At 53.0% G+C, this 219,972-nt stretch overlaps 68 protein-coding genes across 68 annotated transcripts; 36 read left to right on the forward strand and 32 right to left on the reverse strand.

Moving 5' to 3' along the window:
- Positions 1-3: 3 nt before the first annotated feature.
- On the reverse strand, positions 4-2,016 carry BDZ83DRAFT_580791 (ferric reductase transmembrane component 4; the record flags this gene model as incomplete). Its single annotated transcript, XM_060505383.1, has 4 exons — positions 4-1,321; positions 1,374-1,669; positions 1,727-1,885; positions 1,939-2,016. Coding segments are annotated over 4 exons (1,851 nt in total), but the record flags the coding sequence as incomplete, so codon positions are not given.
- A 1,261-nt stretch (positions 2,017-3,277) lies between these two features.
- BDZ83DRAFT_753485 (MFS transporter) lies at positions 3,278-5,242 on the reverse strand (the record flags this gene model as incomplete). Its single annotated transcript, XM_060514353.1, has 5 exons — positions 3,278-3,740; positions 3,798-4,007; positions 4,065-4,464; positions 4,518-4,562; positions 4,618-5,242. 5 exons carry the CDS (start codon positions 5,240-5,242, stop codon positions 3,278-3,280), a joined length of 1,743 nt encoding a protein of 580 aa, XP_060363447.1.
- Positions 5,243-6,382: 1,140 nt separating this feature from the next.
- Positions 6,383-7,513, reverse strand: BDZ83DRAFT_580867 (short-chain dehydrogenase; the record flags this gene model as incomplete). Its single annotated transcript, XM_060505394.1, has 2 exons — positions 6,383-7,044; positions 7,114-7,513. 2 exons carry the CDS (start codon positions 7,511-7,513, stop codon positions 6,383-6,385), a joined length of 1,062 nt encoding a protein of 353 aa, XP_060363448.1.
- Positions 7,514-8,826: 1,313 nt separating this feature from the next.
- On the forward strand, positions 8,827-9,829 carry BDZ83DRAFT_720658 (GA4 desaturase; the record flags this gene model as incomplete). The annotated part of the gene is made up of 3 exons (XM_060512292.1): positions 8,827-9,128; positions 9,182-9,321; positions 9,375-9,829. 3 exons carry the CDS (start codon positions 8,827-8,829, stop codon positions 9,827-9,829), a joined length of 897 nt encoding a protein of 298 aa, XP_060363449.1.
- A 565-nt stretch (positions 9,830-10,394) lies between these two features.
- BDZ83DRAFT_753488 (short-chain dehydrogenase) lies at positions 10,395-11,271 on the reverse strand (the record flags this gene model as incomplete). The annotated part of the gene is made up of 2 exons (XM_060514354.1): positions 10,395-10,918; positions 10,989-11,271. The coding sequence occupies 2 exons, from the start codon at positions 11,269-11,271 to the stop codon at positions 10,395-10,397; spliced, it is 807 nt and encodes a 268-aa protein (XP_060363450.1).
- A 638-nt stretch (positions 11,272-11,909) lies between these two features.
- Positions 11,910-12,436, forward strand: BDZ83DRAFT_580825 (uncharacterized protein; the record flags this gene model as incomplete). The annotated part of the gene is made up of 3 exons (XM_060505389.1): positions 11,910-12,071; positions 12,149-12,348; positions 12,400-12,436. 3 exons carry the CDS (start codon positions 11,910-11,912, stop codon positions 12,434-12,436), a joined length of 399 nt encoding a protein of 132 aa, XP_060363451.1.
- Positions 12,437-13,359: 923 nt separating this feature from the next.
- BDZ83DRAFT_731885 (uncharacterized protein) lies at positions 13,360-14,470 on the forward strand (the record flags this gene model as incomplete). Its single annotated transcript, XM_060512882.1, has 2 exons — positions 13,360-13,811; positions 13,867-14,470. The coding sequence occupies 2 exons, from the start codon at positions 13,360-13,362 to the stop codon at positions 14,468-14,470; spliced, it is 1,056 nt and encodes a 351-aa protein (XP_060363452.1).
- Positions 14,471-14,791: 321 nt separating this feature from the next.
- Positions 14,792-17,167, reverse strand: BDZ83DRAFT_702164 (MFS transporter). The gene is made up of 4 exons (XM_060511451.1): positions 16,459-17,167; positions 15,810-16,378; positions 15,316-15,754; positions 14,792-15,247 (listed from the first exon to the last, which is right to left on the reverse strand). Exons 1-4 carry the CDS (start codon positions 16,797-16,799, stop codon positions 15,097-15,099), a joined length of 1,500 nt encoding a protein of 499 aa, XP_060363453.1. The 5' UTR covers positions 16,800-17,167; the 3' UTR covers positions 14,792-15,096.
- A 731-nt stretch (positions 17,168-17,898) lies between these two features.
- BDZ83DRAFT_781363 (MFP1 protein) lies at positions 17,899-19,200 on the reverse strand (the record flags this gene model as incomplete). Its single annotated transcript, XM_060515547.1, has 2 exons — positions 18,199-19,200; positions 17,899-18,140 (listed from the first exon to the last, which is right to left on the reverse strand). Exons 1-2 carry the CDS (start codon positions 19,109-19,111, stop codon positions 17,899-17,901), a joined length of 1,155 nt encoding a protein of 384 aa, XP_060363454.1. The 5' UTR covers positions 19,112-19,200.
- A 327-nt stretch (positions 19,201-19,527) lies between these two features.
- BDZ83DRAFT_753493 (multicopper oxidase) lies at positions 19,528-21,417 on the forward strand (the record flags this gene model as incomplete). Its single annotated transcript, XM_060514355.1, has 1 exon — positions 19,528-21,417. One exon carries the CDS (start codon positions 19,528-19,530, stop codon positions 21,415-21,417), a length of 1,890 nt encoding a protein of 629 aa, XP_060363455.1.
- Positions 21,418-21,808: 391 nt separating this feature from the next.
- BDZ83DRAFT_781369 (uncharacterized protein) lies at positions 21,809-22,839 on the reverse strand (the record flags this gene model as incomplete). The annotated part of the gene is made up of 2 exons (XM_060515548.1): positions 21,809-22,732; positions 22,789-22,839. 2 exons carry the CDS (start codon positions 22,837-22,839, stop codon positions 21,809-21,811), a joined length of 975 nt encoding a protein of 324 aa, XP_060363456.1.
- A 426-nt stretch (positions 22,840-23,265) lies between these two features.
- On the forward strand, positions 23,266-24,958 carry BDZ83DRAFT_781371 (FAD binding domain-containing protein; the record flags this gene model as incomplete). The annotated part of the gene is made up of 2 exons (XM_060515549.1): positions 23,266-23,412; positions 23,606-24,958. The coding sequence occupies 2 exons, from the start codon at positions 23,266-23,268 to the stop codon at positions 24,956-24,958; spliced, it is 1,500 nt and encodes a 499-aa protein (XP_060363457.1).
- Positions 24,959-26,068: 1,110 nt separating this feature from the next.
- On the reverse strand, positions 26,069-31,227 carry BDZ83DRAFT_580819 (beta-ketoacyl synthase; the record flags this gene model as incomplete). Its single annotated transcript, XM_060505387.1, has 2 exons — positions 26,069-26,729; positions 26,792-31,227. 2 exons carry the CDS (start codon positions 31,225-31,227, stop codon positions 26,069-26,071), a joined length of 5,097 nt encoding a protein of 1,698 aa, XP_060363458.1.
- Positions 31,228-34,186: 2,959 nt separating this feature from the next.
- On the forward strand, positions 34,187-36,831 carry BDZ83DRAFT_753497 (O-methyltransferase; the record flags this gene model as incomplete). The annotated part of the gene is made up of 2 exons (XM_060514356.1): positions 34,187-34,405; positions 34,465-36,831. The coding sequence occupies 2 exons, from the start codon at positions 34,187-34,189 to the stop codon at positions 36,829-36,831; spliced, it is 2,586 nt and encodes an 861-aa protein (XP_060363459.1).
- Positions 36,832-37,862: 1,031 nt separating this feature from the next.
- BDZ83DRAFT_702174 (O-methyltransferase) lies at positions 37,863-39,625 on the forward strand (the record flags this gene model as incomplete). The annotated part of the gene is made up of 2 exons (XM_060511452.1): positions 37,863-39,408; positions 39,466-39,625. The coding sequence occupies exons 1-2, from the start codon at positions 38,249-38,251 to the stop codon at positions 39,623-39,625; spliced, it is 1,320 nt and encodes a 439-aa protein (XP_060363460.1). The 5' UTR covers positions 37,863-38,248.
- A 608-nt stretch (positions 39,626-40,233) lies between these two features.
- Positions 40,234-41,412, reverse strand: BDZ83DRAFT_580815 (zinc finger transcription factor; the record flags this gene model as incomplete). The annotated part of the gene is made up of 1 exon (XM_060505386.1): positions 40,234-41,412. The coding sequence occupies one exon, from the start codon at positions 41,410-41,412 to the stop codon at positions 40,234-40,236; it is 1,179 nt and encodes a 392-aa protein (XP_060363461.1).
- A 5,389-nt stretch (positions 41,413-46,801) lies between these two features.
- On the forward strand, positions 46,802-48,248 carry BDZ83DRAFT_720671 (hexose transporter; the record flags this gene model as incomplete). The annotated part of the gene is made up of 2 exons (XM_060512293.1): positions 46,802-47,929; positions 48,006-48,248. The coding sequence occupies 2 exons, from the start codon at positions 46,802-46,804 to the stop codon at positions 48,246-48,248; spliced, it is 1,371 nt and encodes a 456-aa protein (XP_060363462.1).
- Positions 48,249-49,030: 782 nt separating this feature from the next.
- BDZ83DRAFT_702180 (methyltransferase domain-containing protein) lies at positions 49,031-50,094 on the reverse strand (the record flags this gene model as incomplete). Its single annotated transcript, XM_060511453.1, has 2 exons — positions 49,031-49,082; positions 49,139-50,094. The coding sequence occupies one exon, from the start codon at positions 50,092-50,094 to the stop codon at positions 49,288-49,290; it is 807 nt and encodes a 268-aa protein (XP_060363463.1). The 3' UTR covers positions 49,031-49,082; positions 49,139-49,287.
- A 1,406-nt stretch (positions 50,095-51,500) lies between these two features.
- BDZ83DRAFT_580863 (ATP-dependent RNA helicase DBP9) lies at positions 51,501-53,409 on the reverse strand (the record flags this gene model as incomplete). Its single annotated transcript, XM_060505393.1, has 3 exons — positions 51,501-51,771; positions 51,843-53,065; positions 53,128-53,409. 3 exons carry the CDS (start codon positions 53,407-53,409, stop codon positions 51,501-51,503), a joined length of 1,776 nt encoding a protein of 591 aa, XP_060363464.1.
- A 212-nt stretch (positions 53,410-53,621) lies between these two features.
- Positions 53,622-56,420, forward strand: BDZ83DRAFT_626224 (heterokaryon incompatibility protein). Its single transcript, XM_060508550.1, has 2 exons — positions 53,622-54,463; positions 54,548-56,420. Exons 1-2 carry the CDS (start codon positions 53,820-53,822, stop codon positions 56,172-56,174), a joined length of 2,271 nt encoding a protein of 756 aa, XP_060363465.1. The 5' UTR covers positions 53,622-53,819; the 3' UTR covers positions 56,175-56,420.
- BDZ83DRAFT_580827 (lactose permease) lies at positions 56,179-58,151 on the reverse strand (the record flags this gene model as incomplete). Its single annotated transcript, XM_060505390.1, has 7 exons — positions 56,179-56,379; positions 56,453-56,883; positions 56,940-57,190; positions 57,242-57,393; positions 57,493-57,759; positions 57,813-57,925; positions 57,977-58,151. 7 exons carry the CDS (start codon positions 58,149-58,151, stop codon positions 56,179-56,181), a joined length of 1,590 nt encoding a protein of 529 aa, XP_060363466.1.
- A 1,091-nt stretch (positions 58,152-59,242) lies between these two features.
- Positions 59,243-60,153, reverse strand: BDZ83DRAFT_389392 (uncharacterized protein). The gene is made up of 3 exons (XM_060502776.1): positions 60,115-60,153; positions 59,668-60,046; positions 59,243-59,549 (listed from the first exon to the last, which is right to left on the reverse strand). Exons 2-3 carry the CDS (start codon positions 59,894-59,896, stop codon positions 59,374-59,376), a joined length of 405 nt encoding a protein of 134 aa, XP_060363467.1. The 5' UTR covers positions 59,897-60,046; positions 60,115-60,153; the 3' UTR covers positions 59,243-59,373.
- An 845-nt stretch (positions 60,154-60,998) lies between these two features.
- On the forward strand, positions 60,999-61,429 carry BDZ83DRAFT_753505 (uncharacterized protein; the record flags this gene model as incomplete). Its single annotated transcript, XM_060514357.1, has 3 exons — positions 60,999-61,048; positions 61,132-61,207; positions 61,271-61,429. 3 exons carry the CDS (start codon positions 60,999-61,001, stop codon positions 61,427-61,429), a joined length of 285 nt encoding a protein of 94 aa, XP_060363468.1.
- A 3,255-nt stretch (positions 61,430-64,684) lies between these two features.
- On the forward strand, positions 64,685-65,894 carry BDZ83DRAFT_720676 (FMN-dependent dehydrogenase; the record flags this gene model as incomplete). Its single annotated transcript, XM_060512294.1, has 3 exons — positions 64,685-65,603; positions 65,666-65,739; positions 65,808-65,894. The coding sequence occupies 3 exons, from the start codon at positions 64,685-64,687 to the stop codon at positions 65,892-65,894; spliced, it is 1,080 nt and encodes a 359-aa protein (XP_060363469.1).
- A 202-nt stretch (positions 65,895-66,096) lies between these two features.
- On the reverse strand, positions 66,097-67,572 carry BDZ83DRAFT_753507 (S-adenosyl-L-methionine-dependent methyltransferase; the record flags this gene model as incomplete). The annotated part of the gene is made up of 7 exons (XM_060514358.1): positions 66,097-66,136; positions 66,190-66,831; positions 66,890-66,930; positions 66,981-67,047; positions 67,107-67,241; positions 67,300-67,355; positions 67,474-67,572. The coding sequence occupies 7 exons, from the start codon at positions 67,570-67,572 to the stop codon at positions 66,097-66,099; spliced, it is 1,080 nt and encodes a 359-aa protein (XP_060363470.1).
- A 730-nt stretch (positions 67,573-68,302) lies between these two features.
- BDZ83DRAFT_626236 (uncharacterized protein) lies at positions 68,303-69,847 on the forward strand. The gene has a single exon (XM_060508551.1). The coding sequence runs from the start codon at positions 68,795-68,797 to the stop codon at positions 69,749-69,751; it is 957 nt and encodes a 318-aa protein (XP_060363471.1). The 5' UTR covers positions 68,303-68,794; the 3' UTR covers positions 69,752-69,847.
- A 4,434-nt stretch (positions 69,848-74,281) lies between these two features.
- Positions 74,282-76,632, forward strand: BDZ83DRAFT_753509 (fungal-specific transcription factor domain-containing protein; the record flags this gene model as incomplete). Its single annotated transcript, XM_060514359.1, has 2 exons — positions 74,282-74,493; positions 74,574-76,632. The coding sequence occupies 2 exons, from the start codon at positions 74,282-74,284 to the stop codon at positions 76,630-76,632; spliced, it is 2,271 nt and encodes a 756-aa protein (XP_060363472.1).
- Positions 76,633-77,111: 479 nt separating this feature from the next.
- BDZ83DRAFT_653071 (uncharacterized protein) lies at positions 77,112-79,737 on the reverse strand (the record flags this gene model as incomplete). Its single annotated transcript, XM_060510584.1, has 3 exons — positions 77,112-78,137; positions 78,387-79,570; positions 79,629-79,737. The coding sequence occupies 3 exons, from the start codon at positions 79,735-79,737 to the stop codon at positions 77,112-77,114; spliced, it is 2,319 nt and encodes a 772-aa protein (XP_060363473.1).
- Positions 79,738-82,948: 3,211 nt separating this feature from the next.
- BDZ83DRAFT_389494 (uncharacterized protein) lies at positions 82,949-84,257 on the forward strand. Its single transcript, XM_060502778.1, has one exon. It carries the CDS (start codon positions 83,137-83,139, stop codon positions 84,034-84,036), a length of 900 nt encoding a protein of 299 aa, XP_060363474.1. The 5' UTR covers positions 82,949-83,136; the 3' UTR covers positions 84,037-84,257.
- A 771-nt stretch (positions 84,258-85,028) lies between these two features.
- Positions 85,029-85,515, forward strand: BDZ83DRAFT_753511 (uncharacterized protein; the record flags this gene model as incomplete). Its single annotated transcript, XM_060514360.1, has 2 exons — positions 85,029-85,290; positions 85,337-85,515. 2 exons carry the CDS (start codon positions 85,029-85,031, stop codon positions 85,513-85,515), a joined length of 441 nt encoding a protein of 146 aa, XP_060363475.1.
- A 238-nt stretch (positions 85,516-85,753) lies between these two features.
- BDZ83DRAFT_580926 (ubiquitin carboxyl-terminal hydrolase, family 1) lies at positions 85,754-86,588 on the reverse strand (the record flags this gene model as incomplete). The annotated part of the gene is made up of 2 exons (XM_060505398.1): positions 85,754-86,124; positions 86,216-86,588. 2 exons carry the CDS (start codon positions 86,586-86,588, stop codon positions 85,754-85,756), a joined length of 744 nt encoding a protein of 247 aa, XP_060363476.1.
- Positions 86,589-86,955: 367 nt separating this feature from the next.
- On the reverse strand, positions 86,956-89,765 carry BDZ83DRAFT_702205 (P-loop containing nucleoside triphosphate hydrolase protein). Its single transcript, XM_060511454.1, has 2 exons — positions 89,521-89,765; positions 86,956-89,455 (listed from the first exon to the last, which is right to left on the reverse strand). Exons 1-2 carry the CDS (start codon positions 89,614-89,616, stop codon positions 87,245-87,247), a joined length of 2,307 nt encoding a protein of 768 aa, XP_060363477.1. The 5' UTR covers positions 89,617-89,765; the 3' UTR covers positions 86,956-87,244.
- Positions 89,766-90,141: 376 nt separating this feature from the next.
- On the forward strand, positions 90,142-90,916 carry BDZ83DRAFT_580883 (synaptobrevin; the record flags this gene model as incomplete). Its single annotated transcript, XM_060505395.1, has 2 exons — positions 90,142-90,179; positions 90,247-90,916. 2 exons carry the CDS (start codon positions 90,142-90,144, stop codon positions 90,914-90,916), a joined length of 708 nt encoding a protein of 235 aa, XP_060363478.1.
- Positions 90,917-91,874: 958 nt separating this feature from the next.
- BDZ83DRAFT_389595 (uncharacterized protein) lies at positions 91,875-92,842 on the reverse strand. Its single transcript, XM_060502779.1, has 2 exons — positions 92,220-92,842; positions 91,875-92,073 (listed from the first exon to the last, which is right to left on the reverse strand). Exon 1 carries the CDS (start codon positions 92,687-92,689, stop codon positions 92,228-92,230), a length of 462 nt encoding a protein of 153 aa, XP_060363479.1. The 5' UTR covers positions 92,690-92,842; the 3' UTR covers positions 91,875-92,073; positions 92,220-92,227.
- Positions 92,843-93,181: 339 nt separating this feature from the next.
- On the reverse strand, positions 93,182-95,007 carry BDZ83DRAFT_626258 (short-chain dehydrogenase/ reductase). The gene has a single exon (XM_060508552.1). It carries the CDS (start codon positions 94,555-94,557, stop codon positions 93,304-93,306), a length of 1,254 nt encoding a protein of 417 aa, XP_060363480.1. The 5' UTR covers positions 94,558-95,007; the 3' UTR covers positions 93,182-93,303.
- Positions 95,008-95,021: 14 nt separating this feature from the next.
- Positions 95,022-96,182, forward strand: BDZ83DRAFT_626259 (G-patch domain-containing protein). Its single transcript, XM_060508553.1, has one exon. The coding sequence runs from the start codon at positions 95,157-95,159 to the stop codon at positions 95,877-95,879; it is 723 nt and encodes a 240-aa protein (XP_060363481.1). The 5' UTR covers positions 95,022-95,156; the 3' UTR covers positions 95,880-96,182.
- A 1,645-nt stretch (positions 96,183-97,827) lies between these two features.
- BDZ83DRAFT_653078 (Sec1 family protein) lies at positions 97,828-99,890 on the forward strand (the record flags this gene model as incomplete). Its single annotated transcript, XM_060510585.1, has 2 exons — positions 97,828-98,148; positions 98,205-99,890. 2 exons carry the CDS (start codon positions 97,828-97,830, stop codon positions 99,888-99,890), a joined length of 2,007 nt encoding a protein of 668 aa, XP_060363482.1.
- Positions 99,891-101,046: 1,156 nt separating this feature from the next.
- Positions 101,047-103,557, reverse strand: BDZ83DRAFT_753520 (uncharacterized protein; the record flags this gene model as incomplete). Its single annotated transcript, XM_060514361.1, has 3 exons — positions 101,047-103,187; positions 103,264-103,400; positions 103,460-103,557. The coding sequence occupies 3 exons, from the start codon at positions 103,555-103,557 to the stop codon at positions 101,047-101,049; spliced, it is 2,376 nt and encodes a 791-aa protein (XP_060363483.1).
- Positions 103,558-106,290: 2,733 nt separating this feature from the next.
- BDZ83DRAFT_580893 (uncharacterized protein) lies at positions 106,291-107,520 on the forward strand (the record flags this gene model as incomplete). Its single annotated transcript, XM_060505397.1, has 1 exon — positions 106,291-107,520. One exon carries the CDS (start codon positions 106,291-106,293, stop codon positions 107,518-107,520), a length of 1,230 nt encoding a protein of 409 aa, XP_060363484.1.
- A 965-nt stretch (positions 107,521-108,485) lies between these two features.
- BDZ83DRAFT_580889 (ribosome biogenesis protein Urb1) lies at positions 108,486-112,010 on the reverse strand (the record flags this gene model as incomplete). The annotated part of the gene is made up of 2 exons (XM_060505396.1): positions 108,486-111,775; positions 111,851-112,010. The coding sequence occupies 2 exons, from the start codon at positions 112,008-112,010 to the stop codon at positions 108,486-108,488; spliced, it is 3,450 nt and encodes a 1,149-aa protein (XP_060363485.1).
- Positions 112,011-112,450: 440 nt separating this feature from the next.
- Positions 112,451-113,219, forward strand: BDZ83DRAFT_580840 (mitosis protein DIM1; the record flags this gene model as incomplete). Its single annotated transcript, XM_060505392.1, has 5 exons — positions 112,451-112,534; positions 112,620-112,752; positions 112,862-112,950; positions 113,025-113,124; positions 113,194-113,219. The coding sequence occupies 5 exons, from the start codon at positions 112,451-112,453 to the stop codon at positions 113,217-113,219; spliced, it is 432 nt and encodes a 143-aa protein (XP_060363486.1).
- Positions 113,220-113,730: 511 nt separating this feature from the next.
- On the reverse strand, positions 113,731-122,612 carry BDZ83DRAFT_753524 (cell morphogenesis protein PAG1; the record flags this gene model as incomplete). Its single annotated transcript, XM_060514362.1, has 3 exons — positions 113,731-120,741; positions 120,820-121,569; positions 122,586-122,612. The coding sequence occupies 3 exons, from the start codon at positions 122,610-122,612 to the stop codon at positions 113,731-113,733; spliced, it is 7,788 nt and encodes a 2,595-aa protein (XP_060363487.1).
- Positions 122,613-124,219: 1,607 nt separating this feature from the next.
- BDZ83DRAFT_389767 (uncharacterized protein) lies at positions 124,220-124,842 on the reverse strand. Its single transcript, XM_060502780.1, has one exon. The coding sequence runs from the start codon at positions 124,685-124,687 to the stop codon at positions 124,310-124,312; it is 378 nt and encodes a 125-aa protein (XP_060363488.1). The 5' UTR covers positions 124,688-124,842; the 3' UTR covers positions 124,220-124,309.
- A 4,930-nt stretch (positions 124,843-129,772) lies between these two features.
- On the forward strand, positions 129,773-131,973 carry BDZ83DRAFT_580784 (NADPH-cytochrome P450 reductase; the record flags this gene model as incomplete). The annotated part of the gene is made up of 3 exons (XM_060505382.1): positions 129,773-131,554; positions 131,618-131,896; positions 131,956-131,973. 3 exons carry the CDS (start codon positions 129,773-129,775, stop codon positions 131,971-131,973), a joined length of 2,079 nt encoding a protein of 692 aa, XP_060363489.1.
- A 5,504-nt stretch (positions 131,974-137,477) lies between these two features.
- BDZ83DRAFT_626299 (sporulation-specific protein) lies at positions 137,478-140,023 on the forward strand. Its single transcript, XM_060508554.1, has 6 exons — positions 137,478-138,702; positions 138,755-138,845; positions 138,905-138,994; positions 139,053-139,144; positions 139,193-139,450; positions 139,507-140,023. The coding sequence occupies exons 1-6, from the start codon at positions 137,771-137,773 to the stop codon at positions 139,643-139,645; spliced, it is 1,602 nt and encodes a 533-aa protein (XP_060363490.1). The 5' UTR covers positions 137,478-137,770; the 3' UTR covers positions 139,646-140,023.
- BDZ83DRAFT_626306 (RIO1 family protein) lies at positions 140,024-141,637 on the reverse strand. The gene is made up of 2 exons (XM_060508555.1): positions 141,455-141,637; positions 140,024-141,391 (listed from the first exon to the last, which is right to left on the reverse strand). Exons 1-2 carry the CDS (start codon positions 141,515-141,517, stop codon positions 140,192-140,194), a joined length of 1,263 nt encoding a protein of 420 aa, XP_060363491.1. The 5' UTR covers positions 141,518-141,637; the 3' UTR covers positions 140,024-140,191.
- Positions 141,638-141,780: 143 nt separating this feature from the next.
- On the forward strand, positions 141,781-145,074 carry BDZ83DRAFT_626307 (proteasome/cyclosome). The gene is made up of 4 exons (XM_060508556.1): positions 141,781-142,123; positions 142,176-142,246; positions 142,304-144,781; positions 144,837-145,074. Exons 1-4 carry the CDS (start codon positions 142,003-142,005, stop codon positions 144,861-144,863), a joined length of 2,697 nt encoding a protein of 898 aa, XP_060363492.1. The 5' UTR covers positions 141,781-142,002; the 3' UTR covers positions 144,864-145,074.
- A 3,366-nt stretch (positions 145,075-148,440) lies between these two features.
- BDZ83DRAFT_389998 (MATE efflux family protein) lies at positions 148,441-150,579 on the forward strand. The gene is made up of 2 exons (XM_060502781.1): positions 148,441-150,082; positions 150,166-150,579. Exons 1-2 carry the CDS (start codon positions 148,556-148,558, stop codon positions 150,496-150,498), a joined length of 1,860 nt encoding a protein of 619 aa, XP_060363493.1. The 5' UTR covers positions 148,441-148,555; the 3' UTR covers positions 150,499-150,579.
- Positions 150,580-152,092: 1,513 nt separating this feature from the next.
- BDZ83DRAFT_580793 (isopentenyl-diphosphate delta-isomerase) lies at positions 152,093-153,158 on the forward strand (the record flags this gene model as incomplete). The annotated part of the gene is made up of 3 exons (XM_060505384.1): positions 152,093-152,291; positions 152,489-152,830; positions 152,926-153,158. 3 exons carry the CDS (start codon positions 152,093-152,095, stop codon positions 153,156-153,158), a joined length of 774 nt encoding a protein of 257 aa, XP_060363494.1.
- Positions 153,159-157,953: 4,795 nt separating this feature from the next.
- BDZ83DRAFT_653091 (acetyltransferase) lies at positions 157,954-159,008 on the forward strand (the record flags this gene model as incomplete). The annotated part of the gene is made up of 3 exons (XM_060510586.1): positions 157,954-158,258; positions 158,389-158,641; positions 158,757-159,008. The coding sequence occupies 3 exons, from the start codon at positions 157,954-157,956 to the stop codon at positions 159,006-159,008; spliced, it is 810 nt and encodes a 269-aa protein (XP_060363495.1).
- Positions 159,009-159,671: 663 nt separating this feature from the next.
- BDZ83DRAFT_653092 (uncharacterized protein) lies at positions 159,672-160,617 on the reverse strand (the record flags this gene model as incomplete). The annotated part of the gene is made up of 2 exons (XM_060510587.1): positions 159,672-160,543; positions 160,614-160,617. 2 exons carry the CDS (start codon positions 160,615-160,617, stop codon positions 159,672-159,674), a joined length of 876 nt encoding a protein of 291 aa, XP_060363496.1.
- A 1,207-nt stretch (positions 160,618-161,824) lies between these two features.
- Positions 161,825-164,666, forward strand: BDZ83DRAFT_390115 (lon protease 2). The gene is made up of 2 exons (XM_060502782.1): positions 161,825-162,379; positions 162,443-164,666. The coding sequence occupies exons 1-2, from the start codon at positions 161,911-161,913 to the stop codon at positions 164,551-164,553; spliced, it is 2,580 nt and encodes an 859-aa protein (XP_060363497.1). The 5' UTR covers positions 161,825-161,910; the 3' UTR covers positions 164,554-164,666.
- Positions 164,667-170,659: 5,993 nt separating this feature from the next.
- Positions 170,660-171,956, forward strand: BDZ83DRAFT_653094 (uncharacterized protein; the record flags this gene model as incomplete). Its single annotated transcript, XM_060510588.1, has 6 exons — positions 170,660-170,691; positions 170,834-170,960; positions 171,046-171,141; positions 171,289-171,416; positions 171,466-171,570; positions 171,659-171,956. The coding sequence occupies 6 exons, from the start codon at positions 170,660-170,662 to the stop codon at positions 171,954-171,956; spliced, it is 786 nt and encodes a 261-aa protein (XP_060363498.1).
- Positions 171,957-175,545: 3,589 nt separating this feature from the next.
- Positions 175,546-176,455, reverse strand: BDZ83DRAFT_653095 (uncharacterized protein; the record flags this gene model as incomplete). Its single annotated transcript, XM_060510589.1, has 5 exons — positions 175,546-175,643; positions 175,811-175,894; positions 176,113-176,182; positions 176,246-176,291; positions 176,328-176,455. 5 exons carry the CDS (start codon positions 176,453-176,455, stop codon positions 175,546-175,548), a joined length of 426 nt encoding a protein of 141 aa, XP_060363499.1.
- A 6,562-nt stretch (positions 176,456-183,017) lies between these two features.
- BDZ83DRAFT_653097 (uncharacterized protein) lies at positions 183,018-184,847 on the reverse strand (the record flags this gene model as incomplete). Its single annotated transcript, XM_060510590.1, has 5 exons — positions 183,018-183,193; positions 183,480-183,546; positions 184,193-184,319; positions 184,614-184,688; positions 184,792-184,847. The coding sequence occupies 5 exons, from the start codon at positions 184,845-184,847 to the stop codon at positions 183,018-183,020; spliced, it is 501 nt and encodes a 166-aa protein (XP_060363500.1).
- A 2,548-nt stretch (positions 184,848-187,395) lies between these two features.
- Positions 187,396-190,538, forward strand: BDZ83DRAFT_580810 (uncharacterized protein; the record flags this gene model as incomplete). The annotated part of the gene is made up of 3 exons (XM_060505385.1): positions 187,396-188,057; positions 188,140-188,147; positions 189,313-190,538. 3 exons carry the CDS (start codon positions 187,396-187,398, stop codon positions 190,536-190,538), a joined length of 1,896 nt encoding a protein of 631 aa, XP_060363501.1.
- Positions 190,539-194,048: 3,510 nt separating this feature from the next.
- On the reverse strand, positions 194,049-195,253 carry BDZ83DRAFT_390390 (uncharacterized protein). Its single transcript, XM_060502783.1, has 2 exons — positions 194,970-195,253; positions 194,049-194,884 (listed from the first exon to the last, which is right to left on the reverse strand). Exons 1-2 carry the CDS (start codon positions 195,044-195,046, stop codon positions 194,380-194,382), a joined length of 582 nt encoding a protein of 193 aa, XP_060363502.1. The 5' UTR covers positions 195,047-195,253; the 3' UTR covers positions 194,049-194,379.
- Positions 195,254-196,350: 1,097 nt separating this feature from the next.
- On the forward strand, positions 196,351-198,895 carry BDZ83DRAFT_626380 (DNA mismatch repair protein MutL). Its single transcript, XM_060508557.1, has 3 exons — positions 196,351-196,645; positions 196,701-196,880; positions 196,940-198,895. The coding sequence occupies exons 1-3, from the start codon at positions 196,547-196,549 to the stop codon at positions 198,884-198,886; spliced, it is 2,226 nt and encodes a 741-aa protein (XP_060363503.1). The 5' UTR covers positions 196,351-196,546; the 3' UTR covers positions 198,887-198,895.
- A 32-nt stretch (positions 198,896-198,927) lies between these two features.
- Positions 198,928-201,765, reverse strand: BDZ83DRAFT_390433 (uncharacterized protein). Its single transcript, XM_060502784.1, has 4 exons — positions 201,530-201,765; positions 200,070-201,425; positions 199,123-200,002; positions 198,928-199,072 (listed from the first exon to the last, which is right to left on the reverse strand). Exons 1-4 carry the CDS (start codon positions 201,576-201,578, stop codon positions 198,970-198,972), a joined length of 2,388 nt encoding a protein of 795 aa, XP_060363504.1. The 5' UTR covers positions 201,579-201,765; the 3' UTR covers positions 198,928-198,969.
- A 660-nt stretch (positions 201,766-202,425) lies between these two features.
- BDZ83DRAFT_653103 (uncharacterized protein) lies at positions 202,426-203,334 on the forward strand (the record flags this gene model as incomplete). Its single annotated transcript, XM_060510591.1, has 2 exons — positions 202,426-202,784; positions 202,845-203,334. 2 exons carry the CDS (start codon positions 202,426-202,428, stop codon positions 203,332-203,334), a joined length of 849 nt encoding a protein of 282 aa, XP_060363505.1.
- Positions 203,335-203,770: 436 nt separating this feature from the next.
- On the forward strand, positions 203,771-204,872 carry BDZ83DRAFT_580820 (uncharacterized protein; the record flags this gene model as incomplete). The annotated part of the gene is made up of 5 exons (XM_060505388.1): positions 203,771-203,874; positions 203,981-204,090; positions 204,252-204,431; positions 204,567-204,628; positions 204,708-204,872. The coding sequence occupies 5 exons, from the start codon at positions 203,771-203,773 to the stop codon at positions 204,870-204,872; spliced, it is 621 nt and encodes a 206-aa protein (XP_060363506.1).
- A 219-nt stretch (positions 204,873-205,091) lies between these two features.
- Positions 205,092-207,183, reverse strand: BDZ83DRAFT_753542 (uncharacterized protein; the record flags this gene model as incomplete). The annotated part of the gene is made up of 2 exons (XM_060514363.1): positions 205,092-205,861; positions 205,914-207,183. The coding sequence occupies 2 exons, from the start codon at positions 207,181-207,183 to the stop codon at positions 205,092-205,094; spliced, it is 2,040 nt and encodes a 679-aa protein (XP_060363507.1).
- Positions 207,184-207,802: 619 nt separating this feature from the next.
- BDZ83DRAFT_653105 (uncharacterized protein) lies at positions 207,803-208,972 on the reverse strand (the record flags this gene model as incomplete). The annotated part of the gene is made up of 3 exons (XM_060510592.1): positions 207,803-208,165; positions 208,651-208,745; positions 208,858-208,972. The coding sequence occupies 3 exons, from the start codon at positions 208,970-208,972 to the stop codon at positions 207,803-207,805; spliced, it is 573 nt and encodes a 190-aa protein (XP_060363508.1).
- A 50-nt stretch (positions 208,973-209,022) lies between these two features.
- Positions 209,023-211,318, forward strand: BDZ83DRAFT_702268 (uncharacterized protein; the record flags this gene model as incomplete). The annotated part of the gene is made up of 2 exons (XM_060511455.1): positions 209,023-209,594; positions 209,690-211,318. The coding sequence occupies exons 1-2, from the start codon at positions 209,199-209,201 to the stop codon at positions 211,316-211,318; spliced, it is 2,025 nt and encodes a 674-aa protein (XP_060363509.1). The 5' UTR covers positions 209,023-209,198.
- A 493-nt stretch (positions 211,319-211,811) lies between these two features.
- On the reverse strand, positions 211,812-212,537 carry BDZ83DRAFT_580828 (DnaJ domain-containing protein; the record flags this gene model as incomplete). The annotated part of the gene is made up of 2 exons (XM_060505391.1): positions 211,812-212,381; positions 212,463-212,537. The coding sequence occupies 2 exons, from the start codon at positions 212,535-212,537 to the stop codon at positions 211,812-211,814; spliced, it is 645 nt and encodes a 214-aa protein (XP_060363510.1).
- A 648-nt stretch (positions 212,538-213,185) lies between these two features.
- BDZ83DRAFT_653108 (ATP-dependent RNA helicase DBP10) lies at positions 213,186-215,692 on the forward strand (the record flags this gene model as incomplete). The annotated part of the gene is made up of 2 exons (XM_060510593.1): positions 213,186-213,189; positions 213,261-215,692. The coding sequence occupies 2 exons, from the start codon at positions 213,186-213,188 to the stop codon at positions 215,690-215,692; spliced, it is 2,436 nt and encodes an 811-aa protein (XP_060363511.1).
- Positions 215,693-216,151: 459 nt separating this feature from the next.
- On the forward strand, positions 216,152-216,973 carry BDZ83DRAFT_753546 (glycosyl hydrolase catalytic core-domain-containing protein; the record flags this gene model as incomplete). Its single annotated transcript, XM_060514364.1, has 1 exon — positions 216,152-216,973. One exon carries the CDS (start codon positions 216,152-216,154, stop codon positions 216,971-216,973), a length of 822 nt encoding a protein of 273 aa, XP_060363512.1.
- A 1,094-nt stretch (positions 216,974-218,067) lies between these two features.
- BDZ83DRAFT_781449 (E1-E2 ATPase-domain-containing protein) lies at positions 218,068-219,972 on the forward strand (the record flags this gene model as incomplete). Its single annotated transcript, XM_060515550.1, is given in 4 exon segments — positions 218,068-218,325; positions 218,420-219,302; positions 219,386-219,906; positions 219,918-219,972. 4 exon segments carry the CDS (start codon positions 218,068-218,070, stop codon positions 219,945-219,947), a joined length of 1,692 nt encoding a protein of 563 aa, XP_060363513.1. The 3' UTR covers positions 219,948-219,972.

Raw genomic sequence — 219,972 nt, forward strand, 5'->3', positions numbered from 1 at the left:
AGAGACGTTTGCGTCGATGCCGTTGAGATCAACACTTTGAACGAGCCCTTCGGTTCGTGAAGACCAGTAGAGCTTCGCATTCCCGGGATAAGTCTGCAGGACTGGGGCTACAGCTGTGATGGCAACGCCTCCTATGATGCAGACAAGTTTCTGATACTTGCTGAGGTCATGGTGTGGAAGGTACCCTGCTTCGACAAAGACTGGCACCCGAGTGCGTGAGCGAAGCAGTTCTGTTGCCCCCGTGAAGGATCTAACGAGGAATGAGAGCCCGACACGGGACTTCTCCTTGACAGCAGCCACCTCCATGACACTCGACTCCTTTGAGTAGGAGTTAACCGAACTCTGAGTTGGCATGATACTGTTCATCGACTTTGCTGGAGCAGGCTTCACTCTGGAAGCCAAAATGGAGAACGGGTGGCTCTCCCAAGGTCGCCATGTAAGTGTTGGGAAGTAAAGGTAGGCGTGTCCGCTGCCGACCGCACCGTCAATGTCCAGCTGCATGTATTCCTCGTCGATGATGGTGATGTCAGCCCACATCAGACCGTTCCTCGCCATCCGGATTACTCTCGCTACTCGGTCGAACCCCCAAACGGCGAAGCAGATGTACATCCAGATCTCATAACCCCACTGGTTTTGGAATCTGTAGACAATGTGGAGGTAGGACCCGACCACCGCAAAGACAGCAAGGACGATGTGAACAGCTAAGAAGAGCTCGTAGAGCTTAGCGCGGAAAGGGATAACCGAAGCCGGCAGTAAAATACTCATTGCCAGCGTGCCGATGATGCCCCAGACCCAGTAGGGCAGCTTGGCTTCGATATCGTGCTGGCCCATGCTGACGTAGATTTGAAGCCAAGCTGCCGAGTGGAGGCAAGCCTGGAGAGTACAAAAGTATGCCGTCCACCGATGCAAGAGCATGAAAGTGGACTGGGTCCAGTCAGTCACCCAGTACAAGAAGTTGTTTCTCCCGGCGTAGAGGATGAGCAGCGGTAAGTTCGCAAAGCTCAAGACACCCATGCGATTGCTAAAGGACGTCAAGAGCTCCTGGTCCTTGTCGTTGACCCACCAGGCGTTGGGCTGGGCCGAGTCGTAGCCTACACCACTGAGAACGACATTGACTGCTACCATGTAGAAGACCAATATTGCCTGACCACGTGTAGGCATGATAAGCAGGTTGAAATAAGGAGCCTTGTGCCTCCGGCCGAACAACGGTGGGTCGATGAAGACAGCGTGGATCTTTGAGATAACCAACTTTGGCAGCGGGATGAATCGAAGCCACGAGAAGAAAATTGGGACTGCCGCACCGAGCGCGATTAGGACGAGACTTCGACAAGGTTAGCAAGACTTCATCTTGGAACATACAAAACAAGACTTACCCGTATCTCTCGTGGGCAACCTCCATCTTCTCAAACATCCCCATGGTGTTGTACTGTACTTGGTAGTCGGCATCTGACACCAGGGACTTTTCCTTCAATGGCATCGCGAACACCACAGTGGCTGTGGGAGTCCCGTTCACATTGCTAAATGCCTCCTGGTAGGTCCACTTCGGCGCGGGGGGGTACGCGTTGACATTAACGCCCGGTTCATCAAGTCTCCTATGGCTATTCCGGATGCTAGCTTCTGTCGATTGCCAGTACTTTTCGATCTCCCATATCGAGAGATCAGTACATCTCTGTGAGAAAACGCTAGTCAGCTTTCGGTTTCGGCTTATGCGGAGCACCGAACTGACCGTATGAATGCACCATGCGAAAGAAGTAAGGAAGACATTGTCGTTGGCATAGCATTCCGGAGACGTGTCGGCCATGATCATGCCGTGAATCTCCATCACGTTGCTGCAATTAAGCGGACTGGCTGAAAGTGCCACACGACACGAGTACGCACACAGAGGCTCGAGAGGGAATTAGTCCACGAGATTCCACGATGTTGAATATAACAACTAACCTGGTACATGGTGATACCATAGCCAATGAGTCCATGTCCTGCAATGCCCACTTCTTCCGCAATCACACCGCCAGCCATACCTGTGGCAGCCAGAACAACGGCCGAAAGGCCCGGAAGTGAAGGCATCCTCATGGACTGGGTCACTATCAACGAATGTAGCAACGTACGCAGTCTCGATTGGCCAAGAAGCTATCCTCAACTATACCTATTGCGTCGAAAAGAATGTGTTCAAAAGTTCGGAATCGGTCTCGGTTTAGTTTTTGGACAAACACAAGTCCGTATTTTGGGCATTCAATGTCTTTCATAGAACTGGACCAAAACGGGCGCATGCTTTGTCTGGCTACAGTGCCGAGATGCCGTTTCTACGAGCTCCTGGCCATTATCGCTGAATCATACACAAATCGATGGACTAGGAGAATACCGATCCTCGCCAAGGCCCGGTGCCAAGTCCGATTCACTTGGGATGAGTTCTGCCATCCAATGTGTTTTCTCGGGTTCTGCTGTCGATTTGCCGGTGGTTCGCGGTGTCGACCCCGATTCCCCGACCCGAGCTCAACCTCAATTCCCGGTCTACAACTGAGCCACTGGGATATCTCCGCTTTCCTAATCGAGCTTTGCGACTCTTGGAACAAAGTCGCAACCGAAAGTAGTCCGAAACATCATTGTGACTGTCTTAGAATTTGGCCGTGAAACATTTGTGCTCACTTCTTCTAAGGGGGAAACGGCGATTGAGAAGTCGCTCGGAGTATAGCGGAATTTTATCCCAGCCAACGAAATCCTCTGGGCCTGTAGCAACAGTCCCATGAGACTGAAGACTTAGCAAAATAGCTTCAGAATGATTGTAGAGTATGATTCCCACGAAGGTTTATGATAAAGCGTTTGAGTTCCTAGTTGAGGTAACACCTGACTTGCTGATGGTGAAGTCATGGGTTTCGTAGTGACGAGCTCGTCTCATTCAACGTTTAAAGTCATTCTGATATCTGACACCTAGTGTTGATGTAATTCAAACTACTAGGCAACTTGTAAGTCCTACGGAATGGTCTGTGATCGAGTTGAATGGCGAGTTTGGGGTCGCTAGTGACCTCACTTGCCAGATAAATAGCTTGACCTTACCCCCCCCCCCCTTGAATACTTCTGCGATAGTATGCAACATGTAAATGCTTGCTGGGGTATTAAATATTTCCAAAGCCAAAGCCAGCTCATATGCGAAGTTTCATCAGTTCTTGGTATTTGTATTGTTGGTAAATTGTCTCTATCTACATCCAACGGCGCTGGCGAAAACGGCTTTCTGGTACTAATATACACCAAAACCCATTTATTTTCGGCTTCTTTCGCTCGCTTACTTCTCAGCCTGACTTTTCTGTTCCTTTGCATCATCAAACGATCTCTTTTCCTTTTTGACGTTCTTCCACTCCAAGAGGGTTGCAAAGAGGAATGATATGGCGGCTAGGATCATGGCCAGCATGAAAGTTCTCGTTAAGGAAGTGTTGACCTTGTCCAATGCATTTTGATACTCAGTGGTCCCATTTCCGAAAATCTTTTGCAGGTTGTCCTTGATCTGAGTTGCTCCGCCATCGCCGTAAATCTTGGCAGCAACGGCTCCGCCAAGGTTCTTAGAGAGCTCCTGCTGGAACACGCTTTGCGCAACGGGCACTGATAAAGCAACTCCTAAAAGTCTCGTGAAAAGGGTCAGGCTCGTGCCCTTGGGAATCTTTTCGTTAGGCAGAACGGTCTGAACGGCCACGTTAGCCTGTTCGGCTCCGACGCCTACGCCAGCACCGACTAGAATCTGAGCGCCAACACTGAAAGACTTTATCAGTAATCTGGAGGATCTCCGGTAGAGTAGGTGGTAGACTTACAGTATGCCAAGTGCAGCATCAGATTCGACAGTCATTAAGAGCGCAGAACCGGCTGTGACCAGGAGGGAACCCAAAATCACGAATGGATTGTAGAATCCAATCGCCATTACAAGACCTCCAGCTACAATTGAGCCGACGGCTGTACTGATGCAGAGTGCTAGTTGCTTCAAGCCAGAAGATTCGGCATCATCTCCCCGGATCGATTGGAACCTATATGCCTTGGTGTAAGCAATAACGTCTAGATGGCTAATTGTTTCCAACACTTACCAAACAGGCAAGTAGAAGATGAAAACACCAAAGGCTCCGTTCAAGAAGAGCAGGTAAAGGTTAGAAGACGCAACGGAACGCTGTTTCACGATACTGAGAGGCACTGTAGCGTCGTCTCCCTGGAAGTACTGTAGTGCCACCCACGGGAGGAGTGTGACCCCGAACACAACCAAGACTGCGATGACGCGCGCGTCGTTCCACGGGTACTCACCACCGCCCCACTGAAGCGTCAACATCAGACAGACCAGAGAAGCCAGTAGGAGGGTAGTACCAAGAAGGTCAAACTTCTTTGCCAGCTGGATCGGGGTCATGGACCTGAGCTCCGCTGAGGTCCGGCAGAGGGAAGGGGGCAAACAGAAGATGACGACGGCGACTACTACAGCTCCGATCGGGAGATTGACTATAAATGTTAGATGTTGAACCCATTGCATGAAGATAGTGAAGAAAACCTACAGTAGAAGCACCATCTCCAAGAAGCTCTCTGGGTAATAGCACCACCTACAAGAATATCAGCCTTGGCTCCAGATCACGAAACAGATAACCAACAACGTACCCATGATAGGTCCAATGACACTGGCAATGGCATATGCAGCACCGAATAAGCCCGCAAACAGACTCCGCTTTCTAAGCGGCGTGATGCGAGCAATGACGATGAATGAGCCGCCGAATACGCCTGCCATGCCCACGCCCTGAATGGCTCTACCAACGATCAAGGCAACTGACGTCGGTGCAGAGCCACAAACCGCGCTACCAGCGAGGTAGATGACCACCGAGGTCAAGAACGTCCATTTGTTGTTGAAAAGCGAGTACGCTTGACCAAAGGGAAGCTGCAACGCAACGGCCGTGATCTGTTCTCCCGTGCTGTACCATGCAATGTCATCGGAACTATTGAAGACGCTCGTGATGGTCGGGATAGCTGTCGCAAGTACGGTCTGACTGACTGCCACGATGAAAACGGAACAAAAAAGAGCAAAAACAATGAGTCCCAACTGGACGCCTGTCGGATATGGTGGCTCATCTGCCTCGGGCTCGGGCTCTGTTTTCTCTAGCGATTCCGTCGTGCCGGTCGAATCGTCGCTGCCTTTCATACTGCTGGCCAGAGAGGAACCATTCGCTAGGGCTTCGGAGGACTGCAATTCTTTTTTGAGCGGATCCCCGAGGCTTTCAGGGGGCGACATATTGGGCTGAGATCTGGTTGATCAATCTGGGAGAGTGGAAAAGATGAGGGTTTGATTCGCTCAAGCGAGAATTTTCGAGCAAATGTCTAATATTGACACGAAAACACAACTGAAGATGAACGAGGTGAAGAGTATTACTGGTATTTGGATGCCTTTATCCCAATGACCGTGGCGGAACTATTGTCATCGCGATTCATAGCACAACTGGGTTCGCCGATGATCAAGGTTGCGTTGCCGGGGACCGGGGCCAGGCGTTGACCGCGTCCTCGAGTTCCGCCCACCTGCTGCCCACATGAGTGTATTTCTGAGACTGTAATGGTCACTGGCCACTACCGGGATGAATAGTATCTGTACTTTTAGAGTTTTGACAGAGTGAACCTACCAATCAGCTTGGCTACTCATGTTGAAGACCAGGGTGAACCATTATTCCTCATGATTCATCGCCGATCGTATTGTCCCAATTGAGTATACGAGAGCCCCATTGTGGAAAGGCCTTGAACAGAAGATGTTACCTTGACACTGAACCGAGTGATGCCTCTCAGTTACCACAAGTAAACTTTTCTCATCTGTAATTCCCAAGAGAACATAAGTAGTCGGGAAACCCACATGTCCAACCACCGTTCGATCCAGGCAAAAGAACAAGATGCCTAGATCGCGATCTCCACAGCTAGAGGACATCATCTCTGCTCTATCATATTGAATGGGAACATGAAGGTATTCAAAACGAATCCAGAAATATTACCGAATCTCTTCTCGAGAAAAGGTGGAAATTGAGGTTTCCTCTGCCCTCGATGGTCCAACCTTGCATAACCAGGAACACGACATTTTTGGAACTTTCAACATGAAGAGAACTTAAGTAAGAAACGAGGAATAGGAAAGGATTTTGAATAAATCAACTGGTAGAAGATCCCAGCCATCTTGGACAAACAGTCTAAGTCAGTACTTGGATCTCCAAATCTCTTAGTTTATAGAGCCGTAGGTTGTTTTTTACCACCACTTCGTGAGGCGAAGGGCTTGGCGATGCTACAATAGCCTCATATTGTATTCGGTAAAATAAGCGTAACCAATGGAGTATAGAAAACAAAGAGTATCTGTCAGTTCGATTCCTGAGCTAGACGGATCCAAGAGGGTTCAAATCAGCTAGAGCTCGTCCTCCAATCCAACCATCTTCAATGAATCAGCCCACAGCTTCTTCTCTCCCTCCTCGTTGAATGCCCACGACTTGAAACCATATCCAGCCCAGTTGGTATCATCAGGAATGGGCTTACTAACACCGCAGTCCTCCATGTAGAACCCGCCAACGCCATCGTACTGCTTACCCACACACGCCAACACACTCGTAGCAGCACCTTGCTGGACACTCTTCCACACTTTCCTGATATGAGGCATTTGGATGAGCTTCTCCAGCATCTTGCGAGTCTCCTCGTCCGAAGACTCCATCAAGCCACTGCCAAAGCCACCGGGGTGGATGCTGATGGCATGAACCCCCTCAGATCCGTAGCGGCGCTCAACTTCATTGCAGAACCAGATCTTTGCCGTGTTAGAGTGCGCATAGGATACGCCAGGCTCGTAGCCCTTGCCATTGGGATTAGCCGTGTCGTAATTGTTCTCCGGGAGGACAGTCGAAGCCGTGTGAGATGTGCTGGAGGTGGTGACCACACGCACGTTCACATTATTGTTCGCAGCCGTGTCCAGGAGAAGAGGTTTGAGAAGTTGGAAGAGGTAAAAGTGCGCGAGGTAGTTCACACCAAATTGCTGCTCGTATCCTTCTTCCGTGTAGCCACGTGGTGTCGCCGCAATGCCTTGAAGAAAGTTCGAGTTAGCGACGAATTACAGTGCTACTTGAGTGAAAAAATGGCGGCACCACTAACCTGCGTTATTGACGAGAACGTCCAATCGCACCGCGCTATCGAGAACATGCTCTGCGCCTTTCTTAACGCTCTTCAAGCTACTGAGCTCCATTTCCACGACCTCTAGTCTAAGGCTGGCATCTTCACTTTGCAGCTGAGCCTTGACCTTTTCACCCTTTGCGAGGTTACGCGAGGTGAAGAACACCTTCATACCGGTCTTGGCTAGATGCCGAACAATCTCGAGGCCAATACCATTGGTGCCGCCCGTCACCAACGCCACTTTGTCATCCAGCTTGCCAATCAGACCCTCATCTTCAATGATCTGGAGTGCAGTCGGGCGAGCATCACCTTCACCCTGGGGGTTGGCATGGGCCGCAGCGTAGCGGTTGGGGATTTGAGGCAGGTTCGGGATGTAAGGCATGTTGAAGTATGTTTCTTGACCTTCTTCCGGGGGTGTGTCTTGGTTGTTTTGCGTTTGCGAAACTTGACTAGAAGAGATTGGACGACGTGTGCTTGGCGGCTGCGAAGTTTGGCTAGAAGAGCTGGGACGTCGTGTGTTTTGTGTGACAAGATCTTGACAATATGTATCTTGACGGATTGAGCTGCAGCGGAAAGAAGTCTTTGTCAACGAAGAGAGATCTTTGACTCGGGGGATGTGCACCATGACCAAGATAGTCGGGTTGCTTTATTTCTTTGCATATTCTGTTTGACTCGTTCTCGAGTTACCATTCCCTCGGGATGCGCGGCAACAGGACTATCTAGAGTTATTTTCTCAGCATTAATGCCGGGAATTGTAGGCCAATTGTGGCCCTAGTTGACCCCGACATAACCATAGCACATGGCCGGGTACGGGAGTTAACAAAGTGTTTTTAGGAGCCCTGGCTCCCTAAATGGACTGAACATCAGATAATTGGCACTAGATCGATCTTATGTTTATCAATTCACTAGGAAAACATAACCGGAAGAACAGATGGATCGCGAGGAGCTTCGGTGATACATGATTTAGTCAGCGGTGAAGCTGTGCAATGATATCAAGCCGGATAGCTCCCCAACTCTTTTTCACCCAAACACAAACGACGAGCCTGCTGTGAGAGCGGCAGTTGGGGTCACCGGTGACTGGATTACCGGCGAATGGTAACCGCGCAAGGTTCTCCGACCGGCAAAAGTTGGGGACGCATTGCCCAACTAGGCAAATTTGAAGAGAGACTGGCCAATCATGGTTGACTACGGCATCTTGGAACTCTAAACTGATGGCGTGAGTCGAGGCCCGGCCCGTTTTGGTTTTCTCGGGGCTTGAGTTGTACCTAAAATAAGTCTTTGCTTGTACGAACGGGAACGGCAAAGCAATGGCGTAAATAATCCGCAGATCGCCCTGCTTGGTAGTGTTGAGAGTGATTCTGATTGGAGAGTCAACTGGATAGTGGCGCCTCGAATACTGTTTGAATAGTCCTTGTTGCCGGCTAAGTACTCCCCTCAGATTAGTTGAGGATAGTCGGCAAGTTCCTCGTACAAAATACTGCTTGCGGGATTCAGGTCCGGTGTAAAGTTTGGCTCTGCGTGTTGCTCATGTTCATTTCCCGGCTGAAGGGAGTCGTGGACTCATTAAATGCAAGACTGACAGTCCCGCTATCCACTCTCAACTTCCCACTGAGTCCGCGGCTAGCGATTCACTGCTCATCTCAGAACATCCAGCTTTGAACTCGTTGTAGCAAGCCATCGTTGCCTTTTGCAAATATGCCCCACTCCACTCAGAAGCCGGAGTCCGTTGAGGCTTATGTCAACTATCACCAACCGCCGCCTAAGGGCGAGGCATTCCCTGTTCAAATGATCGCTACTGTGGGCTTTCAGCGTACCAAGTATAATCGACAACTCGTTCCGGTTACAGACATGCGCACATGCGACGAAGAGTTCAGTCTCGACACCCAGGGCTTCAAGGTTGTCGAGAGCACTGTTCAGGAGAGGGGCTGGGAGGGCGACTACAGATTTGGTCTCCCTGACCAGCTTCGGAAGGATGTTCAAGAGCTCTTGATGAGACAGTAAGAACAGCCATATGTCAATTACAAAGGGTATTGACTGACAAGCCACGCAGCTCGGGCGCAACATACGTGCACCCATTTGCCCCTCATGTCATACGTCGTGATCCTCATGAGAAGATTCTCAACATTCCGGAGGACCTTCCTGACTCTCAGGTCCTGAACATGCAGCCACCCGCAATGTTCATTCACGTCGGTAAGTGCCACAATGCTATGAGTGTTTTAGAGTGCGGCACTCACACCGCAAAGATCAATCATACAAAGGTGCAGAGGTGGTGCTCGATCGGCTTCCCGAAGCAGAGATGCTTCGTACCAAGACCAAGACCCGGTGGGGAATTATCAACGTCTGGCATCCACTGAAGCTGGTTCAACGTGAACCGCTGGCGGTCTGTGATGCGCGAAGCGTCGAAGAGCCTGATCTTCGCCCGGTCACCACGCGCATCGTCCTGGGCAAGCCGCCCAACACCATTAATAAGGACAACGAGCAATGGCATATGGTGGCGAGCCCGCAGCATAAATGGTATTACGCCAGCAACATGACCCCGGACGAGGCGCTCTTGATCAAGATATTCGATACCAAGCTGGATGGTAGAGCCAGACGGGTGCCGCACACCGCAATTCAGACACCAAAGGATGTTGGGCCACCACGGGAGAGTATTGAGATCAGGTGCCTTGTATTCTGGGAGGACCAGGAATTGGAGTAGAGAAGACTAGCATTGTTCTGAGATCATCTCTATACTTGATGTAGCCAGCGAAATAGGCAAATTGAAAAAACCGAAGGGAAATCGAACTACCAGTGTTACCTTAGATACAAGACAACGGCCGTAAATGACCCAGACGCGGAGCCAATTCAACAACGGGGTCGAAACAAAGATTCTACGATGGGTTAAGAATTTTGAGATCCGGTCAGTCCTTATCTTATGAAACAAGTCCTCATCTCACGAAGACAGATGTATGATGGACCGGATTGACTGTTAACTAATACTGAAATGTCGGCTTTTCGATCTAAACTGCATCAGGGGCGGAAATACTATATTATCTGATTGCATCGTATTGTTTTTGAAGTCACTTCTCTGAGGCAATTGCCCAAGGCAACTGACATTACAGGTTTGGTTCTTTTAGAAAGCATTAATGTTTGTAAAAGGCTTAAAAGCTGGCAGATCCGCCATGATAAGAGTAGAGATGAAGCTATTTCACAAGATCCGTCGTTAAAATCACTGTAGCCAGAAGATTCCAAGTTCTGTTTCGATGAACTTTCAGTCATCTCAACTACCAAGGCTGCACAGGCGTGCCGTAAACCGCCATGTTCACCACCTTTCCAACATCGGCATCTCTCTTTCCTTCAACAACATCAACAAGTGCCTTGCCACCAGCCGAAGGGTCTCCGGCACCCATCTTCTTCATAGACTCCGGGTCACCCTCGCCAATATCAGTGGCGAAGAAGCCAGGAGCAACGCACCAGACCTTGACGCCGTCGTTCTTCAACATACGCACCCACTCAAGCATGACCATGTTGAGGCCGACCTTGGCTGCTCTGTACGAGATGGTCCCGACAGGCTTGGGGGTCCCGGCTGGCGGGACCCTGTAGGTGAAATGAGAGGAGTCCGCCGCGTTTTCCAGCGAGGACACACCGCTGGTGTTAAAGATGAGCCGAGGGTCGGAAGACTTGAGCAAGAGGGGGAGAAACGTGTCTGCGATGATGTGGGGGCCAGTGACGTTGATGTCCCAGGACTTATTGTAGGCCTCGCGGACTGTCATGTTGCCACGTTCGATCTGTTGATCCAGCATGACGCCTGAACAAGGTAAAAGAGTCAGTCAAAGGTTACAGAATACAATTATTAAAGAGCAGCAGGAGGTGCATACCGGCGTTGTTGACAAGTGCATCAATCCTGTCAACCTTGCTCGCGACAGTCTCGTAGGCCTCTCTGATGGAGTCGTCGCTTTCGACATCGAGCTGAAGTGGCTCGACGGTGCTGTGAGACTTGACCTCAGCCGCAGCTGTCTCAGCAGCGGCCTTTCCCTTGGCAAAATCACGGCTACCCAAGAAGACGTGGTACTTTTGCTTGGACCCAAGCAAGGTCTTCACTGCTTGGTATCCGAGGCCCTTGTTGGCTCCAGTGATGAGAACGATCTTACGGTCAGCCATAGTGAAGAGTTGTGAAGGTGAGATATGTAAAAAGTGGAGGAAGCAAGTGCTGGTGCTGCAGTGAACGATAGACGATTGTCTGGCCTATGTGTTGACTGAAAAGTTGGGTGATAAACATACGCAATAGGAGTCAAGGAAGGTTGGCATTTATATCATGTCCAAGTAAAAAGCAAATGAGATACATGGTTGTTTCGGTGAACATCTCCCTGATCCAAGTAAGCCGGCAATCACATAAGTTGCACTCTGAACTGTAATAACCCAAAGCACACGCAGGATCGGGGCTTTTGCCGCTTGCAAAGCTGAGATTATCGGTAGGTGAACGATTCAGCAGTTCAGAGCTCTGTGAACGGTTTTCCCGCCCGCGGTGGCCGGGTCGGGGACCTGTGAACTCTCGCAGTGCCCGACTCGGCGCTTGGGGCGCACAACAGCCATGTTGCTGAAGGATGCATGTGTAACCTACAGCTGAGCTTTGAGCTTGGGGCAGAACGCGGGAAGGGAGAGCGCAAGGTTAGAATGAGCACTGCAGACACCTAAAAGGTGACGGTTCCCCTCCCCGCACGAAGCCTGTGGATTGGGAGAAGCGGTCTGGATCCCTGATTCTCTCTCATTCCGGCAACTAAACCTCCAAATCAGACAGCATGGGCTCCCTCGAACAGCCAAAGCGCAACTTTGCCTACAGCATCTACGTCTATAAGAAAGCGGACCAAGATGAGCAGAGCCACCACAATCATATTGAAAGCGTGAATACTCCAATTATCAAACCACTTCTCGAAAAATATGGAGCTGTATCCTACACTGTGGTATGTTGAACATTCTGTGTTCATGTGGCGGCCTTATCCGCAGAACGGATTGTCTGACTGAAGAGCATCGTCAATAGACCCACAACGATAACTCCGCCAAAGCAGACTTCAAGAAGCTGTTCCCCGACGCACCTAGCGCCATGCTATTGGATTACGATTCGGTCATCTCAATAATCGTACCCGACATTGGGTGCATAGAGAAAATGCGCGACGACCCTGACTTTTTGGGTAAATTCATACCTGACCATTTTAATTTCGCTGATATGAGCCGGAGTCGGTAAGTCGAATGTTGTTACTCGGTGTTGACAGTTGCTGACACTCGATTTAGCTGTGTTGTGGGATGGGCAGAGCACTACACATTCTAGCAGATTGGTCGAGAAATTATTGGAGTAGACCCGTTACTTAGTTTTCCCAATTAGTCCAAATGATCATGAGATATTTCTTCCCAGAAGCAAAAGAAGCATTTTTTCGTGCATGTGTCAAAATTCGTGTCTTCCTGATTTGCGCTCTTCTCAATGCAGGTATGTAAGAAGCTATCTCAAAGTGTCTTCATGGCAATTCCGGACACTTAACGACTCTTCAACCTCGCTGACGCTCTTGAGCAAAATTAACAACTCAACATTCTCTGAACGGGCAAAGGCATCGGATCCAAGTCCTAGGCCACTAGCTAAGAGTAATCTCGATAGTATGCCTATACATCGATTGAAAGATCCACAGCACGCTCGCAGGATTCTAAGCAAGACGTCGCATGCCCACCTACAAGAAGTGACCATAAAGCCTACCTATAGCGGCAGATCCCACCCGATCTGTGGCTCTAGGCAGGTCGAGTGAAGCTCCTTACTGCGGTCCGCCACGCCGTGGCCTCGGAACACACAAGTTTAGACCCTTTGGACAGGGCTATTAGACAGCCAAGTGAGCTCTTTTTACATCGCGATCTTCGTCTCATCCTCAGGGTACCCGGATCTGGGCCACTCGTGTATGTACAAGATCATGGTTTCGTAAAGGGCACTTGCCTCCATCCACCGGCAACACCTTTCATCGAAACTTAGGCCCCGTGCACAGCGATCGGGAACTCAATCACCGCAAAAACCAGGGAGCATAGCCCGGCACTTGGTGCATCGGTGACAAGAACGCCGTGATCGATATGAAGCTTGGAAGGCCTGCTGCTACCTCCGATGCACACCGAAGCGTTGGATATTAAAGGTCGGCTCGTGCAGGTGTTTGTCGGACGTTTACACCATTTCAACAGTCAAGCTCATAAGCCTGCACCAATAACAACTTGACCATCATGCCTACTCTTGAACTGAACTACGCCACAAAGGACGAGCTGGCCTTCCTCGACACCGAGGTCAAGAGAAAGCTCAAAGTCTCGGGCGACAAGATCGAGTACACCGCTACCGAGCTTGCGGAAAAGGATAGCGAGGAGCGCGCAAAGCTCGCTGGCGTCTACAACCTGAACAAGGAGTCTTACGATGCCACCCTTAACTATCGTCTCTGCCCTACCAAGGGCGGCGACGAAATGATCTGGGGCGGCACCTTTGCCCAGATGCGCCGGAAATATGACCCGCGACCGGTCAAGATCTACAACGCTCGTGGCAAGGAGTCCGAGTTCAGTCTGGACAAGACTGGATTCCAATTCGAACATTTCCCTACTTCATACAAAGACTTTCCGTGGAGTCCCATTGACGAGAAGCTCAACAAGATCTACAATGCCGAGTGTGAGGAGTTTATGAGAAAGCTGTAAGCGTCTCTTAGAAAGACATAGCTCTCAACTTTTACTGACCTACACATTCAGGACTGGAGCGAGCGACGTCCGCGTTATCTCCCACATCATCCGCCAACGTCAGTGGGAGAGTGCCGACCCTGAAGAGGACAAGGACAAGCCAGACATGGCCATGACCGACGGCGGCCTGCTCTCTGCCCGCTTCGTTCACATCGATCAGTCGGATCTCGGTGCCAAGCGCCGCCTCTACGACGACCTTCCTCCCGGAGAAGGCGCCAAGCACGACGGCAAGCACCGTTGGGCCATCGTCAACCTCTGGAGACCCATGGACGAGGTCCATCGCGAGCCTCTGGCCCTGTGCGACGCCAGGTCTGTTCGTGACGACGAGCTGCACGATACCATGCATTGCGTTCCCTTCCGGTGGCCTCACAAGCCTACCGAAAACCACATGTGGCAGATTGCGCCGCCCGAGACGCCTGACCAGCACAAGTGGTGGTTCCGGGGCGGTATGACACGAGACAATGTTATTCTCATCAAGATCTTTGACTCCAAAAAGGATGGTAGGGCTAGGCGCACTCCGCACAGCGCTTTTCCTACTCCTGATGATATTGGTCCCGCGAGACGGAGCATCGAGACTCGATTCTTCCTTTTCTGGGAGGATCAGAGCTGCGAGTAGATGCCATTAGGGCAGGACAGCCACCGTATACGGACGAGAGTAGATTGTAGCATATGATTGAGTTTAGCTAGTTGAATCAAAGTTTCTTCCCGAGCTTCATTGATTTCCTCTCGTCAGTAAATCTCTTGTTGGTAATGAAGCTGTTGATTAACTACAAGATTCGTACCGAGTAAAATGGAATTGCCGATTTTCTTCTAGCGTCGATTTACACAAGAAGGTGATATATGCCAACTACCTATTGTTCAACTCGATCTTTCTATTCGATCTTTGAAACCTCGAGTAGTTGGAATCAAGCCTTTGAGCATTTAAAAGAGTGAGACGCGTGGAAAATGGAACTTGAGGGAATAGCTCAGCTGATACGAATACACGCGAAGTTATCCAGTATGGTGTGTGATGTTCTCAACCTATGGTTCCCAACTCAGCAGTGAAGACTATTTGATACACGTATGATGATCCAGTCCTGGAGTCCAATCTAATCCACCTCGACGCACCTCAAGGCACCCTCACAAGCGTCCCACAAGCAGAGCGTCTACTAGAACTATCTACCGACTATCGTTGTCTCCTCTGACTTCAGGTCTGCCAGAGTATCCAATTCAGTACCTGTTTTGTTTCATGATCTTATAGCCTCATCTACCGTATGAAGGAGACCACTTGCTACGAGCTCGAATCTTGTCTCCATAGTGATAGAAAAGGAATGGGATGGGAGCCAAAACTACACCAAACAAAGCCAACAGCGAAGTGGCACGGGCGACACCAATCGAAGTGTACATGGAAGTACTTCTTGGAGTTAGTAAAGAGGGCAGCAATACGTCAGGGCTAACCTAAGATAGGAGTAGATGACTCACGCAAACACCGGGAACCCAGACGCGAAAAGCGATCGCATGAAGGTGTTAGCCGCGATCGCCGAGTTGGAGTTGATTCCATAGCAGTCGACAATGTAATTCATGCCCTGCATGTTGACCAAGATAATGCCAACACCGATAGGCACGCCGGCAACGATCTGCGGCCAGGGATCCGTGGACGGCGAGCTCGTCGCCGCGAACCAGAACATGCCGACGGGCAGACAGACTGTCCCAATCATCATCAGCAACAGCCTGTTCTCCTGCGGGCGGCCAGCCTTCGGATCCGGCGACAACTTGGTGTTGACTGTCGCGATGATGAGTGCGCCGCCGAGGATCGTGCCCAGCAAGATGGAAAGGAGCGGGAGGCCGGCAGAGGTGGAGTCCCAATGGCGCTCGCGTTCAAAAGACATTGGGTAGGCGAGAAAAAAGACGTACATGAGTCCTAGGATGTCTTTAGTCAATAGTTCATTGCAAGCGTATGTGAGCTGGTACCGTACCGAAGACGACGGAGATGTAAGTGGACATCAACAAGAGGATGGGCTCCAAAAACAGCATCTTGGCTGGACGCGAGAGGCACTTCTCGACAATGTCATTGAGATTGCTCTCCTGTTCTTCAGACTTGGCCCGCAGAGCCCAGTTGCGCGTCATATGGCGCATTCGCTTTGCCCGTCTTTCTAAGAGGATCGGGGAATACGTCTCGGCCAAAGCTGGATATGTGACCACGGCGACGGTCAGCGTAAAGATGGCCGTGATGTTGAAAATCCACCGCCATCCCAGGAGCGGACTCTTGACAATGACTGAGCCGATCATAGGGCCGAGGACGGGCCCGATCATGAGAAAAGTTCCCGTGCAGGGCATGGCGAAGCCCCGCTGCTTCGGGGTCCAGATATCGGCGAGTGTGCCGCTGAGGATAGCGGACGGTGCGGCGCCGAAGACACCCTGCAAGAACCGGAAGACGAATATTGTGTAGAGGCTTTGGGCACTGGCTGCCGGCAGCTGGAGGAGCGCAAAGGTCACGTAGCCAACCATCAAAGGGCGCTTTCTCCCATAGCGCTCTGAAAGAGGCCTGTATCGTAGGGTGTAAGTCGTTAGCTCAGGCACTTTCACAGTTCATCGAAGAGGCATGCGGGGGAAAGGCTCTCCTACCCGAAGATGATGGGACCGACGGCAAACCCAAGCATGAAGAGCGAAGTACCGCCAAAGACCATGTTCTGCACCGTGGTATTATACTCAGCGGCAGTTACGCCAGCAGCTGCGCTGAAAACGGATGACGAAAAGGTCGTCGATAGCACGTACAGCGCCAGCACCAGCGTGATGAGCCATTTGCGAGGTGTGGGCAGGTTCTGAGGACAACCCTTGTCATCTGGGCCGAGCCAGTCGACGATGAAGTCACCGCCTTGAATCTTGGCGATGACTTGCTCGTCGAGGGACAGTGGCTCATCTGCGTAAGTGACTTCTGCTGGACTTTCGTCTGCTGGCGGCGCCATGGTGGATGTAAACCTTGCACTGGGCTGAATGGCGCAGAGATTTAAGATATATCCAAGAGGAAAGAATGGAAGAATTGACTTTGAAGAGAGAATGGTGAACGGAAATAGAGTAAGTTACAACTTGTCCAGAGATCGTAGATATCGAAATCCGGACCTCACTTTAGCAAATGATTGAGAACACCCACCTGAATCACTGAGAATGTTCTTGGAGGTCTTGGGGGGATTTGACAGTAATCTCGTTCTGCAGGCGAAGGGCCCTATGCCGCTCTGCTTTATTACAGGGGCAGAGTTCACGGGGACACGGTAACCATCGCTCAGATCGTAGAGGAACAGCCCGACCGCTGAAGCCCGTCCGTCGTGTTACACCTCAAACACCAGTTACCGTGGAAGCCGGATCACGCAATTAAGAGGTTCCAATGAGCGTTATTTTCTTTGCTAGGGGCTGGCCACAAAAGCCGTTGCACACATAGCTCGGGGTTTGCTCTACTTCATTTCTGGATGCTTCCCGATCGTTCTCGGGAATGTGTAATTAACCCCGTTGAACTGGCGCGCTGATTTTACCATACCATTGGGATGAGGCCTGGGATTTCTCTGTACCGTTTCAACGATTTTCCCGAGCGAAATGCAGCCATTGAAAAGCATGGAGGGACCACCTATTAGCAATTGTATTTGAATAGACTGAATTCTGCGAGAGGGTTAGTTGTGTTGGGTGCGGCAATCGATCCCCGAAACCCAGTCGCAATCGGGGCATCCGTCGGCAAAGTGAGTCAGTAACTTGACGGCCTCTGGTACCTTGTGGCCCAGCCAAGCCGGTTGGAATCGATTACGACATGATTATCCATACGGATTATGGCTTTTCAAAGCCTGCAGGACCCTGAGAGCATGTAACCAGATTAGCACCTAAGCACGTTAGGTGGCTTAATCAACTATGAGCTGTGGTGCGATACTTTCCAAGGTCAAATGCTGGAGTGGAGCAACAGCAGTTGGAAGGGCCATTAAACAGGCGTTAATTGGTACTTATTACATGGTCACCACAACACCATTGACGAAAATCGCGATAATTGTCCAAACAATAAAACTGTATTCCGTTCACTTAATTCTACAAGTCTTGACATTTCTCATTGGTGATGCTTCGCAGGTGTGTCTCCCAGCTTGCTGTTGTCCACGCCGAGGAAACCAACTGTCTCCTGCTTCTTCGATTCCTTACCGTGAGAAATGCAAGAACGGTCAGTGAGAAGGCGCTTGTGGCCACGACAAATGTCTTTGCCATGACCTTCCACGAAGTCGAATGCAAAGCCGTGTAGGCCCGATTCTTATTGAACAGCGATTGGCAGGCTGAATCTATAAAACGAAGTTAACCCACAAGGCTCAAATAACTTGGACTTAACTTGGAACTTACCTCTGTGCCCCGAGGGAATCAAGACCCCATCGAGGATGTGGGCGACGCCGCCGAAGATGAGCACATCCTGCTTGAGGACCTTTGCTTCGTTAACGAAGATGTTGCCACGAGAGTCACGACTGACGATGACTTTCATCCCACTCAAAGTCTCGTACTCGTTCCCTTCAGCAGAGAATGCGCTATGATAAAGAACTCGGTCGGGAATGGCATGACTTGCGACTACCGTTGCCAGCTGCTTCGGTGTAAGAGACCCCAACGCACAGCTCCACTGTCGTACTGCGTCGTCATCGGGCAGAAACACAGTTGCGTCCTTCATGGCCTCCAGAATCTCCCTGGTGTTTGATCTTTCAACCAAGTCCCAGAACTTGTGAAGGTTGCCCAGATTGGTGGTTTCTGAAAGGTTGTGCGGCAACACGAGGTTGCTGTCGATGGTATGTAGAACGCCATTGTCGTGGGCAATGTCCGCCTCATTGATGCGCATAACCTTTTGGATGCCAGATTCTGCGCATAATGAGCCATCTATGACGGAGAGCTTTACCATCGGGCCATCTGTGACGTTTGTCAAAATTGGTGGGCGCAAGACAGAGTGAGCCAGCTGGACGTCTGTCTCTAGTGAAGGATCTGACGACGTGAAGACTCCCTCAAGAAAGTGGTACTCGAGAATGGCTCTAGCTAGTGCTGAGTCGATGGTGCTCATGTTCAAACCCCATTTGGCGAGACCAACGAGCGCGTCATCCGTCATCGCCAGAAACGTCGACCTTTCGGCCATCTGGAACCTTTCCAGCAAATTCAGGTCTTTCAAGAGATCATGGAGCATCGATAGTGACCCATGGCTGATCAGAGCTTGGCTTAGGGATTTGGCAGATGCAATGCCCAGCAGCACTGCTGCAGGAGCTATGAGTAAGAGCCGCATTTCCTGCAGCGAGAAGATGAAAATGAAGTCAGAATAAGATAACGGACTGAAGTTGACAAGCCGCGTGCTACTGAAGGGAAACGTGTGCAGACGATTGTTGAATTATTGTCTGAAATGTGGTGGTCGTGGGGAGGCTCGGGGTTATGATACTCGACTCAGCACCGGCCGGTCTTCGATTCCCGCCGGGCCATCTTCGCTGCAACTGTTCGGCAAGTTTCAGCGTGCCTAACACATGTGCTTTCCCTGTGGGATGGTATCGACCAAGCTTCATTCCCTCCTACGCCCAAGCCTCCAACTTACACCAGCTCCCACCTGCTTCATGGTCTGATCTATTCTATTCTGATCGAAGACGCTTACACACTCATCATATTTCATGTGCCACTGGATCTATCAAGTTTTGTGACATCAGTATCACAATGCACCCTGTTCATCTTCTTTCTTACCTTCTGCCTTGGCCGTTATCCAGCTGGTCCTCGGCAACATCGCTGGACGCTGGGACGTCCAACATCCAGCAGTCAGTACAGCGTACCTTGCGCTTTGAGCTCCATCTTACAGCAGGCCAAGTGGACGCTCTCGGTGCTGGTCCACGAGCTGCTATCCTCGTGAACAATAGCTTCACCGGCCCTACTTTACACCTAAAGCAAGGTGATGAGGTTGAGGTCATAGTCCGCAACTATCTTCAGGAAGACACAACCATACACTTTCACGGTATCGACCAACGCAAGACGCCCTGGAGTGATGGCGTACCGGGTCTCACTCAGGGTCAAATCCATCCTGGTGCCTCGTACCGCTACCATTGGACCGCAGAGCAGTCGGGGACGTTCTTCTACCACGCTCACTCAAAAGGCCAGCTAATGGATGGGCTCTACGGAGCAGTCATCGTCGATGCGCTCCCGGAAGTTGACAGACCTTTCCACCTCATCGATGAGAGTCTTAGAGCTCGAGAGGCGATGCGGAGAGCTGAGCAGAACATGCAGCCGTTATTACTCGCCGACTGGAGTCAGTATAAGTTTGATGACTTTTATCATATCGAGGAGATTGCCAACTTCGATCTCGCCTGCACGGATGCAATCATTGTCAATGGCATTGGATCTCAGTACTGTCTTGATCCGGAATCCTTGGACAGCATGACGAACCCTATCATCCTCAAGATGCTGCAGGATCTCGGCGAAGACCACATGACAGCGAAGGGCTGCGTGCCTCCGATCCAGGCACTCCAAGGTGACTATGACGTGCATCTAGGCAAACTACCCGCCGAGTCAATCCGAAAATGCGTCGGTGGCAGAAATCTCAAGGGAAATTTCACTGTCAATGTCGACAGCAGGGAAGGCTGGGTGGCCCTCACCTTGATGAACGTTGGAGGACTGTATCCCCTACAGGTGTCTATCGATAACCATGATCTCCATGTGTATGCTGTCGATGGACAATACATCAAGCCTGTCATCACAGACCGTGTTTACGTTGGCAATGGCAATCGGATTTCGGTCCTCGTGAAACTGGACCAGGAGCCAGCGCGATACATGATCAGGATGGCCAACGACCTTCTCAATCAGATTCTTGGAGGCTTTGCTGAGTTGGCGTACAAAGGAGCGACAGAGCAGCCAAAGAACCCCCAACCCAAGATGAATTACGCAGGACAGCCTCTAATCAAAAACATTCGCTCTTTCAAGCCCGAAGAGGGCCGCCCATTTCCATCCCAACAGCCCGCTCGCAGCCCGGATCGCACATTCAAGCTGTTTCTGAGGAAACCGGGCCGCCCTTACGGGGCATATGAATGGAGTCTATCAGGCTACGAAGTCTACAACATGACAGCCGAGGAACGAGACCCCCCATTTCTCTTCAGACAACCCGACGAGGTGCCACAGAGCGAGCTCGTCCTCCGCACCCAGGTCGGAGAGTGGATTGATATCATCTTGGAGACCGAAGGCCCCTTTGCGCAGAGCCACCCCGTTCATAAGCACGGCAACAAGGTCTATTTCCTTGGCTCGGGGGTCGGCAAGTTTCCCTGGGCCACGGTTGAGGAAGCGGAGCGGGATCTACCACCCGGGGCATTCAATTTTGAGAATCCGTCGTACCAGGATACCTTCACGACGCCTGATATCGCCGGCGATGCACCTGCTGTGTGGACTGTCGTGAGGTACAAGGTCGAGAGTCCCGGGGCCTGGCTTTTGCATTGCCACGTGCAGACTCACCACGCTGGTGGGATGGGTGTAGTTATACTGGACGGCATTGATGAGTTCCCCCATGTTCCGATGACTTATCAGGAGTGGAATGGCTTCCAGCCGCCGTCCTTGGACTTGAAGTAGCATTTATCAGAGATTTCTAGTTCTTTTGTACGTTTATTTCGCCTTACTTTAGTCATTTGAGCTACTACATGTAGCTATCGAGATTCTAACTCTTCAGTACCTGCTTTTCCCTTTTGCTCGACTCACCTACGCGAACGGGACGAATAACTAATTGTTGTTGCTACCACGCGTTAGAGTGGACCATTACTCGTGCTCCCAATTCGCTGTCTGAGTAGCCTCAAATCGTGATTCGGCACCTGGAGCCGATTATATAGCTGAACCCTCCTTTACAAAACATATCGTGTTGAAATACACTGGAAATTCGTTTTTCAAGAGTTGTCGACTAACTTGTGAATGGGGTTTCCAATTTGCTATCTGAGTGCTGTGCAAGAAGAATCTAACATTGGCCACCCTAGGCCGCGTTTCTAGGCTTCGGGGCCGAGTTCCAGGGCAGCCCGCCGTCAATAGGCTCATTCCGGACTCTCGTCGCAATCAGTTCCTCAAACTCCTCCTTCGGCATGATGGGCAACTCGAGAAACTTGTTCCCCTTACCATCCCAAGCGGTATTATACTTTCCGCCAAAGATAGTATTATGAATCACAAGAAATGTAGCAAAGATGGGCGGCGTAGTACCTTCCGCCTCAGCCCTTCTGAACATAGCAAGCCCATCCTTGAGCTTCTCCTCCCCGTCAATATGCTGGACGGGCCAGGTCTTGCCAGAAAGCCTCTCGGCAACATCAAGCATCTCCTTTTGCGACGTAGTATAGTCCTGAATAAAGATGGCGCCGCTCTCCATATCACAGGACTTGGCAAAGATGCTCGAGACGGCTTTCGCGAGGGTAGGTCGTCGCGTCACGCTAACACGGTGCGTAACGTCGCTGACCTGCAGCGCCGTCTGCTCTTGGTAGTTGTACATATAATTCCCATTCAGCACGCACCCAAGAAGAGGGCCCGTGGCGATGATGGTCCACTTCATTCCGCTCTCGTCTGCCTTTTTCTTCAGGTGTTTCTGGATCGCCACGGCGTCCTTGTAGTAAGGGAACTCAGCGACTGCGGGGTTCGTCGACAGGGAAGTGTAGTCGCTGGGTATGAAGTGCTTCACCGAGCCAGCCTCGACGGCAGCGTCGATTAGTTTGTACTGGTGCGGCCATCCCGCGGGGTTAATGGCGGAGACGACGGCGTCCTGGCCACGGAGGGCCTCAGTGAGACTTTCTGTGGAGGTGTAGTCGACGACGCGGACGTTCGGCGCGTTTTCCGGGTTAGATCGTGATAGAACAGTAACATCATACCCGGCGTTGACCAGTTCATCGTAAATCTTTTCGCCTACGTAGCCTTTCTGTGTTTCCTGTTAGTTGGTTTTGTGGGTTCAGGGTTCCTAGGTTGAACACTCACGCCTGCGAGTGCGACCTTGCGGATGGGCGTATCAGTGGTACGGCCAGGCATCGTTGGAGTATTGCTGACTATAAAACACTTCGCGAAGGTTTCAAGATTTCGCAAATTGCAGCTTCACTAGTTCATATTCTGTTACCATCAAAAATGCTGTCTCCTCGTGCTTTATGAAAGATACAAGGTATGCAATCGAGGAGCTTGGGCCCGGCCCGGGAAACGGGGACACGGCCGGGAACACCAAGGTCAGTCACCGTATGCTCATTTCCCGTTGTCCCGAAAAGGGAATTTTAGAATGGGCGGGAAACAATCGAAGCTCGGCAAGTCGACCAGAGATGTCAAAACCGAGTCATTAAGTACCCGATCAGTAACTGCTATGAAATCCGCAGCCCTCCTCGCCATCAGTAGGCCTGGGGGTTAATGTTAGCATTGTCCATTGCAGCATAGTACATACAGCCAGATCATTTCCAAGAGTTAGCAAGCATGTTTGGTGCAGGTCTCCAACAAATTTTACTTGGCCTGCCAGGCCTGTCATCTTTCCAGGTTGGCTCTGTGCAATCCGCCCTTGGTGGCAGCAATGTCAGCCCTGGAAGCAATGTTTATGGAGCTGTGGCTTCGTCCTCGACTTGTGTAAGTACTCTTTCTCGTATTCCTCCGTTCCAAAACAGCCTACTGATATCTTAAATAGTGCGAGGCTCTGACTAAATCAATGGGCAACAACGTCGTCGCTTTCCCCAACGGTCCAGCTTACAAGTCATCTATCGGCTCATACTTCAGTCTCAAAGAAGCCGACCTGAAGCCAGCATGCGTGGTCATACCCGAGTCAGCCCACGACGTATCCCTCGCGATCCGCACACTCACGGCCGGTGCCGAAGCATGGGACGGTAAATGTCAGTTCGCTATTCGTGGTGGCGGCCATACCCCCTTCAAGGGCGCCGCCAACATGGAAAACGGCATTGTCATCGACCTCAAGAATATCCCCGCCACAGGTATATCTGCCGACCACAAGACCATCACCGTGAGCCCCAGCCAGACTTGGGACCAGGTCACGGAGCAACTTGACCCCTTTGACCTGAGCACCCTCGGCGCCCGTGTCGCAGGTGTAGGCGTGGGCGGTGCTGTCCTCAACTGCGGAACGTCCTTCTTCTCTCCTCGCTACGGCTTCATCTGTGACGTGGTCGAGGAATTCGAAGTCGTCCTCGCCAACGGCGACATCGTCCACGCCAGCGCAAGCCAGCACCCCGATCTGTGGAAGTCCCTACGCGGCGGCGGCAACAACTTCGGCGTCGTCACCGCCATCACCATGAAGACGTTCCCCCAAGGCAAGTTCTGGGGCGGCCAAACCTTCCACGATATCTCCACACGCAAAGAGCACTTCAAAGCCCACGAGGCCCTCGCTTCTAGGCACCCCTACGACCCCTACGTGCACTACATAAACAACCTAGTCCTCAGCAACGCCACAAGAAGCTGGTTCATTGGCAACAGCTTGCAGTACACAAAGAGCGATCCGCCCGTCATTGAGCCGGAAGTCTTCAAGCCACTACTCGCCATCGAGCAGAAGCCCCTTTTCCCCGGTGGTCCCTCGAACACCATCCGCGTCGATAACGTCACCTCCATCTCGCGCGAGTACGCTGCGCTCGCAACCTACCCGAAGCGCTGGATCTTTGCCACCGTCAGCTTCGCACCCTCGGCGGACATGATGGAGGAGTTCTTCCAGCTCGCCGACGCGGCTTTCACTCCCCTTCTTGATCTCGACGGCTTCGCGGTCGCCATGGCGTACCAGCCTGTTCCCAGCATCATGTCGGAACGCAACGGCGCCGTAGACTCCTTGGGGCCCGTCCAAACGCAGGGAAACCTCGTTTACATCCACTTAGGTGTCTCGGTTGATGAGAACGAGAGGGACAGTGACGAGGCTGTGGAGAAGACGGTACAAAAGCTGGTGGGCGATGCTGAGGCCAAGGCCAAGAAGATGGGGCTACATAGGAGCTATCTTCAAGCGACCTACGCCGAGAGCTGGCAGAATCCCATTGAACGCCGGAGTAAGAGCACTTTGGAAGAGCTACTTGCGACGAGCCAGAAGTATGACCCGCACCAGGTCTTCCAGAAGCAGGTTCCGGGTGGGTTCAAGTTGCCAAAGGTGCCGAGCACCGGAGGTATCAGGACCGATCTGAAGTGATGACGACGACTGAGGACTACACATTGATAATCAAGGTTGGAGAACGTGCAGAGTTTCACAAGAATTTCAATTTCCTTACATTTTACTACGTTGATCGAGACCGATGGGAATCAAAGGTGGAAGAGTTTCTACTTGTGTTTAGCTACTACCTAAATTGAGTAAAACCTAGCGAAGTATTATTACCTTTGCTGCTAATGCTCGAGCAATGACTGAGTTGTCATGATTGGAGATCAGTTGAGTGATGTGTTCATCATCAAGGATCTATAGTTCAATACACATGCCCAGTATTAGTACTGTTGGATTGTCTCATGATGGCCGCACTCAGCTTAGTCCTACTTTCACCCATCTCAAAAAATCATTCAAAAAAGCAAAATGAACTATGAGCACGGTCCCAATTCGGTATCGCGAGAGCCCGAGGTGTGCCCGGATTCGGATTCGATAGCCGAAAGTAAGCATTGCTATCTGTGCTTTCGCGTTCCGAAACTCTGTGTGTAGGATTATTATTCCAAGACCGATTTGGGATAGAGTCGGGACAGAGTTGATGTCGGTTTGCGTCGCGGACGAGTCTTCCCACGTGGGTGTTTGAGAATAGCGAGCGTATCAAAGTCTTACTTTCAGCATTAAGGATGAAAACTTGAAGTTAATGACAGTCGAGAAAACACATCATTTACTTTTGCTAGATGTTGGACGATCAAATGTTCTAGATCGTTGATCGATTAGATTCACGTCACGACGAAGTCGCCTTGACGCACCGCACTTTAGGGCGTGCTACTATCTTGATAGAAACTGGATGGCCGATCGCGACACAGTCACACATTGACATTCGATACCAGAGACACATGGTGTGAACCTGTGAGTTTCTAGATAGAAGACTAATGTAAAAAGAAAAACCCCATCCTAGACTGTAATTACATGAAGCTCCTATGCTCTACAAAGGAAAGTTCAAGACTGTTGTGTGATCGATCATGCATCAAATCGACGATTCTGCCAGCAAACGGGCTATTCCAAAATGCCAACCTTTACGCCTACTGAAAGGAAAGGTCCGCGCGCCCTGAACTCCAGAGATAATAGTATAACTTAGTGATGAATGCAAAACGAAACATGGTAAAGTTAGAGGCCCCGTCTGATAGAATCGACCAATCTGTCTGCACCGCTACCTCGCATCATACTGAAGTGATGCTCCCCCTCAATGACTGTAGTTGTAATGGACGCACCAGGGAACAGCAAGGCCCACTCCCCGGGTCCAAAGTTCTTTCTCTTCTCAGTGAGGAACTTCATGCCCTCACAATCCTCGCCCTCCATCATAGCAGGTGGTAAGGTCGGGTACCGAACCCCATCGAAAGCGCACTCCCCTGCCCAGATGATGTTTACGTGCAAATTCCTCGCGGCCTCGGGAGACATGGCAGGAGCATGATAGTCATGCAGGAGTTCAGTCGAGGCGCGGAAGTGAGGCATCAACCACTCGGGCGGCTCAGACTGCTCCGCGCCGCGACGCATCTCGTTGCGGAAGATACCGACCTTGTTGCAGTGGTCGTAGAATCTGTCAGGCAGGTGGTCCAGGCCGTTGTTGGGCGGTGGAGAGTCAATGAGGGTAAGAGAGGTAACTTCCTCGCCGGCGGCGACGAGTTCTTGGGTCACTGCGTAGGCGAGAATGCCGCCCGCTGACCAGCCTCCGAGACGGTAGGGGCCGCGGGCTTGCTTCTGACGGAGGCCAGCGACGTAGGATTGTAGGACTTCCCGAAGAGTATGGTCGTACATGCGGCTGGGAGTCCTAAGAGGGCGACTTGTTAGTATTGAATAAGAAGTGACAGAAAAGAATACGTTGCTACTTACTTTGCAAAGGGCGAATTGAAGCCAACGAGTGCCGTAGTCGGCGAGATAGTCGGAAGACTTAGGTAGGAAGTAGCTACTCCACAGCCATCTGGGAAAAGGAAAAGAGTCTCCTTCGCTTTCGTGCGGGAACCCTGGAGGTACATCGACCATGCCGGTGGAATTGTAGACACCACAGGAGTCGATGGAACGGCTTTACCCTTGAAGTCTCCAGCGCTCATGTCGATGACCTCGAAATAGGAACCAGGGGTATCAAGCCCATTGATTGGCGTCATGGCAGCTGAGAAAGGCGACGCCAAGTTGTCGAGATCAGGCGAGCCCACCGACGACGCATTGTCAGACTCGACGCTTGTGACATCGCTCTCATGCCCAGAAGACTCTGCCGATGAGATCGCGGTCCCAGAAACACGCATCCTGATGTCGCCCACAGTGAGACACTCCTCAAATAGCGCACGTTCTGGAAGGTCAACATCAAGCTCGTCGCGCAGTCTGCCGCAGATGACGAGTGACAAAAGTGAGTCGATACCAATGTCAGCAAGAGCGACATCGTCAGCCAGCTCCTTCTCGTCGAGACCACTCTCTTCAGCTAAGACTTTGAGAGCCACGGGCCAAGAGTCTTCGGCAGCTTGCTGCGCAGCGGGAGCAGCTCGTGCCTCAGCCAGAGAGATGTCTCCAAAGGTCGCCTTCATGTCCGAAGTAACAATTGCCTGGGGCTGTTGTACTTGCGGTGGAGACTTTGCCGATGAGAAGCCACCCGAGACCTTCTTCATGGCCGAGTTGATGATGTAGTCCATAAGGCGCTTGGGGACGCCCTGCAACGCAACCCCACCAAGGATGCCAACGAGGTTCTGGTCCTGATCAAAGATGATGACATCTCCTGACCACAACTTGTCCTTGCCCTCGGTCATCTTGACGTACGAGTGATAGGTCATGTTCGCATCGAGCTTATGAGTAAAGAGCTTCATCGATTCCCATCCATGGTTGACAAAAAGCTCCTTGTCCAGATCGACAGACTCATTGGCGTTCATGACAAAGCCGGCCAATTGAGAGATGGAGTCCAGGAAAGCGGGATTAGAGAACCACTTCCCATTGTCAGGGATGCCCTTGAATGACACAGTTCCAGCAGCTTCGTAGGTGTTGTTGCTAAGAGTGATGGCAGACAGTCCGCGATACTTGGGGTCGAAATCGGCAAGCTGGCCAACCATCTTGTAGATCATCGACTTGCTGAAACGGAAAGTGCTGTCGTCTGATCCAACCTGCGCCTGGATGGCTTTCGCGCGAATCTTCGCATCCGAGACCGCCTGGGCGAACTGAGACTTGGTATCGTCGATTTCTGTGAATCGGATCGAACAGTTGGCATGCTGCTCCATGACCTTGTCTTTACCGTCGAGGGTAGAGAACGTGCAGAACAGAGACTTCTTCGCGGCGTCAAACTTGGCCTCGGTGCGAAGGACTTGCTTGAGACCGACATCATTGGCGACGAGAGCGCTCTGGATGTGCATCTCTGCCACCTCGGTTCCCACTGCGTCAACGTCCATGCCCGTGATTTGCTTGACATACTTGCCAATCATCTGAGCGATATCTGCATAGACGGAAGGAGTGCATAGAGGTACGCCGTAGACCTTGTGGCCTTGAGCCATGGAGTGCACATCGTCAGCGTTAAGGTCGAGATCTACAACCACCTCGCCGTCAGCGCTTGGCTGAAGAGTGTTCTTGACCACGTTGTAAATCGACGAGAAGGCCAGGTTGGCAGGCCCCATGATGACGGGAGCATCACCCTTGCGGAGACTCCAGTCATTGGTGTACTGCATCCAGTATTCCTTGAGAGTCCATCCGTAGGAGGGCAATTGAAGAACCTGCTGGCACTCGGGAAAGTCGGCATGATACCTAGACCATTCTACATTGGCACCAGCCGCATACATGCCGGAGAAGGCATCGGTCATCAGTTGCCAGGTATCGATAGTCTTGTGTGCAGATGCGAATGTCTGCATCGTAGATGCCACAACTTCCTTAACCATGGGAGCAACAACAGGCGCGGGACCAATCTCAATGGCGATAGTGCGCTCATCCAAGATCCCCTCTGCCTTGGCGACAGATGCGGCCTGCATGATGTTGACCGGCTTTCTGCAATGCTCAATAAAGTAGCCCTCGCTAAAATCAGTGGCTTCGCGAAGAACCTTGCTCAGAGTAGGCGAGATAACAGGGATCGCAGGACGACGAATTTGAATACCCTTGGCAATCTTGCGGAACTGAGCAAGGATAGGGTCGACCTGAGAAGTGTGGAAAGCGTGGGCAGTGTCAAGAACGTGGCAGCGCATGCCCTTTGACTCGAGGATTGTCCGAGCCTCCTTGACGTGCGCGATGGTTCCGCCGAGAACGATGTTGTGCTTCCTGTTGCGGCACGAAACCTCGAGATCGCGACCAACAACACCAGGAATAGCGGCCAGGACTGTAGCCTCTTCAGCCATGACGACGAGCATGGCGTGCGTTCCCTGGGCCAGGTGCTCCTCCATCAGCTGAGATCGCTTTCCAACCAAATAGAGAACACCGGCCTGAGAGAGAGACCCAGCGGCGTAGAGAGCGGCGTACTCTCCAAGACTGTGACCAACGACTGCCTTGGGGGTGATGCCAAACGACTCCCAGAGCTTGCAAAGAGCCATCTGGAAAGAAACGTGCGCCAACTGAAGAGCAGTAAGGGAAGCGCGGCTGAAGTAATCCCGTTCCTCAAAGAGAGGGAGAATCGACGGCAAGCCCATCTGTACACACAAGTGATCGTAGCGCTGCAAGTTGTTCCTGAAGGACGCAAACCGGGCGTACAAGTCCGCGCCCATTCCAGCGTGCGGCGAGCCTTGGCCTGTGAAGGTGAAGACGAAGCCGGGCGTCTTGGCTGGGGCAGGCAGAATTTTCTCCCCTCCACTGCGGGCATCGAGCTCTTTCTGCAACGATGATTTGAGCTGGGGAATACTGGTAGCAGTCACAGCAACCCTATACCGATGATGCATACGGCGGGCGGTGGTGGTGTATGAGAGCTTTGCGAGAAGATTGGGGTCTTCACGCGGTGCCGCACCATCAAGCCATTGAAGAAGGTTGCCAATATTAGAGACTAAGGATTCGCCTGTCTTAGCAGAGAGCGTCACGATGTGGTGACGTCTCGGGTCGGGGCCAGTGTAGTTGTCGAAAACAGGGGCGTCTTCTAGGACGATAGCGGTGTTGCCGCCTGCGGCAGAAAAGTTGTTCAGCAAGACTCGACGGCTGTCGTTTACGGGTCTAACCCAAGGAGTTGCGACAGTAGCAATGTGGGTGTTGCGGGCTTGAAGATCAGGTAGCTTGTGGTTGATCTTGGTCTTGATGCCGATGTGAGGAGGGATAGTCGAGTGCTTCATCATCATCAGGACCTTGGCAAGACTGGTGACTCCGGCAGCAGCTTCACCATGGCCAACGTTGGACTTGACAGCACCAATGTGAAGAGGACTGGTGGCTGGACGGACAGATGTACCGCGAGTCGTCAACGGAGACAAGGTCGTCACAACTGAGGTAGTTTCTCCTGCATCGCCGGCCTGCGTGCCGGTACCGTGCATCTCAACGTAGCTGATGTCGTTTGAGCTGACCTTGGTCTCGGCGAGAATGTGCTCAAAAAGGTCCTTCTGGGCAGCGGCATGGGGCCTGGTGATGGACTCTGCTTCAGCATTGTGATTTGTGGCGACGCCCAAGATGCAAGCCTCGATGGGGTCCTTATCCTTCTGAGCGTCATCCAATCGCTTGAGAATGATTGTGACGACTGCTTCGCCGCGGCAGTATCCATCAGCGTCATCGTCAAAGGTTTTGCAGTTGCCAGTGCGGGAGAGGAAGTGGCCTCTATCCAAACCAGCCGTCATATCAGGGTTGGTGAGGACATTAGTACCTCCCACAATGGCGGTGTCAACCTCGCCGCGCCATAGAGCATTGCATGCTAAGTGTAGCGCAGCTAAGCTAGAGCTACAGGCGGTGTCGATGGTGTAACTTGGACCGCTGAATTTGAAGTGGTAGTTGATGCGGCCAGGGATAAAAGCTCGGTTACCGCCGGGGATGAAGTAGGTATCGATGTTTTGCGCGCTGTTGGTCTCCATCCAGTCGTTGCTAGTGGCGCCAAACCATACGCCTACGCGGTGCTTTTGAGTAGACGGAGTACGGTTAGGCACGATGCCGGCCTTCTCGAGAGCCTCGGCGGCAGTCAAGAGGGCAAGGCGTTGAGCAGGATCGACTTGAGCGGCCTCACGCGGCGACATGTTAAAAAAAGCGGCATCGAACTGCGGCGCCTGATGCAGCCAGCAGCCAAAGCCTGTGCCAGAAACGTTCTTCACAGACGTGTCGCCAACATGAGCAGATGCGTTCCATCGAGAGGCGGGGACCATCTCGTGAGTATCGACGCCCTTGTGGAGGATGTCCCAGAACGCGTCCATAGTATCAGCATTGCCAGGGAATTTGCCTGAAGCGGCAAGGATGGCGATGGGAGATTTCGAAGCGCCGCCATTGGCACCGAGAGCACCATTACCAGCAAGCGAGGCAAGCTCTTCAGCACCCAGAGGGGACCTCTCTTGTACACAGTAGGAGTCTGACGGTAGAAGGCGACGAACAGGGGAGACAAGGCGATCCGTGCTGTGGAAGGCAAAAGGCTGAATAATCACATCTGTGATGCTGTCCGTCGTCGTCTTAGCCGAACGTCTAACATACTCAGCAATACGGACCGGCAATTGCTCAAGCGCCATCTCTCGCTCGAGGCAGTCGCGAGCAGCCTGCTCGAGCGCATCTCGGAGGCTTGCCTTGGTGGAGAGCACTTGGCCCTCGGTGCTAGTGGAGATGACAGGAATGCGAGCCAGAGACGAGCTGCTCTGTGAAACACCAGCAAGGACCTGCTTGATGTCGTGCTCACTATAGAATAGTGCAGAATGGTATGGTGCAGTGATGCGCAGCGATGCTGAGGTAGGTGCAACGGACTTGCCGATGGCCGAGGCCAAGAAGTTGGAGAGAACTCCGGGCGGTCCAGAGACGGTTGCTTGATTAGGTCCAATAATGGCTGAAATATACGGAGCAGTCGTCACGGGCAGGCCAGCCTCCGCAGAATATTGCAGTAGGGCGTCGGCAAGAATCTTCGGGCTCGATCCAGTGACGGCGCGAGACCACGAATCGAACGTGCTGGTAGAATCGGATATCTCATGCTTGTTGGTGATTCTATCAGCGACGTCCCATGCGAGCGCGCCCAAGCGAACGGCAACAGCAACGGCGTGGAGCGCGGGTGAGAGAAGGCTAGGGGCGCTATGAGCACAGCTCACGGCCGCAGCAGCCAAGGCACCGGTGCAGATCCCCGCCAAGAGGCTGTTCTCAGGTGTGGGATAGACTTGACATCCGCTGCTATGTTGACGGATGAAGAGGCCAAGTTGTGTAATACATGTCAAGGCTTGTACAAGACAGGGGTTGAGGGTACCGGAACGGTATGATGACAGCAGATCTGCCAAGGTAGCGAAGCGTGGGCATAGTGTCTGTTGCTCTGGGGATAGGCGGGCAACTTCGTGCTTCAGCACTCCACAGCTTCGCTCAAGGAAGTCGATCACGAGTGGATCATGGTGGGATTGTACCAGACTACGCAGCGTGTCTGCGATGTCATGTGTCTGGTCGCCAAAGACATAGGCGAGTACTTGATCTTGACCCGACATGTTGGTGTAGCCTGAGTTGAAAATAGAACAAGGCTGCGTAATAGTTGCCAAGATAGAAGGGAGGGTTGGTTGGAAGGAGAATGGTTCAGATGAATCGACAACTCAGATCGAGAGTTCAGAGAAAATCGTTGGGCTAGAGAATGATAGGCCGAGTACAGTTGAGTGTAGAAGAGGCTGTGCAGTTGAGTGTGCTTCCAAGAACGACTATACGAGGTTGCCAAGCTGGTCATGTTATATCCCAATCGTCATGATGAATAGTCATAATCGTTGTAGAATGTCCCGATCGGTAATCGTATAGGCCGGGAAAGGCAAGCTCGTATAGCTCTGTCTTCCATCTCCCAGAGAAAGCCGCGGCATTGCCATGTTTGGCCTATCACCGTTCAGGTGAGATTAGCAGCCTGGCTTGCGAACCGGCGGGTTGGTAAGGGACGGAGACATTGTGTCATCTCGGGAACAGGTAAGATTGCTACCTCATAGCTATGAGATGTCTTGATTAGGCCGGTAAGTAACCGTTCGATCAACCCCTGAGACACGATTGTCTCTTCCGGGACAGTGGTAAGGTTCTGTGGATCTAGAGTCTCTTGGGAATGTGCAAGTGTTGCCAATTCTACACATGTCGTACACATTCTCAATGGCCCATTACTAGCCTCGATGTCTGCGATATCGACTTATCCCACCCGAATCGACGAGCACGAGCAATAATAGGTCGTCATACTACAACATCTGTAACATAGAGAGCACGAGCCTAGTCAACCTGGATCGAAATCGACTAGTAAATCTTCTGGATCGTTGTTCAGTCGAAAGAAGCGCCAAACTCAACTTTCGCTACACGTGTGGATTACATCACCCAACTCAATCTTCACCTTTTTCAGACCATGCAAGACGCAAGTAATCTGTCAAAAAAAGGTAAGTTAAACTGACTCGAGGCTTTCCTCACAGTACGCTGAACATTCTCCGATGTAAGACCGGTATAGGCTCCTCCCTGGCTATAGACCGGCTTCTCTCCACGGGTAGTTCCAAAACCCGACTTACTGGCCAAATAATTCTACCAACTAGCTATTCTGATCCTCTATTTACTAGAACTATGCTGCGTCTAGTGACTTCTACAAACATCATTGTTGTCTAGGGCTTCGGCAAGCGGCAAGCCATGAGATAAGCCTATGGTACAGCAGAAGCTCGCCCGATTTGGCCTCACTCAAGTAAAGAAACTTTGACAACATGATCTCCAACAGTTTAAAACTATTCTACAAACCGTAAACACTGAACTTTTTGCTGACCGGGAAATCGAAGTTGGGCATTCGCGAGTTTCACTGTCAGGACGACCTCGGGAACCTGTCCCTTCGGGTTCCACTTTTACCGGCAATTGGCTCTACGTGATTGGTAGATCGTCGTTTACCGTGAAAAAGACGGTAAGTATTCCCCGAGCCACCCAACAGCTCGGACTCGCACACACAAACAGATTGATTAGCCATCCGCGGATGACTCTGGGCAGCTGCCTCGGGGAGCTTTATCCTGGCACAGAGCAATTGAATCCAAACACTACACTTCGTAGATCGTCAAACTACCCGGGTCTAGAAGTTGTGGGCTGCTTTAAGATATGGATCGTCCAATTCCTCGCGAGTGATGTGCAATGAATTGACGGTCTTCCCGCATCCCATTGCCACATTTTATCCCGTCAATCAGTTCCCCTCATACTACACTCGTTGCAATGGACTTCTATCAGAGACTAAGGAGCTCACTGGACTCGATTGCGTGTCACGGAGCCGAACTTCTCCGTCAATCAGACAATGGATCGATTGCGGCCAGTCCTTTTGAGGACAAGTCGAAGGCTGTCCATAATCCTCGCAAAAAGCTCATGGAGTCGGCTATGAAGCTTCTCCAACTGGCGACTATGCCTGAAGAGTACCTTGACCACCTAGCCAATGGGGTAAGCATCTACACTATTCTTTGAGATTAACATTCGCAACTAACAATTACTTTCCACAGTACCAAGAGTTAACTTGCGTCCGATGGCTCGTGGATCTCGATGTCCTGCAACAACTCCCTCAAGACGGCTCGATTGCATACCCGGTGTTGGCAGCCAAAGCGGGCGTTCCCGAGAAGCACCTCAAAGGTGTTGCTCGTATGGCCGTGCTCAACGGTTTCCTGGAAGAGCCTACATCCGGCCACGTCTCACACAGCCGGTCGTCGGCCTTGCTTGTCCGCGACGAGAACTTCATGAGCTGGGCCCGCTGGATGATGAACTACTCAATGCCAGTTGCGTACAAGTTCCCTGAAGCGACTCGCCGCTGGGGCGATACGGATGCCAAGAATCAAACAGCTTTCAACGTCGCCGAGAATACTACAGATCCGTTCTTTGACCACATTCGAAAGAACCCGGACCTTACATCTGTGTTCTCGAGCTATATGCGCAATGTCACGGCTTCTCGGCCTTGGAGTTTAGCGCATGCTGTAGAGTGTTTCGACTGGGCTTCGCTGCCAGAAGGCGCAAAGGTCGTCGATGTAGGTGGTTCTCACGGCCAGCTTGCTGTCCACGTTGCCTCCAAATTCCCGCATCTGAAGTACATTGTGCAAGATCTGCCAGAGACAGTTGCGACTGCTCAGCGGGCATTTGATGCCGACACAAGCATCGATCCGGCAGTCAAATCGCACATCCAGTTCATGTCTTCAGACTTTTTCAAGCCTCAAACAGTTTTGGATGCCCACGTCTACTTCCTTCGCATGATCATTCACGACTGGCCCGATAGAGATGCTCGCATTATTCTGCAAAACCTTCGGACTGCACTCGAGGCAAACCCTAAAGCCCGCATCGTGATCATGGATACAATTCTACCACCCCCGGGGTCGACGACTCTCCAACATGAGCAGCAGCTGAGAGTTCGAGATCTCATGATGATGCAGGTCTTCAACGCCAGAGAGCGAGAGTTAGAAAACTGGAAGACTCTGCTCAATGACGTTGGAATGGAGATAGAGCATTCTCGCCAACCGGACGACAGTGTCATGGGGCTTCTAACCGTCCAACTTCAGTCTTCCACACCTGGCACTCCCAACGACTTCATCCAAATCAAGAAACCCATCATGCCGGCAACGGAAGAGCGGCCAGTCCTGATCATAGGCGCTGGCATCAGCGGTCTGTGCTTGGCTCAGGCACTGAAAAAGCACAACATTCCCTTCCGGGTATTCGAACGAGACCCGGCGGTTGATTCGCGGCCTCAAGGATACCGCCTGAAGCTTCGCAGAGACGCTGCCGTCGCACTGGCCGAGAGTTTGCCCGAGGAAGTCTATCAGACTTTTCAGACATCATGCGCTACCCTGGCTATCGGGGAAACCGACTTTAACCCATTCACCGGTCTTGTGGTCAATAGTCGTTCTGGTGGTGGGTTGAGCGGGAAGCTTGGTCTTCATCCTAGCTACTGCGTTGACAGAGCTGCTTTCCGCACTGCTCTGATGACGGGCATTGAGAACCGTATTCAGTTCAGCAAGGAGCTATCATCGTACAAGACAGATGTTGATCAAGGCGTTGTTACCGTCACTTTCAAGGATGGCGAGACAGTAGAAGGCCGATTCCTTGTCGGTGCAGATGGCTTGCACTCGGTTGTGCGTCGCAATCTCGTTCCCAGCCACAAGATTAGAGACACCGGAGCTGCCTGCATTTACGGTAAAACTCCAATGACACCTGAGGTCCTGGAGAAATTTCCAGAGAAAGGCATGAGATGGATGACCATCGTGTCTGATCAAACACCGATGCTGCAATCCTGTATCATTGGAGATGCGCCAGTTACTTTGCTCTTGGAGCCAATCCGTTTTAGCGAAGTCAGCCGGTCTCAGCATCAGCTCCCCGCAGATTACATTTACTGGGCTCTCATCGGACCCGAAGCTCGATTCCGCCTGGACGGAGAGACTTCAACTTCCAAGGTCAGCAGCTCTACCTCTGCACAAGCGGCGGCTGAGGCCGCTCGTCTGAGTCTGTCCATCACGCAAGAGTGGCATTCCTCTATTCGGTCAGTCTTTGAACGACAGGATACGACGCAGGCGACTCTGATTCGCGTTGTGTCTTCTGTACCTAATGTTCCCTCATGGTCACCGTCTGCCATGGCGACCCTTCTCGGGGATGCTATTCATCCAATGAGTCCCTGTGGTGGGGTCGGAGCACAGACGGCAATCTGCGATGCTTCCAGTCTTGCGAAGACAATTGCCGCAGCCCAGGGATCCCCAACAGCTGAGGATATTGGAGCGTTTGAGGAGGGAATGAGGAAACGTGCTCACCGTAGCATTTTACAGAGTGAAGTGGGTTCGAAGAAGATGTTTGGACTTCGTTCGTTGGAAGATTGTGACGCGTGGACGGGCTTCTAAAACCTAAGGCCGCAGATTGATAGTAAGAAGATTCAGTAGATTCAAGCATGATTAGCGACTTCCTCCGCCATTATTAATAGTTATCGTCGCGCATGCATATAACATTGTGATGCCCTTCAAAGCCAAGAGAGATTTGCCGAGCTGTAGACCTGGCATCAAGAGTCATGTCCCGAGCAGTGATGCAGCGCCCGAAAGTAAGTAGGGCTAAATAGGGCTAAGATTGGCAGCCTGCAGGTCGGCATCTGGAGTCGGCATCAACTGTTCACAATTGCGATCTTGTACTCATTCTTCAGTACCGCCAAGGGGCAATGTTGTGAAGATATTTGTGTTATCAGTGGTCGGTTCACTTACTCGGGCAAACCAATTGAGACGTTGTGCAAATTATGGTTGCGAGCCCGCACAATTTTAACTTTGAGTATAGACACTACTTACGTACTGCTACTTTCTGGGTTGTAAGGGGCTCTACGTATTTTAAAATTGTCTAGAGACGTCTGGAGCTGAAAAATCTGAGAAGCTTCTCACCGGCACAAGGGTCGATAATAGGGACGACTGATTGGCACGTCCACCAGATGTCAGAAACATTGACATCTAATTAAGATAGTCGGCGACCAACCTTGATTGTCCTGTATCGACACTCCTAACAAGCTCATCCAGAGAGTCCGAAGCTGAAGTCAAGTGTTGGGATAGTAAAAAGATTGTTGGGCAAGGTATATACGAATAGATTAATCCAATTGAAGGGAGCCGGCAACTTCACTTCGATAAAGGAAATCCCGAGACCCGACATCGACACCGACGTAGACACCGATATGGGTAATTGCATAAACGTGTTCGGGTTCCAAGTCAAAATCCTGGGTTTGCGAATTCCGTCCTGATACAAAGATTCGTCTGAACGTTGTTAACTGGGTCGGCGTCTTTGATCCCGGCGATTAAGACGTGTCCCGCTATCGCAAACTCTATTTATTAAGCTTGGGTTAGCAAATGGCGCCCTAAATGGTTCCACACATGACAGCAGAAACGGTCGGTGATCATTTACCCCATGTCCAAGCTTGTTCCAACCTCTCGTCCGGAATGGTCGAAGGAAAACGGAGTCTTCCTGCGGGGCTTTCTGTCAGCCTTGGCGTCTGGAACCTTCACAGGGCGTTGCACCGGATCGACCTCTCGAATGACACCTGAAGACGCCCGGCTTGCGGTAAAGCAACTCGGGAAGCCGGCGTTATGTAAAGAGCGATGCGGTGAGTTTCGATAGTGCGGGTTGGCATTCATTCTTAACTGATTGAAAAAACATCAACCGCCATGCCTGGAGTTACATCACACCGTGCACTTTTCCCAAATTACTCTCAAACCACAAGCCTTTGCTTCTGTGCTTTCATCATCAGACCAATCTCAGTCGATATTACCTCACCCACCAATCATCAAGATGCCTAGCCGTATTGTCGAAGACGAGCTCACCGAGCTTGTCGCAACCCTGTCATCAGCTTCGGCTGAGCTGAATAAGTTCCTTTCCAAGCGCGGTCTTGAAAAGCTCTCCACCGAAGCCGCTGCACCCAATCTCGAACTCACTCCCGAGAATGTGCCCTATTTTCAAGCAAAGACATCAATCGTTGATGCCGCAGAACGTATTGTTCGTCTGGCTCGCGGACCCAGAGACACACTCATCACTCTGAGCTTTGAGCACTGCGCAACTGCTTCTCTTCAAATTGCTCTCCAGTACAAGTTAGCCAGTCATATTCCACTTGAAGGAAGCACAACGTATGCAGCCGTTTCTAAAGCAGTCGGCAAGCCCGAGGCTACCCCAGCCCTCGTCGAGCGTACTCTCCAGCACACGTCTTCCTATGGCTTGTTCGAGGCCCAGCCAGGCGGCACCGTCGCTCACAACGCCATGTCTGCGCTTCTCGTGACAGACCCTGACCTTGAAGCATGGATGGACCTGAGTGCCACCATTGCTTACCCCGCCGGTGCTTCTGTTCCCAAAGCGCTGCAAAGCTACGGCTACAGCATGGAGGCGAACGAGTCTGCCTACGGAGTCTCAATCGGCAGAAAGATCTCTCAGTTCCAGCGCTTCCGCGAGGCGGACGGCCAGCAACTGCACGACATGTTTGCCCGTGCCATGCGTGGTATTGCGGTCGGCGGTGCTTACGACCTACGTCACGCCGTTGACGGCGGCTACCCGTGGCACTCGCTGGAAAAAGACCACATCCGTCTCGTTGTTGACGTTGGTGGTGGCCCTGGCCATATTTCAATGGCTCTGGCCAAGAAGTACCCAAAGCTCCAGTTCGAGGTTCAAGACTTGCCAGAGACTGTCGAAGTTGGGGCCAAGTCCTGCCCTGAAGAGTTGAAGGGTCGCGTCACTTTCCGTCCGCACGACTTCATGAAGCCTCAGCCTGAGCACAAGGTTGCCGAGGGAGAAGGAATTGCTTATTTCTGCCGTTTTATCCTTCACGACTGGAGTGACAAGTACGCCCAAAACATTCTTCAGAGTCTGGCGTCATCTCTGAGACCCCATGACCGTATCATCATCAACGACGTCGTGGTTCCCGAGCCAGGACAAGAGAGTCGTGAGAGGGAGCGTCGCATGCAGTAAGTTCCACCCCACAAGCCTCTTGGTCCGGAAGAACTCGTATTGACAAGCTTTAGTGATCGGGACCTTTTGATGTTGATGAACCTTAATGGTCGTGAACGCACGAGAACTGCTTTCGAAAGCCTCTGCAGCGCAGTGACGCCCAAGCTCCACGTGAAGACAGTATTTCGCCCTGAGCTCGGGGAACTTTCTCTCATCGACATAGGTTTGGCGTGAGTCAGTGAAGCGAGAGGAACTCTATCAGGGATCATCGTGCCCATAGATTTTCCATAACAACAGATAGATCATTAGTTTGCTACGAAGTTGAGCGAGAGGCTCGTATAGCTGAAAGGGGTATATTTCGCACTTATTGGGGTCCCATGTAATACGCGAGGAGGCAATCCAGGGTTCAGTCTAGGTACATATGGAAGCAGATAAGAAACACGGAATCAGGTTAATGGTTTGATATTGTTGTTCAAAGATCGTAAAGGCCGTAATGTATTGCTTGATGCTTTCACCCCTTCCCCGTGGTAAGCCTAAAAGCTGGGTATCTCTAACGCTGGTATCCTAGAAATGCTGTGCCTAATAGCGGGTATATCTAAATCGCTGCTGTGCCTAAAAGCCAGTAAATGCTGCTAATGCCTGAAAGCTGGTTTGATACCAACATAAGATGTGACACCTAATTCTACACTTCTGGTGCTTCGCTTCAATGTGACGGACCGGAAAGTTACACAAAGTACCTTTAAAGAAGTAAATTACCCAAACCCCCCATGTCCCATCCAAGACCTAGATGTTGCAGACAAAGGAAAGGAAGGAAAACAAATGAAAACAGACGAAGACGAAAATCATGTACGCTTGATAGAGTTTGCCTTGAAGGTGATTCTCTCAAGTTCCTCCTGGAGTGCCTGGTGGTGTTGGTCAATAACACTAGACATGCGTCCCTTGGTGGCGGGGAAAGATATCGAACAGATGGTTGCATCGGGACAAGACGGTGTAGACGGCAACGAGTTATGCCTGGTCGCCGAAGGGTGCCAGTGGCGCAACCTCTTGATAAGAGGATCGACGTGTTCGCGAACGTGCGTCAGGACCAGGTGAGCGGCAACGAGTCGCTGCGCCTCATTGTCCAGACAATAACTTCCGACGAACGAGGTGGTGATGGCAATGCGCCCAAAGAGCGAGAACTGTGATTGGTCCATATCTTGGGACGAACCGTCGTCGCCAAGGATCGCCGCGTACCAGCCCAGGGCCTTGTATACGGCCAGGTACACCAAAACAAGCACTTCCTGTCTCATGAAGCAGCGGCAGTCAAGAAGGTTGTTGAGCCTGCGGAGGATCTCCCGGTTGTGCGATAAGACGGTGCCCATCTCGCGGGGGGTGTCGTCGAGTAGGCGCTCAAGATGGGACGTGCACGCCGGGTCCTTGACGGCGGTGAGGCAACCTTGCGCGAGAACATGAAAGTCGGAGACGATTTCCAGAACCTCCATGGTGCAGTCGTGGATTTTGCTGTGACGAGAGAGGCCGTCGTCTGAGTACGTGCTGGAGCTGCTGCGAGCTGAGTCGACTGTGCCGGAACGTCTCAGTGGTGCTTCCATGGATTGTTGCATTTTGTGGTCCACGGGCTGGTCGAAGAAGGAGGTTCTGTCATATTCCTGTGTCATGGGAGTCGGCATCGCCGCAGATGAGTGCTTTGTCGAAGTGGCTGACAAGTCGTTCAGAGTCATTGGGACCCCAAAGTCCGCAGTCGCGTCAAAGCAAAGGCTTTGGTCCAAAAGATTGTCAGAATCCGAGGTGCCTTCCAGCAGCCACATCATCTCATCCTGGAGGTCGGCGTGGTGTTCCGAAGGCTGCTCTGACATACGGCGTTCTTGTTGTTGCTGCTGTTGTGAGATCTGAGAAATGGTAGAGGCGTTGGACATGGCCAGCGCCGGGCCGTCCCTCATGACAAGGGACATCGTTGCCTGGGTGTCCGATAATGAGCTTGGCGAGGCGAGAACGCGAGGGCGTTCACCGGTTCGCATTGACATGCTGTAAGCACACTCGAGGCCCTTTGTCTCGCAGCGTTGGCATTTTGGGCGCTGTTTACCGCAACGAATCTTTTGAGAGCTGCAGGCGTTGCAGGACTTGCGGACCTTTCTTCTCTTGCGGTTGAAAACAAGAGAGATATCTTCTCTGGGTGTTTGCATCGACATTGCCTTGTTCAACAAGTTTAGGAATGAAGATCCGGTCTTCTTCAATTAGGGCTGCACACTAAGCTTGATGGTTGCCACACAAGTAGAGAAGTCTTAGCCGGCAGTTCTTGGAGATATAAAGACGTCCAAGAAGAGAAAGTAAGTTGTGAACCGCAGATGCTTAATGTTTCTTCAACAGGCAAGAATAGGTGCGTATGACGAGCTTAGATATGGGAAAGACAGAGCTAAAGAAGCAGAGAACGCGAGTTCATCGTCATTACACATTTAGTGTTCTGCTGAAGTTGGCGAGTATAAGGAGCTTAAGTAGAGTATCTTCCTAATCCTGCATCGCGATGGAAGCCTTCGTCTCGAGTCAAGTCCTTGCTCGGATGGAAAGTTAGTTAGACGTAAGTTTGCGAGACGTCGGAAGCCAGCGGGGCGATAGCCTTTGCCAAAAGCCATCACTGAAGCCGGTAGTAATTTGATAGATAACCCAGCGTTTTGGACGATCGAGGAGATCGAGATTGTATTCAACTGACAAGTGCTCAGGTTCTCTCGGGTTTGTTTATTTCCAGCCTCCCCAAACGAAGCATCATGAAGCTCTTCTCACGGACTCTCTTCGCGAGAATATCTGCCAAGCATCAAGAAGCATTCTGGTGCCCACAAGCACCCGTAAGTCTAGACCCTGCCCCCGGACAACTGGAGTACTCCGTCTTGGGTCGGGCCAATTCCCTTTCCTCTATAATGAGCTATAATGAGCAAGGCTGATATAGGGTGTCCCGTCGTATTATGCAAGGTGCCGACATGTTGGAACCAGACCCCCCGAGGGTGTGGCGGATGTGGGATCGACTGGGCTGACTTCTCGATTAGGGAACCAGTGACAACGGGGAGAGAGCTATTCGCCCAGTCTTTCTCCTCCCAAGTGAGTTCCCGGTGTTCCGTCCTGTCGAACCTAATTGTCCGAGTGTTCCGCTACTGTGGAACCTATTGGGGTCAGAGCTTCGCGTCGACAGGGCCAAATGAATCAGTGCAGAGAGAGGGGTTGATCCTCCTTTTAGAGTTTTCAGCTGATGTGCCTCGTCCCCAACGCCGCGACAGCGGTACCGCCTACCTGTGGCACTCAGCGATCTCGCTCGAACGTGTGGAGGAGATGTCCAACAAGCTACTACCTATTATTGAGTCCGGCGGGCAGGTTTCAGATCAAAATTGGACCAGTCAGAGGCCTCATCGCGGATCCCAGTAAGGCACAAGGTAAACTACCACCCTGTCACTTAATCGGGTTATAAGGCGTGTCCGGGTAAAGTTGAAAAAAAGCATAACACGCTCGCCGTACTTGGTTACGTATAATTGGAGAGGACATTGAAACGAGCACAAATACCCGATAATCGAGATTTACTAGTGATAATCGGCCATCCGCGCGCCCCCATGATCCCTCGCACTTTGCAACCGGAAGCACCTGTCAACTGGTCTTGATGAAGCGGCTGAAGCCACAACCGCCCATTGTCAGGGCTGATGAGGCTCAACCAAGGAATTCCCCTTAATGGGGTGCGAGCGATTTTGTGGATGTTTTGCTATAGGTACCCAGGGATCTCGGCTCCTGAGCTCCAGCTTTTTTGAACTTGGCTTTTCCGTCAAAGGTCTTGTCTTTGACTCCGTTCCGGCTTGGCACATTGGCGTCGTGGCCTGCGGGCCCTTCTTCTGGGGAATTAGACTTTTGACAGCAGAGTGCAGTGGGCTTTTGCTGAAGAGCACAATCCCTATGTACTTGAATTCCCGTTCTTCTTGTGGCATCATTGTGGCCCAAGTCTGTAGCAGCTGCTCGTCCTCAAACTCAATTCCCATGGGGAATGATGACCAACGCCACCAATTCTAGAACCGTCGTTGTTTCCCTCGTCGAATTGAGGCCTTGGTAGAACTTTTGTCGGACTCTGAGGTAACCGTGCCATGGTTCGCACGCACCTTTTAATTATGATAGCTTGATGGCCATTATTGGGTGATTTCACACCCAAAGATGAATGTTTTTGGGGTTTCAGGTTTTCCCAATCTTCCTCGCAAGCTACTCTTCGCCAGTTCGTCGCTGAACTCGAGCCGAGGTGCGTCACTGTGATTCAGGCTCATCCAGCCGGACAGCTCCGTCTTGAACCCTCCAAGAGTTTCACACAGCGCTACCAATTTAGAGTCAGTATTAGATCTCGATCAGCTTCCTCTTGTTCTCTCGGGCAACTCTAAATCACCAGTCTTTGACACCTGAAATGTTCCCATCGCAAAGCGACAAATGCATCACGTTTTACGCGGAATTGAGGATCCCCTCGTGTTTCCACACATCCCAGTGTAACCTCGGACTGGCATATTTTTCGTCACATTACAATCATAGTGCAGGCGCTATGGAAGTGGGGGTTCTGGAGCCCCGGGCGGTAGTGTGCCACAAGCCCGCAGGCCGCGGCCCTGTGGGCACGTCCCCCAGAAGATCTACGAAATAAGGGTCACTCAAGTCCCCAAGTAGGGGTTCAAGACAATGGTTGCGGGCGTGGGAAGGGCAGTGCTGCATGGGGGAAAGATCCCTTGTATTGAAGTGCCGTCACGCTCTTATCCGGTCTATTTCAATGCCCTGCTTAATTATCTTTAGGACGATAGCACTGACTGTTGATCTCCGTCCATATCCGGATGGACAGTAGCGATAGTTGTGGAACCGTCTGGTTGTTGCGCCCTGGAAACCAGCGTTTGTGACCGGCGGCAGATAAAGGTAGGTCTTTTCCTTGGGCTGATGTTCTCTGTCTTGGCGATGAAGCGAACCGGTGCACCGGGTTCGCTGACGAGCCCATGCCTGGGCAATTATTGGCAATTGCGTCTTCTCTGTGCCGACAGTTTGGACACGCCTACGTAACACCTCATGACTTAGCCGCTGCAGCCAATGGTAGCTCTAGTCTGTGAAGATCATGAGTTTCACAGCAGCACCTGGCAAAGCATCCACCTCGGCTTATTGAGCACCACCAAGCTTCCGACAACGTTAATCGCTTCCAAGGCTCTCTTCCTCGGAGATGCTTAGGCCCTAGGTGGAAAGAAAGAGAGGGGAAAGCAGAGAAAGACCCGCAAGGCGTGCTCAGAGAAATCCGGAGTATTCCTCCGAATCATCGCTCGAGTCACGGATAAGTGGGTTCGTATCAATTTCGCATCCGTATCCCTGTTTCTTAAGAGCTACCTCGCCAACGCGAACCTGCAGGAGTCGTCTAAGCGATCCAAAGATAATGGAACCCAGAAGACAGGACCATTTCCGAAATACGCCTCAATATTCCACGAGCATCTCGCAACTAAGTCGCTTCTGCTCAATTCACTGGAGATATCGTCCGAATCCCGACTTTCTGTTCGCATCCCACCGGCTGCAAGGGCCCGACAAAAGTATGATCGACAGTCAAGCAATGGTATGACACGTGTTGCAGCCACTGAACGGTGATGAGATGAAGTGAGTTTTGCCGCTGTCAGTTGATATTCTGCCAATGTATACCATTACCTCGGGCCTGCGGTAAGTCGTGACCATCCAATACGTCGAATGAAATAAGCCTAATTACCTTATGATATACCAGAACATACCATTTGCCATTTCTATGCGGAGTATACGGCAAGCTTTTGGCCGTACGTGACATTGGACGAAACCTGGCATTCGACGCCAACGTAACAGTAGCACTCGCTATCGGGAATGTGCTTGTGGTCATTTCAACTCTAAGCGCGGGAGTACCTGCCAATCTAGAAATGTTCTGTATGTGGCAAAATAATTGCGAACTTCCAGCGTTTCAAGCCCCGTCGACGGTTCAATCACCTTCCCCGTGAATTATCAGCCTAGGCTTCGGTGCACATAGAGGATCAAGCTTACGTGCTTCACGTGGGCGGCCCACGTCCGGTGCGATACGCTGTCCCGAAAGCGAAGTAGTGGCCATAATAGGGAGCTGGCGCTTTTTTCCAATCAGGTGATCATAGCTGGAGCCCAAAAAGGCCCGTACGTACGGAATTCAAGAAGCTTAAACCACTGCCGGAGCCATATTTCCACTCCACGGGCTTCACAGGCCACCGAAAGCCACTGACGGGGGACCAGGTCGGGGTTTTCTAGCTTGCCTTATTGTAAATGCTGTACTGTCAATATCGGAAGCTTTGAAAGCGATCTCGATCGCCCACTTTATGTTTGTATTCAACGGTTTCGAACAACTAGGGTATCCGTTGCTCTCCTCCTGTTTAAGTGTTAAACGATGGTTCACTTTGCAACTCTGGGCTGGACTAGTTTCAACAATTCCATTCTTAGTATCATCAGATTTTCAGGTTCAATCAGAATATGTAATTGACTTTACCACAGTAGTTTCGAGGGCTCTATTGAAAGGTGCCAACGCTAAGTGCTGTGACCAAGAGCCAACGCTACACTCGCAAAAGGTGATCAAAATTCTTAATAAAGATGGCAGGCACATGCATTGCCCCAAAGGCACCGTAACTTAATAGACTTTGTCAATAGCGAGTATTACAAGCGGGGCAGAGGCGAGTTTTGCCTTCTTCATCCTATGCCTTCACAACCGTCTTAGCCGGCCACGGTGTTGTGCCATTGGTCAGCTATGCCCGAACAAAAGTGGAACCCCGCAGGTCGTCAAACTCACCCGAGTCAGCGCACCGCGAAAACCGGCAAGTGGGGACAACAAGAACAGCCCGGGACCGAAAACGCTTTCCCCGGCCACCGGCGATTCAACAGTTGAGGTGGAGAACACGATAAGCCCCCCGCCAAATTTTGCAACCCACGGAGACATTTTGGAGTCCGCGGGCAAGGGTCGCGGGGATCTGTCACATCCTTCGAGAAAACACCATCGCCAACCTAACCACCCGTGGGGGGTTTCTATCATTCTTCTTTCTTGAAAAGGCTCTTTGTCTGTCAAGGTTTCCCCAGTCGCTGTCACAATGCCGGCGGCAAAGATGGCGGCATTGTTCCCTGTCCCTCTCTATGTGAGAGCAAGCATCGTCGCATCATGCGTCGCCATGCTGTTTGGGTATGTCCAAGAAAGCTCCTGTGCCCGTCGGCGGGGGAATCTGTCTCTTCTACTTTGCTCTGCTCTGCTCTACCTACACCTTGCCATGCTCTTCGTAATTGTATCTCGTTTTCGTTGTTCGTCATAGTGTTTAGACCCAGATCCCGGATGAACCACCCCCCTAGCTAACAAGCATGCTAATCAATCTATCAAGCCTCGATACAGGAAGCATTGGCCCCGTTACGACCATGCCGTCCTTCCGTCACACCTTTGGCGACTTCTCCCCCACAATGCACGGAGTTATCGTCTCGTCCGTCCTCATCCCTGGCGCCCTGTCAGCTCTGGTATCCGGCGCCATGGCAGACCGGTTCGGGCACGTCCTCCTCTTCTCCCTGGGCGCCTTCGTCTACGGCTGCGGCGCTGGCATTGAGTGTGCTTCGCCTGTCCTGGGCGTCTTCATCTTGGGTCGGCTCATCAAGGGCGTCAGCGAGGGCATGTTTCTGAGTAACGTTTACGTCCAAGTCTCGGAAATTTCGCCTGCCCGGGTCCGGGGTATCATCACTGCTCTGCCGCAGTTTTCCATCGTCACTGGTATTGTCATCGGCTACTTCATGTGCTATGGCACCGCCCGTATCGAAGTATCATCCCTGGCGTGGCGCCTGCCGCTGGCTGTAGCTTCATTTCTGGGATTTGCTCTCTCGAGCACGTACTGGATCGTCCCACCGTCGCCCAGATGGCTTCTCGGAAAAGGACGTATTGAAGAAGCTCGAGGCGTGTTGGACCGTCTTGGTCTGGACCAAAGCGAGCGTGAGGAACTGCTGGAGCAATCCCTGGCCCAGGCACAGGAGCAGAAACCCGACGTTACACTCCTGGAAACCTTACGACAGCTGTTCACCGACTTCAAAGAAGCCTTTTCGGCACCCTTCCGGAGCAGGACCATCTTTGGTTGTTTCTTGCTGGGAATGCAGCAGTGGAGCGGTATTGATGGTATTCTCTACTATGCCCCCATTCTTTTCACACAAGCTGGACTGAGTGGTGAAGAGGCCACATTCCTCGCATCCGGCGTCTCAGCTCTGGTAATTCTGGCAGCCACTATACCTGCAACATTTTTAGCAGATAGATGGGGACGCCGGACGTCAAGTTTGCTCGGTGGTATTCTCATCACCGCTTTGATGTTATTAATGGGCTCGCTATTTGCAGCTGGCGAGGTTCACGCCGAGACTGGTGCCGGAAAGTGGGTTGTCATCGTATCCATCTACCTCTTCGCCATCGTATACAGCGCCACCTGGGCTATTGGCTTTCGCACCTTCATGGTGGAAAGCCTGCCGTCCAGGACTCGCAGTAGTGCTTCCAGCCTCGCACAGAGTTCGAACTGGGTATGTTTGTGTTTCGGTGCTCCCTTTCCCTTGGAGTCCATGTAGACCCAAATTGTACTGACAGGCAATATTACAGTTTGCCAACTATGTCGTTGCGCTAATTACTCCGGTATTACTGTCAAAGTCAACCTTTGGAGCTTACTTTCTCTTCGCTGGATGCTCCTTTGTTTGCACAGTCGTGGTAGCCCTTGTGATGGTAGAGACCCGAGGGCATAGTCTTGAGGCTATCGAGAAGAGATACACCGAGAAAAAAGCCTTGGCTACCGGCAGATGGAAAATGGAAGGCCTCAGGCCGAGACGAGTTAGAACCGCGGTGTAAGATTGTCTGGCTTACCAGTCAGACTTTGTCAGGCTTTCTAAAAAAACATCGTCGGGATGGCGGTACCCCAGGGGGGACTATTTACGGTGTCAGGCACTGAGTGAAAGGAATGATAGGCATGGAGTGACGTATGTAGATGGATCATGGATTTGACATAGAACCGGTGATATGAGACTGGAATGACTCAACTAGATACAGCCGGGTTGGGATAGACATAGACTGGAGTAGACGCAAACTAGAATAGACCTCATACAGCATAGAAGTGATCGGAGCCTTAGGCACTTTATTCAGACATCCAATGTATGCGACAGATGGAATAACATAGACGGACTCCGTGAAGCCACACTCTCTACCCCGATATCTGTGCATCTGTCCAAGACGGATCGGCACCTACGAGAAAAGGCTTGTTGTTGTCCTTTGGACTTGGCATTTGTCACCGCTCGACAAAATGAATCCGTGCTGCCGGCTATCCGGAGAGATATGACGCGTCAGCTAACCACGGTCGTTGAAGTAAATTTCACTAAGTTACTGTAAGGTTCATTTTTCTACACGAAGTTAGGCCAGCACCACGAGAAGATATTGACCGAATATTGCCTCAACCACCTTGCGGTGCCAGCTCTGTGAGTATTACTGTACAATCACAACTTGGGTAACTTACTGTCAACTCTGAGGTACTTTTCCAAGTGCCCGGTCGACGACCTCCTATTCGAACATTCGTAAATGTTCATTCCATTGGCGAGTGCCGTTTTAACCTTTTGGCTAGTTCTATCCAGCACACCCTACGGGCCTGAATCGGGTTTCATTTCGGCGATGGCGAGCAGATCATTGGTAACTCTAAAAGAGACATCACGTCAATTCAACGGACGGAAATAAGCTTGCTGGGACTGTACCATTGCTCACTCTTGTATTCCTCAGGCTTAGTCATACTTGATCTTTTTGCGACCATTGCTTCGTTTGTCTCGTCAACATTTACATCCGCTTTTCGTACAATATGGCGACCTCTCTACCGCTTCTCCGAAGCTCGTCCGCATCATGCGACTCATGAGAGATGTATACTCGTAGCCGTGTCCCTTGTTTGTGCCCTTGGCTTACTAGCCTCGAACAAGAGCATCGTCCCACAAACTTCCCACCTCACATCCTCAAACACCTCCATCAACGGTCCGACAAAGCCCTCCACGTCGTCCTCAGTATTCCCGAACACACCCAGTAAGTTGTGCCAGAACATAAGATGCTTCCCCATCAGATTGTGCTTCACGCCCCGTCCCAAGATCGTCATCCCGAATATCGTACCGCCCGGCGCCAGCAGATGCCGCAAGCGCGTCAGAGCTTCGGCCTTGTTCGACGGCGGTCCAGGCACGCAGTGCAGCAGCATCATGACGGATATCGCATCAAAGTCGCCCCCGCCGAGGTCCTTGCAACACAGCCCCTTCCCCAGGGGGTCCAGAAAGTCGGCGACAGAGGTCTCGCAGGTCGTCTTGGGATGCGCGTCTAGCGTTCGTTCTCTAGCTGCTTTCAGGGCCGCGGGGTTGAGGTCGGCGAGGTAGACTTCGGATCCGGCTGGTATGGGCGCATGCTTGAGAAAGTATCCCGTGCCGACGCCGATGTCTAGTATCCGGCAGGCTGAGAAGGCGTTGGTGTCTGATGTTCTGCGGAGACTAGGCGACTGCGAACGGGCCGAGGCTCTGGAGATGTGCCCGTTGAAGAACTCCCGCATGCGTCTTGAAGTGATTCGCCATGCTTTCGGGCAGTAGAAGCCGAGGACAACCGGGTCGTAGATGTAGCGGAGGAGTACGGGCATGTAAACTGCGGCTCCGGCCGCGGTGTTAGGTTTTGTTGCTGTCGCCATGGTAGCGGCCTTCTCAATATCTAAGGATTGAAGAGAGCATGGTGAGTCTGGTGGTGTAGTTGTTTTGGCGGCGGTCATCGTGGTCTAATATCTCCTGCGCCTTTCCTTGTGTGTGTGAGACAGGCCAAGGCTCTAGTTCAAGAAGGGAAACTTGGCGACCCTTTTTGTGTTGAGGGCTGAACAGAATTAGTTGCGTGGTGCTAGTCGACTTTCGTGCCTTTCGTACATATGGGGAAAGGAAGCGGCGTTATGCGGACTTGTGATCCAGTGGCTCGACTTGTTCCCAAACTCCTGGGACACCCTTGGATCATTATATCCGCCCTCGAACTCGTCAGCATGGTGACCACATGCTCTGACATATCTGACATGCATGCTTACGGGGTAATGTGACAGGTTGTGTGGCAACGACTCATATTCAACCCTAAAAGAGAAAACGGGATGCTCGTATCTTCTGGCGCGTCTACTTACTCCATTCGCCGGCAACCGCCCCTGTTGCGGTTGATGTCGCGAGGCCAACAGACCAACCGCGGTCGGGGCGTCTCCGCGATAGCTAAGAATCAATACCCCCGAGTTGCGACGGGTGCGTCACCCGTGCTCCGGGACCATCCGCGATGCCACAAGCTTCGCATCGAACCGCCGAAACTTCTCGGAACCCTATGCGATTCGCCAGTTTCGAGGCGCGGGGAGCTGCGATGAAGAGAGGTTCGCAAGGGCCGAGAGATGGGATGACTTTTCGACTCGTGCCGAAACATGCCGCGTATGGCTCCAGCGCTCTCTCTCCGTCTGAGCATTTCAAGCCTTCGGCCGTTCCATTTCTCTCTCCCTGGGTTGTCAGCGTGGACTAGAAGCATCTTCGGGCCATGCCCCGATGACACGTAGCGGGTCTAATGGCAGGTCAGTGTTCAGTTCTTTTTCAGCGTTCGGGGAGAATTTCTCTCTTGTCAGATCGGTTGAGCCGCAAGTGTAAAGGCTTGACTTTGCGAACTAGGCCATCTACGGACTGAGAACCGAAAGACCAAGAGTTCGAGCACCTTAACTATATTTACTGTGGCTGTTCGCCATCTGTTCTTGACCTGGGCGCCAATCGGATTGACAGCAGAGAATGCGAAAGAAGAAAAGACTTGTAGGTTTTCACGATCACATGAGATCGTCATAGCTCGGACGATTACCCGACGCGCAGATCGACCCTGCGATAGCCGCGTGGCCAACCGCGCATTGGGAGCGGCAATGAAGATGACGCAGACTGAGATACGTTCAGGACTGAGCTCGGAGATGTCATTGCCGGGAAAGTCGAACTTGGTCTCGCCTCCGGCAAGCTAGGTCGCGGTTGGAATCATACAGGAAACAATGGGAGTCGCTATTAGTATCTACAGTCCACCGGTTCCGGAAAGAAATGATGCTTCTACTCATTTTCTCCGCGCCTTGAAGGTCTTCAGAGGATTGACTTTTCTCGTTCCCACCTTCCTGCCTTTACCGGGCTTGCTCTTATTCCTCCTCTGCTTGCCACCAATCTTTCGGAACGGCACCATACCAATGTCATTCTTTGTGAGTGACTCCTTGCCTTCCTTCGGCAAAAGGTATTCAGGAACGTGCCGCAGATGAGGTTGCTGCCTGGCTGTTCTCAACTCTCCGTCGTGTCTAAGGTGCTGCAGCTCTGTTGGGTTCTCCTCAAAGTATCTAGAATTCATTAGCAAGATTCAAGTCAAAGCCCGCACTGAACACGAGGAGCCTAGGCTGAGTGAACGTACCTCTTCAACTTCTCGCTCTTGAGAATCTCCTGCTTCAGTTCTCTCATACGCGCCTCACGGACTGCAACCTTGGTGACTGCTCTTAAGGCGTCATCCAGACGATACCTGAATGCATCCAGATGCTCCTTCTTGAAGTTGTAAGGCTTCACCTCCTTGCCCAGCTTCGCTTGTTGCTTCTTGATCCTGGCCAGTATCTTCTCGTCGTTCTCTGCGGTTTCTATGCTTGTGGGGACGTGCTTGCGGTACAGCTCTTGAGGAACGTAGAACGAAAGTGCCATGCCTGCCCGACCAGCGCGCGCTGTGCGGCCGATCCGATGTGTGTATGATGATGCCGATGTCGGAAGGTCGAAGTTGACCACGGCTGCCACATTCTTGAAGTCGATACCCCGAGAAACGCCAAACTCTGCGTCCCGCTTCGACTTGCGCTTCTTCTTAGAGTCCTTCTCCTTCTTCGCCTCTGTCCCCTCTCCTTCTTCACCATCCTTTTCCTCGGCGCCCATGGCGCTCTTCTCGTCGGACGCGATGATGATCTCGTAGACTCCGCGGTTGAACTCCTCCAGCACGTGCGCTCTCGATGTGACGGGCAACTCCGAGTTCAGGATACAGCTGCGGACCTGGAACTGCTCGAGGAAAAGCTTCAAACGGTATGAACGGTCGACGTCATTTACGAAGATGAGACATTTGCCCTTGACAAGCTTCAGCTTAAAGATGATGAATGCCAACAGGAACTTCTCGTCTTCTCCGCAACTGACAACGAATTGTGAAAGATTGTCGTTCTCTGTCTCCTCCTCATCGAGATCCAAGATTGTAGGCTTCCGTCCAAAAATTCCTCCAAGGGTGGTGACATCTGTAGAAAGCGTCGCACTCATCAGCAAGAGCTGCACGCCCTTGGGCAGCTTTCGCGCGATGTTCTCGAGGTCTTCGTCGTAGCCGTATGAAAGGATGAGGTCAGCCTCGTCCAGAACCAAGCAGGTCAGGTTATCCAGCGAAAGCGCTTCGGAGGTGATGTTCCGCCATGCGGTAGCGGGGGTAGAGACAACAACGTCGGGGAAGTTTGAGAGGAGGGAACGCTGAACCCCATCGGAGATCTTGTCGACAAGCTTGACTGCGTGGATGTCTTTTGCGCAGTATGCTGAGAATTGCTCGATCGCTTTGAGAACTTGGTCGGCAAGCTCACGGGTAGGTACGAGGATCAGAGCGGTGGTAGCGGGTGAAGAATCGGTCTGGAAGTTTATGGCGGTGGTCAGCAGGGTTCAGTAATTTCATTGACAAGACTGTTGCATACAGCTTTGCGCTTCAGGATACTCGAGAGCACGGGCAGAACGTATGCAGCCGTCTTCCCTGAGCCTGTGGGCGCCTTCGCGGCGACATCTTTGCCGTCCAAGGCCAATGGAATGGCTTTTTGTTGCACCGGGGTAGGGTCCTTGAAGCTCTCGGCGGCGACGGCCTGTACCAATCGAGTGTCGAGGCCCAGATCAGAGAATGACAGTTCAGGTGTAGAAGTTTCCGTTTTTGCGCGCTTCTCGCTCTCGGGCGCGGTCGCGGTCTCGTCGGCCTTTCTCTTCATCGTAGGTATTGTCGTGCTGCAAAAGTATGATGTTCAAAGGAACCTACAGCAGAGGTCCGCGACGCAGGCAATCCTACCCAGATCAAAAAAAAAAATCCAGATTGCGGCGGGGTGGGTCTTTGCTTATCTTATCGAGGGGCGTTAGCGTCGAGATGTGGCTTATGTAAGGCAAGCTTTTCTTGGTGGTGTGGGTACGTTTCTCTGGACCTCACCCATGCTTCCGAGTCCATCCAGCATCTCATCGTTGTCACATTACTACCTCTCGATCAGGCCGGTTGGATTCCGATATTCTCCGGAAGCATCTGCTTTGCGCTTTAGCTCACTACTCACCTTTGTTGTCCATATTTGCGAAACTCCAAGATAATAGTGTCTATGGCTCCTCTCAACCTAGCCGCCAGCTACCTAGTGGGATGCCCTCAGTCCACATGAGCCCGATAGAACTTGGCGTATCACCTGCATATTTTAGACGTTGCACGGTTCAAGGACCAATAGGATCTATGCGATGCACCCATTTCAAAATCCCCCTTGCTGGCGTAGTGTCAGCTTTTCGTGGCTGGGAAGCTGGACCACGCTCGCTTCACGTCTTCATGCTTCCTGTGCCGTCGACAAGACAATCACATCAACGTCCCGTCGCCTCAGGCAGCGGAAGAACTTATGCCGCAATCATGTCTCTCTGCCGGATCTGTTCAACCCTCAACCTTGAGCAGCTAGATGCCACAGATGTCCGCTTTCACTCCAGTATGAAGGCTCTCCAGCGAAGTGCCGATGCAAAATGTCCCTTTTGCACCCTGTGCTACACCCGTGTCATGGACGACATTCACCGTAGCGTCACCGACGCCCTTCTCAGTGATCAGATACCGTCAGGCTACGAGGAAAAGACGTTTGTTCCGAGCATCTGGCTCCATGGCGAGGTGAGGCAAGGCAACCGCAGCGTCGGCCACCAACTCCCGGGATGTGCCATATGGATCTCGTGCGGAAGGATGCATCCTGATGTCGGTCTGGAGGAGACCAATCGCCCCGGGATGCCATTTGCCTCGCGTCTATCTCTTTTCGCGTAAGACCTTCAAGCTCAAAATCATTTTGTTTCTTTTTCTTGAGCCAGGACTTGGCATATTGCATGAGAATTGACTATCTGCAGAAGCCGTAAAACACCGGCAGCGAGCAAATTCATCGAGCGATACATAATTGCGGACCATGATCCTGATCTCTACATTCACCTGGCAAGTTGGCGTTTGAAAAAGTGCGAAGACTCTCACAAGCTCTGTAAACCGAGGTCCTCGGAGATGCCGACTCGCGTCATTGAGGTTTGCAACATCGGCGAAAAGCCGAGACTGATGATCACGAGTGGCCTTAGAGAGCCATACATTGCTCTTTCCTATTGCTGGGGGCCCGGCAAAAATACGTTCACCCTAACGCATACGACCAAAGATGAGCTTTTGGATGGCGTCGCAGAAGAAAAGCTTACCCAGACTCATCGAGAGTCCATTCGGTTCGCACGCATGCTCGGCATTGCGTACCTCTGGATCGACGCCCTTTGCATCATACAGGGCGATGCCGATGACTGGGCTTTCGAATCACAACGCATGGCACACGTCTATGGCAACGCGGCTTTGACCATAATTGCTGGCCGTTCGGATGACGCGCGTAACGGCTTTCTCGCAAATGGACTTGATCAAAAAATCCCGCCTTGCACCTTGCCGCTTAGCCCAGACACCAAAGACACAATCGGCGTCTGTCTTCCCAGATCTACTCTCATCGGGCCAGTGTCCACACGCGGGTGGTGTTTCCAGGAAGAAAAGCTCTCAACGCGGGCTATCATATTCGGCCAGGAGCAGACCATCTACCAATGCCGCGAGGAAAAGAACTGGGAAGACGGCCAAGTCGATTTCCAAGATCTCAAGCCCACTTTCCTAACCCCCGGCTTCTCCACGGGTGTCTCCCATTCCGCAGCTGACAAAGAGACTACCCTCTCAATGTGGTACGAGTTCGTCGACTCGTTCACAATGAGAGCTCTGTCGAACCCGCATGACGTCTTCGCAGCCATCGCATCCATCGCTATTCTTGCGAAAGACGTGCTTAAGTCTCGCTATCTCGCGGGCATTTGGGAAGACGATCTTGTCAGAGGCTTGCTGTGGAAACCACGCAATCAAGTGCACGCGTTTTTCAACACCTCGGTGACGCGTCCGAAACCAACCTTCTTTGCCCCAGCACCGGTGATTCGCGCGCCTTCGTGGTCCTGGGCGTCTGTGGAAGGCCCGCTTCGTCGTATTTACAACCCGAGAAAAACTCAGCTATTCCAAGACAGCAACTATGTCAAGATAAAACCCAAGTTGGGAACCAGGTGGACAGCCGCAGAGGACTGTGATGTTACTGTTCTCCACATGCCGTCTTGTACCCTGCAAATTTTGGGGCGCATGGCAAAGGCGACTCTGATCAAAACGGGCGTTGTCGAGTGGTTTGAGGCGGATAAGACAAGAAAGCGATGGCTACCTTACAAAAAGATGCTGCCCCACTCAGTCCTGCTTGTCTCGTACGGGGAAGAGCCAGGTGCGACAGGCAACGGAAACAAGGTCGTTGCTGTGGGGTGCTTTGATGTGCCAGAGGAAGCAGCGCAGTTCGAAGAGGTATGGGGTCTTCCGCTGATTGAGAAAGAGGGGTTGATGATTGTCCCGCACGAGGGCAAATGGAAGCGAGCAGGGTGGTTCTGTTTGAGAGATGAATCTTGGTTTGAGAAGAAGCCCGAGGTTGAGATAGATCTCATCTGATAGCTTAAGCCGCGGCCGTACCAGCCCTCATGATCCCCTGCTGTCTCTTCTTTGCCTCTACCGAAGCCTTGCGAGGGTTGACTGCTTCAAACACTTCATCCAGTTCCTCCAATGTGAAACCCTTGGTCTCGACGAAGAAAAAGTACATGAATACCATTTCGAAACTGTCCCACGCCACAAAGAAGACATAAAACCAGTACCCTATCTATCAGGGATTATTTGCATCAGTAAATTAGCGCAGCACAGCCCCCCATGTCAGTATTTGGAGATGTACTCACATTTGACAGTGCAATAGGCCCAACAAAAGTGTTGAGAAATCCCGCCGCACCTGCCGTAAGCTTGAAAGTTCCCATTGCCTTGGCGCGCATCTTGTTGCTGACTACCTCAGCGGGGTAGATAGGTTGCATAGGCGTGAAGCCCGTGGCGAAGATGGCACCAAAGACAAAGATGAAGACGATGCTGACTGTGGACGCCGTCTTATTGCCGTAGTCCGTGTAACCTGCCGAGCAGCCGGCGACAAGGGCTAGGCAGACTATCATACCTGCGGTGGTGGAAATGAGCATCTTGCGGCGGCCGACAACGTCATGAAGACGGGAGCCCGCGGTCGAAAAGACCCAGCCAATGACGGAGTAGACGATGTTGAGTATCAGTTTTGTGTTCGTATCGGTGATGCCGACGCCCGCGAGCATAATGGGAAGGTAGTATGAGACTAGCATGTGTCAGTTGCTTCAGGAGACAAAGAGCCCGTTGGATTGAGAAACTCACTGATGTTGTTTCCACTGAACTGCCCAAACCAAGAAAACGCTACATTGAGCATAAGTCTGTACCTGCTAGACCGGTTCTCGACGAGGACTCTCAAGTCGAAGAGATCTTTCCACGAAGGTACGTGGGCCGGATCAGTCGAGTTGATCATTTCCTTCATCTGTAGGTCTACGAGAGGATGTTCGAGGTCTCCGTTGGTATGATAGGTTGCGATGATATGTTTTGCCTCGTCATGTCGGTCCTTGGCGACGAGCCTGTCGTAGGGTCAGTTAAACCTTCGAGCTCGTGGTTGAGAGACAACTGACCATCGAGGAGATTCGGGGAAGAACTTGATCAAGACGCATACAAGCCCAGGGCACACCATCTGAAGCCAGAGCGGTATTCTCCAATCCAAGTCTCCGCGATCACTCAGATATCGGTGGCACGCGTATACTGCCGATGTTGCCAAGATTGAGCCCTACGTGAAGGGTTGACCGTTAGCACCAGCCTCAACCATTCATATCAAGTTCCAATCTCCTATGTCAGTCTCTTTCTTCCATATTAAATGATCACGTACCACGTTATAAAAGGTATTGTAGAGGCCTGCCACAGTGCCACGATATCGAGCAGGTGCGATCTCGACCAGGTAAAGGGGCGCAGACGTGTGAGCACAGGTAGCGAAGAAAGACAGGATGAAGCGGCCGCCTATGAACATTGGCAGGCTTGTCGAGAGTGCCGTTATTATTGCCCCGATGCAGACGCCCAAACAGCCGAAGAAGATATGCCAAGTTCGACCATACCAATCTGCCATCCAGATGAAGAGGGCGCCACACATTTGTCCGACCTTAACCCAATATTAGCGGCCTCGACTCGACAATCCTTGCCATCCGAGTGTACCTGAAATATGGCGAACACGATACCAGTGCTGGCGTTCCCCTTTGAAGGAAGCCCAAAGTATTCCGTGTAGTTGGGTAACGCATTGATGGACCCTAGAAGGGCGCTGTCATATCCTACGTCGATTTAGCCATCGGAGGTCCAGTTCGAGAGTGGGACTTCTTTACCATTCATGGTTGAACAGAAGAACAACACTGTCGCAAGGAGATATAGCCTGATGTATCCGGGTCCTCGCGGGTCGGGTTTGTTTGTTGCCATGATCGTGGCGTAGGTATCAGCCCCGGTGTCGGCATCGTCCAAGTGTTTGAGGACTGGGCCGTCCTTGGCGCTATCTCTATCCATCGTGTAAGCAATGGGGATGCCTTGCCTTGCGATTCGGGGTGCACCGGGGTGTATTCCCCGTGTCATGCGAGATGCCACACCAAATTGTGGGAAACGATAAACCCAGACTGTTCAGCCCAAGGGATCCCGTTGGTGGAGAGGAAGGAGGAAGGAAATTGGCGATCTTGAGCGATAGCAACAAGGCGCTATGCTACCGATCAAATGCCACAACATGAACTGCATATGGCACTGATTGTATCCGCAATCTGGCAACGACAGTGCCCCGGATTTTAACCAACCCCGGAAAGCATCGACGCTTGGTCCACGCGGGGATATAAATTGTCGGGAAAATACTGGGTCTGTGGCACCATTGTCCTTGTTGCATCCTGGGCTAGGCAAGCGTGGCATAGATCGTAATGGTCAATGTTCCAAAACAGCTCCCGATATTGAGGAGAAAGCACTAGCTGGGCCTACTTGTATACTTATTATTTGGCATTTAAAGTACAGATCCAGATCTCGTGCTGTGTGCTAATATGATCAGTCTAAATCTGAAGTTGTGCATGTGCCTTCGCGATGATCAACTCTGTCGCTGTTAGTCGCACGTTGTTGGCACTTATTCCAGGCGCTAGACTCTTCTAATCTTTCCAGAGTTTATTGACAAGGAAGGGCGTTGGCAACGTCAAAGGATAGTGCAACGATCAATGATTCGCAACAGACGGGACGCTTAATAGTGGCTTCTGACACACATATGGACTATTGTCTCAAAGTCAATGTGTACATGACTTTCTGCGAACGCGCGTCGCTCATGGACCAACAACGTCATTACCGATCTCTGATCAGGGACTATTCAATCTCCTGGACTTAAGCTAATAGCACAGCCACTTTCATCAAGTCAGAGTTTGCAATTTCTGTTATATGATGTCGTAGAGGAATATGTTGGAGCCCATCTTATTCAACGCTCCGTAATGTCTCACCTTGTGGATCGTACCTTGTAAGTGCTGCTGTGTCGAAGCAACATCACCGGCCAAGATCTGTCAGTTGTCAAAGCTTAGTTGAATGAATCCGAATCCCTCATACAGATAGCGTAGTTGTGATAGCTCGCCTCACCTTGTGCCAGGAAAATAGCTATTGTGATAATCGAATCACTAATCGGTGACCGCATCTTCAGGCATGAAATGGCATCCATGAACAGCCGTGCACAGGCGGCTTTGTACTGTAAGGCGAGCTGTGTATAGTGTGCTTCTTATTGAGGCAAGTAATGCGACGAATGTCGGCTAGTTACGAGGAAGAGACCATTGAGAGCGCTGCTGCTGGTTGAGGCCAGCTGAACGGATTGATGGTTGAGACTAATTGTGCAGTCGTCCAGGAAACCACTCCGGATTGGCTCATAATTTGAAAATGGCACGACGTTGTGCACGTCTATTAAGCAAAAATTAATTAAATAGAGGCTGAAATTCGTCCATTTTATTGGCAGGATTCAAGTAGAGAACTCAAAAGTTTCAACGCCATCTGAGTTGGGTGAATGGTTCACACTTACAATAGTCTAAGAGGAAGTCTTCAACTGGACTAAGACGCCTCGCAAAACTAGCGAAGGCGTCTCTCCGGCCAGATGACAGGGGACCAAACGGGGTAGAACCAGCAGCTGCTGATTGCTTGATACTGGAGGATCCTCTGTCGCCTTGCCCTTGCGTGTGCCCCCTTGGATGCATGCGGATGAGCTCGACGTTGTGACTAAGCCGACTCAATCTTGGAGTTTTCTTGTCCATGTGAATGGATGAGCTGGATATCGCCTATTTTGGCTGGCATGATGGCGATTTTTTGACGGTCTTGCCGAAGGCGTGTTTGAGATACCTTGGTGAAAGTTCCCGACCTCTCACTCGTAATCACATAGGTTATCTACGTCCTGTTGATCTCTTCTAGGAACACAGTAAACTCGCAACTTCCCTGAGTTGTCTAGTAGTCCTCTACCATGACCTCTGCCTACCTTAGTTTCGAAACACTCCAATAGCATAGAAAGCTTCGCCTTATTAAAACTGTGTTGCGATATCTCTTAATCAAAGCTTGCAGTGATTATGGAACAGCGCGCATGGCCTCGAAGAAAATGATGAGATCGTCATTTTGTCTGGCGGCTAAAGAAAGATCCATCGCAATGCTAGTTGTGGTCCCGAATCGCAAGGTCAGAGGGTGCGGTAGAAGTCAACACCGCTTCTCATCAAACCTTCCCTTGTTTCTGAGCGCATGATTCCCCGAACAAGCCTCAAATGAGTCATTCAAAGAGGCAATGACTAATGCGGGAAGCCCGACTTCACAGCAACTTGATGCTCAGCCGCACCTGTCAACTCACGATTGTCATCTCGGTCTCGTGAGCTTGTCTGAGAGTTGATTACAGCGTATTTAGGTGATTGCTTAATTGACATAAGGTAGCCTGATACACGATCCTAACAGCTCATATCTCGTAACAGGAAGCCTCTTTTGTGGATGATACAAATAGAGAGGGGCAAATGCGAGGGAGCACGGGCTTCAGCTCTAACGGCTATGACTATCCGTACCTGGGGGACTTTCGCTATCGCTTTCGCGACACCCTCACATTGCTCTACGGTGTTCAGAATGTACAGCTTAGGGGGCGCCTGCAGATCTTGGCCCTATCTTACTGCTAGGGCGGAGCGGATAGCGATGCCGGCCTCACGAATGCTCAGCCTTATGTGTGTAAGTGAGCAACAACTTGCTATAAATGCCTACAACGTCCTTCACCCAATCAACCATCACAACTCACAATTCAGATCAATCTCAACAATCCCTCTGCCAACTCTTCATTCTTTTAAACCACTCCTGTCTTTAAGATCAATCGACTACTTATCAACCCTCAAAATGCAGTTCTCTACCATCATGACCACCCTTTTCCTGGCTGCTGCGACCAGGTAAGTCATATCGATGGATGATACCAAAACTACACAGTCTGGTTATTTGTATGCTTTGTTAGTGCGGTTCCTGACAGTAACAGCGTTGCTGCTAAGAAGCACTCCGAGCTCCACTGCATCACCGCCAGTGGTAGCGGCCAGTTCATCGTTGGCTTGCCCGTAAGCTCGCCCTCCAAATTGATCAAATAGAAGTTGAAGACAATGGGACTGACAGAACGATAGAACAACGACGTGACTAGAAAGACTTGCCCCGGCTTCTGCTCTGACTGCGTCCTCTCCAACAGTGGAACCACGATCACCTGCAGGTCTCCCGGCAAGCTGATGGAGGGCGGCGACTTCTCCGACGCCTGCATCAAGAACGGTGGCTCCGGCAGCGAGTAAGGCGCCACAGATTACATGTGAGGCGGTACTTGTGGGCGGCTGTTATAAATCGGCCTCGGCCAGTCATTCGTTACATCTAACGCTATGCCCGAGTTGTCAAGTTACAAGTAGAAACAATCTCAAACTCAGATTGGAACGATACAACATTTATGAGTGACTTGGTTAATAAAAGCCTTGCATACCTGTTCTTTTAGCTCCTGTCAAAATCATGAAGGATGTTGATCTTGCCATTTACAATCACTTCTGAGATTTCGGTGCTAAGTGGTACTAAGTATACGTAAGTACTTATGCGTGTCGGAGATTTCCACACATGCTGAAACCGGTGATGCACGAACAGTGTTTGGCTGATATTGTATATCAAGAAGAGGTTTACCCGTTTCACGATCCAAAGCTTTTCGCAGAACCTTTGAGACAAGGGCTTTGATTCGGATATTCTGATGGCGAACTGAGGATAGATTTTTGGTTCATCTTATCGAGAATCACTACTATTAATAGTCCAGGCCGCTATGTTATTCTGCTTTTTGACAATAGCTGAGATAACAGACACTTCATCTATGGTATAAGGTATCCCCGCCCAACGCCCTGTTGTTGCCGTAAAATCGATACTGGGGCAGAGGGCTTTTTGGCCAATTTGGTAGCTTCCTACTGGCCTCGTCGCGGAAAACCGCATACAGGATGGACATCCAGTATGATGTAGTCGTCGCTGAGAATTCAGTCTTCAACTCCTGAACCCCGTCCTTCCCATTTGTGGTGATCTTATAAGTTCCTGTAGTTTGAGGGCACTTGAATGATTCAAAATCTAATCGGATATCATCGTCAGTTTTGTTTGCACAGTCTATGGCTAGATCCCCCTGACAAGACCCTGCCAACCTTCAGTTCCGTCGTTCCCCTGAGCGAAGGGTGTTTCATGGCGCGGAATGAGTTCATGTCGGAAAAACAAATCCTCCTTAACACGCGGATACCATCTGGATCCAAGGGAGCTGTGTAGTCCTCGGACACTAAGTCGAACCTAGATAAAATATTACGGCTCATGTAGTAGAGAGGTTTCCCTTCGTCTCTCGCTCCGTTTCGTATCAGAGTGTCTACGGCCGACTTGACTTCCTTGACTTCGTCGTTCTTTTCTCGGTCCATGCGTTCCCTCCTCATCTTCTCTTCAATCTTGTGGTGTTTGCTGGTCCCAGGAAGCCGTTCGCGCTTATACATTGCCCGTTTGTATTTCGCTTCGCGAAGAAGCCTTTCCTCTTCATCATCGCCTGTGTACTCTCGCCAGATAGGCGTCTCACACACGCAATCAGAGCCATCTTCTTCGTAAGTACACTACCTCTTTGAGAACTCAATGTCAGAAAGATCTTCTTCAGTGGCTCTGCAATTGTGGTCGGCGGACGACTAAGGTAGCCGTTCCATATGGCGGAAAACCCATTCGGGACGATTCTTGGGGTTGTATTGTGGCCGTTTGTATCCCTCTGAATATGGTCCCTGATGCTTTCTTTGGTGTTGGTTCTGCTATTGCTTGGATGGACGCTCCTGAACCTGCGCCGCCTGCCTCAGTTGCCGTAGTTTCTGGTGTATCTGGCGATACTCTTGCCCCTCCTGTTGCTGGTGAGCCTCCAGTCGTTTTGTCTTCTTTCGTCTCTGCCCTCTACCCATGTTGTAAGTAAGTATTTAGGTAATTGTCAGAACCAGAAAATATCAGATTGGAGTTAGAGTATGTGCCAGAAGTGTAAGACTATAGCAGTGTGTAGAAAGAACGGTAAAATTATTGTATCTGAAGTCATAATCCTGTCGGGCCTCTCCTTCAGTTGCCTAGCAACTAAAGCCTCCGAAAGGGGTTGAAGATTAAAAGTGGAACTCTGGAATTGTATCATGTCAGCATCATCTCAGCGCATTCGGTCAAGACATTTGCCAATCCTTTGATTCAGTGGGTAAAATCAATCATTGTGCACATTTTTGACGGTGAAAGAGTTATCTCACGCCATATGCCCCGTTCGAGAAGGGCCATTTCTCTTGTGCTAAGAGCAAGATTGATGGGTTGCAACGGGCGTGCTGCAGTCCACGCCGCGACTCACTGACCAGCTCGACCAGGCCCCTACAAGCTAGTCTTCTTATACCGACAGCATCCATAAGACAACGTCAAGTTACAACTTCATGAGTGGGTTGACTCAGTACATATCTCACTATAAAGTCCCTAAGCTGCTTGAGCCTTAATTGCAGATCGAGCTCACGAGATTGTTAGTAGCTTGCGACAGCAGATATAGGATAGGGACTGGACAACTTATGGTCTGTGAGACAGTGAGACTAAGCTTCTTCTTCTCGAATCTCAGAGGTTCTACGCATTCCTTTTTAATAATCCAAAGCCTCGATTGAATCATTCGCCGGTTTCGAGAAAGGATTCAACTGGCTTCTCTACTATATCTGCGGACACTGCTGTACCAATGGTGAGTCCCGACCCTGGAGTGAAATTTGGGGTTGACTAAGATGGGTGGGGAGAAAGGTGGATTCAACTGCGGAGACCTTGGGGACGTGCCACATCCTACCGGGGATATGAAAGCCCGCATCCAAAAGGGGCAGATGGGATTATAAACTCCCGGCCAAGTTGCATATATGGGTATAGTGAGATACATGCCACAGACCACCCAGAAGTACCAGTTGAAAGAGGTTCCGCATCGTGCCTTGTCACTTCAGCGCATCATGACACCAGCCTGCAAGAATTTAGCAGTTCCATGTTAGGCTGTTTATCTCATCCATCCGCAGAATCAAATCATGTTTGAGGCGATTCTTCTATCGCCATAATGAGTCGAAAGTGGTCGCTCCCCGAAGGTGCCTGTCTCATGCCTCGTGACGAAACAACATGAAGCTAAAAGTTTCCAGTGCGTCAACATCGAACTGTTGACGATTGTTGGATGGCCATCCATGGCAAAGTCTACGATGTACGTTTTCTAGCCCTGTTACAAGCGTATAGAGATTCATCGGAAGAGGCAGATCACATCGTTTCTCCCCAGCCATCCAGGCGGTAAAGCCATCCTCCTGAAGAATGCAGGCAAAGATGCTACCGCAGCGTTTGATGCCGTCCATCCAGTTGAGCTCTTGGAAGAGTATCTCCGGCCTGATCAGTCGATGGGAATGATTGAAGTCACAGGAACGGGACCTGGGCTGCAATCAGATATGCCTCCCCCAGACGTACTCGCGGACTCATCGCCATCACCAGAAAAGTCCGACGGTGTACCTCCAGTGTCTCAGATCCTGAGCATTGCTGAGATGGAACACTTTGCCTTGCGAAAGATGAGCCCGAAAGCCATCTCGTACTACGCCTCTGGAACCGATGACGAGGTCACTAAGATTGGGAATGGCACCATTTTCCGATCCATTCTCCTACGACCACGGGTTTTTGTTGACTGTACCCGGTGCTCCTTGTCGACAAACCTCCTTGGAAATGCAGTTGGAATGCCAATCTACGTTTCGCCCGCGGCCATGGCCAAATTGGCGCACCCAGTAGGCGAGGCAGGCATTGCAGCGGCGTGCTCAAAGTTCAAAGGGTTGCAAATCATCAGCAAGAATGCGTCAATGTCTCCCTTGGCGATTGTGCAGGCCGGCCCAGACGCCACTTTTGCCTGGCAGCTCTACGTTCTGAAGGATATCGAAGCGACCGAGAAGACATTGGCACAGATTCGAGCCATTCCACAAATCAAATTCATCGTGCTCACACTAGACGCTCCATTCCCCGGCAAACGAGAAGCAGACGAGCGATTCAAGATGGCAGAGATTGCGGGGGGTGCGCCACCGGGGGTATGGGGCACAGAGTCGGGACTGACGTGGAAGGAGACGCTCGCCTGGCTTGCCAAACACACGACTCTCCCGATTGTGCTGAAAGGCATCCAGACGCACGAGGATGCGTATGCGGCGACCCTGTTTCCGAGTGTGAAGGGCATCATCATTTCGAATCATGGTGGACGGGCCCTGGATACGACAATGACGCCTGTACAAGTACTTCTGGAGATTCGGAAGTTCTGTCCCGAAGTGTTTGACAAGATTGATGTTCTCATCGATGGAGGTATCAAAAGAGGTACAGACGTCGTCAAAGCTCTTGCTCTAGGAGCCAAGGGTGTCGGCATTGGAAGGGCGGCACTGTACAGCTTAGCTGTTGGGGGACAAGCGGGTGTTGAAAGGGCATTACAGAGTAAGTTCAACCTCATGGCAAAGGTTATCATTCGTGAATCGAGAGCTGACGTTGTTGTGTAGTTCTTGCGGATGAGACCGCCACCGCAATGAGGCTGCTTGGTGTTGAGTCTGTGGATCAACTTGGACCAAGACACGTAAGTCCGAGTCGCCCACCCTGAATTCATCGTCATTGATGGCGACATGGCTAACGTTTTCGCATTAGATTAACACGAATGGTTTACAAGCGCAGCTTTATGATGGATCGTCCGGCCTCGAAGCGATCGATATAGAGTTGAAGTCAAAGTTGTGAAATTTGTATTTAGAAAATCAAGGGGCATGGTTGAAGAAATTTGAGGCTCGGTTGAACAGACAAGGCCTATGTTCGTTGCTCTCAACCTCAGTCCTATCCAAAGAAGGTGCTGTGAGACCCCACTCAATCTGACCACCTTACTCGGTGCTGGCCGTGGTCATTAAAGCTGTCAAAAGATGGGAAGCGCCTTGGAAAGCCCAAGCTAAGATGATCCCTTAGGTTTACGTCCGTACACATTTCGCCTATGTCATGTCAGCATAGCCTTGACTAGACCCAGAAACCACAATCGACTCACAAATATATAACCGTTTGGAGCTTAGGGTCCTTGAGAGCTCTGCGAGCTTCAGCGACGAACACTCCCGCCGATATGCTATCCCAATCCATCACCTGAGTCAACAGAAACATGGAAAAACCTTCGAGCGATTGGTCGTGAAACTCTAGGTTGCAAATGCCAACCTCCTTCAACGTAGGATCTTTGGGCCAGCCTCCAATCGGTACAGGCCAGCTCTTCTCGACAATATCGACGAAACCGGCGTCCCTCATAGCATCGGCGATTTTGTGGCCCCCTCGCGACTGATCCATGGACTTACCGAGGCGGTTTGCAGCTTCGAAAAAGATCTTGCCCCACCTGCGATAGACGTGGTCTTCCGGGAGACTATCCCTATACGCCTGAGAGCGGAACTCAATGTCAAAGTCCTTCATTTCAAAGTATCCGCCGGGCTTGAGGTGATCGTAGATTTGTTTGTAGAAAGCAGACCAGTTGGAGATGCAAGCCTCCATGTGGCGGAGATGGATGAAATCGAAATCAGGAGTCCATGTCCATGGCTGTTCGACATCGTCGATTTGGAACTTGCAGTTGGGCGGCACCCAGCCAGGCTGGATAGGTGAGATGTCGACGCCCGTTACTTCGGAAGACGGGAACTCGTCAGCGAAGTCACTGCGTCTCTGTCAGCTTTGGCCTGGTCATTTTAGGTGGAACGTATCAAAAACCTTACATTGCCCAGATACCAGTACCAGTTCCTAAGTCGAGGACCTTCTATTCAATTCTTCAGAGTTGTGTCTTGACTGGAGGTGGAAGCTTCTTACCAAAGGGCCATTCCCGAGCGGTGAAAGGAAAAGCTTGTCGCCAAGGAGGAGCGTTTCCCAGTAATGCCTTCGAGCAAGGCGTGAATTAGCCAACTGAAAATTTGGAGGAAGTTCCTTACTGCTCACGCCAGATCAAGCCCTTCATTTTGTTGCTCGTCGTTCGGACCCCAGTAGTCGGCCTTTTGCGTATAAGTACGACCATGAATTCTGCGGTATTCGGTGATGCTCTCAGCTAGCGATGCAGTCGACTCGGTCGCAACGCTTTACCCGCTTCTGTTAGTGTTCCGTCTCACTTGGGATTTTGGAGTCGAGCACACACCTCTCTGTGTCCGCCAAAGAATCATGATCATCATCGTCAGCTGCGACAATAGGATTCTAGCACTCGATGACATGTCAGTATATCGATACTTTTCTGCCACAATCAGGACAAATTCCTCCAGGACCTAAAGTCACAAGCCCTAAAACTGTTTGAGTTTCACGCGAAAGTTCTCACAGGGTCGTTCGCTACTGCCGCAGGCTCAATCGCGGCCGCAGCCGGTGAGACTGTAGAAGCAGTCGCAGGACTGGCGCTGGGCTGAGTTGAGGCCTCCATTCTATGTTTAATCAAGTCCGCGTCGTATCGGGAAGGGTAGGTGTAGGATGTGACCGTCGAAGAGACTCCAATGTCAACGCCGAGAAGATCAGGGCTTTGGAATAATCTATTATCACGGGAAGAGGCGAATTTACCCCTCCTTCCATCGGAGGAAACTACCCGTTGTTGGTTGTTGTGTCTTGGCGGAATCCTCATCGCGAATGGAAATAACCCACCATACCCTTGGGACGATCACCAACCAACGAACCAGCGCTTTCACACCACTGTGTTTAAGAACTCGTCGCTAACCCCGATCCAGGGGTCTTCACCGGTCTCCTAACCCCAAGTAAGCACATTGAACGGTCGGCGCCACTGTCGTCCACGCACGCAGTAGACATTACACGGTGAGCCAGGCTTTCCACTACTCTCCGAGGGATGATTGCCACGTTTTAGGCTCAATAATTGATTTGTCTAGGAATCCGAAATCTTGTAGATAGAATTAGGAAGATTATCAAATTGATCACAGCGCGTCAATCAATACAGGCCGTTGCCGTCAAATGTCAGACATTCAACACGCGATGCCCTTGATGTGTGTGAACACGCACGTCCGGCACTCGGCTCTCAAATCTGCCCTCATTCGAAATTTGACCTCAACACGAATAACTTGAAGTTGAACTCGTTCAGGCTCTTACATACCGGTGAGCGAAATCAATTTGCAACTATGGTGTCTTTCCGACGGGCATTCAGGAACCCGAGCTCACTTCCAACGTCGCTCATGCTGATGGTCAAGTGATGGACTGCTTCTTGTTCTGAAAAGTCTGAAGGGCACGACGCGACTGGAATAGGTAATCAAGCAATTCGAATCCTAAACAATTGCCCTATATGCCATATATTGAAGGGCTAGATCCTCATCTAAGAATCAAAATTGACAAAATGTTGATGATGCTTCTTTTCGCCAGAATCACTATTAACTCTCACATAATTATGAACGGATTCCAAAGCCTCCACATTACTCTTGCGGGGCGTCTGGCTTTGATCAGGAGGTGGAACTAGGCGGCAGCCAGCGGCCAAGTCCACGATGACTTCTAGGCAGCCATAACCACTAACTAAGAGAGCCAACAAACATTTGTTTTCTGTGTCTCAATCACATCAGTAATTTTCCTCGGCCAATAGTAGAAAAGGAAACGAGCATCTCTTCATCGTCTCTCGCACTCTTAGCATCAAGCCAGCATTTCTCACCGCAATGTGCCACCACTGCTTCGACAACAAGCGTCTAGACAGCGCTCCTCCTAGCATGCGAGCAAAAGACGTCGCTCGCCGAAAGATAGAAGAAGCAGCTCACATAGAAAGAGAAAGAGCCGAGGAGGAAGGAGAAAAAGATGAAGAGGAAAACAAGAGTCGTCCACCAAATAAGACATTTGTTCAGGCCTCGCCCTGCCACGACGGGGCTCCCACCTTCGCAGCGTACCAAATCCATGACGACACCCCTGAATCCGACTTAACCGCGCTTCGAGCTCTACGTCCACCATTCGGTTTCGTCCTGTACGACACCTCGGAGACTGCCCGTCCCGCCCGCAGTGCTCAGCTTGCCCGCGCCCTGTTTGACCACACCAAAACGAAGCGGGCGAAGATCCGCTACGGAGCAGATCGTATCGAAGTCGTCACGCTGCCCCTACCAATCACCTTCTCCCTCAATCAGCGCATGGAGACGTGCATGCGCCATCATGATGCCGAGTACCAAAGCCGTTTGCGCATCGCTGACAAGGCCGAGGCCGCTTCGTGGTTTCTCGCCGAGCGTATCATGGATCGTCAATTTGCGCGTAGGGCTTTCGTAATTGATTGTATCAAGGAGGACGGAGACGGGGACGAGGGTGAGTCCGCCGCGGCGGCCTCATGGGAGGAGTCGTTCAGCAATGTGGATCAGGAGCACGAGGCCGTGATGCAGCCTGACTTGAGCAGCTCCGGAAGCTTTATTGAGATCAATTGGCATCCACGCAAGGTGATATGGAACTTTTGGAACCGTGAAGATTGCGGCCCTGGAGATAGTATGTCCTCTTGCCGATTCGGGTCCGAAGCTTTCGGGGGTAGATTTCAGGAGATGAGGGATGCTATTGAAGTGTTTTACAACCATTTCGTTCCAGATGGTATACTCGATCGACGATTAGATCAGGCTCGGGCGGCTAGATTCGTAGCCTTGTGATGATCGGACGTTGGCCGGAGAGTTCTTGGAAGGGAAATGAATGATAATAGATTAAATTCCAGGCAGCAATCAGTTCAAGCTCACTATCGCCTCATTCGGCATTTAGTACGCGAGGAAACGAAAACTGAGGCCCATATAACTGTCCACACTGACGAAATCGGAAGCTCAAGGTGGGCTGTCACTTCTTGTCTTTCATTTACCTTGACCAATTTGTGTGACTAGCTACGGATGGAACTTATCCCATTCATTCCATTGCTGATGATCCTTTACAATTGGAAGAGCGATGGAAGACCGTTGATCGAATCCCACAGATCTCGTTTTCACCCATGAATGCCTCTGGCACTTTGCTAGCCATCTAACTCTAGTGAAGGTGCCCAGAATTTTGGTTTACTTTCTTTCAGCGCATCTAGCGTTCGGCATCCAAGTGCCGCTTCACTAGCTTCATACTACTTGCCCTACTTAGATCATTGACACTCAGCGTCGTCCTCACAGAACATGCGTCAGTCGTGGACGTGGCCCAATTTCAGTTTCAAAGTCCGGCGATCTGGGCAGTATCGAACGGTCCCAGAACGCCCGGTAGGAAGTTCCGATATACACCACCTATTCGGCATTGATACTTAGGTATGCCGAAGAGCTTTTGGATGCTCTTGCTACACAATCGAAGACACTAAATTCATTTTACAAGCCGAGGTTCGTGCATCTAGTCTCGGGGTTGAGAATTTGAGAGTTTTTGCGGGCCGAAATTGTAGACGAAAATACGTGGAAGCCATTCACTTATGATGAAAGAGTAACCACCATGAGGCAAGACGTATCCTTCAATTTTCATTCGTCTTCTACTTTCCAATAGTCGATCTTGACGACAATGAGAAGTCTCAGTTTCACAAAAAAGTTGCCCGATAATGTAATTAATGGTTCGGAGCTTGCGGCGATGCAAGCGTCCATGGATGGTGGACCACCAGGCCCAGGCCCCCTTTCGGAAACATGCAGCCTACCCCCTCTGTGACGACGACCCCCTGAGACTGGATTAAATTCACTACCAGAGCGTCAACAGGCTTTATTCCCTGGCAGAAAAATTCTTTCAAGAAATATAGAGCAATAAGATGCCCCTGAGAAAGTATCGACAGCCTCAAGCAACCCCTGGGCGCTGACCATTCGGCCGTATTGCTCTCCATGACACCGTTCTCAGTGACTTAGCAGCATTTATCTCGAAGACATTTAAAAAAAGACTTCCGAATTACTCCAGAGTTGCCTTTCGCTTTCGCTTGCATCACCCAGCTTAGTAGATTCAGATCAGCCAGAGACTGGATAGCACTCAGACGCCAGTCCCAAGTATCTCTCCCCACGTTATCTACCGGACAGTCCGTATTGCTCAGGAGCGATTCATTCGCCTGCCATGATCGAATCATCAGAAAGGTGTGAGCTAAGATCAGCCCCTGGAAAAATCGAGGAGTTTTATGTACAGGCTGATCATGCGAGCCTGTCTGAAGAATATTCCCTCTTAGGTCCAATCCTACCTAAAGTAAAGTAAGGTGCTTCAAGTGATGATGTGTGCCTTAAATCTGGAATGGTCATCGAGAACCAGCAGTTGGGGCCAAATCTACTGCCTGTTAAGAATGATGCTAGCACGCATACCCCGTTCCCTTCTCTCGTTGGCGTCACTCCTGTTGATCCATTTTGAGTCTTGGCTGCGGTCGAACAAGTTGATCGCCATTCAACCCACAATCAGAAGACTCGGGAGCCTGATTTGTTATAAATAATGGACACTCGATGATGGTTCAATCGAGACACTAGAGTGTGATCGAGTCAAACCTGGCGAGAGAATGCCGTCTATTTCACAGCCCACGGCATCGCACAACAACTCCACATGCTGTAGGCTAGGCACCAGAATTAAGGTAAGGCAAAGCTTTCAGGTATCAAAGATTCAATCAAGCAGACGCACATGTGATGAATAAATACAACTTTGGCCTCTCGATGGCAATCTTTCTGCACATGGTTCTCGGCATCACCGTCTCCGCTAAGGTAACTTACCACGACGCCTACTCGGCCCCTTAGTTACAATCCGTCGGAGCCGAGAGCAACAACTGGTTATTTTGCCCAGAAATACTTACATTACTCAGTGAGTAAGGCAGCACTTAGCTATGACTTTAGTCACTATTCATTAGAGGCTATTCATTCAAGTGTGTTTCGCAATGGATCGATCGACAATGATGAGAGCTTCTCTTAGCCGCCCCTACTTACAGAGGATCGCTTGGATTACCCTAGTGAGGGGTTGATAATGAACCTGCTAAGCAGTGAGCACTGAGACTACCAGAGCGCATGCGGCATCGTCTTCAGGGATCAAGACATGGTACAAGAAATGGTGGTATGCGATCCACAAGAATCCTCCCGTACGTGCTCTTGGTTGTCCATCTGCTCGGTGTGTCCTTGTAGTGGGCACAGATCAAGCCGTATGGCTAGTTCCAAGCTAATAAACTAACAACTAGACCTTCTCTCTCATACACCGCATTCTCCTTCGCATTCAAAAGGAGTAATCCAGTTTCTCATTGCACATTTCATTCGATCTATGACCGGCAGTCCATTCCCCCTAGATTAGTCCAAGATGTGCTTCCTTGATGGCGGCGGGTCCTGCCGCTAATTACTCTGCCTCGAGCGCCTCGACTCTTGTACGGATAAAGCAGGGAGGAGCAATTGAAACAATGCGGGCGTTCCTTCAGTCTCCGCGCTGGATTCTTTGGGAAGCTTCTTGGCACTTGCTCCACGCCATGTATCCATTGCCGTGTGGTTGTGGGCCGAGGCTGGCTTGCCGGCCCTGATGAAAGTAGACAAGGTCACAACTCGTAAGGGGTCGGTCAAGCATGCATCCCTTCTGCACGAGAGACAGCCTCACATCTCGGGCCTTTTGGAAAGAGATTAGAACTGGGTCGGTCCGGTTGCTCGCGGGCCCGACCCGGAAATCGTAGGCGCAATCAATATACCACACAAGGCACGTGGGTTCCTATTTCCTAGACACGCAGATGAGAGTGGCTTATTGTAGGTTTAGAAGTTTTCGAGAAGACCTGTTTGCACGATTCTGGGAATGGTAATAGAACCGGCATAAGGTAGGTCTCGAAAAGTTGAGTTTGAGGAGTTCACTCTCAGCCTTTCCCCGGAGATTGGATACCATGCTGGAATTCTCAGCCACGCTCTAGTCAACAACCTTCTCGATGAATTCTTTTCAGATTTCCAATGAATCAGGCAGGTGATGAATTTACAGCGGATGTACGCATCGGGGAACCCGTAGTTCTTGCAACGTTGCGCTAGTACGGATACCACGGACCATGGATCGCAAAAGGTCATGGCCATGTCGTGATGGAAGGCGTCTAGCCCTACCTAAGGTAGGTAAGGTAGTCAAGTGACCATGGGGCTGAAACTAAAAGGGGACATTCTGGCGGCACTTGACGGTGTAACTACGGAGAGAGGTCGTATAAGTAAAAGCTAGAATGTTTGTTGCCTAGAAAGAACCCTACCACGATAACTAAGGTCCCCAGTGTTTCAATCAGGGGCTTGGGGTAATAGTGGGCAGTTGAGGAGATATCTGGGGCGGGCCTAGGTTACGTTGGGTTCGCTTTGACGTGCTGGAGATCATCGGGCCGGGCTGGGAAGTGGAACAACTCTTTGACCAATCTCTTAGTCGGCATCGTAGACATTAGATGTAGCCAAGCCAAGGTCAAATTCTTGGTGCCTGGAGAACGTGCTTAAGGCATTACCAGTTGATGTTTGACGTTTAACGTTTTGGCTGCCCGGGCTTATCAGAACGGGAAGGTGACAAGAATGACACTACCTCGTTGTGGCTTTGTCAAGAGGGTAAAATTGTAACTTCATAGTTAGATCCATCCGTCAACTAGGGAGTTGCTCAGGCAGTCAAATTTCCAGGTTCTTTTGAGACTCAGTTTGAGTGTGAATGAAGGAAGGGAACCGGACTGGAAGTGTCAAAAATGGGCGATCTGGTCTAGGCCAAGGGGCCCAAGGTTCAAGGCCTAAAGGTGCCGCCGGGTCGGGTGAAAAAGTGGTCTTGACTCCTTCCCAAATAGAAGCACCAGTGCCACCCCTGTTCGTACTAAAGGTACTTAGTCCAAATACTTGATGTAAGTACTTACTTTTGCAATGTATTTTGTACCGAGTTTTAGTGCTGAACTCCAACTGGCAGCTGCCAACTTAACCCCACACTCAGGTTGCTCCTTCCCCATGTTCATCACAGGCGCTCCTCGCACTTTCCCCGCGCCATTCCCTTTGACAACATTCTCCTCGGCCCCTTCTCTTCCTCCTCCTCATCCTCAAACTCCTCCTCACGGGCAGATCAACGTCACCCTTCCCGTCCTCTTCTTCAACCCACATATTTCTATTCCAGGCCCGCGCCTCCAAATCTCCGGCTCTCCGCATATCCCTCCCCCCAATGTCTCCCACTCAATTGGGTCTTTCGCCGTGTCGAGGGCCGTGTAAATGCCGACTACAACCACCACCACCACTACAACAGCCACGGGTCGGGCGACCATGTTCCACTCCTTTGACAGCCACCGCAGCCCCGAGGGTTCGGCCGGGAGCTCACCGACAACTTCGCGCAAGGTCAACCGCTCATGTCAGGAATGCACCAGACGCAAGGTCAAGTGCGATGGTGGACATCCTTGTGCGAGTTGTCAGTACTACAAGGTTGCAGATTCATGCGAGTACAGGCAGCGTAGCAGACGACATGCTGTGAGCAGAAGGTATGCAGTGACCCTTGCCTCTCATTAGACCCCCGATGCTTTCTTTCCTGCAGGATCATCAAGGCTGACGTGTACCCCAGTACTCTCGAAAAGACCTCAGAGCAGCTCCGCGCTCAGTCTAGCGTGCTGCAGAAACTCTTCCCTGATGTTGACGTGAACGATCTAGTAGGTAAGAGTCGAGCAGAGTTGCTCTCTTTGTTGCCGCGAGAATCCCTCTTTGCTTTGGGCTCCTCGGTTCCGCAGGCCGACCCTTCGCCAGCTGGTGTCTCAGCAGCCGATGAGGATGACGATGATGACCGCCACGATGATTCGGCGCAAAATTCTGAAAATGGAGATGCTGCAAACGAAAGACGATGGGATGAACCAGCCCAGCAGCCGGCGACCCTTGGCTCTAGCGACGATATCAACGCCGTCAGCCTAGCAACAGACCAGCATCGCCGCTCATATCTCGGCGTCACATCCATGAGTGCCGTTCTCAGGGTGATATTTCGTCTCTGTCCAGCTGCCAAAGAGCACACGGCTCAGAGGGCAAAGGCGTGGAACGATGTCCATTACCAGTCTCAGCTGCTTCCGTCACTGTCTCTTGTCAGCCCCGGCGCGGGTATGAACCCTCTGCGGGAACAGCGCTGTATCGACTTTTACTTTGATCACATCCACCCAGTAACACCGATTCTTAATGAAGATGACTTCAGACGCAACTTTGCGTCAGGAACTCGTCTTGACGGCTCTTGGCTGGCCCTACTCAACATGGTTTACACTCTGGGCTCCATTGCCTCCGGCAGCGACTCTCTCCACGTTCAATACTATAGACAGGCACGCTCTTTCCTCGATCTCGATTCCTTGGGCTCTGGTAACATGGAGAGTCTACAAGCTCTCTGCCTTCTCGGGGGCTACTACTTACACTACCGAAACTCGCCCAACATGGCATATGCTGTTCTCGGTGCAGCTCACCGCGTCGCAATAGCCCTTGGATTGCATCGAGAACCCGCCCGCAGTCGTGCCGAGAACGTCACGGAGCACGACAATTACATCTCACGCGCCGAAACGCGTAGAAGAACCTGGTGGAGTCTTTTCTGCCTCGATACGTGGGCGAGCATGACCCTCGGCCGCCCTACGTGTGGCCGATGGGATAGCAGTACCATGGACACGCTTTTACCCACGCCATTGTTTCCCGATGACCACGTAGCAGCATCGTTACGAGCAAGCTGTCTGTTCTGCCACATCTGTGACAGGATTCAGCATCGTTTTGCGCAACCCGCGCGCTTATCCGCCCGCGAGGCCATGGCTTTCGACCGCGAGCTGGTAGAGTGGCATAACTCTCTTCCCGACTTTCTCAAGAACCCAGCAAATTCTCCACCTCGTCTGACGGAAGCCCGGGAGTTTATGCGGAACCGCTACCTCAACGTCCGCCTCATCCTTACGCGAAGCTTCTTACTCTACCTTGCACACGATCATTCCCTCAGACGCGGCGCCAACGCCATCTCGGCTGTCTCAGGGCCTTCCCCCGAAGAGCTAGCCCTCGTTGAAACCTGCCGCTCCGTCGCCATGGAGGCCATCGATGCCATTACACTTTACTGGACACCTAACCGCATCCACGTCTGGAACTCGGCATGGTACCTTTTCCAAGCATGCATGGTTCCAATACTCTCCATCGCCATTGACGCACATGTGCGTAATTCGGCCCGTAGGCAGCAACATCAACAGCAACAGGAACAATCACAATACCCACCACCACCATCATCCACAGTCCCCTCGCAAGCATCACATCTGGGAATACTACAGATGCCAACAGCAGTGACAATCAACTCCCCCGAGCACAACATTTTGCTACCCTCTTGGTGCGCAAGTCTCACAAAAGCCCTCGAGCTCTTCAACGATATGCGCTCCTGGATGCGCGACTCGGATCGCACTCCTGATATCGTCGGCGCCCTATACGAGGCCGTCACGACCGACCTCGAAGGCTCCGGCGCCGGTTCCGCCATTCGTACGCCCTCGACAGAAAACAGTATAGACATGTCCATGTGGTGCGACGAGCAGCTGGTGGAGATGGACTGGAGTGCATTCCTGGGCGGTGGTGGTGACAGTGGCAGCGGCGGTGTTGACGAGATGCATAACACCAACATGTTTGTATTCACGTGAATTACTCTGGAAGAGGTTTAAAGTGGCTTGTGGGCGCACAAGTCCTGTGGGGTGGATTTTCGTTACGGTATATCACCCATTGTTTGCCAGGTTTAAAAAAAAAAGGGGAGGGTTATTATATCATCTCAGATCTAGGCCTTTAAGCACTTGTTAGTATATAGACATTGTATTCAAGCCATAAGAAGATATTTGTTATAATGGACGATAAGAACCGAACAAAGTGTTGTAAGAATTAGATATGGTATCATATTGTTCTATCAAACAGCCGAGAAGGCAGACGTGATTCGTGACAAAACTCAAAAATACGCCCAACAAGATCTATGTCCCGGCCAGAGGCCCATTCCCTCCGTTTCCTCTCCTTCCGAGATCCCTAGCAAGATATCCCTGGGTATAGCCCTCTGAACTCCTCGTTAACATGTACAAATCGCTCTTGCGCCTTGACCACTCTCTTACACGCTGAAAATCCACCTTCCACAGGCTCACTCACTACCGCCCTGCTTTACCTCGAACTGGGAAACCCTCTTATGCTGCACTCTGCTGAATCTAGCCAACGCCCGCTGCCGCGCCTTGTCTTCCTTTCGAAGACGAACCGCAGCCCGAACGTCGACCTTTTCGTCCTTTTCCTCCTCAATACTCTGGTACATGGTTCCCAGCGCCGAGATCCTCCGTGTGCCCCGGCGCCCGAGAGCCAGATCTGACCGCATGGGAATATCATATAGACCATCGTCCTCGTCCTCGGCATCATTATCGCCCTCATCAAAAGTGGACATTGGTGCTTCGATCCTCGGGTCTAGAGAGAACCTTCTATGTAAACGACCACTGGGGTTACTGAGGGAATACTTGTGACCGAACCGCTCTGGCGACGTGGTATCGGGATCCGGGATGTTGGATAGGCTGTCAAAGAGGCCCGGTAGCTGTAGACCGCCTTCGCCGTACCCTTCGTCGCTGAAGAGGAGCCCTTCTTCGTGGCCGCCGCTGTGTGCTGAATCACGCTTCCGCGTAGTGATGAATGAGTCGGCGTCAATGTCGTCATCGGACGACAGGTAGTCGTCAATATTGAATGCGTCTCCGGGCTTTGCTGGGGTAATCGGCGAGGGCAAGGCACTCTCCAGTGCTGTGCAAAACGACGCATGATCACCCGTACCACTATGCAAGGAGCTGCAGCTGTCGTTGAGAAAGGACGACATAGTAGCTAGATCGACCGTCGTCGTTGTCGTGTGCCGAGAATGAGGTCGTTGGAAGGAGCTGGTGCTCGACATAGTGGGAGTCGCGGACGAAATCGACCAGTGCCGGAGACTACTTGTCCGCATCGGCACGTGTTCGTAGATCTCGTCAAGCTTGCCCTTTCCGAATGGTGCGCCGTTACTCTTGGATCGCAAGTAGGAATCATCTGGGGCCTCAAGCCACGAGTGGCCACTTCTCATCACATCTGTCAAGCAAGTCGTGTTAGCAGAAGATCTTCCGGGAGTAAACAACAGAAGACGGTAGAGAATCGACGGTAAAAACTAACGAGGTGAAGGCGCCGGTGAGGACACATCCGCAGAATCAACAAAGCTCTCAACCTCAACTCGGCCGACCCATCCTCTTTTGCCGGACCCTCCGTCGGGCTTCGCATTCCGCGGCCACTCGGTAGGACGGGAAGATGCTGCAGCACCGCCTATCGCGGAAAGGGTGTGCCGTTTGGATGGCGACTTCTGGGTTGGGGAGGAGAATGTGGGACTGGCTACTGACCCTCCGCGGGATGGCGGCCTCACCGCCTGGTATGATTCGGTGTGGACAAGACCTGACGAAGTCTTTGGCCGTTGCTGGACTGGTAATGAGTAGTTGTGCTTGACCAAATACGTTGGCTTCTGGCTCATTTTTGGCGACAACGACGGGTCAGGATGCCCACCACCCGGGGTAAAGATGCCCAATTCGTTCAGGGGAGCTTCGCCTCCGAGAGTAGACCTCCTCTTGTGCTGTCGAGCGCTCGGGGATCCAGAAGCATCGGCTGTCGATTTTCTTAAACTCAGCGTTCTACCGTTTGTTGTATTTGATGGCGTTGTAGGAATGTAAGCACCTAGCGATTGCCTTCGACGGCCACGAATCGTCTCCGAAACGGACTCCATGATTGGCTCACGGCTAAGGGAGCTTTCAGGATTGAACATATTAGTTCGAAATGGGACCTGGCCGAGGCTCGCCGATGTCAGAGACTTTGTGCGGGCCTCGTTGTCCAGTGAATCGTGGCGTCGAGGGGGCTTAAACGTTTGTTCTTTGTCTCCAAACTGGGCCCTCGCTGGCGCTGCAAACGCGCCGTTGTGTCGATCCCGCGGACTACCACCGTTCGTTGCGTAAAATGCTTGGACTTTGTCGGATTCAAGGTCTACTCCGTTCTCGCCAATGTTGCGGTCAGCAACATCTTCTCCGTAATCCCGAGCGCCTGACGCCTTCACCCGACTCTGAAAACCAGAAGGCTTGATCTCAGATTGCGCATCGAGCAGATCGATGAAGCCTCTGACAGCGGCCGTGCTTGTGCTTTGCATGGAAAGGTGCCGGTTATGGGTGAAAGGAGCAGTTGGTGGGCGAAACGGATCTCCCTCGAACGGTATTGCTGGAGAATTGCTGTTGCGTTTTGGGGCGGGAGATAGTCCTGATAGACCAGACGTCGTCGATGTAAGTGACCCGAGCCGTGGTTTCCTAAAAGACAAAGGCGGACCCCTCGATGAGTCTCTCCCCCAGCGGCCCGGCGGGGACGGTGAAAAGCTGGGAGGTGCGGCGCTGCCCGGGGCAGAACTCGGGCGCTCGAGGCTGGAATCACGGAATCGTAAGACGGGCGGTGCTGGGGCAGAAGCTTCGGAACCCGCTGCAAGGGACAAGTTGGTTTCGCTCATCTTATGATGAGAGCGTTGAAGGTCCTCGAAAACATTGGTTGGTCCATTTCCGGCAACCGGGTAGGTACCTAGGAATTAATGTAAGTTTAGACTATAAAGCTGGGCTGGGTGTTGGATCAATCCTACCTAGAAGCGGGGGAAGAGAAGCAGTCGTAGCATCGTACGCTTGCGCCTTGATACCGTTTGATGACTTGTCAGACGACCTTTTGGACGAGAAGAACCTCAAGAAGCCCATTATCGTAGCTTTTTGCCCTCCATATGGCGGCTACACAAGACAAATAGGGACGCTGCGAACCGACGGCACGCTCGAGATTGGCTTCCGGTGGAAAATGATGTTGAAGGCGAAATTCAAAGGCTGGAAGACAGTTGAGTACCGAGACACCGAGGCCTCATCGCATGTACGATTACGATGTGAGAAGACGATGGAACGAACAGACGACGACAAGAGGAAGGAAAAGGGTACCGATAGAAGGGGGAAGGGGAGTCTAAAAGCCGAGCGGGTGGGCTGGACAGCGTCAGATCCTAGAACCTAGGTGGACTAAAGAAAAAGGAAAGGAGGGACAATGCGACGCGACGAGTCGTGGACGGGTGCTAAGGCTGAAGTGCGTGCATGTACATGACGGAGCGGAGCGAATGAGCAGAAAATAGTCTACGCTAGACCGAGTTTTGGGCCCAGGTCGAAGGCTTCATGCAGTCAAACGATGCGATACCCATGTCCCCGAGCGTGGCTGCTCCGAGTTGCATGGTGTGATGTAGCACAAACCCGCGGAAGAGCCATGGTTTCCGTCAAAGGCAAAGTATCGAGACATTGAGACTTTTTCCTCTGATGCGCAGGACTCTTCAAAGGCCAGATCGCTGGCCCCCCCATGATCCGTCACTTGAGCGGGTGGCTGTTTTCTGCCCAGTTTAGAAGATGAAGTCTGTCCTTAATACACGACGTGAAGAGAGAGAGAGAGAGAGACTACACTTTGGAAAGCGTAGCAAGATGACCAGAATTTCAGGTCACTCTTCGGCAGAGCAGGGGGAGCTACAATCAGAAGCTGATTTCCACATGTCCGAACCATCTGTCTGTCTTGGTATGCAAACAGGCTTCTGGGTGCCTTGAGGAATGGCGCAGGAGTGGCAAAGAAGCTTAGAACAGGCTCGTTGGTGTGGTGTGGTGGTGACAAGACTGGTTGCTCGGACGAAATGGCGCATCAAGGTTTCGAAAACAGGTAAGTAGACGGATAGATGGTCGGATGGGAGGGAATGGGATGGACCGCGGCCCGTGCGAAAGTGACAACAAAGGTGTGAAGAGCACGAAACGGCTTACAAGCCTGTTTCATGGTCTGGTTTTCTGTAGTATCTCAGGACCTCCGGCCGTTGTTATTACTGTCCGGCTCGAGGGCAAGTGAATGAAGGTCTCAGGTTTCCACGCTTCTGGGTGATTTTCTGCAGGGCACTACGATTGCCAAACTGAAAGCCCAATGCAATCCATCCATCAAAACAGCCGAATTGGTCTCGGTCTGTTGGTGCCAAGGTATCCGTAGTCGAGGTGGTGCCTGGGTTTCGAGGTTGATTGCTATCCTGGAGGACTGGAGGAGATTCCAGATCTTGATAGCTGTCGCAAGCGCAAACAAGCATGGATCTGTTCCAAAAGACGACGATACACCTCCACGATGCTGGTCACTCTGCCGATCCAAGAAAGAAGAAAACATGGCCCTGGGTTCAGGGGTCAGACGTCGTAATTAGTGCCACCTCGGAGAAAAAGCAATCGACGAGGGTTGGAAAGAAGCCCATTTGCCAGCTGCTTTTATTGGCAGCACCAGCTGACTGGTCTCAGGACTAGCCATCTTAGTGTGTCCCAGCAACAAAGTCAAAGAATTCCTGTTGGACAGCGCCAGCCGGTAGCGTGTGGCTTTGCTCCGTTGGTCTTGGAAAAACTGGACTTTGTCACAGTGGGCTCGACGTTTGGAGTACCGACCCGAATGGTCGTGGTCAACGGCGTAGACGGATGGATGTTTGTTCTTAGCATTCGTGAGGTGTTAGTCGTCGACCGGCAGTGGTATCAAAGCAGACGTCGTCCCGCCAAACGGCGCGTATCGAACCATGTTGACGACACGTTTCTCCGCTCATCTGTTTGAAGCGTCGTCCACCTGCATCTTGCATTGTGTCCATCTTGCTTGCATTTTCCCATAAGCGTGCATGTGCCTGGCCCTGGATTGATCATGGCTGAGGGTCCCCAGCCCCTGATGTAGATGTAGATGCTCATGTGCGAGACATCTTTTCTGCGCCCCCTGCTGATTGGAGGCGGGCGAAAGCAGATCCCTCGGACCCTCAGGGATTCGCCCCTGGTATTATTTCTCGGATGTGTTGGCCGCGATTCGATGGAACTGAAATGACGCATCCGAAAGTCAATTATCAATCTTGGAGGCTGGCGTGTGTGCCGCGTCGACTTGCTCCAAGCTGGCAAGCCCAACAGATCAATAAGCATAAGGCAAGGCAAGGGAGTACGGCCGAGTCAATCGAGATGTCATGCGTAGGTATGGTTGTTCAGGTCGCCACAATGCTGGAAAAGCATCGAGTCTCCGGCGCTAGCTACGATGGTGCCCAAAGATTGCAGGGTCTGCCACCTCAGTACGGTGTGCGGTGTGAGTTTTGCTGGTCCCAGCTGAATGAACGGCGAACGAGATGGTCCATAATGACTCTATTCTGAGTGGTGAACGAACCGTGCTATAATTTCGCGGCATTGCTTCGTGTGACGGCTGTCGGAGATGTAAGCGATTCCTTTGATGCCGGTAATTGATGGATCAATTGATGTTGACGGGATTTCTGTTGTGTTACGGGAAAGAGTTGGCGAACAATGGGCACCTGTGACCCGTCACTCTTGAATCTGAGTCCGGGAAGTTAGGTACCGCGTCACGCCTGCAACATAACCTGCTTAGTCACCTGTATTGGATTAGGTTAGGTACTTCGTAGATTTTCTGGACGCCTCGCAACTGCTGTTATTTCTTTTCCGTCGCCAATCTTTGCTTCTCCCTTTCGCAAAGGACCATTTCCGCGAATCAACCGGAAACGAGTTTATATGAGCATCATCACGTTAAAGCATCGACGCGTCAACTTGTCAGCTGCGTCACAGAATGTGACAGAAAACAGCCACTCTCAATGTTGCAGCCGGATGCATGATGGCGACGGACACCGCAGTGGGAAACGGCGATCACCGGCAGCAATGCCGCAATCTGCGGCCTGGCTTCACAAACGAACAGAATCCAATCCATCCTTCTTTTCTGTCTTCTATCTCCGGGTGTGTGAGTGTCCCATTGGCGCTTTTCTTACAATGACAGGGCGAACCGGTCACCATAACACGTTAATTTACCAAAGTTGCTCACCGGCGAACGGCAAGCGCCTCTATTCAGGGGGAAGCATCTACCTAGCTCGTATCCGCAGAGTAGTGGATTGTTTGCTATATACGGGCAAGCTCTCAGCGTTTCATACCGCGCGATCCGGCTAGCCTTCTAGCGGCGATCGGCCACCACGTGGAACACGGTGGTTTCTATGGATCGCTTTATCCTAACTCTCCCAGTTCGCTTCCAACATCACCTTCATAGGCCGTTCCATTCCGACTTGCGCTTTCAAGTGAGCGACAGCTTCAAAGATGCAACCAAAATCCGAGGGGTTACCACCATGCTGCAAAGTGGCTCCAGAAGCGTTATACTGGAACCGGTTCAGCTTGCTTTTCTCTACCAACCTCAATCATGGTCTGATTTCTAGACTTACGGCCGCACCCAAACACAGGCGGGGTAGGCCGTTCAGGGGAAAGGATCTTCCACCACCCCTCGCGTTCACAAATGAAGGGTCCAGGAAGAGGCAAGGCCAGCGACACTACCAGGACGCCGTCACGCCGTCTGGTGTGCCCATTCCTTTTGTGGGCGGGATACCCGCAGTCCGGCGCAACTCTCCCAGATTCAAGCACGTCGGCCCCCGGCGCCGCTCGGACGGTGCCCCGTGCTCCCCATTTCGACGTCCGAACGTTGAACACTGCAGCGTCCGAGGTCCGAGCGGGCACGTCAGACTGTGGATGGCGTCGGTGCTGAGATGGTGGTGTTCCCCCGGTCCGTCCGACCTTTCGGGGTTTGAGGAGCCTCACAACCGCAGAAGCCTTGCGCGAAGATGCGAGGAAACAAGCTTCCGGATGAAACACACGTTGTTCGATGGTATTGCTGTTGCAGATATTTTGTACTATAGTCCGAGTTTACTGCCCAACAAGCTGGATGAACTCCTTAAATCCCCTATTTGTAGACGAACACGGTGGGAGCCGCAGGTGGTAGCCAAGAACGGTTCAACTGCTGCAGACAAGTGTCGTGGCGCCGCCTCATCTCTCGCTGCCGGTGTCATCACACGCACTATACCCAATTCTTCAAGGATTACTTCTGAGTCATCAGGGGAAGTACATCTTGAGGCTATCATTGGGTACAGGGCTGCACACCATCAACTACCACTAGTCACTGGTTTGAGGCTTTCCCCAGAGTCTTATCAAGATGGGTTCCACGAGTAAACCAACTCGGAGTGTCAAGACTCAAAGGGGGCCTTCTATCCGTGACTAGCTCGAACACGAGGGGTCCTATGACAACTCGCAGGTTCCGGTTGCCGATCGCAAAGAGCGTACTTCGATTCACTAAGTAAGTACGTGAGATTGACATTTCAGGTAAGCCTAAGCAAGAAGATCCTGCAACGGTTACGGTGATTGGGCTGTTGACTTGATAATCTCAACATAAGTACCGTGACAAACTAAAGAGGGTAGAAATTTTCGTTCCGTATGGGACATGATGGAACTGGCAGAGGCAAGAGACATGTAACTCTACTCTTCTAGCTCACGATTGCCTGTCGGTGATGTCGTGGGCTTGACAGCAAAAAGGAGAAGGGGGGCACCTTCTGCTTAGTTTCTGAGGTATTAGTCAATGAAGGAGCAAGGCAACCCGGGCTTTCCGTGATGTAAATGAAGCCCAGTCCAATGAGAAGGCGCACACACCTTGGGAGACCTCTTTGTGACTACACGAAGCATCCCCGTTCGACACCATCTCCATCTTCATCGTACAATCCCAACTTCTTAGCCCGTGACAATATAATCGCCATCCAAACCGTTACACGTCTCCTCCTCTGAAAATCTCCAACTTCTATTCCCTAATCACATAGTATCCTCGAGAAGCTCTCCAAACAGCCAGTTTGCCTGCCAGCATCTTCCTGCTTGTCCCAATAATCCTCCAGAACAAAATGGCAGACACCAGCCAGTCCCGACAGCCGGCCGACAACAACCAGGGCTAGGTCCCCTTCTTTACCGAGCACGACGGCTCCCCCATCATTGAGGATACCAGAAAGAGCCCTTCGCTCAGCACCAAGTCTTCTCCTTCTCCCTCTTCTGACAAGCCCTCCGCCACGTCCAAAGAGGATGAGGCACAGCCCAAGTACCTTAGCTTGACTCACGATCATCGTCACGCCTTACAGGCACAGGCGCCAGAGACACCTCATGACCACAACTACGGAGAGCAGATGCCGGGAAACTGGCCATCCGCCGGAGTTGAGTCTCCTTCTGCGTCAGCAACAGTAGAAACACAGGCAATACCCACTACGACCGACGACCTCGCCGATTCTCACAGAAAGTCTAAGACGGAATTCAACTCGATCCCTTGCGAGATTCTTCACATGAGCTTAGGGCTTACCAGCGGGCCTGATGCCGGAACTCAGGCTCACAGAAAGTCGTCGACCGAGTTCAAGGAGGTTGTAGCAACGGAAGGCAAGTGGATCTTTCGCCGTATGTCGGTCTTCCTGAGGCTAACACTAACCTTACAAACACCCAGGCGCGGATAATCAATCAAGTATGGAAGAGGCTATCGACCCGCTCGACTTCGATCTCCAGGAGCCAGCCAACACTCCTTCCGAGGGGCGCAGAGACGAAGAGAGAAGAACAACCGGCCAGCTGTGGAGAAAGCCCGAGTCGCAAGATTCAGCGCTGCTTTGGAAGTCAAATAGTCGGTAGAATCATTTGTCGATAGAACTGACTTTGGTGAAGCAGTCCAAGGTGGATACGGTCTTGGAGCTACACCTATGTAACAAGTAGTCCTTCCTTTAGTCATTACCTCAACATAGCAAAGCTGAAGCTCTTCTTATTCGGTCTTCATCTCACTACCCTGGATTGAAGATAGGATGATTTGAACCACGCCTAACCTGAACGCCAAATCACATGCATTTCAATCCCGTCATCCAACCTAGACCTCTCAATCAAGAGACCCAGCCAAAGCAACAGCACTAAACCGCAAATCCGCACCCTCCCTCTCGAGGAACTTGCGCGGGCCCCACGTCAGCGCCTTCTCGCTCAACACATCCTCCCCGGACTCGAGCTGCCCCCGGTTCAGCGGGCCCTTGCGCCGCCCATCGAGCTCCCAGAGCGTGCCATCGTCGCCGCGCACGAAGCAGACGTAGTGCAGGTCCACGTCGTCCGAGGCCTCGGGCGCCTCGGTCGCACCCTGGGACGCGGCTTCGCGGTGCGCCGTGGCGAGGGCGGGCGTCTTCTCGAGGAGTTGGGCGCGGGAGACGGGTTCGAGGGGTTCTGCGGTTTCGATTAGGGTGTTGAGGTCGGACGGTTTCTCTGTTTTGTTGTTTAGATTAATGTTCTATCAGAAGAAAACAGCGTGTGGAAGTGCAGAGAAGGGGCAAAGGAAGAGAAGACGAATACGTACGAATATACTCCCTCGCAGGCCCATTAGCAACAGCGTGCAACAGCCCCATGAGACCGCACGCATTCCTGATCGTCTGGCGGAACCACAGCACGGGCTCCTGTGGGCCTTTACCCTTGTACTCGTCCAGGAGGGCGTCCTCGGCCAGGCGGTGGCTCTCATAGGCGGCGCTGACGGGGAAGACGAGGAGGACGGCGAGGGCGGGGCGCGGGACGAAGGAGAGCATGTCCGGGTCGGTGAGGGAGTAGACGTCGTGGATCTGGAGGGCGGGGGAGAGGCCGAGCTTGTGGAGGAGGGAGGTCATGAGCTCCGGGTTGGCTTCGAGGGGGATGAAGGCCGGGGCTGCGGCGGAGGGGTCGGGGTTTGTGGAGGTCATTGTGGAGGACTTGGGTAGTGTTTTTTGGCCTTTCTTATTGTCTGTCTCGCTTTTGTTGTAAGATTTTGAGTGTTTAGTTGTAACGTGTTGGTGTGGTCTTTGGAAGAAGTTTGACAGTTTCTTTCTTTTGCTTGGTTATGAGGTTATGTAGGATGAAGGGCGCGAGCTAGTTGGAGTTGTCTGGAAGATAGGTAAGGTAGAGCTGCCCTGTCACTTTTGCCCCTCCAAAGGCAACTGGGATACGTGGTGGGGTCGGTGAGGTAACCGGCAGGGGTCGCCTGCGATGAGCCTAGAATGCGGGGTGTTCGGTTTGGAGCTTGGGGTAGAGCGACACCAGCCGAGGACTTTCTTCTATTCAGAGTTTGACCATATGCGAAGTGTACAGTTCCTCTTTGAGATGTGTGAGAGGTATTTCTAAAATCCTATGATGTCTACCTTACATCTGCTTCTGGAGTGTATACTGGCCCTACTCCTTTTGTGATGTCCGTGTTGTAGTGTACAAGGCCCCGACCAAGCCTCCCTCGCGCCTTTCAATGTGTTTTGCCTGCGGCACCAGACATACTATTATACAAGTGAGTGTAGCTACAAGACTACACTATCTTACATCCGGCGAAGCTCCCAGAGCTCCTCGTCAGCCTCAGCCTGATACTGTCGTACTACACGGCAGACTCCTGTTTAGGCTTCCCCTCGCTCTCTTTTAACCCGGTCTCATAGTCTCTCTCATCCACCACCAGGGGTTCCTCGAGCCCGACAGAGCTCTGATCGAAATCGATAGAGTCGTCCTCGGGAGGGGTGCGACCAGCGGGCTCCTCTGCGCTACTTCCGTCTTCCTCTTCTTGAAGTTTGCGTAGCTCCACCTCCAATTCCGCTTTCATCTCCTTGGTTCTCGCCTCCCTGCGTCGCTTCTCGCGGACCTTGGTGTGCACCTCGGGGTCGAAGACGGCGTTGTTCTCGAGGTAGAACTCGATCTTCTCCTCGACGGCGTCCTTGACGTGGAACGCCAGCGCCTGACTCGTGAAGATGTTGGGGAAGCGGTAGCTCACCCACAAGTACAAGGTGATGGCCGCATGCAGAGACTCAATGGCGTGAAGGTAGCGTCTTCCCTGATTGTTGAAGTCGTCGAGCGTGGCGTCGAGCAGCTCCAGCTGGATAGGCTGAATATCGTACAGGGCGCCGTTGCTCCTCGTCGAGATGCACTTGGCAATGGCCTTGAGAAGGTCCATCTGCCCCTGCTCCCGAAGCGAGATTGGGGCGTGAAGAACGGTGATACGGTCCTGAATTGTCATGGGGAACTCCTGGATGGTGTCTGCGATCTTGGCGCTGATTTCAGGAACATAGACCGTGAAACGCTCCGAGACGGGCGCGAGTTCGCGCAGTCGCAAGAGGATAAAGCTGAGAGGCGTATCGGGAGGGAAGTATTCGGCGAACTGCTCGATAATGTGCGATGGGGGGTGGATACCTGCAGCCTCGAGCGGCGCCGTTTCGGTGTTGAACCCCTTTGCAATCGCGGGCAAATCCTCGTCAGCAAGCGTTGTAACGTAGCCGACCTTCTTCTCTTCAACTTGGTTGGCTCTGTCAGTCGTTGCAGTAGCCGCCTGTCGAGCAGTCTTGTATCTTCCTGCTCGGCCACCAATCTGTTTGATTTCTGATGTTGTCAGCGTACGATACTGCGTACCGTCGTGCTTCATTGACGTCTCAAAGATGACGCGTTTAATCTCCAGGTTCAGGCCCATGCCGATGGCATCGCTAGCCACCAAGAAATCGTAGTCATTGTTGGGATCGTTGAATAGAGCCGCCTGCTGCGCTCGAGTTTCAGGTGGCAGTGAACCGTAGACAATAGCACATCGACGGCCGGTCGTCTCCTCAATGGCGTTTTTCAGACCGTGAAGGTTGACACGCGTGAAAGCCACGACGGCATCGCCCTTTTCCAGATTGGAAAGATCGTTTCCGAGACTCTTTTCCATCGTTTGCAACGGACTAAGTCGTTCATACCGGTGGACAATACACTCATCTCCGATACTTGAGCAGATTGACTTGATGAGGTCGACAACTCGTTCTTCGCCACAGAGGTGGACCTCTTTCGCCATGACGCCAAGGAGGGCCTGGGTCCATGCCCACCCTCGTTCATCATGGCCAATCATCTGAATCTCGTCTATAACCGCCACATCGACAATTCGGTTGAGAGGCGTCATCTCGACGGTGCAGCTGATGAAGTAATTGTCAGCGTCTGGTATGCGCTGCTCCTCGCCCGTGACCATGGCACAAGGCTTCCCGTTGGCCTGGAACCGAGAGTAAATTTCGTGAGCCAGGAGACGAAGAGGTCCTCCGTAAATACCGGACTTTGAGTTCATCAGGGCTTGTAGCGCTCGATACGTCTTTCCAGAGTTTGTCGGTCCGACGTGCAGGTGAATAGTGCGCTGCATGGCTCGTGTGGCGGGAAACCACTCCATTGGATAACGCAAATCAGCCAACTTTCTCTGCCGCGCCGTCGAGTGTGTCAGTTTCGATCGCAGCATGAAGCTCTGGAACGAGTATCGCAGCTCTGCCGTCAGGCCCTTGACGTCGCCACGGATGAAGGCGTTTCGTAGGGACCAGAACAACGGGTTTTCCTTGCGTAATGTTGCACCCTTGTTGGCCAAGCCAATCGCTTTTTGTATGGTGTCGCGGAACAGGGCGATCTCGTTATTGAGGCCATACTCGCTTCGAACGCCAAAGTTTCGATACTCGGTGTTGGTCTCTGACCAACGTCCCATGTTGTCAATGACAATGTTGAACTGAGTGAGGATCATGTTCTTGAAGACGTCGTATTTGGATGTTTTGCGGTCGGGAGGTGAGTATTTCCTGGTAGAATGCCTTGCGATTGTCGCCTATCAATTCCAATGATCAGAATGTGTCCTCTAGGTTCAAGAGGGATACAGAAGCTGCCACGTACCTGGTAGGCGGACGGAGAGGACGTTGCGAAGCCATGGCCAGGCGCAAGACGTGTCGCCGCCGCGCAGAGCTTCGTGGCTCGCAAAACTGATCTCATGGTGGGTGATTTCCTGCGCAACACACCATGGCTAACAGCATGCAACAAGCATGCCTGTTTGAGTATGTCAATGGCAAGATTGTCTACGTGCCACCCTCCTTTCGCAGTAGTACACCTGTGCAGTGGGAGAGCATGGTGGTCCGTCACTGACATCCATGAAGGGACTGGGAAATTTTGGGAACCGATAAGAGGTCTGGAATGCTTATCGCCATGACCCCTGATTCGCCCTTGGCAGGCAGACGTGGGTCGCTCCACTCCGGCTTAGCGCCTCCGCCTCCGATTGCACCGTCCTCGTCGTCATCACGCATCCAGATCCCCAGGTCCCCAGGTTCCCACATTGCATTCTGCGACAGCGCCCATCACGCCGACTTCCGCTCCGTCTACCTACCTACCTACGATCGTACGCAACCCGCCGTCGCATCTTGAATATCGCTGCCTATTTGCCTCTGGCGCATTGAAAAGGAATCAAACAAGCATCTCAAGATAGGCTCCTTAGATCCTTTGGACACCCCAATACCTATCATCATGGCTTCTTCATCGACGCCCATCACCCCGTTGCTCTAGTAAGAAGACCACCGCCTCAAACATCCCCTCTGCTGGGGACATAGCTGACTTACCATCATCCTACAGCTCGTGCATAGCACACAATAACACCATCCTCAGCGAATGCACCACATCGGCCGTATCGCAAACCTCCTCCCTCGCCTCCGTCATCCTCCCCAAAATCGAGCACAACACCCCCCAGAAGCTGACCTACACCCACGGCTCGCACCACATCCACTACATCGCTGAGGCCCCCTCCGACCACCCAGACCACCCTTCCGCCGGCGGCCTCACCTTCCTCGTCATCGCCGACGCCTCGCTGGGCCGCCGCATCCCCTTTGGTTTCCTCTTTGAGATCCGCCGCCGCTTCCTCGATCAGTTCCCCGCCGAGACGACCGACTACGCCGAGCTGCCCAACTACGGCGCCGCCAGCTACAATGGCCAGCTCAAGAAGTTCATGGTCGACTACGGCACCACGAGCGACGGGAAAGACGATGCCATCTCCAACGTCCAGCGCGAGATTGACGATGTCCGCGGCATCATGACGCGCAATATCGAGGGCTTGCTCGAGAGGGGCGAGCGCATCGACTTGCTCGTCGACAAGACGGACCGTCTCGGCGGCAGCGCGCGCGAATTCCGTGTCCGCAGCCGCGGTTTGAAGAGGAAGATGTGGTGGAAGAACGTCAAGCTGATGGCGCTCCTCACGCTGGTCGTGGTGCTCATCGTACTCGCGATTGTGATTGCGGTGAAGAACTAAAAGCAAGGAGGACAACTATTTTCGCCTGGTGCTGATTTTGGAGAGTTTGGCTTCGAATTGGCTTCGTGTAGCGGGCACGGAGCTATGTACACATGAACGCGACGTGTTTCGATGGTGTAGAGTGCTGCTAGTCAAATTGAGCAAACGGTTTGGCTTGAAATGGCGAAACGGGAAACGCAACTTTTTTTTTTGGTAAACAAAACGACGGAGGCTTTTAATTTTCGTTATGAAGAAACCCTCGATGGGGTTACACTCAACCACACATTTCCTAAACTGTCACTTGTGGGTTCAGGAACCACATCGAAATACAAGTAAATCGATTAATTCACTTTCACTCATCAATCGTGTAAGTCAGTGCTTGAAACTGGGCACATTGACCCGTCCCTCAAGATTTCATCCAGTGTGTCCTGGTTGTGTGACAATGGCAACTATATAAAGATTGGGGAAATGAACAAGGCCGTTAAGATTCTACCACTTGAACTGAGCAAGCTCGACGGATTCACTGTATATATAACCCATTCGAAGTCGAACATGAACCGAGCAGTGTAGAACAAGAAATGTCTCCATCTGTATTGTGGAAAGAGACGGCATGAGAGTTCATGACCAGATATCCATTGCTCATTCAGACTCATATCTCCTCAAAGCTCTCTACTATGTGCGTTGTCTGAAGGCATACAAAATGACCTAGCGGCACCGGACGCTCTACATCACTCGAGCTTAATTGCACCTTTCCCCTTGTATATCCTCCCTCCATTTGCCTCCTCTGTCTTATCCTGGAATTTCCGTACCATCATCGAACCTCCCGGCCCAGCTATTTCAGACCAGGCATCGATAATTAGTGATCCTCCCTCTCAAGAATCCATCATTTAACATACGAAAGCCGCTGAATTTCAAAGGGTTCAGCTTTGGATCAACCCCCGGTAGTCCTTCCCACTGCTCTTCATTTCCTCACCGCTCTGGCTTTCCAATAATAGCTCAGTCGGGTGATAAATTACCCTACGTAAGTAATGCCCATCGTTGCAACTTGGCACGAGAAGTCAAGCTAAATGAAATTTGACCCAAGAAAATGAAAAGTCTGAAGTGGCATGATGGTGTTCGCCATACATCAGGCTGCGCCTCCAAACTTCAGGTAACTAGCAGCCACTTCCCCAAAACATCTAGCAAAGCCGTCAGCCTCGGCAAAGATTGTTCAAGAACACCAGTCATAAAAATTGATAGTACTGCTCCTCCCCCACGAATCTTCGATAACATTGCTCGTCCAACTGAGACCTGAAAAAGAAGTAAAACTGAACCACACTCACACCTCTCTCATCACAGCTTTGGCGCAGAGTTCCCTTCCGCGGCCAGTCTCCTCCGTCCATCCTGGTAGACGTAGCCGTGCGCCACGGGACTGAGGCCCATGCCAGGTGCCAGGGTCAACGGCGGCCGCCGCAGTTTCTCTGTGAAGAAGACGGGGTGCCGGATTGATGAATTGTGCTGCTGCTGTTGTTGTACCATTGCTGTCTCGGCGGTAGCGACGTGGTGTCGTTCCCAAGCACTCTGTAGCGGCAGGGGATGCCGAGGTTGTGTTGATGCGGCTGTTGCGGTATGATGCGCCATGCCTGGTGCCGCCGTGCTACTGGACATTATAGACGGGCTCGCTCCTCCAATGACTTTGATCGCGTTTAGAATAGGGGGAATGGACTTTCCAAGGACCGCTGGATATTTCAGAATGCGAAACTGATATGGTATATTGAAGGAGCATGTGCTGATTTGTGAGATTTCTGTCGTCATGTCTGTGTTCCTTGCGGGGAAAGATTACACACACCCCGGCACCCCGAGCTCCCAGTCTTGGGGTAATGGCACCCGAGGCCACGGCACTTGGACGGTGAAAGGTGGGGGCGGATCCCCCGGACTTTTGGAGCTCAACGGTGGGAAAGAGTCCGAGTCTCAAGGCTCCTTCTACACAGCTTGTATCCAGAATCACCTCCTTCCTCAACTTGATGGTAAGGTATATACCCCCTCTCAATCCCATTTCTGCCACCAGCATAGCAGCGCCCGTCTAGATCGGCGAGGTCAGGCCAAGCTGTGTGCGAGGTGGTCGGCGTAGATAGAAAAAAAAAAAAAAAAAAAAACTCCTATGAAGTCAGAGTTCGGGTTGACAGAAGGGCGCGCTGTTCGAGTCCGAGCAGAGGCGTGAATTATTAGGTCGGTGTTCCTCCTTCCTTTCCTGTTATTTTTTTTTTAATTCATTGTGAACCCAGTAGTAAGTAGCACTATAGCCAAGTCGCGTTGATATTCCTGGTAAAGGAGTGCGGCATTCGTACAAGTGACCGGATCAGCCACTTGCTTTCTCATTAAGTAGGTAGTCTATATAAGTAGATGGCATTCAAACGCCTCCAAAGCTTTTATGATGTCTCCTTCTTGGACTTCTTTCTACCCTTGGCCTTTTGCGACTCCTTACCCTTCTTGATAGCCTCAACCAAAGACTCAACCTCCTTCACCTTCTCCGCCTCCTTGGCCTCCTTGGCCCTTTCCTCCTCCATCTTCTTCTCCAGCGCTCTGAGAGCAGCCGAGTCCTTTTCCGTCGTCTCAATGAGCTTATCGCTCTCCTCCCACAGCTTCTTAGCCACCTCGTCGTCCTCAATCTCCGTACGCGCAAAGTCCACGATCCGGCACTCCTTGATCAACTTGCCGGCGCCCGCGCGCACGAGACTAGACTCCATGGCTGCGTACAGGATCGCCTGCGCGCCCTGCTCGGGGCTCTTGAGGAAGAGCCACGGCAGCGGGTAGGCGGCGATGTAGGCAAACAGGCCCAGCAGCGAGCCCCGCGAAAGCCAGCGCCGCATTCCCGGCGTGCGGCTGAAGCCCGGGTCGACGAAGAAGACGCGCGCGTTCATGGGCAGCTGGTCGGGCCGCTTGTAGTTGTCAAGGTGCTTCTGGAGGGCCTGACCGAACACCATGAGCGCCAGCTTGCTGCGCTTGTAGGCCGTACCCGGCGACCACGTCTTCTTGTCGAGGGGTTCCTTGAGGGACGGGGAGCCGATGTAGGAAGAGCACGAGGCGAAAATGATGCGCACGTCGCGGTCCCAGGGCTGGGCCTTGATGGCGGGGCTGAGAATGGAGAGGAGGTGGAAGTTGGCGAGGTAGTTGACCATCCAAGTCTCCTCGATGCCCTCGACCGTCTCCTTACGCTTGGCCGACGCGGGGGTGATTGTGGCGGCGGCGAGGATGATCATGTCGAGCCGGCGCGGCGGGGAGTTGTCGATCCATTTTGTCGCAAACTTTCGGATGCTGTGCAGGGACGAGAGGTCGACGTGCTCGGCGTAGATGAGCTCGTTGCCGGTCCGGGCGCGCACGTCGCCAATGTACTCGACCAGGAAAGGGTCCGACACGGGGGTGTGCGTGAGGAGGATGATTTGCGCGCCGCGGCTGCCGAGCTCCAGCACCGTCGTTGCTCCTATGCCCGATGTCCCGCCCGTTATCATGACCACCCTCCCGTGCATGTCTCGCTCGGCCGTGTTGGAAGCGCCCGCGCTCCATAGCTTGATGAAGACGAGGACCGCTAATGCCGCGACGGTCTTGAGTATGAACCACCAATTTTCCGTTACATATGTCGGGAGGCCGGCTTCGGCGATGTAGCCAAAGTAGTCGAGAGGCATTGTGAACGAGTGACTGGGCTAAAGCTGGAAGGGCGGCGTGTCTATTAGCGACTGTCGGGCATGCTGGGACAGCAATGCTTCGAAGGTGTACGGGCGGAGGACTCGGACTTGTTGTAATGTCGTGGACAAGATCGTTGAGAAAGCAGGCCTGTCAGCGTTTGCGTTTGCATTTGTGTTTGCGTGCGTACGAAGTATGCGTTGGGTTTGTCTGGGTGTGACGAAGCCGCCAGCTTGCCTTCTAGAACAGAGTGGAAAGCTGCTGTGCCACCAGGGGATTTCCGAATTGCGATGACAGGGGCGGTCCCACTCTGCCGGCAGCCCAGCGGCGGTGGCTTCCACAATCCAGGGGCACTAATCGCAGAGTTTGCAGGGGATTGAGGCCGCCGCTGGTGGCCTCGCTGACATAATGGAGTTGGTCTCTCCCCCCTGTCAAGCAAGTGGAACTTCTTCATCAACCCTTTCTCCATCACCCTGCCCCTTCATCTCACCATCTCATTGCACTGGCAGACGGCGACACTCGACATAACTCGAATTCTCCTCCACGAGCGCACTTGCAGAGGAACACGTGCTGACAAGTGTGCTGTGCAAGTGGTGCCGAAATGCAGCGACGGGTGGAAGAAGACGAGGAGAATGAAGAGGAAGAGGATGTACCGCTTCAACATCGAACACCCTTTGGCGCGGGAATCAGCCGCAAGCCTATCCAGTTCGTCATGGCATCAGATCCAAGCCTTAGCACTGCCCAGGCGGTCAAGAAAACCAAAAGTGGCACTTCCGTGGGCGACTTTTACCTCAGCCTCGTGCTCGGTGACAAGAAGCAAGCGGAAGCCGAAAAGCCGTCGCCAGCAGCAGGGCAAGTATGCGCCGTATGCGAGTTGCCCGTGGATAAAGACGACGCCGTAGGAGGGGTCGACGATGACAATAACAAAAATCCCACGACAAGTAGACAAAAGCAGCACGAGTCTTCGATTGCTCACCAAGTCTGCCTCACACACTCACACCCCCCATCAGCACTAGATCGGTCGCGCATGGGCTTGACATATCTTTCGTCCCATGGCTGGGACCCTGATTCACGAAAGGGACTCGGTGCCGAAGCGCAAGGCATGCAGTATCCCTTGAAGACTCGACCAAAAGAGGATAGATACGGATTGGGACTCAAGATCCCAAAAGGCATCCAGGGAAAGATTGAAAAGAAGAAGCCGCAGATGCTGGACGCGAAGCAGTGCAGGAAGAAGGCCGATGAAGACAAGAGAAAGGCCGAGAGGTTGCGCGAGATGTTTTACGCCAGCGAGGATATTGACAAATACCTGGGGACCGGTTTATGAGGGAATAGGAGTCATGTGAAGCATTGAGATACCCATAATAGAGGGCGAATGACGAAACTTGAGCCTGTCGAAGTCCATTTTAATTTACAGATATACGGTCTTGAACCTTGGTCAAATTAATTTGCCTTGGACAACTATTACAAGGCTTCAAAATACTGCCAAATTACCGCAGCTCACACTCGTGATGACCAAAAACGAGCATCACAAGGACCAATGGCTTGGCCATGGAGTGGAATAAAGCTGACGAAGAGACGGGTAACAGATTGGCTTTGAAACACACAAGGGATTGTCTGGAGCAAACAACCATAATCCTTGCGACGGGAAGGCCACGAGAATATCTCCCGCCGTGCCGCCGCCGCATCTTCAAAAAGCGCCGCCGTTGTGAGGTGCAAGTGCGAACCTGGAAGGCGGTGACCTCATTCATCGCTCTTTTGGGGGCTGGAAGTGGGGGAATGCCGCTGCACTACCTACCTTACCTTACCTGACTGTGTATGTAGGTATGGCACTAAGGTAGGCTAAGTACCTTCAAGTACCTATCCTAAGGTACTGGGCAGTATCCGTACCAGGATTTATGTTGCATAGCATTTTGGGCGAGGGGTCAGGCCAGTTCCAATGGGAGGACTACGGAGTACTGCGTACGGCCTGCTTGCCCGGGCCCCGCCCCCCCTCCTGGGCCTCAACTTGAAGCGCGGGCGGGAGTCCTGAGGAAAGTAGCGGTGCGGTGCGCAGTGGAACGGGAAATGGAACCAGAACTGGAACTGGGAACGGGGACTGGGACGTGGAACTACCTGCCTCTCCCGTTCTTCTACCTCTGCCTTCCATGCCTTGAACCTGCTGGCCTTTTGACTTCCAGGCGCATCAGGTCATTGCGTTCACCTTATTCCGGTCAACCTCAACGATAGACCGAATACTTCACGTTTTCCACTGCAGACATCCTACGACTACATACCTAGTAACACAGCTCCTTGTGCTGCGCGAACTCGACCAACCTTGCCTCTTCCGATCGTAACTCCTCCAACTCACCTCATCCACCTCACCTATCGCCTACAACCACCACCACCACCATACCACGACAAAGCTGTCTGACCGCATAGGAACGTACCCTGCCAGACCTTGCCTTGCTCCCTTTTCCCCTCCCCCAAGCTCCGGTTTGGGTCTTCGGAGCATTGAAAGTCCCACAACTGCGACCGGTTCTTCTTCCATCTTGAAACCCCGCCAGACCCAAACAACGACGACAACGAAGCCCAAGACAACAACCAATTTCCCAGCTAAACATACATACCTAGTGGCTCTCGAATTCCACCCGACGCCTCTCCAGAACCTGGAGTCCACGATCCACAGAGCTCGACAACGCGCATTCCTCCAGCCTTGTCCGCCTCTCTTTACTCCGCTGCCACGCTATCCGTGTAGCACCTCAATTTACACAGGCGCACCCGCCCATCGTCGTCGCTCGATCACAGTCGCCCTCCGACAACCTTCTACCTCATAGCGACCAACCCCGCTTCCCTCACACGACGCATTGCCAGTTGTCCGCTGCCCACGCGGCAACTTGCCACGATGGGTGTCTCCACGCTCCAGGAGCAGCATGACGGTGAGCAGCCTCACAGCCAGGGAGCCCACGATGCTCTCCCAGTCTCTTCCACTCTCGATACTGACAATTAGGACAGTCATTATCGACACAATCAAGAACATTACACGAGGCGACGTGAGATCTACCCGATACCTGACGGACAGCCTGCGAATCGACGAAGCTAATCAGGGTGATACTCATAGTGGAAAGTCTTAGTTGTTGACGACGATTCCCACAAGATTATAGACAATGTTGTCAAGGAAGATGACATTCTCAACAACAATATCGCCAGTATGTCCCACGACTACGTTTCCTCCTTGTAACGGTACAAGTTCTAATCTCACTCCAGACATCGAGCGAATCGAGCAGAAGCGAGATATGAACCCTGAGATGGACGCCATCTACATTCTGTCCCCGAAAGAGAACATTGTCGAAATCCTCATCAACGACTTTGAGCGCCGCAGATATAAGGAAGCGTACCTGGTGTGGACCGGTGTCTTGGATCCGAGGATCCGTCGCATGATTGATGGCTGCCCACCAGCCAAGCAACGCATCGCGGGGTTCGAAACCCTCTCAATCGACTTCTTCCCTCGCGAGTCGCATTTGATCACATTCAAAGACCCTTGGAGCTTTCCAATCCTATACCACCCCGCGTGCAACAACTTGGTGGCGCGACACATGAAGATTCTAGCACAGAAGGTTCGTAGTAGACGGATGGTAGGCTACACAACTTGCCTTGCTGACGACCAGACCAGATCACCGGCGTGTGCGTTACACTGGGCGAGTACCCCAAAGTCCGATACTACAGACCGAAGAACCCTCTCCATGAAGCCGCCGTACTTGCCTCTCATCTAGCTCGTTTCGTGCAGGAGGAGTTGGACGAATACGCGCAGTGGAACCCAAACTTTCCACCACAGTCGTCGCGGCCTGTGGGAACGCTTATCATCACGGACAGATCAATGGATATCTTGGCGCCTCTGGTCCACGAGTTCACATATCAGGCAATGGCCCACGACCTTCTCCCGATACAAGATGGTGACAAGGTGACGTATCGCATGGTCACAAATGAGGGCACCGCACAAGAAGAAGAGAAGGACGTGGAGCTATCCGACAAGGATCCGGTCTGGGTCGATAATCGACACCGACACATGAAAGATACCATTGATAAACTAATGGGAGACTTCCGAAAGTTCTTGGAGTCTAACCCTAATTTCACCAACGAGGAGCAGGAGACGACGAGCTTGAACGCCATCAGAGACATGCTGGCTGGTTTGCCGCAGTTTCAGGAGATGAAGGAGGCGTACTCGCTTCATTTGAGTCTGGCGCAAGAAGCCATGAACAAATTCCAAGATCACAAGCTGCCAGACATTGCTTCGGTGGAGCAAACTCTTGCTACAGGATTGGACGAGGACTTCAGGAAGCCTAAAAACATATTGGACCAAGTCGTGCGGCTTTTGGACGACGACGCCATCACCCCATCAGACAGACTGCGCCTGATCATTCTCTACGTGCTGTATAGAGACGGAGTTGTGATGGAGGATATCAACCGGCTGCTCGCGCATTCGGGCCTACCGCAAGGGGATGGGGAAATAGTAGTCAACCTCGAGATGTTGGGCGGACACCCAGTGCGTGGTGGCCTCAAAGATGTACGACCTCCTCAACCGCCCCTCTTCCAGAAGAACACCAAAGCAGCAGAGATCAGCGAAGAATATTCGCTCTCTCGCTTCGAGACAGCTATGCAGACGATGCTCGACGAACTCTGTCGAGGCACTCTCGATCAAACCACGTTCCCTTACGTGAAGCCACCAGCTGATCCCAACGAGGATCTCTTGGCCTCACAACAAGGCTCATTGCGTGCCGGTAGGCCGAACTGGGCATCATCTGGCCGACGACCACCTGAAAACCGTCAGCGCTTTATTGTTTTCATGGCTGGTGGCGCAACATATAGTGAGAGCCGTGCTTGCTACGACGTTTCGGCCCGCCAAGGCAAGGACATCTTCCTGGTGACGAGCCACATGCTCACACCTCAACTTTACGTCCGCCAAGTAGGCGATTTGGGCAAGGACAAGCGCACGCTCGACATACCAATGGAGCGACCAACACCCCGCGCTCCGGCCTGGGTTTACGAGAAGCCTGCCCCTCCGCCCAACCCTATGGCGCAACGCCCTGCCCCCGGTATGGCACCGCCGGGTGCACCGTCACCGGCGGGTGGGCCACGCAGAGCACCTGCGCCAGGTGGTCTACCTGGGCGTCCTGCCGCGCCGCCAACAGCTCAGATGAGCAACATGAACCTCAACGCGCCACTCCCGCCCGTGGCAAATGGCGGCGGAGCGTCGCCTGCTCCGTCTGACGGCGGCAAACCGCACAAGCTGGAGAAGGATAAGAAGAAGCGCAACTTTTTGGGTATGAAGAAGAGCCACAAGGACAAGGATAAGCACTGAGTCAAAAGGAGAAAAAGAAAGGGAGAAGCGAACATTATTTACTAATGAGGGGATTTTCGCCCATCTTACGCTCTCAGCTTTACTCAACTCCCCTTTTTCTTGCACATTCTGTTGCCAGCGTGGCGTTCTTTGGTGTTGAATCAGGGGCGGTAGGGTTACCTATCTAGTTGCGACAGTTCCCGTAGATGTGTAAAGGAACACTGCCTCTTGTTGGCTTTCTTCCTTCCTGTCTCTGAGTGGTTTTGCATAAGGATGTGGAGGTGGGAGACGGAGAAGAAGCAGAAGAGTAGCGATGGCGATTGGCTGCCTGGGCTGAGTGGTTTGTAGTTGAAGGGGCATGTATATATGTACTCTGGATCTATCGTGGAACCAAATCACACAAAACTCAACAATGCTTGTTGACAGAGACTTTTTCTTGTATTTGAAAAAAAATTGAAAATTACCAAATGGAGTAATGATTGCCCAAAAGACTGATACTTGTCAAAAAGACAATCGACATAATCGGTCCTTCAAGCAATGGAATCAGTAAAAGCACAAATGGTGTCACTTAATTTCACCATGATTGCAGAGGCACAGCTTTTGGAAGCCAGGAAAACTAACATCCATTTCATTTCATTCGTGTCCACCGCAGTAGACTAAAGGTAACATGAGGGATATCCTATCCCACTCCCCCTTCCTCAGAAACTCGCCACCCTTGTTTTCTGCTCTTTATTGTACCATCGCCTAGAACCATTGTCTTCTGAGAGGACACAGAGCCCTTGCCTTGTGGGCCTGAGCCAAAACAAAGATGTCTGCTTAGTTGTTGGTTCCCTCCGCTCATGAGCATAGGAAACGTATCGCATAAACGTGTAACCTCATTGAGATAGTTGAGGCGGTGCCTCGCCCATGCGAAGCTGATAGACTGGGCTCCTCCCACATTTGAAGAGAAACCTGGTATTCGAGGATAAGTGGTTAGGTGCTAGTCCAGCAAATCCGACAAGCAATATGTCGTTATACCGACATTTACGTTTATAGTGTTTCATAACATGCCCTTTTCAAAGACACATGTCTGAACATTTGGTGATGAGACTTGAACAAGGTAAATGTAGCAGCTGAAACGCTACGGAAGTATAGCCTCTACTGGAGAGGCCGATGATAGTTCCATGATGTGGGTTGTTTACTGTCTCCGGAACGCCTGAGCGGCGCCGGGAGGCATACGTCCGTCAAAGGGGAAGCCATGACCATCGGGTCCACCCGGACCAGGGAAGCCAGGCATTCCGGGAGGAGGGATGAATCCGGGAGGGGGTCCACCGAAGAAGCCCGGGGGAGGAGGCATGTTGCGTGGCGGGGGGCCTGCCATGGCCTCGGGGGGAGGGAAGGCTCCAGGAGGGAAGTTCGGGGGGAACATAGCGGCCATTGGGTGATTGCGGCCAGGACCACCAGCGAGACCAGGAGGCGGAATGATGGATCTCTGTTGAGGGGGCATGGGGGGACCGCCGCCGCCCTGCTGAATCCAGTTGGGGTTCATTTGGTCCAAGCCGGGAGGCGGGGGCGGACGTTGCAAAATCTGCGTGGGTTGCATACGCGCTTCTGGCTCAGGATGGTGGAAACCCTCATCCATGAAGCCAGGCGGGCCTTGACCACGCATCTGGCGCTGAGAACCACGGCCGCCCTGCGGAAGTCCCTGCGGAAGTCCCTGCTGGAAGTCGGGCTCGCGGTCTGGAGCATGCGGGATCTGAGCGGCGCGCTGAGGTTGCGGCATGCGCATGAGGAGTTGCTGTTCCGTTCGTGGGGGCTCGGGCTGGTTCCTCATCAAGTTCATCAAGAATTCGGTGTTGCTCATATTGCGGCCTTGGTTTGATTCCATTCGACCGGATCCCTGGCTTGAAGCCTGGTGACGTTGTCCAACCAGCTCCTGGAGCAGTTGGTCTTGACGAGCAGCAGGCGGCTGCTGCTGGTGAGGCATCGTTGGACGCGGGGCAAGAATATCTGACATGGACATGGATCCCTGCGGCATGCGAGGGCGGGGGTCCTCTCTGCGCTCGCCGCCATACTGTTGGAATGGCTCGGGCGACGCGACGGAGCTGGAAGGAGCATGCTCGCGAGCAGGCGGGGGAGGCTCCTGGAATGGTTGCGAAGCAGGCGGCGTGGCTGATTGAAGATTTGAACGCTGCAGCTTCATGAGCAATGCTTGGAAAGCTTGCTTCTCATTGTCGGGAGCCGGCCCAGATAGATCAGGGCCACCGAAAGGAAGGCCTGCCATGGGCGTTGAAGGCTCCGTCTTCATTCGTTGGGTGGGGTCATCCTGAGGGGCATTGAAGAATGAGGTGAACCGCGAGGACTTGCCACCGCCTGTCTTAGACTTGGAAGGAGTCTCTCTCTTGGGTTCGCTAGGGGAGCTGACGTCCAAGCCAGCAGTAGAAGCGAACTTGAGGAAGAATTGGTCGGGGCCAATCTCCACAGCGGGTGCAGAAGCAACAGCTGGCTGCTCGGCTTTGATTGCAGCCTCGACTGCGGCAGCTGGCGCTTTGTCCTCGGCAGGACCGTTACGGCTCGCCTTCATGCTTTCCATGAATTTCTTGAAGTCCTCTTCCGTGTGGCCTCCTGCCTTTTCTCCGGCAGGTTCGTCGAACCATTCAGGCTCTCGCTCTTGTCTATGTTCGCCGCGCTCCCAGCGACGCTCATAGTTCCTGCCAGTGCTCTTTTCTTCGACTGGCTCCGCCTCCCGGTTTCGGTCTCTCCAGCTCTTGGCCCGGTCAATGCGCTCGCGAGCCGTCAACGGAGGCTTCTCGGGAGTGTTGGCACTGTTGGTATTGTTACTGGCAGTGCTGTTGTCGTTCTTGAACCAGGGCTCCGACTTGCCCCTGCTAAGGCCATTTCGGGGCCGTGGCTCAGCTTCCTCGTGGTCATGCTCCTTGTCGTGATGGTCGAAGGTGCGGTGGGTACGGTCTCTAGGGCCGTCGCGGTCGTCGCGATCACGGGGACGGCGCTCATTGGGAAGCCTATCACCACCACCAGCGCCCATGCGACCTTGGAAGCGCTCGGCGCCCTCGTGCCCGAAGCTCTTGCGCGGCTTCACTGTACTCCATCCCTCCTGATCCTGTGGATCACCGTCGCCGCGACGACGACCAAAGTTTGTGTTTCTCGAATCGCGGAAGCGGTCGCCTTCGGGGGTGTCACCATTGCGATTGCGGAAATTGAAGCGACTGGGCGAGTCAGCGTCCTTGAGGCCCTTGTCGTTGTCAAAAGGTTTGCCATTGCGCAGGGTCGCAGAGGCGAAGGCGGTTCGAGGAGGTCCGAGAATAATGTCTTCGGGGTCTGCAATTGAAGTTTGGGTCAGTTGGGATTGCTCAAGGGGCGAGGGAAATGAGGAGACGGCGAGGTAGAGACATACTGGCGCTGTTTCGCGAGACGTGGCGGTCAACGCCAGGGCGACGATTTGTCTGATCAAGCAAGGGATTATCGTGGCTTCTTCTGTCAGTAGCCGGCTTGGTGACATTGGTCTGGGTTCGATTATTATCGGGAGGTGGTCTGGAAGCAATAGTTAGAAAATGAGGTAGTTGTGTCAAAGGGCTATGGTGACGGCATACCCCATCCATTCTTCAGCGGGCGGTAAAGCAGATGGTTTGATGCATAGTGGTGATTCTCGCAGGTGAATGAGAACCTCTGCTGAATACTGGAGTGCCATAGCAGTAGGATGATGCAAAGCGCATCCGAAAACAAGTGGGAAGGCTATTGATGGTGTGGCGAGGGTGATGTTTGCATGAACAGATGTCGATGATTCGGTCGACAGAGAGAAGGGAGAAGCTGTCGTCGGAGGCAGGTAGGTTGCTTCGCCAGTTGGAGAGGAGATGGATGCGGTGCTGTGATACTAGCAGGTGGTGCGGTGTTTGGCGCCAAAGGCTGAGGTTGTGTTCGTCGATGCCGTTGTTGCGATGGTTCTTTGTACGTCACACAGGGTGAAGAGGGGAGTGGGTTGTGGTGGTTGTGGTGATGTCGAGGAAGGTCAAGTCGAGTCGGTCGGTCGGCGGTCGGTGCCGGTCGTAGTTGATGGTCCAGTCAGAGTGGAAAGTGGTGGGAGATGGGACAGACAGGACGGGAGTGTCAGTACGGAATACGGAGTATCCGTAGGACTGGCTCCGATCGGGCTGCACTACTGCGTCGAGGGCGCTGGCAGTGGTTGGGTAGCTTGATGCAACGAGGCTGGCAATCAGGGACAGGCAAGGCGAAGAGGATATGATGGTTTGGTGTTTTGAGGGTTCAGAGTGATGCAATATCTGATGCGGAGTGAGAGATTATTGTGATGGGCGAATTCCGGCAGCGAACTGTCAGGGCGTGTAAAGGTAAGGTAAGGTAGCTGGATAGGTAGGTGGTACGAATAGAGATGGTGCAGGTGGTCAAAGGAGGTTTTGGCACTTGGGACGAAACCTGGTGGAGGAGGTGCTCGCTCAGGTGCCCAGGTGTCCAGGTCTACCTGCTTCCACTGGCAGCCAAGCACTCCACTCCCCACCTCACCACGCTGCTCACTGTACTCTGAGGTGTACTACGTACCTTAAGGTACCTAAGGTAAGGAGACCAGCGCAGCATCGGGGCAGCTGTGCCGGGTCACCGTACAGTGTGTCCCTCACCCTCCACCTCCACCTCCATTCACCTCCCGTCCGAGTCTTCTGAGAAAGTTCCTGTCGCCTGTCGGGTGTGTGATAAGGTACCTATCGATGCACTCTGAAGAGGGAGGCAGGCACGTCAACTTGTCAGAGTTCCAGGTTCCATTCCATGGAAGGAGCATTGCAGTCAAAAATCAGGTACGTATCCGTGCCTACCCTTGGCGCTTCACCTCTCTTACTTTCCCCTCCTTCCTGCGTGCGGCGTGCGGCGTGCGGCGTGCGGCGTGCCTGCTTTCCTTCCAGGTTCTCCTGGCCCCTGCCATCAGGCAAAGAGGCAAATGCAACCAACCCCTCACCCCTGTACCCGGGCTCACCTTAGGTCAACCTATTTGTTCACCTTAGGTAACTCCCTCCACCGAGCCATACTATTACGGCGTAACAACTCGCTAAGAGTGTGACACCACTGGCCAAGGTGTTGGATATTCACTCGACATCTCTTTATAGTGTCTATAGCAATAGTGACTCGAAGCTCTACTCGACCGACTCACATTTACAAAGGCATGTCTATGTTTCTCTGCTGATTGTTCAAATGGTCTGCCTCCAAAGGCCCATGCTGTGGGATTCTCGACCTTAAAAAAGCCCAGACCAAGAGACTGTCCAAGTTGCGGGTACGTACCTCCTCCCCTCTAAGAGATGGGGAAACAATCGTACACTTCCGCCCCACCATCTCCTTCTCTTAGAGCTTAACCGAGATCTGAAATGCTGCTTACTTTAACACTCAGCGTTACATCCTGCGTCCTGGACTTATGGGCACTTCCCTTCAAATCATCCAGACCACGACCTGCTCTAACTACCGAGTATAGCAATGCTGCCAACCATCGGCATCTTCCATCGCAACTTGCAATGTTGGACACTCGAAAGCCAAGTATGGCTCAGCCTATCAGCGTCTACACAGTTCTTCTCACACGAGGTCGAGTCCTTGAGCCAGCAAAGCGGCAAAAGACACACGGTTTCACGACTGACCGGAACTCATTCCCTCTTCTTTTCGAGCCTAGTCCCAATGTTAAATTCATCCTATTCCATCCGGTTTCAAGCTACTTGTGAGAATTCCATCCTCAACTTGCTCTGCCGTGGCATTAGTGGTTCTTGTGAGACACACATAATCTCGCGAGTTTGCGGCGATTTTTTTTGGTGTTCACTTACAACCACTTCACCGCCTCTTGTGTCCCTCACTGCAGTTCGCCCTTTTGCAACTTCATCCAAGCAAAACCCTCGAAAAGGCAGGAGATTTGTTTTCCCCGTCCGCATGCAACACGTTCTCGCTGTCATTCGCTTATCTTTAGATTAAATCGCCTCACACTAGTCCGAACTTGTCAATCTAGGGGTCTAAGGGTCGGGCCCACCCACGACATTTAAAAGCTTCACCCCTCTGCCGCCTACCTCATGGGACCTTTTGTGTGTTTATTTTTTCCTCTTTGATCTCATATTCAACCCCTCTTGGCTTCACAAGTATACCTCAAAAGACTAAACTACAGCATGGCTATTACTCAAAATCATAATTGCATCAGTAGTATACGCTCATTACAAAGTTGAACATCGACATCCAGTTCACAACTTGCTATTACTTCATAAACTCCTCCGAGGAGCCTTGATTGCTTACAACCACTCACTTTTCTAAGCTCAAAGCGACACAGACGAGTTCTGAAAAGATAACAAGAAGATCACCATAGAGAGCTCAAAGCCACAAAAAGAAACTGACCTCCATCACGACTCTCACACGAAGAACTCAGCTCACGATGAATATGCAACCACCCACGATGAACCATGTCGATAGCGACACGGAAACTCTACTGACGAGTTACCCAGCATCGAGTCTCTCGAGGCCGTCCTCCATCTCGTCCGCTCCCTCGTCCCTGGCAGTGAAGGGCACCTCTGACGACAAGCCCTTCGTCTCAGGCGCCCCCGTCTCCTCCCTCTTTGAGATCCGTGACACGCCCACAGCCGGCCGCGCCGTCTTCGCCACCCGCGACGTCGCCGCCGGCACCTTGCTCTGGCGCTCCGACGACCTCACGCTCTCCGTCCTCCTGCGGGAGTACAGGCGCGAGGTCTGCGGGCAGTGTTTTGCATACGACTACGGCAGAGGCCTGCCCATCCGTGACCAGACTGTCGGTTTCGCCTTTTGCTCCGGTGACTGTCGGGACACGTGGCGGCGCGAGACCGGCGAGGTAGGTGTCCAGGCTTGGACCGAGGTGAGTACGCTGGTCAACAAGAAGAAGAACAATGGGGGCAACAGCAACAGCGGCGGCGGGAAGGCGAGGGACGAGATGGTGGACATCACCAAGCCCAAGCCCGCAGCCGAGGAGATCACACAGGCGTGGCAGGCGACCAAGGGGCAGGCGGAGCTGATCCGCACATTACGGACGGCGGAATCGTCGACAGACGACGGCAAAGGCAACGGCAACGGCGTTCCAATCACAAAGCAACACCGCAAAGCCCTTCAAAAGGCCCTCCAGCAGCCCATCGAGCCAGACGTCATGAACTTTTGCGTCGGCAGCCTCGTGGCGCTGTACAACCACCCCAAGCGATGGGAACACGTCCTCTCCCTCGCCGTGGACTCGACGCCCTACATCAACACGGCCGACCTGCACGCTTTCACCGCCACCTACCTGCAGTTGCTCGCCGTCCTGCCCTTACCCTTACTCTCCCTCGTCACCCCCGAGTCCCTGTTCCTAATCTCCTCGCGCGACAACCACAATGCGTTCGGCATCCGGTCCCTCGAGGACGAAGGGTCCGAGCTGTTTGGCTACGGGTGCTGGCCCGCCGCGAGCTACTGGAACCACTCGTGCGGGCCGAACATCGAGAAGAGGAGGGAGGGGAGGGTGTGGGAGTTTCGGGCGGGGCGGGATATTGGGAGAGGGGAGGAGATGTGTATTACGTACTTGGGAGGGGAGGAGAAGAAGTGGTTGAGGGAGAAGAGGGTTTCGACGTTGAAGAGGAATTGGGGGTTCGAGTGCGGGTGTAAAAGGTGCGAGGAGGAGTTGCAGTGAAGATGACAACAGTAGATTGGGCCACATATTGTCCGCCCCGGAACAATGGAATAGATTCGTTCTGGGATTTCATAGAAGGGCATCCATCTATCAGAGACGAGGTTCAAGAAATAGACAATAGACCTACGCACCAACACCAATTTCGTCTCTTATCTCTACCATACTTGACTAAGGTAGTACAAACGACAAGCTCCATCGAGAGCTTCCACTCATAGGATGTTGGCTTAACATTAGTCTACCTAAGCCAAGTACATCGAGGCTTTAAAGACTAGTGTTATCTTCCTATCATCTTCAGTTAGTAGTGGTCGAACAAAGAGTGGCCTCGTCAATTAAGACATATCTTAAAACTAGTAAACAGCTTAAGCACCACTAGCAATTGAAGACAACCCCATTTTGCTTTCATTACTCCTGGATTCTCACGTCACTTCTTTTCAGAAACTATCTGTTCGTCAGAACATTCTGTCTTGTTGAGAATTAGTGCTAGAAATTACCCGGACGTTGGAATACGCCCCTTTCACCACTTTGTCTGAATTCACCATACGTTCCAACGGCCGGATGTAAAATCATGTCCTCCAGGGAACCACTGTCAACAACCTACTTGTGTTTCCCTGCGTGTCTGGTCAGTATGCTACTTAGTTTGGATCTCTGAGGCTTTTTGACTTGCCTTGTTACAGCCCTGGGCTGTTTATTCTTCGATACATTGCTGATCCCAATTCATGATCTCAGGCCATCCAAGTTCTGGGGTCATTCAAAACCATACCATCAAGTATCACCATATCTCAGCTCGACAGCTTTTTTGAAAAGTGTGTTGTAATATGTACACACATCACACTGATGAGGAGTGTATTTTAAATGTCACTAGCCCGACTCCCATTTTTCTCCCTTTTTCGATTTATACATTACATGGTACTGAACCAGCACCATTCCTTTCTCAGATACTTTTTGAATCTCTCTTCCGTCCGTCTTCAACCCTCCAAACCCAAGGGAACGCCCTGCCGACTCCATTCACCAACCCTCTCCTGATCACAAGTCTCCCAAACCCGCCTCCTCAAAGCGCGGTACAACCGCTTTGTCTCCCTAGTATCCGCATCAACCTTTTCGACACCACTGCCGCCGCTGCCGCCGCCACACCGGGCCTCCTGCACCTCCAACCAGCTCACGATCCCAAATCTCGTCGCCAACGTCGTGCTCCCGCCTTCGATACACGTCGCCCGCCACAAGATCCTCAAGATCCTCGTCCTCAGGTTCGCCCGCATATACGGGTTCCCCGCCAGCGCGAAGATCTTTTCGAACCACTTCTTCTGGTGGTACACGGCCAGGTCCGCCGGCGTCCGCAGGCCGTCCAGCAGGTACGCCAGCAGCCAGCTCACTTCGGTGTAGTACCGATCGTCCTCGGACGGCGCGCCGTGCAGGATGTCGTGCGCGAGGGGCACCTTGTCGTGTTGCCACACGGGGCCGCGCGTGAGGAAGCTGTTCACCTTGGCATAGAGGCAGTGCAGCGGGTTCTTGAGGACCTCGAGGGAGGCGATGGCGAAAGAGACGAGGGGCGAGGCGACCGGGCCGCGGGCCACGAGGCCGCGGGAGGATTCTGCCAGTTCAGAGAGGAGGAGCCAGATTTGGTCCTTTTCTTCGTAGTTGGACTCCTTGAACTTGGCTGCCATCTTCAGGATGTTAGTGAGGGCTTCCTGGCGGATGCTGCCGTGCTCTGACCAGAGCAAACGGATGAGCGCTGCGGCGTAGCCCTCGTCCACGAGATCCTCTACTGATTTGGAGTTCCACTTCAGAAGAGCAGAGTTGTCGTCGTCAAGCTCGTAAGAGACGTCGAGGATAACCTCTAGCGAATGCTTATCCATCTCATCATCATTGGCGTTCGTGTTTTGCCTTTGCAATTGGGAACCAGCATCGTCCGCCACGGTAGCCTCATCCCCAGGCTCGCCATTGAGCAAAGCCTTGTCAGTCTTTGGGACGATCGCCGAGCCGCGGTCTCCCAAGACCTCGGTCATCTTCTTCGCAAACGCACTGATGACGGCCTTGGTCTCCCCCTTGGTCTGCGCGCAACTCAGGAGCACCGTAAGGAACTTAGACAGAAGCTCCAGGTCCTTTTTGTCAGTGGCCTTGTCGGCAACAAAAGACAGCTGCTCGACCATGGTAGCCATGAGCAAGCTCGCAAAGGCCTCATCGCCGCCTTGGGTGGCACTTTCCTGCATCAGGTCCACGTACTTCAGGGGCGAGGCGGCGCATCTTCCAGCGCAGTTATCTAAAAACTCCCAAATGAGGTCCAGATTCCTCGACTTGCCGCTCTTCTTCACCTCCCGCGCGGCGCAGAGAAGAGGGACGAGACCAGTCTTTTGCAACACCAGCTGATGCTGCACGGCAACGGACTCGAGCACCTCCTTCAGCTTTGGTCGTCCCTGGGCAGCCTCGACATAGAACTTGAGCAGCGCGACAAACGGCGACGCGGCGAGACCCTCCGTCTTGGCAAACCACCTCATGCCGGGCGAGTACCCGGCGATGGCGATCAGGTTCTCCAACTCCATGAGAGCAAGCGCCTGGTTCTGCGGCTCGTCCGCGCGGCTGTCGAGACGCGTAAGCGAGTTGACCAGAAACGGCGAAACGTCAAAATTGGCACGCAGCGCGACTTGCGGAATAACCTCGTAATAGAGCAGCAGCAGCCTGCTGGCCGCCTCGCGCTGAAGGACATTCTCCTCCGCCATGGCCTTGTAGCACTTTGTCACCTCCTTCATATCGGGAATCTTTTGGCAAAACTCGTCGATGAGCTTGCGGCTCGCCGTCTCCCAGGTCGACTTTGACGACTCGGCCGCCTCGCGGTGCATCTTCAACGCGACCTGGAGCTTCTGAAGAGCGAGGACGAGGATCCGGACGGCAAAGAAGGAAACCAAGGTGGACTTTGACGAGAGACACCTTACCAGGTCCCGCTGCTTGAGCGGGAGCGGCAGGATGTTGTCGAGGAGGATAGATGTCGGCGGGGGCACGCGGCGGTAGCCCGTCGTGGGACCATAGTGCGGCGGCAGCGGGAGATTGACCGTGTTGAAGAGAAACGCGGCGTATCCGATCCATGTCATGGAGAGTTTCGGCTCAAATGTGAATGATTTGTTGCTGATGAAGTAACTAGCGACCAACTCGGGCGCCGACTGGAAGATGGCGACAATGAGCTCGCTGTGCTTCAGACTCGACCACGGACGCAGCTTTTGGATAAACTCGGAGAGCACAAAGTTTGCAACGGCGATATCGTCCTTGTACTTGTCCATCCATGCTACGCGCTCCAGGGCGTAGTCGTCCAAGCTCTTGACATCCTGCGCCGCCTCATCCTCGAGCTCCTTGGGGTACAAGCCCGTTCCAGAGTACAGCACGCCCGCTCCTGGGGTCGTGCAGGTATAGAGCAAAAACTCGTGAACGGTTTCCCTGACCGAAGGCTGGTCATCTCCCTCGACATCGTGTCTGTACGTGTACAGTCCCGCCAGGCGATCCAGGGTCTTGGTGTTGAACGTCCTAAACTTGACCTCGCGAGGCAGCTTCTCGTCCAGCAGCACGCTCTTCTTCAGCGCAGCCAGCAGCTCGACGATCAAGAACGGCGGGTCGTCCTTGATCAAGAAGGTCAGATGCGAAAACACCTCCTTGAGCATCAGCAGCTCCTTTCTGGCCTCCGACGGCAAGAATTTGAGGCAGCTCAAGAACAGCTTGATAGCATTCGTCCGCACCGAGGGCTTAGACGGGTCCTCCACCACGCCACCCCCCCTCTCGCCGTCCGCACCGAGGTGCCGGATCTCCAAGTTCCGCGCGAAGCTCGCAAACGTGTGGTCCCGCGCCCGGAACACCCTCCTCGCGAGCGTGCCGCCGTCCAGCGTCACGAGCTCGCGCACCAGCCGCAGTGTCGGCGATATGACGTAGCCGCTGCCCTTGGGCGCCGAGAGGCACTTTCCAATGAGCTTCAGCTGGCGCTCCTGTAGCAAGGTGCGGGCGATGTCGAGGGCGTGGGGCAGGAGCTGGAGAGACTGCGAGACGACCTGAAGGAGCAGGGCCAGCACGGCGGGCACCGCGGACATCATGGCCTCGTTGTTGACCTGCGCGCCGTAGGACCAGGTCTCCATCACGTCCGAGAGGTAGACGGCGTCGTCGCCGGTGCTATCGCGCGGCCGGGAGGCCTCGAGGTACTCTCTGAGGAGGGCGAAGCGGGCGTCGTTGTCGCCATGGCCGGAATTAAAGCCGTCGAGGAAGACTTTGAGGGATTGAATACCTGATCAAGTGGTGAATATGTCAGTCTCGTGTCCCAACCGATTGACAAGTGTGTCGATTCAAAGAATGCGCTTACCATGCCGCGCTCGCTTCTGGTCCTGCTCAAAGGTCAAAAGCTGCTGCAGATGCCGCGCAGAAGCAACCTCTTCAAAAGTCGGCGCCTCATGCACGACCTTTTGCCTCTTCCGGGACGCATCTGCGCCCTCAAATCCTCCACGCGACGGACGTTTAGGCATTTTGGGTATCTTGTCTGAAAATTGGGGAGAAGAAAAAACACAATAAAAGAGGGTTGTCCTAAGTGAGCGGACTTGTCCACTGCATCTTTCCCAAGAAATCCTCCATGGGAATACAGCGGTAAATACCATCCAAGAAATAAAACGTTCTGCCGTGTAGACCGCTCTTGTCGGCTTTTCTTTTCAGGTTTAGCGCGGGGATCTGGAGGGGCGGATTCGGGGGTACCTTAGCAGGGGAGACCCGCAATGACATTTCGCCGGCCAGTTGCTGGAAAGTCCAGGTTCCAAATAAACTTCCCCCGCCAGCTTCGAGAAAACCAAACGATTCCATCGCAACCATCTCACCATCGACACAACGAACCTATTCCGTACCGCGGTCCCGCAACACGCCCTCGAATCAATTGCAACACACGCCCCTTATACACACAACATACATCATCACCATGGGTTCCATCGTCATCCCCCATCTCAACAGCGGCTGGCACGTCGATCAAGCCATCCTTTCCGAAGAAGAGCGCCTCGTCGTCGTAAGTTCCTCACAACCAGACACCGGCGCACCCTCTACACACGCATTGAACTGCCTGACTAACAAATCTCCTCTCGCAACAACAGATCCGCTTCGGAAGAGACGCAGACCGCGACTGCATGAAGCAAGACGAAGTCCTCTACCGCATCTCGGACCGCGTCAAGAACTTTGCCTCCATCTACGTCTGCGATATCGACCAGGTGCCTGATTTCAATCAGAGTATGTCGCTCCTACAACACCCCTTCCACCGGCTTGAGAAACAGCACGTCTTTAGCAAATACACATACTCTCTCTAGACTCCTAGATTCTAACATCGTCTTCCTGGCAGTGTACGAACTCTACGACCCCTGCACAATCATGTTCTTTTTCAGGAATAAACACATGATGGTTGATTTCGGAACGGGTAACAACAACAAGGTATGCAAAAGCTTCCTCCTGTCGATGCGCCACCGGAGCAACGAACTAACATGTGCCCCTTTTCTTCTCAATAGCTCAACTGGGTGCTGGAAGACAAACAAGAACTCATAGACATCATCGAGACAGTCTACCGCGGCGCCAAAAAGGGCCGCGGTCTCGTCGTCAGTCCAAAGGGTAGTCATCATTTACCACTCTCTGATTCTTTTTGTCACTCTCGCTAACCCGAATTCCTCTCTCGCGCAGATTACTCCACCAGACACCGATACTAGGTACCTACCTACCAACCAACTCCCTTTACGCACCTCTTCGCATCCGCATTCACATCTAGCGGTCGGCTTCATCTTATGCTTCGGAAGAGATATACATCAGGCTCAGGAAACGAACTAGGGTTGGTCTCACACAATCAAGAAATTTTTTGTCACACCGAACCAGAAGATGCTAATGCTGTGATTCCAAAGAACCTTTTTCTTCTCATAATGTGAATTTCTTATTTCTTTTTTTCATTATTAGGTGAGGTACGTTAGCCACCCCTTCTTCATCTTTACCTCCCTATCTTCTTCTCTCTCTATCCATCTGTCTTCGTGATACGATGATACGTAGGTTCGTTTATATGCGCCTCTCTACCAATGCGCGTGACGAGGAGTATCTGATACGCCGTGCTCTGTGACCCTGCACCATCTCCCCCATTAGGCCAAGTGGACTAGCGCTCTTTATACATGATGTAAATAAATAGACAACTATTTGACTTGATTAATAACCCAATGCGCCTTCTCATCCCCCCTAGAGCATCTCCCCCTGCGGCGGCATCTTTGTCAAAAAGTTGGTCGGCACCTTGGGAACCTGCTGTGCCGCAACCGCCCGCTCGGCTCGGAAAAGCTCCTGCTGTCGGTCGTTTTCGCGTGACCTGCCGCCCGTCAGACGGCGCATCCGAGACCGCGTGCTCTGCGCGAGCGGCTTTATCATGTTCTCTAGCGAAAAGGAACCCTCGCCGCCGTGGCCCGTGTTCGGTCGCTCGTCGTCCGCGTCGGAGAAGACGTCCTCGGGGAACTCGTCGTCCGAGGTGAACTCGCTAATGTGCGGCTGGTACGATGCCGGGGCCGACGGCGACGTGATGGACCGGTAGTGGAGACCGGGCCGCGAGGAGGAGCCCCCTGGCCCTCCTCCTAGTCCTCCTCCTCCCAGGCCGCCGCTGCCCGACGCCGACGCGCTAAAAGCTCCAGGATTCATCGTGTTGGAGCTCGGATCCCTTGCCGTAGCTGGTGGCCTGTCAGTAAACCCATTCTGGAACGTGCTGTTGTTGGAAGCCTGATGCAGGATTGGCAGGATTTGCTCATCATACAACTGCGCTCCGGACTCGAAGCTGTCCGGTGAGAACTCGGTGATGGTCCTAGACGAGCGGCCGTCGCTGGGTGGGCTCGAGCCGAGGTCGTCAAAGAAATCGTCGAGGCTGTCCAGCTTGGTCACGAGGTCGCCGAGGTGTCCGTCTCCGCGGCCTTCGTCAGACATCATCGTCTCGGTCCGGTCGGGCATCTGGAAGTAGCTGTACGGGAAGTCGTCGTTGTGGAACTCGACATCGGGCGTCGGCGTTGCTTCCGTCAGGATTCCTTCCGCAGCCTGGCACATGTAGAATGCGGCGTGGATATTGGCGCGAGTGAGATCAGTCTTCCTGGCAGGAATTGGGATGGCCCACCCAGAAGCCTCTGGAATGCCAAACAGACTGACAGTCCGCTCGTATTCCTTGCGGATTGTCTTGGAGGTAGAGCGAGTCATACTCATCCGCAGGTGCTGCTTGTCCATAGCGCTGCCCGACATTGTCATGATGTTGTCCAAGACCTCTAGTGCCTCCATGCAGAACTCGGTCTGCAATAGACGCAAAAGAGGAGAGATGAGATCGGAGCCGTGGCCAGCTAGTTCGGGCTTTCGCATGTCAATCTCGGGGATGACAATGCTGAGAACATTCATAATCTTCAACTTCACCCACGCCGTGGAGTTCGTGAGGAGTCCCATGAGGAAAATGACCATCTTGAAGTCCAGATTGGGAAGGAAATGATCCTGGAGAGAGGCGAATAGGCGGCTTTGGAACTCTCTGTTGTTGCCCTGGTACTTGAAGCTGACGTATTCCTGGAGCACTTCAGCGACGTTGCCGTATCCGTGGGCCTCGCAAACAGTGCACAGGATCTCGGCGGATTGCAAAACTTGCTCACTAGGCTCATCCTCTTCCATCTCGTGCAAGAAACGGGGGAAGTTGGCCAGAATCGCGAAGAAAAGTCGACTATCGTCACCAATGAGGCCGTCACTGGGCAATTGAACCACCTTGTCCAGAGTGGTGAGCGTGGCCTCCATACAGATGGATGATCTCAACCCCTTGTAGAGCAAAGACTGGAGGCCCTCCCAGACGCCGTCCCATCTCGAAGGCTGGCCGTCGAGCAACAACCTGCGGACATTGGGCGATCTAAAGTCAACCTTTGTCAGGAACTCATTGAGCATCTCTACAGCCTCCAAGTACTCGCGCTCATTGATGGACTCTAAGCAAGCACATGTTGTCCAGAATAACTGAGGAAATGTGAGCAGCTTGTCTGCGTCGAGCTTAAGAATGAGCGTCTTCAGCGTTGTGAGAATCTCCATGGCAAACGTTTGGATCTCAGTGTCTTCGTCTGCAACAGTGTTCGATAAGCGGGCGAGCATATCGCCCAGCATGAACTGGTCGAGTGACGTGAGGATGCAACGGAAAATCTGGAATGAGCGACACGCGAGGTGCCTGACAGGACATGAGGTTGCCCACGTCAGGGACAGCCTGCCCCATTGGTCTTTGATGCCGGGGTAGGTGATTTCAAACGTCTTGACAACCTCGGCCGTCAAGAATTCCATGCTTGGAGGGACCTTGTTATCGTGGTCATCGGCCTTGCCGTTGCTGTCTTCGTAGCCCCAGACGACTGAACGATCATGGCGGCGGATCAGATCAATGAGGTCTTCGATCGACGCTCTAGCCGTAAGCTCCGTCTCGTCATCCAGTTGAGAAATGACAAGCTCATGAATGAGATGGACGAGCATTTCTCTAGCTTGCTCTTGGACAAGAGGGGTGTAGTGGTCCCAGAGCACGGTAACCACCTGAAGTAGCACCGGCACGTTCTCAGGTGTGAGGTGCACAGGTGAAACCATCAGATCAACGAGTAAGATGAGAGAAAGCTGTCCGAGGGAGAAGCCGGCTTGCTTCGTGCCCACGGGGAGCGCCTCGCCCAGGTCTGCACAGTAAGGGAGCAGGCCAATGTCGGGCGGTGGTGGCATGGCGTCCTTCTTTTCGTTCGGAACCATTGCCTTGGGAGTAATCTGCATCAGAAGGAACTCGACAACCTTCATGCCGGGGGTGCTCGTGGTGCTCGAGAGGAAGACCACAATCTGCTTGGCGTACTCGACAAAGTTTTGCTCGCGTCTCTCGAGGCAGAGAGATATTATGAAGTCGAGGATCAGCCGCACGTTTCCGGGATACGGACCGGTGGCGAGAGCTTGCCATAAAGCTTGAACCTCGTTGTGTAGAGCACCGCTCGACTTGATGGTGATCTCTAGTAAATTGGCCAACAGTACGTACGACTGGGCGATAGGGCCACCATTGGGATCGACCCTCAGCTCAATCGACTGGATCCAAGGTAATATAACGGCAACAACATTCCGCTGCGAGGCAGGCTGGAGATCCTTGAAGTATAGGGTGAACTCGGAGAAGATGTGGAACGCCAGCTCGGTATGCTGTTTGGCAAGTCGTTTTGAGATTTCAAACTGTGCAAGCTTGTAGACTGCCTTTGTCTTGTCGGAAATGCTAATGTCGTAGTCCTGAATCTTGGAGGTACGTCCTGGCTGCTGTCTCTCCTCGAGGGACCTCATCAAACGGGCAGACTTTGATCTGATTTCACTTTCGTCGTTGCCGAGAGTGAATAGGCAGAGTCCGAGCAACTTCCAGAACGGGCACGTGTAGTCGAGGTGCTCGAGCAAAACCTTGGTGACGACGGCGAAATAGCTCTCCTGGACCTTGGAAACGTCGGACAGATAGCATCGAGCTATGCAGTGTTCCAGGAGATAGGGCAATTCCTGGTTGTGGATGATCAAGTTCTGCAAGGCTCGGCGGCCGATGACGTTCATCCGGTCGCTTCCCGAATTGAAGATGGCCTCGATCCAAGCCAGCATTCTTCGAATATCGAACTGTAGCGTCGCGCCACTCTCAGTGGTGATGCTCATCGGTCCGCCGCAGAGGGCAGCCATGGCACTGAGAGCTGCGGTACGAAGATTTCGCTTCTCAATCTCCATGGCCGCTGTGACCGTGCCTCGTTCACCGAGTGACTGCTGGTCAATGAGGGACTGCCGCATGGTGTCTTCCCTGACTCGAATTTGAGTCTGATTTGGCGAAAAGCCGCACCAGTCCTCCATCAAAGAAAACGCAGACTTTCGGGACTCAAAAGTCATCCACCGAGAAGGATCCTTGGTTCTGTTGATCCCCTCAAATAGCTCTTCCGTCAGGCCGCAGTAATGCCGCCTAAGTTTCTGAAACTCCCAGTCCATCTGAACTTCACCGTCCATGAGGAAGAGCTTGAGATCCCGGGTATAGGTGACGAGATTGGTGAGGACCCACTCGTCGTTGTAGACGTCTTCGATCTTGAGGAAATGGCAGGTCAGCTTATAAACATGGGTAATCTCAGTCCTCAGAAGATCCATCTTCCGGTTGCGCCTTGGGCTACTGTTGGTACGCTGATGGATGCGGGCGCGAGCTTCATCGTTGCAGCGTGAAACTTGTCCCGCCAGCTCTTCGAGGAGTGTGCGGTAGATGTGGATATTGATAGAGCCCATGGCGAGGACCACAGCATCTCTGACCGATGCCGATGAAACTGACAAGAGGGGTATGAGGTACTTGAAGAGGACTCTGGCTGAGACAATCTTGTCCGCAGAGCCAGGCTTGGACGTCTTTCGGCTATGCTGTGCGGCTTGAGGATTGGCAGCCACGACGCTTCCTGGGTCGGCCAGAGTCGTACAAGCGAATATCAAGTAGAGTTTCCACTGTTCCACGAGGATTTCCGGCTGTGTTGTCGGTGTCCTACCGGCGACGCGGGCACTCCCGGGATCTGATCCGTAGTACAAGCCCCTGGATGGCTCCGACAAAAGCACGATAGCTTTGTACATCTGCAGAATTCGGTTGCAGATCAGGTCCCGACCAATGGTGACTGTAAAGGGGCACTTTTCGTACGCGATACGAATGAGGTTGGGGAAGAGCTTGAACCACAAAGTCGTGTCATACGAGACATCACTGGTACACAACTCCACTAGTGCACCTCGAATGTTACTGTTTTGCATGCCCCTCTGGAGCCTGCTCCTCTCAGCGACGGAGAGGCCTTCGTCCTTAAAGTTCATTACTTGCATCGAATCATTCTCCAAGATGTCAATGACTCTCAGGGTATCCTTGTCTTGGTTCTGGAGCGCCTTGTCGAAATCGTTGATGAGCCGGAGGACGGTAATGGCAAAGTAGCGTACCCTCCGAGACTGCGAGCAGAGGAAGAACAAGCCATGAGCTTCTGCTTGATCAACCTCTGCCCAGATGCCGGAGAGATCAAGTTTTGCGCCACGTTTGTCACTCGCCTCAAGTTGATCAAGAGAAGCATCTCGAGTCTTTCGCCTTATCTCTTCGATCCAGATTTGAAGCAGCTCAACGTATAAACGCAGAGTGCTCTCGATGTGACCTGGCCCGAGCATGCCGCCATCAGACATGGTTGAGTACCGGTCGTCAAAGTTGAAGATGAAGCGAGCGAAGCCCATGGTGACTTGCTGCGCGTGGGCCTGTCGGGCTATGGCCTTGAGCGACTGAGCGGATGAGAAAGCGATATTATACTGTACGTGGGCGGTTCCCGTGCAAAGCAGGTTGATCAAAGAGTTAAAGGGTATATCGACAGAAAGACAACGAGGCAACGCTTGGACGGCAACATGTAAAAGCTCGTAAAACGCCTGTTTGTGATCCGCAGGAGATTGATGGTCATCCCGCCGTGAGAAGTTGAAGGTGTCGGCAATCGGTGTCTTGGGGCCAGGACTGCTAAACTTCTCATCCAATACGGCTTGACCTCCAAAAGTATTGTCGCAAATGATGGTGATCTTGCCGAGAATCTCGCAGAACTTATGATAGTATTCACGAACAACGTCACTAAGGGCACTTGTCCGGACGGGGCGGGAGAGCTGCTCGCCCTCGCCAGGCGTTGCCGAAATAGACCCCGCGGACGCGGTGTGGTGTGGTGAGGCCATTACGGGAGAGACAGGCCCACGTTCAACCGTAGGTGGTGGGGGGAATGAGCTTGGGAAAGGCGGCCGGCCCTCATCGGCCTTCTCTAGGTCAGACATGATGGCAAGGAACGCTCTGATTCCAATGACCATGCGATCCGGATCGAGCTGTTCCACCTTCAAGTCTTTGTTGGATACAAATAATTCCGCATTGATCAAGGGGAAGATGACATGCTTAAAGCAGTATTCGGGCTGCTTGTATCCGATGATTCTGATGATTTGGATCACCGGCTCCGTCACAGCCGAGTCAGAGGCGATGAGACTGCGCTTAGTTGGTGGCAAAACCAACTTCATCACCTCGTCGAGCTTTCTGTTCGTATTAGGTAGGGTATCGTTGGTTCGGTACAGGTATGTCCACAGCAGCCTCGCAATCACCTGGAGGCATAATGGCCGTGTGAAGCGGTCCTTGAGCTTCGGCTGAAGAGGGAGAATCAGCTGGAGCCATTGAGATCCAAATGTGTCGGGAGGCGAAACGCAGAGCAGCGTTGCTGTCAGGGGAAAGGCGAATCCCCAGTGCCGGGGCTTGATGAACATTTGCGCCAGGCGGGGACCGATTGCACCGAGAACCTCGATCCATTTGGGATGCGCGAGGTCTTGGTTTGTTGCTTTGGCGGCTACAGTGAGCAAAAGCGTCTCAAGCACCTGGCAGAAGGCTGTTTTCACTCGCTGGCCGTGCGAGCGATGGAACAGGCGTCCAACGGCCACCATGAAGTCGCACGAGTGTTCCCAGGCCTCCGGATGTGACATGTTGACTTTGAGATGCTTCATCCCGCCTAGGACTAGCTCAATCTTGCCCTCGGCATCGCGACCTGCTGGTGATGTGGGACTTTTGGCAACCAATTCCTGAAGGGATCGTTCTAGGTCTCCAAGGAACCTTTCCGTGACGCCCCTGAAGTTGATCTCGCTCATGACGCCAAGAAGCTGCGAAAAGAGATTCCAATTGGCAAGTTTCAGCGGGCTGACCATGAGCTGCTCTGTGTCGGCAATCTTTAGCTGGCCAAAGATGATGCCCTCCAGCTTCTCCTCCATCTCCAAAGTCAAGAAAGGGAGACTCGTTTGACTAATGACCTCCAGAAGCACACGGCAGAGTATATAGATCGAAACGGTAGAACGACGCTCGGCGTGTGCCACGAATTCTTGTTTAGCGGCCAATGAAGTCTGCGGGCTGGTCAGACCATTGTCCATGGCCCCGGGCAGAGGCTGCAGAGGCTCGGTGTTCCGGCGTTGGAGTGGCCCTGGTGCCGCACCCCTTGATTGCTGCAACTGACTTCGGGCTTCGTTGGCCGCGTCGCTTTTGCTCTTCCTCCACAGCATCATGGAATCTATAAGTGGTTTCGGTCGCGGCCTGGCAATGTGGCCCAAGGCGGTAATGATCTGGTCGAAGGATGGGTCGACCCCCGGGCCGCAGATCTGCTCGACCTGCGGTTCGGGTTCAAAGGGAACTGTGATGCAGTCATTGAGTTTCTCCTCGGCTTGCGCAATAAACTAGAAAACGGGTTATTATCAGATGTTTTTGTTTTTCCACTTTTGCCGCGCGAGATGGAAGCGGTCTTCACAACTTACAGATGTGAAGAGCACATGCAAAGCGTATTCTCCAACAGTCTTTTGCTCATCCCTGTGGTGTTTGGAAGAATGGGAGTGGTGGTGTGCGTGTTCGCGCCTCGTCTTGCTATGCATTCGTTCCACCTTTCTCTGTGTGGCGGAGGCATTGGAAAAGTCGGTAGCTGAAGATGTTCTTTCGGGGACAATGGGCCCAGAGTTGACGGTGGTGCCTGACATGGCGGTACCTGGGCGCAACCCCGGAGGCGCGTCCGGGTCTAGACGGCTAACGGCGTGCATATCGGGACGTTCTGGGGTGAGACCCGCGCCGGCGGCAGCAATTATCTGCGGGCTGAGAGGACTCGAAGACGTGCTGGCGTGACTTCCATTTCTAGAGTGTTGAATGCCGTGAACTATGGAGGTCTGACGATGGTGACCGTATGACGCGCTCTTGGGATCGATGAGTCGTTCGATAACACCGCCGAGGCCTCCTCCTGCTCCTGTCCGAGACTGGGCGTGGGCGTGGGTATGTGTTCGAGGGGAGATGTTGGAGCCGGAGATCGGAGGGAGCGGGTGGGAGGAGAGCTTTTCGTAGGAGGAATCGCGGGAATGGGTGACGGAGCGAGGCAGCGGAGGATGAGGATGGGGTTCGAGGGCGGCGGGTCGCAGGGTTCGGTCCCAATCGGCGTCGTCCTCGTCTTCTTCGTCGAGGGTGGTGACGGATCGTGGAGAGAACTTTAACGGCGGGTCCTGCAAAAGATCGGGCAGCGTCGCCTGGGACGGAGCTAGACGAGACGACGTCTTATGGTTAGTGACAGGCCTTCCCCTCTCTTGTGAAACGGCAGACTGCGCGTAGGGACGCAGACGGGGTGGATGTTTGTATGCGTTGGACGTTTTGAAGGTGCACAGATGTGTGGTCTAGCACACGGAGAGCCCAGTGCAGACCAGAAGGAGAATAGATGCGACGAAGAGAGTACACTTTGGGACAGGAGAGGGACAATTGGGGACCGCGATTAGGTAGGGAGGGCGCAACGCTAAGATCCAAGGGTCGAAGAGCAACGCAGGGCAAAGCCGCACAAGCAACCTAATGCCAACGGCCAGCGGAAGCCAGGAGAGCCGCACCACAGACAGGGTCGACCAGATTCGAGTTGGGCCTGGGCGTGAGCAGAGGCACAGAGGGAAGCCGCGCGAGGCTGGAGGTTTACGGGCCCAATGTCTGTGTGTTGCGTGCGAGCTGGCTTTGTGTGTAGCGGATGGGTAGCGCGCGTGTGGTTTGCGAATAAGGTAAGGTGGTGTTGCCGGTGGACGTAGTAGCGTTGGTGGTGGTGGTGGTGGTGGTGGTGGTGTAGCACGGGACGATGAGCAACCCTTGATGGCCGTCGGAGGAGGGCCCAGGAAGACGAAGACAAGGCGAGAAAAAGGTCAGGCCAGACTAAGGTATTCCGTAACCTTGCCTATTTACCTCATGGCGGGCCAGGGAGAGATAGAGACGGGACGAGACGAGACGAAAAGAGACGAGGGAAGCGCGTTCGTCGTCGGCGAGGATCCGTCACGTCGTACGTAAGGCAATGCGGCGGCGCATGACATGACACAAAAGGCAAAATAGAGGGCCAAGCGAGGGTGAAAAGGCTGGGGGCAGGTGGGATGGAACTCGGGGAGCAATGCAAGCAAGGCTCCAAGCTCGAGATGCTTGGCTTCAGCGTGATGTGGATGAAGACTTGACTTGACGCAGCTATGCGGGGGAATGGGAAGGTAGAGAGAATTGCCAATTGAGAAAAGTTGTAACTCACCCATTGTTGCGTCGGATCGAGTCCCATGATCCGGGTCTTACGGCATTCGAAGGTTTGTGCACCGTCGCTGGTGGCCGCCACAAAGTATCGAAGATGGACGGAATCGGGTGGTGAGTTGGTGGGATGGGTGGATGATGAAGGATGACGGATGAATACTATCAAGAAACGTGGCAGCGGAGGAAAGAAAAGGATCGGATCCAATTCAAGTCGGACTACGGAGTAGAATGGCAGAATAGGACAGACAGCAATTGGATTAGGATTGGATTTGGGGGGGGGGGGGGGTTTACTCCGTATAGGTCGGGTACACGGAGTATTTTGATGATGGCGCTGGCAAGTTCAAACCGGTGGGTAATTAATGATGAAAGAGCATGTCAATCATGATGATTGGGGAAGGCAGGGCCTTTGGGGCCCTTTTGGGGGGATGGTAGGTAATTGGGAAAGGAGGCCGAGCAGCAAGACCAGCCCGTTCCAATCCCAATCCTAATCCCGATTCAAATCCAATATAATAATCTTGTTCAATAAAGCAACCCAAGAAGAGAAAGTCGGACACAGACATGCCCATTCAGTCAATCAATCAAATCAACAGGTACTTCGTACGGATACCTTGGTCAGTAAATGCCAGTTAATACCAACCAAGTGGGAATCGACCCCAATCAAACCCGGTACCAAGCTGCAAGCTTGAAGCACCAACCTCTCCTCTCCCAGCTTCTCTCTTTTTCCAGGACTCCTCCTCATACGAACATGGCATTCTGATCCATTGGTCATTGGATAACACGTTCAACACAGCCCTTTCCTTCTGCTAGGGTCTTGTATGGCTGTCTACTGCACGAGTCCATGGCTGCTTTGGGTTGCTGCCACCGAACCTATAAACCCGCCAGACCAGCCCAGAAAAGAAGCAGAAGAAGCAAAAGAAGAAGAAAAGGGCACCATTGGCCGTTGGAACCACCGAATACCGTACCATTCCTCACCATGCTCCCTGCCTACATAACTAGGGGACCAGGGGTGCGAAAAGAAGCATAAGGCAAGGTATTGCCTGGGTGCCTTGCTCGCCTCAATTACACGCAGCGTCCACACATCCGAACTCCGTAGGTACCGTCCGACTACTTTTCAAGTACGGAGTACTGCGTAAGGTATTGTCGCTTCTCGGAGCCTCTGAGGTCATGATGTTTTCTTTCTTATGCTCGTCAGCCACGGCCACTACCCAATGCAACTTCACCAATCCAACAAGCCATCAATGCCTTGTCTTGCTCCCGCCTGTCTCTCCTCTCTCTCTCTCTCTCTCTCTCTCTCTCTCCAAGTCTCACAGGACCACCAGAAAAGAAAGTCAACAGGGTCTCATGCCGGTCCCATGTCATGCCTTTGCCTTTCCCCTCTTTCCCCTGATCCTGAGCCATCCGCTGCCCAAGGCACCGCGAGCTATGAGATCACATATGGCTTCTCGAGGTCCTCTCCAAATTGAGACCTGCACCTCTCATTCGGCATCTCCCTGCCAGTCCCTGAACCTGAACCTGCAAAGCCCTCGTGGCCCTCTTGTTCGGCTGTAACCTGTACTCCGTAGGTAGGCAGGCCATTGATGATGTCCATGTTCGTCTCTCAGATGCACATCCATATTGCCTCGCTTGATTCGCCCACTGGCGCATCACCGTCTTTGCCGTAGTCCAACATTCGGCGCCAATCACCATCTTCTGTCAGACACTAGCAGAGTGACCCGAGATGTGGCTTCTTTAGCCCGGAAACCTTCCCTCGCAGGCCAAATCGCCAGAGTCCGTCACAAATTTTCTCCATAGCACCGGCCACGCGACAAGGGGGGCATCTATGCAAGGGCCACGCCCAATCAGCATCTTCCACAACCCACTCGACGAGGGGAAGCATTGGTCCACCGTCCAATAGTTGAATGGTCCTAGGCAGACAGGCACGATAGGCTGAAGGGTCCCTAAGACGGGGAGGGCCAAGCCTCGACTCGAGGGCTTAATAACGGACGACCCCCCGTAAACCCCTGGGTGTGCTGGAGCTTGCTGGGAATGGCCCGGGGACGGAAACATTGGCCGAGCTGTGCATCTGTGAGGCGGGCGGCCGCGACGGGAGTGCGGGTAGGCGGGCATTGATTGTCACGGTCCCATCCAGCTGAACACTTTCAACATTGTCATGCCCACGAGGCCAAGCAGCACTGAGAGGTTGGCCCGCACTTTGTAAAACAAGAATCACTCTTGATCAACCCAGAGTTCCGTTCGTGCATCGCAATCTGGTCTCTTGATCTTCAGCTGCTCCTAATTCCCTAGGTAAATGATTGGTCTATCAAGTCAGTGTCAACTTGTAACGCAGCCCACATATGTGCACAGTCTGTCGCCTAGCAAAATACCGCATCATCTTTGAGCGTACAGACTTCCTTGGGGTTTGATCCGGTGATATTCATGCTCGTGCAGACGCAAGAGCGGGTTGCCGTGCGGTCCCCGATGGCATATTCTGACTCCGCTGGCCAACTCAAAGAAACAGGCGATGTGTCACGTCGATGCCGGGCGACCCAAATATCCGTACATAAAATGTCACCGTGGTGTCGTGGACATGTGTCGACGATCAACGGGCGGCAAGTGAAGTTGGTATGGGTGAGACTTGCAGCGCGAGAACCATTTCTCTTCCCAATACTGATGCTCGCAGGCTGCGGCACATGCAGCATGGTTGCCGTTAGTATTGTCCGCTGCACGGGTGGACTGGAAATATCCGAACAATATCAATCCCAGTTCCCGCTTCAAATCAGCCAGCATCCAATGCCGTCGATCGGCGGTTCTAGACTTGATGCTGTCACATCTCGCAACCGCTGCAATGGCGTCTTCTATTCTTCTGCGAGTAGCCAGTGGCGGAGAGATGTCTGTGGTGGGTTGCCCGACTGTTCAACGAAGATGACTGGTACGGAGGACGCTCGTTGCCCCTGTCGGCGCTGACCGCGTGATAGCATCACATTCAAGAGGTTGGTTCCGTAGTCAACGCCAAGCACCCCGGCCATGTAGAAGGTGAGAAAAGAAAACACGGTAATTTTCGACACTCGCGGTGGGGGCAGGCGATTTGAAGGCAGCTTGTCGAGGAATTCAACTCTATCACGCTTGTACGAGAAACGGGCTATGGCGAGGAAATCGACGGTACTGCCAGTCCAACGCCGTTGGCAGAGGCTGACTCCCTTTTAACGAGACAAAGTTGGCACATTGTTCGGTGGGATCTGCACCGCTTGCCATTCTCACGAGTGTCACTCGAACCCTAGGGCCTAGGCTCTAGCCGCAATTCGATGATGTTAATCGCTTGAAGGCCTTATTTCGCTTCTATTTCCATCAGCAAACATGGGCGTGGGGGTGGAACGCCGCTTGCAGACAAAGAAGCGGCCCAGGTAGGATCAGAGTGGGTATCCGCCGGTGGCGGAGAGCCAGGACTGGCGTCAAGGTCCGAGACCGAAGCTGCGGTGAAACCCTCCAAACCGCCCGGAGAGGCCAGCTGTCCCGTAATCTAGGCCCGGTGCCTATGCTGGATCGCCAGCAAAGAGCTCCGGTGATTGTTTCGGATGCTGATCCGGTCTCACTACGGCAGTGACGGCGTGGCTCACCATCCTGGCTAGACGAAAAGGCTGAGGCAGGCAGTGACGATCTCTCTCCTTCATGTTATCGCCGGCCGGCATCATGGAAGCAGCGGACTTTGGGACGGGCCCGGCGCACCGTGATGCCGTCGACTGATGGGCTCCACTCCACGGACAGTGTGCAAACAGGGACGGCCGGGAGAGTTAGGGTGGAGGGTGGTTGAGACGGCGGGCCTATTGAGGCACACAGATTCCGCGTATTCGTGTTCGGTTTTGGATTCTCTACCAGTCCGATATCCCAGTTGACAGTAAAACGCCTCGCCGATGATGATCATCATAAGTACGCGAACACAATGCGTCGACTCCCGAGATGAAGGCTTTGGAGAAAACGTGTTCGAGAAGCATCGAGGTGCGGCCCGCGTGGATCACCGCTGCGCCCTGGCGCCGCTCGGAGTGGTCTGAGATTGTTAGGCCGAGTCGCCGTGTCATTAAGCAAAAGCTTGGGTCGTCGGAGGCTTCGGCCGAAACAAATGTGGCTGTCATTGATGAAGACGTGGCCTGAAATGGACTGCGTCAGTTCCTTGCGACGGAACCCGAGGCACCGGGTAGCCGCGGAATGGACCAGCGGTTAAGGCAATTCATATGTAGCCTGGTGGGAGAGGTCAACGGTGCGTAAGGACTGAGACAGGTGATGCAGAGTACCGTGTCGAGTACACTACAGATGCCAAGGAACCGCATCCTTACTGTATCCGTACGCAGTAGGTAGATAATCAGTTGGGCATCTTCGTGCCAGAACTGACTGCAGTACTCAGGGTAAAGTCGTGGACTGTTGGAGGCTTGTAAGACATGACACAACAACTGCCGTGGTGCCGTGGCGAGGCGGCATGAAGTGTGGGCTGGGCTCGTTATCGGTCTCGCGGGGTTTCCCTGCGCCAGCTTGGGCTTGTGGCAGTGACCAGCAGTGACCATGTGGGCTACCGTAGTCATTCGTGTGCCAACCCAATCGAATAGTGTAGGAGCGGAGAGAGAATGGGACGGGAGAATGGGACTGCTACTGCGGTGTCATCAACGATGAATGATTCAACGAACCACCCGAGTCAGACGCACCGTCCCCTTGTTGGCATGCATAGGGTGGGATGTGCTCCGTATGGAGAGGATAGGATAGTCCACTACCTGGAGTATTAGCGAACTGTTCTGATTCCTGAATTCTTATTATGGACGAAGGAGCGGTCCGTCCACGCCTCATCAGACCATCTTTAAGAGGCTTGTAGAAAACCACGGTCTGTTTAGAGACCATGTACGGCGTTTATGGTTGTAAGAGTGTATGGCCATGCGGTGTGGCTGGCGGCAACAGAGAGTTGCTTGTTCGATTGTGAGCCTCTGCCGGTTTCCAGTTGACGATTGCCGCACAAAGCAACGAAGACTGCCGTGGCCGTCATGGAATAGAAGCAATGAGTGGAAGGTAAACCATAAACTTTCCGCGGTGGGACCTAGGCGTGGAGATATCTCGGCACCAACCCCTCGGGATCCGCTGGTCGAAGCTCCAAATCCGTCTCCTCCATTTTGAGTGGTTTGCTCCAGAAATGACTAAGCATATAGCCGAGAAGACCGTGCGTCTGGTGTGTACGTATCGAATGTTTGGCGGGGAGACGGTACATGGCAGCGGCAAGAACACCACGAAGAAGGTACGGGGTAGATGCTGTGTAGAGAGAGAGAATGGTGGAAGGTGCGGACTAATACAGGCTCAGAAATTGTCCCGTGGTTTCCTCGTTCTCAGTCTTGGGGCGGACTACCAAGAATCACCTACCTTATGGAAAGGGAAGGAAGAAAAGGTTGACAGTCCGCCCCGAAGCGGTGCGGTAGGCACATACAATGGAAGGTACCTAAGGTACGTAGAGGAATTATCTTGTACATGGAGAGGAAAGCACCTATGGAAGGTAAGGTACAGACGGGAAGGAAATTGAGCAACGGCTTTCCGCTGAGCGTGGGACAGAAAATGGAAGGAACCTAAGGTAAGGCCAGCTCGCTCTCGACTCGGAACGGCCCTGCCAAATCCTGGAACGAGAGCTTGCCAAAACCGACCCGACTAGAAGGTTGCTTCCTTCCTTCCAGATTGGCCCGGGCTTCCATGCTTCTCTCCAGGTTTCTGAGGCGCGGAATACATCCAAGCATCCGAGCCTTTCCTTGCCTTCCACGCCCTGCCTTGCCTCATTACGAATATTCGTACATTGCCTCACCTTATTACACAGTTACATAGCTTTTGTTACTTTGTTAGCTTAGCAAGGAAGAAGACCAAGTCAGCCCAGCCCAGCCCAGCGCAGTGTCCACAGACGATTGAATGCAACATGCCCGCTGGTCCCTTATCGCACTTCCGATCCAAAGTTCCGTCCGTTTCCTCGTGTGCTCCATTCCATGCGGCCTGTCCGCCCCGGCCTGCTTGCTTTGCTTGTCCTCATCAACTCCCGTCGAACGAGACGAGACTTCTGCAGCGCACCAACAAACCCCGTCGTCTCTTTTTACTTTCTCCTGACCTTGCCCTCTCCTACCCTTACTCTTCTTACTCTTACTCTTATTCTCACTCCCTCCGTCTGAGCCCTTCTTCTCAAATTCCTCCACCCTCCGCCGTTCCTATTTCTTCCCGCTGACTGTTCATCCCGAATCCGCTTACTGTTCACCATTCTCTCTTTATTCCGTACCGCACCCGGAGACAACTACAACACAACTCTCCCCGGCACTCTCACGCCTCACTTACTCTTCTTCCCGATCTCTCTCACTGTTCAGTGTTCACACGCTCACTCTTGCGTGTGTGCTTCCGCCCGTACCTTTCCCGACTGGGGTCTCGGCGTCCTTTGCACAGACCGGTAAGTCCACATGTTCTCCTTTGCCCGTGGACCCTAAAACCCCCGTCACCCCATCCCAGTGCTTTGGTCTGGCTACCTAGGTGTCAGTCAGCCTTTGGTCCCACGCTGTATCCGTACACTACCAAAACGGTTGCGCTGCAACTGGATAGGACACATAGTGTACCACCTCACTGTACTGTGTGAGGTCAAGTCTGGCCGTCATTGGCGGCGCCGGCACTGCTGGCACTGGTGCGTGTCCGAAACTCGGCATCACACTGTTTCCACTCTCCCCGACCGACGGGCTAAATCCTGGGTCTGACGGTCTGACCAGACTTCCCTTCTGGTTTTACCCACATCCTCCCACTCCTCCTCCACCACCGCAATCCACCATCTCTTCCTCCCGGCCAATTGTCGAATCACCCCCGCTGATCTCATGTGAACACGATTGCAGTATTCCGCTCCGTACCTTACCCTACTTTACCTCACGAGGCTTGGATTTCTCCAACTCCCTTCACCAACCGCCACTTCCCGCGGCTGTTAGATCACCCCCCTAAATAGTCGCCTACTTACGGCTGTCAACTCGGCAATCCCACTCGCATTCCTGAGCCGGTGATTCTTCATCTCCATCGCTCGCTTGCGACTTTTTTTTTTTAACCTCCTTGCAGCAACCCCGCCAAACTTCGGTTCTACAACACAATCGCATCTCGCTGTCGCGCATCAACTCGGAATTGTCAGTGCTTCCGAGCCGCAACCCTTCCGAGCAGTCCAGTTGAGTCCGACGGCCCAACATGGCGGAACTCGATACGCTGGACATCGTCGTCCTGGCCGTCATCCTCTTGGGTACGGCCGCCTATTTCACAAAGGGCAAATACTGGGGAGTAGTCAAGGATCCCTACGCCAACGCCTTCGCCAACGCCAATGGCGCCAAGGCGGGCAAGACAAGAAACATCATCGAGAAGATGGATGAGTCGGGAAAGAACTGCATCGTCTTCTATGGATCCCAGACTGGTACCGCCGAGGACTACGCCTCGAGACTCGCAAAGGAAGGCAAGAGCCGCTTCGGTCTTGAGACCATGGTCGCCGACTTGGAAGACTACGACTACGACAACCTCGATTCCATCCCCAGCGACAAGGTCGTCATGTTTGTTCTCGCCACCTACGGTGAGGGCGAGCCCACCGATAACGCCGTCGATTTCTACGAATTCATCACCGGCGAGGACGTCTCCTTCTCCGAGGGCAACGACCCCGCCTTGAGCAACCTCAACTTTGTCGCCTTCGGTCTCGGTAACAACACCTACGAGCACTACAATTCCATGGTTCGCAACGTCACAAAGGCTCTCGTGAAGCTCGGCGCACACAAGATCGGCGAGGCTGGCGAGGGTGACGATGGCGCCGGTACTATGGAAGAGGACTTCTTGGCCTGGAAGGACCCCATGTGGTCTGCTCTCGCCGAGAAGATGGGTCTGGAGGAGCGTGAGGCTGTCTACGAGCCCACCTTCAGCATTCTCGAGCGCGAGGGCCTCGATGCCTCGTCCGCCGAGGTCTACGTCGGAGAGCCGAACAAGATGCATCTCGAGGGTACCGCCAAGGGTCCCTTCAACGCCCACAACCCCTACATCGCCCCCATTGCCGAGTCCAAGGAGCTCTTCAGCGTCAAGGACAGAAATTGCCTGCACCTCGAAGTCGACATCAGCGGATCCAACTTGTCCTACCAGACCGGTGACCACATTGCCATCTGGCCCACGAACCCCGGTGAAGAGGTTGACCGCTTCCTCGACCTCGTCGGACTTACTGAGCAGAGACACTCGGTCGTCAGCGTCAAGGCCCTCGAGCCTACCGCCAAGGTCCCCTTCCCCACGCCCACCACCTACGATGCTATTGTTCGCTACCACCTCGAGATCTGCGCCCCCGTTTCCCGTCAGTTCATTTCCACCCTCGCCGCCTTCGCTCCCAGCGAAGACATCAAGGCCGAGATGGTCAAGCTCGGTGGCGACAAGGAGCTTTTCCACGAGAAGACCGGTGCTCACTTCTACAACATTGTTCGCTTCTTGGACTCTGTCAGCGGCGGCCAAAAGTGGACCAACATCCCCTTCTCCGCGTGGATTGAAGGCCTCACCAAGCTCCAGCCCCGTTACTACTCCATCTCCTCCTCGTCTCTGGTCCAGCCTAAGAAGATTTCCATCACCGCCGTTGTCGAGAACCAGACCATCCCTGGCCGCGGCGATCCGTTCCGTGGTGTCGCTACGAACTACCTCCTCGCCCTGAAGCAGAAGCAGAACAACGACCCCGAGCCTACCGCCTTTGGACTGACCTACGAGATTACTGGCCCAAGAAACAAGTATGACGGTATCCACGTTCCCGTCCACGTCCGCCACTCCAACTTTAAGCTGCCTTCCGATCCCTCTAAGCCTGTCATCTGCATTGGCCCCGGTACCGGTGCTGCCCCCTTCCGCGGTTTCATTCAAGAGAGAGCCAAGTTGGCTCGCGATGGCGCCGATGTTGGTCAAACGATTCTTTTCTTTGGATGCCGCAAGTCGACTGAGGACTTCTTGTACAAGGACGAGTGGGAGGTAAGCAAGAAACCATGACAGTCCCTGTGCATACTCATGACGTGAGGCTAACAATTGTAACAGCAATACAAGAAGGATCTCGGCGACAAGTTCGAACTCATTACCGCTTTCTCCCGTGAGGGCCCCAAGAAGGTTTACGTTCAGCACCGTCTCAAGGAGCGCTCCAAGGAGATCAACGAGCTTCTCGAGAAGAAGGCCTACTTCTACGTTTGTGGTGACGCCGCCAACATGGCTCGTGAGGTAAACACCGTTCTGGGCCAGATTCTGGCGGAGCAGCGTGGCATCTCCGAGGCCAAGGCTGAGGAGATTGTCAAGAACATGAGAGCAGCCAACCAATACCAGGTACGCCGGATCGCATATTCCTACAGAAGCCCGTGACCGATGCTAACAGATTATCACAGGAGGATGTCTGGTCATAGAGTGAGTCTGCGTTATATGACACGGAGTAAGGAATCTAGACGGAAAGCGGAGAAGGCATCACGCCCTCTTATAGAGGTGCGAAACTTTGTGCGTGCGTGGGATGTGTGTGTGTGTGTGTGTGTGGATGTGCGCACGTCTTCTATATCAGCATAGGGCGGCGTATGTTATGCATATTGGATCGGGATGAACGGAGTAATGTCTCGGGGAAACCTACACCTATCTAAACCCATCCCACCGACCTCTTTGCAGGCAGATCGCGCAGACGGGGTTCTTCCTTTTTAACTATTTTACATTAACGCAACGTTGGGCGGGCGGGCAGGCGGGCATGATGACGAGCGGGCAAGGGGTTTGGCTTGGTTTTTTCAACTTGGCATATAACCTCTCTATTTTTTTGTGTTTATGCCGTCATCCTCCTGTCTCTCGTGCCGCTGGACTGCCAGTTGGCTTTTTCTTTTTTGGAGTTTGCACTGCAGATAATGATTCGTTCAGAGTATAGACAGTTCCTCTTCCAAAGTCCCTACTCACCCGTGATGGACCGGCTGTGATAAATCGAGCTCGAGCATCCAGGTCCACGTATTGAGAAGAGAGAAAAAAGGGCATCGATCATATATGTTTGCCTGGCCACCTAGCTGCTCTCCTGGAAATTACGAATAGGTTCCGACGAGACCGGGCCACTCCCCAACCGAGGCAATCTGATATCTGTGACGAGATGCTGGTGACACGGGTACTCGCAGCAACTTTGCCGTCGCCATGGCGTGATTTGCCTTTCTGGTGGTTGCCACTTTCCCCTTTCCTATTCGAGCGGGATATATATATATATATATATATATATGTATATTATACTCCTCTCGACACAAACTTGGGACCCGTCACTTTTTGGTCAGTAATCAATAATTGAATCGGATAAGCTGAACAGATCGGGAAACACCAAGCCGCCGTCCTCCCGTGCCGCCGTGCGGCAGAGAATTGAGTAATCCTTACCTTGCAATCAGTCAGTATATCGAGCAACAGATTGAATACCCTGTCCTTCCCTGGCCCCCAGTTTCCCTAGACGAACTTGGGCATCCGGCAAAAAAAAAAAAAAAAAAAGCCAAACCCGGAATGAAGGAGGAAAGAGACACTGAGGTGGTGAACCAGGAAAGGGTAGGGACGTGGTCCGATCCCCCTCTCACTCCCACTCCCACCCCGCAAACATTCCAAGATACGGATAGCACTGCCTGCCGAGCGGAGGATCGACTCGGTGACCGGGGTGGGACGATGGCACTAAGCCAGAAACTGCTCTCTGAGTGCGAGCTTCCCTCCCCCTCCCGTCCGTCTCCCCACGGCCTTATTTTACGGATACCGTCAACCACACACGAGGTCGTTGTCAAAGGCCAGGGCGTCGATGACGACCAACACCTGATGCCAATGCTGCTCTCCATGGATGACTTCTCGATCCGAACGGCGGCAGCGGCGTCTCGGGTATCTCACACGATCAGGAAAAACAAAGAATGAGCAAACATTGGGGGCTCGAAGCATCATTCGCCAGCAGAATCTTGAGAAAGAGGGTGTGATATGAACGGCTGAGGCCAGATTCTCTCTCTCCATCTCCTCACAAAGAAACGTGATATTGCATCTCCTATCAATATTCTCTGATCCTAGCATCTTGCAGTGTTTGTGCGACCAGATCTCATCATCGTTTTGCCGGTTCTTAGAGGTCCGGCAGAAGCCGCGATTTTGTCTTGGTGGTGGAGGAAAGAATCGAGACATGACAAGCCGGCATGACCTGCATGACGGCCGAAGCAAGGCGCAAAAAAAGGCACTTTCAAATCGGCGTGAGTGACTGACTGGCCTGCGCTCCTCCAGATCATCGCCCATGTCTGAGCCCAATTTGCCGTCTTTCCACGAAGTGAGTGCCAGTCGCCAATGGGTCTCATAGTCTGGGCTGAAACGGGCACCAAGGGAGTCTACTTTAATGAAGCTGCGCAGTCGAAATCGTTTGATTCGTGAGGGCCGAAAGGCTGGTGCGAAATGGGAACGACTTTCGAGAATCAAAGACGCCCTGTAACGCCTTGCTTGCTGCAGGCTGCAGCAACAAGCCGATGTTTGCCTTTTGGTCCTGGTCTGCCGCTGCAAGATCCGATCTCCGCCCCAGCCAACCTGCAACCTTTGCCCTTGACAGCCCGGACTTTGCTTACCGCCACTTTGGACGACGGACATCCCAAAGGATCCAGTCACATCGGCTATTCTTTTGCAGAAAAGATGGCTGCTCGACCCTCGACTCCAGAGTCCAGACACCGCTCGACAGTCACAAGAGCAGGCAGGCACTTCGTTCTGAACCTTACATTACCCGCCCGGGCCTGTGCCTGACTTGCTGAAGCGGTTGCTCTATGCAAGTCCGAAAGTTTGGACCAGCCGACGCGGGTGAAATTGTCAGGAGAGCCGGGATGAGGAGCAGGTCGGCGGAAATGTGGAGGCTTTCATCACCACAGCTTCAGCCTCAACTCTTTTGCGACCTCACAGAAAGAGTGTTCCTCGCCATGGGTATGAACCACCAAGAGGCCACAAAAAGAAACCAGAGGAGGGTCCCTTGCAAATCTCAGAGTCGAGTTCGTCTCGTCATGTGCGTGAAAAAGCGGCACGGTCTTATCCCACCCACCCCACGACTTTGCTTTTTCCTCGTCGGCACTAGCAGGGAACGAGCATGTTAGTCCTCGGTTCTGGGCCAAACACATATCGCCTTCTGGATGTGATTTCCATAGGTAGTCTTCTTCCTCCTTCTGTGGGTGTTCACCGTTGGTTGTTGATGCCAGCACCAAGGCCTCGTGGCTCGACCGGGTTGTGATCTCTCGGAATGCCGTCAACGGGCAACGGCAGCTGGCCTCCCTAGCTAGTCGTTCGTCAGCACTGTTCTCAAGAACACAAAGAAAGACACACCCGGAGAGAAGATGGGAAATTCGCACAACCTCGGAGATGGCAACGACAGTATGCCCTGCGTATCGAAATTGGTCTCAGGTACCCGCCACGCCACGTCGGGTTACTTAACACTGCTGCCCACGCCAACACTCCAGATCACGCCAGCCACAGACTATCGTGAGATGCAGGTCGCACACTTTCTAATCCGAACCCGGCTAGGTTCTGTTTCGTCTCCAAGTGAGTGATTCTCAACAAAAAAAAAAAGGAAAGCCTGGTCCCGCTTCGCTGGCTGTGGACGAACCGCCGTCTTCCGTCCCCCAAACTGCAGATATCCTCTGCTTAGAATCCAACACCTTGTTTGACAAGTTGGCTCGAATGCTTCGTCTCAGACGTGCTCTGAATCCTTGATCCTGGGACACCGAGACCTCCAGAAGTCGGCTGGCCAGTCAACGCTCAGAATACACCTCCGACGTGGTGGGTGGTGGGCATCGGGATGTCTGCCAAAGTGAGTGCTGAGTGCGTCGCGGTTGCTGGCAGCCATTGGCCCCCATCGAACACACACCTACATGATTAGGATCGATCTCAGACTCAGGCACATCAGGTCACCCGCTAGGCCTCAGACTGGCCGCTTCAGAAAGAGAGACATCAGGCAGCCCGACTTTTTTCTAAACCCTCGGCGGGACGGCCTCTCCTTCTCGACGCTAACCCTGTCTCAGAGATCAGTGGGAAGAAAAGAAACAAGTTGAGTGGATCAGCACTCTATGACAACCACGCTTGGCTGCAGGGCAAGGATAGCGGACTGCACAGAAACCGAAAGAGCAGCTTCCATAAAGACGAGCAGAGATCCCCTCTCAGCCGCCGGAGAATCGCCCCTATTTTCTTTCGAAATGGCAATCAGATAGATATTCTCCTCTTATCCGACGACCTTTTTTCGTGGTTGAATCGTTACCCTGGTATTCTTAGGACAAACGGATGGTGCATGACGGTTGCATTTTGATATCGGAGTTTCCTTGTCGGTTTGGGTACTTGCAGCTTCATCTTTGGAGGCATTCGTTGAGGAACCGGTTCAGCGCAGTCACTTCGTTGTGTATTCTCCAGTAGACATCGATATCGTCGGCCAGTGGCAGCTTGAAGGCGTTGGTTCTGGACTATACAAAGGACAGTTTGGGCTGGAGTTCTGGATACACGGTTTGGTCAGCCCCATAAACTTGCACTGCTGAGAAATACTAATACAACTTGCAGAATCTCTCAAATATTGACGGCATCCTTGGTGACAGATTTCTCAACGGTATTAGCACCTCTGGTTGATCGATACCAGGCGCCGCGAACCAGGCAGCTGAAGGAAAGCTATTGGCAGATCCAAAAAGGGGGCCAACTCGCTATCTTCGCTCGCAGCAATTCATCCAGCAGCTACCCAGTACTGTCTTCTTGCAGAAGACAGGGTCAAACGCATCTCGCAGAGCAGGAGCATCACTCACGATTGTGCGAGGCTTTCGATTGACGAAGGAAGAGAAAGCTGACATCATCTGTCGGTCTTCATCACGGCTTGCTCGAGGCAATTGTTCCTCTGGAGATCATCGTCGACTGTTTCCCTCTGCTGTGTAATTTCCCTCCTCAATTCAAGGAAGAACATCGTCAGATCAACAATTTCATCAACAATTTCTTGGAAGTCTTTACATCCAGAGCAGAAGGAAGAAGCAGTAAGAAGTACCTTAGAAGGAAAGGAAGCTTATCCCCACGACCGGACATCTTTCCAGTCACACTTCCAGGTACGTCCCCTTTCTTCCTACCTAGGGCACCTGAACCCCGTCAACCCTTATCGACAAGATGTTCCAAGCTGGAAGGAAGGAATGAGTTCTACCTCTATGCTACAGGGAAGTTGCTAACATTGGGAAAGTAGGACGGCACATCTTCTGGTACTGGCAGCTAATACCCACCGGGCCTTTCCCCCCGGTCCGAACTGACGGGGTTACCTCTTGGCCCCCCGGGTGCCCTCACCTTCTCTGATTACATCGTCACTGGTCTTGTTCTTCCTCTGAAGCACATCATCTCTTTCCCACAACCAGACGCCTTTTCAAACTCTCCTTCCAGCCTTTAACAGATCCAACAAGCCTAGGCTGCAGAGGAAGGCAAAGAAAAGCAAAGCATCCTTAGGTCCGTCTCGTCATCTGCTCGTCCTTTATCTTCTGCCAATGCCCCAAATCCGCTTTCGTTTCCTCCATCTTCTCTCTTTTCTCTTGACCACAGCATCACCACACTTCTTCAACCCACCACACAGTCTCTTTGACTCCGACTGCTCCCGATAGCTTGCTCCATCTTTTTACTGATCACTCGCTTCTTCACAGAGCCTTTGGTAACAACATTTCCCATTGTTGACGTTGTTCGAGTCTAAGTCTGGTTCCAAGCCTCTGTTCATATTCAGACGACAAAGGTAAGTTTGGGCTTTACCGCCACACTCCATGAATTCTACCCCATGTCCTGCTTGTCTTTGACAGCATCATATTCTTCCCTCTCCAATAGTGTCACCTCATTGCGGTGTGACCGTTTGATTGCAAGCGCCAAATTTGGTGGAGGTCATTCCGGTCTTGCAGATTTCCTCACCATTTACTCCTGTTTTGCCAGTCTGTCCACATTCAGGAAGATTTCCCACCACTATTCATCACAAATCGTTATCTACGTAAACTTCATTCGCTGACCATAACACAGTCCCAATTCGCGGCAATACCGATCCAACTCTTCTTTTCAACCCTTGGAACCCACTGACATCGTTCCTGTAAGTACGATATCGCGTCCTCCCAAAACGCGGACTTCGCGTCGACTTCCCAGCATGGCACTCGCCCCAGTGCCTTGCGGCTGCTTCTTGACACAGACGAAAGTTCTTGACACCCTTCTGACTGATTAATGCTCAAGACTTCGGACTTGACTATGTCTTATCAGACCCACACCATGGATCCCAAGCACTCCGTCGCCTATGCTGGACCCGGCAATCACGCCAGCCAGTTCCCTGAGAACCAGATGCCCAACATGATGGGCAGCGTTGACGCCTTGAACGGTGCTATCGGTCAGTTTCAGAACATGACCTTGGGCAACGGCATGTCCCACAATGTTGGCGGTATGGGACAGATGGCTACCGGCCATCCGTACATGATTCCCCAGGACTACATTCTGGCTCCTCATCTGCCTTCTGCTCTGGGTATGGACCACCTCTCTCAGGGTTCGTACGGACCGAGTGGCTACTTGGCTGCGCCTGGACAGTTCAGTCCCTACGTCCCCTACCCCATGATTCCCTTCACCCCCGGTCGCGCTGTGAGTGGCAACTCGGCTCTCCAGGACCGCACCAACCGCGGTCACAACGACGTGCCAGGTCTTGAGAATCGTCGTCACAGTGGTGGTTCTTACACGACCACCGAATCTGCTCCTACGACTCCATTCTACAGCGGCGCCGGCAAGAATGACAAGGGCCCCCGCGTGGCTGCTCTCGATCGTTCAACCTACACCACGCCTTCTCCCCAGCAGCTTGTCGGCGGCAACATTTTTGTTGAACCTGCTGCCAAGCACGGTGTCATCACGATCCCGGTCGACCGCAACTTGGAGGAGATCCTCAAGCAGGACCCTCCTGTCCCCAAGGCCGTTCCTGCCGTCTTCACCCCTGCCACCCAGATGAAGACCCTGGATCAGAGTTTGGAGAATAGGATCCCGGGCAACCGCAATGTTTACATTCGCGGTCTTCATCCGACCACTGATGATGAGCTCTTGTACCGCTTCGCTTCCCGTTTTGGCGAGGTGGAGACGTCCAAGGCCATCATTGACACGTCCACTGGTGCTTGCAAAGGGTTTGTTGGGTCGGGTTTGTTTCATTTTTATTCCTCGCTGACGATCAAGCAGGTTTGGCTTTGCCAAGTTCTTCGACGTCCGCGACTCGGAGATGTGCATCCGGGGCTTCCATCGTCTCGGATACGAGGTCGGCTTTGCTCGCGTATGTTCTGATCTGGAACTACCCAGTGTTCAGCCCCCATTGTCTGACGTGTTTTGCAGGAATCTTTCAACTCTCGCCTCAAGGCCGAGGGCGATGAGGGTTCAACCAATCTATACATCTCCAATCTCCCCAAGAGCCTGACGGAGAATGTGAGTTTGCACTTGACATATTCCGGGCTATTGATTTGCTTAAGACTGACACCTCCAGGACCTCGGCGATATCTTCAGAGGCTACCACATCATGTCGTCCAAGATCCTGCGTGATAGCATGGGCAACAGCCGTGGTGTTGGCTTCGCTCGGTATGTGACTTCTGACCACTCTTGAGCGATGTATTCTAATTGACCCAGTTTCGAATCCCGCGATGTTTGTGATGCCGTCATTAAGCAGTTCAACGGCATCCCCATCGGCGAGGAGGGCATGGTGATGAACATTCGCTATGCCGACACTGCTGGTCAGAAGGAACTCAAGCGGGTCACTGCCGAGCGCCGCCAGTTCCGTACCAACGAGTACAACATCGGCGCCTACGGCACTCCCCTGGTTGGCATCCAGCCCAACATGTACAATCAGCCGGCCTGGAAGCGTGCTCTGCATTCCACACCGAACAGGTGAGCAATCGTCACCCATGTCATCTCTGATTTCAGCCGCTGACCACACTCAACAGCTACGCCCCTCGTTCCATGACTGGCGGTCTTGATCGGATGGGCAAGGGGGTCAAGTCTGATGACTACCAGGCGGGCACTGTTCAGGGAAATACCCAGTACGGTGACCATTCTCGCCATTGGAGCATTCTTCTTGACTAACCTGCTTGTTCAGATCACCCGCGGAGACCACCGTTGCCGAGATCTCGTCCGACGACAGCGACGAAGGCGTGACTATCCACGCTGACTCGGCCACGCCCGTCATTGTCAGCACCCAGTCGTCCCCGATTTGCAAGAAGGAGAAAAAGTAAATTTGAGTTGTGAGGGAATAGGAGCGTCAGCGTATTTTCCGGGTGCATCATTCCTCGTCTTGTTCCGCAGATTTCGGAGTTTCTGCGTTTCATCACACATGGCAGTATGGTTTTGATCAGGGAACATATTATGCTCTGAGGTAGCTCATACTCTTGATGCGTTCTGTATGAAAGGCGCCAGCTATTAGTTCTTGTACCTTAGTTTTTGGGAGGCAGATCAAAATCGGGACGGTGTAACGCCTTTTTTTTTTTTGCTACAGAATCATGAAGTCGGGAATTATGACATGAAATTTCCAATCACAGAAGATCCATGCTCGTAGTAAGAAATTGTGTGTCGACAAGCGACATAAGGATTTCCGGAAGTAGTAAAGTGTTTATTGTTTGATTCCTCAATGGCTCAGGCCTCGTCTGCCACTGTCAACTTTGAGAATTTTTGGGTATCAACTTCATCCTCTGTTCTTCCACCTGTCTGCGCTTCTTTTCCATCTTCATTTGCGGTTGGTACGCTTGCATTCTCCGCATCTGGCACCTCATCGCCTGACTCTTCCTCCTCTGCGTCGTCTTCCTCGGAAACGTACTCTTCGTCGTCGTCTTCGCCCACGAATTCACCCTCGTCGTTCTTGGAAGAGGCCTGTTCCTGAATGGCCTTCTCCAGATCCTTAGCCATCTTCTTTGTGAATCCAGATGCCGTCAAGGTTGCATCTATTCTTGTGGCACCGCCCTTGCCAACCAACTTCTTTGCGTCCTTGTAGAACGGTCCTGGTGTCGTAGGGGTGAACTTGAACCTCTTTTCGAAAAAGCGCTTGATGCAGTTGACATCCCTGTCAAAGTACATTTCTGCGTTCTCATGATCCATCGACACCATTTGGGGGAAGTCGATGACGATTGGTACCAACTTGACGGTCTCCTCATCCCCTTCTTCCGTTGTTGTGACGGATACGTCTTCCTTGATGAGGATATTGAACTCGTTGTAGTCGCCGTGGATAAGTCCATGCTTAGCTAAGCGGAGAAGCAGATCGATCAGCTCGGAGTAGAGCAGCGCAGGGTCTGGGACATTGGATATTTGGCGGAGAGGGAACGAATCAATGAAGGACATGACAATGGTGTGTCGGTTCTGAGCGATGGGTTCGGGCACCGGGAATCCTTCATCCTTCAGGGCCTTCATGAAGGCAAACTCCTTCATTGCGGCGAGCCTCGAAAGATACATCCAGGATCCTGACTGCTTATTCTTGAGATAGTCGCGGTTCGATTTGACTGTCCGGAAGGAGATACGACCGAGTCTGTGGATCTTGAGAATGCACTGCACGCCTCTGTCGTCGGCAACCATAACAATATCGCTCTCCTTGCCGACTCCGACTCTGCTGCCAACGCTGTAGACTTCCTTACGCGTCGAGTATTGGTGCATCGCGAGATAGTCAAGACCGCCGTAGGTGAGGCGATATCCATCATACTTGGCTTCCTTGACCTTGGCGATGAGGCCAACCTTGGCAAGGTTGGAGATGCAACGGTGAACTCCGCTTGCGCCGCCACGGAGGCGTGATAGTTTCTCGATCAGTGACGTCGGGACCAGCTCGTGGTTCTTGGTGCCTTGCTCAACCTGGAGATCCTGTAAGTGGGCTGCCTGGAGGGGTTATGGAGGGGTAGGGTGAGGGAGACAAACTGCTGCGAGGACCTTCCAGTCCTCGGCGGCCAAGTGCCGCAGTGCCTTGGTATCCAAATGCATCTAGGAAGTTGTGCGATCGCAGCAATACGTATTTGGTAAAATTGGTCTAGAGTTGAAATTCTTCCTCCAGATCTCAAGGTACTGGATTCGGAGCCCAAGAACCCCTCCATTGGAAAAAAAGCAGCCGGGGTTTGGATGTGCGCTATCGATAACAAAGACGAGATAAGATAAGCCGGGACGGGGTCATGGACTCCGGCGGTCACGTGGCAGGCTGAACACCCCAAGCCCAGGTGCGTCTGTGCGGCAGGCAGGCCAGGCTCGTACGCAACCGGGGAGCTTCGACTTGTTGCTTAGCTTTACAAAGCTACCATCACCTTCCATCTCCCTCACGAATCACAACCACCCACCACCCTATCCTTCTCTCAACCGCACGCCATCGATCCGACGTCCACTCCTCGACGAATTGCACAGATATACGCGCCGATTCTTGACCACACTCCCGAGGACGTACCCCACCCATACAGAGTCCACAAACACACGTCAAGATGGCGCAGGACAGCGAGAAGCCTACCGCTGCCGACAAGGGCAAGGGAAAGGCCGTGGAGGATAGCAAGAAGGAGAAGTCCCAAGTCAACGGCAAGAAGGGTGATGAGAAGATTATCGATTGTGAGCGACATGGGTTGTCTCGTCAAGTTAATGAGGGGCTAACTGTTTGTAGCTGCGGAGGAGCTCAGCGAAGAGGACCAACAGCTGAAGAACGAGCTGGATATGCTCGTCGAGCGCCTCACGGTGCGTTTCGTGATTGGAACTCAAGCACCGTGTGCATAATGCTAACGTCGTCTCTAGGAATCCGATGCCTCTCTCTACAAGCCGGCCCTTGAGGCAATGAAGAACTTCATTAAGACGTCAACCTCGTCAATGACGGCTGTGCCTAAACCGCTGAAGTTCCTGAGACCACACTACGAGACGATGACAAAACTATTCGAGGATTGGCCGACTGGAGACAACAAGACGTCACTCGCAGATGTTTTGTCAGTAATTGGTATGACGTATTCCGACGAGGACCGACAAGACACCCTTAAGTACCGTCTGCTTGCACCGTCATCCGACATTGGATCATGGGGCCACGAGTACACCCGGCATCTGGCTTTGGAGATTGGTGAAGTGTATGGAAAGAGGATAAATGCCGACGAGCCGACAAAGGACCTGGTCGACCTTGCCTTGATTCTCATCCCGCTCTTCTTGCAGAGCAACGCCGAGGCAGATGCTGTGGACTTGATGAGCGAGCTCGAGATCATCGATCAGATTCCCAACCACCTCGACAAGGACACATACGGCCGCGTGTGCCTTTACATGGTCAGCATGGTCAACTTGCTGACTTATCCCGATAACGAGCTCTTCCTCAAGACCGCCCACGACATCTACCTGACATACAAGGAGTACGCCCTTGCAATGACCCTTGCTATTCGCCTGAACGATGTCGACCTCATCAAGGCAGACTTCGAGAAGGCCGAAGACCCCGCATTGAAGAAGCAGCTCGCTTTCCTCATCGCACGGCAACGCATTGTCTTGGATCTCCCCGCAGAGGACGCGGACTCCCAGGCTGTCGTGGAGTGCCTGTCGAACCTTAAGCTGTCCGACCACTTCAAGTCCCTGGGCAAGGAGCTCAACATTCTGGACCCCAAGACTACAGAAGATATCTACAAGAGCCACCTTGAGAGCAGCCGCGTTGCTGGCATGACCAATCTTGATTCAGCTCGCCACAATCTGGCAGCCGCTTTTGTCAACGCCTTTGTAAACGCCGGCTTCGGTAACGACAAGATGATGCTGGTTGAGCAAGACAAGGAAAGCTGGGTATGGAAAACCAAAGGCGACGGTATGATGTCGACTGTGGCCTCTCTGGGCACTCTGTTGCTGTGGGATGTTGAGGCTGGCTTGGATAAGATTGACAAGTACACCTACGCCGCGGAACCCGAGATCTTGGCTGGCTCGATGCTTGCCATTGGTATTATGAACTCTGGAGCACGTGTTGACTCTGAGCCCGCTTTGGCTCTGTTGGGTGACGAGGATAAGCTGCACCACAAGAATCCTCTTGTCCGAACCGCCAGCATCATGGGCCTGGGTCTCTCCTACGCCGGCTCAAACAACGACTTCACCTTGGAGCTCCTCCTGCCCATCATCACCGACTCTTCCCAGGATATGCAAATTTCCGCCATGGCTGCTCTGGCCTGTGGTCTGATCTTTGTTGGCTCCTCCAACCCCGAAATTAGTGAGGCTATCGTCACAACACTGCTGGACGACGACCGCAAGAACCAGCTTACAGACAAGTGGACTCGTTTCCTGGCACTTGGTCTCGGTCTGCTCTTCTTTGGTCGTCAGGAAGAGGTCGACGTCATCCTTGAGACCCTCAAGGCTGTTGACCACCCGATGGCCAAGCCGACGGCTGTGCTGGCTGAGATCTGTGCTTGGGCAGGCACCGGTGCTGTTCTGAAGATTCAGGAGTTGCTCCACATTTGCAACGAGCACATTGAGGATTCGGACGAGAAGAAGGGCGACGAGCTCCTTCAGTCATACGCAGTGATTGGTATCGCACTCGTTGCCATGGGCGAAGATGTGGGTCAGGAGATGGTTCTTCGGCAATTCGGCCATCTTATGCACTATGGCGAGCCCAACATCAGGAGAGCAGTTCCTCTGGCCATGGGTCTGATCAGCCCCAGCAACCCCCAGATGAAGGTCTACGACACGCTTTCCAGATACTCTCACGACAACGACAACGACGTGGCTATCAATGCCATCTTCGCCATGGGTCTCTTGGGTGCGGGTACGAATAACGCCAGACTTGCTCAGCTTCTTAGACAGCTGGCCAGCTTCTACCACCGCGACCAGGAATCTCTTTTCATGGTGCGCATTGCTCAAGGTCTTTTGCACATGGGCAAGGGCACCATGTCGGTCAACCCCTTCCACACTGACCGCAACGTTCTCTCGCGCGTGTCTACGGGTGGCCTGCTCGCCGTGCTAGTTGCCATGATTGATGCCAAGTCGTTCATCACATCTAACTCACACTACCTGCTCTACTTCCTGGTGACGGCTATGCACCCCCGTTTCTTGGTGACGTTGGACGAGGACCTCAAGCCATTGAAGGTCAACGTCCGCGTTGGTCAGGCAGTGGATGTTGTCGGCCAGGCGGGTCGGCCCAAGACTATCACCGGCTGGCAAACACAGAGCACGCCGGTTGTTTTGGCGTACGGCGAGCGTGCGGAGCTTGAGGATGAGCAGTATATCAGCTTGAACAGCACACTAGAGGGATTGGTGATTCTCAAGAAGGTACGTTTGAAGACATGTCACGAATCTGAAAGAGTGCCCTGCTAACTCGTTGCAGAACCCCGACTGGGTAGAGGAGAAATAGATGACTTCAGGGTGTTTGGGGGAACCTGGGATCGTAGGTTCAGGCATGGAACTGGGACACGATACACTGTATAGTAATCTTACGTCTGTGAGTGGCATTCGGAATGTCATCAGACAGATGAGATTCCACATGAATAGACGGATCAGCTGCAATGAAGAGGCGTTCTAACATTTATATCATTCCGAAAGTGACAACATTCTTGAATGCATATGAATTAATCTTGTGAGACTCTCGGCCGAACGAACGCAAAAATATGCGAGCCGCAGTCTTGAATGGCTTTGATCTGCACAACTAGGTCAAGCCGAAGTCCAACGATGCCCATGACCAGCATTCCGGATACTGTCTTTGACGAGACGATGGCCAAATACGCCAACAAGCATGGTAAAGGAAGCGTGGTATTTTCCAGTTCAATATCAAGGTACTTTCTCCATGAGCTTCGGAGGCGTTCGCGAGAGCCCCGATATGGACAGAGATGACGATACCTTTAAGGGAACCGAGACCCAGCCTGACAATGAACCTCAGATTCCGATTTCCGACTCATCTACCCTCGCTGTTGCTGCCGCCGTTAGGCCCGCGCCGAAGGCGGTGGCGGCGGTGATGATAAAGTCGTTCTGGAGCCACCGAGTACAGGCTTTGGGCCGGTCGTCATCGGGGAGGTTTGAGTGGTAGGAGGGACCGGACAGTTGATCTCCACGGCGACGTGTTCGCATAGCTGCGCTGTCCTACACGGTGTAAAGGCTGGTTGGGTGGCTCGCCATAACGGGTATAAGCCTGTACCCAGTAGCTCTGGAACGACTTCATCATCACCGCCACCGCCGTCTATTAGTGGAGGTGGAGTATTCGGTAGAGAATAACTTAGTAATAGAGGGGGATGATTACAAAAAAAAAAAGGGACTAGATGCGTATAATAGGTAGGGACGGAGATTGCGAGAGACAGAGAGAGTCCTCTCGATTCCAACGCCCACAACGGCTTCCGCCCGAAGATGCTCGAGCTCGGAGCTCTCACGGCCAGCATCTACCCAAGCCGAACCTTCATCATGGCTTCCCTCCCGCCTTCGCAGCACGCAAAGTTCTGGGAGGATCATTGCATCCAACCTGACCCGGTCATTGTGCGCACAGCTATCAACAGAGCCAACACGATATAAAGGCATAATACCAACGACGAGACCAACGGCCTGCTAGCTAACGTTTGATGATGTCTGCTAGTAAAGCTGCGGCGGCGGTTGAATCTGATCTTGGTCAAATTAAGATGGCTGAGTAGATGCTGACCAAACGACTCCGCTTGCCTCATGCAGCAATTTTTACCGGCGTGAACCAATAGCCTTCGCTTCCCGGTTGAGATCTGGGATTGGTGTCCAACCCGATCCGAGATGCGATGAGATTATAACATCGAGTAATCAGCATTGATGTAGCCAAAGCCATCCTCTTAGATGTTGGGAATTAGAGACAACGTGCGTCTAGATGCGCGTGTGCATGGGGGATATATCTTGTTTTGTCAACGGACGAAAGAGAGGTCTTGCTTGTACGTAATAGACGTCACGCTGGTTGCATGATGGGATATTGCCTGTAAAGCGATACGGGCACAACGGGGAAGTGGACGGGAAGGGATAGATAGGGGACAAGCGCATGCCTGGGGGCAAGGTGGATGGGTCCCAAAGGCTAAACCAGGCCGAGTAGAGCTGACCGTGGTGCCGCGCTGTAACCCTGTCTGATACCTATGCGAAGGGACTGGAAAGACTTTGGAGAGGAGGAGAAGGAGAGGAGGGGCAAAAGTACTAGCGTTGGTGGAGGCTGGGGGATGGATGGTGGAAGTGGAGGGGATGGGAATTGGCCGGGCAGAAAAAACGGATGTCCTAGGTCGGGGATATCGTGAGCCAGTGCCATATCACTACAGGTGGATATCGATATGTTGATGGCGCATGAGGTTTCAAGCTCAAGGGTTACAATAACAGCATGCAAAAGAGAGGACATTCAAGATTGTGAGGAGGGTGCGGCGGAATGTTACACGATGGGATTGCGTGTGTTGATTGTTTGGGGTCCGTTGGTCGGATGTTATTGTTGATGGAGAGATTCCGGGGTCCCGGTCACGACGGCGGAGCCCGGGGAGGCGGCCGACGGGCCCCCTTCCCAGGTTCGGCGGGATGCGTCGCATCTGGGCTCGGCTCTGTCTCGTCTTTCCTTATCAGCTCCGGGATGCAAGTACCTACCTTTGGATACCTTAAGTACGGAGTATACGGAGTACTGAGTGTCGATGACAGAACTGCCTCAGAATAGGGAACGAACCTGAAAGTAGCTCCCACCCGCCGAAAGGGTTCCAAACGGCGGGAAACCTGCCAAAACATAAAAGTTGGCTAGATCTGCAAAGAGATGGCAAGAAGGATGCGAGATGCCAAGCTTTGAAAAGGCAAGATGCGACGGGATTGAGATTCCCTGGTGTGTCATTGGTCGGATGAGTCAGGCGATTGGCGGGCGGCGGCTCGCTTACAACGTGCCGTGGTGGGATGAAAGGAAACACCGGGAAGCCACGACTTGCAAGTTGCACCTTCCTACCTACCTTAGCGCCCTTAGGTATTGGATGCCGTATAGGAGCGGCTGCTAGGGACTTGCCTACTTACTTACCTAGTGAGATGGATAGCAAATGACAACGGGAAAGAAAGTGTCAGAGCTGCAAGGCAGGTGAAGCTAAGTCTACGGAGTACTTGCCTTCGGATATCAATTAGTTACCTTTGGGAAAGTACGCAAAGGGCGCCACTGCCATGCAAGGCGGTGGATCGCGCGCAATTACTGAGTGGATATCCAGGCGAATCTAGCCGCTTCGCGCTTCGCGGGCAACAACGGGGAGACCCTGGAAAGCAAGAGCGAGACTGGCTGACTGTGGACTGGGAATTGCTCTACTGCGTATCTCTCTCTCTCTCTCTCCCGTCCTCCTTTTCCATCCATGCTTGTTTTCCATGGATGCGCTATCCGTACTTCGTTACTTCGTACGCGTTCCCTGGCAGTGGCACCGTACTCCGTAACCCAAGATGGTCTTATTCCCCAGCTTTTGCCTCGGGAAGTGCGCGCAGCCCACCCAGCTCCAGCCCAGGTCCTCAGCAAAGGGCGCGGGTGACGCTTCCGACTTCCTATCTATGCCTTAGACTAATACCTTCCTCGTCACCCCTCCACCGCCCATGTTCATGCCTTCCTCCTGGTCCTCTTCTTCTTCCTCCTTTCTTCTCGCCGAGCTTTCTCCTATCTGCAAGCTCTTTATTTTTCTTGTTTAAAAAGAACCTGCGATCAGGGAAAGGAAACCAAACCTTACGAGAAGACCATTCGAACATTGGCAACTGTTCCCGCGTAACAGAATACATTGGCCGTCGCTTCTCCAACATCTCTCTTGGAGAGGCGCATATCGGACGTTGGAGTTTCGGAGCCACGCGAAAGTACCTAGCACATTGCACACCGACACCGACACCGGCCTGAGCCATCCTTCGTCGCATTCGACTGCGCAACGTCGTCTTACCTGAGATTTCCCGTTCGAAGCACCAAGACACGTGCAGATTATTGGCTGGAGTCACCCAGCGGATTGCGCGACTCACATTGAGATCAAGGCGAGGGGACGAAGTGATAATACGGCGGAAAAGAAGGCGTAATTGACCTCCGCATCTTTACACCAACACTCGAAAGTCGGTCAGTAACAATTGCCGGACGCCATGGGGGACGACCGCAGCATTCCCATCAAGGCGGCTTCTTCGAGCCGCGACTTTGTCGCCCAGCTCAGCTCGTCATTCATGACGGGAACGCCACCCGCACAAGAGCTCCTGGCAAGAGATTTGGCAGAATGCTCAGAAGATGGATACGTCGACGAGAATGAGGATGCCATCGGCTCCGACGACGAGGACGTGTCTGCCGAGGGCCCTCTCTTTTACCGCCGCCCCAGCGGTGTCGCATTCGGCACCTCTCGCCCCGTCATGAACCCGCAACCGATATACGCCGCCGAAGAACCACCAGTTCTCACTAGAGTCGAAATGAAACAGTCGCGCGATGCCGAGCTGAGTCTGTTGCGTGATAATCATCTTTTGCCTCCCAAGCATGCCCGAGAGGAAAACGAGCCATTCTATCGCCGTGCCTACAGACGCCTCTTCAGCACAAAGGTTCCACTCGAGCCTTACGATGAAGAGGCACCCCAGACCATCGTTCGTCGACCGTCTGAATCGACCCCTCTATTATCTGGAGCTCCGGCGCCAGATGCTGATGGTCATGGAACCCTCAATGAGCAGTGGGAAGCGGCGGTCTCGACGGGCCAACTTCGCACTACTTGGCAGCGCGAGGCCAAGACCATCATCCAGTATGCCAGTCCGCTCATTGTCACCTTCATGCTGCAGTACTCGGTCAATGTCGTTTCCATCTTCGCTGTAGGTCACATTGGAAAGATAGAACTCGGCGCCGTGAGCTTGGCAACCATGACAGCGACTATCACCGTCTACGCGCCCTTCCAGGGCCTCGCGACGAGTCTCGATACCCTCTGTGCGCAAGCGTACGGCTCCGGACACCGCCATCTCGTCGGACTGCAATTCCAGCGCATGACATATTTCTTGCTCATGTGCTTTGCCCCACTGGCGGTGTTGTGGTTCTTCAGTGAATCGGTGTTGCGACTCGTCATCCCGGAGCCTGAGTCTGCGCGACTGGCCGGCCAGTATCTGCGCATGTTGATCCTGAGCGGACCGGCCTTCGTCTTCTTCGAGGGCGGGAAGCGGTTTGTGCAGGCGCAGGGTCTGTTTCAGGCCACCACTTGGGTCCTGTTGGTCGCTGCGCCCATCAACGTCCTGCTGAACTGGCTGTTTGTCTGGAGGCTGGGATGGGGTTTCATTGGAGCTCCTGCTGCGGTTGTCTGCACCCAGAACCTGCTTCCGCTGCTGCTGTTCCTTTACGTGCGCTTCATCGACGGATATCAGTGCTGGGGCGGTTTCAGCAAACGAGCTCTGTCAAATTGGGGCCCGATGCTTCGCTTGGCTTTGCCCGGCATGATCATGATTGAGGCCGAGTATATGGCTTTTGAGATCCTGACTTTGTTCTCGAGCCAGTTTGGTCCGGAGTACCTGGCAGCCCAAAGTGTTGTCGTCACGCTGTGTGCTATTACCTACCAGATCCCATTCCCCGTCAGCATCGCGGCGTCCACCCGAATCGCTAACCTCATTGGTGCCGGGTTGGTGGATGCGGCAAAGATTACCGGCGGAGTGGTAAGTTTATTAGCTCCCGATCCATTACACACTCCAGGAAACCTGGTTTCGAAAAAAAAACCATGTTCTAACTGGTTCGACAGGCATTCGCAGCAGCTCTAATTGTGGGCGTATTCAACGTCATTCTCTTTGGTAGCTTGAGGTTCCACCTACCAAGACTCTTTACCAATGATGAAGAGGTCATTGCCATCGTGGCCAACGTGCTTCCACTGTGCGCGCTGATGCAGGTCTTTGACGGCCTATCCGCGGGAGCCCACGGGTTGCTGCGTGGCATTGGCCGCCCTTCCATCGGCGGCTATGCGAACTTAACGGTGTACTACCTCATTGCGATGCCCATCTCGTTTGGGGCCGCATTTGGTCTTGATTGGAAGCTCAAGGGTTTGTGGTTGGGCGTCACGATTGGACTTGCCTTGTAAGTGCCTGCGTCTCCTGTTTGGTTTTCCACTTCATCTCTTCCCTCCGACTTCTTGATCCTCCGAGCGTGGGATGAGGGACGAACAACGTGTGCACGAGAAGAACTTGGCTGACTCATGTGTCTTGTTACAGGGTCGCTATTATTGAGTATTCGTTCGTATACTTCACGGATTGGCACAAAGCGGCCAAAGAGGCAGAGTCGAGAAACCAGGCCGAGTGAAACGTCCTTGGCCAAGGGTTCGTTCACGACTTTTTACGTGTTGCCCGGAATCGGTCAGCGGGGTCATGACAATTGTTTGGCTACAAATTGGTGATTGAGTGATTGACTGTCGAAGATTTACGTCCAGATATATCCTGATTCGCATCTAGAGGGCCTTGAATTTCTGGCTTGGTCATGATTAGCTAGCAAGCGAGCGCGCATCGCAAAGCACAGCATAATTTTGGAAGTAGTTGACGGAAGCGGGAGAAGAACAGAAGAATGATGCAAAGATGATACGAATGCGGGCTCGACCGTTGCAATGCCATGTCAAAGTGTCTGCGTTGCTCTCGCTCGATGAGACCAAGTCAGGCAAGCTGGTGCATCCGTTCCATGCCTTCCGGTAGCATGGCGTGTGATCCTGTGACGTCTGTGGGAAATGTCCGCTCAGATGCTGACGGACGTCCGTGATGGTTCGCGACCTGTCAAGGCTACCCACGTAGGACAAGGCAGAGAAGAAGCTTGAATGAGTCTCGGTTGAGAACTCCCTCACGGATCCCACCTAGTGGTACGAAATCGCATCATGTCCAGTTAGAGTGAAGATGTACCTGTATGATCCTGCGTTAGACTGTTTGACGGTGAGGCTGAGAAATCCGTTCACTCCCAGCAACCCTCCAAGATGGAATCAGAAGCTCGTTTCCCTCTTTGAAAGTGACCCAGACTCCAAGTGAAACTTTTGAGTTGTGTTGCCAGTGCGCAAGCTCTCTCCGACTCAAGGGCCGCCTCTGGCCTGGGCAGCGCAGAGAACCACCCTCCGAAAAGGCGAGCTAAGCCAACAAGACAGGGGTATGGGAGATTGGGAAATTGGGAAATTGGGACCGCGGCGAAAACCAGTGACAAACATCGATAGTCAGCTTTAAGAGGTGAATTGGAACTGATTTTAGGTGGCCTGCCACCAAGGGAACGAATGGCGGGTGCAGGGGTGTGAGGGGCACGCTGGACATTTTTCGAACAGTTACCCGCCTGGGAGGATTGGAGGGGAAGGGGAGACCCCTCCTTTCCTGCGAATTGCTACATTGGTACCAATTTCTCGTCCTTGCGCAACCTCTCTGCCTCTCCCACTCTCTCGCACATTCGCAACTTCGGACGGGGGAAGTTCCGAACAAACCTACTCAGTTTTGCTCTCACATACTTGGCTATCGGTCTTTGCGCAACTTTATAAGAAGAATAGTAAGCCCCCTCTCGCTCCTTTGTGCGCACGCGCGAAAGCTATCTCTGTAGCTGCGGCTAGCTGTACGGAAAAAAAAAGTTTCGGAATTGGAACGCTGACACGACACGCGACCCCAGACGGGAGTGCACAATAAAACTTGCTTTACCACGCACGAACACGAATAGCAAAGATGTCTACCACTACGACGACCACGACGACGGCCAACGAGGGCATCACGGCCGAGTCGATTCTGCGCCTGTTCCCCGACATTGATACGAGCACCGAGGCCCTCTCCGGCCATGATGCCGAGCAGATTCGGCTGATGGACGAGGTGTGCATTGTGCTGGACGAGAACGATAAGCCTATTGGCAATGCGAGCAAGAAGGCCTGTGAGTAGTTTCTCCTGTCCTCCTGGGCCGTCTGCCGGTTTCGCGTTGTGTATAAACCCCCTCGCACGAGTTGGTTGTTGCGGTGACTAGCCAAGCGCTGCCACCATGTGACAAGGACAGAACAAGAGCGCGCAAGAAAGGGGAAATCCAAGAAAGCCAGCACCGAATTTGACTGACACCGGATTGCAAAACAACAGGCCATCTCATGACCAACATCGACAAGGGCCTCCTCCACCGCGCCTTCTCCGTCTTCCTCTTCGACCCGGAAACCAACCGCCTGCTCCTGCAGCAGCGCGCCACGGAGAAGATTACCTTCCCCGACATGTGGACCAACACGTGCTGCTCCCACCCGCTGGGCATCCCCGGCGAGACGGGCGCGAACCTCGAGGACTCGGTCGCGGGCGTCAAGCGCGCCGCGCAGAGGAAGCTGGAGCACGAACTCGGCATCGACCCCAAGCAGGTGCCCTTTGACGATTTCCACTTTTTGACGAGGATTCATTACAAGGCGCCTAGCGATGGCAAGTGGGGAGAACACGAGAGTATGTTTACCCCTTTTCCTCCTTGCACCCATTACCTTCTTGCTCGGGAGTTTGGATACAGGAGAGATGTATAGTATTTACTAACTCGGTCACAGTTGACTACATCCTCTTCATCAAGGCCAAGGTCGACCTGAAGCCCAACGAGAACGAGGTCCGCGCGACGCAGTACGTCAGCGCCGACGAGCTCAAGAAGCTGTTTGAGGATCCCCTGCTCAAGTTCACCCCCTGGTTCAAGCTCATTTGCAACTCGATGCTGTTCCAGTGGTGGGAGAGCCTCGACTCCGGGCTGGAGAAGTACACCAACGAGCAGGAGATTCGTCGCATGTGAGAGAACGGATGAATGATTTTCTGATGGCAAAGAGATCCTGGGGCCTAACGGTCGGTCGTGAGAGAGCATTAGACGCGGAGTTTTTGTCTGTTGTTGCAAATATTCTTCTCTCTTTTCCTCTCTTCCTCTCTCTATTGCATGTGGCGGAAAAAAACAAAACAGACACTGTTGAGAGTGTTTCCTTCCCTTTCTTTATTTTCCGAATTTTTCGTAATCCTAGATATCCCCCCCTTTTTTGTTCGAATGAATACGACTTGGGGCGCTGGCTGCTGGCCACGTTGAATGAAAAACATCGTTCCAATGGAAAACGTGTCCCTGTGAAAGATAATGGTGGGAGGCGGGTATGAGTTGTGCTTCTGGATGAAAACGGGCTGGCGGAGATTTCTACTCGTCCCTTCTCGTGGAACACCAAAACCGGTGGTAGAGGATTCGTTAGGAACAACGCGGAGTCTCTGGGCTTAGGGAGCCTTGTCTCAGGATGGCTGTTTGTTTTGGATATGCAGCTGGAGGGAGGCTGCCGTGCTTTGAAAAGGGGCTTTCTAGATTCTTATTTGATGCTCGATGATGGAGATGCCGGAGCTTTTCCCTGCAACGGGAGCGTAGTACGCCAATCACAAGCTGGGATCACGGAATGAGACCGTCGTGGATGATTATGGGAGCTTTCTGTCTTCGTTATTTTTGGGTAATGCTCCATTAGATTTGGAGACGGCTTATGCAATGCTTTGGTATCTGCCAGGTAGCAGGGAAAGTTGATACGCCTGAAGATTAGTATTGTATTGCAATGAGGGATATCGGAATTAATTGCAATTCAGACTTCCTTATCTCTGGATACTCGACAAACTTGAAGGGGAACCTCGACCCAGTATTTTCCATCCATTTTATCGATGCCGCCAGCATCGAGCCTATATCGCATTTCCAATGATTGACTGATCTTGATGATCTTTGCTAATAATCCGGGAAAGGAGGAGCTTAAATGATCTGTTTTTGCTGCTCACAAGATATCGTGAATTTCGTATACAAGGAGTCGGTCGTGATGAAGTCGACTCATTCCAGAGTGGTGGGCTACTTTCTTGGCCTACTTGAATGATTTCCTTCTTCTTTCAAACGTCTCAAAGAATCTTAATGACCCAAGATCAAATCAGAGGAACAGCCACGACATACAAGCGCCTGGATATTCCAATTAGCCCGATTCCCAAGATGGGACTATAAGTACATGGCTCCTGTCTTGGACGGCCACTTACCTTGTGCCTCTTACGCCAGGGGATGGTTGTCTGAGGTGTGCTTCCAGGGATAATTGAGCGTCTCCCGTTGGCCCTGGACGCACATGTTAGAGGTGCTACTCGCTTGGAAGGAGGCAGGAGCTTCCTCTTGGGACGTTATTATTGTAGTTGTCATGGCTGCAGGGCCAAAGAACGCAATGTTTAGTTGAGGGTCTTGGTACAGAAGCTAGACACTGCTCGGGTGAGCTTCGCCATCGCTGATATGAAGTCATCGACAAGTATAAGTGGGACATTATGGTATGATACTGAGCGATTGGGGCTTGTCGTAAATAGATGGAAAGATGGGCTGCAGTATTGGCAAGCTTGAAGTAAATCCCCCTGAAGACAATGCTGTCGTCGACAAGTGAACACACACTTGCATGTGTAAATACACAAATAGCACATATTCATGTGTACAGAAAGATACATGTGCATTAATAAATGGAATTGAATCTCTTCTTGTCAAGGTTGGATTAGGGATTTCCACCTACGCCTGTCGTGGCAAGCAGTATTTGGTTCCAAGCCTCACGTTCACCCCAGAATACAAAAACGCTGTCTCGATACGTTATACATTGCAAAGCTGAACTCTTATCATCTAGGTTGTTGAGAACGCTGAACGAGGGTTCTTCATCGAGTGACATACCGTGAGTAAAACGACATGAACCGGTTGGCGTGCCTCAAAGAAATTATGTACTTACCTTGGGTGTCCAGGCATCTTGTTGTCAGAAACAACGTTAATTTCAAAAACAGCGGAAAGGTAGGTACGTCGCGAGCGCGACATGTGACCTGTACATGTCTTCGGACTTGCCCAGGTTTTTACTTGCACCTTCCATTCACTCGCATCTTGCCTCGATGCTGGGCTGAGCAAATACGATGATGTAACATGGGTGACATCAACCCACTGTTCTGGACTGGCAAGTTCCATTCTATTCCATCTCGCCCAACATACATCAGCAACGACATTGCTGTTCAATCCCGAACTCAATTCTACGAGGCTTCCACTCTACTTATTGGAAATACCCTCAACGGCTGTCTAGAAGGGGCTGGTCTCATTTCTAGAAGCTCTTCTCTGGTTTCGTATGTGTACATGTCATTCGCTTTCAACTTCGATCCTCACAGCTAACTCGGAGCAGAGGTCGGAGAAATCCTGTTATCCATCATTCAAAAAACCACAAATGCCTCCAACGGAGGCCAGTCTGTCAGTACGAGATTCCCGAGAGCAAGATACCTAATCGATCTACCAACGATGAGCGCCGAGTAATACGAAGCAGCAGTGCCCAACCAACGGATCAACAGTTCAACGATGCTCACATCACTCCTCATACTTGGCAGAGCACTGCATATGCACCCCACGTGCGAAGGATGGCGCGGTAGTCCAGCTGGCTTATCGCATTACTCGTCACTGCATCTGCATCTCTTATCTCGGCAACATTCCTCGTCTTTACCCACACAACGCAAACCAGCAGAGCCTCCAAGACGCCAAGACTCTCCGCCTGACACCCACTGCAACTCATCCCACGCAGGTGTTTGTTGGGCCAAGCCTGGGAATGGGAGCTGATTCCCACCATCCCAATGAACCCTTTTGCCCGGGCTGAAGCCCAAGCTGGAGCGGCCGCGGGACACGGAACCCGCCACTGTGTGCGGTGCATCCGGACACCGAACCCGGGAACGCCGTGGACCCTGACGGAGCTGATAGGGATCAGTGGGACGCATTGGCCGCAGGAAGTGCCACAACGTACTATGCCGTTATTGGCATGTACAGCCGCTGCGATTGGTCGGGTTCGGGAGTTATGTGACGGTTGATCCAAAGATACAGGCCACAGGCCACAGGCCACTCCCAACTGACGGACGATCTCTAGGATACCTGACCCAACGACAGGGTCTTGCCAGCCTGCCTTTCCCCGCACACCGGCTGTCTTCCTCCATTCCCATCTCCCATCACCGAGACATGCTCCATCGAGGATGCCTTGCTCTGCGGCATCCACCGATGCTCCTCAACCATTCAACCACGCTGTTATTAATCAGGCCGCTTCTACAAGATCATCCTTTGCACTAGGTGGAGGCGAGCGGCGTTGGCTAGACCTGCATACCCGTACGCACCAGGTCGGGATGGCCACCACCAGTCCTGATGCGGTACACGAACACATGCCCAAATCTCCACGGTCAACGGCCTGGTCTGTTGCTTGAAAGCTGCATCCCAGGTCACCCCAGCCCGCCTCCCCCTCATCAACGTTGACGCCGCCGTCCTCGTGCCACCTATTATTACGGCATATCTTGATAGTTTGAATCCCATCAGCATGGTTCTGGCTAGTGTTGAGGCAAGCCAAGCCGGGTATCAAAGGTGCAAAGGTAACTTGCCCGCATACTGTCGGTGCAAGCAGCATGGCACGCCTAGCTTTCCCCTCTGCTCCATGCCGTGCGGGCATCATTGACGGTCGATCCATAGTTCTCGCCGTGTTCAGCTCTCCGCCCTTGTTAGAATCAGCAAACATTGTAGAGTATCAACTACCGCCACCGCAGAGTCTCACAGGCGCGTGTTGATCCAATGCCCTGTGCCTATCTTTCCGTACCTACCCTCAACGTCCTACATCCCACAATTGCTACAGTCTCAAGGTTTCTCAGCTATCTGCAGACCATCCCGCGCAGGAGTTCCTTGACTCTCTCCACAACACTCCCCCCATCATCCCAGCTTGTGGTCTCACTCCCACTCTCCCTCGCACTCACTATCTCTGAGACTTCTGCCAGTCTACCCCTAGTGTGTCTAGTGACACTCCCCAAGCTACATAACCCCCAGCTCCTCTCCGCTCCTCACCTGGACCCCCTTCCGCTCCTCTCCTCTCCTCATCTTATCGTAATACGCTTTGGATAGGCTCTCACCAACAACACTGTTTGGCTTCCTACCAAGACAAGGATAAGGATCAAAGTCCTTTCTGCATCGAGAGTTCCTCGTCTCGAAGGCCCCAAGGATAGGGGGGGCAGATCTCTGGACACGATCACAGCCGCGAGCTGTGCTTTGTTGCTAGACTGCTACTCACTGGTCTCGACCAACATTCAATACCAACATCCATTCACATACTCTCAAACTCTCAACACGATACTCCTTCAATCAACGTCATTTGACAGTCTGCCTGACAACATCCACCCACCAAATCCCTTTGCCCGTTTATCGCATATCGCGTATCGTGAAGACACTGCTGTCTCCCGCGTCTTGCCGACGACCCCATCCCTCAAACATCGAACTTCAACAAGCCTACCTAGCCAAAGGACGTAACCCGTCAAAATCATTATTGATGTCGGTTGACCTTCGTACAAGCCTCAATTGCCTTCGCCATCCATCCAGGTTTATGCCCGTCTCGAGAACACAACTCTCGAGAGACCATACGGGTGATAGTATACAGAATTTAAGTACGTCGAGCTCACGCTCAACACTGACGGTCCAACGCCAGAGAGAGGCAGTGAGCTGCAATAGCGCTGACAAGCAAACTAAACAGATTCGTGAATAAGACAGGTTCTCCTATCGAGAATTGAAGCCCGTCATGGAGCACGTAAGCAAAAGCGTCACCCTTGTCGAGCTCAAACGTTCTCTCGTGCCCCCGAAATGGGAGGATACCGTGCGTGTCATTGGCATGTCGGAGTGCAAGGAGGCCGGCCTCTCGCTGGCCCACGCCTTTGCTGCTGATGATCTTAGCCAGTATCTCCTCGACGCCGACGATATGGCGAACCTATCGGCTGAGTCAAAGTGGAAGCTGCACGTCGACATCATGACGTACATCGCAGCCGCCCACTCTCTCAACGGTATCGTCACCACCATTGGCTCGGATTATGATGCCGTTGCGCTGTGGTGAGTTTTTTGTCTCAGTTTTTTCCTGTTTTGCTCATTGGGGCATGGCATCTCACGGCACCTTCTCCCGCTCGCGGGACTTTCCCTCTTGAAAAGGAATGTTGGACTAACATCAGACGGATCATGATAGGATGCCTCCTGGAAAAGACACTGACGGATGGTTGACTATCCTCCGCAGTGGGTTGTGGCGGCTCTATTTCCAGCTATCTGTGGAAGCTAGACGTCGATACTACGACGAGCTACTGCCTCTACTGCATGACACCAAGCTGGAGGTCATGGGCGAGCGGGACAATGATTGCTACTACCTGGTCTACCTAGGGACCAAGCCCAACGCCCGGGGCAAGGGGTATGCGAAGAAGCTGCTCAACGACATGATTGAGAGGGTACGTTGAAGGATCGCCATCTGGATTCTTTTTACACCTGTTGCATCTGGCAAACAACATTCGGCCGTGTAACAGCATTGTATCTTGGATGTGCCCTGACTAACTCTCGAAACAGGCCGACGCGGAAAATCGTGCCGTCTACCTCGAGTCCAGTTCTCTATCCAACAACGAGTACTATCTGAAGTATGGTTTCGAGTTTAAGCGCGAGATCCGGATGACGCGTGGAGACACACCCGTCAGCCTCTTCATCATGGTCCGCGAACCACGCGCACACAAGAGCGGGGGAGGACAGACGTACTCGACCGTAGTCTCGAGCAACATCAAGCTGCAGATCAATGCCGTGATGAAGGAGACGGCCAGGGTCTGAATCGGCGGAGGGTGTTGAAGTTGTGAGCATCCTCCATTCTTCCTTTCGACCTGGAAATTGGTGATGTGATGTGTGTGCTGTGCGTTTTGTTTCTGCGTATCCGGAGGTGGTTTAGTGTTACCTGCCTCTTTTTTGTGTTGACGATCCCTTCATTCATGGCTGCGGTCCTTGTGCGCAATGCTTGCCACCTGTGTCTCATGCTGACCACAGCTCGACTTTTTAACATTGACCTGAACGGGCGCGTCTGGTTCAACACCGACGCTTATGCGTTTGAAACTCACTGTCCCTACTGCAGCGGCGATGGAATGATTTCTTTGTCGATTTTTACGAATGTTTTTGGATTTCGTTCTTTAAGTTTGCTTGTATCTGCCGACTAGCTCTAGCCATTCATTAGAGTACTGACCGATTCACTCATTTCAATCATATCAATGGTTTGCGGTTCTTCCGCTGGTCCCTCTTCCCTTTTCAAGGCCTCAATTGTGACAGCAAACCGATGCGGTTGCCGACACCATGTGTGACTCAACACTTCCGGTGAAGCTGTCTTTGAGACTTTTCCCTCGGCCCACGGAATTTGTCCACCCTGCTCAACAAATACGACATTGCCTTAACGCTTTTCCGATACACATCCATTCTGGTCTCCGCACACCTTTTTGGCTTCCGCATCTAGTAGTCGAGGATAGCCCAAGTCTCGTCGTCAATGGTGGTGTAAATCAGACCCTGGGAGAGCAGCTCGTCCGCCGCATCTAGCGTAGCTCGCATGGCCAAGCCCGCACCGCTCGAAATCTGGTTCAGGTGCACGCCCTCGTTGCCGCCGGGGGCATTGTTGATAAAGTTGAACATCTTTTGCGCGTTCGCCGAGACGCCCCTGAGCTTGGATGCCTGCGCGGGGTTACCGCCACCGGCCGCGGCACCACCGGCACCGTACCCATCTCCACCGTCGACGAACATGCCATCTTCGCCTCCTCCTACGCCGCCGTTCGCCGCGGGACCGCTGCCGTCGGCGTTGAGAGGCCCCTTTGTGAAGTAGAGGTGGACGTAGGTGGCCTCGAGGAGGTGGTAGTTGACCTCGTTGAAGTCAGTGACGGGGCGGATAAAGTGCGCGCCAACGTGGCGTTTGCCGTTGAACGACTTTAGGCGGCCCCAGACGCGGACGTGGCCCTCGAGCTCGAGCTTCTCGTCGGCGTCGTCCTTTTTATCCGTGTCGACCCATTTCTTCACCTCAATGAGCCCCGTGCCGTCGTCGAGCTTGAGGGTGATGTTTGTGGGCTGGGGGGAGATTTGGCGGATCTGGGCGACGAAGGTGACCTGGGTGACGGTGGCGCCGTCGATTTTGAAGTCGGCGCCCGGGTAGGCCTCTTCGGCGTCGATGACCTGCTTGATTGTGACGGGGCGGAGGGATTCTTCGCTGTAGGCTTTTCCGCCGCCGCCCTGGGAGCCACCGCCGGCGCCGCCTTGAGAGCCGCCGTAGACGAAGCCGCCTGCGTCGTCGCCGCCACCTGCGCCGTACGAGGTTTTTGTGAAGCCGCCGTATGAAGCTGTGTAGGTTTGGGTAGATGGTTAGTTGAGAGAGCTTTCATGGTTAGAGGAGGAGTGGAGTTGACGTACTCATGGTGTATGCGGTATCTCTGAGGGAGGGTCTATGGGTTGTCGTGGATATGTGAGGTCGACGGGGGTGGTGTTTTTGGGGGTAAGAGGACGACGGGATGGTGGTGGTGGTGGGATGTGGTGGTGGTAGGTTGGGTGGTTTTGAACGGGAACGCGTCTTTTTGCCTGGCGACGCGACTGGGGGTTTAATTGATGTGCACGACGTGCAAAGTGCCACCCGCCGCCCGCTGTGGAATGTTGGTGCCCCGCGTTGTGACCATGACTGGATGAAAGCTGAGGGTGGGGGGCTCTGAGGTTAAAGATGACATAAGCTAGGCTCAGTGGTCTGTGCTCAATGATCCCGGTTATCGGGAGCCGACTGACATCAGGTGCGGTTCTGAGTCGAGATAGGTAAGTTTATACGGTGAGTGAGTGAGTGAGTGAGTCTCACTTTAAGGTACTGAGACGTTATCAGTGAGTAATCAAGAAAAATTGAGTACTTTGGATTAGGTTGCTACTTCATTGAGGTTGCATTAGAATGAGACTTATTGAGTGAGTCGCGAGTGCAATGATTACACATCATTCAGTCGTGGGTATCAACATGTCATGATGTCTGCTAAAACAATCTTCCCGACCTGGCAAATGGCTCTACCTCCAACTCATCGTGTGTTGGGAGATAATATCCGCACTATAACTACTCTCCAACCCTGAGAATATGTATCCTAAGTGGACATAAAAAATGCGAATCACATGAATTCCGGATGGGGCCAAGTGAGGTTCCATGAGATTCTCTCCAGGTTGACTGACCGGTGTGGCGGTTGTCACTGCTCCGATTAGCCTCGGCTGACGGCGATTGTGGAGGGTCCCGCACTAACAAGGCCCCCACAACGGCTTCAACAGCGACTGGATCACTGGAGCTGGACCGCCTGGAGGATGTGGCCCGACGCCTGGAGTGCCGCGACCAGGGAGCTCCTCCTCCTCTTTCTCGGGACTTTGGGGGTGGGCGAACGTCCAACGTTGGCGCCGGGCGTTGCTTCTGACATCAACCATCCCAGCACCTCCAAACCCAAATTCCCCTTTTGCCTTCCAGTCTTCAATCTCCATTGTGACAACATCCCACCCATCAGAGCCACACCATTGAAGTAGCGCTTTCTTTCGACTTCCACCGTATTCCCATACCTCGAACTTGTCATTTAGAGCACCCATCTCGCTATCCGATATACCCCCCATTGCTATCGTCACCGTTGCCAGGCAAGGTCCACGTTAAATCAACGATCAACCCGCACATCACACGACATCACCAACAACTGACTCCCACATGGCGCGATCTCAAACGAAAACCCTTCCCGTCATCCCCCTCGCCCGCGGCACCATCCTCCTGCCGGGCGTCGCACAGCGTATCCCCGTCACCGCCGCCCGTCCCGACATCCCCGCCCTCCTCGCGAACGTCTACACTCGCGCCGCCTCTGCGGCTCCGAACGAGCGCATCGACTCCGTCCCGATCGCCTGCGTTCCCGTCTCTTCTCCCTTTGTCGGCCCCAATGGCCAGCTTCTCATTCAGGATGCCGACCAGATGGATGAGTCTCTCATCAAGGAGGTCGATCCCGGCACCGCTCGCAAGTCCGATCTCTACAACTATGGCGTAGCCGCCCGCATCACAGGCATTGAAGGAAGGGGGACCGCCGAGTTCGCTCTGCGTGTAGAGGGCGTTGCAAGAGTTCGGGTTGAGAAGGTCACGCAAGAGAGGCCACACTTTGAGGCCAAGGTTAAGTACTTCCACGATGAAGGTTAGCATGCCACCTCTCGACTCCTTGATGTCGTCCGCAAGTGATCGCTAACGCTTTGCGCAGTAACGACGGATGCCCAGATGCAAGAACTCTTTTCCCTCCTGAAACTTCGATCTCGAGAACTCGTAACGATCCTCCGCATATCCGCGCTCCTCCCCAGAAGCCCAGACAGTCCCGGCGGTCTGTCTCCTCTTTTGACCAGGAGGCTCGAAATGTTCATCAACAAGAAGGAGCTCAAAGACGCTGGTCAACTGGCCGACTTCATGGCCAACATTGTCGAAGCTTCATACGAGGAGAAGCTCGAGGTCCTAGCGGCCCTCGATGTCAAGGTTCGCCTTGCCAAAGTCATTGAGCTCCTTGACCGACAGGTCAGCGGGATCAAGAACAATTTCAAAATCACCACCTTCACCAGCGTGCCGGTGCAGTTCCTCGACAAGATCAATGACAAGACATCGCGCCGTGTCGGACCCAACGGTGCTCCGCTGCCACCCAACACCATGTTTCCTCCAGGCCCCAACGGCGTCATGGGCCCCAACCAAGACGACGACCAGGAGCCCAATGAGCTGGAAGAGCTCAAGAAGAAGCTGGACAAGGCTCAGCTCCCGCCCGAACCCGCCAAGATGGCGCAAAGGGAGTTGAGGAGACTGAAGAAGATGATGCCTGGGAATCAAGAGTACCAGGTCACTCGCACTTGGCTGGATGTGCTCTCCGAGATTCCCTGGACCGCTACCACGGATGATAGACTGGGACCAGACACGCTCGCGAGAGCTCGCAAGCAGTTGGATGAGGACCACTACGGCCTGGATAAGGTCAAAAAGCGTTTGGTTGAGTACCTGGCCGTGTTGAGACTCAAGCAGTCCATCAACGACGACGTTGAGGAGCAGATCAAGCAAGCAGAGGCGGAAGCGGCTCCTCCAGCCGAGCCTGAGAAGGAGAAGGAAGAGGACGCTGAGAAAGCGAAGAAGGAGGAAGCCAACGCCGAGTTGGAGGAGCGCGCGAAGCTGGCCAACACCAAGATCGAGGTTCTGCGATCAAAGCGGATGGTCGACCGGTCGCCTATCATGCTCTTGGCCGGCCCTCCTGGTGTTGGCAAAACGAGTTTGGCAAGATCTGTCGCCATGGCGCTGGGCAGGAAGTTCCACCGAATCTCGCTTGGCGGTGTCAGAGACGAAGCTGAAATTCGTGGTCACCGCCGGACGTACGTGGCGGCCATGCCCGGCCTGATTGTTCAGGGGCTCCGAAAGGTCGGCGTGGCAAATCCCGTCTTCCTTCTCGACGAGATTGACAAGTTGGGCATGTCCAATGTTCATGGTGACCCGTCTGCAGCTATGCTCGAGGTCTTGGATCCCGAGCAGAACAACTCATTCACGGATCACTACGTCGGTCTGCCCATCGACTTGAGCAAGGTGTTGTTCATCGCCACGGCCAACAGCCTGGACACCATCCCAGCCCCCCTCCTTGACAGGATGGAAACAATCTATCTGCCGGGATACACAACGCTCGAGAAACGCCACATTGCCATGCAGCACCTCGTGCCCAAGCAAATCCGGGTCAACGGACTTTCCGATGACCAGGTCAACTTTGACAAGGAAGTCGTGTCAAAGATCATCGAGTCTTACACCCGTGAATCAGGAGTTCGTAACCTGGAGCGCGAGATTGGCTCTGTCTGTCGTGCCAAGGCTGTCGAATTCGCCGAGGCCAAGGACGGAGGACAACTCGGGACCTACAAACCACAACTCACTGTCGACGATATTGAAGAAATCTTGGGCATCGAAAAGTTTGAGGAGGAAATTGCCGAGAAAACAAGCAAACCGGGTATCGTCACCGGGCTGGTGGCGTACAGTTCGGGCGGCAACGGTAGCATCCTCTTTATTGAGGTTGCCGACATGCCTGGAAACGGCAGCTTGCAGCTTACCGGTAAGCTGGGAGACGTATTGAAGGAGAGTGTTGAGGTCGCTCTGTCCTGGGTCAAGGCGCATGCGTACGAGCTGGGCCTGACGTCGGAACCGGCCGCCAACATCATGAAGGAGCGGAGCATCCATGTCCACTGCCCTTCGGGCTCGATCCCCAAGGACGGTCCCAGCAGTGGTATGGCGCAGGCCATTGCCCTCATTTCTCTATTCTCCGGCAAGCCTGTACCTCCTACAATGGCCATGACGGTATGTATTTCCTAAGTGACGAAGTGGATAACCATCGGAAAACCGGTACACTGACACAACATTCTGTACGACAGGGCGAGATATCTTTGCGCGGCCGTGTAACTGCTGTCGGAGGCATCAAGGAGAAGCTCATTGGCGCTCTCCGAGCTGGTGTTAAGACGGTGTTACTCCCCGCGCAGAATCGCAAGGATGTGAAAGATCTCCCTCAGGAGGTCAAGGATGGCTTGGAGATCCTCCACGTCAAGTACGTTTTCTCCCACCCCCTCCCCAAAGTGTCTTGCATTTCTGTGCTTCTTTCGCTTCTTGAAGTCGTACCACCCTCTCGCCAGCTGCCTCTTTTCCCACTGGCGCCGTGCTCCCGACGCGGTGATCCCCTTGCCTGCCGCTTTGACCCCTGGTCCTGGAACCGTTCTTCACAATGTGCCGTGTGACTGACCTTGTTGTCCTACTCCAGTCATGTCTGGGAGGCCATCCGACTAGTCTGGCCTGATTCCCAATGGCCCGGCGCCGAGCCCTACCCTCCCATCGAGAGCCGACTGTAGATTGGTAAAATAGGGGTGGGGGTGTATGTGATGCTCCCCGAAGACCATGCACGTCGCGAACACTCACTTGTTTTGTATTACTCAACATCATCACCACTACCATCATTTTTCAACTGAGCCGACCTCTCCTGCCACGACTGAGACTGTATGTAACGAAAGGGAAGGGAAGCGGCATTGCACACACACACTGGGTAGTATGGTCATTCGGTTTCGTTTCGGCGTTTTTGAAGGTGCCTCGGGGTGTCACGGGACGGGCATCCAAGACATTTGACTTGTCCCGTCTTGCCGCGACGTGTATTGTCTTTGTTCATAATGCGTGTTGCAAAAGGAGAATGTTACGTGTACATGTTTCTTCTTGGATCAGTTGATAGGTTCTACAATGGCATTCACTTTCAGAGAGACTCGAGTACAATTAACCGCGCGTTACGTTGTAGTTGACTAGCGCCGCGAAACCGTGTGCAGATGTTGTTTTCACGCTGCTCAGTGACGGGGTGCAGTTGTTGAGTGTTTTGTGATGGTTTACTAGACCGAATCGTACTGGTCTCCCTGTTCTATGAAGTAGGGACGCATATACCTCGGGCAAATATGAACTTTCCTTCTCTTTTCAGAGGTCTGCAGCATCGACGACGCCACTTTGGGTCCAGGTTCCAGATATAGTGCTCACTTACTTTAGCTGTGTTGTGTAATGTATTTTTCTGGGGAGATGGGAAGGGGGAAAGAGACTACGGCTCGACTTCACGTCCTTGATGATTTCTGGCGATATGTGAGAAGGTAACAACACGTCGCAAGATGTAGGGAAATGTTTCTTTCCGGCATATTGTCTACGATAAAGCCGTGAAGACGGGAATTTATTAATCACGCATAATTATGTAGAGGTGTTGTAGCTTTGTGAAATCGAGATAATCTATTAACTCTAGTGGGGGTTTTTTCTGTGTCTTCAGACCAGAACCTTTATGAATTTGACGGTTTACATTGGCTGGATCGTGTGTATGAAGGTGTCTGTTATCTTGGAGGAACATGAGATTTTCCTTCTTTTCTCTCCTACTTGTCGCTTCCACTCGGAGGAAAAAGTATTGCTTTCGCAAGCGGGCGAGATGAAAAATGCCATGCCGCTCGCTCCCCCCGTCTGCTTTTGGGTTCGTTCTCAGATCGCGGCGCGGAGGAGGGAGTTTACCTCCCATTCCCTTTACCGACCGCGGAACAAGACGCGGCTACCCGCAGATATTTGGGAATTTTGAAATACATTCGGTCGGTGACTATTGGCGAAGCCAATGATAGGGGGAGAGATAGATATACAGTGAGCGTACGATTCGATTCTCCCGTCCCCTGGGTTCTTCGTAGAGATAGGCATCATCCCAATCCCACGCCCTCCCCTGCCCGCTTCCGTTGCCGCTGCCGCTCACCCGTAAACAAGAAGTGCCGTCGAGACCTTTTACTGAAGAATTATGTGAGCGAGTAGAAATGAGGTAATGTGAAAAAGGGGTAGAAAGCGTATCAATCGGTGGGGGCTCCTGAGTAACAACCAGAGGTAGCTACGGCCGGCGGCCTCTACTCAACGACAGCGGTAGACGAAACATAATTGTTGGTACCTTTTACTTTCTTCACCTTTGATTCACCATGTCGATGTGTTTGTTCTACACTGCGAATGAGGCCTCCGTGGGACTCGCACCACGCCCCCAACAACAGCCTAGTGGCAAGCAATGGCGAAGCGCCATCACCACCGGTGCCCGATCCGTGTAAGACCCGACGGAGACAAGTTCCAGCTGCCACGAACAAACAGCAAACGTATAGCAAGAGAGAAAACTCGCCGGTTCGTCGACTGGCCATTATTCGTGGCCGCGCCCGTTCGTTACGCCTTCAACTTAACAACTGCAAGTACTCCGTACACAACAACGACTTGCAATGGCATACATACGCCCCCCTCTATTCTATACCGTCTGATCCCCCCCTCCCGCTCGTGTGCCACGGCATAACGGAGAATCTACTGGGACTCGATTAGCGAAATCTCCTTGTTCCACAGGATGGTGTTATCCTTCTCCGTTACAAGGAGAAAAGAAAGAACGAAAAGAGGGGTGGAAGTGATGGGTAGACATGTGCTACGGAGATTTTTTCTACTTTCCTCCTCGGGAGTCCTTCCCCCTTCGCCCGTCATGGTCCGTTCCTTTCCCATGTGTAAAATCCAACCTGGTGTATTGTCATGCTACCCACACCGTCGCGTGGAGGTGGCTTGACGATAGTGTAAGCCGGGTGGAGAGACTCGAGCAGAAGATGGAAATGGGGACAAAGTCTCCGAAATAGTGGCTTCCCCGGTAGAGAGGGGCGTGAAGACGAGCAGTCGGAGAGAAGCAGACTGAATACGTTTCATCTCAATATTGCTATGCTTCGAGACTATCATCGTGCCATTCCTGACCGAAATCTGCATGGTGTTTGTTAGCGGGGAAAATAGTAAGCTCGTATTAGCATGGACTGCCGAGCATGTTAAAGGTGCTAAAACCATGTCTTGCGTTCGACTAGCTCAACGACAGGCATGGAATAAGCTCAGCCGTCATCGCAGCCCTCAAAGAGTGCGCATTGGGTATGTGCATTGGACTTTAAGCCGTGAGGTCCCGTACCAGCAGACGCCAGTCGTGCACCCGAGCTGGGTTCGCATCGCTAGGTCCGGAACTATTGAAGATAATCAACGGGTCCGGGTGACGGCCGGGAGCAGCCTCGCGCCGTTGCAGTCGGGATTTTTCATGACAAAATATTCTCCCCCTTCCACGGCTCACTATTCTCCGAAGACTACGGAATCCGGGAAATGAGTCATCTAGCTCAGATCGCACGCTAGAATCCCCTCCATCAAGGCGGTCCTCTCCCTCGGGACTTTTACAAGAACGAGGCATCAAGACCAGCACCAGCACCCGGGCCTTTTTTATTTTTATTTTTTTTATATACCAGCCGGGCGGCTCAATAGTTCTGCCATCGTTTCCGCCACCCGCTCGAGCTAGTAGGAAGTCTGTCGCTGTGGCTGAAGTGTGCAATTTTGACGACCAGTCGAGCAGGCTAGCCCAACTCTACTGATCAAGGAATTGTCGTTCTTTGGCTCTAGGTCCGCTGCCATCTGCCATTGCGCGTCTGCTCGGACACTAACAGGAACGATGGCGGCAGATCTTGGGGCGACTATATCAAAGTACCGGAGCCATGTGGAAACGAGAAATTAACAGGTTGCTTCTTGGTATCGAACCTTTTTTCCGTCTGAGTACGCTACTTTGTCTAACTTTGATATCGCCTTTGGCCATGACGTTCAAAGGTTACTTGGAAGCAAGTCAAGGTCAGTTTGTCGGCATATTGTGCAAACCATCAGCCTCGTCGGCAGGGACCGATGCGATGACGTCGAAGCCGGGCGCCGGTGCCACGAGGCTGGACGACGATTGCCTCCCAATTCATCGGTCCTGGGGTGGTGGGTTTGATGGAGAGGCCGTTGGTTGGCACAGTTGGGTATCAAGCAATGCTAGATGAATATGACCTGATGAATCTAGCCACCGTGGCCACGTTGCCAAAATGCCTCGAATCGTCAAAATCATTGCTCAGTTGAGATCTTGTCCGATGCGGTTCGCCGACAGGGTTTGTCAATGAGATCAACACGGAGCCCAGCCGGCTTCCACTCAGCATCTCCGGTTACCAAGACCCTTGTAAACTAAGGCGTAATTCAGCGCAGACCGACTCGGAATCACTGCAATTGCGAGGATCCAAGGAAATGATCAGGGTCGTTCCGAACGCCCTCGACAGTCCATTCGTCTCAGAGAAACTACTGTGAATACGTCTTGCGTGATGAATTGGCCTCGATAGCTTGTCTACGTCGCATTGACCGCCCGGTATGGGAAATCGTCTTCGCGACAGATGGTGCTTCAAGATGTTGGCAGCTAGGTTTCCGACTGCCGTGCAGCCGCGAGACCCACGATTCTTCGTATATCCGTGGCAGCGCAAGCTCCTTTGGCAATCCGCCCACTACCCCATTTTGGTCCGATGTGGTAACCTTGCGAACGATCATGAGGGGATTGCTTGACCAAATGGGTCGCGTCATTTTGTTCTGCCAGGGAATGGGATGAACCTGAAGAGGGGTAAGCATGGCAGCAGGGCGCCAATGCCAACCAGCCGGGTTGTATATGTCTACCTACTCCGTACAGCTTCAGGCCCAAGTGCAAAAAGAACTTGAGAGCTTCCCTTGCAGCGGACGGGCGCTATTGTCAGTTGTACAGGTACTCTGAGAGCCGGGGGGGGGGGGCACCGAGTAAGTCTCGTCTGCAAGCACATCCAACGCGGCTCGGGTGCATCTGCGGCGTCAGACAAGGGTTTAAAGGTTCGTCTGATGTCTGTCTGGCAGGACTCGATATTTTCCTTCCCGCTGGTCCCTTGGCCGGCCGTAATTATAGCCAGCTCATCAGAATTCAGATGCGCATGTCAGGACGGTGGAGCCGTCGCAGGCATTCGTAACATCCCCACCGCCAATGCGCGCGCGGGATGATAATCACGGACCGAACAGTCCAGAGTTTGAGAGAGGGGAAGGACTCTTGCAAGTCGCCAGTAATATTCAAGCCATGGTCATGCTGGCCCGTACGAATAGGAACTACATTGGAATGACGAACCGTTCGTGGCCGAGGATGGATATTATGACCGTGAAAAAAAAAATAGTGGTCTGCAAAGCAATGGCTCCCTAGCCCAGTCTAGACATTGGTGAAGTCGGATGTGCGTCATGTTCCTCTCCGGATCCCAACATCGTGTTGCGCTTTGCCCACCGTTGTTGACGAAATGGATATTCCTCGTCTCTCGCTCGGTCTGGGCAGGACTTATCATCTTGTTTGTCTCAACAAGGCGACCTATCCGTTGCAAACTTTGTCGATGCGGGTGTTCGTGGCAGGCCGCAGTCCTGGGATTTCGGCGCAACCGCTTTCAATGCAACATCAAGTGACAGTGATGAGGTGCTTTGGCGTCTGATAAGCGCGCTTTTGGTCCGAACCCCACGAGTCCATCAATCTGAAGTTTTCGGAGAGTTCGTCGTGGATAGACCTTAGTGCAGGCAATTAACGGTCTCCCCGAGCACCCATGACGACGTGGGGCTCGTTCCGAATGCACACCACAACCTTTGAGCCTGCAAGCTTGAAGTAATAGCTTGACATCGGGCATATCGTGTCCTTGGGAGCTTCAGGAAGTATCGCACTGCAGCCACCTGCGCGCATGCTGAAAGACTCGACCTTGCAGCTTTTCGTAGTACGTTGGAGCTTACCCATCTTGAACATGAGCCATCATGTAACCTGCGTTCCCTGAGAAGTCAGTTGACCGCCTCCCGCAGACAGTCCTGAGTATTATCACCAGGGTAAGATCAGATATAGGGGCCCGGGTCTGAGGATTCCGCTGCAGGACAGCAAGCATGAAGATCGGCCCAAACCTCCCTGTAGGCTGTAGCGACACGGGGCCATTCGGTACCAACCTCCCCAGGCTCCCCTACGTGATCCCTTGTCGCTCAATTTTAAATTCGTCCCATCTTCTCAGCCAACCAAGATGACAAGGATGTCACCACAAACCTAAATGAGGCTCACCCCATGTATTCCGGAGTAGGCACACCTGCCAGTGGGTAAGTACGAATACCTAGAGGACTGCGAGTCTCCAATCATAGTATCGGTAGGTAATAACTAGCGCTCTTGAGGGCTCCCGAGTCCCGTATCGTCAGGAAGGATACCTAGTGATTTCGCAACTGACATTGGCGTCTCTGTCAGAACTAGTGCATCTCGTCTTCGGTGCTCACAATGGGGCGGCGGGGCACCTTCGGGCGATCTGCATGATGATACGGCAGGCAAGCTGGACCGTAGTGTGTGTGAACCTGTCTCTATTCCCAGCTGGCCGGTACTGGTAGCTGATTAGGCGAAGGCCCTTTTCGGCAGCGTCGCCCGCAAGTGCGGTCGTATTGGCTTCTGTATCCGTCATACAGCCATCTCAGGGTCGCTGCATGGACCCTGTTATTGAGCCTTTTGTGAACGAGACCGTAACAGACACTGTTACAGCGACCGCCACCAAGTCTTTGAAGGTTCCATTGTCGACTCTATCCCAGACTCCTCTTGTACGGATACGGATCATGTGTAGCAGCCCATTGCTGCTGGTACTCCGTAGTCTGGCATCCGCAATAGCATCACCCTAGAACCGTGGCGCTAGGAACGTCTGATCAGAATAATAGGATGGCCAGGTATTTCATCGTTTTCCAGGTTCAGACGGCGCCTGGGACGCGAAAAATTCTCCGGCTGGCTGCGTCAAGGCTGCGCATGAATCTTGCTCATATGACGCTTTCCCTGATCGCGTGCACAGGTATGGACTCTTAGCTGTGGGGGATCACAGAGAGGTCCGTGACAAGTAGAAGATATTTCCCGTGTGAGCGTCGCGCCTCTATCTGCATTGGTCCTATCCACTCCGGTGCATTGCTTCCTGTGAGGTTCGAGCAGTATTGCAATGGGTCAAAGAAGTAAGTTTCAACTGAGCGGTATCCGTACGGGTACCTAGGTAAGGGAAGTAGACAAAGGCCAAAACAAGAGTGGGAAAAAAAAACGCAGGTCACGATGGGGAACAAAATCTGACAAGGCGACAGCCCTGGTCATATGCTTGACTCGGGTGAATGGCGGTCAACCTCAAAGACGATATCTGCAAGACAGTAGAATTGCTGGTGGTGATGCCATTTCGGACCTGTTGCATCAAGTTGGTTTGAAGTTTGCGACTCAAGTTGCCGTTTGTCTCGAGCACCGTCAACTTCAGTCGTCGCAGAAACCACCTCCACGCCTTTTGGTCATCGGAGAGAGAGACAGTGGCCAACATTTGGTGCGTTTGAGCAGTCCGAATGTTGGTGGAGTGTAGAGAGAGATTGATAGGAAAGCCTTGATAGGCTTGGTCTGGAGACGATAGACGCTTGTGATGTTTCATCCAGCGCTATCTCCAGGTGGGGTAATAAGGTCGGTCAGATCGGAGGGAATATTGCATGAATAGAGGCGACTGGTTCGTCTGAAAAGTTGATGGTTTGGGTGCCTCGAGACTGGTCAACCCGTCTGGTGGGTTTGAGTCTCGCCTTGAGTTCAACCCATCGTCCTCATCAAAGCGCTGTTTTTGCCAGTTCTCAGACAACCGTTCAGGGCCTCTCCCTCCCTTGGCAGCCGACGAAGATGAATCTTGATATTGGTGGATAGACAGATAGTGCGTTTTCCGGAATTGCGAAAGGTGCAACGTCAGGGAGATGTAGCCGTATTCGTACCAGAGTCGTACGGATGCTGCAAGACATCGCGAGGGGTTCCTTCTCGATCCGCGACGAAGCTCTTCTGCCGGAACAAGGCATACCCCGCAAGGTGCTCAGTCCACTGACGAGCTGACGTACGGAGGGGTACTCTCGTTCACGATAGCTAATACCAGGGAGACAAGCGCAAGAGTCGAGTGGACTTGACGTTGACTCTGCCGTTCGAGGTTCCTTGCGCATGGGGGGTTGGAGCGAGGCATCGGACTGCGAGAGCGGTGGGGAAACGATCCAGGGCAGATTCTAGATGGCGAGTCCGACAAGGGGCTTGGCGACGACGGTTAGAGGCTGCGACTTGTTGTGCCGCGGGTCGGGGAAATCGAGTACCGGAGAAAAAAGATGGGATGACAAGTCTGACAGGGTACCCGTTGTATTGGCAGGGCCAGGAATCTTTGAGCCTGGGCCGAGACCTAGACCTGGGTACTCTTTCTTGCCCACGCAAGGGCTAGGTTAGACCTGGGGGCGTGAGCTTTGTTGAGGTGGACTCATCCGTAGCCGCTGTACAAAATGGTCGAGCTTAGAGGTGACCAAGGTCCATCGGACTATCGGACTCGGATAACCCTGTTCGCCTGGGCACTTTGTAACCCGTACTACCGTGGGTAGGGAGTACAACGACAAAGTGATTGGAGGCTGGAGCGTGGTAGAAAGATGGTTTCCTCGGAGGAGTCGACAGGTGCAGAGCAAGGCAGGCAAAGGCGGCAGCGGTGTTTAATTGATTGCAGGATGTGAGCAGTGAGCCAGGCTGACCACCCCCCGTCGTGCAGATAATTCAGTACTCGGCCGAGTGGTGAGGTTTGTTAGGAATTCAGGTGAGGTGGAGAAAGTTGGGGGTCGTGGTCGTTGGCGCACGATTCAGAGCTCGTTGTCGGCAGCGACTGGAAATTGGACGAGATGAATGCACCCCAAGGTTCCTGGTAGGGCTCGTTCGGGCACAGTGAGAGTGCCGGGGAGGTGCTTGCACCTGCATCTGTGGACCGTAGTCCCTAGTAGGTATCCGTATCCTGTGCCCATACGGCGAGGAAGTTATTTTTGAAGGCAAGTAACATTGGGAGAGGGGACTGAAATTCCATGACGAATGCTGCTGCACTGCTGGCTGCTACGGAAGCATGGCTTGGCAAAGTAGCTTTGAGTCTTTGAGGTAGGTAGATGTGGGCAAGCGGCCGCAGTGGTTGGTTTCGATGGTGTCTATGGTGTTGGTGATTTGTGGTTGGGGAGCATGGTCGAGCTGGCTTTGGCGTGACGACAGAAAGTGACGATGTGCGGCTGGTATCTGTATGTACGGAGTACTTGGTGCCTTGGTCCTTGAGTGCTGAACGATGAATGAGCCTGAATGAGTCTGACAATCAGCGAGGGATGAGCAAGGTGTCGGGAAAGATGCACCGGGGAGTTTTTTCCCTTGATGTTTTGCGGCTTTGCCCCAGAACCCCAGTCGGAGCGCAAATTGTGTCCGAGATGGCCAGCATCAAACCGGGTCTGGGGTGTTTCTCTCGGAGCATTTCATTAAGTTGGATTGGGATTGTCCGACGTTCGAATGGGAGAACCTGGCCATTTCTTGTTGTTCCGAGTTGCTCTTCTGCTCTCTCTTTTTTCTTTCTTTCTTCTTTTCAGGTGTTGAGGTCATGGTAGGGTTCATCAGTGAGGTAATTAGCTGACTAGTGACCGTACTCCGTACCTACCGAAGTGTGAACAGGCCTAGTCCTGGTCATGGAGAATGCGTTTCTGGTCGAATTCTCGTCGTCGATGTCGATGACGGCTGGGAACTACCTGAGGTAAGGTATGCGCCAGTTGAGCGTTGAGCACGCGAACGACCGTGGAATCCTCCGGATGTCGTTGCGACTTCCATGATCTTACGTTAGCTAAGTAAGGTACCTACGTAAGGTACCTACGTGCCTGCCTACCTTCCTCAAGTTGAGAGACCACTGACGGGCAAGACTAATGTATCTAAGATGGGGTCACGCAGTCTGGCAGGAGCGCCGTTACGGCACTGGGGAAGGTACCTTCTAAGGTAGGTTGGCTTGCCGCATCCGAGCAGCCCCGCGCTCATCCACCAAACCGACGGGAAGCTAAGACATGGGAAAGTGCCTACCTAACCCAGACAAGCCAGATTCCCAGGTACCTTCCTTGTCTTACCTAATCTTTTGTCTCACAGATGAAAGTGAGGTGGTCGTCTTGCCGAAGAAATGGGAAGACTTGATCTGTCCTGCCTCACTGGGCCCGTTGGTCAAGGCAGGCAGGCACGGTAGGTAGGTTGGAAGGTAGAAGCACGTACTTTCCGTTGTTGAGATTCGAGCAGGTCAATGACAGGGCATTACGGGAAGGTGGGCGTCCTCAGGTGAGGCAGGCGCGGCAACACGGCTCAATATGTGCTCCTTCTCCATTCGGATGTTCTAGCCAACATTGCATCGTACCTACCTGGCTGCTGAATGCTCACCGGCATCCATCGTCCAGCCCTTTCTTGGCCCGATCCATCATCATTCTGCCATCGTTCTGCGGCCTGCCATTGCCATCGCCATCCCATGTCATTTCCCATCTCCCAATTCCCACCGACATTCTTCATTGCCTTCTGGATTGCCGCTTGGTTCTTCCGACCTCGTGAAGGGTGTTCCTCGGCGCAGATCCATGCTTGTTAGCAACCCCGCCACTCTCACCGAAGCAAACTGGGCCCAACATGATCAAATCGTCAAAAGTCATCAACCGTCAGCCCACTCACTCTGACACGCCCACTTCCATAATCAACCTCCAAGACCGTACCCGTTCCCGTACGAAGAGTACCAATAGTCCATAGCCAGAGACGCCTGCATCGTCCCCTTCCTCCCTCCATGGGTTCCTTGGCACAACAGAGCAACCGCCATTTCTTGCAAGTTGCCCTTGGTCTAGACTTGTCCACAAACAAGAATCCTACAGCCTGCCAAGCACAATCGCCACTCCAAGTCGACGGCCGCTCTTATTGTCCTAATCTCTCGATTCAAATTCCATCCTACCGCCCGTGTCCGACCACAATGCACACACAAAGTATTATCAGAGTCGCGAGGGATCGCGCTGTGACCAGGGCGTTCTTTGGCCAACCTTCTGTACAATTCCCTGTCATAATCTGTTTCGACTCTCCAGCAATTCAAAAGTCTTCGGCCGTCGCCGCACATCGTCTCCATTATCGATAAATTATTAACCTGGTCCTGGACCGCTGTGGGCACTGGCGGCACTTCCGGCCTTGTACTTCAACATGAGCCCTCGATGCATGTTGTACTGCGACATGGGCTGCTCTGAATAGAGGAGAAAAAGAAGAAGAAGAGTCAAAACACAAAGAGAGGGGGGTGAAAACTCTCCGGAGCGGAAGCAAAATCAAGCATCCAGGGAGGATGGATACCTTCTCGGCTTCGGAGCATCTGACTTCTTTGCGTTTCTGTTCCCGCACTGCATTGCATCGTACCCGCCCGACCAGCTTCTGCCTCTTCATCGCCGTCGGGATTTTGACTCAGTCCCTCTTCCTCACGAGCATAATTGAGACCAACACCTGCAGTTCACCACCCCAATGCAGACTCGCAAAGTCGGCTATCCCCTGAGTTATATTAACCCAATTTAATCAAGCAACTTGAGCCATGGCAGACGGCCTGCTGGCCACCCGGGATTTTCTGCAGCTTCTTCTTCAACAACGTCGCAACGAATCACGTCTGGAGTCCTGGACAGCCCGCCCGTTGCTTGACGGACAAGCCAGGGACTGGCCTGGCCTACCCAGGCTTGCCAAATCCTCCACCATGTCAGGCCCAAGCATGGCGGAGGGGTGTGCCCTGGCAGCCCTGGCCTAGTTGCCAGAATCCGAGTGGAATAGGAATCCACTGATACCCATTGAAACTGCTTACTCTACCTGCTGTGTAGGAGCCACCGCCTTTCCCGGACGGTACTGTAGCACGCTGTCACACACAACGGGCAAGATGTCCACAGCTCACCATTCGGCCTGCACACCAACTTCAATTCGTGACTCTACGCAGTATACTCCGTATTGCTGGCCAGTGGCGACAATCGCCATGGCATGCCACGTGCCAAAAGCCCCCAATACAGGCTCGGCGCCTGACATGACTGCTCACATCTACACAGTCACGACAGTATGCCTACCGCGGGCCAGCCGATGATTTGAAAACCAACCCACAATGGGCATTTACGATTGTGGACGAAGAACCACGGAGAGCACGGAACGCGTGGAGGAAGAATAGCCAGAACCAGACAAGGGACGTCCTCCGGTACGAACTGGAAATAGAATCCCGTGGCTCTGGAAAAGCTTCCCAGCGTCTGAAGTTCGGACGACATATGGACCAGGCCACCGAAATAATAAGGTCCTGCTCGCATTGACAGTAAGCATTGGATCTTCGCTGTGACAGCCGTCCAGTGTCGCGGGATACTTGCTGAGACACACCTCGGCTTGAACATGACACAGCCGCGAGTCGCCCTCGAAAGCGGGTCAGTCTCGAAAAGAGCCACGACGCCTTTTATCAATATTCTTCAATGGTCCGAAGCTCAACATTCGATCTCCTATTGATATGGAAGCGCCAATCTCTCGGGAGACACACAGCGCGCAAGAGTAGTGGCTGCAACGCTGAAAGCCGTATCCATCGTCATACCCGGTCTCCTGGAGCGTCTGTAACGTGGATAAAACTGGACCAAGTCCGCTGGCGCCAGCTACCACATGACGTCCACTGGGCCGTGCGACTGTGCAGCGCTGCGGATACAGCTTGATCCCCGGGGACAGCTCTGGACCTTGAGTCGGAAGAGATGAAGGAGATGCAGATGATCAACCACACACCACGGGAACTTGGATCATCGCCCTCAAGTCCGAAGCATCTCAAGGAGGAGCGTCACCATCTAACGTATTCGCCAACCTTAATTTACGTTGGTGTTTCTTCACCGCCATGGACGGTCTGGTCGTACGGATAGCTATAGTAAGCTTGCCGGCCCGTAAAATCAATGCCTTTGTTCTTCCGGATTCCGGCTGGTGCCGCCTCACAAGTACGGATAGTTTCCCGGCCATCGACTTCGAGCTTTAAACGACCAACCTCGATGATCCAGGCGCGCCTTGGCACGACCAGGGCTTCCGACTGGATCATCAGACGAAGAAGGGGACCTTAAACCCATGGAGGCATACAGACCGGGGTCAGGATGGAATAGACCACCTGCGGCGTGTGTGGCAGCCGACCGACCAGGGCCAACCTAGCGCCTGCGTTGACAACGGGACGCAGATGGCAGCCGAGCGCCCTACAGATCGGCATTCCTACCTTGCCCCAAGTGAAGTTCGGTAAGCACCAAGGTCGGATCCAGACGTCCAAATTCCCTGTGCTAGAATATCTCATCGAGGGATGAGGAGGAGGAAGAGGAGGTTCGTCCATATTCAAGCATACCAGAGACTTACTGTGGTGAGAGTAAATGTCCTGAATCCGTTACGGGCACCTTCTGGTATGAATTCATATCGACTTGATACACCTTTCAATTTGGCTCAGCCGCCCACTGAAAAGATTCAACCCGATAGTGCGTGACCTCGCCGACTCCATATTGATCTGGCTGGCGGCGTTCTGCGTATACGTAGAGGCAGGCTACCTGTCGGGGCGCATGGGTTCCTGGCCGACAACCTTCGTTTTTCGACTGAAGCCAATCTTGTTCGACTGCATGGACCTCGTCTCACCGGAAGACCAGATTTCTAATTGTTCGGCACAGGTGCGCCTTGCCGACACTGAGGGCTCCTGTATTACGAATATATACCAAGGGAAGGTTGTGATGATGACGACAACCACATGGGCAACGAGAGAAGCAATTAGACACCTTCAGATGAATGAACGGGGAAAGCAGACAAAAGCACACTGTGCGAACCCGAACAAACTATCCTGTGTCTCGTGGAAGAAATAGACCGATCCTTCACACAGCCAGAACGACGTCCACAAGGTTTCCCAAACGTGGACAAGGGAGTCGCGAGGCAGTGAAGTTGATCATGCCGTCACTGACCGAGCCTTACAGGATGCAACGCGCCGGTATAGAGGAACAATGGCGGGAAGACTTGCCAGCAGTACGAATCAAATTTGTCTGCAGAGTGTGGCCCCAGAGACGTATGTTGCGATCAAGGCCCGCAAGCTGTGTTTTATCATGTGTTGTCTACGGATACTCTGTAGAAAGCTCAACGGCCATTCATTCTACGGAGTAGTGTCCATGTGCCAGGGTCCCTATTCGGGATGGCACTGTTACACCAACACGTCCGAAACAGGCCGAGGGTTGGGCCTTGTGCGAGAAGCAAGCTCGCATCTCGTTGGTGGAATTTTTTCGCGACAACCCCAGGTAGGCCAGAAATCGAAGAAGGATACTAGCAGCGGCTGCTCAGCAAAAGTAGCGACGGAGCCATCGCGTCGCACGTCTCTGAGAAGGCTGCTGATCTGAGGGTTCGCTGGGCTCACAGATGCCTGACTTCATCGATTCCTGGGCACCCACGCAGATGGTTGTGAAAGATATGTCGGATGGAGCGCATTGACCCAATAATTGCCAAGAGGACTGGGCGAACGGGAGGACATGAGGAAGCATGACGCGAACAACCTGCATACGACCGATGTATGGGACGCTTCGTCTCGCCCCCAAGTGGTGTTGAGGTTTTCCCGCATGAGTAGTGGGAATCGGTACTCAGCTCCCACACCCCTGCAAGCAATTCCCCAACTCGCTTCAGAGTTGTTGTGCTGGAATTTTGCAGCTCGGGTGCTATGCGGACAAGAAACCTTAGACGGGCTGTCCCCATTGCAATGCTTCCGCGATGCCGGCACTTTCGACTGCCTAGCCTCTGGCCGTTGGGCACGGATCCGGCAACCTCGACTATCGGCTATCAATCCTTCTAGAGACCAAGTGGCCATGTCACAGGTCAAAACTTGGATTGCCATGTGGAGAGGCGAAGTTATCTTGTCTCCGCACATAACCGAAAGCTGCACCGAGGCAGGCAGGAGTGGCAGGACAATCACGACTAGCAAACAAGGCGAGACCACTTGTTGGTATCGACTCCGATTGCTGTCTGTCGGCGGCTGCCAATCAGCAAGGCGGCCTTGAGGTGAAGGGCGAGCCGCGTCGGGCAAGTGGGCAAGTTCCAGAACATGACAGGCCGCAAGACAGGGCGCAAGGCAAGGAAAAGGCACGAGAAGATTCGTGGCAAGGCCACCTGAACTTCGCAGGTTGCCCTGGCCCTGCGAGCGAGGGGAGATGGGGACGAGATGTATGAGGGACGACACCCACATCCACTTAGGCCGACATGAGCATTTGCGGGCAATTTACCATTCCTTTTTAGAGGGGGTTTGCCGGGCCCAGAAGAAATCGAAGAACTAACATGTCGATTCCCTGGCTAGCGGCACTGGCTTGACGTTGACAGAAAACACACACTCAGACATAGCTGGGACCGTTCACGCTACGAACGAACCGACGCTACCTCATGTGCGGTACGGTCAGCTCGCCCGCTCTCGTTGAACAGGACTCCAGGAGCAATGACTTGGGCCACCGCGAGTGCCAATGATGCAGAATAGCGCGAACGCGGCGGCGGCAGTAGAGCACCTCTGACGATGCACTGCTTCCTGGTGGTGTGGTCTCGACGTTGACCGGCCCTTTTGCTACGGCTTTAGCGCCGCCTCTGGGGTTTGCCTTTCCCAGGCAAAAAAATTGCCAACCCGAATTGGGCTCATTCCGCATAGCGTGGGGCGCCGCACGATTCCTGGGTGAAAACAATCAAGTTCAATGGCGAATGGCATTGGCATCAAGCCAGGGCCATGGTATCGACTTGGCTACGCTACTGTGGACTCGAGATTGGAATCGCATATCCGACATCTAGCATCAAGTTGCTGGTATCGAGTGGTATCAGAACCACACAGGGATGCCGCGGATTTACCCTTCCTCTCTGCGTGCTTCATTGCCATCTTGACAAAGGCATACCGAAGCGACATTTTCATGGCCTACTGTGTGCATCTGTAGTCACGACGCATGTCGGACGAGATGCAGACGATGGATCTATTAGGCAGGTCTTCGCTGCGGATGCGATGCAAGAGGTAGGTGACAAAAAGTGATACCGATGAAGTGCACGCCTCGATTGGTCAGTGGACCATGTGCAGACCTGGCGACTTACTCACAATACCTACTTTTGTACTCCATACGCAGTAAGGAGTATCAAACACATCCCTTCTCACGTGGCGAGCAATGACCGACAAGCACCATTACCCGTCCACCGAGTGCGAGACATCTTGGAGTACCTACTCGACGGCGACTTGACCATGGTTTACGATTATTGGGTTGGGCAGCGGGGGATTCGTCACGGCGAGTTGTTCTTTCGGAGGTTTCCATCTCGAGCGACCTGCCTTAGTGAACTCCAAGCCCCCAGCCCCGGTGCCGTACTAAGGCAGGGTAAGGGTGCCAGGCTTCTGACTTCTGAGTAGTAGGGGAGGCGGTGGCGGCGAGGGTGATTTTGGCGAGGACCGGGCGGACAGCGCACATACCAGGACAGGCCTGGTAGTTGACCGTTGCGACCTTGGCCCGGTTGATATATCGTACCTGGCACCCATCAGAATGATCTCCTTGCCGAAGCGAAGAGCGCACACGAATATGTGGATGAATGGATGAGCAGAGGGCCAGCAACAGGTCTGAAAGGCACGACCTTGTTCGGACCGGTAACGCATGCAAAACGGCTCGTGCTCGTGCTGACAGTGTACGGATTCCTCGACCTCGTCAAGCCTAGGGACATCAAGCAAAAGAACCACACTGCCGTGGGCATCATACCAATACAGTGGCTCCCAAACCAACGAGTCGTATTAGAGGATGGGGCCGCTGCGTAGTTATGCAACACGGCGCGGTGGAAGCAACCGCCTCTAGCTCCGAGAGTACCAAGGCGTGCACCAGTCACCACCGACAGATGGCTGGCCTCCCTCGGCTTACCGCCTCTCTTGCAGACTGAGTTCATGGTCCCCATGCTGCTTGCTGCTGGTGGGTTTCGGCGATGTCAACGGCGATGTCAACGACGGATAAGCAAGGGAGATGGAGAGAGAGTATGTGTCCATACTTGGGGTACGGTGGATCGAGTTGACCAGTCTATACCTACGGATACGGATACATGATATCTGTCTGTCAGATGTCTGTACGAGATGAAGCCATGTAGCTCGGTCTGAGTCTGATTCTGCTCCTGGGCCTGCTGTATCTGCATCTGCATCCGTACCTGCTCCCTGACATCCCTGCCACCAAGTTCGGACGGAAACTGGAGATGACCTGATGTGACCCACACTCAGACACCATTCCGACAAAGTAGTCGGGACTTCTCTGAAAATACTCGAGTCGCAGCTGAATCAAGTCATATCTACTTGCGCCTCCCTGTCCCCCCTGGGCGGCAGCCAGCAGGTGACGTCTGGCCTTCTCCGCTGCACAGCAATTTTGCTTCGGTTTGAGCTTCGTCACCCCCAGCCGGTGAGTGACCACGCCTCCCTCCTTCCACAGGCTCTAGTGTAGACAATGGAGATTAATATAGTGAAGAGAAAGGTTTCACGAATATATTCGCCTAGCACTCAGAAGACGATGCTAGAAGAATTGTGCGTCTGCCGATGCAACTCGCGAGACAGCGATCAATTTTGAGAATACAGATACTCATAGGTATTTCTTTCGCTCTTGACCAGACCAGGTGTCTTCCTCTCATGAACAAAGTGAAGGCATATCAACGTTACAAATACCTAATGTACCTGCGCCCTAACAAGAACAAGAAAAACAGTTGGCTCAAGGTTGCCATGCTGTCCTGCTTGTTACTCAGTACGAATGAGTAACTTAGGTTACTAAGGCGTGGAAATTCCGCGGTCAACCCTCCACTGTCACCAAATGGCCCAGCTTTCTTTTTCGATGGATCGTGGCCGGATCTATCCAACCATGCCACCCGATCCAGGATGTCTGCAGACTGTTGTCCACAAGTCATTTCCTCCTCACCTGCGCACGACCCTGCTTCTGGCCACGGCCACGGCCAGGCAAGTTCTCTCTGTCTCTGTCTCTCTCTCTCTTTCTCTCGTTCTCTCGCGCCCGCGCACTGCTCACGGCCGCACGTCAATCGGCGAGCTAGGAACTAGGAGCTAGGAGCCCAAGCCCAAGGTGGATGGTTGGTGGAGAGTAACGGTGACAGCTGGCTCTTCAAGGTTCCTCGCTCACAGCCGTCCATCTACGAATACACCTGGTCCATGTCAACAACGTCTTGTCCACCCTTCCACTAGCAGCGTTGACCCTCAACCTTTTGAAGACCCTTTAACCCGGCTTGCCTATAAGCTAGGTGACTAGGTATCACGATGTGGCTTCTAGCTCCATCTCATTCTCATTCTCATTCTCCAGTTGCATTCCCATCTCAGCCTTCTGCCCCCGTCAAAGTCAGCTCGCCCTGCCCGGCCGGCATGGCCGTCAGCCACAGGATGGGTACCCTGGGGCAGGTAGAGTTTCATTTGGAGAACGGCCACGCTGAAGAAGGACTACCCATGGAAGGCGGCTGAAAGAGAGAATCGGACATGGCGATTATTTTTCTCGAGCCTCGAGGTTCCTAGACGACGTCCCTACGGACGCGTTGCTGATACCTTTTCTTTCCCGGCCGACTGAGCAACACGAATGCGACGGGATTTTGTAGTCTAGACAAGACTCTGACCCCCGATGAATTGGTACAACTGCGACTTCTTCGTTGGGAGAGCCTCCGTATCCGCAGAGTTGCCGAGTTGGATACTTTGGCGAATCTGCGAAGCCATGGTTTGCGGCAAAATTGAACGAGCACCCATCAAATGTCCGCCGGAGACGGACGACACTGCATCTACGCCACAGTGTACCGTGTATTCATGGGCTTTGCTGTGTGGAGAGCCCGAAATGAGGCGAGGCACAGATCCTACCCTGATGCCGACCTAGCTGAGCTTGTGTGCAGTTGCAATTTAGTATCTCGCCAGGACATCAGAGATCGTTCACACCGAGGACAGGCCTCGGCCTAGCTAACGTATTGATGTGCTCGTTGAGCTACCCGTACTTTAGCTACCTAGGTATCGACACCCGCATCCGCACCCGCACCCACACCCGCACCCACAGCCTGGGCACGCAGTACATACATCCGCCTCCGTTTCGCTGGCGCAGCGCTAGGGCGCAACGTGCCGTGTGTCTTTGGTGAGGTGCCACCTAGTGGCCGCTAAGACTGTAAGACATCCTCCCTGCCCAGTCCACGGACACCTTAATCATGTCTCTCATCGTATCGACAACTCAGAGGACCATCCGAGACAGACACGCAGGAGGACGGACGTGCCTCGAGCCGCTCAAGGATGATGACAGGCCAGGGCTCGGACGCGGACGGACAATACATCGGACGGCACAGCACAGGACAGGGCATGGCAGGACGGGACAGGACCACAGGACCATAGGACTACAGGACCACAAGAACGACTCACAAAGGAAATGGGACCAGGGCAAGCCAAGCTCGGAGAGAACGAACGTGGAGAAGATGGAGGGGACCAGAAGACGCCCTGCCACCTTTTCTCCTTCCGCTGCCACGCTGCCATAGCCGCATTCCGTCCCTCAAGCTCCAGCATGAGCATGTTCGGTATCCTTGCCTTCCTTCACGTACCTACCAATATTCGTACGCTATTCCTTGGTACTCCGTTCAAATACCACAGTAAGTTGCCTTCCTACCCGTCGTCCGACATACCTTGCCTTACAGCGGTCTCCGAAGGCGGCACCTCACGTACGGATACCGTGGTCCTTGCCCCATGACAATGGTAAGGTATCCAAGGGTAGTAGCTGACGAGGATGGGATGGCAGGTTCCCTTACCTCGCCATTCAAGGCCTGGTTACGGATACGGATACTTCCTTTCTCTCTTGGGTCTCCAGTCTCCTCCATCCCCAGTGGCCTCGCAAGTTGCAACATCTGGTGAACATTCAACCTCTTACATACAACCCTATCATGGTTTGTTTTCCAACGGCTACCCCGTCGTGCGCGGCTACGTGTACGTCTTTTTTCCATTCAATGCCACCATCTCAGACCCGTCATCTCATCTCTCTGTTGCGCTCGCAGGTCGATCCCTCCGCTCGCCTCTCCACATATCCCACAACCTTCTTTCGACCCCGTCTACATTGCTGCATTCACACCCTCCCCTCCCCCCATGTCCCTAACCCCGTGGCCCAGTTCCACGCACCCACGTTCGCTCATCTGTCTCTCCCCCTACCTAACTACCTACCTACCGCTACATTACCCCCTGGACCCTGGGCTACCGACACCACCACCACCGGCATCATAACCACGAGCATCAGCAGCCACCGCCGCAAACCTATGTGCAGCGATTACAACGTTGGCTCGAGCGTTGCCATGCGTTCCGTCAGTACGTACTTTGATATACCTGGCTCGAAAGGTCTCGTCTCGTCCTGCCTTACCTCTCCGAACGAGCCATAGCACACACGGCCACATGGTCTGTCAACATGTTGACCATGTTCTTTGTCCTGACGTGCGTGCCTGGGTTAGCCACAGCTACACTTCTTCTATCTGCAAGGTACTCGAGAGATCAAAGTTAATTAGCACAGGAAGATCGATCATCCATTCCATCGTCTACATTACCGAATGTGTATCTGTACGGACCGACGCTCACTCTTCCGGCTCATTACTCTGCTTCTTCTCTTTCGCAGATTCAACGTTGTCTTTTCCCCACTCTCTGCCGCTTCCACACTCCCCCAACCTCGCTCTTCAATACCCATCGATATCAAGTCAATCTTACAGTTCCTCCACTCTCTCCCGCTGCCTGTCTTCATCCTGGCTTGGTCTCTCTACCTCTTCTAGTGAACGAAGTAGGTATACCTTGACTTGGAGAGTCACCCCCGGGTGTTGGTCTGTCTCCTCCCCCTCCATCTACGAACTACATACACTACATGCTCGCCTAGGTATCCGTACCCTCCACCCATCCATCCCATCTTATCCTTGTACGAAATTCATCCCATCCCATCCATCCCCCATCCGCATCCACCAGTCAGTCTTCTTTTCCTCCTTCCTGGCTCCCGGCTACATTGTACATACCCATCCTGCCATCTGCCATCTGCCACCTGCTACCGGCTCCGACATTCGAGACAACGTCCACCCCTCCCTGTCCACTCCCACCTGAACCATCCCTCCTTCGCATCCCCAATCAAATTTGGTACTTTGCACGCTGCATACTGGCCGTCACTGCTAACTTGCAAAAGTGAAAACTGTGGTAGGGGAGAGACACAGTGAGGGAGAGCCTGCAGACGCAATGAGGCCCTTTTGATTTCACCGTAAATTATTATTGCATCTTATTTCTCCGTCCCCTCTCTCTCTCTCTCTCTACGGGTAGTCCTGCTAGCTTTCTCTGGCCTTGGCCGCGTCCACGGTCCCGTCCCGTGTCTGCATCTTCCTTCACTCACCCTTCACTGGACTGTGGCCCAACTGACTCTTGTCTCCCCCACTGTCTTATTACGTTGTGGCTTCATACGTGCCTGGTTTAATCTCATCCGGGAACCCTCAGACCTAGCGCTACTATCGCCATCGCTACCGTCAAATAATATTCTCATCTCCTCCCTAGCCACCTTACTGACTGCTTCAAGTTACTGATTTTCTGTTTTTGCTGCCCACGGCTGGCATTGCTACCAGTTGATGGTTTTTCTTTCCTCTATCTATCTATCTCTTTCTCTCTCTTTCACCCACATACTTACTCCCTCTCACACACTCTCTCACTCTGTCCTTTCTCTGCCACACGCCCCCTTCCCGTCCCCTCACACTCAAGACGGATACGTCGCAGAAAGCATTGACCTTACCTCATCCCAATCTGCACACGCTCACACACACCTCTCTCACACAGACGCGCGGAGAATTGTCGTTGAACAGGGGATCGTGATGGCATAGCCCTCTACCCTTGATTAGCAGCCACTCTAAAGACGTTGACCAGGGTGTTCCCTGGCCTACCTTTTCCCTCGACCAGATCAACCCTGAACCACACCCTAGCTTCATCTCAATTGCCCCCCTCCCCTCGTAGGTCTAGCAAGCCTGCCTCCAGTCACACAAAAACCGACCGGGAGCCACCGATCGACTGCTCCCAAAAAAAAAAAAAAGCCTATGGGTCCTTCTCTCCAACGTATCCAGCCCTCGAGAAATAACGCTTCTTTATTCCGGCCGCCGAGAGGAGAGAGAATCGGAGAGACAAAAAGAGGCTAGGGGTAGACTAGATCTACATCGTCTTCCTCCCTTTCCTCTACTTCTACCCTTCTCTTCCTCTTATTCCATCACTTATACATCCGTACCCAGAGACAGGTCACCGGTACGCAGGTATCCAGCCATCCATCTCCGCACCCCGTGCCTGAGGTTCTGTCGCGGTACCTCCTGCAACTGCCCGCATCAGCATCGCGCTCGACGACCCGCCAGCATCGCCGCAAGGGGCTTCATTGGAGCTTGGAGTATCATTGTGCGAGCGTCCTGCTACAGCAGCCTCATCGTCTTACAGCATCGGACGCTACATCTTCTCATTCCTGGTCTGCTTTCCTGGCACAGCTGAACCGGTCTTCTCTTGCGACTCTCGTACTTAGCACGAACGCCCGGTTGAGTGTTTAAAGACGGCGCGCGAACTTGCATTTGTCTTTGAAATACCCGCCGGTTCAGACTTTTGCTATTCGCCATATCGAGTATTTCTCTGGGAACCACGAAAGAGCTTTCTTCTACCCACCGGGACTGGTGTTTTGAGACTGTGTGGACAAGAGAAGGAATTCAACTGATCCGACCAAGAGGAACAGGCATCTTTCGAAAGGAGCCACAAACGTCGACAGTCTTTGAGACAAGAAGGAGTATTCAATTTGGACCTGGAGCACGCAAGAGCGACACGGCCAGCTTCAGAATATCGACAACCGCATACGACGCACCGACAGCGTCTACGCGATAGTTCCGGCATCTCGCAACATTCTGGGAAACGAGGCGTCGTCTAAACGAAGACGTGGGGAGTTCTCGACCCAGGTGACCAGTGCAGCTGCATCAGAACATCCATGCAAGCCATAAGTAGCGATTGCGATACGTCGTCTACCTCGTTCGGCCAGCGCCGAGGCATCTCCGATCTGGCGCGATTCGCCCTCGACCTGACCTGGGCAACGCCAACAAGAGCAGAGTCCGAGACTCCTGCTCGACCCAGAGCATATCCTTCCCCGCCCATGTCAGGGTCTCCTCCTCTTCCGCCCAAGCCAAATCCAGAGGCTGGTGACCGAGGGCAACTGCATGGCAGCTATCCGTCTACCAGCCCGCAAAATGCCTACAGGGGAGGACTGCCGCCAACGACGATACCGCAAGGCGACTACCGAGGACCTCCGCCTCCGCCGCATTCCCTGCCGCCGCCCCAGCCCCGATCATATTACGCCGATCCACATGACAGAATGCCTTACTCATACCCTCGACCCGACGACCACCTGCGGACTACGGCTTCAGGATACGCACCTGTGGCAAGCCAAGTCATGCAGCAGCGGCCTCCTCCGCCCTACATGCAAATGTCCGGTCCACCGCCGCCACAACCAGCAGGACCCCATCAGCATGGCTATGCGACGACCATGTCGCAGACATCCCAGGACAGTGGTCCCTATACGTCTCCCAAGACGCAAAGAAAGACAAAGGGCCATGTGGCATCAGCCTGTGTGCCATGTAAACGAGCCCATCTTCGGTAGGTTACCACTCTCCCCGCAGATATCCCAAGTGAAACGGGCTGTGGTATCTCGATACGGTGACGCTGACATTTGGTTTAGATGCGACGGTACGTACGACTGGCTTGCTAGCTAGCTAGCCTAATTTTGATTTTTTTTCGTTTTGCGTTTTCTTTGCGTTGTCATTTCTGCATTGTGCTTTCGACTGGGGGATTGACCAAAAGAGGAAACTCCCGCGGACTGCAAGGAACCAGCACTGCAGCCTCCGGGCGCATGCGGCTCCAAATCTTTGGGGGAATAACACTTGACATCATCACGCTACAAGAGTGAATCTGGACGCAGCATTAACCTAGCAAGGCGTGCGTGCGTGCGACACTCGAAGCAGCGCAGGGATCAACCCCTTGACCTGAGACCGATGCTGAGGGGAAGACGATCCCGCCTGGGAGGATCATTCGCAGAAACTCGGACGGAGAGTTGAGATGATTGCGTTGAATGGGATGGCGCATGTCGTCAAAGGCTGTCAACCAAGTCTTACTTGGGCTGAGCGGGTGTCCGTGAGCCCAACAGGACTGGCGTCAATCCTATCAGAGAGAACCGGTCTTCCTTGGCCGGACTTCCGCGCCGCATCTCAGTTCCTCCAGCTTCTCTCATTCTCACAACCAAACGATCGACCAACCGCTACCGTTCTGGCGCCGTCTGGTTCCTGGGCCCGTTCGCTCCGGAGTGTCGGCCCGGCATTTTGGGAAGATTGGCGGGTAACAGCCGGCACCCCCGGGAGCGACCCTCGAATCTTGATTACGGTTAGGGATGCGGTGAACTCGCCAATCGCGTGTCGTTGTACCGGGTGTGGTTGCTATCGAATGTGCCATGTCTGAAACAGAAAGCGGAGGCCATTTTTCCCTTGCGCGAGAGCTTTTCTGGATGGACTTGGCTGGTCGATCGCTGCTCCGTCTGGTCTGGTCGCGGGATGATCCAAGTGGACAGAACTAGCGTGTCATTGACGTGTCGGATGCGACGCATGGCAGCTGGGGGCGGATGGGGTGGGAAAAGCAACCAAATGTCTAAGCCACGCGACTTACGAGCAAGTGCCCGTTGGAAGACGTCATGTAAGCTTTCTTGCTTAACAGGTGGTGGTGGAGGCGTCGCTTTTGCACTTGCAACAGACAACTTTGGATCGTGCGCTTGCGTGTTTTCTTTTTCTCCTTGTAGTGTGTGGAGAGAGGGAACACTACAACCGGATGACAATTTCGCTGACGTGCTCTTTGCGACAAATAGCTCAACGGCCCTGTTCGAGATGCACAAGCAACGGCAAGGAAGACGCCTGCGTTGACGTGCAACACAAGAAGCGTGGCCGCCCACGGCTGAGAGACGATCGAGAAGCCCGCTATGGCCCCTCGACATATCAGCATCCCCAGGATGCCGCAGCCGCCGCCGCGGCAGCAAGGAGACCGCCGCTGAGCCACTACTCAGCTGGCACTCCCATCTCAGGGTACGATGACCCCATCCGAGGCAGTCACTCCTATCGCGTTCTAAAGTCTCAACCAAGCGAACCCATTGCGCCTCGGTATCTGGACAGAGCTCCCATGGGCGAGGCGAACCTATACAGCCAGCCCCCGTCTATCGCCTCCGGTGCGCCTGAGCCAGTCATCTTCTTGACGACAGAGCTGGAAATTGCGCGTGCTTCGCCGTCGTTTGCCGATGCCGTCGGAATTCCCAGCGTCAGAGGCCGCTCCCTCTTCGACATTGTTATGCCCAGTGAGCGCGAAAAGCTCCAGAGCCACCAACGGCAGATACAGGAGGAGCGAACAAGAAAGGACCCCGTTTACCTACCTCCCATCTTCGGCAGGCAGGAGCAAGAGCGCGTTTTCGACTCTTTGCGATTCGAGGCCGATGAGATTTCGCGGTTCCAGCTCGATCGTCAAGACTTCTTCGTTTTCGCGGCGAGCGATGGACAGCCGAGGTCGTATTCCGTGCGTCTGGGTTTGGCCAAACGTGAATCGATTTACTTCATCGTCCTTCTCATCAATGCCGCACCGCGGTATCCGTACCCCTCGCCATCGCCGCATGCACGCGAGGTGCCGTACCCTTATCCGCCTCAACAGCAGGCGTACACGCAGCACACCCCCGTCTCCGCCACGTTCGAGCAGCCGAGACCTCGATTCGGAGAAGGCGCACTCGCGCCGCGCCCATCCCCTGGCCAACCTCTGCACATGGCTTCTGGTCTAAGCCCCGGCATCAGTCCAGGCATGCCCTCATACCAGGCCTCGCCTAGCCGTCCCGAGTACGCCAGTGGACCCTCATCGTACCAGATCCCTCGCAGTGAGCTGCCGCCGACCACTCGGCCGCCGCAGCCATCTTTCCAGTTGCCTCCGATCCGAGCTGGCCCCCACCAGCCTCCTCAACCAGAATCATCTTCCTGGCAAAGGGACGAACGATCCGGACGGGTCGATATCGGTGGCCTGCTCGAGAAGCCGGACCCGCAGCAGCGACGTCCGCAATGAGTAATGACTTCCTGCCGCCCTAGCGGTTGTGGTCGATAATAATTCCCTTCACCCGGCTCAGTGTACTTCTCCTTCGTAGTGCCGATCGAGCCTGCATTTGAGACCAATTTCCTGGTCCGTTGACATTTTTGACCGTGGGTTGAGGTGGGCGGTCTTCAAGTCGTCCGCCTCCTGTACTTGTATCGACTTCCCTTCGTTTCCATGTCCGCCTTCAGGTCCATCGTTGTTGTTTTTCCGACGGCCACGAGCCGTCACGAGATACCACTTGTATAACCACCAATTTTTTTTATTTTTTTTTTGCGCTTTTTGCTCAACCCCCTGCACATACTGCTTTCCTCCTGCTTCCAATTGGGGCATTTTGGCATCCGTTTGGGCGTTTTCTCTTTGGCTTCGATTCCCTGGGCTGGGCAGGTTGCGTCTGTTGTTGCATTCAATCCAATGCTAAATGATGTTGGAGAGTGTAGGAATATGGCCCGTCGTCTCCAAAGAGGTTGGCGGCGGAATGCGAGGAGCCATGGGGCAGTCATATGCGTGTCTTTGTTGCGGCCTGGGTCCCCAGATATCGTTTTGTTAGATCCCTCAAAGAAAGAAGGCCCACCCGGCGATTCCTTGCCAACTACCGTGTTGCTTCTTTCATGTCGCCTTGCTGCTGAAGTGCCTCCTAGTGTTGTTGATGCTGTCGTCGTCGTCGTCTAACTTGGACTACTGTGATGATGGGTAATGTCTGAAGTCGTGATGATGGCCGACAGGGATGGTGACAAGTACCGGTTCCAGGATTTCTAAAAGTCTGATGTTGACAACTGGCTGGTCTCAACGACACTTCGACGAACAACCCAAGAAGTGACGAGATGACTCTTGCTTGCTTCCATTACTTGAAGAAGAACATGGCCAGACGAGCGGGGGAAGGGAGGGCGAGGTCGCACACTTTTGACAGGAGAATAGCCCCCATCACTCAGGCCCGGGAATTGCGGAGACCATCGGGAAGGGGTCAGTGCGGTAGAGCATCTGCCGCAATTCCGGCAGGTCAACCCGTGGAACTGTTTATCGTAACCATGGCTATGGAGCGTTGATGAAGGGGTGTTCCATGCTTCATGCTGCGGGAGTGTGGTGGAGGCGTAGTGTGCACCGCTAAGGTGACATGGAAACGAGATGCTCGGGAGAGCATGATATTGCGAGATCCCGGCCAAAGGTGAAAAGAGGGAAGAGGAGTAGGGAGGGAAGGGGGGGGGGGGTTGGGCAAGAAAGAGAGAGGCGGCCGTTGTATAAAAGAGAATTCAGGAAAAGAGAGGCTAGAGCAAAGAACGACGTTCGGCTGCCACTGCAACAACAGGCCCGTAGATAATTTAAACCACCTTGGTTCATAAGACTGCAATGAAAAAGGATTGGTCACTCACTTGAACCCCCCATCCAACGTTTCGTTTCCCCCCTCGGCTACCCTGCTTTGTCCTCCCTTCTCTGCAGTCTACTGCGCAAGTCAAATCTGTGACTCTTGCAAAAAGCTCACCCGTGCCCTGTCAGGCGCCCAACCGGCGGATGCGGATGCGGATGCGTGCGTCCTAATGTACCCATCTGCGTGCGTTGCGTTGCGTTTTTTCTCGTCCATTGTGTCCAATGCAAGTGGTGCATGCGGAAGTGTGTGTCATTTCGCGTGGCTCCTAGTTGCATCCGCATTGGAAGCTATAATCCGGCCCTGGTATTGGGATGGTGCTGCCGCCCGCTTGAAGCATTGGGTGAAGGTGGATGATAATCGCTCGGTCTGGTTTTGGGCCCCATTTTTCCCTCTCTTGCCGATGAACCATTGCATATAATCCATGATCTTAGGTGATGAGAAGCGAGAGTGGGCGATATGAGATGGGGCCAAGGATGAAAGAGAGTGGGAGACTGGGAGTTTGGGAAGAAATGGATGGTGGAGGGGGGAGGGATTATCGGGAGTTTTCCTCGGGAGGTCCATGGTTCTTGTTTGGACGTTCGGAATGGATTGATGTTGCCATTGGCTCGAGTCATAGTCTCTGACAGCTCTGTGTCTCTCCGTGTGCTGCAAGTCCTTTTTCTTTCTTCGGCATTGGCTCGAATGTTGTGTTTGGCTTTGTGCTTCTGTGGCAGCGTTGGTGAGGGCGAGCTGCCTTCATGCCGTCAGATGATGGACATGTATGTCCGTTTCTTCATCGTCAACGTTCCCGCAGATCTTTCCTTCGGTCGTGTGCCGTAATGTGGGCAGCATCTCCCAACAAAGTAAGAGAGTAACAGACTGAGCGGGACTTGAGAGATGAGGTGAGAGAAAAAGATGTGATGCTCAGGGGGTCTTTAGTCGACCGTCGTCTTCTGTCCCCCCTACCCGGGCGTCTCTCTCTTTTTGTCTTTCTGCGTAGTCGAAAGTCGTTCGTGCGTCCCTTTATTTTACCCCAGAGGCCCAACCGAAAGGAGGAACAGGGAAACGAGCGAGGAAACGAAACGAAACAAAACGGGCTTGCAGTGGATCCAACCACCGAGGCACCAGCCAGGGGAATGGGATGAAGAGGTGCAGGGGGAGGCACTGGAGGTTGCTCGTTACGGTTGAGAAAAATCTCCGAGACGGAGCCGGGCAGATTGTTGGTGACCCAAAAGAGTTTTTCATTCGGTCATTGTGCGTCTTTGGGTGGGTATACCTGTCCAATATTGAAAAAACCACGGACAATAACCTTGACCATTAAGCTGATCAGCGGAATCCAAGGAGATTGAGGGATGTGAGAAGCTTTTGAATTGGTGTGCTTTGCAGCCTTTGCTAGCGAAAAGAAACGAGGCCGTATTCCTGATGGTTGTTGTGAATTGAGACCTTGGGCTGCCGGCGGGAGAGGACACCACCACATGTTCGCATTCGTCCGAGCGACGGAGACCACCACCCAAAGTTGAAACGCTGATGGACATATTGGGAAGTGTAGTGGATGCGAACAGCTGAAAGCGGTAAGACGCGGCAGGGGTTTGTAATTGTCTATTTGCTATTCCGGGAAGGGTGAAGACGCCGTCAAGTGCAAACACGAGGCGTTGAGTTGTGCCGCTCGAGTGACTCTGCAGAGGACGGAGAGGACGGCGAAAGGATGTGGACGAGGAATAGAAGAAGAAGAAGAAAACCCCGATGCGAAAAGGAAACCATCTTGAGAGCGTCGACCTGAAACAAAAGAGGCGCTGCCGAAGGATCTTCATGATTCTCACTGGATTCGGCCCTCTACGTTCTTGACGTCTCCAGCGCGCTAGACCGCGAAAGGGTCGCGAGGGGAAGGCGAAGGTTCCTGAAATGGACTCTTCGGCACTCTGAGCAGTTGTCGTTTGCAGCGCAAATGGGAAAGGCGCATACGGTTAAGGTTGTTTCGAAACGGGCCCCCATGGCAGCCAGGTCCTGTGGCCGCACGTTTCCTTGGGGGAGTTGAGGGGAGGAAATGAGGGAGGGGCGCCGGATAGTGGCAGTGCCGGCCGCTAAACAACAACGTGGGAAAGCTAGTCGCACTATCAACACCAGTCGACAGCTGCCAGACGTGTTCGCAATGTTCGCTGTCGAGGTCAAGAGATGAGAAGGGGTTCTGTCCACTGCCGCGTTGCTAGCGAGCCTCTGTAATCGAACTTTGTCGCCGTCTGCTGAGGACGAGAAGCACTCCGTAAGATACTGTAGGACGACAGGTATCCGAGCCACGCGAGGTACTGGGGTCCTAGGTCTACCGAGAGGCCCTACGTATACTAGACTCTGATAAGAAGAGGGGCGATGCTGCGTTGCCGGTGGACGTTGGGCGGTAGGCCATCCTGTTCCTGCATGGATGGCATCATGGGACAGGCTGATGCTTCAATGGTGGCGGCAACAAACGCCCGCTTCTCAACCGTTTGTTGGAGAGTTTGATTTGCGGCTGGCTTGTCGTTCGACCGTGTTTTGGCGGCCGCTGTCATCCTCGTGGCCATCCTCGAAGCCATGCCCGTAGTGCGGGCTAGCACTGCGAGTAGGAGGCTTGACTCGGTAGGCGAGTGTCTTGCGCCGCTTGCTGTCTGGCCCCTGGGCTTGCGGTTGAGTGTCAAGAAGCACCGATGTATTCGTCGTTAAGTTGCGACTGGTGTTCATGGCCTCCTCCTTGGCCCGGTCATGCTGCTGATCGAGCTCGCGTTGTAATTTATCGGGCGACGGTGGCGTACTATCGTCAAAAACCTCATCAATATCCCGTTTCCTGCCGGCCTGAAGTGACCCCGGCGGTTGAGGAATTTGCATGTCCATCAAGCTCTCAGCGTGAGATAGAGGAGCAAGAGGACTTCGGGGGATACGCCGGCCGGGTGTCATGGTTGGGTCCGAAATGATAGGATCTGGTGAAGGTAGTCTCGAGCTCCATCCGCTGGACCCGCTGTCAGACGTGACACTACAACCATGCACGTAGTGGCAGTGGTGGACCTGGTAGGGGCCAGGGGGGGCCAACTTACCTCGCACTCGAGAGATGGGCGCGTGTCGAGGCCACGCCGTCACCTGCGGTGCTTTCTGATGGCTCGTCTTTGCACATGGCAGGCGCCGCTGGCAGTGTACGGAGTGCGTGGAGTTGGTTAGTGTTGGACTGGCAATGGTCCAAAAAGAGGGTACAGCAATCTTTGCAAAGATGCCCAGGCGGCCGGCGCTGGTGCGGACAGTTCGGATGCTTGTCGTTATATTTTGGCTAGTTTTCTGAAAAAAGTGCACGGTTCTCGAACGACGACCATGTGCCGGCCGGTTGTTGATGGTGTTAATGGTAGCGGTTTGTGCGCGAGAAGCCCTGTTTGTCAACTTCATGCGAGGAGCCGTGGTTTGGGGTGCCTCGCCAAATTTCATGATCATGAGGCCAGACGTTCGGTATCCGAGTCTTTGGATGAATGTGCAAGAGATGGCTAATGTCTGCTCTTCTCTGTCCCATGGGAGGTTTCTCCAGCGAACAACAAAGGCGTTCATTCTACGCCGATGTCAGGGCATGTCTCGGAGTGTGCCGCTGTCGAGTCACCCTTCGAGCAATGTTCAGGGGGTCCTGCGAAGCTTTTACGAAGCAGATTTGTTGACAGACGTCCAAGGCGTTTTCGACGAAGTAAACTAGATGCAAATGCTATCTTGTTTGTACTTGATGGCTCGGCTTGGTGGGTGGCATTTTCTCGAATATTGGAGACTTTCGGTGTCGAACGCCACCACAGCCTCCACGCGAGGGACATCAATGGTGGTGGCTTCGGTGAGTCTGATCGATGAACTACATCAACAGTCCCTGGTTTGATCACTGGTGATCTATGCTTGCAGGGTTGACAGATAAGCCCCGGGTCGAAGCCTGGAATCTCTAGAAACTAAAGCGCGACTTCGAAGATCGATCAGAAATGATCTTTCTGCGTCCAGTCTTGCGAATTCGATGGTAGTCTAGCGTCATCACATCTGGATAGGTTTGTGCCAACGTCAAAAATGTTCTATCCGAGGGGTTCCTGTTGTGCAGAATTGTGACAGGTGCAGATTGGTTAGATAACGGTGAAGACGACATGGATTCGAGGACTGCAACCGTAAATTGTATTGGGAACTGGAGGCATTGTCAAGGATGCGAATTGTTGCAGCAACCCAGGTGGGAGATTCGATAGGTTGTTGAGGTGATGTGCAGATGGACGTGGGATCAGTGTGGGATGCGGTGGGTAGGTACCCAAGAACGGCGACCATGGTACGTACCGAGGTAGCTGAGGTGCCCGAGGAAGGTTCCAGGGCAAGCACCTTCCATAAAGTGGTTTTGGCTGACTCAGCGGCTGCTCACGTGAAGACGCGCCAAACTCTGGGAACCCGTGAGCCTGATAGTCGCGACTCCATCCTCACCAGCAGCAGGCATTTTCATCCCTTCACTCGACTACCTTGCCAATTCGTACATACTCACATTTTCCCAGGCCAACTAAGTGAAGCTGTTGGCGAGGATGAACTGCTATTGAGCTGCCTTCCTGCCTCGGCTTGTGGGTGTTACACTGCCCCGTAACGGCTGAAAGCAATATTGAGCCTCTTCGAACCTCAAACAGCCATGGCTGACCCCATGGAAGTTGATCCCGCTCCTTCTGCTGGCACGAAGCGGAAGGCGGAGGAAGACCTGGAAGACTCTCAAGGGCCCCGTCGCATTCGCGTGAGTTGCACTAGCCGCTTACTCGGCGTGCTACACTTCTGACAGGCATGTGCAGGCGCTCGATCAGAATGTAGTCAATAAAATCGCCGCCGGAGAGATCATCGTTGCCCCCGTCAATGCACTGAAAGAATTGATCGAGAACTCCGTTGACGCAGGTGCCACTGCCCTCGAGGTACTGGTCAAGGAGGGTGGTCTCAAACTCCTGCAAATCACCGACAATGGATGCGGTATTCAGGTATGACATGACATGCGTCCTCTCCGCAGATCCACCTGTTCGTTCTGACTCTTCTCAAGAGGGAAGATATGGAGATCCTCTGTGAGCGTCATACGACCTCCAAGATCACCGCCTTTGAGGACCTCACCTCCATTGCCACCTACGGCTTCAGAGGCGAGGCCCTAGCAAGTATCAGTCACATTGCCCACCTCTCCGTGACTACCAAAACCAAAGACTCGAATTGCGCATGGCGTGCCACATATCTCGACGGCAAGCTGGCTCCTGCAAAGCCTGGTCAGTCGGCTGACCCCAAGCCCACCGCTGGCCGCCAGGGTACGCAGATCAGCGTCGAAGACATGTTCTATAATATACCGACACGTCGAAGAGCTTTCAGATCGCCTTCTGAGGAGTACAATAAGATCATCGACATTGTCGGACGTTACGCCATCCACTGTAATGGAGTGGGCTTCTCATGCAAGAAGCACGGCGAATCGGGCACCAGCGTGTCCATCCAAGCCACAGCAAGTGAGATTGACCGCATACGGCAGATTTACGGCTCGAGTGTCGCCAACGAGTTGATGCAGTTCTCAACCTCGGAAGACCGTTGGGGTTTCAAGGCTACTGGATGGGCTACGAATGCCAACTACAACATCAAGAAGACCACATTTCTCCTATTCATCAACCACCGGTGTGTAGAGTCAACCACCATAAGAAAGGCACTTGAGCAGCTGTACGCCTCATTCTTACCCAAGGGCGGTCGGCCATTCATCTACCTCAGCCTCGAGATCGACCCGGCCAGAGTCGACGTCAACGTCCATCCCACGAAGCAAGAAGTGCATTTTCTGAACGAGGATGACGTCATCCAGTCAATATGCGAGCATATACGCTCCAAGCTGGCAGAGGTTGACACGAGTCGCACATTCATGACACAGAGCTTGCTCCCGGGCGGCCAGATGATGGAGATATCCCCTCAGACCGAGGGCGAGGGCACCCCAGCGACGCCCGCAAGAGAAACACCAGGCTCGAAAAGACCACGGAGGAACTCTAACAATCTCGTCCGTACCGATACGAGCTTGCGGAAAATCACCAGCATGCTCCCCTCAGCCACAGCTGCTACGCCCTCCAAGGCATCCCCCGGACTTGCTGCGGCCGCAGCCGGGGCGGCTGACGAGAACGCCTTGTCTGCCTCGGAGCATATTCAGTACGAAACTATTGATAGGTCCTTCGCACCAATGAGGCTTACTAGCGTCAAGGAGCTCCGAGCCGAGGTAAGGGAAGACATGCACAATGACCTCACAGAAATCTTTGCAAATCACACATTTGTCGGCGTCGTCGATGAACGCCGTCGATTGGCCGCTATTCAAGGCGGTGTCAAGATGTATCTTATTGACTACGGTCGGACCTGCTACGAGTACTGCTATCAAGTCGGGCTGACGGACTTTGGCAACTTTGGTACCATCCGCTTCACGCCGCCCCTGGACCTGCGAGAGATCCTCCGCATCGGCGCCGAAGTTGAGAAGGCTAATATTGAGTCTCCCGAGGAGGACTTTGACATTGATGACGTTGTCGAGAAGGTCGCTGCTCAGCTGATTGAGCGACGCGAGATGCTCACCGAGTACTTTTCCCTCGAAGTTTCCCCCGCGGGCGAGCTGCTCACCATCCCCCTCCTGATCAAGGGCTACACGCCCGCCATGGTCAAGTTGCCTCGTTTTCTGCTGCGACTGGGTCCCTGCGTTAACTGGGAGGATGAGAAGCTGTGCTTTGATTCCTTTTTGAAGGAGCTGGCGTCCTTCTATGTGCCGGAGCAGTTGCCGCCGACGGTTGGCGGGGAGGGTGGTGAGAATGATGAGGAGGCCAAGGTCGATGATCAGCTTGCGGAACGGCAGAGAAATGTGCGTTTCGCGATTGAGCATGTGTTCTTCCCTGCCTTCAAGGCAAGACTGGTTGCGACTACGTCGTTGATGAAGGCTGCTGTGCTGGAAGTTGCTGATCTGAAGGGCTTGTATCGTGTCTTTGAGAGATGCTGATCGCTTGCGACTCGACTGAAGAACCATCGGAGGCCCAAATATGTATAGATGTGTTACAAAGAAACAAAGAAACAAAGAAAACATTAGGCCCTTGTGCGTTTGAATCCAAAGTAGTCCTCCGCTATGTACTTCACTACTTCGTTAATTCCCTCTGGGCCATTTTTCCACCATGACCTCAGGCCCCATCTTTGAGCTTGTCAGTACGAATGAGGCATAGGGGTGTGCAGAAAACTCACCGAGTCTCTATATCTTCATATACGCTGTAAACGGCCATCATGTGACCCATGAATAAATAATCAAAAGCCACAAGCACGCTCAATAGTTGCATGGCCAATTGAGAGAAGCCGGGCTTAGATCGTGTAACAGTGTCCCTACTAAGGTTGTGGTAAGGATTTATAGGGGCAAAACCCAATCGACAAATACAGAATGAAGAAAAGAGGCCCGAAATGCAGAACAATATAACCCAAAAATCTGGGAGATATTGACCAGATAAAGCAGTACCACCAATGACTGAACCAAAATGAAGCAAAAGGCTTGCACATAGTAAAAGACGAGGGGAACGCCAGAGAGCTCCTGCAACGCTAAAAATGTACATAATGGAAGAAACTACAGAATGACCGACAGGACCGAATGAACATCGGATATCCGCGTTGTTTACAAGCAGTTTCGGCTTGAACTCCCTGATTTGGAGCTTTGCGGCGGGGTGTTTTTCAGATCGGGTCCTCATAGAGTTGATCAGATCCATCTCGATATACGGTGATATGTCTGAGCCTTGTCCGGAGAGAAGATTGTCGATACGTCGTTCCCAAAGCCTTCTGATGCCGCGATTTTTCAGATAAATTTTTTGAAGACTGTGGTAACGTTGCTCCGGAAGATCTGTAGTGATGTCTTGAATTGACTGTTCATGATTATGGGCGTGGGAGACTTCTCCATTGCTTGGGAATATTGGTAATCCAATCGCATCTGTCGCCAAACCTCTTCTTTTTCCAATGCTACTTTGAATATCCCCCCAAGAAATCATATAAGCTGAGCCAGCAGAGCGTGCTATCACCATGCCCAAAAGGCTGCAGTCGCTCTCTCGGATTACCCAAGAGCCGGAATCGCCTGCTCGGAGATCTATCAGCGTGTCAGAGACATCTTTGTAATAAACAGAGAGCCCTCTACACAGAGAGAGATTACTTACCACCTTTACTGAGTCTGATAGACCATGACTCAAACGAGTTTCCCGTACCAGGAAGCATGTATGAGGGATTCGAGGACAGCACGCAGTGCACCACGCCACTCATACCTGAGATGATTGATACGTGCCAAGGGTTCTCATCAAGAAATCTTGCTGCATCCAAGCTACCAAAAGCCGTGATTTGCACCTCTTTATTGGAGTCAAAGACAATATTTGGTAGGCGACATACTGGCTCAACGGAGACGAGGTTCCAATCATTCCAGGGTTCATCCGAGTCCTGGTTTAGCAAAGACCCACAGCTTGAACCAGGTCCAATAGCGGTGGACTCGAGATTTTCGCCTTCCTCCTGATGTTCAGGGCGCATTGTCAGAGACTCGGGCGTTCCAGGCTGTAGGAAGTCGCCGTCTTCGGGTTCCCCATCCGCGAACGCCGTAATGAGGTCTGCCAGACATGGAGTATCCTTTTGGTTCTCCACGATCATCTCGTCTTCTGGATGATGACTTGTTGTTAAAGCAAACGTCTGACCGTTGACCTCAATCAGACCGCCTATGGTCGATGTTCTCAGGGATCCATTCGGATCTTCAAAAGTGGCCAAGCCGCCGCACAGAGTTCTCGTGAAAGAGGGACTGATGTCAGGCAGACTGGACATAGCTGAACGGATGATTCTCCTTTTCTCATAGCAAAGCTTCAAGGGGCTGTAGAGATGTTTGTAGCCTGTCTTGGACATGAGACGGTCGAATGCTCGGATATCTTCAGATTTCTCGAAGCCAGAAATGCAGATGTGTGTGTTGGGGACGGATCTTGACTGCGCGAGCATGCTAAGCTGTTGCCACCGACTGTACTCTATGGAAACCAGAGACAGATTGATGACGGGGAACTGGCGTCCATACCTGGCATAGAATGCAGTATTATGGGATTTGAGTCTCAGTAGAAAAGCCTCCAAGACAGTTCGTTCCTTGTTGGTGAATCCGACGTTGGGGTTTGCCCAAGCAGTTTTGGGAACCAAAGACCAAAAGCTCTGTGGCTCTATGACGACTCTGGTTATGCCCTCGAGTGTATGACGCCCCACATTCTCTTTCGATCTGCTGGCTTCAGTCGTCTGGGGCTGATCACGACGCTCAGTGACAGAGGTCTGGCATTGCTCGGCCCATTGAATCTGCAACTCTGAGGGCTCGCTTGTCACAACGACATTGACATGGCCGGTCGCAGGTTGGGAATCTTCCACCGGCCTTGGAGAATGCTTCAGTTCGAACTGCTCAGTCTCGTCATTGCAAGACAATAACTCATGGCCTTCCGGGAAGTATTTGGTATCCACGATCTTTCGCTTTCCTTTATCATCTTCGCTTGATACCGTATTATCTACGCATGCGGAATTAGAGAAGACTGAGTCGGATGTTGGTTTGAGGATGTCGAATGTCTCTAGGAAATCGCAGAAGATGGAATCGGTGACATCGAGTCCTTGCCTGCTGATGCCAAAGCTAGCCATGACAAGCCTTGACATATATATCCCATTTGTTCTCCAAAACTCTTCAGACAATCGAAATATTCTGACACTCCTTGAAAGGCGCCATTGGAATCTCATACGCCCAAGGAGTGGGTATTGAGTGTCGGAGGACTGGAAATGATTCGGAGAATTGCCCTTTGTCACGGTCAAACGGGCTAATAATCTAGGCCTCTGAGGCATGGCGACTGGAGAAGGTCGTGATTGTAGTAGTGAAAGAAGAGAGAAGAAATGGGGCCAGCGACGGGGGGCACAAGAAGGTAGCTTTTCCGTCCATGTGAGGCTGACTTGCCGACTAAGGCAGGCTGATTCGACCGCTTGGCACACCCAAGCAAGGAGGTTGCATGTGCTGCTTACCTGCATACAGAGCATTTGTAAATGGAAAAAGGACCAGTGGCTTTCAATCGGGCGCGAATGGTGCAGTAGTACCTTCCTCCCCTGGTGTACTTTAGCTGAGATCGCCCGTCCGATTTCCAACCAACACAGCCTTGCCAGCGACTTCATTAATCGACAGCATCCTCGCGATTCTCAGACTTGGACTGGGAAATCATTTCCGAACCGTACGCATCGAATCGGTAAAGACACACAATAGAGTACCTTTCTGTTGAACCAGGCGAGCACGGCATGCAAGCAAATAACGTTGGAGACAATGCTTCATCGACGCACCTATCACGAAACCCCAGACTTTTTAGATACCACGCAGAACATATATTGTCATGCAAAGCTCGTTGCAACGGAGTTAAAATACAACAAGCGTTCAAGGAGCTCAGAGCAGCTCCTCTGGCGACAAAAAGAGCGATTCTCTCTCGAGCTGATCAGGATGGCATTGGGCCGATTGTTGAGTGCGTTGTGCGACTCATGTTCATGACTGCATGTCAGCCAGAAGGGGCTGCACTGGGAAGCTATTGGGTTCATGAATGGAAAGCTGAAGAGACACTGACAGCCTTTCTCAAACGTGTATACTCACAGGCTTTTGCAGGAGGGACACCTGAACAGCCTATCAACACGGGCAATCTCCGCGCTTATATCCTGTCCAAGAACGCCAGAGTCGTTGTAAAAGAAACTGACGTGCTGTCGGATCACCTATCTTTGATTATAGGAGAAGGTTTCAAGACGTTGTTGGTGTTCCACCATCGCGCATTCCTCGAAGATAGTCTGGAGGTTTTGAAGGCGGATCAGGAAGATTTAAGCCAGTCTTTCTCAGAAGCTGTATCCATGTAAGCCCTGGCCTTCAGAACTTTTCCGAGTGGCTTGACACTTAACAAGTGATTTGACAGTGGCTGTCTTGCCCCGACACTCCTCGAAGAAACGCTCAGGACCCTTGACCTCCTGTTCCCACCTTCCGGTGATGGACAATCCCGACGAATCCTCGAGAAATTGGTGCAGCGGGAAGATCTTGACCCATGTCTGCTAGAGCTGGGTCATACCATGCTGGAGATTTCGGTTGAAAATCAGACCCCCGATGACCTTCAGGAATTGTATATGCAGTATCCGCACTGGGCCCCACGGCTGGCCCGTTTGCTGAAGGAGGTTGACGACCCGACACCGACAACAAGGTGGGAGCGCTACGCAGAACGAAGAAAGTCGCCACGACACATGTACAAGTGCGCTCTCGCCGCGTTCATTGTGGCGGCTATATTTGGCATCCTTGCAACGGTGCTGGCGGCAGTCCAGGTCTGGATATCATACTGCGCCTGGGTGGACGACCCGATGAAGTCCTTATGTGGAGCAAAGAAGGCTCAAATTTCCCCAACATTGGATGGGTAATTCTGAACTCCAATACGAAGAAGAGGGATATTTGTTCTAAGATATTGAAAAATTGTCAGGCTTTTATCGTTTTGATCCACTAATGGCAAAGAGCAGGAGATGTCCCACAAAACGCCGGCGAGGTCGGCTAGAGTGTAAGTTGGGTGAGCCGAGGTGGAGCCCGATCGCCGATCGCCGTTGCCGTACAGTGTCCGCGCCGGCCTCAAGACCTTTTCTTGGCGCTCTAGCGCATATGAAATCACACAGTGCTAAAATGACACCATACATGGCGCTTGTGATCAAATCCGGTTCCCATTTCTAGCCAAGACTTTCAAGTTCCCGTCAATCATATCCTCAATCTCACAGCTTCATTTGCACTCAAATCCACACTCAGACTCTTCAATTCGTCTACATAGCAACTCGATCTCGACTCAATACAGCGTAGTAAATTCCAGCCATGGCTTCGCGACCAGATATGGACGACGAAGACCTCACCTTCCACTGCTGCGCGCCCCTTCGGCCCTCAGAACTCTTGAGACCAATTGACGTCGGCGACCTTGGGTATGTACGATACTCACTAACTCACTTACTCACCTCTCAATCTCTAATCAAGTCGACTTCACTTGTGATATGATTCTTTGAAACTAACATACACCGTCACAACCAGCGGCTCAGGCCACGCAGGAAAATCAACCTTTCTCGCCTGGCCCATCTTCGGCCCCCTTCTCTTCCAAAACGAAACGAGCGATGCGCGCGACCACTGTGCAAATGAGAGGAGTATGCCCAACACCCTTTGTCTTCTTACTCGTGCTTTTGATGTTTCTCTTAATCGTCCTCTTGCTCGTCCGCTCACTCCCTTTGGCCGGTTGACGCTTCATTCAAACATCACAACAAATCAGTTGAACTACTCACTAACCACTCGTCAACTCACCACACAGCATTCCTCAGCTACCTCCGCCTCTCAGTCTACATGTCCATCGTCGCCGTCGCCATCGTCCTCTCCTTCCACCTAAAGTCCGAACCGAGCCAGCTCGAGCTGCGCATGGCCAAACCCCTCGGCATCATCTTTTGGATATTGGCCGTCGCGTGTCTGTGTCTCGGAATCGGGAACTACATTAGTAAGTCTTTCCTCCTTGCCCCTTTTCCTCTTTTCTACCCACTTCCGCCGTGGAATCGGGGCTTTCCGCTCTCCATCTTTGGTGTGTGAAAGGGATGAATACCTTCGAAGACCGGCAAAATTGACCTTTCGACAGAAACGGTAAACAAGTACAGTCGCAAGGCAGCCATCGTGCAAACCGGATGGAGGACGCAGCTCGTAAGTCTTCCCACCAACCCCCGCTTCATGTACACGACGACTCTTGGCATTGGCCTTCATATTGACTCCAATACCCTAGGTTCTCGCTGTGGTGGCTCTCAGCATCGTAGGAACATGCGTCGTCTTACTCGTCATCACAAAGATCTCGGCAAACTCCCAAGAGGGAGAGAAAAACTCATCGACTAGTGCAGAAGCAGCAGCAGCAGCAGCAGCAGCCTTCGTCGCGGGACCAGTCTTGAAATGAACAATCTGCAAACAAAAAATCTCAATTCGCTTATTTGTATCCCACCTTTTTGTGCCTTTGTCTTCGTCGCGCCGTGTCAGTCCATGCTGATGTTCCATCCATCCCGTGGGTATATAAAAAGGGTCTATATAGTATACACTTGGCACAAGATTCTCTCAATCATCTTGACCAGCAGGCTTTCCCTCCTTGGGATTTGCTCCGCACTCTCTTCATTCTCTATTAAGCCTTGAGTTTACCATCAGGCGTGCAAAATAGATCCCTCGCGGACCCATCCACATGATCCCGCTGAGACTCTTCTTTGCTGCAGCCACCGACTTGCTCGCGCCATGTGAACATGTACTCTATCGCCATTTGATAGATGTGCCTTAGGTTCGTGCCTTCGCCCTCCCAGCCGAGCAGAGGGAGGTCATTGGCGGGCTTGAGGCTACCATTGTTCGGCAGCGTGTCCATCGTCTGGACTAGAGACCCAGAGCCGAACCTCGACTCGGAGAGACTCGCCGTCCTCTTACCCTCCCCGCCTTCCTTCTCGTATTCCTCGGGGGCCTGGTAGAGCTCCTGGTGTACTGTCGCGATAGTGGCTGCCGTCTCTGCGCTGGGGTACAGCGTAAAGTAGCCTCTGAGCCGGGAGAGTCGCAGCATGTGTTCCAGCCAGGAGGGGAACATCTTGCTGACCTGCTTTTCGGCAATCAGCGCCGGTGATGGCTCGGCACCCCGCGCGTGTTGCAGCGCGTCGACTTGCGACACAAGGCCGTGCAGCTCGATCCACCTGTCGCCGAAGAAGAGGATGGCGTTGCTGTTGGGAGCTTGCCACAGGTAGGAAGTTCCGGATTCGAGATCGCTTACGCCTTCTGCCGTCGGCTCGATGAAATCCTTCTTGCCGTTCAGATACGTGGAAGGCGTGGTCATGCTAATGCCGAGCAGACGTTGATCCCATTTCTGCAGGGTGGTCAGGCGAGAGTAGCGGTACTCCAACACCGTATACTTGAGGTCTGGTAATCGTTAGTCAGATGTTCTAGTTCTTGTGACATGGGGTATGCCTACAATGGAAGAAACCAGGCGCAAGCTCCGCCTGCGGTGAAAGAACTAGAATATGAGAGTACTTTGGCGTTGTTGGCCAGAAAGATTCAAGGAATCGTATCGAGCTCTCCTCCTCCGTCATGCGCTGTCTCGGGATTCTATGCCTTAGAGAGAGCATCTGCACGCGCCCAGGGTTATGCACGTGTGGCGGCGGCCAGCGGAACGTCTCGAGGAACTTGGCCGTCGCAGGTTCAATGTCTTGCGGTAGCTCAATGGTGAGGTGAGGGATCGAGAAGGCAGTGAAATCGGCGTCATTGAGAGACTTGAGCAGCCGCAACAGGCTGCCTGACCCGCTCGCCGGGGCTTGGATCAGGATGTCGACGCTGACCTGGTTCCACGCCGCCAGGGAAGCACTGTCAAGCTTCGACAACCATGAAAGATGTGTCCAGGCACCAGCAGGAAGCTCGATCAGCGGGGTCTTGAGCCTGCCTGTCTCGTGGCGCATTCCTTTCGTGAAGGGGACGTATTCGTCATCGGAGCCGTCAATGATGATAGCTTGAGGATGCATGTATGTGCTGATGTGTCGCAGCGCGCGGACCGCGGATTGTTCGAGTCGAGCGTCGGTCGAGAGGGGGGAGAAGTCGGCTCGGGCATCGTGCCAGATGATGTAGCAGGTATCGTCCACGCCGTTGATCTTCTTGAGCTCATCGAGGTTGATGTCGCTCCTGCTCATGACGGCAAAGTGTACGTAGCTCCTCAGCTCAGTGCCCATCTTACATGCGAACGGTAGCAAGCTCGATATGCTGCGCAAGCTGGAGGCGGCGAAGAGGACATTTTGGTTGATGGGTTGGCTGCCCTTGGTAGCAGCAATGGCGTGCAGCGAGTTGGCGAGCCGGTGGAACTTGACGGGGCCATTGTAGTCATGTTCTGCGGCCGGCGGGATGGGTTGACCTTGAGCTAGTCGGCCGGGCTTTCGTGAGGAGGGATCGCGGGACGGAGAGGCGTCTTCGGGGTACGGGTAGATGTAGTTCGGGGGCCGTTGGCCGAAACCGAGGGAGAGGTCGCTCAGGAGGTACCAGAGGCCGGCGGCAATGACGAGGAGGTAGGCGATGCGTCGGAAGAGGCGGCGGGAGGGCATCTTGGCGGCGGGCTGCCATTGGGGGTTCCTGTTTCGAAGCAGCATGGGGTTCTTGATAGCGCTGCCGCCAGGGCGGTGGTGGTCGTCGTCCTTTTTCCCCATTTCTTCATCGCTGAGGAAAACGAAGGAGCGTAATTGGCGCCATGGATCCGGCATGCTTCTCTATCTGGGAGGGACGGAGAGTTGCAGCAGCGATGGGCCTGAGGACAGTTTAAAGGAAGAAGAGGGGAAGAGAGAAAGTAAGAAGGGCAAGGGATAGATGGAAGCGAAGGTAAGACGAAGCGTGCGTGGGTGGTACACGTTCACCGAAAAAGGACTGAAAGTTGCAAGGGAGGGGGAGCGGTGATCCGAGGGTTGGGCGTCTCACATCTTCCCGTCGAGGTAGTGAAGAAGCTGGCTGGGCTGCGTTATCCGTTGGAGAGCTCCAGATGCAAAGTTGAAGGGTAACTGACGCAGGAGTAGGAGTAGAAGCAGGAGCAGGACGAGGGCGAAGAAGGTCGAGGCTAAAGCTGGGCAGCGAGCGTACAGGACAGCACAGCAGTTGAAACAGACGCAGTTGCTGAAGCGGGCCAGCGGGACGGGATCAGATGGGACTGGACGGGATGGGACGAGAGGTGCCGTGAGATGCGATGCGCAAGGTATTGGTTCGTAGGGACTCCGTACACGAAAGGTAAGAAAGTTGGCGCAAGTGTGGGAATTAACAAGTGGTCCCCTTTTCCCATGCGATTCCCCTTCGTTTTCCTCCCCTGTTGGAACGTTGCCGGCAATTGATCACCTAGATGGGCCAGACCTTGACGAGAGATTTGAGATCCCAGGGTTGTCTGCTCCAGCTGGGCTGTGCAGCGTGGTGCAATGTCACAGACGCGAGCTTTGGTGGATACTGGATGGTGGATCTGTGGAGCTGGTCCGGACGTGGCCCGGAGGATGGAAGAGGAGGAAGATGCGCGTGGTCGGAGTGGACGGACGATCTCGAAGCTTTTGCTCTTGCTTTCCAGGTTCGCTTTTGCTTTGGATGGTATGCTGGTGAATTGTGATGGGTCAAGGTTGACGTGGACTCGAGGATTCGAGAGGTGGTGGTCACGGTTGTACGTGTGCGTGTGCGAGAGAGACCGAGCGAGAGCCAGCGGGGATCCGAAGACTGTACAGACTACAGAGTATTCGTATCTGTAAGTACAGAGTGCTGATAATGACAGCTGTACGGAAAGGGATCGAGGGAGAGACGCAAAGGTAAAAAGCATAAGTGGCATTAAGTGAGGCCCATTAAGGGGACCGTTGAAAAAAAGATGTTTAAAGTGTCCGGCTTGGCGTCCGTCTGGTGGTGTCCCAAGCAAGGAAGGGGCGTGTGACACGGTGACAGCAAATGTCATCCATAACTCCTAGGTACCTTACCTAGGTAGGCGTGCTACGTACCTAAGGTAGGCTGAGTTCCATCAAACGCGACTGCCAAATGCCTTAGTAACTTGACAGGTAAGAGGTGCTGAACGTCAATTGAACTTGTCTCTCCCCAATGTCTCACAAGGTTGGGGAACGCAATGTACTGTTCCTGACCTTAGCGTGGCGCCCCTACGCAGCGGGCGGGGAAAGGTACCTTACAGGCTCCCGTCAGCCTTTAGGTATCCGTACCTCGAACTCTGAAGCTTGAACTTTCCGGCCCGGAAAACAAGCCTGGACTCTCTCCCTCGATCGGGCATCCGAGCCATGTATCTGCCCGCGCCTACCTATGTATAGTGCACTAAATATGCCATCCCTGCTGTGCTCTTTCTCCCATGGGCCCTCATTCCGCGTTGTGTTCCTGGTTCCACAGCCAACGTGAGGAAAATGAATACGTACCGATGGATCTGGCTGATGGACGGGACCAATTGGTGAGGCGCTTGGTGATTGGCGAATGGAGATCGGTGGTACGGGGTGCCGGGGCGGGAACACGAGCCACATTGTGGCTGCCCATAGCAACACCTTTGTGTGAATTTTTTTTTCAGTTCGTCACTCTATTTTTCTGGGAAGTGAATGAAGCATTGGGAACTTTTTTGATAGGGTCGGTCACGAACATTGGTCCAAATCCCGAATAAGAAGCCATCTCCAAAACTCACAATTTCTCATGCTCCCTCTCTTCACACCACACTACACACTACATAACTTCTCATAAAACATACACCCAATCATAATCACCCAAAATGGGAAAGTCAAGACGAAACAGAGGCGGCCCAAGCCATCGCAAGGACCCCATCGCCAAAACCGTCAAGCCCCCCTCCGACCCCGAGCTCGCCGCCCTCAGGGAAAAGTCCATCCTGCCCGTCATCAAGGACCTGCAGAGCGCCGACCCCAAGTCGCGCACCGCCGCCGCCGAGGCCGTCTCCAACCTCGTCTCCAACGAAAAGTGCCGGAAGCTGCTGCTGCGTGAGCAGATTGTCCACATCGTCCTGAACGAGACCCTCACCGACGCCAGCCTCGACAGCCGCGCCGCCGGTTGGGACATTTTGCGGGTTCTTGCCGAGGAGGAGGAGGCCGACTTTTGCATTCACCTGTACCGCCAAGATGTTTTGAGCGCTATTGGTTTCGCTTCACAGACTGTAAGTCATGCTTGCCACCCATCTCAGACTCACTAACAAGAATGCCTGAGTGAATATATGTAACTCTGTACGATATGCTAAAACAACAAAATCAGATTCTCCAAAACCTTGCCAAGGGCTCATCTCTGAGCAAGGGCGAGACAAAGGTCACCTGGACCATCACCGAGTCCGTCATTGGCCTTTTGTCTGCTCTCGCCGAGGCCCAGGATGAGGTTCTCGAAGCCATTGTGGGCATCGAGGGCATCAAGCACTTGCTCTTCACCATCATCGCTCACCCCGACACACCGTCAAGCATCTGCCTCGACGCTCTTTCTGCCCTTCTGACGCTGTCCGAAGACAATCAGCGTCTGGCGCAGGATGTTGTCGCCGATGAGAGCCCCAAGCCGCTCACGTCATTGACCAAGCTACAAGAGGTCGCTGGCGCAAAGGGCGTCCTGGCCTGTGGTATTCTGCACAACATCTTCACCACCTTGCATTGGTTCGACAGCACGCCGGGCCCCAAGGACCTCTCTGACGCCTCCCTCATCCCGACTTTGTCATCGGCACTCAAGAACACCACGCCAGAGACCGATCTGCCACCCAGGAGCCAATGGTCCAACCCGACCGAGGTTCTTCAGCTTGCCCTGGAGATCCTTGCGGATGTCGGAACGACGCTGCAGCAGTCTCTCCAGGGAGGCGACAGCAAGAAGGCCAAGAAGGAGGAATGGAACGGTATCGAAGACGACGATACCGCCATGGACGAGGACGTCAAGGAGGACAACGGCTCCGGCGACGAGGATATTGGCGAGGACGACGAGAACGACGACGACTCCATGGACGAAGACGAGATGCAGGCCGACATGGACCTCGTCACCGGCGCCGACGACGACGTCGACGAGGAGGCGACCATGAACGACCTGCCCACCCTGCGCGAGCTGGTACAGCAGGCCATCCCGCAGCTCATCACCCTCGCGACCCCGTCATCACAAGCAGAGGGCGACAACGTCCGGGTACAAGCCCACGCCCTGGCCGCCCTCAGCAACATCGCCTGGTCCATCTCAGTCTTTGACTTCTCCGACGACCACAACGCTGGCATCCTCAAGGCTTGGGCCCCGTCCGGCAAGGCAGTCTGGGGCCAAGTCATTGCCCCGATCCTGGCGGCCAACACCGCCGACGTCGAGCTCGCCACAAAGGTAACCAGCCTCGCGTGGGCCGTGTCCCGCAGCTTGCCCCGCCGCCTACCCCTCAGCGGCGACGAGCACACAAAGTTCATGGCGCTGTACCACGCGACCAAGAACCTGCCCTCAAAACAGGCGGTCGAGACGGAGGCCAACGGAGACAAGGCAAAGGACGAGGAGCCCGAAGATCCCTTCCAGGGTCTCGGCGTAAAGTGCATCGGCGTCCTGGGCCAGCTGGCGCGGGACCCGGCGCCCCTTGCGCTCAACAGAGAGATTGGCGTGTTCCTGATCACGGTGGTGACTGCCTTACCAGATACCCCGGCCGCTGACACCGTCGAGGCCCTGAACCAGCTGTTTGACATTTACGGAGACGAAGACATGCCTTGCGACAAGGAGGTCTTCTGGAAGGACAACTTTATTCAGCACCTCGAGGCGGTTCAGCCCAAGGTCAAGGCTTTGGTCAAGACGATTGATAAGAGAACTCTCCCCGAGCTTCGCACTCGTACTGAGGAGGCTGTGTTGAACCTTGGACGGTTCATCCAGTACAAGAAGAAGAATAAGGCATGAGGGGAGTATCCGGGGGTTGAATAACGGAATTTTGAAGGAGAAGGGGGGGGGGGGCGACTCCCGGGTTTTAACATATCACGAAGCTTTCGAGCAGAGGTGTCAAAAGTACATGTTTTCGGAATCATGAAGCAAATCATAGCCACGATGCAACGAACGGGAGGGGAAGGTGCTTACCTGGTAGACAAAAAACCCTCGAAAGGGGGATAAGGGGAAACTTTTTGGAGGAGAGGAGACACGAGCATTGCACTTCTGAGATGGTTAGGGACATAACCGCGGTGGTCAACAAACAACAAACTCACTGATTCGCTGATATAAACATGCCGTATGCATGCTTTGTGCCCGAGAAATCCGTAGTCGAGACCTGTCGAACTGTAGTGAAGAATGATCCCCTCAAAACACCAACCCCCTTTCCCGCCTGTAGATAGAGAAAAGACGAAAACAATGCAAACCCATACTAGAGCTCAATCCCTTCCCATTTTCGTGATTGCAGACTTCAGCCAATCGGCTTCATCTTCTTCTTCTTCTTCCCGTCGCCCGACTTTCCCTTTTGGAAATCCCGCCAGCTGCTAATGCGCTGGTCCCGCGTCGCCTCCCAATCCTGCTCGTGCTGCCTCTTGCGCTTCCGCTGCTCAATCTCCTCCTCCTCCTTCTTCTGCTCGCGGCCCTCCTCCTGCATCTGCGCCTTCATCTGCCGCCGCCGGCGGTGCTCGTTGTCGATGAGCACCTCGCGCGCCTTGTTGCGCCACTTTTTCGCGAAATCGTCCGTCTTGAGCTCGGGGCTGTCGACGGTCCACTTGTTCTCGCGGATGAGGAGCATGCGGGCGTCGGCGATGGCCTCGTCGAGGCGCTCGCGGTGCTTCTCGTCCATGAGCTCTGTCTGGGCCTTTTTCAGGCGGTCAAAGGCGTCGGGCGCGAGCGGGTTCTTGGTCTTGTCAGGGTGGATGAGGAGGGACTTTTTGCGGTAACAGATTTTGATGTCGGATTCGGGGACGCCTGGTTGCAGGTCGAGGACGGCGTAGGCGTCTAGCCTGAAAGCCTTCAGGATTCTGTCGATTTCTGCATCCTGTGAAACGGGGAGAGGGAAAATTGTTAGCGTTTGGCTATAAAAGGTGTGCAGCTGGGTTTGTCTGGCGATCGCATTTACCTTGTCAAACTCCTTTGCCTCGATCTCGAGCGCATCGAGTGCGTCCTTCTCTTCTTTGACGTCTTCGCTCGCCATGATGATGACCAGATACCTGTTCAGGAAAGGTTGAGATTGACAGCTGTACCTCGGTAGAACTGGCAAGGAGTACTGTAGATGTAAGGTAGTTGAAGATTGACAGTCGTGCGCGGTTGGTGAGCACGAGACGAGGCTCAGTGACAGCCACTTGGACCCGCTAAAGACCCTTGCCGACAAACGCCTGCCCCACGACGCTAAGATAAGACCAGCTGATAAGAAATTTCTCGTCCCGCCCAAGCCCAAATTTTCGAAAAGACGCCGCTCAGCTCTTGGATGCTCTGCCGTTTCGCAAAACCCGCGCCTTGGGAAAACCAACTTTTTCGACGGGCCCGAACCTACGATCACAACACCCGGGGGCCTCGCCAGAAAAACAACACAGAGCTTCAAGATGCCTCGTCGCGCCGCATCTCCCACTCCCTCTGACGGAGAGGTCGACATCGCCGATCACTTGTTCGACAATGGCAGCGACGCGGGTCAGGATGTGGGAGACATTGACTTTGATATGGACGGGATCCTGAACGGCCACGAAGAGGGCAGGAAGACGAGGATGGCGACGAAGCGTTCATTGCGCTGAAGCAGGCTGCTTCGTTCCGCAAGTCGTCCAACGTCAAGGGAAAGTCGGTAAAGAGAGGCGGTGGTTTCCAAGCAATGGGTAAGTCGCTGAACCCTTCCTACACGACCATGGTTCTGTTGCTAGAGATACTAATCGTTTTGGTTACGCAGGTCTGAATGCCGGCCTCCTGCGCGCGATTACGAAGAAGGGATTCTCTGTCCCCACGCCGATTCAGCGAAAGACGATTCCCCTGATCTTGGACCGCAAGGACGTCGTGGGTATGGCGAGAACCGGTTCCGGAAAGACTGCGGCTTTCGTGATTCCCATGATTGAGCGCCTGCGCGCCCACAGCGCCAAGGTCGGCACGCGCGCGCTGATCATGTCGCCCTCTCGTGAACTTGCACTCCAGACGCTCAAGGTCGTCAAGGAGTTCAGCAAGGGGACGGACCTGAAATGCATCCTGCTCGTCGGTGGTGACAGCATGGAAGATCAATTCAGCATGATGTCGTCGAACCCGGATATCGTCATCGCCACCCCCGGTCGTTTCCTCCATCTCAAGGTCGAAATGGGTCTGGATCTGTCGTCCATCAAGTACGTTGTCTTTGACGAGGCCGATCGTCTGTTCGAAATGGGTTTCGCTGCCCAGCTTACCGAGATTCTCCATGCCCTCCCATTGTCGAGGCAGAGCCTTCTGTTCTCCGCCACACTGCCGGCATCATTGGTTGAGTTTGCGAGAGCCGGTTTGCAAGACCCGAGCCTGGTGAGATTGGACGCCGAGACCAAGGTTTCCCCCGATCTCGAGAGTGCCTTCTTCTCCGTCAAGGGAGCCGAAAAGGAGGCTTCCCTGTTGCATATTCTCAACGACCTTATCAAGATGCCACAAGGCACACCAGACGGCGTTCCCCTGGATGTTGTACCATCAAAGAAGCGGAAGCGTGAGGGCGGTGGCACCGGCAAGCCCACGGAACACTCGACTATTATTTTCGCAGCAACAAAGCATCACGTTGAATATCTGGCGCAACTTCTCACAAAGGCAGGCTACGCAGTCTCTCACGTCTACGGTTCACTAGACCAGGAAGCGCGTCGCATCAACACCGAGAACTTCCGAAACGGTAGAGCAAACATCTTGGTGGTGACGGACGTCGCCGCCAGAGGTATCGATATCCCCGTTCTCGCAAACGTCATCAACTACGATTTCCCACCGCAACCCAAGGTCTTTGTCCATCGTGTCGGACGTACGGCTCGTGCCGGTCAAAGAGGTTGGGCATACAGTATTGTGCGCGAACTGGACACACCTTATCTGCTGGATCTCCAGCTGTTCCTTGGTCGCAGGCTGGTCGCAGGCCACGAGACCGAAAACCCATCGTATGCCGAAGACGTCGTCGTTGGTGGGCTGAAGAGAGACAGGATCGAAATCAACATGGAGTGGATGGACAAAATCCTGAAAGAGGAGGGCGACCTGGAGGCGCTGCGTAAAGTTTCGACAAAGGCCGAGAAGCTGTACCTGAAGACCAGGCATTCTGCTTCAAGCCAGAGCGCGAAACGAGCCCGAGAGCTTGTGGGAACCAAGGGCTGGCACGAACTTCATCCCTTATTCGGCAAAGACGCCAGCGCTGTGGAGCAAGCCCGCAACGACATGATGGCCAAGATTAGTGGCTTCAGACCGGCTGAGACCATTTTCGAGATTGGAAAGGGAGGCAAGGGCTCGAGCAGTGAGGCAGTCGAGGTCATGAAGCAGCTGAGGAAACGCATCACACCACACCGTGGCAACAAGAAGGAGGATTTGGACTCAGACGACGACATGGAGGGTCTGAACGGTGCCGAGGACGATTCAGATGACGCACTCGACGGGGAAGTAAACGACGGTGCCGCAGAAGCCTACAACTCGGACGATTCTGACGACAACGACGGACTCGAGGTCACAATCACCAACACAGGCGAGAAAGAGAAGAAGAAGAAGCCGGACTCCTGGCGCGACTCGGACGTCTTCATGTCCTACACCCCGAGAACGATCAACGCGGCCGAAGAGCGCGGCTACGGCGTCACGTCGGGCGCGCAGACGTCGAGTTTCGTGCAGGCGGCGCGCGACGTGCAGATGGACCTCACAAACGACGAGACGGCCAAGGGCTTCGGCGAGCCGACGCGGGCGGCGGGCATGCGCTGGGACAAGAAGCAGAACAAGTACGTGGCGCGGGCCAACGACGAGGACGGCTCCAAGGGGTCCAAGTTTGTGCGCGGCGAGAGCGGCGTCAAGATCGCGGCCAGCTTCCAGAGCGGGCGGTTCGACCGCTGGCGCAAGGCCAACCGGCTGGGGCGGATCCAGGTGGGCGGCATGGAGAAAGGCAACCTGCCGGACCTGCCGTCTGGTCGGCAGTACAAGCACAAGCAGGAGAAGGCCCCGAAGCAGGCCGACAAGTTCCGGGACGACTACGAGGTGCGGAAGAAGAGGATCGCCGAGGCCAAGGAGAAGCGCGTCGGCCAGTACAAGGACGGCGCTGGCAGTCGCAAGGAGATCAAGGGCGTCGAGGATATCAGGAAGGCGAGATGGGAGAAGCAGAAGCGTATGGAGAAGAACGCCAGACCGCAGCGCAACAGGAAGTAGAGTGCCGCAACGTCTGTTGGAGGATACACCATTTGTCAAAATATATCAAGGAAGAGAAAAGCGTTTTTGTTCAAAACTTGGGCGATATTTTCCGAACTTATCCAGGCTACTGTGAAGAATTATTGTCACCATGTCGATGGACCAACACATTGGAGATAGCTGCTGTGCCATGACCCCGGTGTCAGTGGCCTCTTGGGGACGCGTAAGGTGGACGAAGTTGCCGCGGCGGAGTCTCTGCCAAATCGGAGCCGGTGCCCGCGAACTTGATTTTGGTGGCCGTGACGTAAGGCAGCGGCACTGCGCTTCCGGTGATGACTGTCAACCACCAACAACGAAGTGCCAAATACTAGACCTCGTTTCCACAAATCTCGGTTTTCAATAATCAATCATCTCTTAGAAGAGCACGATACCTAGATCGGTAGTCAGTCTATTCAGCAATTTTAATTCGGCATTCCAATAATGGCAAACCCCAAACCCTCAAAACGCTGCCTCTTGTGGGACTACACCAACACCCGCGACCGCCCAGACGCAATCGACCAACTCTTCACAACGCCACCAGACTCCACCACCAAGCCCACAGCAGCAGCAGCAGGAGAAACAACAACGACAATTCCACCATTCAAGTCCGTCCACAACTGGAACGCATGGTACCCGCCCGAGCTCAAGGGCCGGCTCCCCTTCCGGCCCATGATCCGCACGCGCGCGCAGCTGGACACGGAAGAGTGGGACTGGATTCGCGACTCGGACGCCGAGATGGTCCACTACCTCAACGAACCGGAGCGGCAGGGCATCTCGCCGGCGGACGCCGCGGCCTGGTGGCTGGAGAAGGTCGTGCCCGAGTTGCGAGAGAAGAGGGGCAAGAAGCTTGTTGGGCCGGCGTGTGCTAGCGATCCCGGGGGCGAGGCGTGGCTTGCGGAGTTCATGAGGATTGTCTACGAGGATGAGGAAACGAAGAAGAAGAAAATGGGACCGGATTTCCTTGGGGTGCACTATTACAGCGGCGATGTTGAGCATGCAAAGAGGTACTTGACGTCCATGTATGAGCGGTACGGGCTGCCGCTCAACGTATCGGAGATTGCGTCTATTAGCCGGGATCCGGGAGATGTGGAGGCGTTTACGGAGGAGCTGAGCGGGTGGATGGACGAGAGGGAGTGGGTCGACGAGTATGGGTGGTTTGGGTGTATGGCACACTGCGCTGATGACTTTGTGAGTCCTGCGGCGCAGCTAATGGATGGGGAGGGGAGGTTTACGCCGCTCATGAGGCGGTTGATGGGGGTATGATTCGTCATTGACTTCAAGTTGCTGAACTGAAGGGGGTTCCCACTGGATTTGGTGGTGTTTCTCCTTCAGATTGGTAATACACACCTCTAAAGTTCGTTCGGGTCAGGGATGATGCGGAATACCAAGACTGGAACGTCTACTGGATTCCTAGGCAGAGTTAATCATTGGTATGCTGGTTTGATCATTCACGATAGAATCTGGAAACTCTCTTCATGTGCTATAGGATGTGCTGTGGTGTTTCCGTCGCTCAAGCTAATGATCTTTGATCTGGATAGAGTTGTTGACTTCAGTATCTTGGAGCAAACATGAATCAAGCGGAAACAAGCCTTGGGTTGCGTCTTGGCTGTTTCTTTTCGCCTAGCGTCTCCCCGCCTCCACGGGCCTCACAAAAGAAGGCCTCACGTTCATGTCCCACAACTCGGAGATCATCGACTCCCAAGACGTTTATTCTCATTGCGTGTGCGGGAAGGCTCCCCACATGAGTCAGCCGCGCTCAAACGTTGATTACCCGATTAGGCAAGTCAATGACATGCTGTACATGCACTTGCCGGGTCGCTCCCGTCGACTATGATGGAACGCAAATGGCTTCTTCCCGGATTACTCCAGCAACGTCTTTGTAATCCTTCTAGCCCCGGTCAAGGCAGCTTTGTCTTTCGCCAAACCTTCTACGGTCGAGTCAATTGACTCTATACTCTCTCGAATTGTCTAGAAATAAGCCAATGACTTGGGATTTTGTTACGTACAGCCCACGTAATGGCAACCGGACATTCGGACTCATCTCGCAGGTTTCATCAACTGGGTAACACCAGTCAAGTCTATCAACGAATGAGAAAAGAAGAGGATGGGGCCTCAGCTCTCTGTATCGTTGCCGTTGAGTCTTGGTTGCCTTTTCGGGTCAGTAGAAAGAAGGTTATGATGCACTTGGACTTTCGTAGTCTCCAGTAGAGCGAATATTTCTACGTCAAGGTTGAGATGGTGAAAAGACGCTGCTTTACAAATATCGTGGCGTACAGCCAAGGTTGAAGTTGGCTTGCTTTCTCCTCATTAGACTTTGAAGTTAATATTAGACTTGCTGCTTGGGCAACGCTTGAGCCATGAAAGCAACCGAAAAGACAGTAGACTCCTTCCAGGAGCATATCTCGGGACAATCCAACAAGCCTCTCTCTCGACCACCTCACTCTTTGGAGGCTATTCAGGTCCTCGAAGAACTCAATGTCGACGCAATCAAAGGCTTGGGCCCCGACGATGCTGCCCGCCGGTTGGCGGAATTGGGGCGCAATGAGCTTCGTCAACAAAAAGGCGTCCAGCCTTTGAAGATTTTTCTTGAGCAGATTTTCAATGCTATGACTCTGGTATGTTGTGTCTCGGGTCCATAACCAGAATCTCGCCCAGTCGGCTCGCGAAAATGCAAAATTGCATGAGCTAACCATCTCTACTCGAAAACAGGTCCTCCTACTAGCACTCGGCGCAAGTTTCGGCATCCAAGCCTGGATCGAAGGCGGCATTCTAGGAGGCATCATCGTCCTCAACATCTTCATCGGCTTCTTCCAGACCCTCCAAGCCGAAAAGACAATCAACTCTCTAAAGAACCTCGGCAAACCGACATGCAAGGTCGTGCGCGACGGCAAGACGATCGAGATACAGACGGCCGACGTAGTACCTGGAGACATCATCGACTTGAATACGGGCGACTCGGTGCCAGCGGATATCAGACTCATTGAAGCCGTCAATCTGGAGGCGGATGAGGCGTTGCTTACTGGAGAGTCCGCGCCCGTGTCCAAGATGCCCAACTCGGTGTTTGACGAAGATACGGGTCCGGGAGATCGACTTAATGTGGTGTACAGCTCCACAGTCATCACGAAGGGTCGCGGGCGCGGCGTCGTGTTTGCTACTGGCATGTTCACCGAGATTGGCCTCATTGCTGGTGCATTGAACGGCGGCTCGGGGAATAAGTCCCGGGTGAAGCGCAACGAGCATGGGAGCGCTTCAGTCCTTGCGTACCTTGCCGCTGGGTTCATGGCTGCCAAGTCGTGGATCGGCGAGTTCTTGGGACTGACCATCGGCACGCCGTTGCAGAGGAAGCTCTCTCAGCTATTTCTGTGGCTGTTCTTGTTTGCCATTATCTGTGCCATCGTTGTTCTTGGCGTCAACAAGTTTGACTCTCGCAAGGATGTGATTATCTACGCGGTCACTACTGCGATTGGGACGATCCCTGTTTCTCTGTTGCTGGTCCTGACAGTCACCATGGCCGCGGGTACGAAGAAGATGCTCGAGCGTCATGTCATTGTCCGCAACCTTTCAAGTTTGGAAGCACTTGGAGGAGTCAGCAGTAAGGAGTCTATTTTCTATTAATGTTGATGAAGAGTAATATGCCTGAAAACTGTCAAACCTCTAACCACCCGATCATCTTAGACATCTGCTCCGACAAGACAGGCACGATTACCCAAGGGCGCATGGTTGTCCGCAAGGCATGGCTTCCGGGATGCGGCACCTACTCTGTCTACACCACGAACGACGTATACAACCCTTTTGCTGGTGAAGTCGAGTTTGCGGCTGGCCAACCAAAGGACATTGACTCCGTCTCCGAGAAAGAGCACAACCTGCGGGCCGAGCCAATTGATACGCACCCTGAGCCTGCGACGAAGCCTGCTCTGCAATGGTTTTTGAACGTTGCGTCGCTGGCGAATCTGGCAACTCTGAAGCAGAACGCCGAAGATCCCACCAGCTCTGGGGAGTGGACGGCTAGCGGAGCACCCACCGAGATTGCTATTGAGGTGTTCGCGTCTCGATTTGGTTGGAACAGGGTGCAGCTGTCCCAAGGCTCAGAAGCTTCTTGGAAAGAGATTGCAGAATTTCCCTTTGACTCGGATGTCAAAAAGATGTCTGTCATCTTCAAGAATGTGGCCTCGGAAGAGATGCATATCTTCACAAAGGTGAGTCTTAGCTGCACAGATTAATCAACGCATATCTATAATACTGGCTAACATGACCCTACAGGG

Source organism: Colletotrichum acutatum (assembly GCF_030867785.1).
Source record: "Colletotrichum acutatum strain CBS 112980 chromosome Unknown BDZ83scaffold_65, whole genome shotgun sequence".
In the NCBI taxonomy this organism is placed as follows: domain Eukaryota; kingdom Fungi; phylum Ascomycota; class Sordariomycetes; order Glomerellales; family Glomerellaceae; genus Colletotrichum; species Colletotrichum acutatum.

Excerpts from the sequence above, each read along its gene's own strand:
- BDZ83DRAFT_702164 (XM_060511451.1), bottom strand. The coding sequence starts at position 16,799 with ATGGCGCCGCCAGCAGACGAAAGTCCAGCAGAAGTCACTTACGCAGAT. Across the intron at positions 16,379-16,458 it reads GTCGGTCCCATCATCTTCGG|GCCTCTTTCAGAGCGCTATG; the intron begins GTAGGAGAGCCT and ends CCTACGATACAG. Across the intron at positions 15,248-15,315 it reads TCTGGGTTCCCGGTGTTTGC|TACTTCCATGTACACTTCGA; the intron begins GTGAGTCATCTA and ends AACTCCAAGAAG.
- BDZ83DRAFT_626224 (XM_060508550.1), top strand. The coding sequence starts at position 53,820 with ATGCCCTCAGTCCACATGAGCCCGATAGAACTTGGCGTATCACCTGCA. Across the intron at positions 54,464-54,547 it reads TCGCGTCTATCTCTTTTCGC|AAGCCGTAAAACACCGGCAG; the intron begins GTAAGACCTTCA and ends GACTATCTGCAG.
- BDZ83DRAFT_389392 (XM_060502776.1), bottom strand. The coding sequence starts at position 59,896 with ATGGACAAGAAAACTCCAAGATTGAGTCGGCTTAGTCACAACGTCGAG. Across the intron at positions 59,550-59,667 it reads AGACTTCCTCTTAGACTATT|ACGTGCACAACGTCGTGCCA; the intron begins GTAAGTGTGAAC and ends TTTGCTTAATAG.
- BDZ83DRAFT_626236 (XM_060508551.1), top strand. The coding sequence starts at position 68,795 with ATGTGCCACCACTGCTTCGACAACAAGCGTCTAGACAGCGCTCCTCCT.
- BDZ83DRAFT_389494 (XM_060502778.1), top strand. The coding sequence starts at position 83,137 with ATGCAACCAAAATCCGAGGGGTTACCACCATGCTGCAAAGTGGCTCCA.
- BDZ83DRAFT_702205 (XM_060511454.1), bottom strand. The coding sequence starts at position 89,616 with ATGAGATCAGTTTTGCGAGCCACGAAGCTCTGCGCGGCGGCGACACGT. Across the intron at positions 89,456-89,520 it reads CCTCTCCGTCCGCCTACCAG|GCGACAATCGCAAGGCATTC; the intron begins GTACGTGGCAGC and ends TGGAATTGATAG.
- BDZ83DRAFT_389595 (XM_060502779.1), bottom strand. The coding sequence starts at position 92,689 with ATGACGACAGAAATCTCACAAATCAGCACATGCTCCTTCAATATACCA.
- BDZ83DRAFT_626258 (XM_060508552.1), bottom strand. The coding sequence starts at position 94,557 with ATGCCTCTCGACTACTTTGGCTACATCGCCGAAGCCGGCCTCCCGACA.
- BDZ83DRAFT_626259 (XM_060508553.1), top strand. The coding sequence starts at position 95,157 with ATGCAGCGACGGGTGGAAGAAGACGAGGAGAATGAAGAGGAAGAGGAT.
- BDZ83DRAFT_389767 (XM_060502780.1), bottom strand. The coding sequence starts at position 124,687 with ATGCCCGCCTACCCGCACTCCCGTCGCGGCCGCCCGCCTCACAGATGC.
- BDZ83DRAFT_626299 (XM_060508554.1), top strand. The coding sequence starts at position 137,771 with ATGCTCAAGACTTCGGACTTGACTATGTCTTATCAGACCCACACCATG. Across the intron at positions 138,703-138,754 it reads TCCACTGGTGCTTGCAAAGG|GTTTGGCTTTGCCAAGTTCT; the intron begins GTTTGTTGGGTC and ends ACGATCAAGCAG. Across the intron at positions 138,846-138,904 it reads ACGAGGTCGGCTTTGCTCGC|GAATCTTTCAACTCTCGCCT; the intron begins GTATGTTCTGAT and ends CGTGTTTTGCAG.
- BDZ83DRAFT_626306 (XM_060508555.1), bottom strand. The coding sequence starts at position 141,517 with ATGCATTTGGATACCAAGGCACTGCGGCACTTGGCCGCCGAGGACTGG. Across the intron at positions 141,392-141,454 it reads ACTGGAAGGTCCTCGCAGCA|GTTGAGCAAGGCACCAAGAA; the intron begins GTTTGTCTCCCT and ends CAGGATCTCCAG.
- BDZ83DRAFT_626307 (XM_060508556.1), top strand. The coding sequence starts at position 142,003 with ATGGCGCAGGACAGCGAGAAGCCTACCGCTGCCGACAAGGGCAAGGGA. Across the intron at positions 142,124-142,175 it reads TGATGAGAAGATTATCGATT|CTGCGGAGGAGCTCAGCGAA; the intron begins GTGAGCGACATG and ends AACTGTTTGTAG. Across the intron at positions 144,782-144,836 it reads GATTGGTGATTCTCAAGAAG|AACCCCGACTGGGTAGAGGA; the intron begins GTACGTTTGAAG and ends AACTCGTTGCAG.
- BDZ83DRAFT_389998 (XM_060502781.1), top strand. The coding sequence starts at position 148,556 with ATGGGGGACGACCGCAGCATTCCCATCAAGGCGGCTTCTTCGAGCCGC. Across the intron at positions 150,083-150,165 it reads CAAAGATTACCGGCGGAGTG|GCATTCGCAGCAGCTCTAAT; the intron begins GTAAGTTTATTA and ends CTGGTTCGACAG.
- BDZ83DRAFT_390115 (XM_060502782.1), top strand. The coding sequence starts at position 161,911 with ATGGCGCGATCTCAAACGAAAACCCTTCCCGTCATCCCCCTCGCCCGC. Across the intron at positions 162,380-162,442 it reads TAAGTACTTCCACGATGAAG|TAACGACGGATGCCCAGATG; the intron begins GTTAGCATGCCA and ends CGCTTTGCGCAG.
- BDZ83DRAFT_390390 (XM_060502783.1), bottom strand. The coding sequence starts at position 195,046 with ATGTGCAAAGACGAGCCATCAGAAAGCACCGCAGGTGACGGCGTGGCC. Across the intron at positions 194,885-194,969 it reads GCCCATCTCTCGAGTGCGAG|CGGATGGAGCTCGAGACTAC; the intron begins GTAAGTTGGCCC and ends CAGCGGGTCCAG.
- BDZ83DRAFT_626380 (XM_060508557.1), top strand. The coding sequence starts at position 196,547 with ATGGCTGACCCCATGGAAGTTGATCCCGCTCCTTCTGCTGGCACGAAG. Across the intron at positions 196,646-196,700 it reads AAGGGCCCCGTCGCATTCGC|GCGCTCGATCAGAATGTAGT; the intron begins GTGAGTTGCACT and ends AGGCATGTGCAG. Across the intron at positions 196,881-196,939 it reads ACAATGGATGCGGTATTCAG|AGGGAAGATATGGAGATCCT; the intron begins GTATGACATGAC and ends ACTCTTCTCAAG.
- BDZ83DRAFT_390433 (XM_060502784.1), bottom strand. The coding sequence starts at position 201,578 with ATGGGATATATATGTCAAGGCTTGTCATGGCTAGCTTTGGCATCAGCA. Across the intron at positions 201,426-201,529 it reads GCTAGCTTTGGCATCAGCAG|ATAATACGGTATCAAGCGAA; the intron begins GCAAGGACTCGA and ends CCGCATGCGTAG. Across the intron at positions 199,073-199,122 it reads TATGAAGATATAGAGACTCG|ATGGGGCCTGAGGTCATGGT; the intron begins GTGAGTTTTCTG and ends ACAAGCTCAAAG.